Raw genomic sequence first — 288,358 nt, 5'->3', positions numbered from 1 at the left:
TTTGAGCACAATACAACACCCTATAATTGTGGGGGATAGGGAGATCCTTTTAATAAAAGAAGCACGTGGATGTATACTTTGTATACCATAATCCCCAATGGCAGTGGTTCCTTTATAACACTGTTCTGTTTAGGTAAGAACATAGATTTCAGTAAGGGTCCCTATCAGCAGTTAAGAATGTGCCAACTGATTTAAGTATCACTTTGTATTAATAATTGTGTATTTTATTTTTTAGCTCCTGCTATTTAAAGTCATCCCCCCCATTGAACCTCTATGTTACGGAATCAAGAATTGTGCGTTTTACTGCTTGCAAGAGACTGGACAATGGACATCATGTTTTGGATCTAGTCATTTTTATCGGAGCTTATGGACACCATCTGCTTGACATTATGCACAGCATTTTATGTCCATTTATGGGACTTTATAAGAAAAATATGTTAGAGAGATATGTTAGAGATGCACATGGTCTAATTTATTTTTATTTTTGATATTATTATTCTTTTACTTCAGCACTTATGTATGTGATTGTTTCTTAATAGGGAGAACAGTACACTGTATATGTCCCTGATCTCTTTACTATCCATATAATATCACTTGTGCTCTTGGAGTAAATATTTGCTTTGTTTTTTATTTTCTCTATTATAAGACAAGGTTATAATCGGGGTCGTCTTATAATCAGATCTCAAATAGGTCTGACTATGAGACTAAGATCCAGATCCCCCGCAGCGTTGCAGAGGACCTGGATCCTCCTGACTTCCCCCCCACCACTTACCGGTGCTTCTGACTCCCTGGCGTTTTGCCGGGGCAGCGTGTAGACATCTTCCGCTACAGCCGGCAGGAGGTGCGGTTAGCAGCGGGGGTTGTCTGCAGGTGTTAAATGGGGCATGTAGAGGGTTAAAAGGCATATCGTGGGGCACAGTGTCTACCAGACAAGCCAGAAGGCTTGTTTCTCCCCAGAAATCCTATGGTGCTGCCACAAGGAATTCTGGGTAGGCGCATGCAAATAAGTTCAACAATAATCACATTTTGCCTCTATATCCACTTTATACACGGATCCCTTGAAAGTAATTGCCCGCTGTACAAGACAGCCTTATATATATATATATATATCGGGGTTCCAGTTTACCCTATTTTAGGAGTCATTAGCTTTATGAAACATTAACTGGATGATCTATGTCATCTGCCCTGGCACATCTTGCTTCTTATAGTTACCAAAAAGTTTTGTTTTTTTTTAAATTAAAATGTTCTTAATTATTGAAAACCCTCTTCTTTCAACTGTTATAATGTACATTTTTAATTTAAAAAAATAAAGTGCATCATTCATTTTATGAGAGTTGTAATATTGAGTTACAACCTAGCTACCGCAAAACTTTTCACATTCTTGCTGGTTTCGGCACGTCTAACCATCCTCAGATTTCATGATTAATACTAAAATATTTTACAGATCTCCAAAAAGCTATAAACTAGTAACATGAGAAGATGGTGGTAAATATTATTTAGTAAGTGGTTAGAAATAAAATTTCTTTTTTTTATAACAGAAATTTGTCTTAATACAATATATAGATTTTCTGCTCTGTTTTTAAATGAATATATTTAAATCTATATTGGGGCATTTTAATTACAATCATTTAATTAGATGTTATTTGGTGAATAGATACAATTCCATGCAAACTGTTGCCCTACCTGTATTACCTATATATAATTTCACTTTAAAAAAAAAAAAATTTGAAATATAGCAATATCTTTTTTTTCTATTTTTATCACGAATATAGTGCTTAACACACAAGGAATGTTCTGCAAGCAAAGCATAATTTGGACTATCTGGATCGCTGAGGAATTCCAATTCCTTTCCCTTTTTCTTCAGATGATGGTTTAAGTTGGAAAAGTAAAAAAAAAAAAAAAAACGCAGTTACATTGTTTAGGATGCTCAGCAGAGGAACAGCAACTCAAATAATATTGTAAGGAAATATCTTATCAAAAACAACACACAAAAACGATATTTTTTTCCACATGCTTTCTGAGATATTTCCATAGGGAAACATGAACCAGCAGGAGATAAAGGTTGAAATATAGAGAAGTTTACGAAAGTGAAAAATGAAATTTGGCATCAAATTATATTAGGCTTTTCAGATATGTTTTCATTGGCCCTTTTTTTATCCAATTGTATTTTAGAAACTGATTAACTCCATTCTATCATTGCACTGGTAAGTCTTTTTTTTTTTTTTTTTTTTTTTTTTTTACCATGTCTAGCTAGCCAGTTTGAGACAGCAGGACATGTCTAGCCATTTTCAGATGATATAATTCATGATCTGCATACATTAGAATGACTTATGTTCCCACCATAACAGGGGATAAAGCCATAACATCCCATAGTGATAAGATTACATTGTTGGATGTGACTCGAATCACAATCATTAATTTGAGTGTATAAGATATTTTATCATGCTCAGCAGATGGAATTCTAAATCATTCTTTGATGTGTAGCACATTTATGTAAGGTTTGTCATTACATATTGTTCTCTATTATTCATTTTTTATGTACTTTAGTTTTTTCTGTGGCCCTTATTCTTTTATGTATAAAATTAGTGTAACATGCTATTTCTTTTTGCCATCGATTTGTGTTTACTATATGTTCTATAACCTTATTTGTTCATTATTATTTTTATTATTATTTTTTTTTTAAAAAAAAGGTCAGTTATAATAGTTCATAGAACTCAAGTTGGTGAACACTTATGGTTTTAAATTATTGGTCCCATATGAAACTAGAGCAATATACAAAATGCAAAACTCTAATTAGCTGATACCACTACAGTTTCTTTTTATTATTTGTTTATGCAAAAATAAGCATGCATAACATTATTATTATTATTTGTTTTACATAGCGCCATCAAATTCCGTAGATATTGACAGCTGTAACACAACCACGCTTTCAAAGGGAAACACTTCATTTTCAACTGAACTACTTCCCTATACACAGCAGTTCTGCGCATGTCTGCAGGAAAGCAGTCAATAAAAGAAAGAAGTAGTCCTTTCTAGGTTAAGGGTAATTTTGTTGGATAATGATATGGGATGTAGGTTGGATGGGCGAAGCAAATTATATGGGTTTTGTGCAAAAGGGAAGATATTACTTAAAGGGAAGTCAAGGATAATAATACAGGAGGCAATAGCAGAGATTACACAGTGGGTGAATATACATGGGGACAGTCTTTTCATGCTGGGTAGGTACAGCACAGAGGTTATAGGGAATAATTAGGATTATAACATGAGGATAAAAGCGTTATGATGGAGGCAAAATCCTTTGATGGAATGGAAAGAATTATAAGAGAAGGAATAACAGCTGTGAGGTCATGGTTGAAAGGTAAGCGAAGAGCTCCTAGTGATATAATTCCTACGATTTGTGATTTATTGCAGGAATGTGTATATATATATATATATATATATATATATATATATATAATGTATTTCTCACTGTGTAATAAACATGCGTTTCACTATGCCATTAGAGGCAATGCGTGCTTTAGAGGACCAGTTACCATTATCTTTAATTATTAAATTGAATAGTATGCCAATAATCTTATATTATTACACTAATATATTATGGATTGTGATATCCAATAAAAGTTTGGTGGTGATTTTAATACATGTATAACCCACATTAACATACGCAATATCCAGAGCATGTATATAAACTGAAAATGTACTTAAAGTGAAGCTCTACCTTTTTTATTACATTACTGCACTGCAATTGTGCTGGCGTCATGCCGTTATGTGTTCATTCTATAGAAGCCAGCGTGCAGAACCATGGGAGTGTCGTTACTCACGAGTGAACTTAAAGTGGGGAATGTCTGTAATGACTTAAATGATGGAACCATTTAAATGGATTTATTTTAGTTTGAGAGGATTTCAGGGGACAAATTACATTGCATTTATTTATATAGTGCCCGCAGATTCCATAGTGCTTTACTGCTTTATCCGAATACGTAGGCTACATGTTAAATCACAAACAAAACACACACTGGTCCAACCGTGAAGACGGCCCTGCTCTTGCGAGCTTACAAATAACAAAGGCCTAAATCAGGGAACTTAAAATGGGGACGTTACTATTATTTGTGGATTTATATAGTGCCATCATTTTCTGTAGCTCTTTACAATGGGAATTCTGGTCTCACTAGGTGATTACACCTAAGCGCTAGTATTTTTCGTTAGCTGCTACTGAACAGAAAAAACTTTATCCAAAAATATAGATACCAGGTAACGTCAGTCTAACAGTATTACTTGGGGGCTTTGTTCTCTGCTTACTGTAAGTTCCAATTCTTAACTTGCATCTGCCAAGCAATGATTTACGGTCTTTGTAGATGGACAGAAATGACTTTTTATTGCTATGGTTGCTATGACTAATGGGTGCAACTGCTGAAAATCACCACAACTGTAAACATGTAAATAATATATAAATAATATATATATATATATAGATCAAGTGTCCAGAGTCAGCGAAATTGAAGAAAAGGAGGTCTTAATTAGAATCTGCAGCAACTGCCTAAAATCACATAGGGGAAGAAATAGTTCTATACAAAGGTAACAAATAATTGCACTCTAAGGCACCTGGTTTATACGTGGCAGCTAATAAACATTCAAATATCTATAATCTAACATGTTTTTCTCGTCTTTTTTTACATTCCTTAGTCCTTATGTTAAACTGATTTCATAATATACATATTAGACTGTGATATATATATATATATATATATATATATATGACTAAAGACAATAAATCTAGTTATTTGCAAGTGCTCTGGTCAATAGAAGCAGGTACTGTTAATAATCTATTAGCTATAGTTGCCTTTGTACCAAACTTAAACAGTATGTAATCCTGTGGGTAGCAGTAACATACCGGTTTTAGGTTCTTTCTTGACACACTTGCCTTCATATTTTATAGTCGCTCTATTTTATTTTATATACTAAAATTCCAACTGTATAAAGTAAGTGGAAAATTCAAAATGATGCATATATTATATGCGGAGTGAGGTGAGCTGAGTTCTGACATAAAAAAAAAACATCTCTTCAAAACAGCAGAATTCTGATTTTCTCCATGAAACAGTATTATTTAAACTTACATACCTACTCCAATGTACAAGTCCAGGACATTAGCTTGGTTGTCAAATATTGCCTCCATAACTAAAAATATATATTCAGTAGGGAAGCAAAACAGATTCTTCAGATTGCTATTACTGTGTTAATCAGTGATCAGCTAATATTTACAGGAGGATCTTCTAAAAAAAGCTGTTTTGATTGGTAGTCTAGAATTCATCTGGAAACCTTAGAATTGTTTTTCACACGTATGTATGTTTTCTACCAGACCAGCGAACAATAGCGAACATATTAATATGAAGCATAATTTGACTTATGCTTTTTAAATTTTAGTATTTCATCTGAAGGACTAATTACTTTAAAAAAGCATTAAAAAATATAAAGACATTTTCTATGGCAACAGTCTATCATTTTAGTTTTATGTCACATGATGTGTTGCCGGCAAAAAATTATGAATGTAACGGCACTGTAACAGGTAACGTGAACCAGTGGGTCTTAGTAGGACATCCCATGCCGTTGTTGCTGCCTTCCTCGTAGTGAAACTCAGCTACAAAACGGGTAGCCGCTCAGGTTCTCAGAGTAGAGATGCTCCACTGGGGAAAAAGCATCTCCCAAAGAACCGTACCACCAGTCAGGGTGCAAGAGAAGACTTTATTGGGACTGGGCATACTTTATATAGCCACTTTATAGGGAAGGGAAATTGACAAGCACAGGAAACAGGTAAGCACTAACATAATTGCCACATAAGACAATGTCATGGCATTATGCAAACAACACTCGACAGCACCAGGCTAATCTCCTCACAAATTCAACAATAGCGAATACATAACAGGTGAAGAGACTAGTAACACTAGATGGTGAGTCTTTCTTAAAACACATAGAAATAAAAACAAGAGGGTAAGTATTAGACTTGTGGATTAAGATTTGTACAAATGTCAAGAAATTTGCATATTTTGGCAATTCATACGAACCCCCGAAAACGGGGAGGGACCCCCAACGAAACAAATGAAGCAAAAGAGCTCTGGATTTTCCTTTTCAATTTTGTTGGTTCTTCCACTCCCTCATTCATGCCCTCTCACACTCTCATTTAAGTTCTCTCACACCAACTCACACCATGTCCCTGTCTCTGTGCCATGTAGGTTCGCTTCGGATCAGGCTTCTTCTCTCTTCTGTCTTCTTCCACTGTTCCAGCTTCTCTGTGGACAACTTGACAGGGACATGACCTCCTGCTGCACTTCCGCAAAATGGCAGAGCTTATGGACATATCCTCCAATCGGGGGAAATGATCTGCCTAGACATTTTGCGGAAGTGCAAAGGGGGGTTACTTCGGGCAAAATGGCAGAGCTTCCAGGCTCACCATCTCCCCCAATCCTCCAAAGAGGTAAGAGGCTGCCCAAAAGCACCGTTTTGTGGAAGCTCACCGGAGGTCATGTCCCTGTTCCCTTGTCCATGAAGAAGCAGACAAAGAACAAAGACTTTTTAAAGCAGTGCAAGAAGACAAAAGAAAGAAGAACAAGAAGATGGGAAATAAGAAGCAGAGCTGTGTGGCACAGAGACAGGGACTCAGAAGCAGAGAAGGTAGACAGACATTCCAAGAATGCATAAAAGAGATTGAATGAGAATGTAAGAGAGCATGAGAGGAGTAAATGATGGTGAATGACAATTCATTTTGTTTTTTTACATGTAAACAGGCTCAGGACCAAAAACAAAACCAAAAATTTGTCTGAATTGTTTTCGGTCCTTATGCACAAGTCTACATAATATTACAATGTAACCCCTGTACTAGAGGACTGCATTGGGAGGCGGGTCCGGCACTGTAAATGCGGGTCCCGATAATTCTGCGCAGTCCCGCAAGGCTGCCTTCTCACTGCTGCCTTACAGTGTCTCCTCTCTTGTTCCGCCCAGGAACAAAACGGAGTCACATGATGTGGCGTCACTTCCCGTGACTCCGCCTTGTTCCTGGGCGGAGCAAGAGAAGAGACGCTGTGAGGGAGCAGCGAGAAGGCAGCCTTGCGGGACTGCGCGGGAACTCTGGTGGGTGTGATTGGCCACAAATGTGGCGGGAGTGGGCAGGAATGGCCACAAATGTGGCGGGAGTGGAACATCCACATTGCGGGAGCGGGCGGGATTGGGTAAAAAATCAGCGGGAGAGGGCGGGAGCTGGATTAAAAAAGTCGTCCCGTGCAGGGCTCTACCCTGTACGTCAATTTAAAACTGCAGTCCCAATAATATTCATAAAATGGGGGTTCAGCACATTTAGTTATAAATTCAGGTGGAACAGCACCTCAATAATGTTATGCAATAGAGCTTCTGTTGTTTAACACAATGAGGACTTTATAAATACCCTTAAGGGCCACAGCCAGCTTGGTGCCAATTGGTCAACATTGCTTTAGATCCTAATTTTTGTCCTCAAACACACACATTAGTATCTCATTTATATTGGAAGCTTTCATTCAAAAGGCTTACTACTCCATCATTGCATTAAAAAATTATATTTATATTAAGTCCTATGGTTACTATTCACCCGATTAGCACTATATGTCAATTTTATTTAATGTACCATCGATTGTACAGAAATAAAGGTTGGAACTTCAGTATAAAGGAGGTTGAACTTCTCATGCCAGCAAAAGGTCTTTAAGGGGACACCTCGAGCAGCTGTTAGTGATATGGGGAGGAGGCAATCTAAGAACTAACCATAGCATTTATCACAACGTTCACCATTTCTGTAACAGAGTAGAATTTTTTTCTTTGTACTTTGGAATTTTGCTTTGAGACTGTACTTGTATATACCTACATGAAGTGTGATACTCCTTGCTGCTGTATTCTATTAGCAAAAGACCATATCATTAAGTAGACATGTCTGGTACCGTAATGTGCTATATTTGTAAAATGCCACTGTTTGCTACCTGAATTGATGTGGTAGAAAGAGATCAGATTTCTCTGGTGGCTTTAAAACATGCACAATATTCTACCTGAGGGTAAAACAGCAAAATCACAGTTCCAAAACTGAGATATTATATGAGAACTAAAGCATCATGGGTAAGAGGGTGAATTCACTGAAATCAAATGCTTAGCCTAGATTTTTATGTAATGCAAAAAGAACAAGAAAAAACTTGTTTCTTAAAAAGAAACACGTCTGCCCCCGGTCACACATTATTGATTATTTACCATTGTTAGTTTGAAATCTAGATCTGTCTCAAAAATCATTGTGAGCTTGATTTCTTACTTTTGGAATACATGCACGGCGAGATACCTGGATGGGAGGGTCTGTAACCTTTGTCCTGGAAGATAAATTAAAGTTAAAAAGGGGGGCACAAAAAGGATATAGTCATAGTATAAATGCTGAAGTGCCCAGTGCATATGCAGGAAAAAACAAACCCTGGAAGATGACCAAACTTTTAAGATCCCAATGGACGTTTATCCCAGTGCCAACATTCCCCTGTATATATATGACATCATCAGGAAGACATGCTTCTGTGTAAAAACTTTCTCCCTGGTGAAATCACAAATGTTGAAATTAGTTTAACCCCTTAAGGACAATGGGCGGTCCCTAAACCCATTGAAAGCAATCGATTTTGAGCCCGTACATGTACAGGCTTTGTCATTAAGGGGTTAAAAAAAATGTTAAATCAGAATCTTTTTAATAAGGTACAGATACATTCTTAGCTATTATGTGAAATATTGTTTCATTCAATTTTCCATTCCCTTAATGTATATGTTATATCCATACCTACCAAGCTCCTATTGTAAATGATAAATAATTTGCCTTTATACAAAGATATACATACTGTTTGGAACAGTCAAAGACGCTGCATGCAATTAAGAAACAGAGCGCCTAGTGGACCTAAGAAGGGATACGTCACTGGTTCTACTGTTGCTTTGTTTAAAGTATAGATGTTATGGACACGGATAAATGTGGAACATTTTACTTCTATTTTTGTCTTCCTATGACCTAAAACACTAAGTTACAAAAATAACCATTTAGTAGATCTTTCCCAGCCCACTTATGGGTTGTCCTAGGCTCTGCTTGAAGCCTGAAAGACCCTGTTGTCTCCTGTTCTCCCCTTCTATGTTTGGGAGACCCAATCCCTCATGCTCCTAGCGTGGAAAATCTGTATTTTGATAGGAAAGAACTGTTATACTGTATTTTTGTAACGTAGTGTTTTTCCTCCTAGGAACGCAAATTACCGTATTGGCCCGAATATAGGCCGCACTTTTTTCCCCCCACTTTAAGTCTTTAAAGTGGGGGTGCGGCCTATATTCGGGGTCTAGCGCCCGACGCCCGGGACATGCAGTCCTGGGCGCCGGGAAGGCAGCGGGGTTAGGATACAGATCCCCCGCAGCGGTGCAGGGGACCTGTATCCTACTCTCTGATACGCTCAGACAGCCTCCCGTGCCAGCACTTCCCACGGGGGGGAGTACCGGCACGGGAGGTTGTCTAAGCGCATCGCACGGACGTTCACCGGCAGCGGCGATGCGCCGTTGCCGGTGAACGTGCGCACGATGCATTCTAACCCCCCCGACTTACCAGGGCAGACTCCCGGGTGTCTTGCAATACGCGTATACAACTTCCGGTGCCGGCACTTCCGCTGAGTGCCGGCACCGGGAATTGTATACACGATGTGCATAGATGTCCCCCTCCGGCCCCGTAAGACACCCAGGAGTCTGCTCTGGTAAGTCGGGGGGGGGGGGGAGGACAGAGTGGCAGCGTATCTCGAGGGGGGGGAGGACAGAGTGGCAGCGTATCTCGAGGGGGGGGGGCAGAGTGGCAGCATATCTCGGGGAGGGCGAGAGGACAGCATGTTTTTTGGTGCTTTTTTAAAGAAAAAAACTTTTTCTTTAAAAAAGCACCAAACTTTTAGGGGGCGGCCTATATCCGTAAAAAGTTCCACATTTATCCATGTTCAAAACAAACTGTTATTTTTTCGCATTTGAATTGTTTTATTCATTTCTTTTAGCTCCACAATGAGCCAATACTGTACTTCATCTAAAAATATGCGAAAATGTGTTTTTGGCTACTTTTCACCATTGTATCCCTGCAAAAAAAAAAAAAAGAAGCTGTTACAATGATAGCTGTATGTCATTGTACAAACAGCAAATCCCATAGCTGGGAAAGTTGGCTAAGAGCGACTGCCAAACTTTCAAGCAGTGGAATCTATTTAAATAAATTTACATTGCATTTGCCACTTCCCCTCGTATGGGAATCACAGTCTAGAACCAAACAATGTGTGTGTTCATGGGGCTTAGTCTTTTATTCTACAAATGCAAAGCCCACTCACCGGGTCAGCCTATGCCAGAGCTGACAGCACACTTTTCTCATAGCCTCACCCTCTCATAGCCTTTAGTCGCTTTCAAGTTCAATTTAGTACAATAAAGTTGTTATTCATGACAGTTTGGAGATCAGAATAGGTGGTGTCTGAGCCTGCTGTGTAGCTACAAAGTGGGTTCATTCTCTACAGGCCAGCTCAGTTACTGAAGCCTTGCTGGTGGGACACTGCAGTGGGCTTCTAGACATTCCCATCCTGACGAAAACAATTAGCTTCAAACTGCAAGGAGCCACGGGGTCACCCCTTCTTTCAATGAGACTTTGCTGTTTATTATGCGGCCGTGGATTTCCAGCGTATCCGTTGTTCCTCATCTTTTTATGTCCTTTATTTACAAATGTTTAAAAAGAAAAAAGGGGGGGGTTAGCTCATATGGTTTGCAAGTTTTATTAGAAACCCAAACGACTGTTTTATATTTGTTCTCTAAAAGGATGTAATTGAAACATGCCAAGCTTAATTGTATTAAACCCAACTTTCCATTAATCTGGCCCTGGTAATTTTAGAACTAAATCTTATAATTTTTGTCAGTGCTACAAACAAGCACAAACTATTTTATACACAATAAATCCAAGTTATCAAATAAAAATAAATACAGAACATCTATATACATATATATATATTTATATATATATATATATATAACGTATTACATGCATTTTTTTTCATTTATGTTTTGATACATAGAAGTTTCACTATTTCTTTAGATTCCTATATTTTTTTAATTAAACACATTTTTTTGAGGCTTTTTTTTAATAACGAAATAGAAACATATTTATTTTTAAATGACATAAAAGCTAAACCCAACTGTTTATGATTACTTTTGTGAGGCATATGCATTCATAGAAACTGATCACAATGAAATGTCTATTATGTATTCAGGTAATTTAGGGTATCACTCTCAATATAGGGTTACTCTCATCTAACCCTGTTAAAATATACTTGAATTATACAAAATTAAGTACATATAGAATGATAGGAAAATGAATACATAAAACAATAAAAACTATCCTAAAAATGTTAAGAAGTTTAAAGGGGATGTTCAAGGAAAAATATTTGCAGCACAGTGTGTTGCGACTTACACAACAGTTATTTTTCTTTCTTATTGATCCAAAAAATGTCATTTGGCTAAAAACCTATAGGTTGCCATTATAGTTATACGGTTAATATTTTGGTTCGGTTTGTGTTGTTTACCTCATGGCATTAAGCGTACTGAGTGTGCTTGGCTTTCAAAGACCACGGTTTAAAGCATACAAGTGCCCCTCCATGGGGTCCGTACATGGAGTTAAATCAGGTTAATGGCAAATCGTCTTGCTGAGGCCATTTCAGTTCATTTGCCTAAAGGAAGCAGCTTGACTAAAATCCCAACTTGTGCTGAGTTTACAACAAGTTAGTTGAGTCAACTTGGCACCAGAGCTTAAGTTGAGGCTGTATAGCCATTGTGCATCTGAAGTATATATTCAAAAGTAACCAAGGATAAGTAGCAATGACCAATAATTAACATTCATGTATTGTGTGACATGAGCTTTTAATCAGCTTTTCCAAAAAAATTAATCAAGACCATTTATTTATTTAAAAAACATTGTAGTGCATATAGAGTATCTACTAGCCCTCTGTCTCCTATCAAAGGAGACTTTTAAATCCCACAGTAAATGTTTTTTTTTTTAAAAAAATAATGGGGCTACATTAAGGTAGTGCTTTGGGCCCCATATCTCTCCAGCCCTGTGTGTTTTTAGTTGTCACATCAACGTCACTCTCACTCAATCTCTCACTCTCTCTCTAACTGTTTCCCTACATTCTCTGCTGACCACTTCCGCATCTTCTTCTTTTTCTTCTCTGTTCTATTTTCAATCTGTTATCGTCAACCTTCGTCCGCATCTCCGGGGACATAAAGCTGTTGGAAACTTCCTTCAAAATGGTGGATCCTCCAAATGGATCCAAACTCTCGCTGTCACCGAGAGTGAGCCTGTGAATGAATGTGGGCCCACATATTTCGGATGAAAATTCAGAGTTTTTTCCTGAGGGGTTTGGCCTCGTTTTTTGGTGAATTTGAAATTGGTACAAATCCAAATACACGAGTCTACAGATATACATGCGGGCACACTCTGACAAATAAAATACATTGGTCTTGTTGTAGATAACTCTATTCTATAAGAACGACCAATAGGTAATGAACATCTTACAAATTATACCAACTAAGAAAAAGCCATAGGGTTTATTCTAGAAGGCATTTGATATGTGCAATTTCAACTCATCACTGGCCCTTCACAGTCTATAGTTCAATTAATGAGGTGACATTAATATATTTATTTTACTAATCAGTATTGGTGGTAGGGTATTTTTAGAGATTTTTTCCCTTGACAATACTTAACCATTTGAGTGTTCTGATAAACTGATTTATTGATTAATAAGCACTAATGGCTTTATGATGATGACAGTTTACTTTTACTTTGTTACATAGTAAAGATTTCTACTTGTTTATTTTTTCACCATGTACAACCACTTTTTTTAGTCTTGTGTTATGATTGTAAATGCCTTCTGTTTTCTTATGATTTAAATTTCACAGTACTTTTACACATACAGTACATACAAATAACAATGCATAATTAATCCTCAAGGGCTAATTTTAAAGTATCAAATGAAGCACCAAGAATGTAGCTTGTATATTACAATTACAGTAAATAATGAAATGCAACATGAGTTCTGTTGAGACAGGGACAGTGTTCTCTATATTGAATTATTTTATGCACATCATTTTGAATAAAGTCCCATATTCTCTGTTTGTTAATGCAGAACAATTGTGGACATGAATATCAGTCTGAAAGGAGGGATTCTGTGTTGTCTCATACCTGTTATAATAAAATTAATCTTACAGATGTGTCATTAGGATACTGTACCAGCAGCCGATAAGTCACATGTATGGAGTCGCATACTACATTATAGAATACATGCTATAAAGTTAAAGTGGGAGGCATTGTCAGACACTGGCCCACTAGGCATTTGCCAGTTCAAATGCCGATGTAACATTTACATGTAATTCCAAAAAAGTTATTTGGAAAAAATTATGGATCGGATCATTCTTTACCCATATTCAATCGCCGGTGTTGTTCTAGTTTCTAAGTAGTATGTAGACTGATATCACCATACCAGTGAAAACATTGATTAATGTGGGTTGAATCCTCATAAAGGGGAACTACACATGCTAACTCCATTCCTTCAACTGCAACAGTTTCATGTGCCCAGAAGCTGAGCCCCTGGATACTCTGTGCTCCCAAGACTTTCAATATAAAGTGAATATAAAACTAACTTTTCACTATGACAACCCTCTTTCCCCAAAAGGTGAATCTCTGGTATTAAACATCCATCTGTACTTGAAGGCTAAGATATGGCACAAGAGCAGAATACAACTCAGAATCAAATTAACTAGCCAGCGGGTCAAAGGAGGCTGAGTTCACTCATGAGTCAGACAAAGCCAGAGACTGGTACACAGACAAGAGACACAAATACGCATACTTTAAGCTCAGTCAACGGGCTCATTGAACAGGCAGGGTGACAGTGACCGTTCAGACCTATTTTCATGACAGGCTGCATCTCACGGGCTGCCCCTATCCTGGAATGCTCTCCCCCGGCCTATCTGTTTTCTCCCTGCCTTCGGTCCTTCAAAAAATCCCTCAAGACCCACTTCTTTAAGGACGCTTACAACATTGCACATTAATGCTCACCTTTCCCCTTTCCTAGTCCCTCTCCTGCAATACTTACACTAGTGTGGCTGATCCATCCCTAACATTGGCACTTTTACCTATTGTTTAATACACCCTAACTCCTTCTAGACTGTCAGCTTGTCTGAGCAGGGCCCTCCTCACCAGCTGTTTCTGTAAGCCATTTGTTATGTTACATACTACTTGTTAAATCCTGTCTGCTCATTGTACAGCGCTATGGAATTTGATGGCGCTATATAAAACAATAAATAAAATTCTAATAATTATTTTAACGGTTTGATGTAAAAAAATTACTAACATAGGATGGTGTTTATGCCAAGAAATGCATTAGCAATGTGACTATGAAAAACTGCAGTGTCACTAAGATGTTTGTCTGCAGTCACATGGGGCCTGTTACCCCAACAAATGATGGTGCAAGTGGGGGATGACAACCAGATTTCTAGTTTTATTGTTAGCAAAATAAAGGTTTAATGGTTTCAATATGAAGCTTCAATAGAAATAAAGGTATCTAAATATGTTTTGAGATTGAAAGCTTGTATCAGTACATCACTGTATTAATACAGTCGTTCCACATTCTAGTAATAGTACTAGAGAATAATTGAGGGAAAAATGTACTTAATAAATAAATGATTTCAGAATACTTTTAAGGGTGGCATTAGTTAAGCATGGAGATTTCAGGTACAATTAATATACTGTCTATTAGACCTTGGTGACCAATGTTGGGAAAATAGTGTACACGCACAAAAAAACCAAGCTAATTCCTTTCAGTAACCAGTAAAACAATGGATGCTGACAGTTGGTTTTTTTCAACCTGACCGAAGCATTTTTATTGACATTTGTGGTTTTAGAAGATTAGAAATTATATTTGTAATTTCCAGGATGGCAGACAGCTCATATGGCATATGTCCAGGTGTGCAGATATGTCTTGCAGTTGACCAACATATTTTAGAAATGCTCATCTGATCCCAAATTATGTAGATTTATTTCTTGTGATACATTGTAGATTGCATATAGTTTTTATATAATATAATAATGTATCAAGTCCTTGGTTATAGCAACAAAATATCGGATTTTTTATTATTTCAAAGTGCCAAAAAGAAGCATGGTAGCTATTTTTTTTTACTACATTTTAATCCAAATCAAATCAAAGTAAATTTTTACATTATTCCCTACCTGAAAGCCAGAGCAGTGTGCAATGCTCAACACCTGTTGTTTTCATCAATGCTGGTGTGTACTGGCATGTATATCATTTAGTAGGCAATGGTGCTCACTATAAAACTGAAAAGTTATAGACAGTTTGCTGAAAGGGACCACGTGATTATATTCTGTTTCATAGCATTTCTAGAAATTTCAAAGCAGAATTAAATGAAGATAATATGGTACTTTTTTGGAAAGTGTTGGAGGATCATGCTGCATTATAATCTAGAAAGTCCTTAGAAATGGACTACAAATCCCATGACGTCCGACCAGTGTAGGCCACAAATTTTAAGTCCAGTGCATTGTACAGAATAGGCTGCTGACCATTTAATATACAGCGTTCTCCTTTTTTATTAATTAGAAGCAAGCATTTGCCCATGTTTTGGTTAGATGTTCCATACATGCCTCCATAGTCTTATTCATTGTTCTCTTAGATTTTCAACAGTATTGCATTTAAATTGAGCCTCACAGGTCCAGTGATTGTTGACATCCTTTTCCTATGCAGGCCAAGTTGTTGCTCAGAGGACCCATGCACGCCCTAAAGGGTGCACCAATCTAGATGTTTGCAATGTTTTTCTTAAATTTGTATTCCTCGTTGTCTGAATCAGCTTTAGTCTCTTATGTACATTCCACTGTACATGCTCAGTCAAGAGGAAGTGAATACACAAAGGGTTACCTGTCTGTGACATGCATTGTGGATGTGCTTTGTGGCACTCTGCATCTTGTTGCTTAGCAACCTCCACATCTCTGGTGCGTTTTTATTTTAAGCCACAGAGGCTTAACTTAAACATCCAGAGTCACACATACAAGATTGGCCATAAAGCTGGGTTTAGTCCTTTCTTGGCCAGGCAAAGTGCAAGCATGAATACTTACCCTTGGCAATATGCAGAACCCTGTTTTGACTTAGTTAAAATAAATACAAAGTATTGCATTGTAATAGTACAATGCCAATAAAACTAGACTTTAGAATCTGTTAACCCACATCCACCGTTTAGATTTATCATGCAGAAACTAACAACTTACGTAGAAATGTATATCAAATGCATATGCAGTTTAAGAAGAAAAGCAACTCAATGTGTGTTACCCATAAAAATAAAATGTGATCATCTTGAGTTTGCTTTGTATGTTATTTCACCATTGGGGATCTATAGGGGCCCACTGGGAGTGAAAAGGTAAGTCCAGACATGGATCTCCTTGCACTCTTGTGCCTTGAGGGATACTAACAATACCCCATTGACGAGGGCCATGAAGGCCAAAACATAAGTCTAGGGTTGTTGGTTTCATTGTGCAGGGGAAATTAACCTCACATTTTAGTTCTGGACTGCCTTTGGAGCAGGATCAAACTGATATGAAAGCCGGAGATGTTTCCAAAATAGAGCTAAAACATAAGATGCTCCCAAGCAGGGACACATTGTAGGACATGCTATGAAGTAGCTGTTCATTTTTGGTGAGCATCTCAAATTTGCTTTGTATGGCATAAAAAAAAAAGTAATTTGGTATACTCATAGGTCTCCATTTGGGTATCTGCTAAAATGGAATTGGTAGTTGCCATATTGATCTTGAGTTCAATTAGGCAAGGAAGTATCACTGGAAGAGAGAGATTACCTGCAGACTGTGTGAAACATCTGCACAAATGCTTGTCCACTCGTGTATAATCCATTACATTGCAATGACCTTTTTACCTACATCCATGAAAACTGTAGACTTCCCTTTAACCAATAAGTTATTGATTGTCAGCACCTAAATGAGGGCTAGCTAAGGCCTATATTTACTTCCTGGCTTTGATCTTGCATGGTTTAAATTTGGTTGCTGATTCTTGGCTACTGGTTTTTGCCAACCTGTGTTTGACTATTCTTTTTTTAGTGTTTGATATTCTGTTGTACTGAGGTACCTTAGCATTTTGACCCTTACCCAACAGTGTTTTCTGGCCTAGCAGGTTGAGGGGGTGGCAGTCCCTATGCCTCATTAAAGAGGGCAGATCTACTGAATAGTTGGCACTTACAGTGATACTGATCTAGGGGTTAATTTGGGGAGATAAGAGATCACCACAATAACTGACCAATTTACACTACAGAAGTCAGTACCTAGCTGGCACTATATCCATGGTACTTCTTCACCTGTGCTTCAAGTTCTTCTTAGGCAGAAGACTGGGATATGATGGAAGTTGTGCTCCTTTTCTGACCTAGAACCCAACATAGTTTCTGTATTACCATACTGTAATATATATATATATACTTTAAACTTTCATATTCAATATGTTCCAATAATATTTAAAAGCATATAGCATTTTACAGTTTGCTGATGCTACCTACCTATACATTTTGTGAATGCATGTAGCCAATTCCGCTAGCATGTTGTAATGGTTGTGGATCCAGAAACGTGAACATCTGTTGGCTGAGCCTGTTGATAACAATGTTTTTTGCTGGTAGCTAAATGCTTCCTCTCCAGGCACACCAGAAATATGAAATGAAAAGTATTTGATTAAACATAACATATTTTTGTCTTTTGGAACATCTGCATTTCCCAGATACTTTTGAATGTAGATTCGGAACTCTGGTCTAGCCAAAGGAGATGTGGAGCTGTGATATCACAGGGTATGGGAAGTGTTGCTTAATTTGTTAATTTTCATTAATGCATTAAATGAAACTTACAATTGCTTAAAAGAGATTAGTTATGTTATTGATTCCTATTGGTATATACTTAATAAACCTTTGAAACTGTGTTTGTAGATTAACCTAAGCAACACATGCATTAGGGAGCTGTATTAAAAATGTGAGTAGCAATCTTAACTTAACCTTGTCTGTTCTGTAATGAATTCCTCCTTTTTTGTTAAATCATCAATTTGATTCTGAAGGCCTTTCTAGGAGGTGGGATAAGGAGTGAAGGGGGAACAGATAAGGAAATGAAACAGCCAGGTTTTGCCCCAATTGGCCACCAAACACAGCATCAAGGAGGTAAAATGGTCCCTTAACAATGAGACAACTATATCCATATCAATTACACTAGTTGAGAAGCACAAACTTCAGGCGCTTTTAGTAAATTCATTTTAATGATGTTAAAGGGTATGTGTGTGACACTGCAACTACAATTGCATCAACAATTTTGTTATTTATCAGGATCATCAGTTAAGTCTACTAAAAATATCTACCTAGATATGTTAGTGCTATATATATATATATATATATATATATATATATATATATATATATATATATATATACACATTTATGTGCACCTCAGGTTCACCAAACACCTAGTACAACACACAAGGGAATAGGTTCAGTGATGGTATACACTTTGCTAAGATGCTATTCTACTAAAGTACAAGAAAATACTTAAAGCCTTAGGTAGTAGCCTAAAATGTATATACTTTTATATACATATATCTGTAATTATAACTCAATATGGTTTATTATATTTTAACATGCTAATTAAACTGGGTATTAACATGCATTATCCATAACCTCTTGATATATTGTGAACTTTTAAAAGCAGGACCCATTCCTTCTCCTTCTAAACCAGTATCCCATATGTGTGAACACATTATTGTCAATATAGTATATTGTAAATTTGAATGTTAATGGTAATTTTGTGTTTTCCCATTGCTGTAATAGCACTATTGAATCTTGTGACGCTAAATATTAATAATAATAACAATAATAATGCATGTAAAGTCATGGAGTGACAAGCTAATAATGTATGAACACAATATTGTTAATGTATAGTGCTGATAAGAAGATAAATAATTAAGAGCAGTAAAATGAGTCTTAAACCAGAGTATAAGGATCCTGCATGTTCCTTGGAGTTGTCTACAATTAAAGCTGACTTCTTGTAAAGCTGTAGTAGAAAAGGAACACAATGAGCCTTATGCGTAACTTATTTAACCCCTTAATGACAATGCTCAAAATGCATTGTTTTTAATGGGTTTAGGGACCGCCCATTGTCCTTGAGGGGTTAAATCTTGAGATGTTATGTTCCATTGATTAGTTATATTAACTTGACATAAACTAACCAGTTTGTAAGAAAGCTGGAGAATAAGAATACTACCAATTACTATTTTTAGAACAATACGATAATAAAGTTCCATTGTTGTACTTTTATGTTGCAGACACTTTTCTGTAGGTACCATAACATAGAATGTACAACTCTCATCAATAGTTTTGTTCCGTTTGACCAATCAAGCACAACTTTTAGTTTTTTAAGAAATGTAGCAATGACATGGTCTAAACCAGATACCTGGAGATAAAAACTACCAACTCCAAGTGCGAAAGCAACCATAACCATAAGCAACTTAGGCTGATTAAAAATCAAACATGCCATTTTTTTTTAATTTGTTAAAAAAATAAGTATCAAACAGGATGAGAGACCAGCATTACTGTATTTTATTGGGGGTAGATTTGTAAGTTATAGGTAGCTCCCTCAACTTATAGCAAAGGGATGAATAACAGTAATGTAATATTGGCTTCTGGCTTACCAGGGAAAACCCAAAAATTGTCATATCAAATATCAACAAAATTCATTCCACTTGAACATATTTTGTAGCAATTTTGAAAGCCATAATCTATGGAAAATTTTACAACTGAAATATTGAAGACTTGCAGCCCTAATTGAGCTTCATAAATTAGCCCTGCTTTTTTAAATCTTGTGTTCTTGATGCAAAAATCACCCACTCGAAAGTCTCTCTTTTGTGCTGTTTCTTTTTTTCTTGTCTTTACCCACCTGCCGCCTCAGTAGAGGCTGAGATTTTCCGGAAATTATCACCCATTTCCCCACAAATGATTAGTGGTTAAAATGCAGGTGCTGTTATCTCAATTAAAGTATTCTGCGGAAATCTATTAAAGTGCATAGCTAAATGTTTGGACTAAGTAAGTTAGTCCATGTTATTTAAAGGCGAGTTGGGTGTCTGGCATTTTCAATAGACCTTTCAATGAATAATGTTAGAATGTTTCAACAGTTGTGAACAAGATTGTGGTTACTGTGTTCATGAAGTGTAATGGTATCAATTGACTATTTCTTTGTACTTACCATAAAGTACCCTTGAATGTTTCAGTGGAATGAAGTTCTATAGACAAAGAACCCATGACAGCTGAATGTCAGTTGTAGCCATGAACCTCAACCTATTTCACATTTCCCATGATTGGGTGAATAGTGGAAATATCCACTGAATTCAGACCTTTCCATTAGTGTATGTATTTTAAAAAGAAGGTTATGGCTGGGCAAAGTATGGCGTATTCCTTTCTTTATTTTTGCTTTTATGGTATAGATTTTAAAAAGTTCAATTGAAATGTTATAAAAAAAAACATGTTTTTCCTTTTTACTGTCCTTGAACGTTTACATATAGTATGTGTGTGTATATACTGTATATATATATATATATAATCACTTTTTTATGCATGTAAAAGAGCTATAGACAACCTGTTTAAAAAAATCCAAAATGACATAACAGATATATTCAACATAGAGGGCATGAAATCAACAATGAGCCAATGAAGTATAAAAAAGACAGGTCTTCTGTAAGCCTATCATGTATTTTTCTTACTGCATTATGATAGGAATTTAATATTTTTTTTGTTGTAGATCAGTGTGTATAAAGTTAATTCAAAAAGTAAAGTATGCTTAATCGAGAACATGGTAATGGGATTTCCTAAAATCCTTCTAAAACCATGCCATCTGACAACATTCTAGAGAGTCCAGCCCGATGTTCTACTCGGGAGACAATATACTTGATATGTACCGTCCAGTTATACCCATATTCGTCAAACTGACTACACAGAACATTCATGACAATACAAAGAATCCAGACAAATGGCAAGTGATTCCTAATTAACTTGTTCCTTAGATATCTTGATGGCTAAAAAAAAACCCCCATCTTTGGTTCAACGCACGCTGGTGAAACATTCTCACTCTTGCCCCGTTATAGGCCTTTCCCTGACTAAAAAACCTAAAGCACCTCTTCTTACTTTAGTGGTCCCCAACCTCCATTTACCAAGGCGAATTAGGGGAGAATTGGTTTCAGGATGGTAAAGAAAAAGATGTTCAAAATGAATTATGCAGCCCGTCATTGAATTGGAGTCCTTAAGTTTTGTCCAGGTTACACAACATGTCTTTGTGCTTAAAATGGTTGGACGGTGTAAATGTTTCATTTTCTAAAACTAACTGATTTCTGTTGATAATCCAGGCCAATATGTTTATGTCTATATCTGTGTTTTATTTTTAATATGAATTGTAACATATTACAAAAATAAGCGTTTGTGCATTTTGGTTAGCCAAAAAACCTTTGTAAAACATACCATACGGTTGCAAGCCGGACAATATGAAAATGTCTAATTATGAAATGTAAGTAATTGTTTAACTAGAAATAAAAAAAAAAATATATATTAATTTACAGTGTGATGACATATTTGACCACCAGCGTTGTAATTTAAGAGTATTTTAATTAAATAATCCCTATAATCTGAAAATAGAAGAAAGGAAAGTAAGTGTGATGGTCAGCATGTATTAGTTTAAGGAATGAGTTGTGTGCCACACAGGCTAAACAAACTAATCAAATGCATGTAGACTTGACACATTAGTCTGAAAAGAGGCTTTCAGACAATGTATGAAAACGTATATAAAAACATCCAATTTGTAACATTCCCACACTGTTACTATAGTAACCACTAACCACAGCCAGCTTTTGTACAGAACAAATGAATCAGGGTGCAATCAAGTACTTTGAATATTCTCACTCTCACTAGTCATAAAACCCCAAATCCCTGCTCCCAAAACAATCTCCAACTCTATTTATTCATTAAAGGGACCTTAATGCTCATCTTTATAAATGTAAAAGTGAAGGAAGTGGTTTGCATCGCTGTCCAAATAATAACATATTTCTACGTTCCTGTAGATTGGCAGTGCCTGTTATTGGCATTTGCTTCACCTCTTCTTCTTAACTGGCTTCTAACGTTAATTATTTTTCAATCTTTGTAACACCAGTGACAGATTTAGGGATGACTGTTAAGTGAATACATAGCAAAAGAAATGGGAAAAAAATAGGTACGGAATATCAATGACAAAAATGTCCTGTGACATCATATTCATATTTGATTAATTTTCATACCAGGTCAAACAAATAGTTTTAGTGACCCACCATTCATAAATGCACAGCAATAAGATAGTCATTGCCACATGTAGAAGTAAGCAGGAAAGAAGGAAACAACCAAGCAAAAATTATACTATTTAAAAAAAAATTCAACAATCTACATTGGCTTTCATGTTGGGTTTTGTGACATATTCACTTTAAATACTATTTTGTCAGATTCTACACTTTTCTAAAAAGAGTTTATGGATTTTATGAAATTAAACACTGGGCCTTTACTCAACATTTACTGTGTTCTTCACTTGGCACAATGTAACTGCATACGCTTGGAAACAGGAACTAGAACTTCAGTGATTCTCAGCCAGGTCTATTGGTGAATACTGAGTTACCATAATTGGCTTGGTAACCATTAAATGGTCACACTTTAATGCATATGGTAGCTGAGAGGTCCCTTTAAATTTGTATTATGTCCCTCTTGCAAATGCATGGTGAGATTCTGCCTCAAGCAGCCAGTCAGTGGGAAGAATTGTTGGACAATGAGGAAGGATCAAGGCTGTAGCTCTGCACCTTATTATCATTATTTATTTAAATTTTTAAAGAATGTGTACCAAAGTACCAATACTGTACACTAATATGCATTGAGGGGTTTTTTGGTGAGGCTGTCAGGGACAGTATACTCTAAGAATTATCAATAATTTGAGTTTAAAAATGAATACGTCAATGAGTCATATTTCTGTTTCTATCGCACTTTAACCCTTTGTTCTAATTTTCTGCATACAACATGCTTTGTCCCTAAAACGACAAAATAAATTTAAAAGGTATACAATTATAATTTACCCTGTTTCCCTGTATCCTGCTAAGCACCAATAAGGACACAAGTTCATTCCATGCTTGCCAAATACAGTCATTAAATATATATATATATATAGAGAGAGAGAGAGAGATAGATATAGATATATTAACACTTTAGTTCTAAACAGACCTATTATTACAGTCATTTAATATATATATATATATATATATATATATATATATATATATATGTTCTAGATAAAGTACTTGTTTCAGTAATTATGGTTTAATGCTTTTAGATGTGTATTCCTAGTGGTTGCCCAATTTAGTACAGGTAAAGCCAAACCACTAGGATTAGTTCTATTAATCAATGCTTACATTTCTAACCATTCATAAATAAATAATTAAGAAGGACCACACACTTAATAGTGTAAGAATGTACATGCACATCTGTGCTGCCGCCGTTGGTTTATATATATTATTCCCCTATGTATATTACAATGGAATACATTGACCTTTAATGAAAAATATATGGCACGCACATACAGAAAATATTTAGAATTCTAAAAGTAACAGTGAAAACCCAATGTGGCTTAAAATTGTTGGCCTTACTTCATCATTACATTTTTTGCCATTTACATAGTTATGCTATTTTTGTTGTGAATACCAACTCCATGCTCAGGATAATACAAAATCAAAACTATGATTATGCTATTTTGAGGTTATTCCTGGGAGAAATATATATATATATATGGCTTGAAAGTAGGTACTCCCAGCTAAGTTAGCTATTCTGTAAAATTTCCAGCGCCATTGATGAATCAAGTCTCTGACGCATTCCTTTCGGGAGAGCGCAATGGCCCCTAACAGCTCAGTGCTTTAGATGCTGCATGGGACCCAGTATGGCAGGGCCAGCCCTGCCCGCATGTTGATGGATTGACAGACAATAATGTACTTCTGTAGCTTTACTAGGAGATCTAACATCTTGAAAACATCTTACCAGCCATGTTTTACTCAACTTTGGGCATTATTTCATTATCAAAATTTTTTTTATTTTTCTATAACAGTCTTGGTTTGTTTAGTTTTTTTCTAGAATAACCAACAAATATAGAAATAAAATTTAAATTAACGCATCCTCACACATCCGCTGTACTTATTTGTTTGGCCTACATCCAGTTACCAGACTTCATAAAGGACAGATTACAACAGATTATATATCAAAATGTCTCATACGTTAGAACATTTTTCCTAATTAAAAAAAAACAACAATAAATATATAAAATTTATTTTATCCAGAAAACATATGATAGTGTTTTATTAGTTTTGACAATAGGTATTGTAAATGACAAAAATAACCAATGAGAGGGTATGGAGAGGTTATTAGCATTAACTTTAAAAAACGTTAAAATTCTGTTCTCTTTTAATTCTATTGCCTACAATATCTGCGAACTCTAAAAGGTAGTAAGCAAAATACAAAAATCTGGAAGTGGAAATACTATATGTTCAAGCTTTGCTTCTCTAAAGTATTCCCGCCTGATTAGCTTGCATATTCAAGGAATCACCACAGGCCTTAATCATGATTTCCCTGAAATAATTATTGCCAGGCAACCATCATCACAGTAGATTTATACAGGCAATAGAGGCATCTTAAGAAAGGCCTATATTCGTAGACCAAAACCAGCATCGTTTTTATTCTAAATTGAAGTTTAAAAAAATCTTCGGTAATAAATTCAACTTATGTTAAAAATAAACGATGCTGTATGATTATTCTATATTTTTCTTTACTGGAACAAAATACATCCTCATATGTTTATTTTATTCAAAAATAAATTATTATGTTACTTTTTGATATATAGAATTCACCTAACACACCCCTTTAGGCTTAATGGCCCCTAATTTGCTGATTTAAATAGTCAAAATCAATTATTTTTTTGTCGTAATTCCTAAAATGTATTCCTGTATGTCATTTAGTTCAATGGCACTTAAAAAATTGTTTTATCTTATCTTTAGCACGCATGTTACATTAATAAATGTGAACTATTCCCTTTATCTTATCGAGCACCACATTATCATTAAAATATACCAGTTTCCTTCTATATTGTTGTATGTATACCATATATATACATATGGGTTTCAGGCATTCATGTTTCAGACCAGCACTACTTTTAAATGCAAAACTCTGCGTACATTTCCTTCGTATTAGCGATATCAGAACCCAATTTTAATGCATCAAGAATAATAACAAGACTGACAATTTTTCACATCAACAATATAGCATAAAGTTGAAAACCACATGTTCTCAATATACATATTGCTTATGTATTGTATCAAAAAAACAACTATGATAGCATATCATTGTATTTTTATTCTAACTACACCAAATGTATGGCCAATTCATTTTTTGTAGATAATAATACAATTTTTTAAAAAAAACGAACCTCTCATAAAAATGCTTTAATTTCAATTATTTATAATGCTGATATTTGTACCCAGTAAAAAATCTTGGATAGCTCCCTCTAATTAAAGATCGCATTTTAAATATACCTATAGTAAGTCTGCCATTTATCACTCTCTCATATGCATAGCATTCAGCGTGCACCCTTTAAGTGCTGAAGGATTTGCAATGATTTGCAGCGTCATGGCAGTCAAAGGGTTAAGGGCAAGTTACATATACAAGCTGTTTGTGTGGCACATGATCAAGTTTTAAAGTGCTAGCTGTGAGCTGAATATAGGCTGCCTTCGTAACAGCTGCATACCGTTTTCTATTGCTTGTACTGTTAAGCAGTTGCTTAAAGGCTGAATGATTGTAGGGACCACTAATGGGCCCCATTTTCCTATAAGCTCAGCTGTCAATTCTATTTTAGAAGGGGTCGTATGTCTAAGGCAATGGTGTCTGCCATGGCATGGGAAACTCACTACCAGCCCTTTGCAACCATGGAAATTGAATTTTTACTCCCCCCTAAGCCCCAGGCCATAATAATTAGATTGTAAGTTCTTCTGAAAATAATTTCCCATTCTTTTGTTCTCATTTTTCAGGCATTGGTCTACATACCGTAAACAGTAAATAAAGAAGATGTAGTCTAATGTATTTTTTTGTGTGTATAATTATTTTCATTTTTAAAAGTCCTCTGTACCAATGGCATGCAAGTATATTTATTAAATGATCATGTTTAAACGCGTTCATAGCTAAACATAAACTAATATGGTATTAATCAACGCTGCAAAAAAATAGCCTGGCCAAATATTTAAATCATTCTTCAAAGGGTTAAATGACATAAAATAAAACAATAAAGACCCCAAATATATTGAAACGCAATAAACACAAATGTTAATAAGCGATGACTTCAACTGAGAATTAATGTAAATGCTGTATGAAAGCCCTGCTGATACAGCCCATAGAAATTAGCACACGAGCTACACAAAAGAAAATACGAGATATAAAATTCTTCTGTAATCAACATTAAACCGTGCGGTCTCACCGTTCAATAAAGAAAAAAACAGACACAATGAAGGCAATTAAAGTACTTATTGTTTTATTTTGTTTCACGTACAATGTAGACATCTGCCCCTTTTTTTTGGGTGCCATAATCCATTACACTGGGAAGGGGGAAAAAAAAATACAGCATTCTTTGAAAATATTGGAATCGGATGAAATGGTGTGAGGCCCAGCTGCATCAAAATGAACTCGTGATTTGCATACGCTGCATATGCTATTTGCATAAAACATGTCTTATGTGTGTCATTAGGAGTCAGCAATGTGGCAGTGCCATATAATGAATGCGCAGAAATGTTATTTCACGAAGCCAGCAAAAGGTATGTATTTTAAAGGTATGCATTCATTTTTCAGGTTAGACCCGTCTTCTATGGTAAGAGAATTTTTACTTAACTGGATGAATCTGAAGTGTCTCTTCGTAGAAACAATACAAGCATACATTAGGCATCGCTATCCATACACAACAAAACATATAAAGGTAAAACAAAAGGCGTGCGTTGTAAGGAACAGTTTTATTTTACGGAACTGGATTGTAAAACGTACTTCTCTTCATTATTCTCGGTAAAATTTAAAGTCACAATCATATAGATGAAGCATTGAGATTTGCACATTGAAAATACATTATTTATATGCAAAGCGGAATATTTTAGCTCTGGTATACAGCTAGAATGATAGTGCTTAGAAATAATAATCATTATTTGCATATTGCCATATGACGCATAACATACATGGGCTGCGGGTCCTACTTCTCCAATATGTACCTTCTGTACAGTGATTGATTGATTGCGCGCAAGCAAAATTAATGCCTGCCTCATTCGCATGTAAAACTTCAAAGCAGTGATTTGTACAAGAAGCCCCAAAATTGCATATGCATAACATTTCAAGCCTCCCCTCCCCTCTCAATGAAAAATAGCAATTAACCCTTCCTTGCCAGACAGGTAAGCGCACACAGGGTTTGCGCTTTACGTGCAGGGTTAACAATTTAGATGCAAGATAAATTAATTGTGTAATAATAAAAAAATAGAGCTTTAAAAGCACAAATCCATTAAACCCACATATGTAAGTACACATTATATATATATACACACATATATATATATATATATATATATATATATATATATATATATATGTGTGTTTTCTATGAAGTCTATGTTCAATGTGTATTTCCAAAATGAAATATTTATATGTATTTAGATCGTACCCTACATTGGCGAGGATGGAGCTTCTATTCCATACCGATACACACAAAGCCTCTCTGTTTGTACTGTATTTGCGTGCATCCTTATTTGCTGCAAAACAGCCATTTTGAAAGCAAATTTCTTATTGCAACATTCCTCCTTTGTTGTTAAAAAAAAAAAAAATGAGGTCTAAATACAAACTAACCAGTAAAGTCTATTTATTGCGAAATGAATGCAGTGTTAACAAGGCCTAATCATCCCCTTTTGTATTTGTTTCTTCATTAAGCCCTAACAAATGCTCTTGTCTGTGTACACAGAATAATTTGACAAGAAGATGGTATGACAGGTTTTGGCTTCTCCCAATGCAGCTGGCATCGCTGATACCCAAAGCTAGAGCTCTATGCAGTGGGATCATAAGAGATCCGTTCAGAGCACAGTTTGCCTGTCAGTTTCCCATGCGCCTCGCAGCGCTCGGCTCCATCCTTGAATCCCCTTAATGAGAAGTGGAGGACAATGCCAGTATTGTTGTTTCTTTTCGGAATCTTGTGGCAAGAACAATCGCTGTTTACCCAAGCATTTGTACTACCCAAACTCTGTTGATAATTACTTTTAGAGCCCTGATTAACCAGGCACTCTGCTTCAGCACAAAAGACCATAGAGGTAGACATAGGGAAGAGCTTTACGTAGCTCACAGGCTTTTAACAGTTTACAGGGGTTGTGCACTCATATTTATCACGCACACACACACAAAAAAATAAGATACAACCCTGATTTGCACACGGCGCATGAGATTACACGCAAATAGTAAATCTGCTCATTTTTGTTCTAGTTGAGCAATTCTCAAGGTATTCAATGGCTGTTTTATTATTTTAACATACCCCTTGCTGGCTGACAGATCATGCATTTGAAAATAATTGTACAAAAATTTTTTTCTTTTTTTTACATTTTCTTTGTGTTGCTTGGTAGGCCATAAAAAAACCCTATTTTCTGTATAGAATATTATTTTTGTCTTGTTCTATGATTTGCGCAATAATTTCAGTCTTTCACATCTTTGGCAAGAGTCCCCTCCCCCCATGGAGTTTGCTTGCAGCTCTATGCAAAACGGCATCATGAATATGCATAATTATGGAGATCCATGGTAATTTTTCAGGGTTATCCAATGTGACGTTTATAGGACAGCAGCATATATCAATTTAAATGGGAGTGACAAATATCGTACCATTTTTTTGTTTCTATAGTATTTTCAATATATCTTACGTTTCTCACGGGAATACAGAGAACAACCAGGATTTTAAATGATACCAGCAAAAATACTATGCTTCATTTCTGCCCATTTTTAGCCATACTGTTTTAAGATTTGAGGAAATATATTAACTAGATATTTTATTCTGGGTATGGTTCAATAAATATATATATTTTTTTTTGCATAGCAGATACTGTGTGCTGCTTTTTAGTCATATGAAATAAAATAAAAGCTGTGTTGGTGTTTTATGTAAGCATCTGAGAGTTAGCAAGATGCATGTATTAAGCGAGCCGTATTATTATATATTGAAACCATTATTATTATTATATTATTATATATATTATTATATTATTATATATTGAACACATTATGTGTGTGTGTATATGTATGTGTGTGTGTATGTGTGTATATATTGTGTGTATGTATTTGTGTGTGTCTGTGTGTGTATGTATACATAAATATACAGACACACAATATATATGTGTGTATGTATTATATACAACACTTATTTATCCTCTTAAAGATATTGCAGTTAATATGAATAAAAAACCTCATCCATATTATTTTCATTTGGTAACAGAGAACAAGTTTTTGTTATCCTGTTTATTAATTTATATAGATAAAATAAAGTGCAAAAATTGGATATAATTCACAACAATGTATCCTATTTTAATTGACCGAAATATTTTTACAGTCTGACCTGAAGTAATACTGTATACTAACATGTGTAAACAAGGAAATGTTCATGTGTATTGGAATTCTGTGCTTTGAACAATGTTATATAGTTATTTATATATATATATTGTTTTTGGTCAGGATGACAACGTTACAATTTTCTACGGTATTTAAAAACTTCCACACGTGACACAAGAAACCCCCCTTCTCAAATAATTAGGGGAGCCTGCAGCCGCCGTGGAAGATAGTGGTAATGGAAATAATGAATAATGACACTGCACATCACCATGAGATATTTTCAGGGCCTGGCTGCGTATAAACATGCAAAATATGGCAGAGTATGCGGGAAAACAATACGGAATGCCTTATTCAGAAATAATCACAGAGTAAACATTGCACATCATTTACACCACCGCACTGGAGACGATTCAAACGCCTCCCAGACGATCTAAAATTAGCATGAAAATTACTAGCGCTTCCAAATGGACTATGGCATTTTATGCATGGCACAAGATAATACAAATCTATGTAAAAGTCGTCTTGAATGATTTTAACTCAAGCCTTGCTGGTAACGCATGTTTATTGTTATATATATATATATATATATATATATATATTACTTAAAAAGCACGGCATATATATATATATACATATAATATATATTATATTATATTATATTATACATATCATATATATATATATATATATATATATATATATATATATATATATATATATGCCGTGCTTTTTAAGTAATGAATTTTCTTCATGAGAACAATGCCCTATTTATGGCAATAATATTAAAGGCACGCTATGAAAAATAAATGAAACCAGCGCTTTATGCCATGCATTTAGACACACCCCTACATAAAGCAACATTTTATATATTGAATATAATGTTATTGTTGCAAATTTCATCACATTGTGATTCCGCTGGGATGTCTATGGATGCTCCAGTCTATATTATTAGTGGGAATCTCAGAAAGGGTGTGGTAAGCCAGTTCCTAAGCTTTGCATAAATTTCAAGGCGCGCAAGCCTCAGTCGGTGAATACCCATTTGTCCTTGAACACAATAAGATAATTGTCTGTTCACAAAACTGTAGCTATCATTTTATTTTTTTATTTAACGCTTTTTGGTTTCCGTTAATAATCAAAACATTTTACAAGTGGATCAGTACTTTTGTCTTTTTGCAGCAAACATGTTTAGCTTAGTGAGTTTATATTACATTCCATTTTGCTTTTAAAGCGCCACCAGATTCTGTAGCTCTATTACAGGAGGAGAGTGAAAATTAGCAATAACATTAAATATGAAATAAGACATACTGGCACAGAAATGGGCGGCAGCTCTGAGCATGCGATCTTACAATCTATTATGATAAGCATTGGAATAAATATGAAATAATACTTAATAGGCAGTACATTTGGAATATATAATGATTATTATCATTTGATTTCTGTAGCGCTGTCATACTGCTGTACAACGCTAAAAAGGGCATAGCAATTACTGCATCGCCCAACAATTTGGACTTACACAATTTTATCATAAATGTTACTATAAAAGACACTTTTATAAATAAAAAGTAAATACAATGCAACATTCCAACTAATTAAAACTGTGACTGGCAAAAAGTGAACATGCAGGAATATCTAAATATAGCTTTTTTTGGACATTAATGCGCCGAGAGGCTTTTAATGAATTAAGGATTCAGCTAGCATCATGGCGCCTTATCTACTAAAAGTAGGCTCTCTGTGTGTGGGAAAATACTAATCATTAAAATTAGCCACCACGCTATAACTAGTGTCATTTTTAACTAATTAAAGCCTCCTTTTATACAGGTAAACAGCGGTTTTATGTTGCTTTTCTTTGCCATTGCCATGTATAATTAAATGTAAACATCCCTCTAGAGAAATATAAAATACATTCCAAGAGACAAAGCAGCATATTTATCGTTGTTGCGTGATATTTGTATCTCATATCATTTATATCTGGGTGGAAAAGCAAACTTCCATCCAATATATTTGTCAGATGCGCAGCACATGGACGCACTAAAGCCTGTAAGAAAATCAGTTTAATTTAATCCTGGGTGTTATTCTGCATGTAAATGAATACTTGAGGTTTCCCTTGGCCTGCTATCATATAGGCAGCCCATTTGTAGACACCGGCGTAGCGGATGTGTTAGGGATTCTCCGAGCTCCCCTCCCCCCCCCCTCCATTGCAAGTCTTGGTCTCAGCTGCCTGCCCTTCACAGAAAACCACAAACCAAGGAAACATATCAGTGGTAGCGCCCTGTAAATTAACTTGACATTTGATGCAGAAAAAAAAAAAAAACTAAAAGCTTACAAAAGACATTGAAAACAAAAGCCACTAAGGACATACGCTACATATATTGTGGATATGAAGGATCTAAAATGTGGCAATTCTCTCGTTATCGCAGCCAGAACGTATAAGCATCCATTTCTTTGTTAAGATTGTTTTTTTTTAGTTTTGTTTTTTTTGGTGCTTTGTGCAATGCTTTAGATGAATCAAATAAACTCTGTCTTTCCCAATGTAAAAATATACAGTTATCCTTCTGAACAATGGAGGGCGATCACCCATTTTTTAATAGAATATATCTTTATGCATTTAAAGAACACACACATTGGATGCATGGCTTCGTAAATATTTCTACAACACAGTATAAAATCGGAAGGTCGTCGTCGTGTTCCCATATGCTTCCCGAATAGGAACTGTGAATGCATTAGGCTATTATTCCGGCTTCGAAGATGAGCTATGGACCAAGTAATTATTCCATATCACAAGTTATATTCCCCAAAAGGTGAGGCACAGTGTATTTAGGCTGTTAGACATGCAGGAATGTTAACATTGCATTATTATGCGTTATTGTGACAGTCTGTGCCCTGCTGCCTCCTCCCTCTCTAGCTGTCTCGGTAGCTTTAAGAATACTGCGCCTCACCAATGTCTGGCCTTATGGCTTGCAAACACATTGCAGAATCGGTAACACGCAATATTTGGGGGGGTTTTGTATGTCATTTTTTTTACACTTCCATAGACCGGTTGACATATCTGAATACTGTAATTCCATTAGACAGCCTTATATCATAAATCATAATGTTCCCTTATTTACAATGAAAGGAAAAGAGACAACTGTGCGTGTGTTCGGATGTACATTCCACGTGTGCGCACCACAGGAAAAGGTGTTCTGCGGGTAGTCATATTATAAAGAATTTTTTATATTCCCCATACATGCAACATGTATTCTTAAAGCATGCCATATTAGCCTCCAAAAATATGTCGATTAGAAGCAGACTCACTACAACCTAGCTTATATATCTTCCCTTATATATATATATATTTATTGTTTACTGCAGCATATGTATATTTACGTGTCTTAACATAGAAAATCATTTTATTGTATAAAACAGATTATTTTCTGTTCATTTTTTTATAATGACTGTCTCTGCTTTTTATATTATAAGTGAAGCTCTGTGTAAATTCTCGGAACTACATAAATAAAAAAAATAATAAAACATTCTTGCAACACACTAGCCCCATTGCCTGTTTATTTTGTTGATAAGAGTCTGTTAATTATCCCAGGGGAAATGCAATTTATTTTGTTAAAAAAAACTATGCACTCAGGTCCGATTTAGACCTGTTTTTTCAAATATCTTGTGTTTATAATCTCTGAAACAATACATAAATAAGAAGCGTTGAAGAATAAAGGAAAATGTTATCATCAATAGTAAAGCAATTTACAGCAGTGGATATTTTTAGTAGTAGTTTATGTTATTGAGAGTCAATAAAAAGATTTTGCTGTAAGATGTATTTGCAATTCATAATGCAATCCATAGTGCTTGGCTTCTATTGTATTCTGAGCCTGTTTTGTGGTTGTGAGATACGAAGATGGCACAGAATGAAATCGGGCAAAAGGAAAACCCTGGACTATCAGCAGGGTCTTGAAAGAGAGAGAGAGAGAGAGAGAGAAGGCAAGGAGAGAGAAGGAAAGAGAGAGATAATATATTGTAATAACAAATTACTCAATGCAGTAATAACTGTGTTAAGCCTGTGTATAGAGCTATTCTAAGCCTTGAAAATATGGCAATGCAAGAAAATTAAATATTTAAGTATTCAGAATTCCCTCATCTTTCTTTTTTTTTCTTCCCAACGTCCTCATGCACCACACTGTGGTTGATTTCAGTTCATTTGCATAGATTCTGTATGCATACCTTTTGTTCTCCCGCAACAGAACGCTGTATGGTGACAAAGCAAAACATGGAAAACGTTTTACTTGGCTTTTTACACAAAGCAATCCAATTATTGCCACCAAAATGCTTTCCTCTTGGCAATGTCTGCTAGAAAAGGCTTCTATTAGGAATCACTTAATAATTGCCTATCATTATTATCGCGTGGTAAAATGAATTTTTTTACCAATTGAGATGTAAGTTCATTAATGGGAATGAGGATTGGGGAGGATTGGAAATCCTCTGTTTCTGAGAATATTAGAAAATACTAAAAAAAAAAACATTCAACAAACATTCAACATTTACAATATGTATTTTGTGCTTTTCTGCTAACTGTGAAGAAAGACACAGTTCTTTTGTTTACATATAAGCAAGCACTAAAAATATAAAGTATTTATTTAACGTGCGCCTTAAGAAGCAATAAAACAAGATAACTAGAGGTTTGAAATATTGATATGTCAACTGATTGCTCACTTTTGCATTTCCCATATATCTATCTTATTTCATATACAATGGATACATATACATATTATATATTAAATATATAGGTAAGTCTAGGATACTAATGGACCTTATAATCTTACAAAATATTAAGGTTTTACTAGAAATATTATTCTCTAGCCCTTTTTTACTTTTCTTTTCTAGAGGCAAAAAGAAACCTCATCACATCAACCAGAATGATAAAACCTACACAATATAGGTGTTTTTTTTCTAAGAGTCCTTTATAAACACATTTTACTAAATGCAGAAGATTTCCATATGGTGGTAGATCTTTGCCAAAGGACGTGATTTTTTGTTAAAAACATAATTTGTTTACAGGATTATTGTTACAAAATTTGAAATTAATATAATTGATCCTGTAAATTGTCTTTATTTTAATTTGTGAGTTATAAAAGCATAGGCTATAAATAATACTGATGCCTTTCAGAATGTTTTGTTTTCGGTAAGAAATTTTTATTCAAAATATAATGGCATGATATTTTCTGTTGATAACATAGTTTTCTTACAGTATATTAATACCTTTGAAATTTGTAGGTATGGCCCAGAGGCTCCAGGAATCAGAGCTCATTACCGGGCCTCAAGGGCAGCATTTGATGTACTCACAATTCAGTTTACACCACTTATATGGTAGCCGTATTAAGCAAAAGTTAAGTATATCAGGTTAGAGCTATCAAATGTGTCTAGCTAAACCAATCCAAGTTTGTGGCTACCTCCACCCATGCGCACAGCTATCCTCATCTCTTACTCAGCCTACTCCCACCTCCGATGAGAAGCAGAAGAAGGCGATCTCTGGGGAACTGCAATGACAACATCCCAGATATGATTAGGTGGGAACCTGTCAATTAAGTAGTTATTAATTTATTAAAAAGTTAGTTTTTCGCATACTGTCCCACATTTGCACTGGAAAACACATGATTCCATATAAACAACATATACTGTTTGCCTCTGGGCCAACATGACGTAAGTAATTTGATGGGCCAAGGGCCATGACAACCATCATAACTGTAATATGTATCACCAGTTACTAACAATTTCCAGGCTACACCATCTGGAATCTGATTGGTGGCTGATCAAAACTTCCTAATCCTGTTTAAGGAAGACTAGTGTGACACTGTATAAAAGAAAACAAAGTAGTAAAAGTAAGTACTCTGTAGGTCACAGTACACAATATAATGCAGGTAAGGAGGTGTTAACCTGCTTTTAGAAGTTTCAACTTCCATGACCCTCACCATCATTCTGTCTGATGATAATGGAAGTTGTACTTTAAATGCCCATCACCCCATTTCAATAATAATAAAAAAAATATATTTACAGTATATACATTTGTGTTTGTGAGTGTCTTTTATGAGAGGAGGGGGTTTTGACTATGGGGGGCACCTATGGTGTCCACTAGACACACAGTAGCATGCCATGTTAGCAAGCAGCCTTGTTGACTGTCTGCTCCATGGACTCACCCTTACCTAAGCTAATAGATTTCTATTGTAATTTTTAAGGAAAATAAAGAAGCTGACAATCGGTCTGTGACCCATCAGCACCAGTCTCTATTGTGCAGAGGTAGTCTACATGTTAACTTGTAAATGTGAGGTTTTCCAGATAAAGTATTGGCCAGCTTTCCCCTTTGGGTCTGTATTGAGCTCCTTTCCTTGTCAAAGTGGGTATTTCATAATAAGCCAATAAGACCCAGTAATCAGCTCTGATACCCAGGTGCAAAGTCAGACATTATCTTCATTGCCACAGGAATTGAAAAACAAATGATCCATTACTTTTCACCCAAGAGACTCAGCTGTTTAACCCTGTATGTGTACAACACTCAAAAAGCTAATGGCAAACATTTTGCATTCTAAATACATTATAGGGCTCACATGTTTATTTAGTACTGTACAAGCATATCTGAAAACTATGTCCCTCCAGTTTTATTTTTGAACTTTAAGTATTTTTAATAACTGAAGTTGGGTAAGTGACAAGAGTGGAATGCTGAAGAAAAATAAGGTTATTTTAAGAACATGAGAGATATAGAATATAAGAGTAAACAACAAGAGTGTCATGGGGTATAGTCCTAAAAAACACTAAAGAAGAGTGATCAGGTATGGAAAGAAGTAGGCAAAGCTGTGTGCAAATAATTGACTATAAGGACAGGATTAGTTATAGCTTGTTGGTCCGGTGGGATATCAAATCTCCATTTGGAGTCGGGAACTTTTTGGTGCACAATTAGAAATCGCTTCAACGTGGGTTTTTTGCCTTCTTCTTGATCAACAGCAAGGTTCAACTTGATGGACATGTGTCTTTTTTCAACCTAAATTACTGTGTTACTATGCTAAAGCATGGTGAACACAGTGAAATATAGGTGTGGAGCCCTACAGAAACAGAATATGTAACAGATGCCCTCTTAGTTGATCATCTTAAAATATGGACTAATCATATGGGATGTCAAGCAGCAGGGGTCACCAAAGCTCACGAGAAGAAAATGCTTTTGTAAAACTGCTTCCTATAGTTTCATCTTGTACATTTTCTTTTATTTAAGTTTGGTAATATCATAATACTTTTTGGTAATGATCCTTCCACAGCACCATGCAAAGAAAATATCCATTAGGTCGATGTCAGGTGACATAGGCCACTTACCTTTGCTGCAGCTTGTGTAGTAAAGTGTAAGAACATAAAGCGCTGCCATGCATATGGCCTTAAAGGGAATTTTTTTTATCCCCAGTCCAACCCTACCCAGAACTATAATCCAAGGTCAGCCCACATATGCTTCGCCATTATGCAAGCTATACATTAACAAAAGGGTTAGATCTCCTCCATTCCAATTTCCAGAAAGGGAAAAAATCACTTAAAATACCAAAATGTTCTGCAATCTGTTAGCATTCAGAAATGCATTAGCAATATTTTGAATCTTCATGCTGGAATAAAAGGCCAGCTGTGACAATAATGTCTATCCTTGTTAAGAGATAAAGATTACCTAAAGACAAGACTTACAAAGGCATTTTTTTCTAGTTGTCTATTTAGCCTGCAGAAGTCTTTTTGAAACATACATTACACTACATTTATATATAGAGAGACAGGATATTCTGTAGCACTGTTACAATCAGAGGAATACATTTCTATCACACAATAACAAACTGTATAAAAGGAGATGACGCCTCTGCTCTTGTGAGCTTACAATCTAGTAGGTGTTATATATTGATATATATTGGGGTGCATATATTCATACCTGAGACCATATACTACCTTTCTATTATGTCTATGAAAAGTAGCCAGATTCATAGATGTTTGCTGTGGAAATGTCTGAATTTCAACTGTAATATAATTGCAAACCAGGCATTATTATGTTGAATATTTTAAGGCAATTCATTAGCTGAATTTCATATAATAGTGATGAAAAGGAAATGGGAGATAAAACAAGGACAAAACTAGAGTTATAAAGTCGTAAATCACAAGGTACCTATTATAAACTCATGACAATCCTAGTACATTGTTATGTGGACAATTGCATGAGTTTGCAGCCTCCACCATGGTTCTTCTAAATACGTTGCTCCCTGTTTTTTGATGCAAAAAAAAACTAAGTGTACAGCAGTTACCTTCTATCTTTGTTTGAGAACCCATTTCAATGGTTCTGAAGTCTGCCTACTCGAGAACAGAGACTGGTACACAGCTTGCATCTTTAATTCAGTTGTCAGGTTTTGGACTAACCTGTCTCTTCTCCACGTACTTCCACAATAAATTAGAGTCCAGTATTAATTAAACTAGCTCTTGCATTGAAATCCCTCTATAATGATTATGCAGTATGACATTTCCATTTCTCAATCGACCTTTATCATGTCTCACCTTGGATGACCTCTTCTCAGTCATTTATATAATATGTTTGCCAACGCACAATCCATATGGGGAATGGAAATCCACAATCCCATTTCCATTCTTTACCCACTTTTTGAGGTCTTGAAACAAAATTAAGTAATTACATTCTCATCTGAATGCATTCAATCTCCTATTGTTAGTCAATATAATCTGTAGATGCCCTTTTGGCAATACCAACTCACCACTAAGTCAAACTCTTCACTTTATATTTTTGTTCTTGACTTTATTGGAGTACTTTGCATTTTGGTCCACTTCAAAAGTGACATTGGCAGATCATTGTGCTACCCCAAAGCAATACATTGGCACCTTAAAATAAAGTCATACATTTTTGAAGCCCCAGTTTATAGACACATAGACAATTTCAAACAATATTCACCATTCATTAAATAATTACTTGCTTTGCTTGCATTATAAATATGGGAAGCTTAAAAGATTTACTTGACTTACATCAAACATTTTTTGCTTTTATACTTTTATACTTAAAAAATTATGCATATTTTAAAAAGTCCCTCAGTTAGACTTTTTTTGTTCTTATGTTAGTCAATGCTTTATAAAACTGAGGTAAATACAACCTCAGACGAACAACAACATATGACATATTACACCATATTACATGATTTATTCAACAAAAATAAAGCCAAAATGTAGAAGCCATGTCTGAAAAACAAAGTACACTCTTACTGGTTATATTTAAAGTCTATCATTCTACGGTGAGAAAGATTATTCAAAAGTGCAAAACATTCAAGACAGTTGCCAATCTTCGCAAGAGTTGACGTACCAACAAATTAACCCCAAGGTAGTTTTATGACACAGGGCTTCCCAATTTTGGCTTTATTTTTATTGAATAACTCATGTAACGGAGTAATATGCCATGTGTTATTGTTCGTCTGAGATTGTATTTACCTAATTTTTAGACCTGCTAATGAACAGATGATTATTGTGTCCTGATATGTAAAATCATAGGATGTACTTTCTTTGTCACATGATTTTGCAGAGCCTATGACTATCCCCTTTTCATTAAATGTTGTTCTTGATTTTAAATACAAAGCTCTTTATACAAATTGTGTGCAATTATTAAATGTATTGTGTTATTCTTGGTAATCCAGATCTGAGAATTTCTTCCACTGTAACTTATGCACCTGATCTTCAGTGCTATGTTTATTATCTAAGGAAGATATAAATGTAGAAATGTAAATTTCAGAAAAAAATACATACATTTACACAGATATCTCATCAACTGTTAGATTACACAATTTGAGTCAAATTAATCCTGCTATACTGCCTAATCTCATCTAGTTCAGACTTTAAGACATGATGATTATTAAAAAGGAAAATATCTAAATTCAGTTTTATCAATATAGAGCTTTAGGTGTTAAGTAGTCATTTCTCTGAAACTGCTGCCAAACATTCTCCATATCTTTCAAACATTTAATTGCTAAATCCGGGGAAAGAAGAACAAATATGGATATCATTGACATGCTTCACTTTCTAAAACCAAAAAGAGTAAGTGACCTTGAATTTGTGCAAAGGCACATTATAAGATAGAAACTCCCAAAACAAATCAATAATAGCCATGCAAGGCATAAAACAGAATGTACAGATAGTTCCATTTTCAGAAAAAAAAAATAACAACATATTAAATCATATAAATGTATTATGTTTTCTGGAATATATTTGGCAGAAAAACTACAATTAAAATTCTAAATGTCTGGAGATTTTTTCTTCATACACTATTTTCATTTATAAACAGTTACATATTATATTTCACAAGACGCAAACTATTGTCAACTATTTCAAAATCATCCATAATGTGCACCAAGGTGTATATCATTCCCTTAAATAGTGCTGGTCCTTATGGTGTCCAGAAGTAGCACTGTCTGTAATCAAAGGCTTACAGCAAAGGCCTCTGCTAAATAGGTCTTGGATCTCCCTTGTCAGCCCATTTACAATATGGAGGAGTTTGTGGAGCCACATAGCCACCATAAGTATGCAGCAAAAAGCATTGCACGTCTTTAAGAAGAAGAGCAACAAGATATCACATCATAACCTGGCCCTCAGCAGTGAGGATGGCTCAGTGGAGGGAGCACCTTGGTGCGCTGCTTTGGGTCAGGAATTATGTAGCACCCAAGTTAAATATACAATGTATGTGTCTGTCCTATGGAAGATTAGTAAAAAAAAAATCAAAAAACTAACACCAGTTCATGGCTAGACACTTCAGTCATTAGTTTGACACTGAATTCAGATATTTTTTTGTAAACGTGCTTGTTAATTATCATATAAATAGAATATGCATGATACCAACATTTTCCTTTATATAATACTAACTGAGCTGCTTATCAATGTGTGAACAGGAGGATATAGAACAAGTAGTAGAATTCCTTTTATCCAACCAAAAATCTGGATGCGTTTAGAAGCTTTTACATTTTTCAAGAATTCAAATCAACTTCACCTTTGATGGTGTTACTTATAACAGGTTTTTTTAATATCAAAATATATTTAGGGGGGAAAAACAAAAGTATTAGTAATATTTTTTTTATACATTCTGTACAGAATATATCTAATATTTTAGCTGTGTTAGATTAGATACATATACCCCCATTTCCACCAGACATAGAGTTTGACAGTCTCTCTAATGGGGTGATGGCAGAATAATGTGAGTTCACCAGTGGAAAGCAGTATGGTGCTGCCTGTTGAAAACCAATGCAGAATATAAGATAAACACCAGATAAAATTTAGCACAAACCCGAGAAATGTAAACTCTAATTTGACCGGTGATTCAAATATAATACTTGTTAATACTTGTTAATTCACATTTCAGGTTTAGTTGTACACAAATGTGAGCATCATTGTTGAACTGTCCAGCTTGTACTAGAAACAAAAGTTGACATTCTGTTGTAATATTCTTAGAAATCATATAGAGGTATTCATTTTCCCATAAAATTCATTTTTAAGAGAATTGACCAGAGTTATGTGTGGCTAAATAACTATTTGGTGCTCCTTAGTAATTAGGTGTATAAGTACACCCCATTCTGCATCATCTTAACAGTTACTTGCACTAATATGCTAGTCATAGGCATTTTAAATGCATGGAATATGCCATTATTCTGGAGAAAGACCTTATCCAAAAATGACAAGGATGTTATCATCCTCAGAAGTATTTTCTGTGGTCATGGGTTTTCAAACGCCTGTAAAATTACAAAGTTTGGACTACAAGTTATATAACATTTTCAGTACATTCTTCCGTAAAATTTTGAATATTTAATGTTAACGATTAGCGATGTACTATTAAGGGCAGTCTGTAATTGCAAAAGCTTAGTTATGGTGTTTTTTTTAAAGATACAGAGCCTGTATAACCATTGAATATATGTACCTGCTTCACAAAAGGCCAGTTATTATATATGTGCTGTGCGTGTAATAACACATGCCATGATAATTACAGGGCACGTATTCTACCAGTTGGCTAATGTACACCAATGTGCTGTTATTCTTATAAGAATATAGCGCAGTGATTGTACGTTCCTTCTTTAATGCACTTGAAATATACTATAAAATGCCTTCTCTTTGAATTGAAGGCCAAGGGCAATTCTGAAATAATCTTAAATTTACCTAATGGGGAAAAAAAACTTAAAATCTTAAAGGTGGATCTCATTACTTCTGAATCATTGCCATTTTATTGGCTGAACACAAACCAGAAAAGTACCATAATTATGAAATGAAATGCTCCTTATTTTGCCTAAGCAAATTAAATGCTTTCCTAGTTTGTCAAAATGTTAGGGAAGAAAGACAATTACAAGTTTGTACAAAAACAAGGTAATATACCACATTATTGTTGTAGGAACAAAATAGATATCTTTTCCTATTCTAGTTGTAAATTGTAGAGAGATTTAATTCAGTTGATTTGAAAACGATTTATAACAATTAGTTAAAATTGTGATGTGAGAATGGAAATTCAATTCTAGGTTTACTTTAGGCACTCCCCAGAAACAATGTATTAAAAAAAAAAATACAATACTATTAAGCTTTCATTGTGTCCAAGATAATTCACAGCAAAACAAGAATTTAATACCATTAACCAAATTGAAATAAAGAACATTTAACATATTAATGTTTGTAGTCATTGTGTTTTAGTTATTTTAATATTCTGTAGTAATAGTGTTGTTGGGCCCTATAGAAAAACCCTGAACACTTATAGCTGCAGAAGGCTTTTTCGGGGACATTTAATCCATTACACGGCACATTGACCTTCCAGGGGTTTTAACGGTAGAATTCTACACTGTGTTACAAGCAACACTATCTTGTGTGTATTAATCAAGACTTAGTGTCATTAGCTATTAGCTATTTAAATGCAAGGTTCATTTTTCTAAAAGAAAAACAATTGAGGGAGTTGCTCAGATTCATGTAGGCTTGAAGCTCATGGTTGTTGTTCATGTATGTTGTTGCACGCCGATTAAGGCTGGAGAACACTTGTGAGTTTCTAGCTAGATTGCAAGGAAAGACAGTGATGTCCTTCAACTGCAAATCTTTCAAGGTTGTCCACAAAGTAATCAGCCCTGTCAACATGATATGGCTTTATATTCCCATTCAGTTTTTTTCTCTAGTGGACACTAAATATGGGGTAGATGTACATTCCACCCTTTCCTGCAAAATGTCCTACTTCTGAAATAAAAGAAATTGAAATATTGCATAACCTCATGGAAAGTGTTACTGGGACCATGTGTACCAAAGTGTATAGAATATATTTTGTACACAGAGGTTGCATAAAACTGAAGAGGTTTATCTGTCTAGTGTGGATGATCTCTTTATCCCAAAACACGTTACCTGCTTAACCCATTTAGTAGCAGTAGTTTGCAAAGCATTCCAATAAAATGTGATACAAATTCCTCAGACTCTGAAAGGGTTACACCAGTGCATTATTTGACCTAGAAAGGAATGTGAAGGTGATGAGATTTACTAAGGTTTTGATACATTGTGAAGATTTTTTTTTTATTCTACTGTACCAATTTACTTTAAGCTGTATCTACCAGCATGTTTAGACAGTATATTTCCCCCCCAGAGAACAAATATCCCTACATAGCACAAGTGGATACTTACCATAGCTAATTATGCCAACTGCATCCCCTATAGCATTCAACAGGCTCCTGTGAACTATAACTTTAGGAGCTCACATTATATTTTTTTTTTTAGCCTAAAACCTCCGAAAATGGTTACCGGCTTAATTATGCCCGCAGAACGATCCCTATGTCTTAGAAACCTCCACAGCAGTCAAATAGTTAAGACTTACAATACCTTGGAGTGATTACATGTTCAGGTTTATACACATAGCAGGTATATTTGGCTTCAGGCATATGGAACATTTTCTGGCCCTAGGACTGTCAACATAAAATCATCTAGACATACATCACACCGGGAATTTTGCTTTTCAGCAGTATTACCTTAGATTGGAGGAAAGAGGCCTTGACTACTTCCATTCAAGTGATTGTTCCAAAGTCTTTACTGTCATTCTCCCACACTATACAACTCATGACTCAGCTTCTGAAGAACAATCAGTGCTGTTAATGGCTGTTTATTGTATGCCAATTGACTCTAAACATATCAAATGAAGAAACAACGTGACTATTTTTCTTGGTAATGCAAGCTATGGCCTATAGAGCTCTTGATAAACATAACAGCAGCATCATTTCAAAAACGTATTTTAAATATGTAGCATAAAATGTATTTTAGAATGCTATGTTGTTTGGCCACAATTGTTCACCAAATCAATTTCAGACATAATAATTGCAATGTATATGAAAAAGGTATAAGCACTCAAAATGCTACCTTTGTTAAACAATAGCACTTCCCATTTATTGATGCATATTGGTAGTTGTTGATGTCTGTACTTTGTCTGTATTCAAAATTGCCCAAGGTCAGTTAACTTTCTTAAACAAAGTAGAATATTTTATGAATTTGCTGAATAAAAGCTCGGGATAAACTCACTGGCTGACCCTTAAAGTGTTATTACTTCTAACCTTCTAATCCCAGCACAGACCCAGCAAATACTATTTAAAAGCATCTATCTAAGGCATAAATATTGGGTATTTCGTCACACTATATGACCATATATTGTATCTAATTTTACATTGCGTACCAAGGATCTGAATCAGTGGAACTGACCTGCCTTTTAACTCACTGAGACTCTCATGCGATTTAAAGCCTTCTTGAGCACCATTAATTAGTGCTCAATCCTAAAGTTTGGTCAGATCCTTTAAATATACACAAACAGTATACAGAAAGGGAGCACACCCTAAAAAGCATATGCATACTCCTCTTTCTGTATATTTTTGTGCATATTTGCCTTAAAGGTATCCAGAGAGGTCCTTAAATTCCATGAGAGTCTTGAGAGGACCCAGTCCCAGGCCATGATTTTGCCTTAGTACCTACTAAAATATATTCAGGCAGCTGGCTATGACACCTTTGTGGATTTGAACCAGCACCTGTACAAATCCTGCACCTTGCCGACTCACCACAGGAGGACTTCAGTGGCAGGAGGACTACTGTGGTAGTGTAGTGTATCCTGGGGGACCAGGTGGATCATCAGCAAGTTCCACGACAGCTGGAACCCAAGGGCTGAACCTAAGGGGGGAACTATTCGGAGGGTGAAAAAATGCTGTTTTGGTCTCAAGGGGTTGATTCCTTTGCCTGACAGCCCAGGCATTTCACATGAAGGGGTCTGCCTCCATGGAAAACGTGACAGTACTTCAGATATATATATATATATGTAATTATACTCATAAGTGTTTTGCAAAAATAAGGTAAAATTATCCCTTCACGTGCTTTTATGTACAAATCTAACATTATAGGACTGATAATTACATATTCCATTATTTGAGACATTGTTTAAGGAGATTCTATCATTTTGGATGAAGTATACCAGACATTTTAAATAGAAACATCAATCTGTACCTGCTACACACTTGCTCAGTAGCAATAACTAAATGGAATTTAATGGACCAACCTTTTGTTCCTGTTTTACTAAAGGCTGAGGGCAACAGAGAAGTTCGAACAGTCTGGTCTATAACACATAAAGTTGATCAAAAAATATTGTAATGATACAGATGTTAAGCAGGTCCACCAGCTTAGTCAGCAATGTCTTCTGCAGAAGTAGCCACTTGTTACCCAGGTGACAAATTTACAATATTATCTTCCACGCAATGTCATCAATCATTATAACAATAATTATGAAGTCCTTTAAATTATTAGACATCCCTTTGCATATATTCACATATATTCAGTAATCATACATTGAATAATATATTTTATTTCATTAGCTACCAACCAATGAGCAGACATTTTTGGCAGCAATATTTTCAGAATATTTCTGCAAATTAATTCTCTGTGTGACTATATGAAATTGTAAATTGATTAGAGCAATACTTAGTCAAAATAAGATCACTTGTCTTTTTAGAGAAGCATATTATTCTTCTTTGTTCATCAAACCCCTTTCATTTATATTGTTCATTGTGAATGGAAAGATTTTATTATATTATAAAGCTGGACAATAACCCAATAACCGCTTAACAAGTAAAGCACTTGTAATTTTGGCTCCAAATCAATGGTCGGTAAAACTTATTTTTTTAAATATGGTATGCAGTTTTGGTCATTGATTCATAAAAAGCAAACAGTAGCAATAGTTTCATTAAGAGAAAAAAATTTTGGTTTGCATAAAAAGAGATGTCTGTCACAGAATATTACTTTTAGTATTATTATTTCTCTTTATTAAACAGCAGTAGAATTTCCAACACTGTACAATCTTAGTGTAAGTATGCAAGACAGTAAAATGAGAAAACAATGTTTTGGACGTTCATATATTATGCCCTTGAATGCCACATTTAGGGAGTTATTTATCCAAGGCTAAAAAACATTGTTTGCATATGCAATGTATTATGGAAACTAAGAAATATCTAGGTACCAAAAAGATCTCTTGATGTTTTTCTCTCGTAGGTTGCATTTTTCTACAAATGAGAATCTTAATATGTATCATGTTGCTCATGTGAAGAAAAAAAAAAAGGAAATGCATAATTTATTTAAGGTCAAAGTGTCATATCATGTAATATAATCATTATAAAATAGTGAAGATGTTTGAACTCTTTTCAGATGATATGTAGAAGGTATGATATTTAGGGCATTCGCATAAAGGTGTCAAGCCTATTGTTGTGTTATCAATGTTTATTACAACTCTTAGATCATAAATTTTCAAATTCCTCAAGAGCTACATCTGTTTGGGAAAATCTAATCATATAGATGCCGTGAGAACTGTTTGTAATCTGCCAGTACCAGACTGCCTTCTGAGCGTATTGGACAATAGACAATCCCAGGACTGCTGACACAATGTCAGAATGATCCAGTCGCCACAACTATCAAATTATTGGAAAGGCCACTGCCGTTTTAGAGCTATGTAGCATAAACTGTTTATATAATACTACTAAGAAGCTATGTGTGCCATATAATTTGCTAAAGCCTACGCTTGATAAGAGGAGTTTTTCGAATCAAAGCACCTCAAAAATAGAGAGTGAAATTTATACAACCGCTTTGCATTTAAAACAGGATTGAATAACATTTGCCCTTGTATATACTGAATGCTAAAGGTGTTATTTCACCTAAACTTCTAGCTTGTTTAGACATACATGTATATTATTTTATTCTTTCTATATGAGGTTTAGAAGCATATAAACATTAAGAATTAAGAATCTCTCTTTCTGCAGCTATACTCACTGTGCCAGCTTCAACAGCATCTATATTGTTAAAAATAACTGAGCTGCTGTCAAGTTGGACATTGTGAGTCTACCATTGAGTGCTATAAAGTTTGTCAATTTTGTTGGTCTGCTAGTTGATGTTAGTCTGTAAGTTGAGTTGTCATGGGTCTGTGATTCAAGGAGAGAGTTGGAGGTCTGGATGGTCTTCTAGTCCCCCAGTCCTAGTGGGTTTCATGAAGTTCTTGGCCAACACACCTTCTCTTGGGTTGAGTTTATTTTGTAGAATTGGAATTAATGGAATGGTCAAATTAAGAGGACTATTCCATTATGTAAGATTATGATACTACTTTTTAAATGTTGCACTAGAATCACTTTTTCTGAATAACCTTTTATTTTTTTATTAGTTTTACCATATATTCTTAATTTTTATACTTCACTCCTTGCACTCATAGTATTGGAGCTATTCTTTAATATTTTAGTTTGTTTTTTTATGGTTACTTTACTGTTAATAAGATTGATAAATGTGGAGGTTAAAATAAAATTCATCTCAGAACCAAAAAAAATGCTTTTACCTATTTGATTTTCTTTTCATAAAGACACCTGCTACAACTCACTTTTTTGTTCTCTTTCATATAAAGACCTTATTAATTACCCATTGAGAAGATACGTGTTGAGGATTTATTTTAATTCTTGACAGAAATCCAAAATTGATTTATTAGGCTAGGTTTCCACTTGGGTTTTTGTCCTGCGTTTTTTTCTTGATGAAAAACGCCAAGAAAACTGCCACTGCATTCTCCTGCATTTTGGCATTTTTTCTGGAGTTTTTTCTGGAGTTTTAACCTTTCTGTGGAAATTGCTTTTTTGACCATAGGCAGTTTTTCCAGGCTTTACAAGTTTCACCCAGCTAAAAGGGATTAGGATAAATGGCAAGTATCTGCCCTCTCCTGATGTCATTTACTTGGTAGAGTTCTACTTAAACTCGCCCCAGCGGACCCTTTTGTCTGTTTTCTGTGGTTTGTAAGGCATGCTTTATTCCGAATGTCTGCTCCTCTAGGAAGATTGGCCCCAAATGATGGTGCAAATTGTTTGCTGTTGCTTTTGGCATGCAGGATCCAGTTGGGTATGTTTGTTTGTAATGGCATGTTTGTTTGCAATGGTGTAAAATTCAATATGAACTTTGTTTTGTGTGAAACTGTTTGTTTCCAGCCTATTTCTCGTAGGACACACAGATACTGGGTCCATCCTCTGCATTGTAACTGTGAAAAAAAACGCCAAGGCAAAAAACCCACACGGCTTTTTCATGGCGTTTTTTCTCTCCCATAGACTTCTATTGGAGAAAAACGCCAAGATTTCCTTGCAAAAAACGCCAGTGTCAACATGCTGCGATTTTGAAAGACTGCCACAGAGCCCAAAAAAGCAGAAAAACGCCAAAGAGGACTGAAAAAACGCCAAACAGAAAAACGCCAAGTGGATATGGCATTGTGCGATTTCCTATTGAAGAACAGCTAACATCTGGCCGCAGCGTTTTTTCACAAAAAAGCGCCGTGTGGCTGAATTGGCGTTTTTATTGGCGTTTTTAACCAAAAAAAAACCAAGTGGAAACCTAGCCTCAGTGTAGTGGGAAATATTTTGTCAATTAATATAATATAAAGTCCATATGCAAGTGAGCTGCTGGGTGTGGTATTTTCTAGAAATTATATTTAAAAAATATTATAAATGAGAGGTGAATGGTTGGACCTCCGATGTAAATTGACATGTAAGATCCGTGATCCGGAGCTACAGGTCTTCTCAGTATAATAAATGCCATTCCAATAAAGCTACTCGATTCTTTTTGCCGAAACAGTAAAAAAAGGAGAATTTCCAAAATGGCGCCTTGAGTTCTAAACACCCAGGCAATTTGAAGATGAATTGGAAGATGATGTGTCAAATACTGTGGAACTGTTAGCATTTGAAAAACAAGTGAAACGTATGCTTCAAGAATTAAAATAGTCCATCCACAAGGGTTGAGAATCAGAGGGGTAGATAGGGAGATCTCTAAGACCAACCTCTGCACCTATCTCACGTTTATGTTTTGTGTGAGATCCAGAATAATGGTACTGCCATGGTGGCAAGATCACAGGAGGAAGTGGCAGGAGGAAGTGGCATTGAGGGAATGGGGTCTTAGACTTTATACTTTTCTAGTAAATGGGAACAAAGAGATCATGAAATACACACATGCATGTCTAGCTTTCATTACAGGGGCAGAGACAACTATTAACATGCAAACTTTAGTTGCAAGGGGTATATTAACTCTTTTTTGGGGGGGGGATCCAGATTTTTTTGTTACTGTTATGGGCATTCACCTAATAGATCTATATAAACACATATCAACAAGCCTGGAAAGATTTTAGAATCAGTTATCAGACAGCAGACTTGGCAAAAATAGCAAGTTAAGGAACACTGAGGCCCTGTTAGACCCTGTAATACGATTAGAACTGTTACGCAGGGGCTACTTCTTGCATACAGCAAATGTACCGAGGTACACACCTGATGTATCCAATCGGCTGAGCTCCACGCGCTGATCTTCCGTCTCCAGGCTGGCTGTGTAGTTTTCAAATACAGTAGTAGTAAGTCTGGAAACAAGAGACACGCATATAGCTGAGATAGCTCAGAGATGTGTTGTCCCTATTGTTAAATTCTAACTGTAAATTGGAGTATATATATTCCCTTAGCCAGAAAATGTTGTGATTACGCATGACAATGTGTGGTCCCCTTGGACAAAATTAAATACTCTCCTTTCCATAAACGGTATTTTATATTTGCTCCAAAATGGAGAGTGACATAGGTATACTTTGTTTTGTCATTTCCCTATTTTATTCCTTTTAGGGCGGGAATGATTGCAGAGAACAGATCAGGAAAGAAAAAAAATATATCGTTTTATATACAGAAAGTATACCCCAGCGACGTTTCTAATGTTTAATGAATTTACCTGATGCAGAGAAACAGTTATTTTGTGGGTTTCAGTTTGGTTTCTTTTTTCAAAGATGTTTACTCTTTAACGTTAATATATAGTTTGTCGTGTATTTGTACTTGCTTTTCAAATTATGTATGCCCTTCCCCTTCTTTATTCTGTACCCCAATACTAAAAGGTTTTTTTCCAATATTTGGGGAAAAAATCTAAATAATTGCATTTCTATAAAATGTAATTATTGAAAATGCAGTTATTAATCTAAATAATAACTGCATTTTCAATAACTAAATATTGTGTAAATCCAATTACATGAAATAAAAAAAATGTATTTTTGTCACTTTTTGTGAGGTACTGTTATAGCGAATTAGTCATTACATTCTTATCATGTTAACAACTGGTTAAATTATGCTAAAAAACGGGTATGTCTTGCAGAGAAGGTTTTGCTTTCCATCATTTTAAAAGGTAGTTCTGCCCATGAAAATGAATGTACAAGCTGTAAAGAGTCTGCATATGCTACCTAAAGATGGATTGTCAAAATTAGAAGGAAAAATTATCCCATCCTAAATATATTATCTTAGAATAAAGAAAATTAATGGCCATAAATGATTACAGTATTTCAGTTATTAAAGTTAAAAGACAAATTAGTCCTATTACATTGGTTTGACTAGATTATCACTAGAAGGACCAGGGGACATCTTTTGACAGGTAGAATGGTCTGATGTAACATTTTTCTAGAAATATTAATTTTCATATTTCATATTTAATTTATATTGAACAGTCTTTCTAGATTACTATTGAAGACAGAACCATTTGCTTAATTTTTTAGAATGGAGTCAGACATATTTTCTTAAAAGACCAGTGTGTGCATCTTATACCTCCCAACATTTTAAATAACCCAAAAGGGATGTTTTGTTATAAACGGGCAGAATGCTTAGTCGTGACTAGGGACAGAATTTTACCAAGACTATATACTTTAGCAAGAAATTTGAAATAAAAAAATATATATTATTTCCGAGGAGAGGAAAATCGGGGAGGTTTCAAAGAGAAACTGCCTCTTCCAAAAAGGACACTTGTTTTTTTACAAGTGTCCTTTTTGGAAGAGACAGTTTCTCTTTGAGAAAACATACCTTGAAACTCTGAAGGTTTGACCCTGAGTCATAGGCCTCAGCATGAATCATAGGCCTCAGCATGAATAAACAGATTCTATTCTCATTAGTAATTACTAGACTTGAAAACGAACGAAGGGTGCATTTTTAATGTTCAGCCTGAATACCAAAGAAATTAACATGGCGACGGCAAAACGCATACGAAGATGAAGACACACGACAAGAAGAATCTTCGTCGCCTTTGTTAATATCTCCAACTAATCTCCCTGGTCCCTTCCCCATCTAGCCTACCCTATCGACACAGCATCGCAGGGGTTAACGGGAGTTAAAAGTCCGTGAGAGTGACTCTATTGGTCACTGGCAGGGGCCTCCTCTGGCATGAAGGACCTCCCTGCAGGCGACCAATAGAGTCTCTCGTACGGACCGTCAACTCCTGGAGCGGGGAGACCAGAGGATTTTAAAAGTCCGTACGAGTGACTCTATTGATCGCCAGCAGGGGGCTCATCTGACATCAACCAATGAAGAGCAGCTGCACTTCATTGGTTGATGGCAGAGGAGGCCCCTGCCGGCGATCAATAGAGTTGCTCTTATGGACCTTTAAAATCTTGGCGCCAAAGCTGCTGCATTACTGCATTAACCCCGTATTAACTAGACTTGGGCGCCAGTGGTGTCTTCATGTTTATTTTTCGTGTTCGTCATCACAGAAAAAAAATCTTTGGATTCCGCAAATATTCGGCCGTTCCTGTCTTCTGTTCGGGTGAATATTCACGTGAGTTCTTCGTGTTCGGTTTTTTCTTTGTTTTTTCCATTTTTTTGAAGGGGTTAATACGGGGTTAACGAGGTACGGACTACGCAGCAGCTTTGGCGCCAGGAGTTTAAATCCGTACGAGCAACTCTATTGGTCGCCTGCAGGGGCCTCCTCTGCCAAAAAAAATGAACACGAAGAAAGTTTGTCATGGACTGTTAATGGGTTAATGTTTTGAAAGATCTTGGGTTTAGCTTAGTTTCAGGGGCGTACCTAGAAACCTCAGGGCCCCAGTGTGAGAATCTGTTAAGTGCATTTGTTTCCTCACAAATTCCCCACACCGCCATCTTCATGTCTTATGTGTTCATAGCTGTGTGAGCTATGATGTGAAGTCATCACAGCGCCCTTGGCTACCAAGATTATCCATTAAAAAGGCTACATTTGAAAATATATGGCTTGAGGTTTTAACCATACATCTATTCACCTTTTTCAAAGTCATAATTAAATAAATTTATTAAATAAAGAATATGTGAGTCAAAGAATATTTGAGTTGTACAAAGTTCTATTATTAAAATAAACAACTTTGATGCCATGCCAGGGCATCTTGACATTTTATGATGTAAGCACCCTTGGCTATAAAACATGTACTGTTACCTCACCGCTCGACCACATGCAAGCATGACTCTCCCCTTCCGCACACAAAGCTCTTTTTTATTATCATTATTATCATTAATATTATTTTTATTAAAAAATATTTTATTATAATAATGTATTCTTAAATGGTATTATCATATGTTTTTCACAGCTTGAAAGAAAAATATTTCAGCCACTACATTTCTGTTCCAAATTTCTCCCCTACTTTGCCTCAAGACACCTGATTGATATAATTCAAGGATGCATTTTGACAGAATTATAACAATGATAGATGATTTAGTAATTAAAGAGTTGGCTAAAACCAGGTCAATAATCTATTACAAAATGTTTATTGACTAACCAACATAGTGTGGTAATTACATCACATACCTTGTGGCTTGTTTTGTATAGCTTTTCTCAATACTTTCTATAGGTTCTTAGAAAATATTAAGAATAAGGAAAAATGTATATAATTAAACAATTATTTCTGAGAATGGTTTGAATATTCATCAATACTATAAATTAAGTTTCTGATGTATTCTGTAACAAAGTGTTCAAATTCAGTGTAGGTATAACAATACTCCATGACTATTTCCATGACTCCAATGACTCTGTTTTCATGTTTTAAAGAACATTTACTGTTAAATGCAAATATAATACTTAATGCTTTGGTGCAGGTTACTGTTTAAACACAGCCCTTACAAAAAAAAAGACTGCTGTTTTTTCTGAAGTAATACTGCAGTTTTTTGGACATGAAAAAACTGCAATACTGCACTTTTACCGCGGTATTACTGCACATTAATTATGAAACTCTAGGTGTGTTTTGATTGAACATCTACACTCATGTTTCACTATGAATAGATCGTGATTCCTAATGTTTTTTGCATGTGGGTACAGGATACATGATACTTAAGAGCTTGAAAGCACCAAAAATGGGGGATCGGTAGTATATCTGATTAATTTGTGTTACCATGTTATTTTGATCCACACTATTCTGAGACAGGTTGTGACAACTCCATGCCTCAAGAGCAGCCAAAGGTAGTTTCTAAATTTCTTGCTTACGATTGTACCTATAAGATAAGGAAATAGGCTTAACCGTGCATTGGCGCAGACTATCTCCCAAGAGGCTTAACATGGGAAGGTGAGAAGATGCTAATACACCTAATATAAGTCGGAAAACAAAAGTCTTTGTCAGTAAATGTAGACACGCAATATTGTATGTGTGTGACTACCTCACTGACTGTGCATACCTTCCTAGTGTCCTGCTTTTTTAGGTCACTGTCCCCTCCTGCCAAGCAGCCCCATTGTCCTGCTTTTGTGAGCAGGGCGTATTATGGGCCAGCTGAGGACATCTAATGACATGATTCACCTTCACTTCATCGTGAGAGGTAAGGCAGGTGGATTACCCTGGCCCCTCCGCCATCTCCATTCCACTCTCCCTATAGATCCTCCTGTGCCCCCACCTCTAACCATGCCAACGAAGGTGCCCCGCTTTGGACATCTGAAATGTTGGGTGGGTGGTTTGTCTATACATAAAACCAGACAGCATAATGGGAAAAGGGACTCTTTAGAGCAGTTACTACTTTCCTTTTTTCTTCATTCTTTTGTAACAAAAAAGCATGCTTTCCAAAGATATACCTTTAAATATAAAGGATAGATGTGGCAATGTCAGTGTTACTTGTTATGTTAATATTTTAGGTTTAAGTGAAAAATAATTTTAGGCTGCTCATCTCCAAGATTAGGCTTTCCAAGATCACTCTATAACAATGGTGGCATTATAGGGGAGATCCATTCTAAAATATATATTTTCCTTTACAAAGACACAGTTTACCAAGATATAATTTAAACGTGTGGATATGTAGACAAACAGGCATTGGTATAAATGAGAAAAAAATTATTTTGTTTTTTTCCAATTGATGCAAGATAATGGAAAATGTAACAATTTGTACCAAAGATACACATTAATACATTTGTCCTCAGAATACGTGGAACTGTTTTGCTAAACATAAGCATTTTCTATTTTTTTCTGTTAAAATGAACGGTGTCCGACAGGGGTTAAGGCGCGCTGTAGGACGAACAATAGCTTAAAAATTGTAGCAAGGTCAACATGTTTTCTACAATATTTTTTTTTAATATCCTATTTACTACACAGGCAATTTAGTAATGAAGATATGTAAATCTCGGAGACATATGCTATGATTATTGTCTTTTTGACTGAACAACACAATGCTCATTACATTAAAAATGAATCGATAGCTTTCATATGTATAATCGCTAGACATGATGCATGTAAATGAGCTATTCTCCATGCATGACTGGGAAAGGTGCTAATTAAATAGTTGGTATTCATCGTTATGCTCTTTCATTGTTTAATGACACACAAACTCAGCGATGTGTTCAAGCCGACATTTTAAGTTGAATGTTTTTCCTTTGGTCTTTGTCATGAAATGGTGGCACCATGAGGTGAAAACAACAACGAGAATAACACTGAAATATCTTTAAATAATGTTTTAACCATCTAGTGACAATAGTCTGTTCCTTGTAATGAAATATTAATTTCCTTCTTCCTATAAGGATGCTCCGTGTTATCTGCCATGCATATTAAATCAAACACATGAGCCTTTCACTGACTGAATTTACATAAAATGGCCAAATGCCATTTTAAATAGAAAATATCATACAACGTTCAGATAGCACTGTAAAGAAACCTCATTGGCTTTCACAAATATTAATTTCATTACAAAACAGATAGGGTGTAGTCTAGAAAAAAATAACATTTTCAAGAAGGGGAGTCTTTCATATATTGAAAATAATTCCCATTTAATGTGAGGGATATTCTAGGTTTTTTTCTATGTTTTAAATCGAATTTATAGGTAAAAGCAGTAAAAAATAAAAAAAATAAATAATGGAAATTTTACATTCATCTGCCAGCTGCTTCAAAATGAATGTGTGTTTTTGTGGGTGATTTCCTTTTCAAATGGGTTGCTATTTTGTGACTTCTGTATATTTATCAAATCAATTAAATTACTGGGATTTTTTATATTCAATTGTTATGTCCATTTTCCCATTAATTAAGAAATCCTCATTTACTGTATACTTTGTATGGGATTCTTACTGGCAGTTTAGAACCACACGCTATCCGGACTATATTTTAATAAAGACATAAACAGCTTTGATAATTCAATCCATTTTCTATTTACATATAGAAACACAAATTACATTCCTTATTGCTGGCAAACGTTAATGAGGAGCAAAGGTCTGGATATGGAGAAAAAGATTCTCAACTTCGAATATTTTTTAGATATTAAAATCTAGAATAATGTATTTTTTGTATATATTTAAAAAAATAAATATGTCCTTTGGCTTGCAGTTATTTTCTATAAACCTCAATAATAAATACATTATTTAATAATGAATTATATATTATTTAGATTCAGTGAACATTTCAGCTACAATTATAGTAATTTATTTATCAGTCTCAGATTTACATAATCACAATTCAAAATACAATAAGCAAAAGTGGATCTATGGAAAGAGTTAATGACATTTAAAAGATAACATTATACCCTGTTTAATATTATCCTAATATCCTTTCAGTATAAATGCATGAGGGAAATTATACGGATTGCACACTGCCAGAGCTGATCTGAAATCTAAAATTATCATAGATTTTTTTTTTATAGAGGTTTATTTACAATAACATGATAGGTAGGACATTTCAAGATGATAGAAATAACATTATATATATATATATATATATATATATATATATATATATATATATATATATATATATTAGTTAGGTATAAAAAGATGAGATTACTCGGTATACTTTAAATTAATTAGTCCCAGTTTAATGAAAAAGTATTCTATTTTTTTTTCTTGCGGTTTGCTGCCTACAGCTAAGGGGAAGGAAGTGGGCAAAGAGAAGGTGGGAGTGGGCATGGAGTAGGTGGGAAGTGGATGCAACCACATGTCATTCTTCTGTCTAGAGATTAGGCATGCTAACTCAAAGCACCGAGGAAACAGTTCTTCAACCAGAGACTCCAGGTGAAACCCTGCGAGTACATATGTATGGTTATATTATTAGAAATATTAAAATACATTTTATTTTTTTTATTACTGGTATCTCAGTATAGTTTAATATGTACACACACTTTATGCAGAAGCTCCTCTCTAAAAGGGACATATGAGCAAGATTATTATTATTATTATTATTGTTTTATACAGTATAGCCCTATTACATTTCACAGCACTGTACAATGGGAAAACAGGACATGACAAGCAGTATATGACATAATAATTTGACTTACAGAAACAACAGATGAGGAAGGCCCAGCTCAAACAAGCTTACAATCTAGAGGGAGTTAATGTGCATTACACAAGAGGTTAGAGTGCTGCTGTAAAGTATAGACCAGTCACACTATTGTAAGTATCGCAGGAGACAGACTAGGAAAGGTGAGTTAAGGAACATGGGAGGAAGGGCTTTAACAAGTAAGTTTGTAGGCATCCTTAAAAAAGTGGATTTTGAGGGATTTTTTGAAAGACAGTTCATTGAGTGCTGTCAGTTCATTGAGTGCTGGGTTATATTGTTTTATGACGGTTATGGGTTATATTGTTTTTAGGGGGAATGACGGATAGGCCAGAGGTGGCATTCCAGAGGATAGGGGAGCCCTTGAGTCTTGCAAGCTGTCACAGCCACCCGCACAACAGCGGTTGTGAAGTTCTTCTGCCCAGTCTACTGATACCAAGAGGTGCCCTTAGTAGCACACAACCAGGACTTAGAGGATCCCAACAACAAGGAAGCCAAGTGCGGGCAGGTAGATATAGGTACTGAGTGAATGAAGGTGAAGGAATCTCCAGACGAACCCCACAGGCAGGTCAGGACAAAAGGGGTTAACATGGAAGGATGGATGGTCAGGAAAGCCGAATCGGTACACGAATCAGGTAGTCGTACAAGCCAGAGGGTCGAGACTCGAAGCGGGAAGTTAGACAAGCCGAACTGGTACACAGGAATCCAGGCAGAGGTACAGAATCACAATCCAGAGAGTAGTCAGGCAGGCAAAGGGTCAATGGCAACGAAGAACTGGTACACAGCAGCAAAACGATAAGGACCACAACAGGGTGCAGGAGAAACAGATTTACGGCTTTTTAAAAACAGCGCCAGTCTAAAACTTCCACAATGATGTCACTGCCGAGCCTCCAGCCGTCCATCACCGCCCCGATTCCAGCCGCACGGCTTGGCTGCGCCCCCAGTGTTCCTGCAGCTGAAGCCGCAAGAAGAGGTAAGTCCTCTGTCTGGGGAATCCCCAGACTTAGCCCCTCGAGTTCAGTGACGGAACTAGGTGTCCGCAGACGGCAATCCGCCCACCGGTGCCGGGAGCCGAGACATCGGATACCCGACATCTGCGGGCGGCATTCCCCCCCGCCGATGCCGGGAGCCGAGACCATGACACAAGCATGCTTGAGACATAGATACAGTGAAGGAAAAAATGATTTGATCCCCTGCTGATTTTTAATGTTTTCCCACTGACCAAGACGTCATCAGTCTATGATTTTATTTATTTCAACATTGAGAGACAGAATAACAAAAAAAATCCAGAATAACGCATTTCAAATAAGTTATAAATTGATTTTCATTTTACTCAGTGAAATAAGTATTTGACACCTTTGCAAAACATGACTTGGTGGCAAAACCTGTGTTGGCAATCACAGAGGTCAGACGTTTCTTGGAGTTGGCCACCAGGTTTGCACTGTTCAAATAAACTTACCATTAAAATTACAGACTGAAGATGTCAGTGGGCAAACGTACAAAGTCAGCAGGGGATCAAATAATGTTTTCCTCCACTGTATCAGAAGTGTTACTGGAGAGGAAAAGGGAGAGGCCGAATGTATGATCAGAAAGGTAGGAACCAAAATCACAAAGAGTTTGAAGGAGAAGAGAGTGGTCCAACGGTGTCATCTTTGCTTATGATGTGTCACATATGTGGTTGGTACTGAAATAGTTTAAAGCCACTGTTCTCCTTACCCCTTGGTATGTTAATCAAATAATCCTTAACACATTTTTTATTAAGTTTATTCTTTCCTCTGAAGGTTTAATCACATAAAACCAAAAACGACACTTGTAAAAAGCATTTTCATTTTATATGTAACAAACAGCCACAAGTGGTCACATCAAATACTATGAATGAGACAGAATTTTTACATGATCAGAGAATTATTTCTCGGATAGGTTTAGGCATTTATTAGTACTAGGAATTATGTTTCTACAGTTCTCCTTTAGTTACGAACATGCTAAATTCAGTAGGAGATACAATAATGTTAAAAGTAAACTAATGGTAAAATAGCGTGTTTACTTTCCATGTCTACTTTCATTATTTCAGCTGTATTTATAAAACAATATCGTTTTTTCAGCCTCTGGGTAAAACCATTGATTTAAAGAGTCTGTTGTGAATTCACATAAGTAAATTAATGACTTGGGGTTGTAATGCAAATTATAAGATCATGCCCCCTATCTGCGTGAGAAATGTAAAATGGCACACCTTGCATATTCTTCCCTTATTATTAAAACATGAAATACTCTTATGCGAGTGAAAAGGAACTTTTATCCGGTAAGTGTGGTTAACTCTTTGCTACCCAGATGTATTTCATTCTCAAAGGGACTCTGAACTGGCACATTATAAACACTACTAGGGGTTTGAATCCTTTTCAATAAATGCTTTTCAAGAAACGTATTAAAATTGTAAAATGAGTAATTCACCCTTGTTTTACTGCTGCTATTATTCAGGTAGTAACGCTGATTTCAGTCATATGTTGATGCGTTAAGCCACACATTGAAACAAATTGGTTTACTAATAATCCACGTGAAAATGTCAATAAAAATAGATCTTGTCTAATGAGTGATCTGAATATCACATGTATGTCAGAAAATGAGTTGTTTGTAAGTATGTACACTGTATGTATGTGTGTGGTTATTGTGGTCACAATATATTACTAGCTGCTTCCCCAGATCTTCAGGTCACTGTTCTTTCTGCAGGGCAGGGGAGCACCATTTACTCCTACCCACTCCCTGCCCAGTCCCAATCCCTACCCACTCCCACTCCCAAACCATTTAGTGTTATCTGGGGCTAGCTAGAATGTCTTATACAAGGTCAGGAACATCGAAGGCCAATACAGGTGAAGCACATGGTCTTTGCAAAATCAGTATTGATCTTAAATTTCATAGTTTGATGGTATTACAGATCCTTTTAACCCAAGATCCTGCTGCACCTTTTGAGGAGGGTTCAGTCTTCAAATGCAATGGAAATAACTAATGCCATCTTCAACTTCAAGAATCAGTTTCTTTAACTGAAGATTCTGCAGCACCTCTTGAGAAGGGTTCAGTCTTTAAATGGAAGCTCAGAATGCAATAGAATGCAGAGTTCAGTTGAATAGGCTTCGTATTCCACAGGTAACACAAAGAGGTTGGTGGAGTCTTTGCAATAAAGGTAAGGAGTCCTGATTTGTCCCTTATGTTAGGTTCACAATTTCCAAGCATCTGCATGAGGTTGAGGAGGAAATTAAATAGGGAGTCATAGATTAAATGAGATAAGGAGGAGTAAGGTGTACTTCTGTTAGCCCTTTCATGACCCAACATCTCAGTTTGCAAGTGGATTGTGCTCATTTTCAAAATTCTACAAACATTATTTTTCATATTTTAGCTAAAATGTATCAGACTTACACTATGCATATGAAGATGCATGTAAGATCTATATAGAGAGCCTCTAAAGAGCCTTTTATTCCCTCAGCCAACATAGTATACTTTTTTGTGTTTACATTCTAAAGTTTTAATTCTATTTTACCTGTTGGGATCAACCAATAGAAACCACAATTCCATTCTAAAAAAAATCTCTGTAGAGTCATGCATACAGGATTTGGCTATCATGACTATCATGGCAGACAGGATGATTAGTTCTTACCTGGCATCAAATTCTATGTTACCATGGTTCTATTTATAAATAAACGCCAAAAAAGCTTTGTCATAAATACTATTACGGAAACAAATATGCCACATAACTGGCTAGCATTAAAAATAAAAAATAAATTCCATCTTTACTAAGAGTTTTGTATTCAGAGATAATTTGTTTACAGTAGCTTTCAGTTTATGTTTTATATTTCTTCTTGACCTAGTAAACCAGTTCATGGTACAAACATTGTGTTGGTTTTCAGAATGTTAAAAAGCGCCATATTACGTTTGTTCTTCATTGTCATCTGACAAAAAGATAACATTTGCTCCTAGTTCTATAACATTAGATGTTATTATCAGTATTATTTATTTATAAAATATTTTTTTCTACATAATATACAATTGGATATTTCCTTTAAATGTGTTTTAACCTTTTTCTTTTATATTCTTTTTTTGTTGTCAAATAACATTTTTAACAATTTGAGGAAAACATTTAATGTTTTTCTCTAGAGTGGTTCGACATTTTTCTTTCTTTTTTTTTGCATGTAGGACTTGTTTGGCCTGCTAAGTATAATGCCTTCTATCCAGCCTCAGTAGAATCTGTACTTCCCTGTAGGGGAGAAGTATTTGTCCACCTCCTCACTCACTTCTCTTCCACTTCAGTTCCACTAAAGGCTGTGTGGGGCTGGCTCTCCCTAAGCTCTAGCTTCTCATGCCCCTACGTGCAGCTATCCTGCCATTTACAAAGCAATTTCCCTAGACAAGTGCTGCTCCGAGGTTGATGTTCCTAGGTATACGTAGTAGGTTAGGAAGGAGGTGGATCTGTCTGGGTAACTGCAGAGCCCAATGGATAACATATGTTATGCACATCTCAGAAGGCTGCTCTTCTAATGCTGACAAACATTACTGCTAAATGATGCTAAGTCGAGCTGGGTTAAAAAGCTTAGACCTGGTCAATGGTTTTACCTGGTAATGCATTTCACCAGATTTCAGATTTTTTTTTCCCTTTAGATCTTAATTAAATCTGAGCAAATTATATCACATGTGAGTAGATAGTAGTTTTGCAACACTGCTGTCTTTACTCCGCAATTAATTTCATGCCACTACTCTATTTTTATTCTGATGCCCCTTCGAAAAACCAGTAACACAAAAAAGCCCAACATTGTAGCAAACAGACTTCAATCACAGCTCCCATGTGGCCACCTCACAACATATTTATGTTAAAGTAGCAAGGAGGCGGTACAGGTAAGGTAGTGGATGGTCCCAGCCTCACAACCATGCAACCTAATAACAGTGTCCCAATTTGGACACCCGAAATATTGGGGGCTATGAGATCATTTTAGAAACTGCAAGCATGAAATGGTACACACAAAGAAAAATTTTGGTCACAGACATTGAATGTGCTGGGAGGCACGAGTATATTTATATTTCGTTTCATCCAAACCATAGTAGTTACTTGGCGATGCCATCAGATAGTGACTCGTTTCCTACAAACATTTCTACCTTCACTCTGCCTCGCTGTACTCCAGTCTCTGAGAGAGAAGAAGCTATGGGTTTATCTATAAGGATGACATAAGTATAAAAACTGGTAATAATGTACAAAACTCCAATTTTAGGCATCCTACTTGCAGTATTTTTTATGTGTTGATTTAGAAAAGCATCCTAAGCTAAGCAAATTTAAAGTTTCCAAAAACCAAAATGCTCACCTTGCATTATGTCGTAACTTGTGAGGTTCAGGAGATACTGTCAACAAATCATAAAACAATATTTAAAAGTATGGAAATCCTACTGAACAACTTTTATGTAAGTAAAGTAGGAATGAGAAGGGCCAGACATACATTCTCGCTAATTTTATTTTTTGAAAAGTATCCTCTTGTCAATTTGGCCATGCATCATCAAACTTGTTGGATGAAAAATCAGCTGGTGGATGGATGGATTTATTTTCCGTTGAATGCACAGCCAGATTCCCGCATCTCCTTGAGATACTATTACATTTCCCTTTCAAGAACTACCTCTTGTTAGAATTGCAGAATATCTATTTGAAACTAAATATGTCACAGTTGTTTAACAACCTCATGCTCTTTTTGTTGTAAGAAAAAAAAAAAGGCATGACAGGAGAAATGCTTCTTAACTAATAAAAATGTAGCAAGGGCTTCCATGTAAAGTTGGCTTACATTATGCACTAAATATTAATAGTTGATATGTGGTCACAGTATAAAATATATGTCTGCATTGACGTTAAATTCTAATTTTATTTGCATAAATTAGGTTTTTAAATAAATGAAATATATTTGTGATTTATGTTGCATGTGCATTCCTATATTCCTAAACTGATGGTTCAGAGGCATAGGGGTTAAAAATAAAACTACTGTACTCATTAGCACATAAACACATTCACTTGAATGTGATTATTTTTCCATGCATGGAAATAAAACTACATTATATATTAGAATTGAATGCAAGTTTAAATAAAATAGAATTGATCACATGTCCTTTTGTTCTTTCTCTCTCTGCTTTAGTTGTGTGGTTCAGCACCAGGCTACAGTTCACATGAGCCTGCATACAGTGTTGATTTTACAATGTGCCGTATGCGTTATAATCTTATCATGCCTGCAACATACTTGGTCTGATCATGCAGATGAGAAACGTCATCTTCATGTATAAAGCCCGAAGTACAGCTATTAGGATGTCGGTGCAGAAGGAGACCATGGTGGCACTGCCCTAGCATTTGGCTAGGGCAGTGATGAAGATACACACACCACTGGTCCTACCACTGTAACAATAAATTCATTGGACCCCTTTGTTGATTGCTATGGTGGTAAGCAGGGCCGGCCCTACAATTGAGCCGACTGGGGCAATTGCCCCAGACGGCACTTTAGAAGGGGCGGCACTTTGCCGCCCCAAGCGTTTTTTTTGGTTGTTTGTTTTGAAGAGGAGGAGAGAGAGAGAGGCGCCGAGTGGTTTTCGCTTACCCGCTCGGCGCCCCTCTCCCTCTCCTCTGCGGCGCGTCTCCCTGTTCAGTCCCGGTGCCGGCTTGTAATGATGAGCGCCGGAAGTGACGTCAATTTCCGGCGCTCAACATTACAAACCGGCACCGTGGCAGAGCAGGGAGACTCGCTGGCAGGACTCTTTAAAGGTAAGTACGGGGGGGGGGCGGGGGGGGATAATGGCGTCAGCGAAGTTTAAAATGCCGTCGCCCCCCCCCCGCGTCGGCGGGGGGGGCGGGATTTTAAACTTCGCCCCAGGCGGCGTTAAGTCTTCGTCCGGCCCTGGTGGTAAGACCACATTTCAAACTTTGAAAGAGCCTGCATGATCTTTCAATATATTGCATGGTGGGCATAGAAGGTATCATTTTATTTCTCTTGCTCTCCGGATAGATAGTCAGACAGAAAAACCGAGTACAGTAGAGACACTGCAATTCTTTGACAATTCTTTTCTTAATTTTCTATTACTTGGTAAATGGAATCATGTAAACAATGTTATGTAAAATTAAATTGAAAACAAGTTCCATTTACGTGGAACATTAAAAAGCCATCAAATGCCAACTCATTTAAGTGGTATAAAGTGGAAAAGTGAGAAAGGTGTTCATTGTTGATCTAATGGATTTTCCAAGTAAACAGCTAATAATGTTACGCAAAAGAAAGTTGGTGATTTCCGAATCGGAAGGCCTTCTCGGCTGGAAGCCATTCAAACTATCAACTCCGAGCCAAATGGAATAAGAACGTGAACACTTTAAAAATTGTTTTTTTCATGAATTTCTTTAGAACGTATACATTTATTCATAGAGGACATATTCTGATTCAGTCTGCAAAGTAAAGAATAGAATGTTTTTACTTTTTTGTACCTAATCCATGTCAAATTTAATAGAGTAAAATATATGGTAGATGTTTCTAAATGTATTAAAATACCCATGCTAGCCATGCAGGCAAAGTCATTTTACTTAATAAATGAACAAGAGTCACATCAAGTGATGGTGGAATTTTGCTTCTCGGCCTTTTGGCTAAGATCAGCAGGTCCAGTCTGGGCACAGTCAACACTTTTGCCAATGTTGGTTGGGTATACTTGTCATTGCATCATTGGAGACACTGGTGAGAACATATGAAACTACAAACCTTTTTTTCACTTGTGTCTTTTTTGGTGTCTGGAAAGATTTTCATCTTGACAACTATGGTTGGTGCGGTGGAGGCATATCCTCAAGAGGGAGTCAGCTACGGGAGAGGAAGATCGGGGACCCAGTGATCCACTGTGTCCATATTATGGCACTTTTTTGTTCACCGACAATTACATGCACAGCACCTAGGTCTTCTGGGGGGGAAAGTGGTGGCATTTTCAAACAGCTTTAATATATGTTGTGAGTACACCATACATTTGTGGCCTGGCTTGTTATTTGAGGTGATGCACTATATCTTTAAAATATATATACATACAAACTTCTAGTATGTAAAGCATTACCACTTTGGTAAGTTAGCGTTATGCTATGGTTCTCTGTTTCCCACTACCTAATATATGTTTTAAAGATGAATATTTCCTGTTTTCCTGATTTTGAATTTCTTGCATGTATCAAATCAATCTTACAGAACATTATAAGGGTATTCTTCCGATCTTGGTTCTAGGTTTCTTAATTTTAAGAAACCAACAGCACAATTGTATTCATTGACGTGTACATCTGCTAATTTCTAAGATTGAGCCAAAAGCAACAATCCTTGCCAGGCATTTACAATGTGCAAATGGAACTTATGTTACAGCATAGGAAGACAAGAATCACTTTATAGAGTTATAAGCTTCCAAATCCAATTGTCCTACTCAATCTATTTCTGCTCAATCTATATCTTTGTGGATATATTATACTAAGAAATTACTAGCAAGTATTGTTACAAATAGTATTTATAGTAATAAATGATCCTGTTGTAGCTATTATCATGTTTTAAAAAAAATGGGTTTGCGCCACTATAAGATGTATTAAAGAGAGTCTTAATAACTTGAAGGTTTAGATAAGACATAATAAATTCTGCAGCCTTATACAAACTGTGCACAAAATAAATTAGAAAAAAAAATGGTGGAAATAAATGAATCTGCTAATAATAATAAACTTGATATGCATTATGAAGTATAGTTTGTCTTTTTGCTAGAAGGAAGAAGACCCGTAACTATTGGGGCATTGTTGCTCGGTGACCAAACTTTGCCCCCTCACCACGTGTTGCATGGAGCAGCTGCCCCCTTGAAAGTTATGGGCCTGCAGGTGTTTGATGGGGTTGAGGTCAGGTCAGTCAAGTTCTTCCGCACCAAATTCATCCAGCAAAGTGTTTATGGCCCCTGTTTTGTGTACTGGGGCACAGTCATGCTGGAATAGAGAAGGGTCTTCCCCAAACTGTTCCCACAAAGTTGGAAGCAGAGCAGTGTCCAAAATGGCTTGGCATGACCCCTTCACTCCAGTATCTTGTGATAATGCCTTCTCAGAAGAGTGAAAGCTGTTATAGCTGGAAAGGGGGACCAACTACATATTTATGTCTATGTATTTAGAATGCAATGTTTAAAAAGTCCCTGTGGGTGTAATGGTTGCGTGTCCCAATATTTTTGTCCATAAGTTTATATCTTGCACTTTCTATGGGGTAATTAATCCTGCTTTGGAGCAGGGCACAATGATTCATGTCATAGTTTTTTTCTGCTTGCATCTGCACCAGATATAAGAAACCAGTTAATCAAGGCACACTCGGATTTTCTCTCCAGACAGATTTATGTCAGCTCAGACTTTACTGATGTTATCATGGAAATAAAAGGGAAACATTTCAGGGCCCAAATATGTGGCATGATGTTTATGAAATGAAGCGTATTCATCACAGTCTTATGACTGGCTGCTTAACAATTGCACCACATATCAGGAGAAAACACTGCTATATAGTTAATTAGACATCTTAAGGGATGGCAACGGTTTTCTATTACTCTCTATACTATAAACTGTTATTATATCAAACCTACCCCAGGAGGTGAGTAACAAAAACACAAATAAGTCTGTCTCGCCCTGTAGTATTTTTTTTTATGCAAAATGCATGGGCTACATAGTCCTGAAACCATGTGGCAAGGACAAGACAACAGCAAGTGGCAGGCTTCCAACTTGGTTTCCAGAACTTTGGATGAATGCCTATATCCAAAGCAAGTGAAGAAAAAAGAAAAGCTTAAGTTACAGAATTGTTTTGCCCAAGCAATGAGGATACGGAATGACAGCACAACACACAGCAATTTGATCAAGCAAAACTTTAATATAGAACTCTTAATACAGCAGATAGAAAATAGTTATGTGTGTAAAATGATATGTATGTATATGTGTGTGTAAAACGAGTTAATCAATATCACAGCAATCAATGCTATAGTGCCAAATGTCAATACAGTAATACATCACCGACCCAAGTAGTTATCACTCCTCTAGTTGATTAACTTGCAGCTCAGCAGGGACTGGGAAACCCCTCAGAACAGTCTGTTGGAAGAGCCACTTGTCTCAGCTGCAAGGATCCCTGGATCCGTCCTGGGCTGCCCCTGCACAAAGCTTGTAGTCGCGGCCCTGGGTATTTAATAGCCGTCAGGGGGAGCTTTCCAGAATATTCCAGGGGCGTCATGGTGTTATCTCTAGGTGGCTTCTGTTCTGTGACCCCGGATGGCCCTCTATTCTATGATGCTGGCTGGGCACCCTAAACAGAGGTCCTTCGCCATGTTCTTCTTAAGTGCTTGTGAGTTTCCTTATCTATTCAGCACAGTGATCTGTACGCCTAAGTTACAAGTTATATAACTATACTTAGCTAATTAACCCTGGAGTCACCGGGCCCAGGAGTCATATAATTAAAATGCATTACAAGAATAATCTCCGAGTTTCACCAGCATGGAAGTGAATTAAAGTTTGATATTTAATTGATAAACAATGAAAAAGCTACAGAAATTTTAGCTGTAATTTTATTAGTAAATAATTATACATAAAAATGAAAACTATATTACTGTAATCTATTTGACTCTTATACAGTGATGTCATTTTATGCCATCACCATAAGTTCTCTACCTTCCATGCTGTATGAAACCCTTTAACTAATGAGTACCCTAAACAATTGCTTAATCAGATCATATAGTAGCCGCACTCCAGACCTTTCCCATCCAAGTAGTCCACTGGCACGGTATATTTTTTTACAATTCCCATGGGGAAAAAAGTACATGAAAATACATGAATGAATAACCATAAAGAAGATTTATATTTAAAAATGCTTCCTCAATAAAATCCAATGTGTGACAGCAGGAGTTCTAGGAGGCTAGGCAAAATCTCATATGCATCTGCCTCATCCTGAGGACTCTGAGTACAAGCTGTATGGAGTGAAACACTTAACATGTTTCCTTGGCCTCTACGTGCATTGGACTTAGGTAGTTTATTATTTTTAAAACAGCTTTATGACTGTAGCATAACTCATTTTATTTGCTCTCTAAAGGTGAAGCAGAAAAAGCTAGGAACCCTGAAACCTAATCATGTTCTCCATTTGAGTAGATTTATTTTTATTTAAAAGAAGTGAATTTATCCAATCCCTTAATGCATTTGAAGGCGTCTGTCATATCGGCATTTTCATCTCTCTCCAGAGGATAAGGTATTGAAGTCCAACCTGGATGGTCGTAAGACTATAGCATGTGTTTTAAGTAAGAAAGTGCCATTTCCAACAATGCCAGGTCCTCTCGACAGTCCACCTGATTCTACCTCACGCGATGTCCCTTCTGAGACATGGACAATCAAGATGCTGTCTGACAGCCAAGTATGTATAGCTTGTAGAAGAGAAAGATGAGATGTGATAGATTGTAAGCTCGTGTGAGCAGGATCCTCCTCACCTGTTCTCTCTGTCACGAAAAAGTCAAATTGTTATGTTACAAACTACTTGTTGTGTCCTGTCCACCCATTGTACAGCGCTACGGAATTTGATGGCGCTATTTAAAAACAAAGTACAGTAGGGAAGTTTACTCCTAAGGAGGAGAAAAGTTAAGACAAGAGGTCATCGTCTAAAACTAGATTGTCAGAGGATTGGATGTAATGTAAGGAACTTTTACTTTATTGATAGGGTAGTAGATAAATGCAGCAGCTTCTAAGAAGTGGTAGAAGCTAATACAGTGTGTGTGTGTATTTAAAGATGCTGACTGATTAAAGACCCAGACCTGATTAAGATTTGGGTCTTTACATCAGGAAAACTGGGCAGACTAGACTTTTTTTCTCCTCTATTAACACACACACACATAAATTAAATCATGTTACTTTTAATAAATATAAAAAGTCATTAATTGTGGTTAAAGGTAATACAGTTGCAATGGTCTGTCTCTGAGTTTCCTTGATTTCCACCAAAACTTAAAAAGAAAGGGCTGGGTAGTCCTCTGGTCATAGATCTTTCCCCCCTACCTCTTCTTCCCATTCTCCATCCCCAAACTCATGGGTTTTCATTCCATTTTCCTTATAATATGCAACCCCCACACTACATTGTCAAATTGATGATTTTCTATGTAATCTGATGGAAATATGATAGTTTCTTTATAACTAAATGTATCTTTGACAGCTTCACATAAAAGAAGCATATAAGAATATACAGGGATAATTGGTAATATGATTAGCTATAGCTTGTTGATCCGGTGAGAAATTTAGATGCAATTTTGGAGTTACATGGATTTTCCCTCATTTTTGGGGGGCACAATCACAGATGTGGTTAAATGTAATAGTACATTTAAGATGTCCACCTTAAGAACGCTGCAGATCTGTAACTCCTGTATATTACTGGTATATATCAAACTGATATACCACTCACAAATTATGTTTAAAAAAAGGTTTAAATGGGTGCAAAGTGATGTAAATTCTGGCTTGTTAAAATTAGAGATTTGATTCTGATAAATCAGGAAGTACAGTGTTCTATAGGTGTTAATGATGGGATGACAGTCTCACAGTCACATTGACTTTGATTATAGCACTGAACAAAGAGAAACTATTTTTTTACCTCAAAAAGTAACAAGTTCAGCTTAATTCAGCAAGTAAGTATAATATTTCTGTTCTTACTTTATAACACACTGATTTTGAGTGTTTTTTATTTTTAAATCTTATTTTAAGTGGAAATGTGTTTTTATAAAAATACATAAAATTCACAATAAATAGGCAAAAGAAAATCAGATTATCAATAAAAACAGGTTTTGAGACAAATGGCCAACTATTTTACATTTTTATAGAGCTCAGATTGTGTGCCAAATTATTCTATTTTGTGTGCCAGATTCCCTATGAATTAGAGGGGGCAGCATTATTCAAAACCCCTACATACCTACAGAAAAAAACACAAAAATTGCCATGGCCCCATATATCCCAATTGTGTCTTTTTTTATATTTATTTTTTATTAATTTGCAGGTGCTTTCTCGATTCCAGGACAATCAGAGTCCTAAAACCCTAAACTTTAGAAGAAAGAGGAAGCCAAGCTTAGCCTCCACTTGAGAAGCTCAGATGCTATCATTATCTGTGCACAGCTTGACTTCACTCTAATCCTCTCTGGAACTTACAACAAGTTTAAATGTCCATGCATGATGTTATTAACCGGCTTTAACTAAGTATTAAAGACCTAGCACACAAGACAAGTTATATGTTCTACCTATAAAAAGAGTATCTCAAATATTATCAGGGGTCCAAAAAAACCTTGAAATTGCAAATATTGTTGAACCCTCACCCGAAATGAATAAGGATCCTAACATGCACTCTCATCACTCTCATTACTCATTCAATGATCAGGACTTTGTCCCTTTTTCACAAAATCACTTCAGCTAAAATTGAGTTTAAAAAACTATTTTACTGAGCATTAAATGCAACTGATTTCCAGTACACTAGGTGCCTGTCCATACGTGTAAATATGTTTGTATGTAATTATGTGTGATTGTAAATATATATGCCTACACATATACACAAGGCATAGCATATTTCTATAGAGATATAAACTGATACAGATAGATAGATAGATAGATAGATAGATAGATAGATAGATAGATAGATAGATAGATAGATAGATAGATAGATAGATAGATAGTGATAGAGAGAGATGTTGATAGAGATAGATAGACAGGCAGAGAGCATAGACATACAGACAGACAAAGAGACAGATAGATAGATAGATAGATAGATAGATAGATAGATAGATAGATAGATAGATAGATAGATAGATAGATAGATAGATAGATAGATAGATAGATAGATAGTAATAGATGTTGATAGAGACAGACAAACAGACAGCACAGACATAGATGTTTTTTGCTTGCTGTAGCTTCAATTTAAATACAAAGCGTTTCGGAGCTGGGGGAGGGGATCGTATAATTCGCACTGAGTTTGCTAGAAGCGGGGTCCTTTATTCCACATACAGTATGATCACCTACTGCAAGGAGTTTGGCACAGCGCATGGGTACTCAGTGAGCTTTGGAAGAACGGCTGCCGTCTCCTAGGAAACACCAATCAGCGACGCGCAACGAGAAATCAGACTTGAGATGTGTGCGGGACCGTTCGGTGGCTGCACAACAAACCTCCCACGGATAGCACACACACGCGTGTCTACAAGAGGGGAGAAATCTCGGCTTCTCAGTCATTACATGTTCCTATGTACTTGGAGGGGAGCGTCATAATTCTATTCAACTATATGTGGAGATATGTAATGATGTGGTGGTGCTGAGCATCGGTTTGGGGTAGATGTGAGAGAAGTGGTTTGAGACTATTAATTGCTATACCACTAAATTAAATTACAATACTTATTCTAAACGCCCGGATATCGACTGAATTATACACCTTTACAAACGGGCTCTTAAACACTGATTTAAGGGGCTAATACTATGCAGGGGAATAATATAATTCATTAAATTAGGGGTTTAAAGCTCGACATGCAAAGCTATCATTTTGTGATGGTGGGATGGAAATGAAATACATATATATATATATATATATACATATATATATATATATATATATATATATATATATCTACATATATATATATATATATATATAGATAGATATATATATATATATATATATATATGTGTGTGTGTGTGTGTGTGTGTGTATATATATATATATATATATATGTATGTGTTTGTGTGTGTGTTAATATATGATTTTTTGCTGTATTAAAGCAGTTCTAAGGGATGATGTGACTTATACTCGAACAGAAGCTTGAATGCCAAACAATACCAGCATCAGACACACTTAAAATAATCTCTCTTTTACCGTAGATTCGATAATTAACCCGTTCATAGTCAAGACAAGTGTAACTATTAAAATATTTCTGCATTTCCAATTCACGAAAATAAAAGGTTTCCTCCAAGGAATTGTGTAGGGAATAGTTCTTTCAAAAATGGCTATACTGAAATGGCAGCGAATGGCCATTTAAAAGATGAGCAGGTATAAAGGGGTCTACTCTTGAATTGGAGAAGAAAGTAAGGCCTTATAAGGTTTAAACATAACAACAAATTGCTTTCATTGGAAAGACATGATATTCGTGAGTCTTTCTGGCACAGCGGGGGTTAATAAATTAAAATCTATCTAATAAAAAGTATTTCAATTTCTTCGTTTATTCGCATAATGAGAATATGTAACTCTGGCCGAATATGTTTTCCTAACGCAATGTATTTTTGTACATAGATTTATTTTTTGTGATCTCAAATATGATGTCATCACTCGTTAAATAATAATACATAAATCCATGTATGACCCATTGGAGTGTGTTGTGTGAATACTGCATGATATGTTTCTTTACGTAGCTGATTTTAGAAAGGATTTGGATATGATGGGTATACAATACTTCACCATTACTGGAGGTAGAGGATGAAAGGGAAAGAAATGGGGAGAGGAGTTATGAGAGAATAGAGAATAGTAGGAGATGGGGGATGGTTATATAATGAATAGGAACCAGAGGTGCAAAACTAATCAGATTCAACAGGCAAATCACAGGAGTTGCACTCATTTACCCTGTGAGAATTCTAATAATTATATAACAGATGTTAACGAGCAGAAATTTAACTTCCTCTAAAAGACCTGTGAATGCAGATCCCTGAATTCTATTTACAATAGGCATTTGCTGAATTATAGTGCATTTATAGTGCACTGTAATTAAAAAATACTGTAAATGCACATTATAATGCTACATGATAATTGCATTATAGGAAGAAATAATCTCAGGGTCTAACAATTGATAGAGATGATGGAAAGATAGATAGATAGACACAGCTCTTTAAATTACTCTGATAATTTTAATGTATGTATTCGAAGCCTACGTTGCCACACATTCACTGGAGAAGCTAAACAGGCTTTTATTATGGGACTGACCAATTTCAAATTAGTAAATGTCGGGGCAAATAGGAAAGGAAATTACACGTAGATATATAAACGTGAACGTTGCTCATTACATAGTTGAGCATTATTTGCACGTGCAAGTATAAATTATAAAAAAGAAATGATATCAAAATGTAAAAATAAATATCCCGTAGTAGTATTTAATGACGTCACTACATACACTTTCATAAAGATACCATTAAATCGTGAGCGGTTTTACCAATTCCTGTAAATCTCTCCTTCAACCTACTCCATGCAAAATATACAATAACAAAAATTGTTAAAATTAGTTTATTAAACTCACAGGGCGCCCTTTCCTTTAAACATTTACATGTGTGTGAGTCATGTGATATAAAGAATTAATATTTAAACTATTTGATATTTCGAATGTCACTGTTTCTATTTACCTTAATTTTCTGAAAAAAATGTGCTCATGAATTTTAAAAAATAATTATATATATATTATAGTTGTTATATGGAGAATTTCTAAATAAGGAAAAATAAATTATACATCTGTACATTTACTAAATTTGAGTAAAAATAAAGAGAGAATATTTAGATTTTGGTAAAAGTAACTGGCAGAGGCATGCATTGCTTGGATTTGTTCAGTTCTTTGTTTGGCTCTTTGTGTGAGTGTGTGCTATTTTCAGTATTTTTTGGTCCTTGCAATGATATTAGTTCTAGTGTGGGAAAATATTATAATTGAGATCTGGTACGTTATTTGCAGGCTTGAAGTTTTTCTTTACACTGGACTGACATTTAGTATAGCCCCGGTGTGAGAGACAATGCCACCATTCATAGCTCTAGACGTAGATTTCAATCGACTTAAGCAGGCACAATGGAACTTGGTCATTCACTGGTTACCCGTATTGTGTTCTCATATTTTCTCTCAGCAAAAGTATAATGACTTGGTATTGTATGGCTGCATAGACAAGGGCCCACAACAAGAGACACTAGTTTTGTCTGATGGTGTGAGAAAGTCGTGAAGGGACCTTTTCTTCCAGATGGTGTTAAATTCAGCTGCCTTTTTAACATTGGCTTTGCACAGCAATCTGCTACTCCCCTTTCACAAAGAATAAGTCCTAGTTTCCCACTCGTTAACATGCACACTCAGGCAAGCTGCAGCCTCACTCCAACTGTTTTACAAAGTGGAGTTGTGCTATATAAACTTCATTTGCTCTTTGTCTATTCCCAAGCAAAATATTCATGAACAACTCCCCTTGCCCCCTTCCTCAGAGGCTAACATTTTGCACTCAGCAGTAGTAAAAAAAAAATAATAATAATAATAACAAGAAAAAAAATTGCATTCAGTATTAGTATTATTATTTAAATAAATAAATAAAAAGGTAATATTAAGAAAAATATGGCTTTTTTTTCTATCCACAAGCAAAATATTAATAAACGAATACAATTTGTGTACTCTTCCTCAGAGGCAAATATTTAGCATTGTGGGAAAAAAAAAATAAGAAAAAAGTAATATTAAGACAATATTAACATATATATATAACTTAACTTACTCTTTGTCTATACCCAAAAAGAATATTTATGAACAACTGAATTTTATATGCCCTTTTGCAGTGGCTAACATTTTCCATTCGACATTAAAAAAATAAAAAAAATATATAATAATAATTATAATCGTAGCAATATGAAAATATATTAACATATATATATAAACAGATAAAACATTGCAACATTGGATTACTATAAAGAAATATATAAATGATGTAAGATATGCTTTTTATTGATTTTATCTTTAAATCACATTGTTGTACAGGGCAATTTTGTTCTTACAATAATAAAAGCTTGCTTTACATAATATATTTTGTTTAAACATTAAGTAATAATACCACAAGGCATACACTCCATTGAGTGCTATTTGTAAACAACAGGCCTCCCAGCAAACATATTATTGTCTCCAGTAAAGCAGTTTGTGAAAGAATATTGCATACTTTGTAATGTAAATGTTAATTGGGGTAGACAAAGGCTTTAGATAAATAGAACCCCTGAACTTGACAATAAATGGTAGACAAACAGACACTTAGCAATCAATGGTTGTTTGTACAACCTGTGATTGAAATGTAAATAAACTGGGTCTTCTCTCTGGCAGGATCTACGCCAACATGCTTGACATGTGTGAGACAACACAGTGAGTATTAAGGCTTAACAGTGTCCTAAAGATAAGGCAGTAAAACTGCCATGTGATCAAAAGGATACATTGTAAACACATTTACAGGGCTATTGCAAAGAGTGGCTTACCCTGAAATAAATACATAGGTTACTGGACCCCCCCCCAACATCACTTCAGTAATAATGGAAGCTTCTAAGGTATTCATCAAAAATGTTGAGTTAGTTCACACAGACAGCATAAAACACAAGTATAGCTTGATATGGGTAGGTGTTACAATGTTAACAGATTTACACTTTATTTCACTTTATTTAGGGACTTCATATGATAGGAGGAAGAGCACCATGTATTTACCATGTGTAATATATGATGGTAACCCATAAAATAGGTGTTCAAACTTTCTTGTAATAGCAGGTGTGACTGAGGCCTACTCATAATGCCTTTATGGAAACAAGGACTGAAGCATACTATGCTTGGGTTCACCTCATTTCATAGGAAAATAATTATGAGAGGCTCCATTTACCTTTTTTTAACATTTATTGAGTCAGAGGTTTGTCATCACAATACTGTTGACCTCACAGGTGTGAGAGACGTTAAGAACACATTTGTAACAAGACAAAGAATTGCTACACCTATTTCATTTGCTACAATTTTAGCTCACCCCATCATTGTGAAAATGCAACAAGAGTGTCATAATGCTGACTTGTTTTATTCATTTTACCAATTCAGGGTTTGAAGCCTTACCAAGATGTTTTAAAAGCAAACCCATAGATATTGCAGATATCACAATAACCAAAGTATTTTACAATTTTTTGGTCACTAAAAAGTAACCTAGTAGGAACCTCAAAAGTATTTATTTTACAAGCACGTAGATAAACCCACAGGGCCACATTTATACCCATTTTTCAAGACAACATTAAAAACACCCTATATTGGCAGTTAGATTGTAAATGGTAACTGTCTCTACATAGGTTCAGAAGAACTTTAGACATGAGTGTAGGGTATTTCATCCTAAAACCATTCACCAATTTTATGGTTATTCATAAAAATAAATGATATGTGAAGTCATGTCACTAACAAATAAGTGCTACCTGTTCTGGGGTCAAAACTTTTTTCATAAAAAAAAAAATTAAAACTTTGAGTGATACTGTACTCCAAATTTGCAATGGAAAATATAAAACACACTTTATTTTTAGGGGAAAAAAACATTGTAAAGATCATCAACATGAGTATTTCAGGCCAAATTTTACATCAATTATTTCAATTTTATATGATTAAATATGGAAAATATATTTTTTGGCGTCTATTTCCCTTAAATATGCAATATGCAGCAGAGTCTCTGTATAAATGCCACCTATGATTATAGAGACTATGTAAGACTGCAGAGAATGAATGCCCACCATACATCCCCAGTTATATACTGGCTTAACACAATTTTTTTTCATAGGCCCAAAAGCACACAGGGCACTTCAGCTGCGTGGGGTAATTGTGAGCAAAACAGTAATAGCGATATAGTCAGAGGTCACTGTTTCTGGAAAAGCTATATAGACCGGCGTCCTCACCATTATTATTATAATTATTTTAATAGTATGATAAGGAATAATAATTTATAAACCACCAACCTAATAATCTGATTCTATAACATTGCTCTGTGATGTTTTTTCCCAATATTTAACCTGAAGAGAAAGAAAGTGGGTCATGACTTTATGAGGAGGAGGGTGGATCTTTCTTTAAAAACGATATATTTTCTATTTAAGCTGTTAGATGACGAGGGAATCGGTAAAAAATAGGTAAGGCGCTATACCTATATCTATAATAGTTCACAAAAAGAAATACATATGCTTGTCATTGTCATTGTTGCCTCTTGCCTTCTTTAGAACTAGCAAGGGTCCTAATACTATGTGTAGATGATGGAATATTATTTAGTTCATCTCATTCACTTGTGCATGGCTTGGTAGAATATCAGCAAAATAGCTGCTAGGCCCCCACGGATTTGGAATTGTGAGCTTCCTAGATCTCTGTTTGAAATTTTATTTTTTTCCAGTGATGTTTACATGCACATGCATCTGCATTTTTCAGTTAGCAGTGGTCTGGACAGCCAGTATTTATTCTTAGCCTCCCTATTTAAGCTGCCAGCAGTGACCACATTTAAATGAACACAAATACCACAGGTAAAAAAAAGACATGGATAAAATATAAAAAAAATAAAAATACAATCAATATTTTGTTATGCTTTTTGGGGGGGGCTGCGTGTAATATTGTAAACAGTAATTTATTCTAAAATATAAACTTTCTCTTTCAAGTTGAATATCCTAAAAATAAGGTATGCTTCTTATGCATTTTTGCAAGTCAACAATATAGAGCAGACATCCTGGCAGTATATAAGGTAGCACATGCTAAAACATAGTTGTGTCTTGTGTGATTGTGGAATTCCCTAGTGTGATTATTCATTATTCTTTGACATTTCAAGTTTTACCCAAAGTTCATTTTTAACTTTGAAAACATGAAAATTGAGATTTAGGTAATTTAACAGAATACAACAAAACATATTTGGGTGGCACTGTGGCACAATGTAACACACCCATTGTTTGGCAGCTGTATGAGCAGTACCAGCAAACCAAATAATTTCTTAGTTTACAATTTGCCAAAAATTGATACAAAAAGAAGATTTAAGCTGCTTAAATATTTCTAAGTGCTTTCAAGTTTCCATTTTCTCTGGTCAATCCAGTACAGCCCTTGTCCCCAAGTTTGGAAAATAGGACTTTGATAAATTAACTCCAAAAGTGTCATTATTATGCACCCCATTATTCCATTTTCAGTACATTGCCACTGAGGGTAACATCATTAATTATGGAAGGCTTTGTATGTGGAACCATGTATCCTGGGGCATAACACAATTATTATGTTATAGCTATGGAAGTATATCGGTTATATTCCAGTTCCTGGCAGACTATGAGTTAAATCCCTATATATGGCCAAAATCTAGGTCTCCCTTTGTCTGAAATGTCAATGTTATTTTGGAAGCTCTTGGACTTAGGCTTTGAGGCCTACCATTGCTATGATAGGTAATAGTTGAACAACACCTTGGCATTCAAAGAGTTAAGCATACATTTAAAAACAAATATTTGTTAAAATGACAAAGCATTTTTTATACATCAATTAAAAGATACATGATACAAATTGTATTGTCCTGGCAAATAGGTCTCTACTTATTTTTTTGATAACTACAGAAATAACACAAATTCTTATGTATAATTTAGGTTGAAGAACTTGAATTTGATGATATGGTTTGCCAAGGCGCATTAAACATTAAAGAAAAAAATAATGATGTTGGCTAAATAATTTTTGTGGAATTCCCTACAATTTTGTTTAAGAGTAAGGGTATGTTTTCTATGAATTAAGAACAAATTCAGTTATATTAAAAATATATATATATGACCTCATCACAGGCTCTGGAGGTGTTGTCAATACACTTCTAAGAGTCTGAGAACAATTCTATAATCAGTAGATATATTGTTTTAACTGGTATATTATTTATGATGTCCCTTTTTATTATATACATTATATATATATATATATATATATATATATATATATATATATATTGCTACTAGTGCATAAACTCACATTTATATTCCATTACCTAATTAAAGATACCCTTGATGCACATCTTAGCAGTTCTTAAAGGAACACAAAGCAGACAGTGTGTTGCTGCTGAACATTTGGTGCTCTCATTGGGGAGCCTGCAGATGGCTGTGGGTGGGAAATGCCTCCACTTTCTTCAGCATGGAGATGAGTGTGGTTTGGTGCACTTGATGTGTCTCACCCCCCACCCCCTCCCGCAAGGCTGTCTGTCACAGGCTGCCGGGGCATAGCTTTGCCACTTGCCCCCGAGCGTGGGAATAGGAGCGTCCAGCCGTTCACATCTCCTGCATTCCGTTTAAACCGAATCAATTAGGCAGGACAGACCCCCCCACCCCTCTCAATCTCCTCTCCCCCCTTTCCATTTTTGTCACTTCTGTCTACGTCCTAATTATTTCAGTTTGGGATGCCAGAGCTGTCTCCTGGATAGATCTGATCAACCTTAAACAACAACAGAGAGAAGTAGAGGAGGAGCACACGTGGGGTTTTGGCGTAGATGCCACTTTCATTTCCAAAGCTAGAAGCGAAGTAAGACAGATCACTTTTAACCCTTTGCCATGGGGGGGGGTCACTCAGAATGAAAAGAAAACAAACAAACAAACAAAATAAAATAATATATATATATATATATATATATATATATATATATATATATATATATATATATATATATATATATATATATATACACATATACACACACCAAGTTTCACAAACTATCTGATGCTAAGGTCAATATTTATTTTATTATGTATTTAAGTTGGTATGTATATGTGTGTGTGTGTGTGTGTATATATATATATATATATATATATATATATATATATACATATATATATATATATATATTACCAGCAAGGCCTAAAGAGTGTGGTAACTCATTGAATTCACTGGCGAAAAGGTAAATGAAATACTTTGTATACATGAACATGAAAAGTTGCATATACATTACCATCTGCACCATCTCCACGTGGGGGATTAGATAGTAAAGCCATCAGCACCTTTCATATCCGTGCTGTGATTTGTGTTTAAATGAAAGGACATACAATCCACTCTCAGAATGTGATACATTAACCTAGCTGAGTTTAATGTTTGCGGCTTCGGTCATAGAAGCCAAGTCCCTTCCGTGTCTTCATTGATTCTCCTCCGAGGTCTGATGATCTGGAAGGAGTTTTTACTTTCGGTTATCTAGCTTTATGATGACCAATACACTCATACAGCTAGATAACCAAAGATAACAACCACTTCCACACAACTCATATTGAAGGAGTATCCATATCCAGTACTCTACACATCACTCTCGGTGTCTTGTAACAATGATCTCCTTTGCAAACACATTGCTTCTTGCTTGGGCTGGATATATCTCAATAAGCATCCAAAAGAAATATGTTGCCTTCAAAGTTGATTCCCAACTTTGCTCCTGGCAAGTTATTCCCATAGTGATCATCACCATATTAATATATAAGTGCCAGAAATTAGAAAAATTCAAATCAGCTTCCAAGGTGCATGGAGCAAAATCCATCCCTTCCAGGCCTCTATTTGCATTGTAAATCGCTTCTTCTTCACCAACGACCCCTTAAACAATTATAAAGATGTGAAGGCTTCTGCTCTGTGGAGCTCAGTCCTCCTGAAGAAGAAATCCTATTCCAGTCCAGAGTGACAAGATGATTCAATGGTCTGATCCTGATCCTCTCACATTATACAAGGAAGGGCTTCCCCCCACCTCTTCCTCAAATGGTGGCTGCTTCATCACAACGTTTCGTGTGTGCTGTGGTTGTGTGTTTTAGGGGGGAGCTCCTCGCAGGACTTGTATGTTCTTAAAGGAGGAGAAGAAGAAGACGAAGGAGATTCCGTCTAGCTTGGTTTGCTGTTGCCACCGGTCTGGAAAAAAAAAGGAGAAAAGGGCCATCATTGGAGGAGGGGGTGAGGATGTAAAGGGAAAGAGGGAGGGGAAGGAGGGGGGACTTTTCATTGCCAAAAATGTGGACCAGCCCGGCAAGGTTAAAGGTCCCGGACAGCAGGAGACCAAGGTAATCATGATGTCATGACAAAAAAAAAGATCTCAAGTACACGGCTAAGGATATGAATGAGTGATCAGCAGCGAGCTACACATCGCGATCAGCACCACCAGCCAGGGACAGCTCCCAGCTCCTCTCCAGTGCTGCACCCCAGCCCTCGGCCCTCCACCTCGGGGAGGCTCATAGACATCAGCCCTGGTGCCCGTGGCTACATTGGGGTCTTTCTACAGACCTGGAGTGGGGGACGCCTCTCTCTTCCTGCATTTCTCTTCTGCTTTATGCGTTAATGGGAGGCACTTTCCCATTGCTTTAAAGCAGGGCCTTGCCTGCTTGAGACTGAAAACCAAATCTGTGACCCACAGACAATCGGGTGTGTAATTTCATTAAATCTTTCATCAGAATACAATGCTTTTAATTTTACTTTGTCTCTGCTGTGCTCATGAGCTATGGTTCTACACAGGTAGAGATGCTCAAATACCCCCCCCCAATGTGGGTAAATAACTGAAAGTTCATGTACCAATGTATATATATATATGTAATATGTACATGTATACACCGAGCTGGAATGGTGGTAAATCTACTTGTATGAATCACTATATTTAATATGGCATCGCTGGTGCCAAACACACGTTTCTAAAATAAATAAATAAAAAATCCAATAAAACAAGAATGTTTTGTAAACCTGATTAGCATTCGAGCTGAATCGTCATTTCATATTATACCTGTGTGTTGTTTCTTCATGCAGCTCAGATTAATAAAAATAATATGCTACAAACTCCATACATCATATCTGCTTAATTTAACCTGCCCCATATGCTTCAGTTGATATAAAGTATTTTAATGCGTTACAATGATCACAATAAAATACTGATACAAATAGTAGTCACATCCAATGTAACTTCTGATTACTAATACAATACAAATTTGGAGGTTTCCAGGAGTAGTTTACATTATTATTATTATTATTATTATTATTATTATTATTATTATTTTATTATTATTATATAAAGTATTTCTAATACATAGATTATATACGTTTATGTATAGGGGCATACTTGTAAATCTCTGTTCCTAATACATATTACATATACTCATGTGTACATACATGTGTGTGATAGAAAGCTATGTAGACATATAGATCACACATGTCCATGTGATAAGAAGCTTCAGTCTTCCTCCATTGACCACATGGCTAGACATGCCCGTTTCCTCCATATAAAAGTCTTGGAGGGCACGTCAGGTTTACTGAATGAGAAACCCAGCACGTGATCATTTCATGGCGTAAAACGCATATGCCTTCCAACGTGGGGAAAGGTGAGTCTTTATGTCATGTAACCTCTAATTCAATCCAACACAATACCCAGTTCTGCCCCTTTTAATCAGGACCACCCTTACCATGGTCAGGTGCGCTGTGTGCATATGGATGGGTTCATGAGTGAATGTGTGCTTGAGTGGATGAATGATATAGAGATTGGGAAATAGATGTGTTTATTTACAGATAACTACTAAAGTACCCATCTGAAGCACAAGATAGATATACATTCCCAAAACAACAGCCTACCTACAACCGTTCATTTTATAATCCAGAAAAATGTCATACAAGAAGAGCTATGATTATATATGTGAGGACATTATATCGTCTCCTACCACGCTAACACCTACTCCTCCTAGCACTCATATAATAGTATGCTCACATCTAGCATCCCTTGTTGCGTTCTATGCTGTACTCTGCTCATCTGAACCTATACACTCCATATCACACATACCGATTCACACTGCTTTGTACCGTCCACCCAGCAAACAGTAGTCCTTTCCACATGCCAAACACCCTATAGAGTGACGGCACCTATAATTCTATGCTGCCTGTGACACTTAAGAATATGGAGCAATACACACCTATTAAATGGGCCTATACATAAAATAAAAGTATACAACACTGTAACACAATGTTAGAATGTAGAATTCGTAGTCCACCGAACTACCGCCTAATATCTGAATATACAGTTTACAATAATATGTTTATTTAGTTAACGATTTAGATTTACACATTATATGGTCATACAAGTGACGATGGGTCTGCTAATATTGCTAATATTTAGAGAATCACTAAAGATAACAGTGAAATATCCCTGACAACTGGTCAAGACTTTGTACATTGCTTGGATTTTCTCCTATTTTCTCTTGATCAACACGATCATGTATTACATTATAATTAACATCCATGTGTACAATTAACTCTTCCTATTTCATCTGCAAAACTGGGTGGATAATATGCTTACTGGTAATCAGAGTGACGTCACATGAAGCGCTCTTATTGGTCGTAATGTGGCTATTAATTGCTAAGATTTAAAGTGACCACAGCTCAGTCTCAGTGCAGCTCTACTGCTAGAATAGGAATAACGCCATAAAATATATCATAAATTCCTCATAAAGCATCCAATATTGTAAGCGAATAATTGCAATCATTTATATATCACCATGTATTAAGTACAGTTTCTATATGCATCGTGCCTTTTTTGGCAGATATTTAAAATTATTGCAATTAAAAGGGGGAAATAACAGACGAACACACTGAGAATATAATAAATACACACACACATATATATATATATATATATATATATATATATATATATATATATATATATATATATATATATATCACTTGACACTGGACAAATATACTGTGCTATATATAAATTATATTGATACAAATAATCACAGCAATATATTTACCTTTTAATAGGTTTCAGAGCATCTTTGGAATGTGTAAGGCAACCTGTAAATAAATCAAAAAGAAAAAAATAAAGTGACAACACGCATATAGGGTGTTATTACACACATACACAAGCTTTTAGGTAATGCTATTTATAAATGAGATATTTTAATTAACCGAATTCTGTATTTCATGAATTCCAAACTGTAATCAGCAAAACCAAATAGCAATACATGAATGAAAGCCATCATTATTAATCCATCATCACAGGCACAATTTAATTTCAGATATCATTTAAACTGTCATTAAACGAGGGTGAGTGTTAAATTGCACAGCAGTAGCTGTATTATGCAAAAATACCCAGATAGACAGCAATTCAACCTAAATATTAATATTAACAAAAGATCCTGCATCACCTTGTAGAACGATGACAAAAGAATCCGAGGGTTTTAAAAATCAAAACATGGATTTGGTCAGAATACATGTACAGGAACAAAATAATATTTGATCTTTGATGTACCACACGAATATTAAATAAAAGTACACGTGAGATTAAGGCATTATCATATATTTTTTTTTACTTGTGTTGCATGTTAAGTCTTTCTAGATGTAAGTCTGAGGCTCTGATCACAGAGAAACTGGAGACTGGTGAAAAGGGCATGGGCCTAATTTATAGAGTCACTTGAAGCAGCCCAAGGCTTGAATTAATATGTCTCTGGTTTCTAGCGTTGACATTGACCATGGCATTGTGTATATACTGTATATATATATATATATATATATATATATATATATATATATATATATATATATATATATATATATATATATATATATATATATATATAGAAATATGACCAATCACAGAGCCAAAAAATAAAACATAATTTAATTGAAAAAAATCATATAAGATGTCTCCGCAGTTCTACCTCTAATTTTTTTTAAATGTTTACTTTTTAAATGTTTACTATGTGTGCTTAATGCTGCATCAGAAAAGAAAATCATATATGATGTCTCAGAAAATCTACCTTCAAAAATGAAATCAAATAGCATTAGAATAGATAGGTCTTATAATGTAGCTGAACAACAGACTGTACATGAGGTTGGAGAAATCATTTCTGATGAACTCTTGTAAATTGGTTCCTTGCAATTTAAGTTTTGGCTCCAGTACAGTGATTGGTGGATTTAATCACTCGTATCAGGTCAGATGATCTCCAGGGTAGAAACAAAATGTGTTCAGAACCACATATCCAGTAATGAGAAAAGGCCTTTTGAATTTTCTCCCCTCGAGAAAAGGATATTTTATCATTTTTGTATGAACATTGTATCAAGATTTTGTTCTCCAGCTGGAGGCCTTTAGCTTAACGTTTGATGGAGTCTACTGGATATCATATAGCAACAGGTCTATTCTAAAATGTTCTAACTCAATTAGAAGGTACAGGCAGAGTTCCCCTAGTAATACAGATACTTAGCTAAACCTGCAAGGCAAGCAGAGGTATGTGCCCGGAGGTATCAGACACAGCCAAGAAGTCTTAGACAAAATCTGTAAACTAGGAAATCTACCACCAGCTATAGAACAAAATACAAACATCTGATGAAAATGAAAGGTACTTACAGGGTAGGTAAAAATAATTATCCACCAATACTTGGATCTTCTGAAGAAAAGCATGAACATTCTCACAATAAAAATCCCATCCAACCAGTAACAGACAAATTATCTTCTGTCTCGAGAAATAACTCAAAGCGAGGAAAGACAATCCTTATTAATCCCATTGAATAGTTTCTTGTTTAGTTTATTTTGAAATATCAGAGTCATTTCCCCTCCAAAAATGGGGGGAGGAGGAGGAAAAAGCCCCCTCGAGATATATGCTTAATAAACCTTGCGCAGAGAGTGAAGTGTTCTAGAGAAGGGGTCTACAAGTTTTTGGTGGGGCTGGACAAGGTCTAATCCAACCCTCTCTGCTGAGGAGGACGTGCTCTGAAATCTAACCAGTTCCCCTAATTCTTTTGTTACTGGTGAACTGAAGCCTCATTGTCCATCCATTGGCACGGTCCTTTTCAGTTCCCACTATACGTTAAGCATTGCCACAGATAATGAATTTGCATCCAAACCTCTCAAACAGTCCTCATGCGACAGACGGAACAAATTAGAAATGTCTGGGCTGCTCCTGTCTCTAGAGCAGGAGTCTAGAAAGGACCTGGAAACTGGTGTCTTTTTCTAAATTATGTGGATTCCTAGAATCCACCTTACAACTGAATAATGCTAATAATAATAATATTTTTGTTTTAAAAAATGATTTTAAGAAAAAACATTACAATAGCTTTTTGGGTGCCTTCATGTGAACACATTCACCTTTTGTGAAGCAGAAGGCTGGTACCGATCTAGGACCCAACGAGTTAAAAAGTAGCTCCCTGTTCAAAATAGTGTAAACGATATTGTCAAACAATAGGCAGTCGAATAGTGACAAAAGGGTTAAGTATATCCTGAAGGCGAGTCATGCGTTAAAGTATGGCGAAGTCACATATAAGAAAGGGAAGGCTCTGTTAGAGAAACCAGGTGCGAAGTCCTGTCCGTGGGAGAAAATGATAACAGGGGTGGGGGGGATACTGGAGCAAATTTAAATTGGCTTCAATGTTGTGAATGTTAATGAGAAGTGAAGGGAGGCGATAATGAGAGAGACAGGGCAAGGAGAGACAGAGCAAGGAAAAGGAGACATGATGAAATGAATGGGCTGTAATGAAAGCATACAGAGTGGAAAGATAGAGGAGAAAAGGAAAGAAAGGGATAGAAAAAAAAAGAGAGAAAGAAAGAAAAAAGAAAGAGGAAAGAAGGAAACTATGCCCTGTCTTGTTAAAGAATAAATACTAATAATAAAAACAACAATAAGTATTATTAGGAAATTGAATATATCTGATCCAGGGCCCGGCTGTTCTATAGGGAGCTCTGCACAGGTGTTTTTAGCTCAGCAGACTACCTCAGTCCTCCACTGCATTGTGTTTTACAAACAACAACCACCAATATCATTCATTGGGGCTCGAAATATGGGTCGTATGACTGGGCAAAGAGTGGGATGTGTTATACCAGGTAGATGAGAAGACAGATTTTCGTTCTGTTCCTATACAGTATGTACACAGCTGTATTATTAGATACCGAAAAGCAGTTTCCTCCACGATCTTTACTCAGATCACCCGAAGCCTAACCACTCAGTATTAGCTCAAAACAATGCATATGGGCTCAGGGACTGCCTATAGGTTCAGGTGATGTGTATGGATTTAGGGAATGTGTATGGGTTCGGGGACTGCCTATAGGTTCAGGGGATGTGTAGGGGTTCGGGGACTGCCTATAGGTTCAGGGAATGTGTAGGGGTTCGGGGACTGCCTATAGATTCAGGGAATGTGTATGGATTTGGGGATGTGAATGGGTTTAGGGCCTGCCTATAGGTTTAGGGCGTAAGGATCCCAATACATTTCCTGTATTGTGTTGTAGGATATGGGCTCGAGCGGTTTAAGCACCTGATTCCTTTGGCTGGCATTCCGCGCTTCCTTCACCCACACCCTTTCTGTCTTTCCTTCTTTCTTTCTTTCTAGCTATCCTCCCATCTATCAGAGTAACACAGGAATGTACATTGAATAGTAACCGCGAGTCATGAATGTAACAGTTAAATGGAAACACAATACATTCTTCCACCCTTACGGTGCCGAAACTCTATTATACGCTACAACAAAGCGTGTGTGCCCGTGAGACCGCGGCATCGGAGGCATCCTTCTCTACTTTCCGGCTACCCTCCCTATATCTCTACAACCAGCTAGGATCTACCTAAGTTTTTATTTACATGGCTGCCTCCGCACCTACACTTATATTTGTATACATATATCCACACACATATATGTATCAGTACACATATACATGTACATATATACACACACATATATGTATCTGTACACATATACATGTACATATATACACACACATATATGTATCTGTACACATATACATGTATATATATATATATATATATATATATATATATATAATCCCTACAGATGCAGAATGGGTGTGTAGCAGAGTGTTTCGTGCTACGTGAGGCTCCGGAGTCCCCTTGTGTGGCCGCACATTCTCCATCCCTCCTTCCCTCCCTATAAGTCGGGCTCCGTGTGTCAGAGCTCTGCCTCCTCTCCGCCAGCTCCACTCTCAGCCTCGCCAGTGAGGTCACGTCCACTGACGTCACCAGCCTTGCTCCCGCAAGCCTGTGCTACATTTACATACATCAAGAAAATTAGGGCATTAAAAAAATATATGCTAATCCGGCTCACTATTGGATCCGGGTCCCCCATCCTTTTCATTTACAGAAAATGTTGATTTTTTTTAATGGGGAAAAAAAAAGGTTCCTAAAAAAAGAAGAAGAGGGAGGAAAATCCAAAGATGAAACAAAACGCTGAGATGCTAGGAGAGGATTTTAAGTGGCTTTCGGTGCTGCTGAGGAGTACGGCTTGCAAGAGGACCAGGTTATAGGGCTGGATACATCAATGAATAATAACATCGCCCTTGCGCCATTTGCCTCTCCTGTTCCTGTTGGTTCCAGTCTGTATTATTTTTAAATACTGATGCATATGTAAAGGTATATTTGCATTTTTTTTTTCTCTCTCCCAATGTATGATTAACCCCTTCTGCGCTAGGGGCGTGTACAATCCATTGCCAGCAGTGTTATGATCCTCAAAGGGTTAAAAGACATTGACATGTTTAATACATTAAAATGACTGATTTCCCTAGCATGTTGTGTGCTGTGAACAAGTTTGCTTCTTTATTTTGTCTGAAATTAATGTGGACGTACAGTTCTTTTTCTTACTAAGATGATCTATTTTGAAAAGGTAAATGTAAGAAAAAAGGTAAATGTAATATTTATATAACATATGTATTTTTTAAGATCTAACAATTGAGGACTCCAATGACTTTGATATATAAATATATATTTATATATATTCAGTTATTGCATTGTTTCGATTTAAAATTATTAATAGGTAATGTGCTATAGTAAGTTAATTTCTATTATTTATAGTGTCAAAATGAAATATTTAAACCATAAATAAATCACACAATTGCATCCTCAACTGACCTGGGTATAATATAGATAGACATCGCAAAGAAATATTATATTCCGTTGATTTATGATGCAATCCTTATTTAATTTAAACGATCGGGCTAATATTCCGGATATAGTGTTTATAATGGAAGACCTGTCACAAATCATACTTTTTGGAGGCCTCCTAGGGTCTTATCATAAAAATGCACTAATAAATACAAACGACAAAAATACACAGATTACAACAGAAGCAAAAGCCTAGGGCAATCTCATCACTCTTTACTTACCTGTAGGTGGACAATTGGCAAAACGTGTCCCTTCCTAAAGAGTATTATGCAAATGCATGTAGGTATATGTATGAAGATCAGAAATACTAATAAAATAATAATATTGATAATGGCAATAATAATAATAATAATAATAAACAATAGAAAGGTGCCTTTGATCTATTAGTGCCATTAACCGTGACAAAGACAGGTGAATTTTAAAAACTGGTGGTCTTTCTGGTATCCTAAATATTTCTGATATACAGTCTCCTGTCTTCCCCTGCGACTTACATAACTCTAACCGTGGTATTCAGAAGGTAGACATCCGACACTATATAGGTACATTATACCCATCTCCAAAGCTATACATGTGTGGATAGATTAGGTAGAGGTAGACAGGCAAACCCATATATATTTTAAACACACGCACATATATATGTGTGTTCTAGGTGCGTATGTATGCACTTACACAAAATATTATCTAGATGTTCTTTTATGTGTGTGTTCCTTGCGAGTTCAGCCTGGCACAGGGCCGATGACTGTGTGTGTCCCTATGGTCCGCTCTACCGTGTAAGCCAGGTGTTCGTGGTCGTCTCCCTGGCCATAGAGTGTTGCACGGTTCCCACACTACCCAGGGCTGATCCTGCTTACCGCGGGGGTCGGTCCTGGCTTGGATGCTGAGTCTGTACGGGGTGCAGGTATCCTTGGCATGGATGCATATACTTCTCTTTGGGCCTGTGCCCTATTTGCCTGGGCCACAGCTATGTCACATTCTGCCTCTAGTGTTAGCTGTGCTTGAACCCGCTCCCCCTTGTCTCCCCCTCTCTCATTTCTCCCCCTGCCCCCCCTCCCTTCCACTCCTCCTATCCATTGCCAGACAGCCAGGAAACTAAGTCCCTACGAATCACAGCAACAGTGACTGGCATTTGAATAAGAGTTTCATCCCTCCGAACACCTGACTTTTAAACCAGTTTCAACACCCTAAACATTGAAGACATTTCTGTGTGTTTCACAGTAACCAGAAGCGCTGGTAAATTGAAAGACCCAAAATAAAAATAAAAACCAACCCAATACTGTACTGGTACCACCAGCCATTATTAATTACCACCTGCTCATTGAATTTCCCACATTTAAAAGGCCGATCACTATATTGTTCCTTATCAGTAATCATGATGTCTACAAGCCATTTGTTGTCTCTGATCCTTTATATTTATTTAACCATGTTTCTACTATATTTTCTTTATTTCCAAATAATATTTTTAGATATAATTTTAACGCAATTTCATTGTATCCTTTACTGATATTATAGCTATATAATAAATGCTGTCCTAATCATAGATATTTGTTAGTTTAATAATTTAATGTACTCTTGTACATAATTATCCGGTAGATTTGAAATAATAAAAAAAAATAATATGTTTTATAAAATTTACAATATGCTCTTTAGATCAAATTATTACTAATGGATTTGTTTGTAACAGAAAATGTGGATTTTATCATAGAATCAAAAGCTAAGGTGTTTTTCATTGTTAAATTAATGTAGACCTTTTTAGTGTTTTTCTCTCAAAGATCAGACTGTAAAAATTTGGCCACAAGTTAATACGTATATGATATATTTATATATAGGTCTGCAAAAGGTTTTATGTGAAATATGTTTGGTATTTTTCACACTCCGACATTGTTTTTTTTTTTTTACAAAGATTCTTTTCTTATTGCATTGTATTAAATAGAACGAAAAGTGCGTGCGTAAATATACAGGAAACATATGTATTTTACTTAATATAACAGGTATAGGCGTAAGGTAAATTTGGGAATTATGTGTGAAACATAGCGTTATGAGGAAGGAACATTTTTGTTGTAACAGATTAAGCAGCAAAATATTTTAAATAATTTAAACATCACATTTGTCAAGTAGGTTGCGGTTTCAAGAAATGCGTAAATCTAAATGAACCATTTTTATTGTGTCTGGTTCATTGAGTGATTTTGATCTTTAAATTTAATACTTGGCGATTGTTCGTGAACGGCTAGGGTTTCATCGTGATATATATAAATTCTGTTTTACATATAATTTTGACCTTCATGTGCACAACTAATTATCAGACTTTATGTCTGTATTTGAAACACATCATGTACACTGAAGATCACGGCTTGGCTGTAATGATGAACTTCAGTTGTGTATTCTCCACATAAAGAAATGTGTTGCGAAAAGAAATTGCAAAAAAAAAAAAACGAAAAAAAAAACAACTGCAATTATCTTCTGCATAATGCTGGTTCCTCAGCTTGTAGCATTTGTGGACTTACAGCAAATAATTGCCTGAATCGTGGCTCAGCGGGTGTTTGGTTGACGGTTAGATCTTTGAAGCTCTAGCTCTATTGCTGGGGATATGTGGTATATTATGGGAGGATGGGGGTGGTGTCTCTACTATCTCTGTAGATTTCTACAGGCACAACTGGCTGTGGTGAAACAGCGACACTTGCTGGCCAAAACAGATAGAACAAGTAGGTCAGGAGTTGAACGCAAGTACTGCAGGTAAAAAAATATTCAGTACATATGAAAAAGACGAGATTTATTTTCGCAACGAGTTTAAACTAAAAATGTAATGCTGACTGGCAAAAACAGCTAGTCGAACATGTTTGTAAAACAGTATTAATAGCTAAACAAAATGCACATTTCTGTAACCTAGCAATTGATACCGGCTTATTAATTAACTATTATTTCAGAATAATATTCTGGAATGATAGATATTAGCGACAGCTCTGTTACTGCGCATACATGATGAAAATCATCGACTAAGAAACAATGATTCTTTGTCAAGTATTAAATAAATCCAAGCTCCTACTGGGCTTTTATGTTGTTTTATAAGACGCAACTACCTTTTACCATTTTTACAACAACAATAATATTTGCAGTTAATCATTACAAGGCTCCACTAACGATTATCCAAATTGTATCTCGTATAATGTTATTCTACAAAAATCATATTGCGTATTTTGTGCGTACTCGGGTAATTTTTATTCCCATGTATGTGTGTGTGTTACAAATACACACACATATATATATATACGTGTGTGCAATATCTATCCAATATACAACAGATACATCTAATTGTGTACATTATATTGTTGCTACACTGTACACCTTGGCGTAGTTTTGTATTTTTGCCAGCCGGTGTAGACCATAAAGAAATCCAAGGTGAGAGAAAATGAGATGTGCATGTCCCTAGATATGTCTGTTCACACAGTATGGAATATAACCGTCTCAGGAGGGGACTTGCTGAAAACCTGTAGACTTCTTTTGGTCCCTCCTTTATTCATCAGTGCTAATAAAGCCCTCTAGGTCTCATTATTTAACGCTTGACACGCCATGCATATTAAGCAGAACCTAATATTTCCAGTCTACACATTGTAGTATTGCAAATGAGGACATTGGCCATCCTTGGGTTGAACTGCTCTGTCCCCTGTGTTCTTTTCTCCAGCACTCCAATAGTTACAAACCACCTTCACTTTGGATCAATCTACCACTCCACACTTTTTACACCCTTTGATTACCAAGAGCTGGATATATATATCTATCTAGATATATCTTATACGTGAATTGATCATAGTTAAAATGTAGCATCTGTAGCATCTGTGCAACGGGCACATCAGATCCAGGTGTAAACCAACTCCCCAGGTAAAAGCGCACGAAGTATTCTTAACCTTTTGAAAGCCAAAGTGATTAGCAACACGGTTGAGGCACCTATTGATACTCAGGAAGGTTGATGATTGATGATACATTTGTATTTAGGCATACATTAATGTATTAGGCATTTGTTTTCAAGAAATGCTATTCATTTTTCTGAAAATTTCAGGAAAGAATCAAGGCTCCTGAATGTATATTATTTGCATTGGCATTATTTGTATTATTGTGATATATAGATGTGTGTGTGTTTTTCTCTATAGCTGTCCATAAGAAAAAAAAACGCGTTTGCTCCGTGTCATAAGAGAAAAAATATTTGACATGCACATAAAGAGCCATATCTTCGTGTAAATCGTAATTTTCGTTCCACGTATAACGCAAAAACCCAGTGATGGCTGTTTAATTCTAAGTTCTAGCGCTAAGTGCAGGTTTGGTGCTGTCTGCATCTCAGACTTCGCATAGTCGCCCAGGAAGCATCCCCACGCTGGTTATACAAAGGTTTCATCATAAAGAGAACACAGGCACAGGGAGTGCTGAATATTCATGCCAGATAATGAGCACAGCTCTGCCCTTGTCATTCTACTTACCCCAAATAATGCCAATGGAGATGAAGGCCCACAGCTACATGTCTGATGCCCTGTTTCCCCAGCACTGGGGCGATTGGAGCTTTGTGCTGTTCTCAGGAACCAGTCTGTGACTCTCCAGATATTAGAGAAGAGGACATGTCTGTGAGATGCCAGCAAAAGGAAAAAAAAGAAACCCTCTGTAACCCAGATGCATTAACCTGGGCTTAGTTCTCTGCACCAATGAGTAGAGGCAGCTGCCTTTCAGCACTAACTCCCAACTGCCCAGAGGATGCAACAGTACAGGAGATGTCTCTGGTTACTCTTAGGCTTATTACAAATGCAAGCCTCTCTAAAAGGGGACAATAAGCAGTTCACTGCCTTGGCTTATGCAGCTAGAATTTACTTTCTGGTCCTCAGTTTGAGTTTAATGATTAAGATGCAGCAGTTCCACCTCCAATCACACAACACTTCAATCCTCTGTCCAATGGTAGATATTCAAGTACCTTTAGTAATGTCAACAACGAAATATCACTTCTGGGTGCGAAATCACACACTGCAGACCCAAAAAATAATTTTGAAGAAAAAAAGACTTGTATACCTAGTGCAAAATCTAGACTGAAGTGCAAATTGTTTTACGTTCAGATTGACCCATCACTAATCCACCCATCACTTGTCAGGTGCAATGATTCCTTTGTCCTTATAGTGAATATTGATGGAAGAACTTGCCACCTGTGCACACCCTGAGTCACTTAATTCCAAACCCAAGGAAAATGCCCCCCCCCGTGAAAAGATAAACAATACACTAATCACATGGAAAGGTGGGGCTTCATGGCCTCCATTTACCGAAGAGGTGGAAGTTGGGGATGTTTCCCTCCCCAGCTTTAACTCCTGCCCTGTTACCCTCCCCAAAAAAACACACCTGCACAGTGTATTCTGCTTCTTTCTTTCTTTTTTTTTTCATTTAATTTTAATAAAATATGTCGGCACTCATTTATCAATTTATCGAATCACATCAAACACATTATATATATATATATATATATATATATATATATATATACATATATATTCTTGCATCGATCTTGTTATATACTGTCAGAGATTGTCAGATTTACATGTGTTTTAGTCATGTGTACTTTAGTAGACATATTATGAATTTAGAACGTGTTATTGTGTTGATCGCACTTGGAAATAAAAGCGCTAATCAGAACCGCTTTTAGAAACCCCGACTTTTCAAATGGTACAAAATATGAATTGGCTTATTTCTATACTTTACTAGTTCAAATGGAGCAAAATTGAAGAAAGATTGGAATTTGTTTGTACCAGACTACCCGGGTATGAACTACACTAAGAAATTGTTACATTATAAAGTACAAATTAATAAAAAAATGCTATTTTTTAATTCAATTAAACGAAACATCTTTGTAAATGTATAAACTCATCCAAAAAACATCGGCTGTAAGAAAACATCTGACGCTAGAATCCGTCAAGAATGCGGCTTTTAGTTTTTGCAGCTGAGGTCCAATTTATCCAAATAAATAACTCACTTAAAGTAAACGATATTTGTAATCTTTGTGCAAATATTATGAATGAGAACACAAACTTTAAAAATTGTCTATAATTTTATAACATGCACTTAATTATGTTACTTACAAGATAGTGTTACTTGGACTGGTAATTTGTATGTTTCACTTTAAATGTGATTAATTCACCCTATTATTCCCTAATGTCGATTAGGATTAGAAACTAATTTGTCGGAAAATAAAAGGTAGTAGCGCACAATATACATCACGTGGTGAACTATTCTAGAGATTTTAATATAATAACTACTTTTCTAACATCGAGATGTCAACGAGATCTGTATTAATAATTGTCTCAAAATGTAATACAATGTCAAAAAAGTCTAAAAGTTTGGCTCCATATAGTAACTATAGTTAAGACTTAATGTAATTTTACATTAATATAATGGAAATTACTGTAATCAATACATTCTGCAACCGCATGTAAGTAAAATTATAAGGCAAACAACTAAATTAATAAAATAAATGCTACTGAAAAATATTTTCGTTTTTCATCTGATTTCTACAATATGCCAAATAAACCATAGCTGATGTGTTTAATTTTAGAAGAGATTTGACGAGCATATAATTTTTTTTTTTCAGTGAATTGGCTATAGTTGATGCAAAATTGTATTAAAAACAAGCAATGATTTCGCAGAATTAGACCAGCAATGGCTTCTTGTACAATGCGCCACTTGGGATAAAATGGCTAACTACCTGGCGAATAATTCACAGCTTTCACTGTGTGTATAAAATTGACTGTAAACAAATAATAAAAAAACAAAACAAAAAATAATATAATATATATATAATAATATGATTTATGTACCTTATGTTTTCGGCTTTAATCAAATAGGCACACTTTTAATAATTAAAAAAATTCTGAATGTAAGCATCTTATTCCCTAAAAATTCGTACTTATTTAGTATAGTTGGTGATATGATCGTCCGATGTGTGTTTTGATTTGGAAAGAGCATTTAGTAAATAGACAGGCATATTCTTCAACATAAGACATAAATGGTTTCATTATGGCCTAGTTGTAGCACTGAGCGGGTTTGGAATAAGGATACCTGTACCTTTAATTATAGCACTAGGACTACCTGCAGAGTAACCCTTTCTCTGCCAGACTCATAATAGGTCACATTATCTACTACATATTATAAACCACTATTTCAATGTAATACCTCCATCTGTTTATCCTTTAACTTGTATGTTACATGAACGTAGGTTCTGCTAATTCAGGCACTTTTAATTATATTCACAAAATCAGAAATACTTATTACTTCTAGTTAAGCAAGAATAAAACATTGTTTTGTGTATCTTAGTAGGGCTTGCAGCATATCCCCACTGTAAGAAAAAAAAATAAGACACAATTGCAATACAGCATTTATTTATTTTAATCACTTAAAGGTAAGGTACAGCCATTGGGTCAATTAGTCATAATGTGCAGCCAGATCATAGGTTCAGTATTTAGAGGCTGGAGTTAAATGGCCGATCTCTCCATAAGCAGACAAAAAATAATAACGCTGCAAACACTCTGTCAAATGTCATCCCAAGGGTTACTTATTAGAGTGGTGTGGAAACCCACGCATTCACGAGGCCTGGTATTATATAAGATACAATATATATATAAATACATATAATATGCATACATTCAACATTGTTCATCTTTTATGTTAATGCAATCAGGATAACTAGAAATGTAACATAGGCTGGATGAGCCCAGATTCCCCTTTTAATGTTACACATTGCATACATTTAACAGAAACATAGACGATTTCTTAAACACAATGCCTTGCAGTCCTCGCTTATCATGCAGTCAATCATTGCTATTTCACTAGCTCCTTTTCAAATTAATTTAGAACACTCAACGTTCTATTAAATACAACTAATAGTTTTTTGCACTCTACCTTGCTCCGAGTTTTAAGGCATGTAGTGAATATCCACGTTTTGCTGAATTTTATTGAGTGGGTTTGTTTTTTTCTATACAAGGCTTTCCGTTGTACCGGGCTCGGAATGATCATTCGATGACGTTAATTAACGAAATGCTAATTATCTAAAGCGAAAGAGGTAGGAGGAACGTGAGGTATTCTCGCTCGCTGTTAACCAGTGACCTCTAGTGGCCATAATAGAAAATGCACTTCTACCGTTCACTATGCGCATCTTTCCATACAATGCATTGTATTTGACTGACAGATCACAGGTAGATAGATGCTTTGTATCACTAATCCGAGAATACTATATCTAGATATTTTTCTTTCACGAATTCAGCACCTAAATAATTAAATTCAGCATTAGAAGCACTAGTCCCAGTAATGATCAACAATCAAACCTTTCCCTAAAACAAATATGTTATCATGCCCAGTTTTATGATTTTTCAGGGATGGCTCAGTCGACACGTGACAATAACAGAAAATGATAGGTTGTTGCCATAAAAACTGGAAACGTTTCCCAAATGTTTCTGTGTTGTTTTTCTGATATGAAACTTCCAAAGCAATGATTTAATTGACAGATCTATGGTGTATTTCGTCAGCATTCTAGAGAGTTAAATGAATATTTTGTATGTGGATAGCATCCTTAAAGGGTATTCCTTCTCTTTTTTTTTTATGCCCAGACTTGCCAAGGATAGCCTGTATCATTTGTGACTCCTGCTTATATGATCAATTCCTGCAGGGTCAATACAGTTTTTTAGGGCACATTTTCCTGCTGGGATTACAATGCATCGCGATGTAATACTGTAGGTGGCTGATGTGAAAGTAAGTATCCAGCAGGCAGCTGCATGATTGCTGCGGGTTTTAATGGGTCAGGAATCATTTTCACCCCCAGTCCACCGGTGTTTGTTATAATATCACTTAATAAAAATAGTCTCCAATAATATTTACATCCTTTCCATTTTACACCATCATTATTTATTACATTTTATGTGATATATTTTGATTCGTGCTTAACTATGTTACTTTATCCTCATTTTTTAGACGAACGTGTACCAATGCCTTACTTTGGGAACGTGTACCAATGTCTTTGGGATTATGTATTGCAGTTGAACAGTTAGTTGAACACTTTTTAATCTTCAACAGATTTCTAAATCCACTCATCCTACACATGCATCTTTTACACAAAACAGTCAAGAACTGTATTTTCCTGCACATATACATTATTCACAAACTATAAAAACTATATACCATACATGCTACAAACACCTTATTGCATAAGCAGATTTTTTTATTTTTTGCAAAGAGGGACCTGCCCTTTTGCTGCTATTTACAACCTGACTAATAAGGCCTCTTATATATATATATATCTAATAGCATGTTCCAAAAGTTTCTGCAGTTTTTTTATTGTCTATTTATTTAAAAACTGATTAAATTGAATGACATCACTTTTCTACTTAGTCACCATTGCAAAAAATGTTTTTGGTTGAAGGTGTAGCCACTGATGTGCCGCTGCTTTCACATTATCATCATAATCATGGATGCTTCCAATGCATACTCTGCAGCTTGCTTTCGGGCTCGTAATGGTGAACCAATGATCTTCAGCAGAAAATCATCACCTTCTTTATGATAATGGGCCATGCTCCTCTGTCAGCTGCTGAGGCACCCACTTTACTGAACTTAAGGCTGTCATGAATCAAGGCATAGACAGATCCAACACTCACATTCAGCTTTCCTGCAACCTCTTCAACTGAGTACACATGCGAAGATAAATACCGTATTGGCCCGAATATAGGTCGCACATTATTTCCCACCTTAGGTCTTTAAAGTGGGGGTGCGGCCTTTATTCAGGGTTTAGCGCAGGGAGGCACAGTTCGTATCGCCCGACGCCAGGGACATGCAGCTCTGCCAGGCGGGTGTTTTCTTTTTCTTTTTCATTTAGCCCTGCTGCAGGGGACTTGGATCCGCCAGGGTATCTATGGTGGAGCACCGCCGTGACATAACCTTCCGGAGATCGTCTGCGCACATCGCACACGCTTGCCGGCCGGCCCCGCTAAACACCAGGGAGTCTGGGGGTGCATTGGTAAGTTGGGGGGTGGCACTTCTAGGGGCATAAAGCATATGTGGGGGTTCAGGTGGGCATTTCTTGGGGGCATATCTGGGGGGTGAGAGTGGCATATCTGGGGGGTCAGAGGGGCATATCTGGGGGGCATAAAGCATATCAGGGGGCATAAAGCATATTAGGGGCAGAGTGGCACATCAGGGGTTATAAAGCATATCTGGGGGGCAGAGTGGCATGTCAGGGGTTATAAAGCATATCTGGTGAACAGAGTGGCATATCTATAAGTAAGGTGCATTATGAATTAAGGGGGGGCTTAAAATGGCTATTGGTTTTCTGCGTATAATAGATACCAAAAATGTTAAAATACCTGTATTCCTGTTTATTAGATAAAATACTGTTTTACCATTCAACTAATGTGTATTTTTTTCTAAAAATATTTTTTTCTTTTAAATAGCACCAAACTTTAAGGGTGTGGCCTAACATCGGGTGCGACCTATATTCGAGCCAATGCGGTATGTGTTCTCGGCACACCTTCTGCCTACAAAAAGCGTATGACAGAATGCTGTTCCTCTTTAATGCAATTTATACTTTTTGCAGCCATCTTTACCCCAGGGTGAAAACTGCAAGGGCAGCCGGCTTGCCAGACAGAACTAGTCACATGACATATATATACACATGCATATATATCCATCTGGTATCAATAACAAAAAATGTTTATCTATATTATTCACATAAAAAATTGACATTTTGGTCCTTCCACAGACACCTTTATCAAGGATAAATTTAAAATTCATCTAAATTGGTTTTTTTTTATCCCCAACCAAACAACCACAAGACATATACCCACACAAACACATGTACACATACATATACACACAACAAAGCAATCCGAACACACCCAACAAATACTATTTAACCCCTTAAGTATGAAGCATGTATTATTACACCAACAGCAAAACTGGCAGTTGAGCCAAAGGTAATATTATGTAATATTATGCCCTCCGCTACTACCGCTGATCATGGCTAATTGCATGAGGAGGCAATAACATACACCATTGCCATTGGGAATGTCTGTAAGCTTTGCCCTTGACAGTGATTGCTGCGTCCCTTCACCTCAGTCAGCAGAGAGAGGCATAGAACACTGCTGTGGTGAGCAAAAAACTTTGTCTTTTAAGTTGCATGATCCTTCTTATTTCTCTCTAACCATCTTACCCAGTGGCGGAACTACCGGGGTCGCGACTGCGACCGGGCCCTGGAGTTCTGCCAGTCAGGGGGGCCCAAGGGGTGCCGAGCGGTTGCTGAAAATGACTGTTCGGCAACTCTTGAGCCCCCTTGACTGACAGAAATCCAGGATGCCTCTGCTCCCTGCCGCTGCCGCCGTCACCGCCGCCGCCACCGCCGCCACCGCCTGCCTCAGCGCTGCCCAGAGTGCAGTGTTGGGAGCGTGAGGCGTTTGTCTCGGGTGCCGGCACTCAGCAGTGAAGCGCCGGCACCCGAGACAAACGCCTCACGCTCTCAACACAGAAGTTGACGGTAAGCGACCTACAAAGGGGGGGGTAGTGAGGGAGAAGGTAGATCGTGAGAAGGGGGGAGTAGGGAGGGAGAGGGTAGATCGTGAGAAGTGGGAGGTAGGGAGGGAGAGGGTAGATCGTGAGAAGGGGGGTAGGGAGGGAGAGGGTAGATCGTGAGAAGTGGGGTAGGGAGGGAGAGGGTAGATTGTGAGAAGTGGGGTAGGGAGGGAGAGGGTAGATTGTGAGAAGGGGGGTAGGGAAGGAGAGGGTAGATTGTGAGAAGGGGGTAGGGAGGGAGAGGGTAGATTGTGAGAAGGGGGGGTAGGAAGGGAGAGGGTAGATTGTGAGAAGGGGGTTAGGGAGGGAGAGGGTAGATCATGAGAAAGGGGGGGTAGTGAGGGAGAGGGTAGATCGTGAGAAGGGGGAGTAGGGAGGGAGAGGGTAGATCGTGAGAAGGGGTAGGGAGGGAGAGGGTAGATTGTGAGAAGGGGGGGTAGGAAGGGAGAGGGTAGATTGTAAGAAGGGGGTTAGGGAGGAAGAGGGTAGATCGTGAGAAAGGGGGGTAGGGAGGGAGAGGGTAGATTGTGAGAAGGGGGTTAGGGAGGGAGAGGGTAGATCATGAGAAAGGGGGGGTAGTGAGGGAGAGGGTAGATCGTGAGAAGGGGGGTAGGGAGGGAGAGGGTAGATTGTGAGAAGGGGTAGGGAGGGAGAGGGTAGATTGTGAGAAGGGGGTAGGGAGGGAGAGGGTAGATCGTGAGAAAGGGGGGTAGGAAGGGAGAGGGTAGATTGTGAGAAGGGGGTAGGGAGGGAGAGGGTAGATTGTGAGAAGGGGGTTAGGGAGGGAGAGGGTAGATCATGAGAAAGGGGGGATAGTGAGGGAGAGGGTAGATCATGAGAAAGGGGGGGTAGTGAGGGAGAGGGTAGATCATGAGAAGGGGGTAGGGAGGGAGAGGGTAGACTGTGAGAAGGGGGTAGGGAGGGGGAGGGTAGATTGTTAGAAGGGGGATAGGAAGGGAGAAGGTAGATTGTGAGAAGGGGTAGGGAGGGAGAGGGTAGATTGTGAGAAGGGGGTAGGGAGGGAGAGGGTAGATCGTGAGAAAGGGGGGTAGGAAGGGAGAGGGTAGATTGTGAGAAGGGGGTAGGGAGGGAGAGGGTAGATTGTGAGAAGGGGGTTAGGGAGGGAGAGGGTAGATCATGAGAAAGGGGGGGTAGTGAGGGAGAGGGTAGATCATGAGAAAGGGGGGGTAGTGAGGGAGAGGGTAGATCGTGAGAAGGGGGTAGGGAGGGAGAGGGTAGACTGTGAGAAGGGGGTAGGGAGGGAGAGGGTAGATTGTTAGAAGGGGGGTAGGAAGGGAGAGGGTAGATTGTGAGAAGGGGGTTAGGGAGGAAGAGGGTAGATCGTGAGAAAGGGGGGTAGGGAGGGAGAGGGTAGATTGTGAGAAGGGGGTTAGGGAGGGAGAGGGTAGATCATGAGAAACGGGGGGTAGTGAGGGAGAGGGTAGATCGTGAGAAGGAGGGAGTAGGGAGGGAGAGGGTAGATCGTGAGAAGGGGGAGGTAGGGAGGGAGAGGGTAGATCGTGAGAAGGGGGGTAGGGAGGGAGAGGGTAGATCGTGAGAAGGGGGTAGGGAGGGAGAGGGTAGATTGTGAGAAGGGGGGTAGGGAGGGAGAGGGTAGATTGTGAGAAGGGGGGTAGGAAGGGAGAGGGTAGATTGTGAGAAGAGGGGTAGGGAGGGAGAGGGTAGATTGTGAGAAGGGATAGGGAGGGAGAGGGTAGATTGTGAGAAGGGGGTAGGGAGGGAGAGGGTAGATCGTGAGAAAGGGGGGTAGGAAGGGAGAGGGTAGATTGTGAGAAGGGGGTAGGGAGGGAGAGGGTAGATTGTGAGAAGGGGGTTAGGGAGGGAAAGGGTAGATCATGAGAAAGGGGGGGTAGTGAGGGAGAGGGTAGATCATGAGAAAGGGGGGGTAGTGAGGGAGAGGGTAGATCGTGAGAAGGGGGTAGGGAGGGAGAGGGTAGATTGTGAGAAGGGGGTAGGGAGGGAGAGGGTAGATTGTTAGAAGGGGGGGTAGGAAGGGAGAGGGTAGATTGTGAGAAGGGGGTTAGGGAGGAAGAGGGTAGATCGTGAGAAAGGGGGGTAGGGAGGGAGAGGGTAGATTGTGAGAAGGGGGTTAGGGAGGGAGAGGGTAGATCATGAGAAAGGGGGGGTAGTGAGGGAGAGGGTAGATCGTGAGAAGGAGGGAGTAGGGAGGGAGAGGGTAGATCGTGAGAAGGGGGAGGTAGGGAGGGAGAGGGTAGATCGTGAGAAGGGGGGTATGGAGGGAGAGGGTAGATCGTGAGAAGGGGGGTAGGGAGGGAGAGGGTAGATTATGAGAAGGGGGGTAGGGAGGGAGAGGGTAGATTGTGAGAAGGGGGGTAGGAAGGGAGAGGGTAGATTGTGAGAAGAGGGTTAGGGAGAAAGAGGGTAGATCGTGAGAAAGGGGTATAGGGAGGGAGAGGGTAGATTGTGAGAAAGGGGGAGTAGGGAGGGAGAGGGTAGATTGTGAGAAGGGGGTAGGGAGGGAGAGGGTAGATTATGAGAAGGGGGGTAGGAAGGAAGAGGGTAGATTGTGAGAAGGGGGGGTAGGAAGGGAGAGGGTAGATTGTGAGAAGGGGGGTTAGGGAGGGAGAGGGTAGATCGTGAGAAAGGGGGTAGGGAGGGAGAGGGTAGATTGTGAGAAAGGGGGGGTAGGGAGGGAGAGGGTAGATTGTGAGAAGGGGGGTAGGGAGGGAGAGGGTAGATTGTGAGAAGGGGTGGTAGGGAGGGAGAGGGGAGATAGTGAGAAAAGGATAGGTGGGGGTGGGGGGGCCCTTAACAGATTCTCGCACCGGGGCTCTGAGGTTTCTAGTTACGCCCCTGATCTTACCCCTAAACTTACAAAAACGTACGCCTTTAGGGTTAAGGAACAGGTATGTGTACAAAGACTCAATCTGTAATGAACTATAAAATGAACTGAGGTCATCCATTTAGACGTGAATAATGAAAGTTTCACCTAAAGCGGCGCTCAGGTATCCTGATGCTACCTCTTTGCATCTGTGTCTCCCCATATCTTTGCTGTACTTATTCCTGTCTCCTGCTACTTAAACCTATTGATTACCAACGCAGCTTACCCGCATTGTACCCTGACTACTCTTCTGCCTGCTGATTTAACGTATTGATTACCAATACTGCTGACCCGGATTGTGCCCTGACTACACTTCTGCCTGCTGAATACCTTAAACCTGTTGAATACCTTAAAGAACCGCTTTGCCACAGCCCCCATTCTAGTGTTGCCTGATTCACAGAAACCTTACGTTTTGGAGGTGGATGCTTCTGAGGCTGCTGTTGGAGATGTTTTATCCCTGCACTCAGATAACCAGAAAATCAACCCGGTGGCCTTCTATTCCAAGCGTCTCACACTTCCAAAAGAAACTATGATGTTGGCCATAAAACAGGCCCTGGAGGAATGGAGACACCTACTCGAAGAGTATACACAGATCACCGCAACCTTGCGTATCTATGATCCAAAAAATGACTGTGGCCACGTCAAGCACGTTGGGCGTTATTCTTCAGCCGCTTTGGCCCCCACATCGCGTACAGACTTGGCTTGAAGAACAGCAAGGCAGATGCCCTGTCCTGCCTTGCGGAACCCACGGTCCCAAGCAAGGAGGAGAGGACCACAGTTCTCAACGACATTTCCTAGCAACCCAGCAAACCATATGGCATAACCTCCGGATCCACAGCACCTCCTATACTTCTACCTGTGGTACTCAGTTGACACCACTCAATGGTCTTCTCTTCCACCGCTCCAAGATATATGCACCACCCCAAGTCCGTCCTGAGATCCTACAGCTCCATCATGATACCTATTCTAACAGAAGAACAGAAGAACTACTCAAAAGGACCTTCTGGTGGCCAGCTTTGAGAGCCAACATCGCCTCATACATTTTCTCATGTCCTGTCTATGCTGCCACCAAAAAACCATGACAAAAACCTGTGGGAGTCCTACATCCCTTGGCATCTTGGATTCTCCTCCTTTAAAAGGTCTTACCGCTATTCTACTGGTCATGGATAGATTCTCGAAGATGGCTCACTTTATTCCTTTGAAAGGGGTACTCTCAGCCACCAAAACTGCTGCACTGTCCGTGAAACAAGTCTTTCGTCTCCATGGCCTCCCAAGCACCATTACTTCTGACCACTGCAGTCAGTTCACCTCCCGGTTTTGGCGTGCCTTCTGTAAAGACCTCAAGGTTCCACTGAATCTATCCACGGCGTTTCATCCACAAACCAACTGTCAGACCGAACGAGTAAACCAGATCCTGGAACATTACCTGCACTGCTTCATGACTCATCTACCGGACGACTGGAGCCAACTGCTACCCACATCGGAGTTCACCTACAATAACCAAGTACAACGGTCTCTGCGTGTTTCCCCCTTCTATGCCAATTACGGTTTTCACCCAACCGTTTTTCCCAAGCCACCCGTATCCGGCCTTGTAGACCTCACACAATCCTTCCAACAAGTCCAACGCAACCTCCTTCAAGCCCAGCACTTCTATAAAAATCAAGCAGACAAGCGCAGGACAACAGCACTCGACTACCAACAGGATGATATGGTCTGGCTGTCCACCTCACATCTTCGTCTTACGTGTCCCACAAAAAGTCCTTTTGCAATACTCAAGATGGTGGGAAATTCGGCAAAATGACTCCAGTTACCAGACACGTATAATATACATCCTGTCTTCCACCTCTCCCTTTTCAAACCATGGAGGGAGAACCAACACATGAGGACCTCCCTTCTCCAGTGGAGATTAATTGGGGAGACTGAATACAAAATACAAAACATTCAGGACTCCGGCTGGCGAAGAGACAAACTAGAGTATCTGAACCACCGAAAAGGATATGAGACAGCTGATCGTTCATGGGGGCCTGTCCAACACCTCCATGCTTTGTCCAAGATCCGAAATTTCCACCGGCGACATCCTGAGCACCCAGGTCTTGTGCGCCCCTGGGTGGGGTTCTGTCAGGCACCTACCCTGAAGCAGCAAAAGTGCCACCCAGGGTGCCCACCAGTGAGGGGTCAGGGGACGGAGCCTCCCCTGCAGTTTTTCATCATGATAGCAACATCAGTATCATGTTTTTCTGTTTTTTTTGTTTTAATTCTTGGAGGAAATGCCTGGCAAGCACCACAGACACATTGTAATATAATGCGGTTAATATTAAAGATGGACATATATTTGCCACTTTAATTTATTGTTTTCAGTTAATATCTCCATACCTCCATACATGATGGGGGTATAAAAATATCAAGCTCATTGTAAAGGCCTGTTAAATTGTGAACATTTTCTCATGTGTTTTGTCACAGATGAACGTGTAAATCCATGACCATATTTGTAATGAATACAAAATGTAAATTACATGATCTTATATCAAGCGGTATGTAATTATTTGGGGAAATATTGTGTTGGGTTATAGAGCTCACATTATTCCAAGCATTATAGCAGTCTTGGACATGTCTGGGGTTGAGGTAAATAAAGAAATAATTAAAAAAATGATGAGAAAAATGGTAATAATAATACACATTTCTTTAAGAATTGCTGGGCTTGCAATTTTTTTATTGTAAGAGAAACTGTGAAATACCAGATGTTAATTCTTTCTCCGGGGTGCAGCATATTAACCATATTTCTTTTTCACAAGTATATAAGCCGCTGAGCTGTTATCTCGTTGCTGAGTCACAAGTTTGGAACTGGTGTAACCCTAAAATAAATGATATGATAGGTTGTAAACAATGTCTAGTGTTTGAGACTCATGCATATAGAACAATGCAAGCAGCGGTCAGGAAACGTGTTTATTTATGACCTGATGCTACGATTCAATTGCAGTCTCCACTGAGTGACCATACGAAATCATGGGAAAAGTGCCCCTACCTCAATAACTGGAACACAAATTTACAAACACACGCTCTCACATGGACACTCACACACTTTGCTCAAACACACACGCTTACACTAACATACATAAATTACATAAATTACATACAATTATAAAGCATTTCCAGACTTAAAACACTTTTATTAATATAGTTTGGGGTCAACCAACTACTTTATTGATAATTATCATAGCGAAATCAGACAAAAATCTTGCTTTTCATATTTAGCATATTATTCATCCTAAATGTTGGACTATACATCTAAATGTTGGATCAGAAGAAAGCCCTATCTGTCCATTGAAAAAATGATGAATAATTTGTGTGGGCAAGAACTTCTCTATCATCATTTTTTTAATGTCAATATAGCAATTGCAGGTTATTTAAAAAAAGCAGTAATGCCTTAGTCATGTCTACGGAGACGATGAGAAAGAAAATATCATTGCTTTTTTTCCCCTGCTTTTTCACTATACTGATGGTATTTTATGCTTCTGACATATATTTATTATGATCCTAAAGTTTGAGTAAGGATGTCCTAAGTGCTAATATTGATTCAAAACCAGAAGTCCCTTCCAGTATCTATAATATCGAATTTCCTGCCATAAAGCAGGTATGTCTGGACCACTGACATAAACAGCAACCACACATACACATAAAGCCTTTTTTAAAGTAGTGGAAAACATCTAACTCCCTACACTGTCGTCAATCAAAATAACACGCATGGTATATTTCAGGAACTACTGTATAACATATTTTTTGTGATAGTTGTTATCATGGGCAGATGGTGGCGGGGGTGGTTGGAAAATTCCCACCCCCAAGAAAGCCCACAGCATGCTCCAGAAGTAGGGATAAGGAGGTAAGTCCTGAGTCCCAGGTGTATCTCTTTATGACTCTATTTTCAAGATGGAGTTGAGCTGGGTCACATAACATGTCTGACCCCACAGGAGTAGCGGAGCACTGAGCTGCATGGAATGCAAGCTGAAGACAGGTGAGTTGTCTGTTTCTGCCTGGATTAGTGTGTCTGTATAGATTTGCTTGTGTGTCTGGGTATGTTAGCATGTGTGTCCAGGTGTGTGTGTGTGTCTGGGTATGTTAGCATTTGTGTCTGGGTATGTTATCATCTGTGTCTGGGTATGTGTGTCTATGTGCGTGTCGGTGTGTCTAGTTCTGTTAGTGTGAGTGTCTGGATGTGTTGATTAGTGTCAAAGTATGTTAGCGTGAGTGCCTGGGTGTATGTGCTACTATGTGTTAGTGTTGAATGTCTAGCTGTATTAATAATGAGTGCCTGTGTGCATGTGTGTTAAAGTGAGGGTCTGTACAAGTGTATGTGTAAGTGTGAGTGTCTGGGTGTGTGCATTAGTGCCCCACCCAAGGTCACCTATCAAGAGGGGTGGCAGTCCCACTGGTACAAAACTGGTGGGGAAGATCAAGTCCCCTGGTGTCCCGCTGCACAATGGGCCGATTACAATGGAGATTTGATCTCCTCAACCGGCGCATTAGGCTACATATAAAGGCACTTTGCACTTTAAAAACACAGCTCGTCAAGATCTGACGTCTCATCCAGGCACTCTGTCTTAAAGGCACTGCAATTCTTTTAATACATTTATTGTCTGGGTTTGGTAGTGCAAGTACCCCATGTTCACTCAGGGTTTAAGCCTTGGTCTATTAGGGCTCTGATGCTGACTGCTGCTGTTGCATGGTTGCATGTGTATTTACTAATATGTAGGATTTTTGCATGCAAGTTTGCTTTTGCAAGTTTTTATGCACGGGAATGCAAATTGAATTAAAAGTTGAATACCTTTACCTGAAACTTACAAAATCTAACTAAAATGGCATTACCAGACACAATTTAAGTAATTAGATGAAATACACAGATTTAGAAATTAGGATCCAAAATGGAGCCCCTACTCCATACATGATGGGGGTAAAAAAATAAACCTGTCCCCATTAGTATATAGTCAAATTAAATGTGAGCAGCACAACCCTCATACCGCGTCCCCTTTCACGTCAATCCCATTCCTAGTGCAGGGAGCAGGGGAGGGCTGGCGCTTTGTAGCCCGGGGGCAGGTAAAGTTATATGGCCTGAATGGCCACTCCTCAGATAACTTATATATGCACTGGCACACACACATTTACATATGCTAATACACACTTACACATACTTACACTAACATATACTTACACATACTAACACACACTTACACACTTATGCTAACACACTTACACATTCATGCTAACACACACAGATACACATTCATGCTCAGATACATTTACACATACACATTCATGCTCACACATACACATTCATGCTGACACACAAGTACATATACACATTCACGCTGACACACACTTATGAATGCACATTTATGTAACACACACATTCATGCTCGCAAACACACCTATACATACACCTTGATTCTAATATACATGCATACATACTCATTCCCTCCCTCTCGTCAACCCTTATAAGCAGCTCCGCTTTTACTATGGGGCTATTATTGTTATTGTCATTATTATCTTTTATTTCTTAAGCGCCAACAAACTATGCAGCGCTGTACAATTTAAATGAGGCAGTTAACACATAGCTAATATGCATTAATACATACAGATACAGTATTGAGAACCCTGCCCGTAAGCTTGCCATTTAGCCTTATGGCACTTTTTTCCTGGCAGGAATGATGGGCTTTTGAGGGCCCCGCCTGTGAGTTTACAATCTAAGGGAGTAGTAGAGGAAATTGAAACAAAAGGCTACATAACATACCGCCTTGTGGAAGACTTTTGAACTGGCCCGGGGGGGGGGTATAGCTCTGCTGTCCCTGTGTCAGCCTACCCCTGGATGTGAGGTTTAAAAATAAATAATTTATAGTGATTTGTTGCACTTTTTTCTTATTTGAGGGAGTTTGCTGCAGCAGGTTTGCATTTGTAACTTTCATTTTGATGAACAGACCATAGAGCATTTACATTTTAGTGAATATGCTTCTTCGACATACAATCTTCTTCTGCTCTGCGTATAACCATTGTTTTTTGATGGCAAATGTTCTGAGCGGAACGGTAATGCAAGATGTTATAATACTTAAATATTTCTCAGATAATACAGAAAATATTATGGCAATGTAAATATTTGTTTATGTTCTAGTGATCAGTTTAGTTTTTGTTTACTTTTGACAGATTCACTTTAAATTTGATCATGTTACTGAAATATTTACAGCAGAAATCATTGTAAAACTTTGTAAGTCAACCATTGTAACTCATTACATTCCTGCAGTAACTGAATCATTGAGATACACGTCCTTTTTTTGAAGAAAATAACCATAATAATTAAAATTCTCTTACCAATTCTATATCTGCTCTGGAGTAATGTATACAATGCTGTCCGGACACCAACATATCTTGATGAAATATTAAGAATTGCATTATAAAATCAGATGTGAAACTAATCTAAAACACGCACTTAAGACCCAAGTTTTCAATTTGTAGGATTAATATGTAATATAATGCATTGGCAATAGTGAATTACAGAAAGAAATATTATTAATGATGTCTCAGTGACAGTATAAATCACCAGTAGGGAGTCAAGCTAGTTTGTATACTGTCAGTGAATGAGCACAAAGAGAAAATTATTTTCCTGGAATCCGCTTGTAACTCATTTATTACTTTGTACCGTACTGATTTCTTTTATCATGTCTCTTCTCTGCCTCTTTTCTTCCTGGACTCTAATCCACTGGTATAATAAAGCTTCTTAGCTAGACTCAAAATACCTGTTCTTTGAAGTAGGTGTATAAAGTAGACTGAATATTCAGAGTTTTCACAGTTGTATTTTTCCATGGTGTTTAACACCAATCAAAGAAAGCTTAGTAACTGATTGTAAATATCAGTGTTTGTCATAATGAATGTATGGCTTTAAAATAAATTAAAATAAATGTAAAATAGAATTAAAATCAACTTATCCAATCTATCAAATGCTGTGCAGACATCAAAATACTATTCATTCGTACAGTTCTTTTTATGTATGCATGTGTATCAATGTATATATGTATATATCCATTCTTCATTTCTTTTGTCAAGCTTTACTTAAACCCAATCCATTTAGCATTTCCCATTTTTTTCTATATGTATCATTTTCAATTTGCAGTCGAATTAATACAAGCTGAAATACAAATGAAACACCAATTCATTGATCCCCAAGACACAGGTTGAAAATGCGAGTTGCAACAGTGTTCCAACTTTCACTTTGCTTCCTCAGAAGGGCGTGAGGTGACCCTAGATCACATTACAAATATTACACCAAAAACAAAAAAAAATTCTAATGAAGGGTGTCCGAATAGGGGCTGACAGATGCCACACTGTTTCAATGCTTTGTGTAGGGGATAAGGGCTCATTAACAACACTTTATGGACCATGGAGTCCACCTCTCACCCCCTTCTTTTTACAGTGGGATTTGAGACTTAAAAAATATTATTAAGCTTTTGGATGGACATAAATGCCCCTCATTCTCTTATGCTATAGTAAAGAAGGGTTTAAATTTTCACTATAAAGAAGTAAAACAAGCTTCTGGCCAACACCCCATGTAGGGGAAGGGGTGCAAGGTTCATGAATCACATCCTTTGGGTGTCAGAAAGGCAGACAGCAAAAATCACTTTGCTACCTTAAAAAAAAACATTCTTTGCAATTGTAAAACCATTTATAGAAGGGATTAAAAAAAAAAGAAAAAAGCATTCAGGATGAACTAAAAAAAAGTTAACAAAATATTGTAATCCATGCCCATTGGCTGTGGATTAATAAAAATGGTTGCTGATGTAACCAGCAGCATCTAGTGGCTGTAGGATGAATTGCACTATACTGTACAATTTTATTTCTCTCTGTGTTTTTGCTTCAACATGCTTTAGTCAGGAATGTGAATGAAGAACATTTTTCAAGGAACATTGGTTTCCAAAAACTTAAGTTTTACAATCTTATTTCAACCCAGTTTGCTCCCTAAAATAACAATTCAGTTTCACTATCCTCAAGTAAGAAATTATCTTTTTTTTAGAAGACTTATGAAGAAGACTTCATAAGTAGAAGGTGCATATGGCATCTACAAAAATACTGTAAATACACTTAAATTTAGAGTTCTTCAATCTGAAAGAACTCCCCTCCAAAAGATATCACTCCAAATTAGTAGTTTTTTCTTGTTAATTCTATGAACATCATTTCCTGTTAATTTGTAGAAATATTCCAGCTAATGCCAAGTATACATTTATACCACTCACTTTAATGGACCTGACCAAATCTAGTGGTTGTCAAAAGAAAAGGAATGGTTGTTCTGTCCACAGTATGAAAATAACAATTCAATGCCCCAGAGTAAAAGCAAATGAACAATCATTCTCAGCCAAAATGCACATCATCTGTAAGCGACCTAACCACACCACAATGTACATCGTGAGAATGGCCAACCCATTTAACCACCAATTAAAGTAAATGAAAAATTATAAAATGACATTGGTGTGTGCTCTGGACACAGCAAATGCTGATTACAGTCAAATGGAAAACGTGCAACAGCATTTCCAAATAATGTATTTAAACTCCTGCAAAACCGTTGCCAATAGTCTGTGTATGGAGGTTTGTTGGGCTACACCTTCTTTCTTAGCCAATGTATTATTCAGACCAGCCACCCCCAAAGGTACTCTGATACCACTGAGCTTCTGTGGAGGAACTCACATTTACCTAAGAACTTTGCATACTATAAGCCCAGTCTATGCTCTGCACCCTGGCAAGCAAACTTACTTTGTTTCATTAATCCATTCCCTTTCTCACAACCATATATATCTGTTTTCCACCTCTGTGTCCAAGATCTTGCTAGACATTTTAAAAATAAAACAGAAAGCATCAATATAATATGTTCCCTCATGATGCTGCTCACATGGTACCTCAACCCCTTTGCTTGTTAGCAGTCACTCTCAACTGCTCCAGTCTATCATATCTAACGAGGATTTTAATTTCCTCTTGTCCCCCAAACCCATCGCCTGCCCAATACGCCTTAATGTCTTGTATCAATGTCTTTTCACTGCCAGCCTATATCTTTAACATCTTTTTCCATTATCTTTTCATTAAAGGGAAGCATAATGGCAGCCAACTACCTGAAGCTTAATATCTCAATAACTGAGCTGATGGGCTATTCTCCTATATACTTTATTCCCTTTGGGAATAACAGTGACTACCCTCACAGTGAAGGGATGGTGAGATTTGAGGGGTATTAAAATAAAAAATACACCATTCCATAAGCTATATTTTATTTCTTGATCTACAACTATGTGGCCTTCTTTGTTGTCAAAAAGCACTAGGTGCTTCTAAACTATTGTATAAAAACAATGTGTTTTTTTCTTTATTACATCATCACACACTTTGTGTAAGAAGGGATTCCTCATTGAACACATATAACACAAACTATCATTTTTTTGAATGAAATGTGTCTAAACCCCTTGAATATAAATAGGTAAAAAAATAATGTGATCTTAGCCGCGGATTAAAGAGGAAGTGTAACTCTTTAACAACATGACAACTTTAGCAATTTATGTCTGTGATTGATATTATTTTACATGGTAGTTTATGCAGTACAGGCACAGACATAAAGTTTAAATAATCTCTGCAAATACAGCTTGAAATTATATTAGCTTGACAGTCCATGCTAGAGCTATTTTGGATTGTGGCTTTACCTAAGCAGACTGCCAAGTTTTCAGTGGTTTCTCTTGGAGACATAATTTCATGAAGGGAAAAGGCTTGGACAACTAAGGTTATATTTTTCCAGACATCTAGCAAGCTCCTTCCCCTCTTCTTCATACAAAAATGTCTGATGATTTAACCCGCAAAACCTTCTAATCTTCTCAGATTGACTATTCTTAGAATTTTAGGGACTGTAAATGGCCATTTACAGAAAGCTGGCAAGTCACAGGAGACACTTGTTCTGCTACAGCTGACCGCAAAGGAGGTGATGTGGACAGAGAATAAAGAAGTGTTGTATTGCTATGGCAAAGTAAGGCTGTTGTATTCTACCGTATGTTAATCTACTAAACTTAATAAATATGTTTACTGATGTGCATGGGCGTACGAACCCCTAAAAATCTGGGGGGGACAGCATTTTCCCCCATCAGATCCCCACTTTCTCCCCATCTCTTACACTATCTACCCCCTCTCCCCCCTCTCACACTTTCTTACTATCTACCCCCTCCCTCCCTTCTCACACTATCTACCCTCTCCCTTCTCACACTATCTACCCTCTCCGTTCTCACATGATCTACCCTCTCCCTACCCCCTTCTCACTAGATACCCTCTCCCTACCCTCCCTTCTCACTAGCTACCCTCTCCCTACCGCCCCTTCACACTAGCTTCACTCTCCCTACCCCCTTCTCACCAGCTACCCTCTCCCTACCCCCCTTCTCACTAGCTACCCTCTCCCTACCCACCTTCTCACTAGCTACCCTCTCCCTACCCACCTTCTCACTAGCTACCCTCTCCCTACCCCCTTCTCACTGTCTACCCCAGGGGTGTCCAAGTTTTTTCTGCAGTGGGCCACTTCATCAGAATTGTATACGTGCACGGGCCGCACTCATTTTTCACTGTGAGAAAATATGGCCTTTAATAAAATATGCAGATTAAAATAAAGTAAATGACACAAAACCTTTACTTTTCCTCTCACTGATTTCTGGGCCTAGAAAGTTTTGTGACTACAAATTCAGGACTCAGGATAATTAAAAATGAAATAGTTCTATTTATTCTAGGGATGCACCAAAATGAAAATTCTGGACCAAAACATTCACGGTTCACTTAGCCAAAACCGAAAATGACTCCCCACCTTTAAAAATAATAATAAAAACTCACATTTTTAATAAAAGTAGGTAACACACCACAATTGGACAAAACAAAATAGCAATATGACTTGGCATACACAGGCAGCCAGTACATGCTGGTACAGGGTGGCTGTAAGTGATGTGCAGACCCCATATTGCTGGCAGCATCAATACACAAGGGGAGCAGCTAGCTAGGTTTCAGCATGTACTGGCTGACTTGGCATGATAGGAGTGTGATTGCTAACAGCAATCACAGTACCATCATGTCTAGGTTCCAGCACTTACACATCCAACCAGTAAATGCTAGAACCTAGGCATGATGGGACTGTGATTGCTGTTAGCAATCACACTCCTATCATGCCAAGTCAGCCAGTACATGCTGGTACACGGTGTCTGTAAGTGATGTGCAGAACCCATACTGCTGGCAGCATCAATACACAAGGGGGGCAGCTAGCTAGGTTTCAGCATGTACTGGCTGACTTGGCATGATAGGAGTGTGATTGCTAACAGCAGTCACATTCCCATCATGCCTAGGTTCCAGCACTTACACATCCATGCTATCACACACACTCATTCATTCATATACTCATTAATTCACAGACTAATTCCCTCAATCACGCATACTGATTCAAACACCCTCCCCACCCCCTTACCTGCACTGCAGCTCCTCGATGCCGCTCACAGACTTCAGCAGGGGGCGTGGCCTCCCTCTGCGTTCTCTGGTACTGCACAGAGAAAGCAGGATGTTATGTGATCTCACGTGACCCTCCCACAGGTAAGTAGCAGGGCTCTTGTTGTAGCAGGGCTCGAGGTGCGGACCGTGTAAGATCGGTTGCCCTGGCTGCCGATCTTACGCGGGCCGCACCTCGAGGTCTCGCGAGCCGCATTTGCGGTGCTTCTATTGGGGGGGTTTCTACGGCCCTGGGGGGGATTTCTGCATTATCGGTCCCCCCCCGCATGAGTTACTGGGGGGGATCTGTCACCCCCGCCCCCCCCCGGTTCCTACGCCCATGCTGATGTGACCAGACATGAGTATTTATAGTGTTTTAAACTGATGTATGTTAAGTATGAAATGACCTTTTATTACTTTCTAATTAACAATGTTAGGACCGCATGATACTCAAAAACAAAAAACATTGCCCATTCTGTAAAATAAAACAAACAAAAAAACACTATTGAGGCTTATAGAAAAAAAGCAAAAAACGTTCCCCTCTAGAGATCAGGCCGCCCACCCCCCACTGAGAAAAAAAAATGATGTCAGCATACTTCTACGTAACCATATAAACTTTCAGCTATAAACACTGAAGGAAAAGAGGGTAGATATCTCCTCCTTATAGGCTCCCTTACAAATGTAACTGCTATTCTTAATATATTTGCCCTATCCCACTAAAATGAATCATCTTACACTAGACCTGGGATTCTTAACCTGTAGGTTGGAGCCGGATTTTGTGCGCACTTTGGATAATGAGAGAAGAGACGTGTGTGGACTGGAGGGGGCGAGCAGGGATGTAGGGTGTTAATAGCTCTTTCAGGTAACAGGGTCCCTGGTCCTTTAGGGCTTTAAATGACAACATACCTATCTTAAAGTGAATTCTCCATTTGATAGGAAGCCAATGGAGAGACCATAAAAAAGGCGTAATATGGCAAGAGCGGGGGGGTGATTTGTTAATACCGTATTTGCTCGATTATAAGACGACCCTGATTATAAGACGACCCCCCAAAATCTGAATATTAACTTAGGAAAAAAAGAAAAAGCCTGAATATAAGACGACCCTAAAGGAAAAAAAGTTTTACCAGTAAATGTTAATTCATGTAAACTATTTTTTTTAATAAAAGCTATGATTGAGAAAAAATATTTTGTTTTTATTTCTTGTATTTTCCAACCTGTCCCCCAGTTACGCACATCTGCCCCCAGGCTTGCCACTCCAATATGGCACTGTGGCCCATGATATGCCTTTTAACCCTCTATATGCCACTGTGCCCCATGGTATGCCTTTTGACCCCCTATGTGCCACTCTGCCTCCAGAAATGCCTCATACCCCTATATCCCATTCTGGCATTTAGGGGGTTAAAATGCATATTATGGGGCAGAGTGGCATATAGGGAGGTATAAGGCATTTCAGGAGGCAGAGTGGCATTAAGGGAGTTAAAAGGCATTGTATAGAGCACTCTGCCTCCAGAAATGCCTTATACCCCTATATGCCACTCTGGCATTTAGGGGGTTAAAAGGCATATTATGGGGCAGAGTGGCATATAGGGAGGTATAAGGCATTTCAGGAGGCAGAGTGCTCTATTAAATGCCCCCTTAACGCCACTCCAGAAATGCCCTATGCCCCCATTTAACACACACACACCCTATACCCCCATTTAACACACACACACACACACACACACACACACTTTCTCTCTCTCTCTCTCTCTCTCTCCCCCCCCTTCCACCTCTCTCACCCCTCTCTCCCCTCTCTTACCGGTGCTTCCAGCCGGGGCAGCGGGTTGACGTCGCCTTCCGCTGCAGCCGAAAGGAGGTGGAGTTGGCAGCGGGGGTTTGTATGCGTCCGTCGCGTATACTTTCCCCGGCTGTCCGAGATCAGAGTTCCCCGCACCGGTGCCGCACCGGTGCGGGGAACTCTGATCTCGGACAGTCGGGGAAGGTTTACGCGACGGACGCAGACAACCCCCGCTGCTAGCCACGCCTCCTTCCGGCTGCAGCGGACGTTGTCTACGCGGATCGCGTAGACGTCAACCCGCTGCCCCGGCAACATAGCAGGAAGCACCGGTAAGTGTGTGTATGATGGGGGGGGTCGGGGAGTGAGACAGGAGGATCCAGGTCCCCTGCAGCGGTGCGGGGGATCTGGATCTTAGTCTCCTAATCAGACCTCTATTTGAGGTCTGATTAGAAGAAGACCCCGATTAGAAGACGAGGGGTATTTTTCAGAGCATTTGCTCTGAAAAAAACCTCGTCTTATAATCGAGCAAATACGGTAGTCTGGCTGCTGCGTTCTGAACCAACTGTAGTTTGTGAAGATCTTTTTCTGGGAGGCCTACATACAGAGCATTGCAATAATCCAGGCTAGATGTCACAAATGCATGGTTTAGGGTGGCAGTATCCTCTGGTGGGATTAGGTGCTTTATCCTGGCTATATTCCTCACGTGGAAGAAGGCAGATTTTGTTGAAGCAGAGATTGGATGTTTAAGTGACAAACCACTGTCAAGGAGTACTCCGAGATTTCGCACTTCACTTGTAGTAGCTCCTGAGTAGCTCTGAACCCCCGAATTCTATTCCAGTTGTGTTAGTATTTCCTAGGGTCGGCCCGAGTTATCCTTTGTCCTCTGATCAACAGGACTTCTGTTTTATCAGGATTAACCTTTAACCAGCTAGCTTGCATCCATTCTAAGAGATCTGCTAAGCATCTGTTGAAAATAGATGTTGGATCCTTAGTTCCTGGTGTAAAGGAAAGGTAGAGCTGTGTGTCAGCTGCATAGCATTGGTATCTTAATCCATGTTGTCTGATGATGTCCCCCAGTGGCAGCATGTATATGGCAAATAGAGTGGACGATAGAATGGATCCTTGTGGTACTCCACATGTTAGTGGTGTGGGAGCTGAGGAACACATTCCTGATGACACACTCAGTGACCTGTTTGTGAGGAAATACTTAAACCATGTAAGAACTGCATGCAAGTTATGAGTGATTATTTGTAAGTACTAATGTGAGTTGGCTATAATGAATTTGCGAGTCTGTATCAATGCTGCCCGTATTGCTTAATTAATTTTCAATTAAGTTATTCCACTTTTTTTTTTGCATTTACCCCAGTCTATCAGCATCATTGCTGTCTGTACTGCTTAATTAATTATTTATTTATGATATTCTCTGTCGTTCCTATTATTTCCTCCTATTAATCATGCTGATTGTCTGTGTTGAATTATTAGTAGCCTGTTAGCCAAACACCTCTTATCTACCATGTGTCTGTGTTTTTTTTGCAGGGCAACTAACTGGAACATATCTAACATGTAGCATGCCTGTATGTGTAAAGTGTTAGTGGGTATGTGTATACGTACGTATGTTTATGGTGATAGAGTGGCTGTGTGTATGTATGTGTTAGTGAAGAGCTGCTTTGGACCATCATCATACCGCCAACATCCTAATTCATTCCAATACCCAACCACAATCGTTATCCTCCAACCACCTTTACAAGAATTTGCAAAGTACTCCTGGCGTCTCCTACTTTCAAACAGCACCCTGGGTAGCTGCCCTCTGCTCAACTTCAGTTATTCTACTGAGCATGATTCCATATTCTGCTTCAAAGCATTTTAGACAAGTACGTTCTGTAAGCAACACAATAAATTCATGTTTAAACAACACATTGTACTTATCTTTATAAACCCAATTTGACGTTTAATAACCCACAGGCATATATGACCCTAAATTTAACCAATTGTCTTTAGTACTTACAGTTCTTATTATGTTGCTAAGCAACCTTTTTCCTATAACCCCTATATAATAATTGTCACTATGGGACACGTTGTGGTTTAGATGCTGCACATTATTTAGCACTGGCATTATTATTTTTACATTTTATATTACATATCAGATTTACAGCAGATTACGTAGCACTATTATAATGTGGGAAAAAGTGTCAAAATAATACAAACATATTGATACAGAAGAAGAGCGCCCTGCTGTTTAAACTATTGGAATTTATTAGGTAGAGGTGATTAAGCTCAGGGGCGTCCCTAGGGCTAGGGTAAGGGGGCTGAAGCCCTAATTGTTTTTGGTGGGCAGCACTGAATGAAGACTGATGTATACTCAGGCTTTGAGTCATTGGAGCTGCCTACTAATTCGTCCTTCAGTCCTCTTGCCCCAAGCATCCTGAGCAGGGGTATCCGGAGGCTGATGCATGGCACCTAGTTACCCTTTTAACAGAAGAGCACGTCGGCCTACACAAGGCTCCGTGAGACATTAAAGGGAGGGGGAGAGAATGGGAAGAAGGGAGAGCTGTGAGAAGGAGAGAGGATGAGAGAGTGAAAAAGTGGGAGTGTGTGTGTAAGTGTATTGTGTATGAGTGTTTTAGTCAGTGGCTGTTAGGAGGGGGATATTTTACTCATGATACAAGTGGTGCCGTTTTGATATGAAGAGGGAAGTTACAAGATGAAAACCCCCTTGGGTAAAGTCACATTTTAGTGCACTTTTCCAAGCATGGCACACATCACAGTTACTACGGGAAGTTTTTGAAAGCTCGTGTTATCCAGGAGTCTGTAAATATTTAATTTACCAGAGAGTTGGAGAGGATATTCTAAATTCACTATGTTCACTACGCAATTCTATTTAGTTTTCTGTTAGCTTCAGTTTCATGAGCAGGTTTTCTCAAGTATTTTTATCCAGAAGTATGGTTCATTTGCTGATTATGTGTAACATTGATGCTTCCTGTATTTGCTTAAACCAAATGATTTTCTCATTTTGGAATTGGACCATGTTACCTTTTTTGACCTTAAATAATGGTAAGTTATTCATAAAATGGTGACCTGATATTTTCAAATTACATGCTCGACTCCCCATCCACCTCCCATAGCATCATACTTATATAATGAGAGGCTGTTACCTAGCAACGATTATATCCATTTCTCTGGTACTATTTGATTTTGAATTTCTCTCCTGGCTACCTAATTATTTCCATATTCAGACTTAATTTCTCTTTGTGTCATTGTCTTTGTGTCTAGTTGGAAACATTTAGATTTTTTGTTATAGTCCACACAGTTAAAATACTAGTGTTATGCTAAAACGACAAGTTGTTCTAATTATGTTTACACGCCAGTTATTTTATTTACTACAAAGAATATATAAAAATATATAAATATATATAAAAATGTTCATGGCCCTGGATAAAATAATAAGCCATTGAGGCCAAACATATACAGTTTAGTAACTTAAAGGAGAACTCCTGCCATTTTTTTAATACTACTATCAGATGAAAAATATGTTTTCAAATATATTGTGCTATTTGGAGTTCGAAAACAGTTCTACTCTGTGCATAATATGTTTTCGGCGAAACGGAATATTTGCTATTTGTATGTGTTCTGGCTCAGGCGAGAAATGTTAGAAGAAGAGGCCATAGTCTAAAATTGGAGGGTCAGAAATTCAGCTGTAGTATAAAGTTGTTTTACTTTACTGAGAGGGCGGTAAACAAGTCTAACAGCCTCCTCTCAGAAGGTCTATTACGGAGTGAGGAAATGTGAACATTCATACAGCTATCCAGAAGACAAGACCAAGGACTGATTATGGTCTTAGTCTCTACATCCAAAATAAATGGGTAAACTAGATGGGCCGAATCAGATGTCAAATTCTATTTTTCTATGTTACCTTAGACCAATCTACTAGACAAACACACCGACTTCTTATTATACTGCCGACACCCAGTAGGACACTCTAAAAAGTCACCTGGTCAATGCTAACATACATTACCTACCTACAGAACTGGATTTTTAGCTCAAGGAGAATTTTTTTTTATGTATCTACATATACATTTCTTAATCACAGTTGTTAAAGTCCTCCAACTTTCCCTATAATAAAAATGTAATCAGGAAACCCTGTCATAGTGCCACGGCTCTGATCCACATGTGCCTAAGAAGTCTTTTTTTTCATGTATGGGGTAGAGACTCTAGTCTCGGTCTGGAGAGAAGAATTATGACATCTTGACAAAAATCTGGACATATCTACAAGAAACCATATTGCATATGAGAATATATCTTATTTCTGAGTGTAGTTCCTGGTTATAGCTCTTCCTTGTTCTTGCCATATGGCCAGGGACAAGTGTACAGTCTTATTAACGTACAAGTCATTTTTTTTATCGCCTATGTTTTTTAATATAGTTTCAAATATCATCAATATATAAGATGCCTCTTTTCCGATATAAACAAATTCAGCTTTTCCAACCATTCTTCATAATTAAGCCGTTCACTGCTCTTATTCTACTCCAGAGTGTGATGGTCTTTACACTCCTTAAGCATATTTCCCGGTAGTAATAGGGAAAGACTTTTTCCTACGGTGGCTCTGATCGATCTATTTCATTTGTCAGCCTGCCATAGCAGAATTGAAGTTTGCCGCATGATTGTTGGTTGCTTCCTAAGTGTCATGTAACTAAGATGGTTAGTTTGCAAAAAAGACTTTAAAGCCCAGCCTTTAACAGGGAAGTAGTAGTACAGAACCGCACTTTAAGTTTACAATACAATAATATATTCACTCCAAACCTGTCTTAGTTTCCGACCCGCAGAGTCCCTGCATCCCTCTGTAATGTTGTACACTGTTGGACAGCTGTTGGAGGGGTACGCTACTTATATGGATTTACAAATATTGTTCTTGTTTTTTCCTATTTCACCAGCAAAATAACTAGGTGGAATAACTTCATCTTCACGTTCCTTCAATTCTGCAAAGCCTTATGTGGGTATTCAAGTTTGCCCACAATTATTTGTGGACTTCGGGTGGCTTTCCCTGTAACACAATTGACTTTTTGTCTCACCGTATCTCTATATACATTGTTATGCTGGGAACAAACAGGTCTCAAGACTGGGCCTGCTGAGTTTGTCATTTAACAGTTTGTTGTTTACCACCGACACTGATTAGTAAGGTATCAATACAGCTTTTTCTTGATGTCTTGGCTGGACTTTGGAGTAAATGGCAACATATTGGCACAGAGCAACATGAAGATGTGTTGTTGTTGAGATACGCATTTACATTACCCAAGTCCCTTTAGAGCGGGGCACAGGACAATGGTTACAAAGAAGGGACTTGCGTGAAATACAAAATGTAACATTAGAGAAACAGTTGATGATAAGTGCACTTTAGAGAGAAATTGTAACCATTTTCAGCTTTCTGATGGTTTATACCCTTTAGTTTTATGTTTATTCTTCAGCGACATAGCATTGTTTGAATTCAGCAACTGAATATTTCGCACACAGGCATTCCATACTTTTTTTTAAAATAAAAAGTGTATAAAAGGCTACACTTCAACACCCCCTTTTCATCGAGTGAGGCTGTGACATCACGGAGGAAGGGGTTGTTGTAACATGTAGTGTATGCTGCAGCTTGGGGGTGTAGTGTGTGTGTATGGGTGAGAGTTCTTGATGTACAAGCAGGACACGTGTCTCTTCTTATGGAGGGCACCCTGTGTCCCATCTGGCACAAGATGTGTTAGAATTCCTGCAAAATGAGAACCCAAGACTGGTGTGTTGTGCCGTGCTTGGCTGAATCGAGAGTTTTCCTCCGAGGACTGAGGTTTTTTGAGTCGACAAGGAAGATACTGGGGGTTGGTGCTGCGCAGCCAAGCTTGCGGTCTTCCGCAGACGGCGAACAGAGCAGCAAGGATTCCATGGACATACTTCCTGCGGAGTCCTCTGTGAGGATCAGGAAGCTGCAGTCGAGAAGCGTTTGTATGCCGCAACCTCTCTAATAAATGTGTTTATTACCTTTTTGTCTGTCTGGATGATCCTAGCCCTTGTGTTAACTCTCGGGTCTACCCCTGAGAAATGCTACCATGTCACCTTGAAACCTGGTCCCCGTTACACCCTATAACGGAGTAAATACATGTTTTCCATTAACTCAAATCAAATGATATTTAATTACAATTTAAGCAGCCCTTCATACTATATATATATATTGAAGGAATGTGTTGCAGGCTTTGAGAGGGCTGTAAGAGAGAGCGGTAAATATACTGTTAGAGTGGACAGAGGCAAAAAGAGGGCAAATATATAGGACATAAGGGCTTAGTGGAGCAGAAAAAGAAAAAATAAAACAAAACAGACCTAAGAGAAGACAGGCATGACATAAATTTATGAGTAAATAATGAGCAGTAAATATTGCGCAACCCGGATAAACAGCATCTATTACTAGCGTCTTGTTTCCAATGAGTGCGGCACGGGGAGATGTCTCCTTCCGCTATAGGGCTCTCCTCATACTTTTATGATGTATATATCTTTCCATGTAATTGGGCAATGATGACAGAAAAAGCAATACTTAGGGCTATAAGGTCATTATGCTATCTGAAAAAGGTAAAGCCACCCAAGGGACCTTGTGTAGAACACCATGGAGGAGCCATGTGCATTGGAGCTTGGAAACATCAAGATACAAGGTGTTTGTATATAAACAGATGATAGATAAATAGATATACATACTCCTTTAATCTCTGAACATACTGTAATGTTATAAAACGGGAAAAATCTTCTTTTCCCCGTGATCTATATTGGGCTCAAAATGTATTTATGGTAAAAAAAGATTCATTTTTCAAATTCAGGATTTTTCTTCTAGTAGAGAGATATTTCTAATAAAGTTCTGTTGCCTTATATAGCTCCTTGCGCTCTCATAACGCCAAGATAGAAACAGAATTTGACGACAGATTCAGTCTGCCTGTTTTTGGTGGTGTAAAGTCTCAAACATTAATCGGCCCTTGGTCTTCTAAAAGTTAATAACCAGTCCGATACTATTTACATGGAAAAGTATCACCACTTTGTGGAAATTAACTAAACCTTGCCAAATATTATCACTACCTGGCAAATAAGCAAAATAACAACATTGTCCAAAAAAGAAAAACATGGATGCAGCTGCCCATCTTATGAAGGGAAGTAGGAGGATATAACAGTATCATTTTTCAAAACGGGTCATGAAAAAGTTCTCATATGTTCCCATCAATATTCAACCATGGATGAATAGTATTAATGATTAGATGATAGATGATAGAGACCTGCACATTAAGATAAACATATAGACTAGTAGGCAGAGATAGCTAGAAGGTACTTGGGAGTACTTGGGCAAGTTGATCCTTTAAGTGAGCATTCAACGCAGCAATAAGTAGAGGAGCGTCTGAAGAACGAGGTAAGGAATTCCATGGAATAAGGAAAACAATTCATTTTATAAATTGGCTATAAATTAGGAGTAGAAAATAAACAGAGACTGAATGTGTCAAACAGACGGAAACGGTTAAGTGTATGATCAAACTGCTATGCCACAATGTTTCACACAAAAGACACACAAAGGGAGTATAAGAAAACATGTACTGAGAGTGGATATGTGCTTCACGGTGTACGAGGGCTTCTTTTAACAATATAGACATAAAAAACGCACTAGAGACAATAGTTCACTATGAAAGACAGTCATTTTACTTATTTTTCCGCAAAATACAAATGATACCTTGATTCCAGCAGCAGAACGTCTTCATATTTTTTCCTTATTTGTGCACTACAGACAGCTGAATTAAGTCCCTTGAGATACACAGATGTTTTTAACTTAGTTATAATACATCTTGTCATCTAGGGGCGACAAAGTCCAGCTTATGCCGCTGTAAGCCTCTGTTTGCCTGGATGTATATATATATATATATATATATATATATATATATATATATATATATATATATATATATATGCGTAATCTGCCTTCTTAACCAAATTTGGATTTTAAATACTACTTTTAAATTGAAATAAACTTTCCAAAAATATATATACACATAAAACCAACTGGCAGCAATCCAAAGTTTTAAAAATATCAGATTTCCCTGCACTAATCGTTTTTACATATAAGAGATATGGATAGCCAACAAAATCGCACACTCGATCTATAAAGCAGAGGATTGTTTGCCGGCATAGAACATTTAATACAAACGCAACATTCTTTTGAAAACTTGGAGCGTTCCATGTCTTTGGGTATAATAATTTAACAAAAGCTTTACTGCACAACCAGTGTGAAAATACTATAACAGATAACAAGTATTCCAACAGTCTTTCATGAAATCCGGAGTGGGTGAAAAAAATAAAAAAAAATAATAAACAGAAAAACACTGTGAAGGTGATTGCATCACAGCAGATGGCACAAACGAGAACAAATTAAGTACTCTGTGGTTAGGCAACCGCCTTTATTCAGTTTCAAGTGGCTTGTTAAAAAAGGAAAGAATACATATAATTTAGGATCCTTGGGGGAAAAACACAATGGTAAGAACAAAACACTATATTGTTATATCTACGATAGAGGAGGGGAATAAAATTCAAGATAAGACGCACATGCAATTATTAGAACTGACATTTTTTTTTTTTTTAAGATTATGGGTTTATTTTCCTTATTGCAGCTTATTGTAAAATCATACGGAAATTATAGTAATCCTTTTGTTATCGCCGAACTGCACATTTTCATATAAATCTATGCGATCTGCAATGTTTCCTTTAAAAAAAAAAATTTCTTCAGGTTTCTACGTGTATAATCATAAGATTTAAAAAGGAAAGTAAAAAAAAAAAAGCCACCCGGGTTAATAATGCTTTGAAATGAACATGGCGTTATTTTTAATTTAATAAAAGGTCAATTTAAGGTAAGAATGAATTCCTTTGGGGCTCTGCCCCGGTATCACTCAATACAAAGGGACTGCAATAAACACCAAAATTAACATTGCCAAAAAAATAATTGGCAAAGTACTTCTCAGAAATGTAAAAAGTTATACTTTACAGAAAGTGACCCATCACAAAGTTGTGCTATTTTTTTTAACTAATTCAAGGGGATCATTCTCCCTTTACACCACCTTCGCTGGAAACCCAAGGACACGATTTCATCTGTTTCTATCCGATTTTGTCCCATTTTGGTAAAATCCTACATTCTGCCCTAAAGTTCTTCTAAAACTGCACTTACATACTTATTTCTGCTGGTTATATGACTTTGCAATGCCATTAAAATGACAAACTGCCTTTACTACAGAATGCTTTTCTTGTGTTTCTGAAACACAATGCTAGGTATACGTTAAGTATGGCTATTTTTTTTTTATAATTCCCTAGAAAAAACCCGTTACCGCTAACATTACTCGTAAACTCACTTGGTTATATTTGCATATTCAGGACACATCAAAATGTAAAGATTCTTTTTAACAAGAGGACAGGGGCGCAGGTTCATTGCTACATTGAGAAAAGTGATTCGGAAACTGAATATCCGAGCCGAGGCATAATAAATTCTTACTCGTATTTTGTATAAAATAGAGGAGAATAAATATAATTATTATGCACGGTAGAGATTAGTTCCCCCAACTGAATGCAAACATAGGTTTACTTAAAATATTTCCAGCAACGTTCAACCTTGCATTTTATTCTTGTGATGCAGCTGAGTTTGGATCTGCAAAAAGCATGCCAAGTTAACAAATACATATACATTACGTGTGCATGCGCACAAATAATCATTGTTCCCTCCCGGCTCTTAAGATAAGAAAAAAAAAAATGCTAGTTCCATGTTTATTATATATATTAGAATGCTATACACAAGCATGTTAATTTCACAGATTTTTTTTTTTTTAAAGATTCTTAATATTATTTAATATCATTAGAAATACACATTTCAAAAAAAAAAAAAGAAACTTCTACAAAGAGAAAAAAAAAAAACAGTTATCTTGATTAGCAAAAGCGTAGAGATCTTCATGGCATGGGGTGGTAATTTTTTTATTTTTATTTTTTACAAAAAAAACCCTTAATCTTTGTTTTTTTTTTCTTGAGGACTTGTAAAATATTAGCGAAGCTATCAAGGAACAAAAAAAAAAAAAAACAAATACATTTTGGCTTAAGTTACCTACAAAAAGCCACAAATGCTTTGCAAACTTTAACTTTTTTTTTTATATGAAAATAAGCAAAATGTAATGTACATAATTTATATTACTATATATTAATCGGTGTATACCCGGAACCTAACAATAACATATGTAAGCTCTCAAAACACAGCATTCCGTATGGTCCGTTATGAAATATTCATGGTTTTTAAATAAGGTCCATACTTTCTTAGTATGCTTGTGTTTTTGGTTAGTCTACCTACAATGGGTGGCCCAGCCATATTACCGGTATCAATAGCCGCCCAATGCCGGGACTGTCAAAACTTCTATACACATCACCATATGTTGCATAACAGCTGCTTCCTCTCTCGGTAAAGATCTGCCACCTCTGGCAAACGTCTCCTTTTTTTGTCTATTTACATGTAAATAACGTTGAACCTGCAACATAACACTATCTATTGTAACATACATTTTGCAAAGGGAGCACAACAGTGAAAAAGAAGTTAGCTTCAAAAACCTATTTTTGTACAAGTTTTCTGTTGTACAGCTTAAGTGCTAAGCTTGTTATCGTTTTTTTTTCCTTACCCCTATCCTGGATCACGGAGGCGATTTAAAAGTACTTTTACAAAACAGAGTACCTGACTTTTTCCCCCACACACACACGGCACATATAATGTATATCGACCCTCCCTCCCTACAATTCCCGTTAAGGTATAGCACACACACACACTGCAAAAAAAAAATCTAATATATAATAATTCTATCATGTCGCCCATCCTTCAGAGAGCCGCATGCGCTTGACTGAGGGACTTTCTCTTTCGTCCGGCGAAGGTCTGGTGAGTCCAATGGGGGAGTGGAAATCGTTCCGGTGATCTTCTCGGTCGCTTCCGTCATACGAACTGCTGCAGCTGCTCAGACTGTCAACAGGAGACCTCCCCGCTTCGTGGCGCGTGTGGTGTGGGTATCCCGAGGGAGTGTTGGTACGGTCTCTAGGAGGAGAAACAGGTTCTGACTTGATGTGGAGGCTTTGAGTAGAAGGCAGGGAGAGATTTGTACTCTGAGATAAGTGAGTGCTAGTGCAAGCTCTGTAGGAGGAAAGGAAACGCAGTTACAGAATGAGGAGGCTTAAAATGCCTCTAAATGCCTCTAAACGCTAACACTCACAAAAACAAGTTACTTTAAGCAGCAGTACCACCTACGTTTCAGTTCCACATACAAAGTCATTCTAGATGTCCACCATAAATGTGGTCTAGCGTTATCCCACAGACAAGGGTTTATACGGGTAGACAGAGATTGGGACCTCTCAATAATGTTAAAAAAGGCCTCCAACTGGAACGTAAAAACAAGTAGATGTGTTTATATATTAGGAGGCATTCTGAAGGACATTAGGGAATTGGTCAAACTTCCTTACTTCACGGTTCAAGGGCCATCAAGCTGGGGACTACTGGAATATAATGCATACTGCTTAATGAATAGACTAAAACTAACACATGTTTCAAGAGCAAGTTCCATATAGGTGACATCATATCGTAGTCTGCTGCTTAAAATAGTTTGGACTTTAAAGGACCAGGGAAAATGAAAAGAATAAAGGGGGTTATTGCAGAATTATAAGCAACGGCATGTGAACAGTCACACATACTACTACTCTGAATGCTGCAGGCCTGGACCAGAACTCCTGTATAGGGATCCATTTCTACAACTTTGGCCACTAGAAGCCTGGACAGAAGTGCAAATTTGTACATTACTGTCGTTTTAATAAAACAACACTGGGGAGAGACGGATAATTGTGTTTCCAGGTTCTAAATACAACAGCTTGTCATCATTTACAACTATGGGACAGCAAAAAAAAGCCAAAGAAAATGAAGCATCACCATTGACCTCGAAAGGGACCACACTTCTCCTGCCCCGTATAGTTATCACAAGCAGGACATGTAATGTAATGTTTCTACTCTCCATTGTTTTTATTTTACTTTGCCTTTACTGTGCATTTCTTTTAGAATATCGTCATATAAAGGTTGGTTAATACTTCTTCTTATGATTTGAGCTGATAGAGCACATCACTTCTGCCAATAAATGCCACAATTGCAGTCTAATATTCCCCAACCCTTGAGAATGCTACTTAAGTGCTTCAAGTACATCACTTAAAACAATGCTTGATAGAGCAAAAACTATATATATAGGGTTCAGTTGTTTTTGTAATGGCCAATCTATCGCCTTATAGAATATATTTATGTGGTATAATGCGACATGGAGTGTGTTGAGCAGATCTAAAATAAGGAAACAGAGGCTCAGCACTCAAATGATAAGGTGAGTTTATTTCACGTAGGTCTCACAATCTGCGTGATTATCCCTCCCCATTAAGGAACTGCTCCCATATTGCCAAGTTGCTGGTTGGGTTGGGCAGCCTTTAAGGATAAGGAATGAGGAGGGAGGTAACCCCAAGAAACTAAACTGATTAGTTTTGTCACTTTTCATATATATTTTATGTCCACTGAGATAAAATAGTCTTTTACTTTTAAACCAAATATAAATGAATTTAGTAATGTTTTAGAAACAGCAAATGGTTGGGGTTTACTGGTGCATGGGGTGGTTAAATCTGGTAGGCATCCAAATATTCCAAAACAGAACCTCAATATATATAATTTTTAACACAAAAAAATGAAAACATATGTGCTGCAAGTGAAGATAAATAAAAGTAAAACAAGTGGAAATTGTTAGAATTATAAACATTTTGAACACAAAATACAAAGCATTTTCTTTGATTAGTCTGTGCTGTTTAGAAACACAGCAAGCAAATATCACAGAAATCAGAAATAGCAGAACAGCAGAACAGGGGAGGGCTGGCAAGTTGACAGGGGGCAATTGACCCTTGGGCTGATATTTAAAAAAAAAAATAGGTCACTTACACAAGCTTGTTTGCGTGTATTTTGACTCACAATTCCAAATATATATATATATATATATATATATATATATATATATACCAGGGTTTCTACCGTAACAATGACTTTAGGCCGCATTTGCACCCTGACTGGATCCTTTCTGTGTTCATTCATGTGTCATATGTATGTTGTCATAGGATCGTGCACATTAAGTGTGTTAGGTGCCAAATGTGAGCTACTGAGCCACATGACTGGACCCAGATGAATGGTGCCAGCTCTCCCCTGTAGATACAAGCGCAACAGCCCACAGGAACAACCAATCGCTACGGTGAAAGTGGACAGACAAGGACAGGGTCTGAACTGCAGGCTCCAGCTAGCGTAATAACACCTGTAAATGCTAAATGGATCCCTTGTGAAGAAGAGCTTGCAATCTCTATTCTGATACTTTGTAACTACAACTCATGTGTACCAGATGCAACGCATTGTAATCTCATCTACTGGTGCCTGCAACTTTACTGCAAATCTAACAAACACACAAGTAATTGTTTAAAGTCATCTCTCAAATTCTTTTTCTGTTATTAAAAAGCATAATTGCATAATACCCTCTTCCTTTCTCCCACAATGAAGTAACACATTAACTACGTTAATTCCCACTAATCCTATTAGAATATAGTGACTAAGGGATCTAGATGCGAATGATGTTCATAATAGCTAATGACTGGCACACAATAGTCTACTTATTAAATTAATCTAAAACGTTATCTAAAAGTGCCACCTGGTGGCAGAAGATGGCAAAGCTAACAGCCTCCTAGTAAGAGAAGCTCACAGGGGTCGACCCTTTATAATGCATATTGGTGGGAAGTATTTCATCTCACATAAAGTAACTTGCAACTTTTACAAGGAGAGATCAGGTGCTGGCAGCTATAATAAGATAACATTGTCTATATAGAATGTACATAATGGGAAAAGCCTAATCAATGAATAGTTATATATATAATAATTATTTATTGTTTTATAAAGCGCCATCAAATTCGGTAGTGCTGTACAATGGATATATATATATATATATGTCATTTTTTTATTAATAGAATGTTATGTATGCTGGCAGGCACTGCATTCTGGGACCCTACAGAGAGGATTATGGACCCTCCAACATAACTGGAGTTTGTCTTTCTATCCCATCATTACTGAGAACAGAGATTTAGGATACAATGTTTCATGTAAAAAGATATTCCACCTATAGATTTTACTGGCAAAGTAGCACAATGTATAGGTGACTATATAGTGACACCTTGCCATTTTGCAATGGCAGGCATGCTTAACAAAGACATTATTTATTACCTATATTTTCATCCTATTTATTATATGTTACCACAAATGGCTGAAAAGGCATTTAAGTTATTTATTATTCACACCACTTGCACTTTCCATTTGTAAATGTTTTCATTTCCTCTATGCTGATCTACGTGTTTAAGAGGGTTTATAGAGTCAGTGTCCGCAGGAGACACACAGAAAAATAACACACAGAAGGGCAAAGTGACGAGAAGACAGGCAGTCAAGCCGGTAGCAGGATGCACAGGGTTTACATTAGAACATATATGAAACTACACAAAGTTACCCAGCTTACCCCAAATGGCTGAGGGCTGATGGCGGCATGTTATGCAGATGATGTTGTTGCCAGCCGGTAACTGAGCCAAGGTGAAGGGCACTGCTGTTAAATCCAGAGAGCGATGAAAGATCTGCACTACTTAAAGAGTATTCTGCAAAAAGACGATATACAATATGAGAACCCAAGGAGTCAAAACAAAATTCAGGGTTAGTGTAAATAAGACATGGGTAAGCAGCTAGTACTGTATATACTTTTGGAGCTGATTCGTGTTAAATATGCACAGATTTTTGTGTTACCTCAGTTATAATGTTATTTATAATACATTGAAATAAAAATCATAGATATGAATTTTAATATAAAGAATTCCCATATTGTGGGATGGATTATTAATATTATTATTATTATTATTATTAATATTTTGGTGCAGGAGACCTTAAATCTCTTCATCCTGACAAACAGGAGATAAAGGATAAATCTATGATCTCATGCAAGCTTCTCCTTTAGGTTTTATTATTTTGTAATACATCTGACAAATGTATAAACACTAAACGCCTACATGCTTTACCTGAAACGAGATCAGGATTACATGAATTTGAGATCATGAATACATGATAATTAAATATACACACATTTTTTCCTATGTTGATTATTTATGCTGCTTTAATATTTTCCTGCTCTAGAATGACATTTGATGTCAGGTCAGAGTTTCGTATGCCGCTATGTTTGCTTTGACCCCCTCAGATGACAGCGTGTGTCTTCACATTCTTCCCGCACATGTATTTATTCTCAGCACAGTTGAATGTGGGAGTTTGGGAGTGAAAATTAGTAGCAGCTGACATAGCTTGACATACCAGCGCTCACAGATACATCAAGAGTAATACGAGAAATAGAGATGTGCTGTCAAAAAGTAAACCAGGCATATCTTGGTATTTGTTATTTTTTCTTTACTGTTGGATCCCTAACTCTTTGAGTGCCAAGCATGGGTGTTTTCACCACTCAGCCCTTCGGTATTCATATCCTTGGTTACAAAGCATCCAACCACTTCACCCCAAGACTTATTTAACGACATGCTGTCTGCCGACACACTTAAGAATGAAATCTTACAAACATACACACACACCCACACATACTAACACATATATCTAAATCATCTAAAAATGATATGTATGTACACAGGAATGATAATAATATTAAAACTAGAATCCCAGTAAATACAGTGACACGTACCAGTGCCATATGTTGATGAAATGGCCGATGGATATCCCCCCATTCCTTGCCCTGGCAAAGTAGGGGTTGCTAAGGGAACCACTGGTGTAGCAAGTGATTGCGCAGACTGAGAGTTATTTATCCTCTGATTCTGAAAAATACAGCAAAATAGTACATTACTCACACATTTTCAAGGTGCATTATTTTTCAAACCCCCTCAAAAACAAAATAAAACATAACAAAAACACACAACTCATGATACAAATTAATCATTTAGCGTGTGGCTCTTGTGAACTCTGCCAGCCCTATCATTTACAATCTTTCAAGAGACCAAGTGTTGCCATGGTAACTAGTTACATCAGCTTCTCCTAGGCAATTGAACTTTCCACAAGTAAAAGATTGCTTTATTGTGGGCTAGAAACAGACCTTGTGGAAAACTGATAAAATCTGCATACTCAACTACCATTGTTTCTTTATCATTCAAATTTAAAAAAAACTACTTTTAAATTGGTAGTAACGGGTAATAATCTAATTTCACATATTAAATACCATGTCTCTGTGTTGTAGTTATGATTATTAACAGCAGATGGCGCTCTAGTACTTTTATCAGTACCTCTAGCTCTCTCACATGCACACACACATTTATATAAACACACCAATTAATTTATATATACAGTAACAACTGCATATTTAAATCACTTTTGCCAGAAGAATGGTACAACGGCATTTCCCCATTTATTTATGATGAATTGGCAACTATTGGCTCTTATATCTACATAAGAGAAAAGTCTTAAAAAAAAAAAAAAACCCAAGACGCTAAAAACACTTACCAGTAGCAGATCCACATCCTCAGACTGAGAGCAAGGGAGAGGAGTATTAATTAACAATTAGTTTCTGAAAATTATTATTTAAGGGCTCTTTCATGTTGCAACACAACATATACAGTGCTCAAAACTATGATGTTAACCCAGAAATTAAGCGGTTAATGAAAATGCAGAAAGAAGAATTCTGTCTAATTTATTGTTTCTCATGCTATCACAGCGATGTCTCGATATGACAAAGTGTTGTATCACATAGAGTTACGTTCCAGTGGTGACAATGGTTATGTGGCACCTGGACATCTAACGCCAAGAGACAGAAAGACCACTGGGTCCCATAGGATGTTGGAAATGAAACTTCAAAGGAATATGAAATAAATCATTTCTACGACATCTTGTCAGCCGTAAAATAATGGCATGTAGACTTGCATAATGACCTGCTGTCTTTTTGGAAGGATATAGTGGACTGTAACAAGCAGGCTTATTTAGTATCTTATAAAACATTTCATAGGGACACATGAAAGGTCTTAAAATATTATTATAACTTGCATGTCAATCGTATATCCAAAGATCCATACTGAAACATTTATGTTATTCCTCTGTTACAGTCAGAGATTCATTGAATGCATCGTTGATATGAAACAGGATAAATTATAATATAAATTCTTATTATTTTTAAAATAAAATTAATTTTGCAGAGCAGTACTGCATCCTTTAAAAATATAATGAAACGGTGATAATATCCAGTTTAGGTAAGAAGCTATTTATTTATTATATTTCACTATATTTAATGACAGCCATCAGGTTGTCAGAGTTCTCACACTGTAAGAAGAACACATATTCTATCTATGAAATATTTTAAAGTCATCCACTGACATTACCTGTTGTTTTAACATGAATTAATAATTACATACTGTATATCTACGCATTTAGTCTTTGTATTCATAAATATTAAAACTAGCTCTTATTTTTAAACCATATTCTTATATATATTAATAGACTGATATACAGACAAGCACTCAAAATGTAGACAGAAAATGTGTATTTAAGCATGTCCGTTTTTATGGTAGAAAAATACATTTCCCTTGCTTATCCATAACAGTGTTGCGTATAACACAAGGGAGTGTGCTAATTCTTACACCTATATAATGACAATTTATTTATGTTTTATTTTTTCATTTAGCACTGATATATAAATTACCTAATTACCTGTTATTTTTCGATTTGGTGCATGCAGTAGCGGCATCACATTTGAAACCTGTGCCTAATGTGCACACGGAGGGGTTGTTTGTGTCTTCAAAAGACGCCCAGCTTCCCCAGGTCTCTGGGTTAGTTTCTTCTTCATGGGGCAGGAGAGAGGCATTTGCCACGCCCACTCTCTCCACCCACCAAAGTCTGAATAGCTCTAGCCCTGCCCCTCCACAAAGCCACTCCCCCGGAAGAGGGAGAGCTCTTTTGGAAATTTACATGTATGCTAATGTGATAATAGTTTCACATTTACAAGTAGCTAGCTCTACTGAAGGATGGCCCCATGGTTTTCAAGTGGCCCCTTCTGTATCTGCTGACAACATTGAAAGAAATGTGGCAGCTCAGCGTCCTAAGCAGTAGCCACGTAAGATGCAGAGGCAGCGGATCCACTAAACTAGCTTTGATATTAACACAGCAATATGGGTAAAACAATCTTGTGAATGATGGGTATTCTAAAGAACAGGCAATTTCCCTGATTGCTGAGGAGTAGAAATCCTAACATGCTCAGAAACGTAATTATTTCCACACATTGCTAAAATATAAGTAAATTAAGAAGAAATAAACATGAGTTACCACGGAGGGCATAGTATTCTTGCTGCCGGGTGGAATCAGAACTCGGAGATCAGGTTTGCGGTTATTCATCCCCAGGTTCATTGGTGGCGGTGACTTTGCTTGCATATTTTTATTTAGGTTACCAGGTGAGACCAGCAGACCTGGTGAATTACGGTGGTTGCCATATCCATTACCTGTTTCAGAATAAAACAAATAATGAGAAATATAGGGACATATACCTGGAATTTCATACAAATTATATATACATCATATCATAATACACAGATACATTAAAAAGGTACTCAAAATTAAATTATCACCCGCCAAACACTGTTAGGGACATGTATCTAGAGTACACATATTAAAATGAAAGAGTGAATATTTTGTACAAAACCAATATTCAGTAGTCCTCTATTACATCACCTATTTCCATATAAGGAAACCTATTTGCATATGAGGTCCGTAAATGTTGCCCTGGATACGTGACTAATCTGCAACACCTTAGAAAATCCCAAACTCATTAAAAACGTATTTAAATGATTTGATCCATTTATACCACGTTTTTACAATACGCACTATTTTCACTTGTTACGAGAATAAAAATAAAATCTATATTTTTTTTCTCCTTTCACATACAGAAAGGGAGCCCAGACGAGAGGTGAGAAGATACGTTCTTGTGTCTAATTATTCGTGAAGACATCTTATTCCGAGCTTCTTAATTCTAGCACAAATCTTTTCTCATCTCGTGTTTTTTTTGTATCCCTACAGTGCTAAATCAACACTTGATGAGAGATTGCTTCCTATTAGGTTCCAACAACACCGCTCTTTGATATGTCAACTTATTGAAACATATGTCTTGCTAATTACATTTGCATGCCTGTGTTTTCCTCCTTGCTTGTGATTGAGGGAATACGATACGACTTATTTTTATGCTGGTGATTTTTATGATTTCTGACAATCAAGCCGAGTTATGGAAAACAACAAAAAATGACTTTGTAAGGGGCGGAAAAAAAAAATTGCTTGCAAATGTAGCAAAGTCTTTTAGACGCTAAGGTCTAGCTACAAACATGACGTGTCCACTTAACAGGACATTATGGCAGGGAATGCTCAGACAAAAACATAATGGCTGGAATGAACGCTGGAGATGAAACCATCACAAGTAATTGAATAGTAATCCTCCAGTAGATGGAAAAAATGAGTTAAAACAATGATACATTTTATCTGTTTATTAACTCTGGGTAAATATATCTGTTTTTATAACTAATTTGATCTGTTCCTACCTACGGAAGGATTACAACTTCATTACTTTATAAGAAAATGGATATAGCTGTATTATCCCAAGAGAAAATGGAGTCTTTCGTTGGTGTTGAAACTATTTATTGTGCCAATGTTGAAAAATCTAGAAAGCTAGGTAAGCGATTTGGGACCTCAGTGGCCACGTCTTCAGATGTCACTTTTTTAACCAATAAAAGGTATGACATTTAACTATTCAATTACTTGGGATATCCACCTGCTAGTTGTGGCACCAAACAATCAAGGCGTTCAAACATTAAATGATGCCAAAAAAAACCAAAAGAATCGATCCAGCACTTGAAAAAAAAAAAAAAAAACTTCCAGCTTTATTTAATTTACTAAATGATTAAAAAGCATAATTCACACCTAAGTGCATAGGAAACCCCAAATCTGACGCGTTTTCAAGCGGCACCCCGCTCTTTATCACAGATGATTAAATGATGCCGCCATAGAAACTATTTGATGAATGCATTTTTGTTCTCATTGTGTTTGGCTAACAATGGATAATGTTTGCTTGTTCTTGGCACAAATGAATATAATGTTGAACATAAAGTATAAGCATGTGGTTGTCCGTAAAGAACATCTGGTCTTTAAGGCCACCCCTTAAACGTCATTCTCAGACTGACTTGCAATATTGTGGTCTGGGCTTAAGCTTATATAGCGGATACTGAAAAGGTCCTTTGGACCTTGAAGTCAGTGGCGATTTTTGATGACTTTGATATGGGCAGAAAGCCACGTAGGTAAGGAAGCTGATCTGCCATAGGTTAAAACACACAAAGAACAGAGGATTCATGATTTCCTTTTAATAGATGTAACTAGAAAAATTCTCGGAAAGTTAAAAGGAAATCTCACCAAATTTGTTACCACTAGTATCCGATTAATGGCAGCCTGCGGGTCATCAGATAAAAGAAGTTTATTAGAACAAAAGGAAATAAAATTAGGGTTTGTTTTTTTAATACTAGGAGAAAAATATGTTGGTTTTTTTTATGGGACTTCCCCATTAAACTGGTAATTTACATATTTCTATCTGGTCTACTAAAATGGGGCCAAACAACTCGTGGAAAGGGTGCAGACTTTGTAATAGCTGACACTAATGGACTAAGACGGTTCTAGAATGTACTGGATGGGAAAAAAATCCACTTCAACCAAAAGTATAAACACTTTGGAGAGTCGTCAATCTCAAAGCGCCAAGTTTTCTATTTTTCCCCCCAATACAACATCTTACTATAATTTCCTAACTTGACAAAAAATATTGTTTTTAAAAAAAAAAAAAATTGCGGTGGAGAAAAAAAAAAAAGACAGTGTCCGAGTATTTTCGTCAAAATTACCAGTCACTTACAGAAGTAGGGTTGTGAAATATGGTATTATTTTGCAGTTTAGAAGAAATATTATATTTTCTATGGCAAAGAAAATGATCACTTAGTTAAGTTCTCTTTTCAAATCTAGAATATTCCGTGACATTTTCATATTTATGCAATAGCTTGGGTGCTGTACACTGTTCAATCGGTACACAAAGGTTAAAAAAGAATAACCCCATTTACATTTGAAAGAGATTTAAAGAAAAGGGGAACACTTAAATGCACATTTTTAAACCTGCACCAAACCTATACTTTACAATTACATTCCTTCTGGAAAACGATCAAATTAAACGGGTCTGTATGTGCTGTGTCACATTCCACTGCCCACTTGAAAGCGCAAAAATTATATGTCATAAATGAATAGATTTCCTGATTATACAGTGTAAGAAAATGGAAAACAGATGGATTTACAGAAAGCGCGCACTATACTTTTAAAGCTAAATTCTGAATGAAATTCATAGCTGCGTGTGGAAGCAGACAACATCTAGAACATCAAAAACAAAATCGCAGCAATAATATAAATTTAGTATAATTTAAGGCTTATAATTTAGGAGCAGGTCCCTTAGAAAATATTACTATGTGTTTATGGGGCATCTCTAATTATCATAATAAAATAAATGAATATTCCTGTATTAATTGACACCCTCGATATGGCTTTACGTTAGTACTGGAATTTGCACATTTTGTACAATTATTCATCTTAGTAAATCTGATTTGAAAGTTTACCAAAATACATTACACACATTTGGGACATGTTAGCAGGTAATAGATGTAAAAATCAGTTCATCTATTTTATTACAAAAAAAAATCTATTAATTAAAATGTATCACTTAATAAATTAATATTTATCACACTGGCACATCTATTTCGCTTTATGATAGATTTTAATGTCAAGACAGGTCCCCCTTTGTAAACAGCATTACTTTAAATCTCTTACTTAAGCAATACAAACTCATAAACCCTTCAGAATTAGAAAAATGTTCCCTATGGTACCTTAGGTTTCAGCGGTGTTAAATAAATATTAGAATAATTCAACAGAAAATATAAAGGCTCAGGAATGTCTCACTGTGTGTTTGTCTTCCATGAAATCCACAGTCAAATTCTCGTTATTAATCTATTTTTCATTAAGTTTCCAGTTATTCTTGTGTTTTCTGTAGCAAAAGAGAAGGCTTTTGTGGAAAGAAGCCTCTCCTACAAACAGTCATATTTGACTATATTCATATCTTACTAGGGGGGGTCTGGGCCGGACTTGACTCCCATAGCATGGAGTTTGGGACGAGCATTTAGGGACTCAGCACTCACTCAGTTAAGTGTGATCTTACCCTCTATCCCATGGCCTTTATGATAACCTGGAGACCTCTGTCTGCTGAGAAGGACTTGGCTTAGCTTTCACGCTAGCTCCACAAGCAGGGCTAGGCTCTGGCTTATGAGGTCCCTCTAGTTTTGTCCAACCCACCCTTTTGTCAAATGTCATTTTTCAGCATAATTAAAGAGCCATTGTCTTCTCTATAATAATTGAAAGAACCTTCTATGTCTACTCCCAGGAAGACATCCAAGTAAGTAAATTAACATACTGCTTGTGTCTCCATGTCCACTTATAGTAATAATTTGGAGAAGACCGCTTACATAACAGAAAAGATCTAATTGTGCCATATATACTAGGACAATTAAAATAGGTTGTCCTTCACGATATTTTTTTTAACTGAAAAAAATCCCTTGACAGAATACATGCTGTCCTTGAGTGCTAAAGAACTCAAGTAAACAGACTCAAAATAAAGTGGAAGGAAATACACAAAATAAGCTATTCAACCGAATAAACAAACTTCTAACAAAGGTACAAATGGGAATGCGCAGGTTACAAGAAATGAGTATACCCAATGAGCTAAAAGGAAAGAGGCTCATCAAGGAGTGATGGCGGGCTCTGGGCCAAACATCAGATAAACGTGCTATTAATAAACCACAAGGCATTAATTAATTAATTAAGAAATTATATTATCAATACACATATATATATATATATATTATATTTGATTCATTATTCTGTATTTGATAGGTGTGCACTGATTCCTTGCTCTATTGTATGGCATGTTGGTTATTTCAGCAGCAGCCTTGTATCTCTATTCATTGTAGAATAATTGCCACCTAGTAAGTCTACCTCTAATATATTAATAAAAAAAAATAATAATTTAACTAAAAAAAGATTATCTCTTAGTTTTGATATCTCTTCATCTTTTTAAATGGAATATTAAATGGCATATAGAAGAGGGAAAAAAACGATATACCGTATGTTCTCTATTTACAGCTCTATGTTTACAGGCTCCTTACTGTATACTAATTTTTAAATATGAACTTATATCAAACAAGTCGTGTAATACTTGGGTTGCAAGAACTCTGTTTCTTACTTTAGGAGAAGAATATGGAAATCAGCTGCACTCTGTGAGATTATTAGCATCACATGGTGGATTGTAACATTTTCAAACGCAATTTCACAGCATTTATAGTAAAGAATTGTAAACCAGGTTAAATTTCAGGAAACAATAATCTATGTTGTCCTTTTTTGTTGACTGTTTTCCTGACTGTAAACAAAAGCTAATCATGAACTGCAAACAAATTCCACCAAAAATATACATATTTTCGAAATATGATATTCAAGTTATTTTGGTTCATTTGAAAAAAGCTGAAATATCAATACAGTAAGAAAATGACTAATTTTCTATTATATGTATGTACTGGTTTCTTAAACTGATTGCCCCCTATATAATTCCAGTAATTAAATATACGCTGGCATCTCACAATACCATTTGGGTTTTGCAAACCAGTTCAATATGTGAACGCTGGTTGCTTTTGATGGTTAAGAGTTTTCTATAAAGCTCTGTTTCCAAGCTTTTCACTTAGTTTGGAATGGAAAATGTAAAGCACAGAGATGCAATAAGGACTCGAACCCAGACATATTTCTCTTATTTAAAACTACCTAAGATATACTGTGGATCGATGGTACAATTAAAAGCCAGCTGCAAAACATTAACACCAAGCATAAAAAGAAATAAAATTACATGCCAGCTGAAATCTGTACAGTTGTTTCATAAAGGGAACTCTAAGATACAGTTTCAGTTATATTTTTACCGATATTCTTATAATGCACATACCTCTTTATAAATATTCCTTAATCTAAGCGATTATATATATATATACATATATATATATATATATTCCCTGAATCAATTTAATATTAATTATCACATATACAGTACAGGCAAGGGCACTAGAAGGATCTGGGTACAGCAGGTGGGATTTTTACTGGGATTTTTTATGTTCCTATTTTCCGGATTTTTTTTGCACAATCTATTAATCATTTCTATATTCATAATCTACATGGTTGCAGAGAATACGAAATCTATATATTTGGTAGAAATTCAAGGCTTCATTATTCTTACCTTCAGTCTTGTGCCATTCTAGTACTAAAACTTCATTTTTCTGATAATATATTGTCTTAGGATACTAAGATGTGAATAATTATTGACTATTTTGTGTATCTAACATATGCGCTGGAAAAGCATGTTTTGGAAATGAATGTCGCTAAAGCATTTCCAATGTCTTATCATGTGCCCATATCTGTTTTTGTCTCTGCCTGTAAACCAATCAACATCCAGCATTAGATATAAGTTAGGAAATATGGCACTAACAATCTTCACTGACTCATTGTGTGTTTGTGTAGTTGCATGTATAGAAATTCTAGCTATGAACCTGCAATGTATACAGATTACCTTACTTATTCTACCATTGTTTGCTATGGGGGAAAAAATGAGTTTCTCGATTTAGCAAGGATCATGAACTCTGTTAGATAAAACCACATGATTATACCACCACCACCACTTTTAACCTATTAAGTACTGAAAATACAAAGCTCTCTGTTACACAGAGGAAGACTAAACAATGGGAACATTTGCTTTCAATGAATCTGAACTAAGAAATATCAATCTCTCCTAAATAGATGTATTGTTAAACATGTCATTGGGCAGACAGTTCAACTTTAACATGAACTCTTCTTCTTAACTGTCTTTTTATAAAAAGTCTCTCTTCTTAATCCACCACACGAGCCTGTGCAGTGACAGCATTAGATACTACACAAAGCCTATTCATGATAATTCTTCACGGCCTCTCTGATATTATTCCATATTTATCATCACTGTCATGTCAACCACTGGCCAATACACATGTGAAGGGTGCAGTGTAGCATACCCACTTTTTGTATTTGAGCTGTCCCTAAAAATCCTTACGACCAACATTCATGGAACATGGGGCATCAATACATGAAGGTTGGGTGTAGTGCAAAAAAAATCTCTATTCTTCATCCAGTTACCCTTACTGGGCTAGTTATCTAATGTCAGTATGTGTTAAAGGGTGTAATAATAAAATGAACTCAAGAACGGAGGAGTCATGCACCATTTAATGGATGATGGATTACAATCTATTTGTAATGGTGAATTTCCATTAACGTTCTACATCTTGTAGAAACGGTGCTGGTCCTAGAACTGGGTTGGTGGACACCTGCATAAATTACAATGCAGCAACCCTAATATCCCTCAAAGTATTCAATTTCATTGAACTTTCCCTATACCCATAGGGAAAGTTCTAAATAGGTGATCTTATGGTCCTTCTATAGCATTTTTGTCTTGACCCCCAATGTTGGTAGATTAACCGTGTTGTAATAACATAGACATGGACATGGTGCATGTTGAGGAATATTCAAAACAAGTTACATTTGTGGGAGAGAAGGGACAATGGACATAGGGCAGTTAGCGGTGGTCAGAGATTGACTGGAGAAAGAACAAGGATGCTTAAGAAAACAAGTTATGCAGGGGGAGCAGAATAATGTCCTACAGGACTATGGGGGTTCTGGGTAAAAAGCAGGAAACTGTGGTAAAGGGATGGTAGGATGCGATATAAAACACACTAAATACCAGATAGGATCAGAGGCCAAAGTTGGGTGCTGGAAAGTCTGTATACAATGTGGTTGGAAAGGAGAGACTATTTGTGGAGATTATGGCTCAGAATACACAGAAGTACTGTGAGGCTTCATTGCCAAGCAAACAGTCCTTAGCCATAGAATTGCGGGTGTTTTTGGGGTAGGGGTGGGTGGGCAGTTGTGAATGACTTAACAAAGGGGCCACACAGCCAATTCATCTACACACAGGCAATCTAGGACAATCTGTGAAAAACCTGCTGTACCTATTTATCATGACTTACACGCTGCCATCAATACAGTTCAATAATCATGTCAGTAAACAGGGAACATTCTTGAATTCAGTGGACAATACTACATCTATACCTAATTATGCTTTTTTCATTATTTTACAAATGCTTTTTTAATAGAAACAGAATACATTCACAATTTGTTAGTCTTTAAGATCCTTTTTTGATAGAAAGAAGTCAGGTTTCTGTGAAGCAGTATGTTTGACAGAAGGGTGATAATTTTTTTTAAAAAAAAAGTTAGTGACAAATAGGAAATGCAGTTAGTTGCATTTTAGTAGATCTCTGTCTCTACGATAGCTGCAGAGGTTGGCATAGCTGCCAGCAAACCCCATGTCCCACGGGGTCTGGAACCACTGCACCCTCTGCTACATTATCTCCTGCTGGACTAGTAAGAGGGAATTGGTCAGTATCGAGAAGGATCTTCCCTGCTTACTCTCCAGTTGCAAGTCTGTGGGCATCAGGTCATGGAAGTTTTTTTATTTTTTTTTATTTAAAGAATAACAACATTTTCTGTTCGTATGGATATCTATGCAAGAATAACAGCATATTACACATTATCTAAATACTCTTGGTTAGAGAACATTTAGTAATTTTGTGCTTTACCTGCACTGGTGCCTGCACCGGTAGTGAGTTCTCCACCCATCAGACCACCTAAGTATTAAAAAAACAAAGCATAGCACCAGTCAGCACTTCTAAACTTGACCTCAGACACCACATCTTAAGTCTCTTCCATAAAACTACAAGGTACGTTAAAGGAAGCATTTCAGTGACCTTAGTTTTGTCTAGTTAGCAATATAATTCATATATACATACAGTATATACAATATATATATATATATATATATATATATATATATATATATATATATATAATACATTTTTTTAAATTATTTCTAATCTTATTTTTACTCTATTTGATCCTGCAGTATAAAAGTTGTCAGATTTAAATGTATATTATTTAATTACTACTCTATGTGTGTTCTTCTTCTTTCGATACACCTGCAACCAATTTAAATGGAGAAATCTTACAATAATCATAATGTCCCTCCAGTGGGCCACCCATCCCAGCAGCCCATTCTGACAATAACCCCAGCTGATGTACACAGCGTTATGTGCCTGTGCTATAGAGGAATACTAAAAAAATTGCAGGGCGGTTATTGAGGCGTCCCAAGGGTCTGCTGCTATGAGCCTGTAAGGTCGGAGTGGACCCAGGGCAGCTGATCTTTTTGCCTGCTTTTAATAGACTTTTAAGGGCAGAGGGCATTGAATATGTTCAGAAACCATCACTAACTTATGATGTTTGGAATTAAAATGAAATATATTTGTGCATTTGTGTGTGTTATGGATATTTGCTGAACACAAAGACCTAATCACAGCGCCATTCTTGCCATTACATATGAAAATATGTCTGATGTTTTGCTGGGTAGTAGCTTCTTGGTAGTAATATTCCCACACGCAATCAGATCTTCTGTATTATTATTTATTGTTTTATTATAAACGGCATCATATTCCACGCCATGGTACGATGCGTAAACAGGGCATAGCAAGTAGCGTATAACTCAACAATTACAGAAACAAGAGGTAAGGAGGGCCCTGCTCAAATTCGTTTATAATCTAGATGTAATAAAACTGTAAAATATAACAATGTGGCTAATTAGCGTGGAAAATATTAAGTGAAATAAGAAATCTGTGCATTGTTGTTCTTGTACATTCAGAACTGTTTGGTACAATGGATAATATGGCTAATGAGTTGCACTTCATTAGCGCACACAGCCATTGGATGCAATACAGCAGATATATTGTTACAAGATGCCTCACTGTTTTCTAAATGTAGCAAATAAGATGTCTATATTAAACTGAGATGTTTTGGCTACAGCTTAGGACATGTTTACTGATCACTGTCTGACCACTTAAAGCATTGTGTTCAGTTAAAAACAACACTCATTTATCATACTTGCCATGAGACAGACACAGATGCTCTCTAGTGTGAATGAATGAGTGACACTGATTGCGCAAGCACCGCAGGTCCCAGTGCTTTCTCCCCTAGTGGTGGGTTTCGGAATTGATCCCTTCCCACACCAATCTATTATAATTTAAATGCTGTCAGACCATAAGACCTATGGGGCCTGGATCAAGCTTCCTGAAGATTGTTCCATTTAGAAATTATGGTCTCCCACCCACTGTATTTGGAGGCTTGGGCTGTACAGAGTATACAGACAGCATGGGATCGCTGACCAAGCCCAAGCAGAGGAAGATCAAGGTCTATAAAATGTCCCATCTCTGCTCTGTGTCTGCGATGCTGTGACCCAGAGCAGTGACACGGCTTTCATATATTTAGATATTCTGCAGGAATTTGAGGCTGGGAGTTTATATCTTCCCTGAAATGGCAAGGCAATGCAAGCCATACCTGTGTTACCTGCACTTGGTGGTCGATGTGTCACACCAGGAGACATGCTGTTTCTTTGCAATGATGGGTGGGTCAGGGGCAAAAGGTTGTGATTCCCCAGAGAACCAACTGGATTGCTGTACGCCAGACTGTTGGGATTGCTCACTGGGATAGAAACTGGCATCTCGAAATTGGGAGGTGGAACGGCCTGGTGGGGGGAAAAAAAGCAATAAGATACTAAGTATTATTGGTTTCACTTTTTCAAGAATGCTTTTGATACTTCAAGAACTAAAACTCATCAATCCAAAAGATAAAATATAATTTACATTTATACCAGTTTTAGTTAAAGAATAGGTAGCTAGTTATATGAATAGAGAGTTTTCACTATTCATTATGCCCAACAACAGCAGGTTTCTTAAGCAAGAGCTGATCTTGTATAATGCATGGGTGACAGGTGATGGAATGGGTGATGAAATCTCTCTGATTTATGTACCTTATACAGGGATGCAAAAGCCCTTCTTGCAGCAGAAGCTCACTGAGGTTGGACCTTCATAATATGAAGTTATAACCACAACTCTCCCAAATAATAAATATTAAATGCTGATTTCATTGAAACATTCTGTCTTGATTGTTATACTTTACAAAGGATGCTGAAACACCACAACAAGGTATTTAATGCATATTATGCCTTATATCATTCACAAGTAAGATCAGTTTATATTGCCTCTACGATATGAAATAATAAAAAAAAACATACAATTTCCCAAACAACACTGAAAATAATCCCATATATAGGCTAATATATATTAATTAGACAAAGCTTGCTGGATGTTAATAAATGTTATACTGTCTCCAGTAATGACTTGCAGCTGTTCCTTGATCATGCATGTGTCTCTTAAACATCCACAACACGCACAGAATGAAAGTCATTTAAGTGTGATGGAAACAGAAACTACCTGTTGAAAAAAGGGTTTGCTTTATTCATAGAACACTAATATACGTATTAATCCTAGGCGTACCACATATACATTGTAATATGTAGTCAGTCGGGATTTGCCCACAAACTTGCCCTTGCCAAGGGCAGTAAGGGCAACATTTATTTAAAGGAAAAGATTAGTGGCACATGGTCAGGAAAAAAAAAATTAAATGGTTTCTATTTAAATTTAGTGGAAAACACTATGTAATGTTTGTGGCTCCTTTTGTAAATTAAAGTGATAACATAATAATAAGATAATATGATAATAGGAAGAAGATCAGAGTTATACTGTTCTTGTGATATATATGTACTATTAGGGAGCAGGTTTGTAATACCATGTAGGTCTCTTCATCAAATAACTTTGAAGAAGACTCGTAAGTGGTCTTGACAGCCGGCAGTTTAAGATACAACTATTTTATCCTGTAATCTTTCTTCATATGAAAAGTCATATGTAATTTTAATATCTGTTTTCTTTAGCCGCTACCTCAGAGACCAATTTTTGGAGGCTGTGAAGCAACAGCAGCTCTAGAAACTGCCAATCTAGACCTAGTTCATTTTACTTGTAAGAAAAAGTTATCCTGCCAAAAAATGTGGTTTCACATAATAATATTTTTCTTTTGAATTCAAGCCAACTGGGTGGTAAAATATTACATTGCGTATTGTTCTGGGGTATGCAGTTTAACGTAGGAATAACATTCGGGAGAAACCAAAAAGTAGCAGGCAGAGAATGATGGGACTTGTAGTTTAGTAACCGGTAAGGACCAAGTTGGTCAGCGCTGGAGTGGACAATGGTTTTTGAACCAGTGTCTTCCCCTTTTTCTGTTTTTCTAGAAGAGTTAGGACATCACCCCCTCACTTAGATGTCTGGGTGGGCTAAGTTCTCTAGATAAGGAAGGGCAACGCTAGGCACAAGACTGCACCCACAACGACCAATGTGCTCCTCGCTAGTAATTAGCGAGCTTCTTTAATCATATTTTCAGCAGAGCACTCCAATGATGTTATATGCAAAGTACAAATGCATGTGTAATTATTATCAGATGTTTTTGAACCACAAAATACATGTCCTTAGGCTCTTCTGCGGAAACCTGAGGGACCCTTTTCATGGAGTGCCATAACCAGCCTTTTCTGTTGGCAGGGGTAGTGTTTTCTTATGGACGAAGAAGTCAGGTTCCTTTTCGTACGGGTGGTTACAGATATAACCAATGTTTCATATCCACAACCCGGCTTTTCAATGGTTCTTTCTTTCTGCAGGAGCAAAGGCTCGCCGTTGTGCATTTTAACTGCTAGGCTGTGTGTTCTTACCACCCCTAGTTTGTGGTCAGGTGGGCAAGACAAACCGAAAATGGATATAGTGTGCCATGTGTTTAGAGCGTCTGTAAGGCTGTCATTTTGATGGTGCCATCCTTCCTGTGTAAAATGGCAGTGTCCAGCTTGCAGACCAGGACACCCTATACTTTGAAACCACAATAACCACATTCTGAATTGGCCTTTGTGGCGCACAAGGTCAGTAATTGATTCTGGACACCATTTTGTTTTGTTTTAAGGTTTTCATTGCCGAGGTTTTTGAGTACATTTTTTTTATGCAGCAATGACACATTAAGTCATATATTTACTTGTTCCAATTTTTTTTTAGCATGGTACATAAATGACAGATAAGACAGCTGTATAATCCTTCCTGTGACTAATATTCTACATTCATGTGCAGAAGTGTATTTCCCTTCTGTGAATGTCTGTTTAATTAGCCAATATATAATATTTGCAAATTTGGTTTTATTTTTTATATATATTTATATTTGATATGTTGTGACACATTTTAATTCCAAGACTAAAAGGAGGAGTCAACACAATTGAGGCACAGCCAAAACTGGATCCATGACTGAAAACCATGTGTTATTACTCATTTCATGTTCTTTTTTTTTAAGTTATTAAAATTAATATTTTCTAGTTCTGCTTCCAATAAAAGCACGGCCAGAGCACTGAATGCAAATTTTCCTTCATTCCCCATGATCCCCCAGTGCAGATTACGTTGGAACCCTGAAGTCAGTAAATGTTCTTTAAGTGCAACGAGAATTAAGAACATTCGTCATGTCAATAAGATGGCAGCCTGTGCATATAGCACAACAGGAAAGAACCTGTTAATTTTATTACTTGAGCAAAAGGGTAAACTGATTTATACGTTGCACATCGGTATTAAGAAATGGGTCCAGGGATGCTGTGGAATGTCATAGTTCCTCTTTAAGGAGTTCATATAACTTTGTGTGTTCTCCACCCGTTGGTAACTCGTACCTCCTGTCCATCTCAGAGGCAACAGCTGTTACTGCTGCGATCAACATGGATTTTAAGAGGCATTCGTGTTCCTGTTCTCAGATTGCAGCACAGCTACATAAGCATCTAAAACGGCTTCTATGAAAACATACTGCAACCATCCAGTCACCCAGGAATTTAGCATCTTAACTCTAAAGCTCTGGTGGAAGAGCACAGAGCTTCAGACGCGATATCCAAATCCTTTGAGTGCAAGAAAGCTAAATTTATCACATATCATTTTATATATATATTTATTTATATATATTATAACATCTTTTGAGAAGTTCCTCAACTCGGAAGTGAAAAAAAAACATCATGTAGTCCCTAAACTTTTCTTTTACCATGGTACACTCAAAGGGTTAAACTAGAAATTATAGGTTATATCTAACTATAAATATAAACTACGGTCTCAATGTTTTTTTTTTCCTGTTTTTAACTTTAACATGATCATGTGGTCATCAAAAAAAAAAAAGTACTATGGATATTATAATGCTGGTTCAGAATAAGATTCCATAGCCAACAAAAAAAAATCTGCAACAAATAAAACCCCGGCTTACATTTCTATACATCTGCCAACCCACCCAAAGAAAACAATCAATCATGTAGTGATTTATATGCATGTAAACATGCAGAGCATTATTCATTGCATCGAAAAACAAAACCATAAAAAGCTCATGCGGTGTTATTTCTCTTAAACTACTGGCACGGCATGTGTTTTTTTTTAATGGTACTATTATTAAATTTAACTGTAAATACACAAAAATGAATGCAGATTATTAAGAAACCAAAGCTTTTGATCGCTTTACCATCACTCCAACACGCAAACAACACTGATGTCCTGTGGAAGGGTCTCATGCATTTCATTTGCTTGAGGTTTTGTTATCAGCATTCACATAATGCTATTATTATATGGTTTTAGTGAAGCCACTGCACTGTTTTTTTGCCAGAAAATCAGATATTATATTTAAATTTGTATTTGCATCATTTATGTAACCTGCTCATACTTTACTATTTGGTAAGGCTCTTTTTAAAAATAAATATATTACTAATTGTCAATTAGTAATTAATATTACTATATTACTATACTATACTATATATTAATATTAATATACAACAAAGGGAGGCTCCAGGGTTTACTCTGTTAAAAGTGTGATCTACATGCATTTTTAATAACCATTTAAAATATGGTACAGTCCAAGGATCCTGTGGACTTGGTATGGCCCACAGTGAGTTTTATGGTATATATGGCCACCGGCCAAGATTTTGATCATTATATTATAATTTTAAAAGGGCATGGGTCACCAGTTTACAGAACCATAGCTCTGCAGATTTGGTGTTTTAGTACCATCCAGTTGTTGGCTAATTTTGAAGGAAGTAATAGCCAAATTGTTCAGTATTTCAGCCACACACTGGCTTGTTGTAGCCCTCCAAAGTTTGTTTTATGGCACCTATCCTCACTGTTTAAAACAAAACCTATTAAACTATTAAAAGGGTCAGCTAACCTGATCAAAACAATGCTGGGTTATACACGATAGTCTAAACTCCTCATATTGGTTTAACTGACACTCTTTACGATATATAGTTATATAATTCTTGGTCCAGGTAGAGTTATAGGATTTGTTTTAATTGGCGAGGGTTTGCCAAACCCCACTGTGCAACATTCTACAATCTCTCATTTGAGATTACGTTCTGTATTTAGCTAAAGATTATGGCAATTGTTCTTTAATGAAACAAAATCTATCTTGAGTCCTTTAATTTGGAAGCCAGCACTACACGGGTTAAGGGATGTTACTTTAGCACTTATCAGCAGACCAGCCATCTAACCTTTGGTACTTACAGGTATTTTATGGCTCTTGATCATATTATCAAACTCTTCATTAATTTTTTTATATTTTTCTTCAGTGCGTGGGGTGAGAGCATAAGAGGAATCTGGATCGGGGCTTTCACAAGCTTTGTTTTCTTTCTTGTTCAATGCCTGCCAGGTTTAGAGAAATATCACAAAGTAAAAAAAAACTGAACGCACGCTCAGAGTACTTACACACAATCTTTGCCTGCTGATCATAAGATCAATATCTTCATTAATCTTTCTGTACTTGTCCTCAGACTCAGGGCTGTGACCTACTGAATCGTCTGCATCGGGATCTGGACTGTCACAACCATTAAGTCCTTTCTTTCTTAACGTCTGAAATACATAATTTGAACATTTCAGGCCATGCCGTGGTGCAGAAGACAGATTCTGGGAGCTTTGTTTGACAGTGTTTAATGCTTATGATTGATGTGTGGAACTCCAGCTCCTTGGAACTACAACTCCCCCAGGAGTAGCCAGTCTAATAAGAATTGTAGCCTTCTGTAGCCAGATGATGACGCTTCATGAGCATAAAGAGTCCTTAATATCACAAAATATACATACGGTAATATTTTTTAATGGTGGAAGCAACAGAAGGTATTACACATAAATAGCACCGTACCGAGCCCCTGTTGGCAGCGCTAGGACGTCTACTATAAATGGAAAGATCACATGACCAGCTTGGTGTCCCTGTCTAACATACCACTAGACAAGGTAATGTATTCCAGCTCCAGCCCGATTCCATGCATGATTTGCTTTCATACATAGATGCATCCTCTTTTGAACTTGAACCCTGCTGATATCCAGTCCCATCCCCCACTCATATGCTTAGTACATTTAAAAGCGAAGGGAATACATTCGTTATGTTTTGTAATGGAGTATGGTATACAAAATGCAAAAGTGTTCTTATCACCCTATAGAATTCTCTGGCTGATCGAATCACTGGATTTATGAATTAGACCAATTTTGTAACTTAGCACCAGAATCAAACTCCCGTAGTGATCTTGCAACCAGATCTTGTAACCTCTACCAATCACAGTTTGACATGAAGTATATGTTGCATGTAGCCTTCGGGATGACTGCCATACGTTTTACTATTTGAAACCTAACCTTCTTAATGTCGTTTCACGGGACTGTTCGACTTAAATACCTACAATTTATCACCAATCACCTAAGCTGAGCCACTCAGTTTGTCATCCATAAAAGGACCAAGTAAGTAGTTGGAAAATTAGCAGAAAGTTCCCAGTATAACATTTTTTTTCTGAACATTGGAAAAAAAACCCCTTTAAGATTATATGGCTTGGATCAATCCTAAACTTGATGGTGGGGTAAAGACCCCTCCTACCACAACAGTCACAATAATGCGTATATAAACTGCAGAAAATGTGTGTAAATAATATACATTATTCTCCTTGTAAATGCCTCTACATTTATATATAATATACATTATTAGCAAGCCTTTGTTACCATTTTGGATGCCATCTTAATTAACGGCGACAAAAACATTTACCACTTTTTTATATATTATTCCTCTTTGATTTAATGAGTATATTTTTGTACACCTCCAAAAAAAAAAAAAGTTCTGAATGTTTGGGTGTAACATTCATGTTCCACCTACTAAATATAGACGTTTATATGAAACCTTTCAGATCAGACCCACCGAACACTAATATTGTGTTCTTTAAAGTGCTCCAGGGAGTGTGTGTTAAACCATTTACCGACATGAACTAAATCCGTCCCCTGCAAATGGAACAGAATCCTGACTGCCAGAGAGACAAATCACGTCAACATTCTGACACCATTTCCCAATTGACAAGATCGTGTTTCCAGGCCTTTGATTAACCTCCTAGATAATAAGATCTGTGGGTGCTGTTCGGACCTGACCATGTACACTGTGGATTTGACTCAGGGCCAAGGGTGCTTCAAAGTGATTGAGAGAATCAAATGCTCTCGAAGCATGCAGGCTGGCTATCTGTTCTGTCAGAGCTCAGCAGTTTACAATCTGACACAAGGCTACATCACTAGCCATCAGCAATTTTACTTATCTTAGAAATCCCCACCTGTCAGCAAGTCTGCACCTGTTGTCTAACTCCGCAAAGGCCAAGTGACAACAGCCAATCGGAAGCGCCTGCTCTGCAACATGGCCATAGATGGCTCTTAATTCCTCGCTTCTCCACATCGTGCCCTTAACCTCCATGGGTTTAAACCGACTGTTTTTCATACTTGACATACTGTCAAAAATATGAGCTCCCTCCACTTAATGTAAAGGACAAATCAAAGTCTTGTGACCTAAGATAATGGATATTTTTTTAAGGGCTTTAAATTTCACAGCCCTATAAAGATATCCACGCTATGAAATGGTAGGATCCCTGTTTTAGGCACTTTCATGGGAGCATTTATGAGTTATAGACCCCGAAGGAGATGACTATGACTATATAGGAAATGGATATGGGAAGCATGTACGTCAATGGATTATTTACTAGTTACTTATTCACCAACAAGGATGTTGTCAGACACTTTACTGTAAACAGATGTATAACATTATAGATACATATATAGTATCTGAGTCAGTAGGACGCACTTTGAAAAGTGTCAGCCTACCTTTATTAATTATAAGAAATACACTTTGTTAGAGGTAGGTTGAGATATACACTTAAACTCATTCTAAAGTTTAATGCTAGTCCAATAATAAGGTATTAAACAAACTGGGATACTTTGAAATATTATTGAATATATGCCAAACGACCAACACAGCTATCCTCAATAAAGTGTTTAGTAACTGAAATATTCAATAAATGATGGGGATTTCTCTTCAGTGGTCTTTATGACATTTAAAAAAAACATTCGTATCTGATTTCCTTTTGACCTAATGCTTAAAACTAGATAGCAATCACACACAAAGTGACTTGTTTAGCTGGGACTTTCCTGAATACAAATAATATAAGGGGGGTACAGGTCTGAAACGTAGAACTATCCCATGGCAGAAGGGGACAGCTGGTGACCCACCTGCTCCATGACTAGCTTGCAGAAAAATGTGAAAAGTAACGGACAGCATTTATTCACTAAAGAAAGCAGAAATGCTTTGGTAGAGGGAAGAAGAGCTTGAGACCCCTCCTGTCTCAGTGTTTTTCCGATGAGGCGAAGTACTACATTTCAGACGCCGACAAAAGCATACATGGCATTTAACAGAATGCAATTGACTGCTAAGATGCCCTCAAAAAAGTGCTTTTAGTATCATTTTCTACAATCATACAGATATGTTTAATTATTTTATTGAATTTGTGCTAGTTTATAAATGTAGTAGCCGATAGGTATATGAAGAGTACACATACATCCCCAAAAAACACTGATTCGTCTCCCTTGAAGGAATGAACGTCTCCCTCTAAATGCTGTAAGGAAGAGCATTTATCCCTCTCCAAATTTGTTCTAGAGGCCACCAGAAACCAGAGCTGATTACCAAGTCTCTGGGTTGGTGTTTCATAACCCTTCCTCCTCAATGAGGCCCAGCACTGCTTCTTATAAGGAGCAGAAGAGGGAGACCTCTATGGCATCATATGTGGGAAGCAGCCATACATCATTATTATTTCACATCTCCTATTATAGTATTGTGTGCCGCGCATTGTATAGAAACAACATACCAGATTAAACCTTAGATTCTGCATAGTTAGGTTTGTATCTTGTATGTTTGCCCTGTTTCTAAAATAGCATAAAATGCCTAAGGTTATATCTCCAGTTATCTTAGCTGCTCACGAGGACTAACAGAGACCACGGGACTGTCATTACTCTTATGAAAACAGATTTATGAGATAAACAGGCGACAAAAGGAATCGCGGAGATGGTAAAAGTCACCTCAAAAAGGAGGTGGAGTCCTCAACACCCAGGAAGTGAGGAAGAAAAGATGGCTTAAAAGGCTTGTCAAGGAGAGTCATCAAGACCAAGTATGACTTGTGACTGAGTACAAAAAAACAACGTAACAAACTGAGAAAGATTGAGTAAGAAAATAAATGGTCTTGAGTTTTGAATATCTGTTCTTCTTTCTTCAGGGGCGTCCCTAGCGTATTTGGAACCCAGGGCTGATCCTATATTTGGCACCCCCACTTCCATAAAATGGCAGACCCTCCATGCACACCATCCCCTCTGACTGGGAGAACAGGGGATAGGCTATTTCTGGGCTCTGCTCTTTTGCAGAAGTACTCTAAGGGGCCAGAATAATGAAGCCAAATCATTTTGGCACCTCTCTTTTCTGCAAAGCCACAGGACCACCCCCAAGTACCCCACTGTCTTACTATAATAAATGAGTTAGTCATTTTTTGTTAGGAACACTTAACCTTTATTTTGGCTCATAAGTAATGTGTTCAGTAATCTGCTTACTAATGTGGAAATTGACAGATGTAGGCAAACTTCCTCTTAACAAGACTGACCACTTGTCTTTAATAGCGTGAATAGGTGGACCAAATGTAACCCAGGCGTTTATTGTGTTTTAGCACCTCGATAAAAGGGCCTGCGTGCCACGTAACGTCTGTGTTACATTTGGTCCTTCGATTCACGCTACTGGAGTAGTGACTTGAGTCACACTTTCACATATTCCCGCGCACTTGTTTTTTTCAGCACACAATTTATGGAGCTGATTGCATAATTCACCTTTCCAATTGAATCAAAAGCCAGCTAATTATAACATAAACCCTTATTTTATTATGTTTTTTTATTATCATTCAATCTCAGTATGTCTCAGTTAATATCACATGATTTGCAGCTACTGTACGCACCCACACATTGTGCAATACATGTCACATACATAAGTACATAAAGAATACACATCATCGCCATCTGAGATAGCTTGTTGGTGATGAGGTCCTGCCGAAAATCATTCAGATTAAGTTCAGTTTTTGTTGGGTCAAACTGAAATGCAACACTGCATTTCTAATGACTTATACTTTCTTTCTGTGTCTTAACCCCTTAATGTCAAAGCCCGTACATGTACGGGCTCAAAATGCATTGTTTTCAATGGGTTTAGGGGCCGCCCCTTGGTCCTTAAGGGGTTAAATACAGAGCAGAATATACTAAGGTCTGAGGAACACATAACTTTCACTGATACAGAGCTCAGACTTATCACAAGGTTAACTTGAATAAATACACGGACTCAGGACTGTGAGTTGTTTTTTGGTCTCTTTGTAGCATCTGTGTTCTTTAAAGTTACTTTTAAGTAACATAATACATATTTAGCTAATATTGGCATGGCAAAAAGTGACTTAGCATACCCATGGACATTAACCACTAAATGGATAGTTTGCAGGGGAAATTTGGTGAATATTTTAGTTCCCCAGGTTTGCACTGCTATATGAAGGAGTAGTTCCAACAAACTTACACCAGATGGACAGCGGGCTTCAACTGTGCATTTATAACCCCAACACTTAGTATGGAAGAGTAAAGGATAACGAGTTAAAACAATGGAGCTTTGCAATATCCTACACTGAAATTTATTGGCGCTGGCACTGCCCTAGGGCTAATGTTTGGCGATGTCAGCATGATTCATAATAAACACATATACAACTGTCCGAGTAACAAATATTGTATAAAAGTGAGGTTAAAAACAATATGTCAATACACTTTCATACATTTTTTTCTCAGAAGCACAGAAAATGATGGTAGATAAGAACCATTTGGCCCATCTCGTCTAAAACCTTAATCAGTCCTCGGTCTCGTCTTGGATTCAGCCTATCCCACGCACTTTTGAATTCCCTTACTGTATTAATTCCCGTGCTGTATTATGCAATCGAATTGCAGAAGTAGTATGACTAGAGAGAATGTTTGTCATATGGATGGCAGCTATTAAACCGTTTGTAGTAGAACCTTCTTCTTATAAATAACTTCATTCAATGACAAACGTTTTCTGTATTTTTCATTATTTATGAAGACTCTACTTGCCCTACTGACCATGTATGTACAGAGCTACAAAATACATGTTAACTTAGGGGAAAAAATCAATTGAGAAGTATTACAATACAATTTAGATCATCTTAAGTTTAATATAAGAGGAGCAAATAAGAAAATAAAAATATGTAACAAATCTAAAAACAGGGAGAGAATAATACATTGTGTTTTTACAAGTTAAAAGGAACATAGAATTCTAATGAATAACATATTACTGTTTAAAGAGACTTTTTTATCATCTGTTTATATTCGGCAACTAAAAAAGCAGGTGCTCTAATAATTTTGCATACATTACATTTAATTATTTCATCTATCAAAAAAAATTCAAATTGATTAACATTATCAAAAATAAAAATCTAATAATTTAAATAGGTAACACAACAATATACCGCTAAATTATTACATTTACATAGAGAAGAGAAGCAGAGCAAGTGAACTGAATGTTTTGAGTTGGCCACAATGTGCCGTATATGACAAAGCCCTTACGAAAAAATTACTGCAGTTTTTCTGAAGTAATACTGCAGTTTTTTGGACATGAAAAAACTGCAATACTGCACTTTTACTGCAGTATTACTGCACATTTACTGCAGTTTTACTGCATTTGTACTTCACTGTACTGCAGTTTTACTGCAGTTATTTTTGTACGGAAGTACAATTGCAATAAAGCTGCAGTACATTGAAGTACAATGCAGTATAATTGCAGTAAAAAAAAAAAGCGCAGTAAATACGCAGTAATAATGCAGTACAGTAAAGTACAAATGCAGTAAAACTGCAGTAAACGTGCAGTAATACTGCAGTAAAAGTACAGTATTGCAGTTTTTTCATGTCCAAAAAACTGCAGAAAAACTGCAGTAATTTTTTTGTAAGGGAGTATCAGGAGCTTTCAAAGTTTCTACTGTTTATGTCAAATTGCTTAGCTTTTTAATAATAATAACAGATATTTCATATTTCTGTGACACTGGCTTTGGTTACTGCTAAGAATTAAAACGGCTGTCATACAATCAAAATCATTCATCACAAGGCTTTTCAGTCAATTATTAAGTATGTTTCAAATTTTCATAAAGAGCGTTGGCCTTGGACTGATATACTAAGGGAGGGAATAAAAAAACACTAAGCCAAATGCTCTTTCCTCACACTTAGAGATGTGGAATAGGTCTCATTTAAGTAGCTAATCCACATGTTATTGAGTCTAGGAAAGAGAAAAGAAGGCACAAGAAAGAAAAGGGGAAAAATAAGTTGGGGGATAATAGAAATTGAACCAACGCAAGAACAAAAAAAGATCTCTAAAATGCACAAATGCCCTTGGCAGAAAACATTGGGGAGTCAGGGCCCACAGGAATAAATATTAATATTGGATTTCCAAATGTTATTCCGTATGGAGCGTCAGCATATGTATGGTGTGAGAAGGTGGGAGAGATCGGTAATGAACAATGGACACACACAGTGTGCAGCCAGTGTACATGTGGAAAAAGCTTCAATACTAAGAGTAGCCACTGGGTTTAGTGATATGCTACAGAATATGGGCAAGATGAGTTCCAAAACATGGATCTACATGGACATCGTGGACAACCTTTCCTCATAACACCCTCAGCCAGCACCCGGTCTAATCCATCGGAAGGACCAACAACCTTTACAACTCATCCTGACTCAGCCAACTCATCCCCATCCAAGCAGTCATCTCCTACTGTTTCACCTCCCCCTCAACCGACTAGATTGTAAACTCGCAAGAGCAGGGCCCTCTTCTCCTTTTGTTTGGTATTGTTTGCATCTTTAAATTTATTCTTTCGACTCATTGTAAAGCGCTACGGAGTCTGCTGGCGCTATATATATATATATAAATATAATGAAATGCGGAGCAATAACGATAGCGTGAGATACCATTCAAAGCAACTGCAGAATGGCCCCCTATTGGCGGAACTGAGTGCATCATTTATTTATATAAACCAGGGGCGCTATTTCCTAGGAGATATGTTAATCCAAAGAGTAATCAGTCTCCAAGCTTCCACATTTACCATAAGGTTTACATTTTTAAATTAAAAATTTTAATAAATGAAAAATGGGAGACACAAGATTTGGCTATGATGAAAACAATGGAGAACTTTATAAAATATAAATTCTTATTTTTGAATTTTTGAATATTAATATTCTTTAAATGTCGCCTATCCACAGAATTCCACCAAAATTAAGCGTTTATATACTTAATTTCCTGTGTCTATCATTTAAAACATGCGGACCTATGATTGACAGGTACATATTAACACTGTTCCTACTGTTGATGTTCTCAATCAAAATCTACCTGATTGTACTTGAAATAATTTATTTCTATTGTGTAAAAATTATACCCATAAAGCCATCTACTAGAGCAATCTTTCTGCATTCACAATCCTATTAACTGAATTTAAACACATGTGAAACTGGCATTGGATTATACTGGGCATAAAAAACAGCCCTAGAACTGTTGATTACCTAGAACGACAATTCCTATCATGCTAGCCAAAACCAAACACGGGCGTGCTTGGGCTAAGTTTGGACTATGTATGGACTAGGTTTCAGCTGTTTGGCCTATTTCTTCTTTGGCTTAATGACAGTTGGCTTTGTGTTATGGGAGTTGTTGTCCAAGGACTCATGTATGCTTTAGGTTTTCCTATTATTGATGTATAAACATTATTAGAACAGACCTGCTTGGTTTACTCATCAGTTTATTGAAATACCGCTACACAAATCTGCTTTTTAAACACCCCATGGCACAACAGGAGCGGCTGTTTGGCAAGAACTTTATTCAGCCCGGGTCAGCTGTTTGTTATTTAAGTGTAATTGCTCTATTATAATTTAACCGCTTTGAATATTTGATGCGCACTAAGCCCGATCAAAGCAGTAAATGTGCTCTTAAACCTGATGTACATGCATATTTTTTTCACGTTAAAATTAAATTACTGTTAACAGTTATTGATTTCGCATCATGATATATAAAATGCGATTTTATTTATTTTAACAGCTTTTATAGTTTCATTCAGCACCATCCAATCACATCCTTCGTCATAATAATTGGTTTCCTGCCCAAAATTAACTACTTAGGTGCTCTTGAATATAATAAACATTTTTTTAACAAAGATGTGAAAGATATACCATGCAAAAAATGTGGACTTTAATTTTACCACATCGACATGACATTGCTTGCCATTAAAAGCAACTAAAGTTATATATTTAGTACTAACCACAGAGTCCCACAAAACAAAACCACTGTTAAATTTGATGAGCACAGACCATGCTTCCCAACTGTCCCACTTTGAGTGGGACAGACTCGATTTTGCCACTCTATCCCACTATCCTGACGACTACCTCTGTCCTGCTATTCTGGGCTATTAAATTGTTAATATTTTGGAGTGTCCAGTGGTCAACACATTTGGAATATTCCTGATTTGAATATGAGCCATTTAAAAGAAGTCTTACCCTACACTATAGAATCCATACACTCAATTAAATTATTTATACCATTGTATGGATTCCATAATGACATAGTATGATGTATTAATAGTGAACAAACCAACAGAAATATAGTAATCCTTATATCCCTAAAATACATGTTATTTAATGTATTACTACAAACTCGCAAGAGAAGGCCTCTCTTCTACTTCTGTACTGATATCCTTTAAAGTGTGCTAATCTTATTTGTATATTGTCAATGTATTTATTATTTATTTACAATTTTAATATTATTGTAATAGAGCTATGGAATCTGTTGTATCTCTGTCAATGTAATGTAACATGGATTGTTCTCAGTTAAATAAAACCTTGTATTATTACTGACATAAGATGCTTATTGCATTTTTCTGAATTTTTCAGTTAAGGAAATAAGAATGCACAATTTTATGGGTGCAGTATGCGTCATGGCCATTCGTTTTTTGGGGGGCGCTGTTGCAGTTGTAGTCTATGGGAGATGTTTTTTTAAAATTAACTCTATTGAAACAAACCCGTGGAAAGTTCTAAAAAAAATATCAGTTATATGCCACACCATGCACAGAAACCGTAATACAATGTTAGTGATTATATATATATATATATATATATATATATATATATATATATACACCGATATATATATATATATATATATATATATATATATACGCACATTTATATTTTATGGGTACCCGTGGCTATGTTTGTATTATAACTGGTTGCAGATGTGTGCCAAGAAGATTTACAACTTTACAAATAGTATTTAATTCTTAGAGTTATACATAATATGTGCTGTGCTATGTTAAGTATAAACTAGAACAAATAGCTCATTACTATACTGCTTCTGTTACAAATGAATCCAATGCTAAAGGCTCCATATGTTACAAAGTGCAGCTATATTTCAGTAGCAGGCAATAAATTATATGGTATGTAAGCATGTTTTAATTACAAGTATATGCGTTTTCGAAAAAACACTAGTTTATCACATGCATTAAATCTGACCACCGCTCCCTATTAAGCTTCCATGCTTCAATTCGGTATCATACATTAAAATTAGTGGCGGCATATTAAAATGTAGCCTATTTTTAGATTATTGATTAATAGAGGAGCTGAATATGTAAATATTAAATTTCTTAAGACACAGTATGGAGTTATTCATGCTAAAATTAAAAATGCATTCGGTCATGAAAGCCTCCTGTCTTAAGGATCATAACTATAAGTAGCTCACTATCTAGGCTGAATGTGGCTGAGCGAGGCTGCGTGTCCTATTTTCCATATCCGTAATAAAGATACAATATGGGAATTCAGCCTGGTAATTACTAATACACCACATAGACAATTACAGTCAGTGTACTACATAAAAGAGTTACTTGTGGTCTGCATGCATTACAAAGAACAGCATGGGGGCAGAAAGGGGGTCAACATTCACCGAGACAAAATGGCTCGTAAGAAGGAAGGAGACCATGCAACTTAAATGTGATCAGACACAAGGACTTCAGTTCTTCCTAAAAAGGTCTTGGTCCCCTTCATCATCTTTTGTTTTCTAACTCTTATCACAAGCAGTCTTACAGGAACCAGACAAAACAATACTAAGGTTCCAGTGCCTAGGAAAGCTGAGCTAAGCTATTCCACACCCTGTCACTGTGCTAGAAAACAGGCTAATCAGAGCTTTAACTCTTTCGGTGGCAAACAGGGCAGAATTCGAGGCTGGACTGCCCCAGATCTACTGCACCTGCGCGGGCTTCACGTCTTGGCACTATACCATACCAAGCCGGTGCCAGATTCCAATTCTCACACATATTCCAACATAAAGATTTGAGATAAAACCAGTGCTTCCATTTAATCAAAATCTGATGCCCCAGCTGAAACTGGGAAGGTGCCAGTATGATTCTAAAAATACAATTCTGGTAATGATTGATTGGATAAACAACCTTAAAACACGGAAAAAAGGAGGAAAACATTATACCATCATTATAGATGGCGGATTAGATTCTTAAGGGAAAAAAAAAATATATATATATATATATATATATATATATATATATATATATAAAAATTATTTATGTATTTTTGATAGCTCCTAGGTAGTATTAATTGTTTGTCTGGGAGTGCAGAGGATATATATAATATATATATATATATATATATATATATAAATATATATAACATTTCTGTATCTCCTGTTGTTTTACATACTCCATAGAAGAAATGTTGAAATTTATATTCTGCTGTCCTTTGTCCATTATTACTGTTAGATAAATAACATAAAATAAAAAAAACTAATTATTTTCTCTTCAATCTTCCTGTTCTCACCTAGAAGCTGCTTTGGATAGAATTCTTTTTTTTTTTTTTTAACATGCAAAATAATATAACCATAAAAATGTCTACAAAGCATAATGTGCTTTCTGTCTGCCAAATCACTAACTTTTATTGCAATATATTACAATCAGACAAAATAAAAATCCCCAAAAATCCAGTTTGTGGTCTGCAACAATTATTTAACAGGAGGATGGAGAGAGTGCTTGGCTACACGGCGCTGCTTATGTATGTACGGGGCATACGTGTAAGATTCCAAAAAAATACACAACAAACCGGTAACGTTCCAGATAGCAACGCCTGTGAAACAAAGCCTTGTCTTTGAGAAAGTGTTTACGATCAATGTGAAAAAAATATATCCTTGGGCTTAAATGTTTGGTGGCACCCAGAAGTCTGAAGAAAGCAGTTCAGACCTGTGGTTTTTCAAGGGCACTTCAGCATCGCTCGCATTCTCAAAGGGATCTCTGAATGAATAGTGCTGGGTTACTCAGCCATTACTCCACGCCTATTCCTCTTCATTTTCCTTGGCAAGACTGCAAGCTGGTCTATTTTTAGCCGAATTGCTTTCTATTTTTAGAAGACTACCAGTTAAGAGACATTTATTAGGGGGGGGGTGGAATACAAAAGAAGGAGGAGATAGAACTTCCCTTCGCGTATTGTAAACCAAGTCCTTAAACCTGTAACTCCGGGCATTTCAGCTGCTTCCAATCTTGGAAAAATAAAGGGAAAAAAAGTTCAGTGATTTAAAAATAAACCTACCCTCTGGCTAAGGGACTAAAATACAACAAGCTGTTACTATGTGAAACAATGTCAATGAAAACAAAGAGCATTCTTCTACGACCTGATTGAAATAAAGACTTCAGGACGCCTGCCATATGAGAATATTGTGTGTAAGATTTTTCCGAAGCGTCAGCCAAATATGTTTTGGAGGGAAAAAAAGACAGTTGTGCAACTTTGAGTTAATACTTCAAACGTAGGATACGAAGAGTATGATCTATGTTAAAAAAAGATTTCGTCCTTAACCAAAGTCTTCGAAATCTCTTTCCACGTACTTAGGTTGACAACGTGCCAACCGGCTTCCTAGGCCTAGATTTTAACTTCATTTCTTTTCTAAACAGGAAGCAAGTTTCCTAATTTGAGTTTCATTGATTATTAATGTTCAAAAAAGCTATTATGAAAAAAAATCGAGAAAACACGTTAGGTAATAACTTAAATTTACATAGAACACATTTTTTGGAGTGTGAGGTTTTTACCCACTAGAGGAATCAAACAGAAGGCATTTAGTAAAAAAAAAAAAAAAAAGAACTTGGAGCTAACAGGATTAAAAAACAAACTCCAGCAGTTAACTCTCGAGATTTAATTCCCGCAGGAAACTGTATAAATTCCTGTAGCATGGGAGTCCAGCCTTTCCAAATCCTTATGTAAATACGGACATAAGAAACATTTTGGGCATATCTGGGAGCTGGAAATGGCAATCTTGGGGGGAAAAAGTTTACATATTTGAAATACAAAATCATTTGCACACATTTTTAATTGCAAATGTGATTTTACCCATTCGTTACTAACAATTTACATAATAAATTCTAATTTATAATAATTCTAATAAATAGAAACTCAATCAACAGGTTGCTTTCAGGGATATCGATACCCAAAGTGAGAAACAGAGAGAGAGAGAGAGAGAGAGAGAGAGAGAGAGAGAGAGAGAGAGAGATAGATAGATAGATAGATAGATAGATAGATAGATAGATAGATAGAGACAGACTGCACAGACATATACATAAATCAAGTAAATATCTAAGATCACTAGGTGGAAGCAAATGCATTTCCTATAAAGAAAGACATTCATTATGTTCAAATATCAAATTTCAAATGTTTCAGTTTATGAACTCATGTCACACAAGACGAGTGTCGACTGTGACATCAAAAGGAAAGTGCAAAACAGATGTTACAGAATGAAACATAAAATATTTAGCTCTCGCTATAGTAAGGTTGGCGAGCAGAGCACTCTCTAATGTATCTGTTTGTCTTAGTCTGTCAATTCCTGTTTTGTGATTTTCCGTGAATATATGTATTGTACGAAGCAATATGTAAATTGGTGGCGCTATATAAATAAAATATAATAATCATCATCATCAAATAGATATCACTATAAAAACTTAGCATTAAACCAACAATGAGATCTAGGAGTGTCAATGAAATGAGAATCTCCAGAAGCTGAATACCAGTTCTCCAATACTACACAAACAATCTGACATAAAACCCAATGATTTAAGTACGAAAACATAGAAACAGCAGAAAAGAACCAACTGGCCCATCAGGTTACTTTTTTTATTCCATGGGATAATTTCCCAAGCTTTCTTAAATTCCTGATGCTAGAAGGTTACATCCCATATCTACTACTTTTTCTGTAAAGTAATGAATTTTCTTACTTTTTCCCTCATCCTTCTATCTTCTAACTTCAAATAACACCCTCTAGGTTTTCTACTTCTGTTTTCACTCAGAATGCTACATTTTACATTCAGGTAGCCTATTATATAGACACTTTTTAAAAGAACATAAAGGTTAAGCCAAACCCTTCTTTGTTAAAAATGTTGCATTTTGCTGTAAATATGTTCTATATTATATTTTTTTATTTTATATTTTTTTATTTTATATGTATTTTTTATGCTGTACAGTTCTCTCTCTCTCTCTCTCTCTCCCTCTCTCTCTCTCTCCCTCTCTCTGTCTCTCTCTGTGTTTAAATGGTACAAACAATACCACAAAGATAAAGTGCTTATTTACTGCACATTTGAAGATACATGACTTAATTGATATGAAGACACTTTGAAAATCTAATTAACCGCACAGCTAGTTATTAACTCTGCAACCTTTAAAAGTAATTGACACAGAGGAATTTTTTCTCTACAATCCCATTCAAAACATCCCAACAGGTGACTTGACACAAGCCAGGTCACCGAACCCACCGCTAGCTCTTTTTTTGACAGGCTAATGCAAAATAAGACAATCAACCAAATGGGATTGTAGGATTTCTGCCGAAGGCGCACGTGGTTGAGCAGTATGAAAGGAATGTCACATGAAGCTGGATCAGTCTGTCTATTCAACAATTAATTACGCTCACATTTTCTTAGTGTTAACCTGCGGTGTGCCAGAATGGTATGCATCGGGTACTACAAACACGTGTATCGTCACATGTCAACGGTACATTTTGCCAAGGGTGACTGTATTGAACTTCCCTGTTTGAGGCTGTCCTAGAAGGCTGTATTTCTACCCATATGATATAATTTCCTCTTGAAGGGTAATTTGGCAACTAGTTTTGCTCAAGATACAAAGGATTGCTCAGAAAAAAACTGTTTACATACACATATAAGGCGTGCCACTGCGGGACTTGTCAGTCGCGCTGGGAGGTACTTATGATGAGTATCGAATCATGGAATTAGTTGTCTCGTGATTTGTAGTGACTGGAAAATTAGGTTCTGGTGGAACAATGTGGGAGAGGTTGGGTTTAGGCGCTGAAATTTAGGCAGCTTTGGCATGCACGTGGAGTAGTTGATTGCGATGTGTAGGGTGAGCTGGGTATGGGTAAGTGTGATACATTGTGGCATTTAAGGAAGAGGAGGGATGGGGTGCAGAGGTACATTGTGCCATGCATTGGTTGGAAGGTACTGGGTGAGACAGTAGATTGGTAGGGTGAGGCAATTATGGTATGGGGTGGTACTTCATGGTGAGAGAACACATATATGTGTGTGTGGTTGAAGACTAGAAGACTTTGATGATTCTTTGTTCAATCTTCTGGTGTTCAAAAGGGTTAATTATTTTATGGCATTTATTTTGTTCCCTCCAATTTTAAGGACCAGGCACAGTCTTATCTGTCTTCAGGTCTACAACTTCTAATCTTGTGACTGTGAATCCCATCTGTCTCTAGTTCTAATGTGATAAGCGTTCAATACACGGCCCTCACCAACATATTAAAGCACATCCTGCTATGTTATCACTATGTCAGACCCACATATGTTTTGCAGCTATTCTTTGGGCACTTGCCTTAAAGTGTACCCACTTCAATTATATCTACACTACTGTTCAAATGTTTTGGGGGTCACTAAGCCTTTTTCATGGAAAACAGGGACATTTCTAGCTGTAATATAATTGCATAAGGGTTTTCTAACAGCCAATTAGCCTTTTTAAACTTGCCAACATGCCACTGGAACACAGGAGTGATGGGAGTGATAAAGGACCTCTGTAGGCCTATGAAGATATTCCATTAAAAATCAGCTATTTCAGCTACAATAGTCATTTACAACAACAATGTCCACGTTGTATTTCTGATCCATCTGATGTTTTTTTATCGGACAACATTTGCTTTTCTTAAAGTCACCCTAAACTTTTGAACGGTAATATCTATCTATCTATCTATCTATCTATCTATCTATCTATCTATCTATCTATCTATCTATCTATCTATCTATATATATATATATATATATATATATATATCCCTTTTAGTGTTCAGAAACAACTAGGACATAGGTCATTTCAAAATACGCAATTCTTGAATTTGTTCTTCATACTATAATAAACCAAGCCTCTGATATTCAAACAGAATATGCTGTAATATGGAATGTATCAGTTTATTCTGTAACTTAGAAACTCAACTGCAATGCCAGTGGTGACATCAAGCTGTTCGTTTTCACACTCCTAGTGTTTCCTATGTGCTAAATGTATCCATGACAGAAAGTGAAATTTCAAAAAAAAGAAGCTTTCTACAGAACTGTAAATACTGCTTGGTACAAATGTTGAATATTCACCTACATCTCCATGGTAGATGTAAAAACAAATGAAACGCTGTCATTTACACATTGGATTGAAACATTGTCCTGGCAGAGTGATAAAGGAATGTTAAAAAAAAGGGGACAAGACATTTTTCCAGTGATATCACGCACATTCCATATTCCCTGAACAGAATTATAGGGTGCCCCTAGTTATAATATACGGAAGATCCGATGAGTAATTCGACCCATCGATTCTTATTTTATCCCCTTAAGGACAATGGGCGGTCCCTAAACCCATTGAAAACAATGCATTTTGAGCCCATACATGTACAGACTTTGTCATTAAGGGGTTAATGTCCTCCAGAGGGCCAAAGGATAAATTTAATGACCTGCCAAGAATTGGCCTGCGGCCTTACCTTGACAATCATGAGTCCAAGCTAAGCCTGACTCTCCTGCAACATAAGGAAAGCCTTCACAAGCACCTTTACAGACCATAATATAACAAAAAGAGGATTCCAAGCTAGCTTGGCTCAAGCTCAACAGTGGCTCTCGCGCTCCATTAAGGCTTACGTGTGTGCAACTAAACATCATTGTCTGTAAGTCCTTACAATGCACCCCGGCATTTAGAGACAACGCGTTAGAAAATAATGACATTCTCTGGTACGGATGGCACACCGTTGGATTTTGGGGTATTATCGGCAGTCCAGGGCACTGCCATTCTCTTCTTATGTTACTTGAAAGATTTTCAACTATGTTTGATCCTTTTGCTAAAGACAGGTACAAGGCTGAGAATCGAACTTGAAGCTATTATATTTATTGTACTCGCCATAACAGAGGATAAAAACAATAAACTGACTATTAATCCTACATTTAGGAAGGGATAGTGCAACAAATGAATGTGAGAATTTTTTTTTAACATAAGTTTGAGTTTGTGGTTTAATGAGAAAAAAACCCATCTGTCTGAATAGACTGCCTGTCTGTGACATATTTGTAATAAATAGATAGATAGACAGATAGATACATTGATAGATAGAATCTGGTATGCGATAAAGTGCAAAAAAGTGGTTTCCGTTGAAGGAAGAAGGGTTTAAAGTGTAAATGTAGACCTACATTAGAAAAAGGGTGTTTGATCACAAGAGATAAATTGATCTCAGGAAATGAATCCAGCCCTAGGAGGGTAACTGTGAAGCATGCGGCACAGTAACAAAGAAGAAAGAGAAACAAAGAGAAAATTCAGCAGATGGAATCAAATACAGAAAAGGAATAGAAAGGGAAGATAAGGCAGAATAAGGCAAATAACCCTGTTTGGGAGGGAATTGATTTTACGGTGAAATATGGTATATTTTTTTCCCCCTTTCTATTGTGGTCTGTGGGAGGATTGGTAACAGATGATTATGATAAACAGTAACCAAACTGCAAATTATGTGTGCCCATCCACGTAAAATGCATCAGTATATCTCTTTACGGAAAATCTTAAACAGATTCAAAAAGCTTTAACCCTTCAACTAAAAGAGAAAGTAAAGGCAACAAACAAGCTTCATCATGGAAAAAGTAATAGTTGTAGGGTTATAGCTGATTATCACTGTGACAAAAGCCCATAGGGCATAAAAAGAAGAGGAGGAAAAAAATGCAAATAATATATCCCATAAGGGGAAGTATATCATATAGAATAGCAACAACTACCTAGGGATGAGAAATTTTAGAAATGTGATTGTGGCATTGGGGGTAAAATGGGGGTAAAATGATATCACAATTCATCTAGCTATCTGCAAAATGAAATAAATGACACCGTATAATATGCCAAGAAGTAAAAAGTTATAAAAAGAAAAACAAGAATAAGAGTTACATAATTCCACTCAAAGACCAGAAAGAGTTAAATTAGACTCAAACATGAAACTTCAGTTTGTTAAGAGATATTACACCAAAAAACCTTTTTATAGCAAATTATATTATTTTGCTATAAATCTGAAGACATAAATGTATACATGAAATTTTCAGAATTCACAAAATGCTTTTCTTTACATTTTCTTGTATAGATCTAGAATTTAATTTATATTGCCTTTGGGTCACTGTGATCTTACTATATAATTAAGAGTCAGAGCAAACATCTGGAAGTCAGGAGATCACTAATCAACTCAGCAGGACATCACAGCCAACTCATCAGAAAAGTAGACAAAATGGTACATTTTTACTTTGAAACATTTGAATACACCAGAAATGTAGACGAAATGGAGCACACATTGCTTTGTTGGGATTATGTGAATCTTTATCAAAAATAGATTTAAGATACACACAATGAGAATATACTTAACATGTTATAAAAAATATTAAATAAATTGACATTTAATAATGAATACAAATAATCAGAATGTACCTTACACTCGTTAAAAAGTACTTTTTGCTCATTTAACCCTTTGTAGTGGAGGACGGGTTTACTATTACTCAAAATCTATATTAAGAAAAAAGATTTTGCCACTTTTAGTTTGCATCGTATATATATATATATATATATATATCAGAAAGAGTTAATAGTGTCTATGCAGAATAATAATGATTGAAATGATCTACTCGGTCTTACCTCTACAATGTCTGAATTAGTTCGACTTTCATGCGGCTCATTGTATTCTGTGTATTTGAGCAAAACCTTATCCATATCGGTGCTAGCGTACTGGAACAGTTTGTTAGTGCTGTTGAAGATGATTAGAGCAATTTCACAGTCGCATAAAACACTCAATTCGTAAGCCTTCTTCATTAACCCAAACTTTCTCTTCGTAAATGTCACCTAGAGGAAAAAAATAAAAACAGTGTTTTTTATTTTATTTAAACATTCTATTGAAGGGATGGATTTTTTTAGTTTCTAATTTTTTTTTAATTGTATAAAAAAACGCAAGCAATAATTTAGATTCAAATACCACACTGAAAAGAGGGGTTTGCAGGCCAGAGGGAGCCATCAATGTTTTTTTTTGAGGCCTCACTTGTGCCCCACAATATATTATATTATATACATCATTAATTTGAATATCCATCATTCACAGGCATATCTTATCTCAGTTTTCATTTCAACATTCTAGGTGGTAAGATGTCTGTACTGTATAACCACAGGAATTTTTGATGGTTCAAAAAATATGGAATACAATAGATTATCACATGAGTGCCACTGATTTTGTTGTCTCATTACATAATTCATTTTGGAAAAACAGAATTTGATGGCAGATAAGAACCATTCAGCCCATCTAGTCTGCCATTTTTCCTAAAGACTCAGACCATTACTAGTCCTTGGCCATGTGATAGCTTTCTTTCTATCCCATGCATATATATTGCTCACTGTATTAGCCTCTACCACTTCTATTGTCCTCCGTAAAGTAAAACATTACATCTAAGCCACTGACCTTCTACTTTTACATTATGACTTCTTGTTCTAGCATTTCTGCTCCTTTGAAAGAAATATCCCTTTAAGTATTTCAATGTTTCTATCACATCTCCCCTGCATCTTCTTCCCTCCAAACTATTGCTTATTGGTCCTCCCGTTTGGTGGAACATGATCGTACCGATTTCCACATGTTCCGACACATGCAAAGGTTCTAGACTTGTTCTAAGCACTTGCTTTGAACCATAGATATTTGCTTTTAAAAAAAAAAACGTACGGCAAGAATTCACGCCGCATAACAGAAAAAAAAAGATGATACATCAGTTACTGTATTACAAAAATATAAAAATATTGTATGAGTGACATCCAATCCAGTTTTAAATGACTAACTTGTATCCAAGCCAGAAAACCCAATATGTTGCTCTGGTTCATAACAGTTAAGATACTTAAATATGTATATCTTTATTGGAATGAGTCCTATAACTAAGAATACTGCAGCATTTGAATGTTGTGTTGAGACATGAGATCAGGTTGTTATGGTGATGGGTTAGCGGCATGGATTTATGACAATACTTCCACTTACAAAAACGATCTAAACAAGGTGTTCCTTCTCACGACTAGATTAGAATCTAATTGACAATTGTAATTTTGCATTTGGAAGAAAACATGCACACCATTGTTGGAAGAAATATATTAATATGCAATGCACTACAGGCGCTGTCTGACAACCACGTTATTAAAAGCAGTAGAGATTTTTGTTGTTGTATAAATCACATATCTTTTAAAATCAATTAATAATTTAAGAACTTGCCTCTACTTTGTGCAGGAGATTGGCAGTTATGTCTACACAATATTATTTTTTTTATTAAATATACATTTCTCTTTGTAAAGGGATACTGTCATCCGATGATTTAACTGAGTATTCAGTTACACATAGAATTCTCTTTTTTTGCTTTTATAAAAAGCATATTATATATATATATATATATATATATAATGTATTGAGATATATATATATATATATATATATATATATATATAATGATTTATTGATATATAATCTATAGAGCCATCGTATTCCGCAACTCTGTAAAATACAAGAACAAAGAGAGGTAAAAGTTGCCAAAAAGATTTTTCGATATAGATAACTCCTGGCACTTTTATACCTTTCTTTAATATATACCTGGTACAAAGTAAAAATACTAGAACAAGACTTTGCTATCATAATGAAGCAGGTGGAAAAATACCAGGTGCCAGAAATAATTCTGTGTTTTATAAGAGTGGCTCTTTTATACATTGCGTTTTATACTGCTCAATTCAGCGAACTTTTGAACAGAAGAAACACAAAATTCCAGTGGATGCAATTTAAAACCTTTTTTTTATATGGTTACATTCCAAATGCAATTTGAAACCGACTGCCAACCCCCCAATGCCAGCTGGTAATGCCATAGGATTTTGCAAGCACTTTAAAGCCAGTCAGTAGGTCTATAACCGCTCAAAGGAGCGGCTCTCACATGCTTTCAGTCTGAGCGTTTATCCCTTCCAGCTTAAAGAGCTTTCACACTCATTACTGATACGGCTAACAAAATACATTGTTCAGAAGTACGGTATATTAAACATTCTAATGTGAATTTTGGTGTCCAAAGAACAATGAATTTATGAAAGAACCAAGGATCAAGAAATGACTTTAGGATCTCCCATGATCCCAATAGCAGCAATTATGGATCTCCAGCTTCCAAAAAATGGGGCAAAATCATTTTTTACAGGTGGAATTTTAAGAAAGGGTAAACAGCCTAGGTTACTCCAGGTGAAGTGGACTCCATCGCCCACAACACTGTATTTTACTTAAAATCTATTGATCCCCCACTTTAGCACCAAGAGCATTTCTACCTCTGGCATAAATTAGTTGTATGGATTGTTTTATGTACAAATTAACCATACCAGCAATGCACTAAAGCACCAAAGGATCCAGGTAGCCATGGCTCACAGGATTTTAGATCTGGCTGTTTGTGATTATCTTAACTCTGGATGTTTGGCTGCTTGCAGGTAGTCTGAGGTAAGAAAGACAGCTCAACAGGGATTTGGTTAATCCATAAACAGGACAAAATTAAGGAGGCAGTGGCGGGAAAATAAACCAGCCGCTAAACACCTCTTTACCAAGTTTATTGAGTTAAAAACATGAAAAAAAGCATTAGGGTGCAAAAATTAGAAAATGAATTAAAATCATACCATCGATGGTAAATATGGAATATTACTCACTGAGCTGAATATATTTCTAAGATTGTTTTTAAGAATTGAATGAATGAAAATATGAAACCATATGTATTTGATGAATAATCACGAAGCAGAGACTAGCACGGTGGACAGCCAGTGATATGCAAACAGCTGTCTGCTTGTAGGTTTGTGGGTTCTTTGATGGAAAGGTTCGACTGCTCTGTCACCAATACCACAACTGATGTTCCACCTTCAATCATCACAGCTACTGATCTAGTCCCACGATGAGAAAAACCCAGTCATGTTGGTGCAGCTGTCCGTCGGTAAACTTGCTGGTTGTTCACTTACAACACGCTACTATTTTAAAAGTATGCTGTATACTTATTAGGATACATGTAAACGGATGGGGGATGAGATGGGACAGTAAGAGTTTTGCCCTTTACTCAATACCTATTATGTATTTTGTTGAAGTATAACTAAATGGCGAATTGGAAAAGACATTCCTGGTACTGTAAAATACCCAAATCCTTCCAGAAGAACTTAATCAAGTAGACTTTTTATAAGAATTAATAATGTTATCTAGTGGTAGGTTGCTGTTATAGGAACTGAAAATACTTTTTAGAAGTGTCTTTCGTGGTTTAATTTAAATAAACCATCAGCAGTTTATTTTATTCAAGTTTATTTACTTAATGTATAATAGAGTGCAGTTAATAGATTGCCTGTACAGGAAAAGTCTACCCGTTTTTGTTAGATATATGTATTTTATTTTGTAAACTTCCCATATGACAGCATAGTATGATAAACACAGCGCAGGGCTGCTGCCCCCCCCGGACTGCTGCCCCCCCCCCGTCCTTCTCAACAAACGTCTATACCACTGGCACTTAGAGGGCACTGCTGGGTTAATTAATTATCTGCAAGGTAGGGACATACACCAGGAGCATGTGCATGCAGCCCCATGGCAAGCAATCATGCAATACACTTGGATCATGACCATGTAGCCCAATGGCATGCAACCAAGCAATACACTGACATCATGCGCATGCAGCCTAATGAAATGTAATCAAGCAAAGCACTGGGAGCGTGTGAATGCAGCCCCATGCAAGCAACCAAGAATTACACTGGGAGCAGCCCCTATGGATCCACGATGGGCCTACGGAGGCTCATCTTCAGCTTGCTCACCTCCCAGGACACACCAGTCCCTTTAAATAGTTCAGCCTTCAACCTATCATTATGTTATGGTACAATACACATAAAAAGATATAGGTACTTAATAACAAAAATATAAGTTCAACTTTTAATTATTGTATTTATTTTCCTTTTGCTGAAGTTCACAATAGCAGAAGAATGGAAAGTTTCTCTGCGGGAACATTGAAGGAAGGTGGAAAGAAATGGATTATGCCAATAATTGGTGGAATCTGCTCGTTTCTGAAGCCTGCGCTGCGGCTCAGTGGAATTTTCCATAGCACCTTAACCAGAGTAAATAAATAATGCTGCACATATGGAATCCAAACTGTTACATGATTATTCAGATTATTTTCATCCATCGGAATAGAAAAATATGTATACATGGAAACCAACGTGACAAATATGCTGAGAAAATTTGCACATTCTAAGTGTTCCAGGTATAAATATTTTTATTTTCTCGTAACCTTATTTTCAAATCAGACTAGATGTTGACCACAGTACCGTAGATAGACCTTCTATATACACTATGCTGTCTGTAGTACCGAAACCTCAACTTTCAGCATTTCTCTATCTCACCATCAAAGCCTTCAAATCCACAGTTTGTAAATACCCTAAAAACCTATTTTTATTTATTTTGGAGGCTGCTAAATCTTTAAGGTGGAAAGCAGGATGGGCAAAAAACCAAAATATGGTAAACTATTTTATTTAACAAATCGTGTCTCTCATGTAGACAAACAGAAGTTTGGCTTAGTGTCATGGGAGTCAGTTTCTATGAAATAATGACCAACTACTGAATACATTTATTACTTAGACCATCTGTAAATTTTCCGAGACCAAAACTATTATCACAATAAATTGTTCTCATCGGAGATAATATAAACAGAATCTCATCCACCATGAAGGATTCTCCCCGACATCAAGTATTAGTATTAGGTAAATATTAAGATATTACGGAAAAAAAGTGACTTTCGAGCCACAATAAAAAAAACATTTAGTCTTATATATAGTTTAAGTTATTTAAATATTCTTAATGACTGAATAGGCCGCAAATATTTATGTTAAGCACAGGTCTTCAAGATTTGATTAGGCAGAAATGTGCGTAACCTAAAGGTCAATAAAAACTTAATTCTCTAATGCGAGAATGGTCAGGAAGCACATTTGTCTCCATTTCCTGTCAAAACAGGAAAAGAGTAACTTCTTCCTTTTCACAATGACTTCAGTTGTGTTTCCCACCTCTAGCTCTCTTTCCCCCCAGGGCCATGATAATCGCTCCTTAAGAGAGAGAGCGAGAGATAGAGAGAGAGAGAGAGGAGAAAAGGCTAGCAGCTGGCTAATTTTCAATATACACAACGAACTGTGAGGTTATCGAGCTCCAACCTCGCTCTAAATCAGAAATCAGAGCTCTCGCGGCTCTCCAACTCTACCTGCATCAGCATGTACGGACAATGGATACTTTATTTCTTTGTTCCATAAAACTATGCCTGAAAGGTTACAAACCCAAGATATTTTATCTAAGTTTTACCTGAATTTTAACTTATCGCAGCAATAAAAATCCCAACGAGGTTAAGATGAAATGCAAGTGACAGATGTTTCATGTTACAACGTTTATAGAAAATGAAACTTGGACAACTGAAAAGTTAAAAAAGACGATAGAGAAATCCACTTTTCCTAACAGTGATTTTTGTTCTGGGTTTGCAAGATAAAAAAAAATACTTTGAAGAGAAAGGGACACAAGGTCTTTTTTTTTTGTAATATAAGCTTTTGTCTTGGGATTTAAGACAGAGGATGGAGGCTCTTATATCTAAAAATGTAGCTAATGCTAAATAAAGAACAAGTAAAAAGCAGGGAATATGGAGCCATGTTCTGAAGTAACGAGCATGTAATAGTGCACTGGGCTGATCTAAGAAAGGTTCCGGTTAGGGTAACATTCACTTCTTTCAATGACTCATCTGAGCGCCGTTAAGAGGGATTTATTGCACTATACGTCTCTTTGATATTCCCCGTTGACATGTTTATTTGGCGGCAATGTTCTCTATTCGCCGTTTTCCTTGTTTAGTATAAATTGTTGTGCTAGCCATAATTCTATATCTGTCAACAATATTTGTTGTAAGCGCTAAAAACATGCGGCTGTACAATATATGTGTACGTGTTACATTCAAAGGGAATGTAATGATTTATTGTAAGTGTACTTATTGTTCCTGATAGTCGTTATTGATACATATAGCCGTTTGTATCATGAACTATGTTCTTTTTAATGCATGGGTCTTGGAGTGCACTGTAAATATCCATTTGTATATCATTATTGATGTTATAATAAAAAAGGAGCAAAAGCATCAATCCAATTAATTTAAATGACCAATTTCCCCTTTCCTTTATTGAGACTTTGTTCTCCACTAATTGAATAGCATTGTCTTCTTCCCAACCCTCTGTTTCTCAAGCGATTGTCCTTTTTAAATAATGCTATTATTTCTTCCTTTAACCTATCTTGGAAATATCATTCAAAGCAAAATGTATCTGTAGTTTAATGTTTGGGATTGTAGCACTGCCTATTCAAACTGTTCGAAGACACCAAGAAATATCAGTAAATCTACAATGCATATCAAAAGATCATGGACTAATACCATGCCCTCATTAACCCCTTAATGACAAAGACCGTACATGTACGGGCTCACAATGCATTGTTTTCAATGGGTTTAGGGACCGCCCATTGTCCTTAAGGGGTTAAGACTGCTATAAGGCTTCTAATCTATATGTTAGAAAATAATTTACATTATTATGGGGTATTTATGTATGCAGCAGAGATCAATCCTCTGTACCTTCCCATTGTTGATGCCTGAGTGATGTCTCCTATTTTATGGAAAGTGGCCTCCATAAAATGGTTGATCATGCACATTACTGGATTTTTTCTAAATAACTTCCAATTAATCAGTAAGGAAAACATTTTACAGACAATTTAGTGTCTATGTCCAGTGAGGACAGTCAATCAAATATTAAAGAGGTTAAATATCTGATCCCTGATTATGTGTCCCAGTCCTTAGAAGACACTGGTCTCCTCCTTGGTAGACATTCATTTAAACATTCACTGCATTCATAAATATTTGGAAACGTGATGGTATGTCTTGTTCGTATACCCAAGCTTGCCAGCACCCCTTTAGGACTTAGGTTCCCAATATTGAGAGTTTAAGTAAATTCATATTTTCTGAGCAAATTATCCAAGCGCCAGATACCTCTCCCTTGGAAGAGGTTAAAATAAAAAGACCCAAAGCAATTGCTAAGTTACTGAAAAATTGACTACATGAAAAGGGGATTTCATGTTCATTTATAAAAGCAAACTGTAAACCAATTAAAACAAATATAGTGGTTTTATATTGACAGAATTATTGCTCTACGGTTTGGCCCACAGCAAAAAGTATTCTGCAGGGACAGCGCAGAATGTATCTGTAGTAAATCATGGTTTTTGTTTGTTTTTTGAAACTCAGTATTTCACGACTAATAGCTGAAATCATATAAATAGTACATCAATATCCCTGAGAGGAGCACGGAAAAAGACTCAAACTGCACCCATTTGTGGACCTTCAACCCATCCCACCCAACAAACACCTTTAGCCCTTACTTTTCATTATCTCAACATTCTTGTCTAGGCCAACCAAGTGCCCTGGTTCTTCGGAGAACATAGAGCTTTGGAGCTGCTCAAAACCAACATGTGCTAATGATTCAGATGTTGCTGCCCTCAGGGCCATGCTGGCCATCAAGTCCCTGCCGTCTGTCACAATAGATATGTTGCTATGGTTCTAATGCCGCTTTCAGTGTCAGGCACGTTAAGGACTATTTATATTATTATTTCACAAATGGGGGTTCAACTCCAACCATGTATGATGAAATATTGCTCAGATCTGCACAGCTAATATGTTATTACTTGTACAATCAGCCTTAATTGTACATCGGTTTGCTTACAGATGTTTATAATCTTTATATTAAGACCTGACATCAAGTTAACTCCCAGGAGGCTGCAATTTACATCCCATGCCCTCTCATTAACATGTATTTGACCCCTAAAATTAAAGCTGCCCCATAACCCCATTTCATTTGAACAGTGTCACTGCACTGTAGTTTGATGGACATGATCTGAAATGTATAATATTATACTTTTTAACAATGGGAGTGTTTGGTTTAGTTGGAAAAGACTGTTTAAAGCTACATTACATAAAAAAGTAATATCTACATTTATTTTGCAAAAAGAAAATACAAAAGCTTTGTCTTTAATGCAACAAGAAGCTTCAATGAGAGATATGGACAACATCCTAAATAGGAGAAATGGAAATGTATACCCTAACGGAAGAGCCATTACTGTGTTTTAACTAAACCGAAGCCAGAAGCCCTCTTGCAAATGTGGTTCTAAGGTAGGAAACAAAGGATGGTGTGATAATCATGGGGAGGAAAAATGTGTGACCTTTTAGTCCTAAAGGAAGGGAACATGATAATATAGAATTCGTTTCGTATTGTTCGCTCTTGTGACTTCACAACCACAGTGATATTTATACAGTTCAGGAATGAGTGGAGTAGCAATCACGCCTTTATTGGTTTAATGCGAAGGGTTAAAGTTCATAACATGCATGGTGCTGAAAATAACCCAGCTGTCAAAATTCTCATACAAAAAGTATATATATGGGACTGGGAGGTGCAAAAAGGGGATTATTCATCATATATCTGAAATAAACCAAAGGGCTTGAAAATGTCTAAGGTTATAAATAGTTAACTAACATCCGACTGATTATGTGACCTGATGCACTAATTTATCCAATCGGTGAGTCCTAATTTCCACTGATCAGAGGAACCGATCTATTGACAAACACTCAACGGCCAAGAGTAGACCTTTTTCAGAGCTTAAAGGACAGAATTCATGGTTCAAGATCATTGCCTCAATACTGATACTAATGGTTTATACTGTATATACATGCTACATTTCTCACATAGTACACGGTATGCATACATTTTACCCACAATCCTACTGATACAAAATTACTATGTCATTAAGTCCGTTACCTATTATCACGGAAAAGAATCTTAATATATAGTAAACACCTATACATATATTGATCCATATATATTGATCCATGTTAAATACATAAACTAAAAACATGCAAATAAGGCTTTTTCTAATGCAGCCTAGTATATAGTATATATATATATATATACAATACCGTTCAAAAGTTTGGGGTCACTTAGCTGTTTTCATTGAAAACAAGGAAATTTCTAACTGCGCTAACATAATTGTAAAAGAGTTTTCTGATGAACAATTAGCCTTTTCAACTTAAATTTGGATGCTATGAGCATATTATACCCTCTATAGTCAATATTTAACCATTTGCATCAATCTGTCTTTAAAGCTCATGATTCCCTTTGACAATTTGGAATGGAGGGTATCATTTCTTTTGTGTATAATCGTATTACTGCCTGTAAATTTACCTCTCATAATGCTTAGAAAAGCTAAGTAAGCCAACTGTATGAGCAATTAGTCGAGTAACCATAGACGACCCATTTACTACTAATATTTGAAAAGTAGGACTTTGTCTGATGAAGCATGTAATGTGCCAATGCTATGATTTGTCAGGTCTTAATTAGCCAGACAAATGTGAGCTGCATTATGTAGCTCCCACTTCGATTCCTTGCCAAGCAGAAAAGTGGAGACAAACAATTAGGAAAAACAGAAAGCCAACCGTGGAATACAGTCTGTCATGGCGTGTTCAGTGTAGCTTGGCACATTCATGCCGACGTCGCCACCCGTCATAAATTATGAAATCTTACTTTAAAAAATGATGATGTTTTTGTCTAAAAAGATTTTTGGCCTTACCATGGTTTTAGGTAATAAGTAAAGTGATAAGTGATGGATAGATCAATAGGTAGATAGATAGATTGATAGATAGATAGATAGATAGATAGATAGATAGATAGATAGATAGATAGATGTAATAATTGTAGAAATTCAACAGGACATTCTTTCCTTCTTTGCAATCTCTATTAGAAATACCCCAAAAGGTTATTTTTTAACAAATGCTTTTTTTAAAAAAAAAAATCTTTCTGTAAGTTAAAGTTTCAATATCTAGCACTTGCGCACAGAACAATGAAGCCCCACTTAGAAGAAGCTTTTTAAAGGTGTGAAGTGAGATAATTAAGAATGTGGAACAATTAAAGCACAATTACTGGAAGAGGGAATGCAGATATTTTCTTCTTGAGAAAAAAAAAATCCTTTTTCGGTTCAAATTTAATTCAGATAAATAAAATTATTAGAAGAGAATTTTGTTTGCTATAGATCCCCTTTTCAGTATTTTTTTTTAATGACAGTTTATTAGAAAACATGTTTGTAATTTGTGTATTGTATTAAGTATTTACATGTAGTTCCATGGGCCTGCACGATATATAGCAAGAATGTAAGCACCAATGTAAAATATGCCTATTTATAATTTAAAGGGTACCCTGAACACATGTGGCCTACTAAGTTACAATTGTAAAAGGTGCCCAATGGGCAGTTAAATAGTTTTCTAGGTTAAATTCCATCAAAGTGCATTCAGTGTGAAGGCCCCCAAATGCACTAGTCCTGTGGCTGCCAAGTTGTGTTACTATTCTATCCACAAGCAGCGCTCAGAAGGACCTTCTCACACCAGTTCAGGTGATCGGTGATGAAATTTCTTGCCAAATTCAGCAGAAAACCCTAAGAATCTCATTACGACCGCTGCTATTTATTGGTGTGATTCCAAATAATTACCAGAATCCCATTTATTTTAAAGTAGGAATTTTGCATTAACTCTTTAGTCTCTTAGCCCAGTGGTCCTCAATCTTTTTGTGCATTTGTGCATCTCTTCATAAAGATATTTGCCCCTCCCCCCCGAAACAAAGACTTTCTCACAAATTCTCTTCCGCCTTTTCCCCGCGTATAAATAGGTGTCTAAAGATATAATTCCTCTTTGTCCAGCTCATCTTGAGGATAAATATGTAGGGTCCGTATACATATAGAAACAAAGAATTTGCAGATAAGAACCATTTGGCCCATCTTGTCCTTGGTCTTATCTTAAAGATAGCTTCATGCCTATCCCATGCATGTTTATATTCCTCTCTGTATTAGCCTCTACCACGTCTGATGAGAGGCTGTTCCATTTATCTACCACCCTTTCTGTGAATTAAACATCCTTACATTACATCTACGCTTTGGAACCTTTAGTTTTAGATTATGACATCTTGTTCTAACATTTCTCCTCTCTTGAAAATAAACCTGCAACCTGGACTTTGTTAAAGCCCATTTAAGTATTTAAGTATTTCTATTACATGCCCTCTGTGTTCTTTCCTCCAAGCTATTCATTTTGAGATCCCTTAGTCCTTTATCCTGCAAACCATTCACCGTTTGAGTACCCCTCTGAACTCTCCTCGGCTTCTGTTGGTTGGCTGATGAAAATAAGAGCAGAATGAACAAGCCTAGAACTAAAAGCTTGCAGATTCGATTATTTTTTTTCCTTGTAAGACAAAACCTTATTTCCCATTACTATACAGTGTTGTGATTAGACGGTGGCACATTTTTCCCACGAACATGACAAGCCGCCTCCATGCAAGTTGCTGCGCTAGTGCCACCATTGCTCTTCTTGTCAATTAATTATTTTACAATGTAACGAAACCCAAAATGTTTCTACATACGGCATCCATTAATGTATTCACTGTGATTAATTACACGAGTGTGATTCTTAAGGAAGGACTCATTACTTTGTATCCTGATGGGAACAGCCAACGACAGTTTTCCCAAGAAATAGCTGTATTTTCTTACCTGTCTGTTGCGTTCATCCATTATCCTCGTGATCTGAATCTTTTTTCTCCCCATAGTCCCCGTTTTCCTTTCTTCCCTCGTCCTTGAAGCTATGTATTTCCCTTCCTCTTCCCTTCTCTCTTCCTTCTTTCAACAATTCTTTCACTTTCTTTTTTTTGCACTTTTCAATTCACAGATCCCGTCATTCGTGCCTAAAACAAAAATATGCCCAAGGTCAACATTACTTTAATAGCAAAGCTTAAAAGATAACATTGTTAAAGCTCTGTATGCCGTCAACGTAGGCCTATCGATATGATATGCCGGCCTTTTGACATTCGCACACAATAAGCATAAAACCAGTGACCTCTTACTACTATAATCACAAGAATATGTCGTTTCCAAATTGAATTTCTGTTAAGCGGACTAGTTCACTAATTTTATTATACACTTGCTTTGTTATTTAAACGATAGTTTCTAATTGTGACCATTCCAAAAAAGTTTACACCTTGTTAAAGCACTATATAAAGTTTACAAGTGTGTTTTGTTTACTGGAAAGCACAGAAGAAGAGGTCAAGGTTATTTACAATGTACTTAAAATCACATTAGGCTTCGTTAAACTAGTTAGTAACTCCATCCATTTTGCTTTGATCGTCACTGAGCTGTTAAATACATAAATTATCGTTATTAATGTTTAGAACCAGTCGACGGAAATACAAGTACAATTTGTATATTTTACTGAATCAACATTCAATTGCTTTCGTATAGAAGTGATCATGCTTGTGCAGCCTTTTAATTACTAAATTCTAAAGTCAGGGGTTGAATGCTGTGTATACAGAAATCCTTTTACGCCCGAGGCAGCTTTCTATGAAACATCTGGCTGCCAAAGACGTTCAATGCGCTGTGGTGGAATGGGTTAATGTCCCCTGTACGCGTGGGCATGAAAATGTGCTACATCCGTTTCATTTGCTGGAATGTCCTTTCTAGCAGCCAAACCGATAGATCCTCACAACACACCGTGTAACATTAAGCCAATGTCCTGGCAATTTAATCCATTGTTTGGCTCCACTTCAAAGCCGATGAGGTAGAAAAGCTGTAACACGCCGAGGACGTCTCACCAGACACCGCTGCTTTCTCCGAACGAACGCAGCTCCTTCATCAATTCACTTATACTCCTCACTCAAATCAATTCTTGTTCACTTCCTAATTTATAAATATCTGTATATTTGTTGTAAGCCGAACTGGATGATGTAACTTTGTTCTTGTTCGCTCGTTTGTTATATATACGTTTTATTTTTTTTAAATAATAATAACATAAAATATAGCTATTTTCAAATTGACAACAAAAATTTCACTGCTTAGTAAAGTTTAATTAGGGTGTAATATATTTAATATAAAATTTGTATTATAAATGTCATCATAGTGAGTCAGATCCCATCCAATATGAAAAAATGAAAAAAAAAACAATTTAAAATAAGCCAATAATCGTGATTAGTTAACAGCCGGTAATGGATACATAACTATTAACATATGGTTTTAAAGATGCCGGCATGGCAGACAGAAATTGCCAAAACCCAAATTTCCCTGCAAACTATAATTACTCGTCAGACTATTTTTTGTAATCAACTTTGTTTCTTGAGTGAGACACAACAGCCTTTTTTAAGTATCCCACTTCCTAAAAGGATCCAAAGGTTAAGGGGGCAACCTTCCTACATAAGCGTTTCGCATTTAAAGGGATACTAACACCATTTCCTTATCAGCATGTTTTAATTCAAACAAAATAAATACAAAAAAAAAAAACTTATCGGCATACATACTAATTTTATGAACACAATGAATGTAAATCATATTTCTATTGATTAAGGATATATGTGCAACGTGCACTTCAAGCCTATCACAATCAGTACAAAACGCTACCAAATTGGATTACGCTTGCTCATTTGTTTTGACAGTCTTCTTACCTCCGACATTAAGTTAAAAAGTAGCTCACATGCAGGACCCAAAGGAGCTTAACAGGCTTTCTCAGTAGCCGTAAGCCAATATGTTAATCCTCAGCAAAAGCATATGGAACAATTTCTTTGCTGTGTTTCAGCTGGAGCCAGTGTCCCTATCGGCTTACAGCACTGTGCCTGCATAAGCTTCTGTTCACACCGGGGTGGAAGGTCAGGGTGGACAACTTACATGATTGGTTAGGAGAATGAAAGCTGCTTTATGGATCACGACCGTGGAAGAAAAGAAAAAAAAAAAGAATCAGAGAGCTACAAGGAAGAGTTGAGTCCTCTCCCAGTACAGTGACAGAATGATGGGTCCCTCCCACAGGCTTATCAGTTCTACATTTTCAGACTTTCAAACAAAACGTATTAAACAGCTTGTTGTAAAGTAAATAGTAGCACACAACTTTTCATTAAAAAATATTTATATTCATCCTCTTCCTAGGTCCCACTTATCGCAATACTTTGATATTAATGCAATAATCACTTTTAGAATGTACTTAAGTACAATACATGGATTCAAATTAATTATTATCCTAGAAAATCTAGATTTTTTTATAATCAAAGTGTATTTTATGGAAACTTAATATTATTTCTGCCCCTTTGTTTAATCTGATGTACTGTGCAAATTGTATTTAGAATTAAATGACTCACTTATGGGAAAAGTGCCACAGAAACTTATACTTTAAATTGGGAATTTCACTAAATACCGAATTTAAACAGAACAACCGTTTCTTAAACTATATCTTAAACTATATCTGTATCTTATATTGTGAACAATACTCTACATACTGGGACACTCTACTCTTTTGATTGTCTAACAGAGTACATCCCATGTGTGACACAATATAAATGGGCTTAGCTTTACTGGCATTGTGCATAGATTGTGTGTTTGCTGAACACATCTGTCAGACACTGGCACACAAAACCACACACATTTAACAAACTTACACACATACAGATGCTTACACATACTTACACTAGCATACACTTACTCATATTCACTAACACACACTTACACGCTTATGCTATCATACACTCCCTCTCACACCACTTACACATACACATGCATGCTCACACACTTACTAACATATACACATCTATGGTACCGCACATTTATACGCACAATTACACATTCATGCTAACACATACAATTATGAATACATTCTAGCATACATAGAAACATACTTCCTAACCCTCTCACTCACTCCCTCTCTCACTTCATCGATCACCCGCATCTTTTTTATGGCACTCACACACTATGCATGCAGCCTCACTTTGACCATGGGGTCACGTAACCTTGCGTCATGTGACCCCACTGTGTTCCTGCCTCCCCATGATGGTCCAAAATAGTTCATAAATTTGGACCAGCCCTAGATGCATTTGCCCCCCTGCTCAACCTGCCCCTGGCTTGCTGCAGTTGGTTCAGTGGAGTGATTTTGTCCCTCATTTGCTCAGTTTTCGGGGTTTCTACCTTTCCAGTCCTAATGAAGATGCCCTATTCATCCTACCCACACATATGTGAAGGTTCTGAGCAGGGGACATAATAACATCAATGAAATTGTCTAATTGAAATTATGGTTTCTCTTACATAATAACAAATTTAAGCAGTTCCAAGTAATGGTTCAAAGAGATTTATTTACTATTTAAGTTTGCAGAGGAGTTTTAACTTCCTGATATTGTTATGTACAAATTGAACTTCTTTCTATATATAGAATTATATATAGACTCAACTCAGCCTTTCTTGCAGGAGAAGCTCAAAAGAGATGGACCTTCATAAATCATATGTCATATTCAGCTCTCCTACAAACCCCCTCTTTATTCAATCTGTGAATCTTAAAATCAGCCCAGCCCAGGGGACTGCTGTTCCTTTGTTCCCTTTTGCAGCCCACCCCTGGCTTCTCCTGATAAGGAGACATCACTAGGCACTGTGTGCCACCCAACGCCTAACCATCACACGTTAGTTGACAAACTTGGTTGGCCTGCAACAGTACTAGTCTACAAATGGCACATACATGCCACTGTACACCCAAGGATATATGGTGTTCATCATTAGACATAAAAGGGTTGTTTTAATCTTCTTTTGCATATACAAACCCCTAAATGACACGTCACATGAAATTATGTTTTATTTATATGAATTTCCTTTTGTGTGCATGTGTTCAATCCATTTGGCAGCGCCTGGAATTAATTACCATGAATCCCCCTCCCCCTTAACAGCCTTTACATTCCAATTATGTGCCCTCCGCAACACAATTCCCCATATCATAATTCTACCTATTACCCACGGTCTTACCCACAAAATCCACGCAGCCCGCTATAATGAGCCTTCTCACTCTGGAAGGATATTATCATCCTTCTCAATCTCCTCACTTTATGCCGCCATTTTTAATAGTATGTCCTCATTATCCTTTTCATATCCATTTAATGACTTCTTCCAATCCCTTGCTGTGTTACCCCTCCTCCATTCCTGTTTCCCCCTATATGTTAGAAAGCAGCTTGTCTGTTGCTTTTACAGCCTGTTTTTTAATGTATATTAAATATAATAATATCCCCATTGTATTTGCTTGCATTCAAGTTCTGTTCCTTGAAACTAACGGAAAGCAGTGTTATATTGTGTGACCACAAACCAATTTAAATAAGCTTGGACTAAATAAGTTATTTTCACACAGCCATCCAGTATGCATTTTATATCCTGTAATGTTTTTTTCAGGTCAGTGAAACCCATGTTGAGCGATGTTTCTTTTTCCTTCTTTGCCGTTTACTATCTCCGAGACTTGTGATTTTTGTAGCATATCGTTTCTGATAATTGCATGCAGCCTGAACCTAGTACTGACTCTCTAACCACAGGGAGGGCAGACGGGTACCTTTAATTCCCAGAAAATATAATATATAATAAATAAAAATATTGTTATCATTTATATCTGCTAACATGTTTTATTCCTTTTTTTTTCATCATTAAATCACTAAATTGTGATGGAATCTTTCTGGTTAACTTTCAGATTTATTATATCCAGTAGCATTTTTTTTTTTTTGGTGCAGTACTTTTATTTTGTTTGTTTATTTTAGGTTGAGGATTTTTTCCCCTTCTCGTCAAATTGCAATGAATATGTACATTTTTCCAACTTACTCGGGTTCTTTATTATTAAAAGTTATGTTAAACACTGGCTTTTATCAGTGTGTTATAAGTAATTAAAGAGAAAATCTAGTCACCTATCTATAAATTGTTATAAAAAAGACATCATTTATTTTAATGCTTAAAATATTTTTTTATATAAAATATAACTCTGAGAACATCCAGTGTCCCTTCGGATTCACTACATTCTTATCATCCTCAGCAAATCAGTATGTGGTTGAGGGTGATGGGAATAATAGTTTAACAACAACTGGACTACTATAAGTAACCCAACATTGTTTTAAGGAGAAATAAGGCTGAAGCAGTTGAAAGTTTCTCTTCTTTCAAGGCCTCTCACCTAGTCTGCTCCAAACTTAAAAGGGTCGCCCACTTTTATGGTTCTGTTGCCAATCAACCTCCCGTGTTTCAAACTTATTTGCTACCTTCCATCCCACCTAATTTGTGAAGCCATTAGCAATTATTCCATTGGCAGCTCAGTCAGGGAGTAAATCAATTGTGATTTAAACTCCCTTGAACAAGCTTTAAGTGAGCTATCATTTGCAATCTTCATTCAGGCAGCAAGAAAGTGATTGAACCGTTTTTAAGGTTTTACCATAATTTATCACCCTTAACTCTTTGAGTGCTAGCACATGTTCAATGCGATACAGAAGGACGGATTTCAACCTGATATTGTAAGGATAAGGTATATTCTAACATAAGGCAGTGGTATAGATGTGAGGAGTAATTCTAGCGCAATATGGTAAAAGTATGAAAAAATATGGCAATGCACAAAAATAATAATGGCTTGGTAATTGATTTTATTTTAAAGAATTCATTGGATTGGTAGTTGGAGCTTCAAGCAGCCAATCAATGGTGAGAATAGTTAGACAACAAAGGAGGCAGGGAGCTGCAGCTCTGGTGGTGCAGCTTCTACTGAAAGGTGGTTATTTTTTCAAGTTTAAAGAACACATTTTAAAATAAAGTACTTTTGCTTATAGAGCTGCCTGGGACACCCGAGTGGGTCTTTAATGCAGCTCAATGTGTAGTTACACAGATTAGTTACATTTTACCTATGCCTGGTATACTAATTCTCCTAATGAATTTTTAAATATTTTATAACAAGAGTTAACCTCAGCTTGTAAACAATATATCCATATCGGCATCTGTCTCGCTATCTGCACGTGTGTGCATAAACTGGGTTACGCTTACACGGTACCGACATATAGAATTTTTCTATAAAGCTCCAGGGCTCTATTATGATTTTTTTTTTTTAGACAACACGCGTGTATTAAAATCTGTATTCATCCCGGTAATCAACAACAATATGTACATTTCTTACATTCGCGTTATTTAACTTCGCTATGCCTTTGGCAATGAAATATATATATGTATACTGGGATAATCTGATGGAAATGCTGAACTGGAGAGATATTGCCTATTTTTTTAATGAAAAAATAAACATAATGTTAGAAGAACAGAGGATAGCTATATTGAACAATCTGCAAGATTTCACATTTTGCAAGGCAAACATAAAAAATCAGACCGTTCACTAAAAAAAAGGAACTTCAATTTCGCAGGCTTCTGTTTGCCGTATGTTGCGGCGAGAGCACAGAGCAGAAGGAAGAGTGATTTAAGTCTCGGCTAAGAAAAAAAAAAAAATCAGACGGACAGAGGCTGATCATCTGCCCAGAAATGAATGTTTTGTGAATGTCTGTATTGCATCTTTCTGTGTCTTTTCTGGTTTAGAAAAAGTTTTAACAAAATGGCAGGAAACACAACACCGAGTGGTCACGGAAGGATGTGATGTCAGCAACCACGAACAATAAAAGGTGTAAAGGTGCTTCCTTCCCTAAACTGTTCCAGAACTAAAAAATGGGAACTAAAACTCGGCACTTCCTTCTCCGTGCAGAGATGTCTGAATGTGCCCTGTAGCAGGACCCAAGACCCAAGACACCGAGCATAGCATCGAGACTGACTAGACCAGGCGATGAAGAACAAAAAAAAAAAACTCTGACATGTAAAAATAAGAACAGAAGTATATAAATGCACCAAAAAATAGAAATACATCTTTAAAGAAAATGAATACATTTGTTGCAATATGCATTGCTACAAGGAACGGTTAAGAGGAACTTCAAGCTAAATGACTCTGTATTCGGGTTCTCTGGGATTAAAAGTCTTAAAAGAATTTTAAACTAGATTTTTTTTAAAGAGAAAAGTGTATAAAGAAATGCAACCTTCTTCCAAAACAGCTGGAAGGTTTTATAGTATAGCTAGTAATAGACTGTAAGCTATTAGACTGCTGGTGCTATATATATATATTTATTTATTGTTTATTTATTATTTATTTATTTATTATATATATATTTGGAATATATATATATATATATATATGTTAAGAAATACGGTGCTTGGTATATTTATATGAAAGATGAAAGTCCAGCTTCCAAAATTTGGAACCTTCACATGAGGTATCCTACAATGATCCTTCCAGTTAGTAATTTGTATTAAATGTGGAATTTTGATTGTAGATCCAAGGCAAAAGCATTAAACATGACAGTCCAGCCATTTATAATCACCATTTATACTCCTGGTAAACTTCTTTGCCTCACTTGTTCAGTAAAACGTGCTATTAGCACAACTGATAACAAAGTTTTGCACAGCAAACGCGTCAAGGCTTTTTACCATAGTTAGGGTAAAATAGGTAGTGTGATAACAGAGTAACAGCTGAGTGATAATACATTCGGCGGAACTAAGCATGGGGTGTACAGATAATGCTTACTCAATATTTTCTGTTGTCCCAGTCTTTGGTTTGACATATGTTAACCATATCTGCTTGTGAACGCACCTAAAGCTTCAAATACGGGTGGAAAGGATATGGCATTATCATGCAACTGATCCTTCATTAACACCATGGGTTAACTGAAATGTGTGGAATGATGGGAAATTTACAAAGGTGTCAATGGAGCTAAAGGGATTATCAGTGATTCTATGATCTGGAGAGGATCTGAATCAGAAATAACAGTCTGAGATCCAGAATTCTTTGACATAAGGTCTGGACGTAACATATTTTCTATCAAGGACGCAAGGGGAACCTCAATTTCTCCATCAATTCTGCAGCTTCTGCTCGATATGGCTTTTCATTAGTGTATTATTGCCAAAGATTGTCAGATACGGAAAAATTGTTCTGTAAAAATAAAAAAATTTGCTACCACAAAGTTGTCTTTTACACAGACCGCCACACATCTAACTAAGCCCAGGGGCTTGTCACTCACCCTCACTCACTCCCTCTTACACCTCACATTCCTCAAAATGGGTGGGGCCACAGGACAGCCCCTCCCCCATTCCTCAAATCGAGGGAGAGGGTGAACGAGGAGGCTCAGCCCTTTTATTGAGGTACCTGGATCATGGAACTAATACCAGGGAGAAGCGGGCGAAGAAATAATACAAAAGAAAAAAGACAGAAGAACAAAAGAGGCAACAGAAGAAAAAGAGACGTGAACATGGAAGCGGACTGGCGGAGAAGGTAGGGAGACATTGACAGAGAGTGATTGAGAAAGCAACGAAAGCAAAACAGTGGTTTTGATTTTTATTTCAATAATTTCTACTTATATTCAGGCCTTTCCTTGTTTTTCTTTCACTAAAATGCCACGTTTGGGGCGGGGGTCGTCTTATAATTAAGGTCATCTTATAACTGAGCAAATATGGTATATTGATGCCCAAACACGACATTACTTACAATAACTGGGCACATTGTTACTTTAAATGCAGCCCTACAATTTCCAACACTATGGCAGAAAATCTGAATTTCTAAGACCAGGACGAATAGTAGTTCACTGGTAAGGACATGCCATTAACTAGAAAACTAGAAGGATATTCAAATAAAATGAAGCCACTTAAAACATATAATCGATACTTTGAGTACACTCCAAAGTATGTCGGACCCATGCATAAGTACTCTAACCTGCAACCATTAGGCTTGTATTTCCATAAACGGCTTCAAGAAACCAAAACATTCGAGATTTCATTCGCTCTACAAATTATATTCCCTTTACCAAAGGAGGTATATATTGGAAACAATAGCCTCGCTCATGTGCACAGCTAGCTGTGGAAAACAAATTAGGCTGTTTGCACAATGAATTTTTGCATCTCATTACATCGGAATATTGCTATAAAAGGCAAAAATGTTTCAAAGTCTTGAACACATATTTTCTCTTTCTAGAGATTTGGAAATACCCAGCATTACTTCCTCCAGAGATCATTAGTCATATTATATGTCACTTCTATTTAATGCCATCTATGCCACCTATTGTTTGCAGCACACTAAAGCATGCATCACACTAAAGCATGCATCACCACTGTCCCGTTGACAATGGGAAAGTCCTTATTTTCAAAAGAATGTCCCACTGAGCTGCCACACTGTGCAACATCTGCAGGCAGTGGGGACCATGAGCCAGGTAGAGAGATCAAAGGATTTCCCTTTACTGTCCCATTGAGCTGGGAAATTGGAGTCTTTGGTTGACCTCAGAATCTTTCATCTTCCATTGCAAGAAGAAGAAGAAGCTCAAAACATTTGAGGTACTAGAAGCTTATAGCTAACTATTTGGTCCAATAAAAAGTATAACTTTCACCTAAAGACATCTTCTCTTGGGCCACCACGGCTATGTCCATTTTCACTATTAAATATCCAGTATGTACCTTTTGCTTTAACGAAAACTGACATTGATGAATTACTTTGCAGATGATCTAGACATAAGTGCTCCAAAAATCTAAAAGAAAAAATATATATTATTTTTGCCTTAAAATTATTGCTACAAGTTTGGCGCATCCTAAATTATCCATAAATAAAAACATAAATACCATGCAAATTATGCATGTTTCTTTACTCATTCAATAAACGATTGACTTTTCCTCATGACTTCTGCATTAAAAAAAATGCACAAATAATGAAATATTACAAAACTAATCTATGAATACATATATATATCTAGTGATCCACACCAAGAAACATGTGAATTGTACTACTCGGTGACAGCCAGCAACAAAACACATGGATTAGTAGTATTTGCAGCTGGGTACTCTAGCCTCGGTTGGCTAGGACTTGGTTGGCAGAAGTACTTCCGTCACAGAACAAGATCGCGGCAACCCTCCATTCTCGTGAATGCAGGTAAGCAGTCCTGTTGACATTAGTGGGTAGGCAATGATGCTCTCGCGACCCAAGCTTTCTCACTGAAGACAAGGAGGAATGGCACTTCACCTGGAGTCTCCGGGGGAACACCTGGAGAGTTCCCAAGTATTGCGATCAGGCTCCCCGGTTTGTCACTGTTCAATGAGCCAGTTCAATGAGAACATTTACAACATGGAGGCTGCGATTCGCTGGCACAGGCTGCATAAAATGGCATGGCACACCTTTAAGTGACAAATGAGTGGTAGGAAATGTCATATCCCAGTGTTCCACAGTGAGGACTGCGGCCATGGAAGGGGCGGCTGGGGGTGCTCACTACGGGTCACCATGGTAAATACGTTTCTGAGTATTTGGGGGACATATCATAGCAGAAACTTTAGATTCATAGGCAATGTGGACACTACATTAAATACTGCAAAGTTAAAACTAGAGAGCAATTAAAGCTGACATAAGTCAGGCAGAAAATGATCATACATTACCATATTTTCCTCTTAACGCCTAATATTTCTGCTCAAAATCACGAGAATACACATTTTTCCATTTTATTTATATATATATATATAAAAAAGAACACCTTACAAAGCGCATGGTAGAACTGACAATGTCTCCAAAAATCATTTTTTCTGCTAGAGGGCCTGCAATATATTACAGAGTACTGGCAGCAAAGGGGTTACCTCTCGCCGCCTGGAGATAGACTCAGGCATAATATGCAAAGATGGCTGGGAGAACATATCAATCTTCCCTAGAGCCCGCGACAGCTGAAAAGTTTGCTCTAATATTTCCACTGCTACTTTTTTTCCAAGGACAAAGGAGATAAAATGTATGTCAAGTATGCAGAAAGACGGAGCGGGAAAAAACATAGAGAACACCTGCATTGGATTACATAGGTAGGGAATGACCTGCTTTCTCCTATATACCAGGGACATTTACAGGTTAAATTTACACTTAAATGTCCAGAGTCAGAGTAATACTTTTGGGCATTTAAAGAAAAACGAAACCTTCATCTCCCGGGATGAAAGGAGCATCTGGTCTTTTTTTTTTTTTTAGCAGATGAAAACATCCAGATTAATGGATTCATTGCTCAATATGAATTCTGCAAAAAAAAAAAAAAAAAAGCTTTGGATTAACCCTCTAAATATAGGAGTATTAGCTTGCTTCTGTAAGGGGTTAAATCAGCTAAAGGAGCCAGTGGTTGTCTTCAGAATGAAAAAAAAAAGCGCTCAAAACTAAAATAGAAAAATTCTAGTTTTTGTCCATCCAAAAAATGAGTGCTGTGTTAAAAAACAAAACAAACAATCATCTCCTATGTATTACGTACTTTTTAATGCTTTGCAGAACTGGCGTGTGTGTGTGTATGTATATATATATTTATGTATATATATATATATATATATATACGCACAGATATATGTATCTCAAGTTTCTGCTAGCACAGATGACGTTTAAAAAAAATGCAGAAGTGGAGAAACAAGAAAAGTCGGTGACAGGTAATTTTTTTCATTAACCAATTGGATATATTTACTAACCTGGAGATTTTCAGGAACGTTGAAGATATGAACTCGCTGACCTCCCTATGCTTTATTATTAGACAATCATAGTGAGCTGCTCCTGCAAGAAAGGCTGAGCCGGCCCTGCATAATGCACAGTTAAAGTGTAAGATTGTATGATTCATTCTGCTGATTTATCAATGCATTATGCAGGGCCAGCTCAGACATTCTTGCCGGAGAAGTTTATGGGAGTTTTCTAATAAACAGAAATATCAGAGAGTTGAAATGTTCGACGCTCCTGCAATCTCCTGGGTTAGTAAATACGCCCTTAATATTGCAGCCTGCTAGTGAACTTTGCTACCGAAGTGTACACAGTGCTGTATTTTTACATAGGTTCTGTTTTACGCAATGAACTAAACCTCCGATCCTGACACTCATCTAACGGGACTGTGGTTTCGAGTAGACTGTTGAACTTGTCTTAGGAGGTTCTTACTAAAAATACTTGTCACCCGTGATTGTCCTTTATAACAGAACATCTTTTTTTAACATAACCTAATGCCTTGATTAAGAGAACGTTTACTAAGAGGGTGTAAGGCAAGTGGAACAGCCTTCCAGCAGAAATGGTAGATGTCAATACAGTGAGGGAATTCAAACATGTATGGGATAGGCATATGACTTTCCTGAATCTAAGAAGAAACCAAGGACTGACTCCATAGTATGTAACCTCCATTCGTTCTGAACTGAAACTCTCACATTTTCTGCTCAATGTGGGGCACAAAAGGGATCTCACAATTCTTCTTAATTACATGCTGCACAAATTTCAGAGCTGTTTGTTCCCTGGGATCACAATAGGGTGTAATTCAGCTGCTCGCTGATGCCGACACCTAGAGTTGCGTTTGGAATTAAGACGGTGAAGCCCAGAACTGTGGTGAGATGTTCATGGATTCAAAGTCAAAATAACTGAGCTGCCTGAGGCAAGCCATTTTCTGGTAGCTAACGCCTGACACCGCCATGCTGAGCATCAATTATCCCCAGTGTGATTGTCTATCCGCCTGTAATCATATCCATAGCATCAAGTTAAATGGCAGAGGAGTGTACTGTATGGATCACAAGAGCTGACTCTGGTGTTCCTGCCTCAGTAAGCAACCAGCATGGGGTTGATGATGATTACTGACTTACACTGAAAAGTGACAATGAAGTGTGAGAGCCCCCCGACCTTCGAGTGCGCCGGGATAACTAGCTTTAAAGCAGACATTTCTTGTGTCATACAGGGAGTAGATACCATAGACCAGTAGCCTCTACAGAGTAAAGATGAATGCAGTCTTGTGGATATCCAGTGTAAATCGGTATGATCTGTGGACTGTTACCAAGAACAGAAACTACTGCAAAAACACTACATTGTCATGTAAATCAATAGCCCACGGGGCTCTTGTGGGTATGCAAATGTTTAGAAATGTAGCCAGGAGATATTAACACAATCTGATTCAAAGCCTAGCAAACGCTGATGTAGAAATTGCAATATCCTGTATTTTCAATGACATAATGAGACATTATGCTGATTTCCCTGCTCGGGTTCTGCTTTCCTGTGATGTACCACTCCATGATGCGATCAACGTGAATAAGAGCATTAAATATCATCAGATACGTCTGACATTGCTAATCAAGTACTGAGAACCATCTGTGGGATTTTCCGAGGCACTGAATAAATGCAGTCTAGAACAGGGCTGGCCAACTGGAGGTCGGCAAACCATATGCAACCCAAAAAGTGACCCCATTTTCCACAGCTGAGTGGATTGGAATTCCTGCTTCAGGAAGAGAATGAAATACATTGTGAAAAGTTGCATTGTGGTTGTGCACATCCAGGCCTATTTCTTGCATATATACAGTAACATATCCTAAAGCGGTACGTCCAGGGGACGACAGTCCTCCTGGTACAAAACATGGTGGGTGGCAGATTGCCCTCTCGGGAAATCAAGGCCCTGGTGTTCTTCTGCACAACTGGTTGGTTTCAAGGGAGATCTTGGATCACCCCAACCTGCCTATTCACACTTTGGAGGCTGTGCCAAGCAAGCCTTTCAGACACCATATGACATCATATCCCAGCACTCCATTACTTAAAAGACACAGCATGCTGATGGCACATGTCTATATATAAAAATATCTATATACTTCCTATAAAATGCTGTCTCTTTAGTTTACACCAGTGGCGTGTACTTTATAATGCTGCCAAACTAAAGAGCCTAGGTATGTGTAGGTATATATACTGTATATGTCCATGGGGATTCTTTGCAATTAGGATTCACTGAGTATTATAATTGGCTGGTTTGACCAGTTGCATTTAGGCAGCTCTCTAAACAGAATGAAAATAAAGATATCCGATAGTGCTGTCAAACCGGACTCAGTAAGCCAATTTGTCACTCGCGTTCTCTTTTTCTTCATCAGCTTTTGCATCCTAATCAACCTAATTAAACCACTGTTCAATCAAAACCTCCGATGACAATTTGCACAGCTCTATCCCACGGTAGTGTCTTTAAAACAAGAATTAAATGTGATCTCGTGACAGCAATTATTAAATGATCCCAACTGGCCCCAATTACAGAACATAGAACATGGTCCTCAGTACACCGCTAAAAACCCACATTCCTCATCAGTTACAAATCCTCCTTCACACTGACTTACTTTTAGTAAAATCCAATTAAGCATTTGTTTTAAAAACTGAAGTGAAACTAGAGCCCCAAACCATTACTGAAAAACTGTACACATCATTGATTTAAAGAGCAGCCTAACGTTCCTGACATCCCACAATAGAATAGTGCATATTAATAATAACAAATAAATAATAAAATAATAAGTTAATAATAAATAATAAGAAGTACTCGCTTAAATTGGCTGGTGGTAGAGGTAGGGGGGGTGGATTGTTTCTTTTGATCACCATCTCCCCTTGAAAACTTCAGTGGACCTCCTCTTTGAGGAGGTCCTAGAAGATCTGGCCCGCCCTTGACCTGGAAGGGAAGGAAGGGGCTTCATAACTCCGTATGGAGTAGATCGGGGACCCAGCATCCACTCTGGCCTTACACTCTGGAGGAGAGGCACCCTTTTCACTTCAGATAAAGAACTACATCCCTTGGACTTCTAGGAGAAAAAAAAGAAGTTACAGTCCTCCTACAAAAGCTGCCCGTTTCTTGCCACTGATTCGCTGCCTTAAGCTGTCAATCAGTAGCAGAAAAGTGCTCCCTAGGAAGTCAATGGGAGAACTTTCCACACAGGTACACTGGGGTCTGAGTAGACCCTTGCATACAGCATTCACCAGAGCCAGCGCTGGCTTTGACAGTAGGTGAGTGCATCACGTGCAGGACATTTAGCTGGGGAAAGGGGGAAATGCATTTGCCCAATGGACCACATAAAAATGTAAATTGACCACACGGCTATCATATGCATTAACTGCATATGATGGCTGGGTTGCCCCTTAAAGAAAAAGTCATGCAATAAAAATATACAAAATATCTATGTAAACTAGTGAAATATATTTATTTATGCTCTCGTGTAACGTCAAATAATGTCTATATCAGTCCCTTTTTTGTGTTAATCGCGTCCTTGGCACCATCTTTTTGCCCTTCTGGTTCTTTATAAAAATCTTTATTCAATAGTATTTTCTCTGTTGTAAAGCAATGTTCTCTTCTGAAATAGTAATTACCCTTATAAATGTAAAATCCGATACTTGTTACAGGGACAGATGGATCTCAATGTGTTCTCAAACAACCCACAAAACTGTACAGTCGGAAAAATTACCATAAAGTGCCAAGCTGTATATGTGATGGTCATATAGCATGAAGACCACTTGGTGAGATCTGTATACAGCTAACAAACCTTATGGCCGCTTCTTCTCAAGCAGTAACATAAATCATAGCAAATTTTTTATTTCAGCCAAATTTCAAGAAATGAAAAAAATATATATATTTTTTGTCTATACTTTTCATAAATACATATAAATCAATGTATGTTTACTTGTTTATTTCCACGTGTTACTTGCTATTAATTTTTCTTCCTTTGTCCTTAAAAATAGAACATACTTTTCCCAATGTAACAAAAAAAAACCCTGGATTTCTATGAAACATATGGAAATGTAATAGAATCGTGTATCTCGGCGTAGCATTAAAGGTGATCTTTTTAACCTTCATTTATGCTCTAATTTATTAACATATGTTGAGCGCTGAGCTGCGGTACACTGCTCACGTGCCGCGAGATCATTAATGCAGGTAGCCTAAGGATTTAAAGCTTACAGCATTCGGCATTAGAGAAATTGTTGAATTAGGAGCAGTCTCTTGAGGATGAGGTGGAACAGCTTCTTCAGCTCGTAGCATACATATGGCTGTATTGTTCTACCCTATACGAAGTGCTGCAAAAAATCATGACCAATTGTGGCATTAAAGTATGATGATTATTTTTAAAAAAAATGATTTTTTTTAAAGCTGATCAGAATCTCTACAAATATTTTATCGCTTTATTCTACCAATCTCCTAACTTTTAGCATCCCCTTAGGTTAGCAAGAAGACCACGAATTCAACATTGTTGGGTATATTGTGTGACTAAAAAAAAAGTACATTTTTAACACTACTGTGAACCTATACGGAATAACGGCCTCAATTGCAGTTTATGTTTAAAAGGCTTATTGATCGTCAGAAAACCCTTTTCTAATAGCTAGAAATTTGCTTGTTTTTCATGTCATGAAAACAGCTAAGTGATCCCAAACTTTTGAACAGTAAGATATAAGAAATTTCAATTTTTAATATATATATATCTATATATATAAAAAAATATTTACATATACACATATATATACATATAAATTATTTCTCCGAGTGGCAGATGGTAATGGATTGCACACCAGACACTGATAGCAGAGTCAAATTAATGCTACGCACACAATTATACAGAATGCGAACAAGATGAAATTTGCAAAAGCTGTAGAATGGATAACCCTTACGCAATTGTATTATATATATATATTATATATATATATATATATATATATATATATATATATATATAATCTGCCATTAAAGTCAGTTCTGGGTTATGATTTAATGAAGGGGAGAGAATTGGACACCTGATAGGTGTTTAATTTCTTGGTGATCTGAAGGCATTATGCAGTTTGAAGTATAATACAGCAGGCAGGAATGGTATTATTAACTCAACAAAAGCAAATTTGTGAAATCCGTCGCCTCGCCCAGCAGAAGTCTGGAAAAGTAAAATGTTTAAATATATCACAAACGCTGCAGAATTAAGTAACCTCAGGGGTTTGCGACTCTTACACAAACTTACAAGTAACAGAAGACCATTACCCCCAACTAAAAGCACGCCGGTTCCTAAATGGCCCATTCTGTGTCTGGATTCTAGAAAAGGATACCCTTTTGTTTCGGGTACGTAGATCTAATGTATATAATCACATTGCGCACATAATAAACACTTTCAATGAGATAACCGGGCCAATCGCGGTTATGCGCAGCTGTTTGTAAAAGGGGAAACTCAAAACGAGGAGTATTTGGAAAATAAAAATAGGCAGGCGTTTACAGTAATGTGTCCAGCATGCAGAACCGCGTCCAAGACACAACGCAGCGTGCCTTTATCTTTAACCCTTTAACGACCAAGAGGAAGCACTGCCCATCGCTCGGACTCTTAACGAGCTACATTGTGATGGACTGCAGTGCAATACCATAATGACACATGTAATTGCTGGACCTAACATTTTATACAGAATATATATATATATATATATTGACCCTCTTTTTATATGTGGGAACCCCATCCTTTTTCTCATCATTGAATGTTTTTGTAATCGGTGAAATGATCAAACCCTTTTAGCGTATAATTCCTGTAAATGATGGCTGTTTTATTGACTCGCTTTCAACAAGAGGGAGGTGAACTCTAATTGAAATCAAGTGAATGTGAATTTAACTTGTGTACGTTCGAGCGTCTGCCACCCAGCTCCCAACTATAGGAGCTGCCCTCCCGCTGATTTAAGTACAAGCAGTAGGAGGAGATGGAGGCAAATGAGGCAGAAGGCACATTTTTCTAACTTCTCTAAAAAAAACAACAAATGCGTGGGCTGATTTGCATGCGGTCAAATGCATTGAAGTTCAAAGCGACTGGGGCGCCCCTTCAACTACATTGATACATAAAGAACAAAAAAAGCAGCCATTAAAATAAAGGAACATAGATTATGTTGAACGGTAAGTATCTGGCATATAACCTACAATTATTATTCAATTAATATTTAAATATATTTTCATTATATATATATATATATATATATATATATATATATATATATATGTGTGTGTGTGCTTATAGAGGAGTTAAAAAAAACATATCTAAAGACGGCCAAAAATCTCTTGTAATTCTTAACAAGGCCACTTAGAAGTTTATGTAAGTAAGTTTTCCTCTGGGACCTTTAAAGCTTGATATTCTATATTTTGTAAATTCTTTGGCCTGTCTTGAAACATGTTCAATTACACACTTGTTAGCGGCACTGCATATTCCGAACATTAAAGCGCTGAAGGCCGAGCCAAAATAGCGCTCTGAAACAGATGCGAACTTTGATGCATTCTTTGCCGTGCGCTGGTAATTTCACACAAGACTTGTTAATTTTAGAGCAGTCTTTTGCTAAAAAGGGCAGGCTGTGTAGCGGATTTAGTACAGAGAGCTCAAAATATCCTGTGGAAAGAAAAAAAAAAAAACCCTAGAAAAGTCAGCCCAGCCCAAATCCTGCCATTACTCAGCAATGCAGTGACGCGCAGATGTTTGCAGTGGTTTCAAGAGCCAGCAGGCACTGAAAACTCTACATACTTGAATCCAACAAGATTACAGTTGAACCTCATCAAAGTAAAAGCTCATAATTTGTCACAGAAAACAGCCAATTAACAAATGTTAGAAAAGGGCTTTGCGCAGATAATATGTGATTAAATACCCAACGCAGCTGCTGAAAATGAAAACTGCACAAATGAAATTGAAAAATGTGGATCTGCTGCTGAACGGCTGCGGTCAGAAAACCTCTTTTAAATTTAACTCCTTTGGTGCGATCAGTCAAACCACTTGAGATTTAGGAGCGGTTGTTAATGTTATGTATATCGGGCGCAATCCAAGCACCCATCACTCCGGTTGGATAGGCTAACAGAAATTTGAATTTAAGAAAAGCATGTGCTTAAGCTACTGGTGGACTCTTAACATTGTGGCTGGGGGTAATGAGAGTTACCGACAGCAGACGGAATTTCAGCTACCAGCGGACCTCGACTCCCATCACTAAGGGAGAGTAAGTTGAGTTGTCCTCCAACAACTGCTTGCGAGTCAAAGTTTGTTCATTCTTTGTATACTGCTTCAGGCGCTCAAAGGGTTACTCCAACCTTGCACTTAGAAACAAATGAACAATTCCTCTGCTACATTTATGTTGCCTGGATTTAAAGAAAGGCTCAGAGAGCTGCTGCAAAGGGTTAAAGGTGAACTCTGCCAAGGAATGGCTGATACTTTGTTCTAAAACTACTATCAAATACAGACCTTCATTGTGCAAGAAGTGGCCTTCGGGGATGCTCTGTGTTGTCAAGCCATCCTTCTAAACAACACAGTAAGTCCTTATCTTCTCGGAATTAACACACTGTGGTACTATTTGTCCCTGTGGCAAGCGCTGAAGTCTGAGCACATGGACAACATAATGTGAGCTGAACAAAATATCCACTGTTGTGAATATCGAAGGGAGCTAGCTGAGGAATCTTGGCTTATTCGACACTGTTACTGTCCCTGTGGCATCTGTGTTTTTGATACCGAGACTCATGAATAGCACAGAAAATGCAATTTGCCAAGGACCTTTATCATGGCTGAATGTTCGGCTGTGTCTAAGTTTGGCAACTGACAACCTTATCGGTAATGTTTCATTGATTTGATGAAAAAATGTCAAAAGGATAAAAGCATTTTTAAAACATCACTCGTTTTAGCTTCTATTTTTAATACATTTCTACTATTTGCTCGGCGCAATACCATTAGATCAAAGCAAATGAGCTCCCTATATTTATGTATTAACTAAAGTTAGGACAGGGACATCTTGGAACACGGGAGAAAGACAGCATGACCATTTTTTTTGGAGGAGTCTAGTTTTGATAGTTATCGACAAACGTTTAAATACAAATATATGAAATTTTGAAAATGAATTACCATAAAATTACATTTGGCAGTAAAGACATAAATCTAGATTGAAAAAAACCACAGTAATAATAATAATAATAATAGTCATAAAATAAGAAATAAAAAATTATTTAAACTAATTCCAAAAAATCAATTTATAAAATTATAATCAGGCTACTAATGATGAAATGTGCTAAATGTTACAAAATGAGGGGATTTACTAAAAACTCTATAGACCCTTAACTTACCATATTAGGGGGCAGATCATATTCTTTAACACATAGAACGTTTTGTTTTCTTATAGATCAGTTCAGTTTTAGATTCAATATTAGTTGACATCTATATAATGTCAAGTGAATTTAGATGCCAACTATTTTTTTTTCTATTAAATGGCTCCCAGAATATATTTGCATGCTATAATTAACAAATCTTCCATCATGAGCGTGAGCACACTGGTGTCATCAAAGTGTTGTTTGCAATCTTGATTCTGACACAGCGGATTATCACAGAAACCTTAACACATTCAATTAACGTCTACTAAGATGAGTTCAATCCTTCACCAAATCCAGACTTTTAATATCAGTTGATCTTACAAAGAGACTTCACTTGCTTTCATTGTCCAAACTGCCCTAGGAATAAGCTATTCAATTCATTGCCTTCATCAGCATTCTGTGGGCACTCATTAACTCTTTCTATATTTGCTTGAAAAATATATCACATCATTTGAAATGTTATAGATTACTGCTAGATCGCTGCCATGTGTAACTCGCCCAGCTAAATGAGCATGAGTAACCTTAAAAATAAAGCAAATTGGGGCTCTTTAGTTTGTTGGTAAGGCACCATTTGTCTGGCAAACTTGCCGCAATTTATTTGATATGTTATGAGATGTAAATATAGTTAAATAGGCTATATGATATTGCTAAATTATATATATTGAAGAGCAAGTTCTGTGGACCTCAATCTACCATTTATGAAAGAAAATGGAAAATACCTTGTGAACCGCTTTGATGATTGACTTTTAAAAGCCATCTTGATGGCCAAACTTCTGCCAACTCAATCAATGTGTGTATATTGGAGGAAGACACTATGATCCAAAGATGCTTCTTTATACCAACAGAAGTCACTTTAGGTTTTACGCAATGACTCTTTTTGTGAGTATTTCTTATGTTCTCAATCACTTATAAATGTTATCTGACCCGGCAGTAAGATATGTAGATACTAGACAATATAAATTGTTTTCCAGATAGCTATGAAAACAAAAGAGGAGTGGTGCTGCTCAGGAAGTAGTTTATAATATACCCCCATGAAAGATAACACGTATGCAACAGTACATACTTTCCCAATTGTTTATGTGATTAAGAATAGAACAATTTCAAAAAACTTCCCACACCCTGTTTATACAAAACAAACTAGAGAGTTCAAATTAGAGAGTTCAACTCCTACAAGTGATTGAGCCTTACATAGTCCATGATGACAAAACCAATCTTGTACAACACATATCAACACATACATTGAAAAGCATTGGCTCGGGATATGTCAACACAATCCTTTGTTTTTGAGGGGTGAAGGCGAACTAAAGTAAGTTGCCCAGGAGCCTTGCCCATCACTGATCAAAGTCTACTTTATTGTGAAGATAATGTTATTTTGGTCTCCTCCAAAATTCTAGGGAAAAGAAACTCTTGAAATAGGGACAATGATTTCATAATTCCTCAGATTGTCAAGGTTTTACCAAATGCTAAATTTAACCCCTTAATGACAAAGCCCGTACATGTACGGGCTCAAAATGCGTTCTTTTCAATGGGTTTAGGGACCGCCCATTGTCCTTAAGGGGTTAACATCCAAAGCCTAGCAATAATAATGTGTTTTTGCAGTGTAGGGTAAGAATATTCTTTATCTACCATAAAATTGAATGTTCCATTCTTCCTAAATCTATTAGCACTTCTAGTTGAACTGTGCTTTTAAGTTCAAGTGTTAATTACATTCCTTATGGCTGCAATAAGTGCATGGTTCCTGGGTCTGTATTGTATCAGCTTTTATAGATCCATTCAATACACAACATACAACACTTTCCTATTTATTGATGCAAACTCAGCATCGATATTAAATAGAGAGCAGCACAATGGATCCAGCGCCATACAAAGCTCATTGAGGGTCCCATAAAACCTTGCACTTTGCATCAAAAATTGTTAAACCTGATGATGACACAATAAGTCAAAAGATGATGTTTGATTGCATACAAACTATGATATACTCAAGTTCCATCGCTCAACATTAGTTCCCAGGGGTATCATGTGACAAAAGGCTTTTAAGTTCCAGAATGAGATTTATAGGGCCTTATATGGAATATGATTCCAGCTGCACATGTAAATAATATAAATCAGCTCTGGGTTTAGGAAACAGCATGAAATATTTCACGTGACCTCAGACTTAGTCTTTCATTTTGGCATTAGTGGAATATAAATTACAAGTACATCCCCGATTCCTTTCTACAATTTTAAATAAAACACGTGGGATGAGATGAGCTTTTTGGAGGCCATTTTTTAAAAAAATACAAGTTCCAAAGATCCAAGGTACACAAATGTATTAATGAATCATAGAGTCTTGTAGAGACAGGCTGTGGGAATAGGTAGTCATAGGAAAAGTTTGTGATCTGCGACACTCCAAAAATCTGCAATGAGGATGTGCTAAATCTTAAAGGGTTAAGGGTAATCAGCCCATATTATAGTGTCTTAACAAGCTAAAAATGTAAATTCCCATAAATATTTCAATACATAACCATGGTTTATATTCAGTTTGGTGGGTAAATGCAGTCATACCTCTTGTAGGGTAGTTAGTATCCTGCATTAGCTGGAGATTTTGATATCCAAGACTACTTCTATATTGATTGTGAAGAGATGTGAGAATCCGCATTGTTGTGTCAATAGTGTTTGCAGATAAGATATACCAAGACTCTATTCTGCCCCCTATGAGTATTCTGAGTATTGGGCCTATGATCGCAGGTCTCAAATTTACATTACTAGTGGAAGTTACACGCTTTGTAGGAAGCATTAGTTATTAATCAATGTGAGATAGGAAAGCTGGGTAAAGCCACATTAGCCCAAGAGAAAATGGTGGCTTTAGCATAAGTTGAAACCTTTTATTTGGGCCAACATAGAAAAAAGAAGATGTAACGTTAGACTTTGGAACCTCAGAGGATTTCACGTGAAGAAAACCTCTGAGGCCCAGAAAGCTTATATAATTTTGCAGCCCAACAAAAGGTATCAACTTCAACTAATGACTTCATAATCATTTTTTTTTGGGGGGGGTAAAAATCAGTGTATCCAGAGAGGGAGTCAATTTGACATGTGAGGCAGAATGTCAAACAAGTTCAGGGTCTGGTGAAGCCGATGGGAAGCTATGGCCAGTTAACTTCCACTAGCTGGGCCAGGTTGCATCTGCATGTACCACATTAACAACTCACAGCTGAACATGAGTAAAATGCACTCATTAAAAGAATGTACGAAAAGAGAAAAAAAAAAAGTTCTTAAAATTCTAAATGGCGAATTGACGTGATGAACAATAGCCATTATGTTATATGTATAGATTGTTTAATTGACAGAATTTCTTTAACTTGGAAAAGACATTTAAGCATTGTTCTATAATGACAGATAGAGAAGTGCCAATTTACTGGATGAGCGTTTCTGAGAGAGTGATACTGTTAGTTTTTCGCACGTCATATTTGACAGTCAAGCAGAGAACTTAAAGATGTTGAGAAGTATCACAAGATGTGTCAGAGGTTTGTCTTTAGTGACTGAAATGGCTTCTAAAGGGCTCTTTTCAAGCAGAGATTAACCTTCGATTATATTGAAAAGTGTTGTTGTAGATATGATCGTCAACTGCCTTCAAAGGACTACATTAGAAAGCTATTAACTCCCACTTTATTCCAATACATGTCAAGTAATACTGCCCAGGGCTGTAGATAATTAGACCACAAAGTGTGCAATAACTAGGCACTGATGGGGGATACCGTAGGTTAGATGCAGCTTTCCTGAAAGTCAGAAGTACATTTAATTGATCTATCGGCCCATTATAAAAAAAAGTCAATATATTAATCTATTTAGCCGAATGCTAAGATACTGTATACGGACATATAATATTAATTAATAGGAAATGTAAACAAATAAAAATGTCGATGTCTGTATTGTTTCCAGCTTCTCGTGTAATTTCTTGATGAGAAACATTAAATTAGCCCTGTATTGCAATTTTCACCTAGACGCACGCTAGTTGCCTTCATGATCGAACTGAGGTCTAATAGGATGTACAATGATGTTAACAAAACAAAAGTTTCGGCTTTGTTTCACCATATTAAGTCATACGGCAGTTCTTATGAAATCTTATTAAAAACACATTTTCCAATAACTCTTCCTATCACCACAATGTTATAGAAGCCGGTTTTGATGGGTATTCAAGTTTTTTGAATACATGGAAAGCGATCTAATTAAATTTGGTTGAGAATTTAGAAATCTAGTTATAAAACTTGCTATTCTCGGTGATGAATAGGCTTCCATTCATGACCTACTGGCCCCTGGCTTTTGATAAATATATATATACAATATCTGATTTGAACTGTCAAAAGGGTGATAAAAGACATGTTGTGAGAACGCTTTAGATTTTTAAGAAGCTCATTATGCCATCCAAGCCGGTATTGGTTACCTGCATAGTCTGGAAAGATACTACAGAAGCAAATCGGAAATTTTAATGAAGTCCTATTAATTTTATGTTACTGTCCCTTTAATCCCAACTCTGCCGGAACTCGGTTTCATGATGTAACAGAGTATTACGATCATGAAGATAAAACACATATCATGGTTAAAATTTTGTTTAAAAAAAAAAGGAGCACAGAAGTATGCACTTATTATAATACCTTAACTATTGTACGGCACTCTGCTAGTAATTTAGTAGTCATTACAGTGACAGTTCAATGTCATGTGATTTATGGTATTCGATAAAGAAAGGAGTCATTTCTGGCTCCTGTCCTCCCGAGAGAGAATACCCGTTTCGGAAAGTATCCTGTGTGCTTGCATCAGAGATATGTGTTTGCGACCAGATTGCTGGAGTCCTCAGCTAAAGTGTTTTCAAGACTGTTGTCGAGATGAACGATTCTATTTTCTACTGTAGGCTGATTTTCAGACATATCTTTATTACTATTCTATAAAAGCACTTCATATAACAGTTTCAAATAATTTAAAATGATTAGGATTATTGTCATTAATTCGCCATTCTAGAGCAGATGTAACAACAACTAATAAAAAAAAGAGCATGGGAAGCATGTCGGGGAATATATAACATTATTTACAGATAAAAAAGATATCATTTTTTTAAGGTGCGATAAATGCAAAATTTATTGTATATACCAAGGTTCTATTATTTAAGAATTATCGAGCCGTTAAAATTACAGATTCGTTAATCATAAATTAATACATTTATTACCGGTGGATTTTTATAACTGCCGCTGCCCATTATTTGTCTGAGGCTGATCGGAATTGCAATCCTAATAGTATCAAAGGCAAGCAAACGGTATATTGAAGGATATGGATTAGACTAATTACCGAACGCCAGTCTCTATCTGTTTTTCAGAAAAATCCCCACATCTAAATGCTTTATTTGGGTCATAAGGCTACGTATCATCATTCCTATGTGTGCGGAAACTGTAAACTCAGCAAGAAATTGTCATCCTAAAAATTAACAATTGTGTAAATCAGTTTAGAATTATTCTAAATGGAAAAAAAAGTGACCTATTCATATCTCTGTCATTTATAAGATATTATAATAATGCAGACGTATGGTTTATCACTGTGTGCAGGAAAACATATTTCATATATCCTGTATAATTATGGCAAGGTCATGATCCGTCCGATCACTATGAATTTTTATCGATATATATATGTGTATATATATATACACAATCGTTCAAAAGTATGGGGTCACTTTGAAATGTCCTTATTTTTGAAAGACCGGAAGCGGTCGGCTGAGAAGGTAGGGAGACGCTGAGAGAGAGCCTGAGAAAGTGTTAGAGAGAGCTTGAGAGAGTAAGAGTGAGAGAGCATGAGAAGGTGAGTAAGAGTATGCGGGAGCATGAGTAAGAGTAAGAAAATACTTTTTCAGTCTTGTAGTAATGTGTGTTTTTCTATAAATTATATTTCTTTAGATTAGCACCAGACTATAGGAGTGTGACCTATAATCGGGTGCGGGCGGCCTATAATCTGGTGCAACCTAAAATTGGGAGAATACGGTATATATATATATATATATATATATATATATATATATATATATATATAAATATATATATACCGTATATACTGTATAAGAACAAGCTGTACTTTCAGCAAGCAAAATGTGTTTGCTTGCCTTATGAATATAAAAAAGAAATCTTCTAGCTTTTGGACTAGAAGCTCAACACAAGGAATAAAGGGCCATAGGAACAAACAGGCAGAAGACAGGTAGAATACATGTTAGTAACTTGGCAGATCACTGTGGAAGAAGCTGGTAAGGAATACAGTATGTGTTTGGACGTCGGCCAAGAATATAATTCTAGTGCCCTACAACTGATAACTCAGGAGACGTAACAAGTTGCCCTAATGGTCCTTCTATATTAAACAGCAGTTTCCAAGTTATAACACAGCGCATAATCTAGTTTCAGTCTGAATCATTTCTCATGAAACTCTGAGGGCTGTGAACTGGTGCAGTTTTCTTGCAAAATATATAAAACACTAGTACCCTTTAACATCATTAATTAATCATATTTTAATTTAAAAACTGAAATTAATTTGGCTGATGGGCTTAAAAGCAGGTAATAAAGAGGGAGGCAGGGAAAAAGGTCCAAAACCAGCATATTGCCAACGAAACAACAACTGGGGACATAAAGAAATATGTTTATTAAAAATAAAATAATATATACAATATATATTTCTACCTGTAAGAATATAGTTTTCAGTATATTCAATAAAGTATGTACTATGTGTATACATCTAGTTTGTGGCTGTAATATCTGTACCTATGTTATCTCAGTTTACTTGTTCTTCCATTGCTTGCAGTAGAATATCATCTGTTTATTCAATGTCCATGAACACTTAGAACCCATTTTAGATTTCAGAAAAAAATAAATCCAAAAGCGTCTGTTTAGTGCACTCCTCGTAACTTGGGTGGAAATGTATCCAACTTGACGTCCAGAAACATTTAACTGTAAAATAGGGATTTTAATACAGCTTGGCTCCTTCACAGATTGGATTTTGATGATCTGGTTGGGTCTGTTTTTCTCAAAATATATTTCTTTTGTAGCAGAAGAAAGCATTTATTTATTTAATAACTACGTTTTTACTGTTTATGGGCAATTTTGAGCAATGCACTGCCAAGTAACATTTCCTTTCCTATTCAGCCATAGCATGTTCTGCTTGTAAGCTGTTCCTGGCACAGTTATACATAATTAGCTATGTATGCATATTGATTAGCTCACTTTACTTAAAGCGGGGTTGAAAATAAAACATCTGTGAACCAGGCTTTGCCATGTAAGCATAAAAATGTAAGCTTTTTTTTTCTCTCTTCTCTGTTAGAGAAGAATTTCTTCCAAAAGTAAAATAATAAAAAATATTCACTTTTTACATGTTTCTTTCATTATATTTTAAGACAAGGCTCCGTGTTAATCTTTTTTTTTTTTTTTTTTGGAATTCGTGAGACAGATTTCCACACACTGGACTAATATAGGCCTCATAGGCATTTCACGTTCTAAACAAATGACCACATGGGCAGCAGGGCTTAAAGCACAATAGTCCATGGGCTAAGTGGCTAAATGGCTTCTGCAAATAAAAATTAGGCCCAGGTATTTTTGCCCGAAGACAAGTCTAGGTTTGCTGAACAATATAAAGATAAGTAATGGACCTTTTATGGGCTACAGGGTAAACTGGTGCAGTCCTTGGTGATCTACCAGGAGGAATGCATAGTTGCCAAATGATTGCTCCTTGCACCCTATGTCAAGAAAAGCATTCACCCACATTGGCCTCTGTATTCATCCTAGCTGTATGGCCAGTGGGTGACCAGATCTGGAGCTATTTCTTAGCCGCAGAGTATATAAAATGTTTTAATTTGTGGGCTTTTGTACATTCAGGGTCCCAATCCCATCATTTTAGAGTGCTTGGAATCTGGAACCCTGTGGCATTTGCAGCCTCTCAATGGTTAAATAAGAGCCATAACTATAATCTTGTAAAATACAAAATAAGCTGTTCCTTCATGTTGACAATAACCACACAGACCTCTCTTTGTTACACCCACTGTATCATCCTAAGGACCACCCTTGGAGGTCCTTGGGACCTTTGGTGGTCCATGGCCACAGGGCAATGGCAGAGGATTCCATAGTTGGGTCTGAATCCCATTACATTATTACTTGTCAAAAATCTAGAATGCTCAGTATGTATTTCTCTCATTCTATCCATTTGAAAATAATTTCTAGACAATATTTAAGAATCTATATTTAAGTGTGCTGTATTTCAGAAATCGGACTATATTTTTAATAACAGGAAAATACATATGCAAACCAAAATGTTAAAGCAGGGCTGACATGCGTTTTAAATCACATGCCTATATAATGACATATAGTACTCAGTACTGTACTTAAGACTTCAATTAAACTGCTTACAAGATCACATGGCATGAATGTAAACAGGCCATATACAAAATGATTAACATATGGTAGGGCATATAATATAGATACAACGTGTAGCTCTTTCTTGGAAATCATCCTAACGGGAATGGAAGAATAAAAAATAAAATAAAGAAATAAATAAAGGAAAGTAGGGCAAAAATGCTCACTCTCTGGCAGAAAATCTGTAAAAAGTGACTGAAGCAGCGTGTTCTGACACATTCCTTTCACAAACTCAACCCTGTTAGTGACAGCAGAACAGATTGTGTGCATCTGCTGGGAATGGGCCAGATGACACAGAAAAAAATGCACATGTATACCTTGGCAGAACACATAACTAATGAAGAATAATTAATACCCAGAGAGCGAGAATCCTTCAAAACTTTACCAGTTTGCAAACAGACCATTGGTGTGTCCTACTGACACCCAAAATATACACCATCTAAAAACTGCTAAAAACACATGCTGCATTTTCCAACCTCTACGGCAGCAGAAGTCATTGCTGCATATAACTCATGCTTATTAGTGGAACTCCTCTCGAATTCTCAAGTACATATTTTTATGTGCAGTAGGTCATTTTCCAAAATATCCACAACTTTGTCGGGAATTTCATTGAGAAAAAAAACTTAATTGTCATTCACAGGGAGCCTCGCTCGTGTTCCTTATGTATGTAAACAAGCTCTGAGGGAGCCTTAGAGGGAACAGGAAGTCATTTTATGAAGTGGGCCAAGGGCACTATCACGGACAGAGTAAGGTTAATAACGCTATAAAGAGCTTTATACCACTGAAGGAAAAAATTTATTTTTCCATAAAAATGTAGGTTTAACTATTCCACCGAAGTCTACCTTATTTTCATCTTCATACTTGATTTGGTTGACCTCTGCTGGTCATGCTGACTCCCCATCTCCTTCATGACTACTCCCTGAAAATAATTTTTAGGCCATAGCCACAAACAACAGTGAGTGTAGGCACTCGAAGTTCATGCCTATGGTGACTGTTCTACATTAGAACTTTGCCTCATAATTCTTCTTCCTAAATATGGCCCTTTATTTGTTGCTGGTGTGGTATATAGATATGACTCCTTCCTAAATATGTCACTTACCTATGGGAATTAAAATTATCATACCATGAGAAACTTTCCATTTTAAAAGAATCACTCCTCAGAGTAAGGACCATAAAGCTGGGGCGATGGCGACTTTCTGACTTCTTTTGAAGACATGAAGGACTTATTCACCTTCTGGGAAAATTTGATTGATTTTTGCATTCATCCTCATCAATGCAATTAACGATACCTCCAGCATTAAAAATACTGCGTTTCAATTTGTTTTCCACTAGCGAATAACTAATTCCTTCCCATTCCATTACAAATAAGTTTATTTAGTACTTAATTTACAATTATATTTTCAGCTGCCAAGCTTGCTATGAAAAATGCAGCTTATTTTTGTGTATTTAAAAAAATATTTACGCGCATGTAGAACTTAACTTAAATTTGTACCGTAATCTTTAAGCAAATGTTTGCACACATAGCATTAAGTATATTTCCATAGCACCTGAATGATGAGTGGACACTTGTAATGCAAGCATTAACTCTTCAAGAGCCAAGGAAGTCGTAACAATCACTTAGAAGGTCTGCCAAAGCTGTTTCAGCTCCACCGCATAATTTGTTGAGTGCAAACATATTTAATAATTTGCCTTTCCCTTTCCTGAATGTTTAGTGAAAGGGTGTGTTCAGGATCGGGATAAGAAGTCTTCAGAAAAATCATGACCTTTTCACATTTTTCCTATACTTCAATAATATTAGCTTTCACCTGAGATTAGGGTTTATTATTTTTTTTACCCGGCCAAAGAAAATGTTTATGTCTGGCACGGCTAAAGTCAGTGGTTTATTACAAGTGGTATGTGATTACCAATAAAAATAATTGTATGAAGTTCGTAAAACTTTACCTATTCATAAGTTATTAATAAGTATGAGATGCATTAAGCTACTTCTAGATCCCACACAAGGAACTCTTTCAAATGCAGACATATGAAGGAACTCTTTAATTACTTTTGCTCCCAGTTACGTTTGTTAACTTAAAACGAGAGTAATGGGCAGAAAAGAGGAGCAGACATTGTATGGCAAAGGCTAAATTTAGTAAAAACATAACAAAACTGCAATTAATATTAATATTTAACTGTGATTAGGTCAATACAAAATAATAACTGAAAGTAAAATATTAATCAAGCAAAAGAAAACTTGGCTATTTTCTTAACAGTCTTATAACCGACCAATTCATCAATGAAGCTCGTTACAGGACTTAAGAAGTAAAATAAATAAATGTTTTAATCCATTACTAAGTGAGTGGTGGTCCTGTGCTTAGTGTCATCTAATAAAATAGCTACTACTAGGGACTACTGATCTAAAATGTTCCTGTAGAGGTCTACCTTATGAATTTGATATTAAAGCTGCAATAATGATGTCGTGAAACACTCAGCATTTTCCAGTGTACGGGATGTTTGGAAAGGTCAGCCAAATTCAAAAGTGGGCACTTGCCTCTCACTTCTCCACCTAATGGAATTTCTGACTCAAAAGGGAAGATCCTGCAGTTGCACCCAATTTACACTTAATTATGACTGAGAGGTATAAATATGCGGTTAAGAGGGGACAGCAGAGGAAAAAAGGATGTCTATTGGACCCAAAAAGCATACCCCTCACACAAAACTGAAGATAAAATGCATGGGGGAAAGACCTTGTCATTCGGCCAAATCTATCAAGGCTGAAATGTTCCAATTAGTACACAAAATGTTCAAGGTGAGCAAGAACTAAAAACTTCTGTTTGGCATTCTTTTCAAATATAGATACCCACTCGTGGGTACCATGTAATAATTCAACAGTGTGTGAGTTTGATATTGGCAGACATGTTTAGACTCAATGGTAACACTAAAGATCTTACTCAGTTTAAGTCTTAGTGTCAAACTGCATCTCTGAGGGTAGTAGTAGTCACACTCAGAATAGATTGTAAGCTTGCAGGATCAGGGCTAGCCTCTCCGTCTGTACCAGTATGCCTTAACTTGCATTAACCTTATTGTCAATTTTGTATGTTGCCAATTTCAATGTTATTGTAACTTTTACTCTCCCTTATTGTAATAGTGCCTTGGAACCTGCTGCTGCTCTGTATATAGCATGCAATAAATATGATTTATCAGCTTCACTTACAATAAAGAAATGAAGCATTTGCATTACTTATTATTATGCAATTAGCAGGCTAGGGATGGCACTGTGCGAGCAGCTGAGCTTTCACCACATACCATCACAGTACATGAACCCACCACATTTCCGCTCGGTTTGAAGGGTTTTGGACCATAATTTATTCTCCTGAAAGCCTTTTGGCCATCTGGTTGTATATAACTTACCAAAGATATATATATATACCAGATCAAGATCATGTCTTGGGTGACAAGTTGCTGGCTAGAGAACCCTATGTGAGTTTAATTGGTCTTCCCCATGTATCTTTCTAGGGCAAGTGAGAGGGTTTGCTAACTGCAATATTCTCAGAGGAACTGCACTTTTCTTGAGAGCTGTCCTGAGTTGAGTCCACATTGACTCAGCTTGAGATTCATTTTGTGAGCTCAACTGATGAACGACTCTTCAAACCCAAGTTTAGCAACTCAAGGAAACTTTCAAACAACTATGGCTTCTAATGCTAAATCAGCTGACTCTGAACACATCTGAACCACATGGTGGTTCTTGAAAAGTACCACCCTATGTGGTATACCCAAGCCAACTCAGGCCTTTGGAAATAAATCACTGTATCTACTGTTGCCCCTTGCTTTGGAAAAGATCCTCTTCCATTACTGAACTGTCATGTAGGAAAACTTTGTTGACCACTCCACTTTATCTGTGGAACTCTTTCCGCACCAACAATGTCCATTCCACTTCCTGAAGACCCGCCTATGATTTGTTATGCACTACGGAAAATGTTTCTGAAATACCTGCAGTCTGAGACACACAAACATGACTGATAAAATTAGACAAAACTAAAATTCCATTCTAGGGGGTGTTACTGCCCACTACCAACGAACAATGAAGATACAGAAATGAAGCAAGAACAAGATTCTGGCAGAGGAAATAAAGCAGACAAAGAACTGTATCTTTGAAGACAGTAAAATAGATGCAGTAATGCTTCTGTAATAAAAACGATGCATAAGTGATACGTTACATGAAAAAGAACAAAGAGACTGTAGATTTTAGAACATAAGGGTTCTTTCTTCTGGTGAAGGAAATCAAAAGGAAATAATAAACATAGAGTGATCCCGAAATACAGTATGGGACACAATTGTGTCCGGGTGAACTTTACTCCGAGAAGTGAAGTAAGCAGTCGGTGGACATGATATAAACTCTACCTCATATGAATCTTCTACCTGATTATGGATCTGTAGCATAAATTACTGTATCTTGTCGCAAAGATAACAGCAAAAGGATTATTCAAACTACGCTAGAGATTAACATCCGTCAGGAATCTTCCAATACATAATAATCTTACACTGATGAGCCGGATTATCAAAATAAATGTTCTCCTACAAGCTGTTCACGACTTGAAGGTTAGCAGGTTTATAATAGTAGGTGTTTAGAATGTAGGTGGATGTCAATGGAGTCAATATGCAATACGCTGGAACTACCTGTCAATTATAAGGAATTATTACGGCTAAAACATGTAGTATCTTCATTACCTTAATCTATAAAACTATGCAGATTATGAGATACCTGGGCATCCATTATAACAGGTTCTCCGTAAATCCACTGAATGGATTTTATAAACATGCCCCACGCGGCGTCACTTCTAAGTCAAACACTTGTAACTTCACAGGGGTTTGATGAGCCTATAGCTCAACACAGCCAGATTCTTTGCGAAAAGCAATTATTAGCTCCTTCTTGAGGGAAAAAAATCCACAAAGGTGCCTTTAAAACACATTTTACAAGCCTTTTCTTGTAATAGAGGCCACCTAAGTATCCCCTTTCTGTGACCAGGATCCATGCCTTTTCTGTTCCCTTGGAGTTTTTTAGTGGATATGAGCACTCTCGACGTGATCCATGCCAATAAGTGCCAATAATAATATGTGCAATTAAGTGTATATTACTTAAAAGTAATGTAAAAAAAAGTATTAATATAAATTAATATGACATGAATTTAAGGGACTTAAACATCTCATGATGTCACCAATGAGGGCTGACCCTGAGTGAAGTAGGTGATCTTTTGATTCTCCAAGTGCAAAGGGGGAGATTGTGCCAAATCCTGAACATAACTGTGTTTAGTACGGTTCTCCAGATAATGCAATGTATGCAGATACAAACCCATATGAATGCATACAAACTGTCTTATCTCGATGGGGTCATTCGCAAATGTTTACTACTTAATCTCGGACTGAATAAACTCTCGAAAATAGAGACTTATTTACATCGTGAGTCATACAGGCTGTTGAAGGAGAACTTGTTTATGAACAAAAAGCTGAAGAAATGTAGGCTAGCAATAATATATTTATACTGTTGACGCTTTAGAATGCTGTGATATATGGGCATCTTTGGAAACATCTGCCCCAGAGGTTTAAGGTATGGCAGCTGACTACCAGGCTCTTGATTTCTGGATGGTTTTTAGCTCATCCCACTTCATGCGCAGCGCAAGGTCCTTCAGAAGTCTAGTCCTGGGGCCTCTAGCCATAGAGAGAAGGTCAGGAAATTTCTGGGCAAAGATACCCTGGGAAGTTCCCAGGTATATACAGGGGCCACCACACTAGAGGTGCAGTAAAACAGAAACTACCTTCATGCCAGAGAACAGTTCTTACGTTCGGGTCAACGATGCAGCCATATATTCATCCATTCCAGCATTATATTAATATTCCGAAAAGTTATCCAACAGCAGACTGAAATCTGGATGCCAAGTGGCAGAATTTATTCTGATTGTATACAGTAAATATACACAACCAGTATTAATATACACATCATCATAAATAATATTTATATTGTCTTCAGAACTGAAAAAAGGCTGGTGTTATGTTGACTGACACATCATATCCACTTGTCTGCGTATAACTGGACACTAACAACGGAATGGATAGTTAGCTTGTTCACCTCTGACTTGTACAATAGCAAATATAACGGCCACCCTTGAGATTATCCGATGGTGACCTTGATCTTCCAGAAGCAAATTAGATTCCTCGTGACATATTTAACAAGCCCTGGACGCTGGAATCATGTGTCTATATGTCTATCTAGTTCATAATGACCACCATCTTCAAAAAAAACTCTAATTTTACACTTGCCAACATAAAATACTGATTATTGATATTATTTTAGGTGCCCCAAGAATACATGCAAATTATTGACACTTGTACAGACATGACCCATATAACAATCATTACGTATATTTCACATACTATAATAAACCAGTATTTTATCTTAGAGTAATTTTTAAACTTATTTTTAAACTTTTGACCATCATTAGCCAAACCATATCATAAATATTGTTTTTTAAAATTATTAATGTATAACGGTGTAACAAAAGCTGTCACTGTCAGACCTGTGTGCAATTAAAATGTTTAGGTTACATGCAGTCCCATTGTAGAGGCAATGAGGCCATGCGGATCCCCACATAGTACAAAACTCATCAATCTATGTGAATGAACTCAAACACTAACGTTATACTAACATACACGTACATGTGTGTGGCTGCTGCCATTCCAATATTCCTGTGATTACCTATGCCCTTACTATTTTTTTAGACACGTTATTTGGATCCAGCCAGACTGTTGGGGGGGGGAGATAATGATATATAGCTGTTTTCAAAATAAATATACCCACATCTTGGCCATTTGCCTCGTGCTATGTGTTTTGAGAAACTGGAAAAACACTGCATATATGCATGTCAAGTATAATCGTCATAAACTATTTTTCGATGGTAATGAGTAGTTTGAAAAGCTATTATGTGCTTTTATGTTATGATACTTGATATAAAGTATAGATCTTTGGTCATGGGTGGCTTAGATACATTTTGGTAAACTGTAGGAAACCGGGTTCGACTGATCTTCGTTTCACAGAAATTCCGGTTCTGGTCAACTGGGAAATCATTTTCAAAACTTTGCACAAGGAGATCAAAACACATGTTTCCCTGATATGAAAGATGTGAGTTCTGGATCCTGGCCTCACTCGTAGGTGATGACATACTATTGCTAATTTAACAACTATTATTAACGCAGTATACACAAGTTTTTCCTTCTTTTTATCTAATGGTCAAGATAAAAATCCACATCCAAATCCAAAGGTCAATGACTTGAACACAGGGACCTTCAAATGAATTTCAACTAATCCTGTGCCTAAATAATTGTTATGTTTATGAATTCATAACAAAGAATGTGCCAACTATAACTCATCAAATCGAGCATCCTCAAAAATACTTCATTTACAACTTAAAATAGAATAGGCAGAACAGCACCAACTGATAACTCTAGAATAAAGTGGGCTGTCATGATGAGAAGAGTGGTAGATTTAAGTTCGGATTTGTAATAATTTGATGAGTATACTATAAAGAAGAAGCTTCTAGACTGGGTGAACAATGTGACATGGACATTCTAATGTTGTGGGCATTCTACACAAGTATTTTCATTGTTCGCAAGTAGTTTATATGTTTCGTGTGGAAAAGAGGCAGCCTTAGGAACAGTGGAAGAACCAGGCAGAGTGGTCATTCTATCTGAGGAGACTTCACAACCATTGTTGGACAATATCTGCCAGAGACTGTGACAAGGCAAAAGTAAATCACTAACTACGAAAACAGACCCAAAAAAATATTTTGTGAAGTAGATATGGGAGGAATCTTAATGATGCTCTAACTTAGTTCGACATCTTTGACGCATCTCAAACAATAAGAGAGAAGGTCTAAAGAAACAAGACCTGATCTAACTTAACATAAAAACAATAGAATACACTCAAAAACTTACGTGCACTAGAAGTACTTAAAAAGAGTTTGAAATACTTGCCTTTTCTATACACCACTCTATAGATCAAACACGTAAGCTTTCTAGCTTTGTTCAGTAATGCTTTAGAGTCGAATTGACATGCAGACAAATTTCCCGGGATGTCAGCTTAATCAGGGGCATCTAAGCTGTTAAATAGGGTACTACTCTTAGTCCACTTTAACATCTTAAAGTGACTTTACTTCTCGCGTCACCCACAGGGTTAAATATACCCACTGGCAGCCTTGTAGAATAAGAATATATCAGACGATTCTGGGCGACAGCTCGGTTTTAAAATTTTGACAACTTAGAAACTAACATTTTTTTTGCGTACGGAAAACAATAAATACGTAAATGACAAGGATCTATATGATGAAAAAGCAGCAATTAAACAAAAATAGGCAATTTGAATGATAAAAAAAAATGTGTGCATAAAATGTGTCCTAAGGTGTCAAAACCTAAAATTTGGGTTATATGAGAAGTCGAATAAAATAATCAGTATTGTTTTCAACAGCGTGAAGATTCTGACATTAAATTTTCCTATTGATCATAGTATCATTTAAGCCAAAAAAGACCAATGCTTTCATATATCGCTCGCACATTAAGAGCTTGGTCACTAACTCTACCCTTATCATGATTTATGTTACTTTACAAGTAAAAGGAAATATATATCAAATAAATCTAATATATTTTTTTTTTTTTAAATAAATTTCAAGCATTATGTTCAAGGACTGGACCTCATATCTCAAGTTTAACAAAAGGCAAGGATTTTATTTTCATATTCAATTAAAATTGAAATCAATTCCTTTTTTTTTTTTTTGGCAAGGGACACATTAAAACATGACTAAGCAACAGGGATATATCATCTTTAGGCTATAATCATATAAGCCAGAAGCGTGAATTTGCTGTGCCGCAAAATATCAGCTTTTTCACTCTGGCTGATCCAAATGGCAAGTGAACTGCTTAATCCCCCTATTATCTGGCACACAACACTATATTACCCCTGTTCACTCTGCTCGAGGACCAACAAAGCTGATCTGATTTCACAGAGATGATGGATCCAACTTAAAAAGCCACGTTCTAGAGCAGAAAGCCAATATAAACGTTAGAGGAACATGCCCTTCTGAAGCCACTAAATATTAATCATCTGTCCTCGTGGACCGTTGTAACCCTCACTTCTCCAAAGATTACCCTGAGCTTCATTAAAGCACAAGTAGCTTTAGCAGCCCATAACTAAAAGAACAAAGTTCCCTTAGAATAATTCTAACAGATTAACAGATTTCTCACCTAAATACCATATTTATTATTATTTTTCACTAAATATTTCCAAGTCAACACGGCCCCATAAAATAAAGAGCGGATACGCAATATGATGGTTACAATTGGGTATTTCTGGAAAATAATATTTCTTAATGTATTCCAGGGACATCTCAAGTCTCAAAATAAGAATGAATTTTATACATAAAATATTGACCTATTTACAAAAAAAAAACTAATTCCAAACTTTTTTACATTTACTTTTATATGGTAAATAATGTGTAAATTAATTCAAAATTCAATCTCACTTCATGAATGATGCTCTACATCCGCACGCATAAGTGTTACCTTTTTGTTTTTTTTACTTTAATTAATGCGACAAAATGCAATATCACATTATTTTTTAGATTTTTTTTTCTACAACCTCTGCATGTGACTGTTTTTAAAGAAAGAAGAAAAATGATTGCCAGTTATATTTTATGTTAGTTTTTTTATTACTTGTATACAACTTTTATTTATATACAACAAATAAATAAACACTCCGCTGTCTCTTACTATTACCAAAGTATATAGAGCTTCTACATTTAATCAATTTCTTAACTACGTAAGTATCTATTTTTTTTTTTTTTTAAATCTCACTATTGATGTAGAAAGAATCTATAAATGCAACCGCAAGTAGCCGGGAAATGAGCGATGCTTTTGGCCTTATTAATAATATTATTATATAGCTCGGGTGATATTCTGTTACAGTAACATTTCACTTGTCAAAAGTTCAGCTCCTTAATACAGTTAAAAGATTAACATTAATCCTTTAATATCTGGAAGCTTAACTTTGGCCTGTGATGACAAACACTGCGTATGCCAAAACACAAGCCAATTTGGCATCTGATACTATGCTGTCCATATGTATCCTTATAGCATTATATATCACATATGTAATATGAAAAATATATATATTACATGTAAGGGTTAATGAGAAGGCCAATGAGATACCAGAATCCATAGTGGGTATCATGGAAGAGAATGCGTGACCCACTTACTTTCAATAATCTTTAAGGAAATTTAACATTATACAATATTCTAAAATTTAACTCCTTAAGTACTGAGAATGTATTTACTAAGAACAGGTTTCGTGGTGATGTGGTAGATCGCAGGTGGTTACAGCCAATACTTCACGGATTATACTTATTATGTACGATACAAATATTATAAATCGGCGGCTACAATAAGCATCCTAAGGTATTTCTTTTTAACGCCAGATAGTCCTATTTCTGGCTTCTCGTATAACGAGCTAATTGCATCTTTCAGAAAAGTTAACGGGAATTAGACTTTGATGTCATGCGACCACTCTTGTTAACTTTTTTTGGTAACCAGCTTGAAATTCTGATTGGAACCTTCTCTTCCTTATTTTTTTATATTAAGCGGTTAAGCACCTTAAAAGAATCCCCGCGCGCTGGCACTTTAAATGTCTAAGTATACATTTTCAGCCTGTGGTGCATCTCTGTGAAGCCAAGAAATAAAACATGACATGGCCCTTTAAGGACATTAATCATTCAGACTAAGGTTTCACTGTCATCACTACCTGTATATATTATTTAACATCTCTGGTCTTTTAAGGTTAAGAATGAGGTTCATTCTTGTAGGCATCCAGTTGACATGATGAGGTTATGTTATGTATTTCACATTACTGCCCAACAGCAGTAGAGCAAGTTACAGAGATCAAACTATGATGAGACTCATGATGAGGTATGATGAGTACCTACAGAAGATCCCTCTCTAAGTATCAATCGCATGCCTTTGGATCTATGGGAATCCATACATGATTGTATCTTAAGGATCCAGGCACAGGTCCTCAGTGCACATATCCTGTAGGAAGTATGTGTTATTGGCACCAAATCCCCATGCAATCTGATCTGCTTTGTAAAATGATAAGCTGGATACAAGTGCACAAGGTCATGTCTTGCTGTGAAATGTGGAAGTCCCACTGCTGAGCTCAGAAGAAACACACAACTGAGAAGATCATCTCTGATCACTTCAATAGAAGGCACAAGGAGGCTTTCAAGAAGCCACTTGTCCCTTTTAAACTTTGATCAGCAAAGGATCCCATGAAAGTGTACGGGAGCAAAGTCTACCCCAACAAATAAATACAGATCAAAGCTGGGAACTGCTCAAAGTCTACTTACATGAGGCATCTGCAGCTGTCACCAGTCCTTGAGATGTCCTCTTCTTATAAGGATCAATAAGAAGGGGGGGGGGTAAAAAAGCAGAGGGATCTTGTTGTCACCCTTGAGTACTGTAGGTCCCCACTAGATTCAGTGAGCAGGAGCAGCAGTAGCAGCAGCGGGGCTGGAGCACAAACTCAATCCACTAGTAGCAGAGGATCTGTGTGTCCAGGCACAGGCTGGAAAGTGGCTTCTCTGCTGGCAGGATGGAAAGTAACCGGACTCGTCCTGAAAGCCTCCAGGAAGGAAGTGACAGGAGACGAATGGGAAAAAGGAGAAGCTCTCAGGCTTTGTAACATTGAGGGGAGGAAAAAAAAAGGCAGCGGATTTAAAACTGAGTGCCTGGCGAGGTGTCGTTTTCTTGCCTTTCCCCCTCCCTGTCTTCTTTCTTCCTCTCCCTCCCTCTCTCTTCTTTTTTTTTTCCTCCCCTGATCACTCCCCCTCTCTCTCCCCTGCACACCCTTCTGCTCCTTCAGATACTCGGCTTCCTATATTTATCTCCCTGTATCTTCCTCTTCCTCGCCCCCCGTGTGTGTGTTGCTTGTCCCTGGTGTGTATGTGTGTTTTTAACACTCTCACTTTCTAGCCCACAAGTCCCAGACCAGCGATCAGTGGCCCTCCTCTTGTGCTGCTGGAATAAGCAGAGAACAAGGAAAACAAGAAGAAACAAACCTAGAATTTAGGGGCAGACCCCCCCCCATCTAGTCTATTTCTGGCTACTCAATCAGTCCTTGGTCTTGGATTCAGGATAGGTTTACTACCATCCCCTGTTTGTATACATTCCCTCTACCACTTCTGCTGGGAGGCTGCGCCACTTATCTACCACTCTCATAAGATAGAAACATAGAACAGAGTAGTCTGCACTGTTGCACTTTAGCTTCCATAAATCCATATGTCTATTCCATTAATTTCTAGTGATTCTGCTGGGAAGCTGTTCCACGTATCCACTACCATCTCTGCAATGTAAAACTGAAACATCCAAAGAAACGAGGGCGGCCCCTGCAGCCCGAGGCATTTTTTAATAAAACAAACATACAGCTCCCTCACCTCCAGCCTCCACCGGTAGATTGATAAATTACTCCGCTCCACTACTTTAATTATGTATATGGTATGCAGAATAAATCACCCGACTGCAGCACCTCAATCAAGCACTTTTAAATGATAATTGCGTCTGGGTGAATCAATCTTTTCATTTCTGACATTTTGCTAATTTTAGTTTTGCGCCGGTAATGCGATGCCAGCCGAAGTCCTAATGACAATTATTTAAGAGGCTGGGGAGCTGTACTTACCTTCTGTTACCCCCCCAACCCCCCACCTCCCCATTTTATCCTCTCACTGATGGCAAGTGGTGAGGATACAGGACATGGGACCCCCAGCGTAATCTACGATCCATATCATATGGCTGATCACACTGACCGTCCGCAGACGGATTAACCTATTGTGTGCAAAATCATTATGAGATACTAATTCCGCTAGATCATATTTAATGCTGGAGAAATAACGCCGTCACAATAAATAAGAGCCACGTGGCTGGCCTCATGGAACGGTTTAACCCTTACAGTGTGACATGTGTTGTTTAACCCCTCTGGTACCAGCACAGGCATGATACATTGCCTAATGACGCATCAGCCCCTTGGAGTGGCACATGGGTGAGCCATGCATTACCCGGTTTAACCCTTTGTAGCCAAAGCAGAAATATTTATCTGGTTCTTAGACCAAGCATAACCTGGTTTGATGGATTTAGTACCGAAGAGATTAATCATTCATTATCCAGTTTAACACTTAGTCTAGCGGTGACCCAGGCTTTGACTGAGGATGGGGGTGGGTGGCGAGGGTCAAGCCATTAACACTTTGAGTGCCGGGGGGGGTGCATTCGCAAGGTCATTAAAGCTGACATATCTGATCAGGGCCTTGCCAGGATGTAATTGTGATATGAATGTAGTTGGCAGACTGGCCAGCAACGTCAAGGGACATCCTTGCAAGAAAAATTGTATGCATTAGCTACAAAATATCATGTGTTTGTTACTAGCTTTAAACGGTGGGTGCAAACATACACATAATGTATACGTATATGTATTTTGTAGACACTAACATGTTCTTATATGCAATACATATGTGTGTGTATATATAAATATATATATATATATATATATACCTCTCTGCGTATATATATATATATATATATATATATACGCAGAGAGGTATATATATATATACACGCAGAGAGGTTGGTATGATGTGGATTGGTGTATTGATATATACTGATAAGTGACCTATAGTACAAAATATTTTTTTCTTTGTAGCTAGAAGGAGGATTGGGTACTTTTCGTGAAGTAAAGGCTTATATTTAAACAAGCTGTGCCGAGGGCGACTTAACCGAACCTACTACCTCCTTCTTTTATATGTCATGGATGTATGGATATCAGATTGATTATTCCTAGGTTGGGGGGGGGACATTTAATTATTAAATTGCTATAAAAAAAATGTTTTGGTTAAATTATAGACTAGTCGCGGAGACTCCACTATTTAGCCAGCCCGCCACTTTCGGCATCTTGTGTGAAGCGTTGTCATGTCTGTCTTTGAGCTGTTTGAAGACAGGAAGCAGAAATTGTGGAAGATAAGTCAACTCCGATGTTCTCGTTTTGTTCTGCGCAAATAAACAGCTTCCTCGGAAAGGCAGTCCTGCTGTTTAGATGAAGAAAGGCTAGACCAAATGTAACAGGCCTACTCCTACCATGTTATTATCGTAACTAGATCTGATTACAAGGCATTTGTTTGTCCCACTTTTCCAAAGCATCATTTCCACCACCAACTTTGTTTAAAGATTGTCATTATTTCCAACTGATAACTAGCGTATCCCCCAGAGTTCATGTTGGAGGCAAGCTGGGATCAACCCATATGCTTAGCTGTTGTTTAATCAGATCTCTTCTGTTTTAAAATTGTATATTAGTTGAACGTATTATTTAATGATGCCGTACTTGCCGATTTCAAGACCACGCATTTATTAAAATCTAAGTTGCCAAAAACAAAACTCAATTTGTGATCTGTGCTGACGCATAACCCGCACCTCATTTCTGCTTCAAAAAAAAGTTTGGGATGTGACAAAGAGAATGTAGCTAATATGATTTCTGAATATATAATACTGTCCTGAGCTGCCTCGCCGGCAGTGGATTGATTCAAATATTCCAATAAAGAATAGTTTTGTCTTAAAGGGAACTCAGTAATTGCTTACGCTGTTATTATTTCTATTTAAAGGGACACTCCAGCCATCATATACACTTTAATGCAGGTGCGTGGTCTCTCCATGGGGGGATTCTACAGAATTCCCCAAATGCATTTGCCCCCCCCAGCGAAAATGCCCTGCAGGAGATGCACTCCCCAGGTTATGTACTCACCTCCAGAGCTGGCTCTTCTGAATACTGTGTGCAGGGGTCTATTGAGACCCCAGTGCGCATGTGTAAAGTCTTCCCGCAGATTTCAATGGGAGCATTTTCTTGCCATTGATAGGCTGCTTTCACTGCCAATCAGTGACAAGAACGTACTCCCATTGATTTCCATGGAAGCACTTTACTGCAACTGATTGACAGCTTAAGCAGCCAATCAGTGGCAATAAATTTTAGAGCATGGCTGCAAATTCTATCAGTTAAAAGATTTTTTTTTTTTTTTTTACTATTTGTTTTTATTTTTTTTCCGATGATCCGTCAGTGATCCTGGTGCAAACATCTTTACCACTAGAGGCTTTTTACCCCTGTCTCATTTTTTTTTTTGTAAATCTTTTGTTTTCCACAAATATCTTATGATATAAAAACAATATAAAAATGTGATGCTGCAACAACATGGCAGGTGACACACAACAAGACATAACAAGAAAATGACAGAGGTGGTTTTCATATTAATACTCAGGTCCTCTATAGACCAAATAATTAGGATTGGGATCATTTATAATGTGACAGTAGCCCTTTAACATAAAAGAGTTGGAACCCCCACCCCAAACCTCTCAAAGTACCACTTATTATTCCACTTGGGGGAATCACATTATAGTCAGGCTTTCTTAATAAAAATGAAAATAAGGTATTATCATGGGAATATTAATACATTTTCACACTGCTTTAAAGTCTATATAATCATTACCTTTGCACGGTACCAAATTAGCTAGAAAAATGTTTCTCTCCTCTGAGTTTGACTTTAAGCTTTGATGATTGGAACTTAAATGCGAAACCTCATTGTACGTACTTAATAAGAATAAATTAATGTGGAGGAATACGGCATAAAAATAATGCATGTTGTGTTATGTTTTAAAAAAAATGCATCTATAAAAGTGGAATAAAGTGGAACGCAATGGATTTTTAGCTTAGTAGCCGCTATTACTCAGATATAATGTAATCGGGATTTCAGAGCAACGCAAAAAAATTGGCCCATCATACCTTATAATGCTGCATTGAATCCAAATCACTCTGTGTATAAGATCATCTACTAAACGATGACCTGCTATTAACTATATTTCTTGAGATGACAAGTAATCCCCCCCCACCCCCTCTTTATTCTCACACTAACATGCAGAATTGATAGGGCAGGTATTGAAACTTTGCAAACCAGAAATGTTGCAAGATTGCCCGTAAATGAGAAGAAAAAAAAAAAGAAATTGCTATGTCTAATCAAAACACTTTTCCCTGCATAATATGCAAATCTATTGCTTTACCGAAAAAAGTGTGTATGACATCACTGCGCAGGTGCACGCATGTGAAACTGACCGTGCAAAATGTGCACGTTGTTAATGGAAACGTCTACTGGTTTAAGCCACACAAGCGTCTCCGTGTAGGGACTTCATGATCATCTCTCTGGCAGTCAGTTCTTCTGTATTTATTGCCATGTAGGAAGGAAGAGGGGCTGGGTGCCAGGCTGAAATGGCGCTTTGTGTGCGTATAATCTATACATTTGGAAGGAGCTCTATTAGCACAGTTTTGTTTTCCGCTTTGTTCCATGTATACGCAGCTGCACACGGACGTAGCTGCCAGATTCACATTTACAAGGATGGAAGTTTGATGAAATGCATTATATGCACCATGTCGAAACTTCGAGGTCGGTTTATAGCCAGTTGTAACTATAATGCATAGAATATCCTTTGATGAAAACCAATCCAGTCCTTCTTGCAGGACAAATTCATCTGTAGCCTCCTTAATGAACATATACCCTAGTACAGCACCGTGGAATATGATGGCGCTACCCAGTAATAATGTGATGGCATGCAGTGCTTTAGCTCAACTCCAACTCATCATTTAGTGAATAAACGCCTGTGACCGTGATCCAGCTCTTTAAGGGAAACTGAAAGCGTGACATTGTATTTAAATAGAATACAAAAAAAACATTGTCACAAATGTCCATGCCATGTTATTTGTATGTGGGCACCTTTTAGCTTTCACAATGTAACACTATATGTAACAATATATATACACAATTAATCCTATTTAGCAAAGCAACCGCAAGATATGTATCTAGATCCATGTACTATTTACAGACAATTTGAAAAAAAATCCCTCTTCGTTTTTTTTGCATTGTTTTCAGCCCATAAATTTCAAAAAATCAATACTTTGAAAGAAAGTAACAGTTTTTGATCATATCGGCCAATAAATGCACATACGAAATATAATTAATTTAAATATCCAATACTATTAACGTATGGGTTTATACCGTCCCATAATTCTAGGTGTTAAACAATGCGGGGCTGTTCCAGTTTTCGTTATACGCATCATATCATACTGGACATCGGAATAGATGAACGGCTGCATGCCTCACCATGACAGTAACGCTATACAAAATGCTGACACCGTCATATATTCAAAGCTGCCGTTGGTTATGTCGTCCCTGCAGTGAATTTGGCGACTGCACCTGATCATTAAAATGAAAACCATAATACGAGTAGTCATAATTAAATATATTCTTAGAATTGTAAGATTATAGGCAGTGGGACCCTCTATGGCCACAGAGGTCCGGAGTCCCAGTAGCAAGCCGGGCCCTGTGTTATGCCGCGGTATCACTTTAATAAGTCGGAAATTCAAGACGCTGAACGGACCTGCCTAATGATGAGCTAACGCACACTGCTGCCCATGCTGATTCCTCCTCATTATCTCTCCCTTTATTAATATTGAACATGCTCCAGGCACCTGTCCTGGCTGACTAAATTATCTCTACAGACCAAAGACAATAAAGGACAATGCTTTACCCGCATCGAGGCGGCTAACAGTGATGTGGCAGATCTTGTTTTAGCGCTTTACTGTGCAGCCTTCCTCTGGCCTTTCTTCTGAGCCTCTAGTTTGTGAGTTTTGAAAGACATAATCAGGAACGAGACGAGGGAAGCTGCTGCCGGTAATTGTTTGGAAGAAGTGTAAGACAGGCCCTTAAAACATAATAGAGAATTTAGTATTAAATATACTTGACATGTCTGACCCTTTAACAATAAACTAGTGTATACATATTTTACTGTATAGTGAGTTAATATATTTGGTTTTGGGCCGCAGATACACATTCATTTTAACAAGGAGCTGGATGGAGTTTAAGTCAACCAACAACCACGTAGCTCCCCTAAAAATATCATTGCAAGTCCCGAGTCTTACTGATGGGAGCAGGGAAGGCCTAGCGTAAGGTCTTGCTGTACGCCTAACCAACTCCAGAGCACCTCATTGGAAATCTGGTCTGGCCTTTCTAATATAGTGGGTCAGAAGCGTCTAGCCTGTGTTTCTACCCAGTGCCTGTCTATGTACCTCTTGTTTTGATTTCATGGTCTATGGACTTGATTACATTTTGATATATTTTACAATGGATGCTTCCTCTCTATTCCTTGGTGTCAGCTGGCAACCTCTGATCCTTTGTACCTAGTGGAATTCTGAACCAGATCCCATTGGGAGAGAGAGAGATCACTACACTTCAGGTCTGGAGCTACTCCCAAGTTTGTTTTTTTTGCTAGTGGGTCAGAACCCCAAGAATTCTTGTACGGTTCCAACCTACAAAAAAAAAACCTCCAAAAATTGTCCCGTATCCTATCTGGTTTGGAAGTGCCCAGCCACCGGTCCTCGCTTTAGTACGATGCATGGTCTTGCCTGTTAAACATGTGAAAAAATGACCACCAGCACATTTCTTACAAACATATCCCAAGCAACGACATCACAAAAAGTACAACGCTGCCACAATTACATTTAATTAATCCATCCATATCAAGAAATTCTACGTTTACACATTAAATACGCCGGTGGTCTGAGACGCTACAAGACGTTTCTCTTCCTTGTTTTTATTTTCTCTTATTAAATCAGCATAATCTGTATCAAGAGCCATTAAGTACCAGCAGCTACACATTTCTTAAAGTTAATTATGTCCAGCTAGTTATATTTTTTTAACTATGTTAAGCATTTATATACTGATTCAATAGCAACAATTTTATTTCCGTGAACGCACATGCACGTTGCATAGGGGAGAATATGTTTTTTTTTTTTTTTTATTTCTTTTTGTTCAATGCCAAATTGTTTATTTTGTTCTTATGCAAATGAGATCTGCTTGCTTCTCTTCATTCTAAATGAGGTTAGCAGGAACACCGAGGGCTGCTGTTAACAACCTTATATTATGTGCACTGTGGTCAACCTATACAAGTGAGTAGGTGGAGGTAATGCAGCTGACCAGAAAATGAGCCTAGAATAACTCAATCATAGCACAACAGGTAATCAAAGGGACATTTGCCGGAAGCAACTTTTTAAATTAATTCCTAGATTACAAAAGTAAAATTAAATTGTCACAAGTGAAATTTAAAAAAAATTAAAATAAAAAAATAAAATAAAAAATATATATATATATTGCTAATATATGCAGTCCAAGTCAAACCTTGATTGATTACGTTCCCTCGTCCCTTGATGATTATCGTTTCCTCTGAAAATGTACATGGTTCATGACAACACAGAGGGACCAGAATCTATCATCAGCCTTACTTTAATGAGTTACAAAAAAGTAGGATGCGCTGATAATTGCGAATCAATTAACCATATTGATCTGTTAATAAAACGAAGCCAGTGATATTATTGGGACTGTGCTGCTTTCAAAAGAACAACAAGGTTGAGACACAACACAAGGCTAAATGTTCCAGGATTCCAGATCAATCATGCGTCTGAAGAGAAACCAGGCTCTTCTTAGTCAAAATCTATATATATGTAGTCTGTTAGTCAAAGGGGTTTATATGTTGCTCGTGTCGACTTTAGGGATGCCATTTGTTTGTGGGTTTGCATTGATGTGTGCTGTGCATGGGCACCATTAAATTCTTTAATTTCCCCATCTTAATATGAATTCTCAGCTATCACTTATATTTGTATAAAAGCATAAAGAAAATAAAAAGTTTCTTCAAAAAACATAATTTAATAATTTAACGATAATTTTTTTAAGGTGAAACATTTGCTTGGCAGTCACAAGAAAAGCGATAAAAAAAAAAATATTTTTTTAAAGTTTTTGTTTTTTATTTTTTTTATTCTAAACCTAAATTCCATTGCAGATGTCTGTGGCGTAAAAACGGTTAAGCAGCAGCAGCAGCAGCAGCAGCTCTTTTCTAGATATTTTGCATGAAAATAAAACACTCAACCTGCCCTAAAGTAAGAGGAAATTTTCATTTCCGCTCTTGCACACAGGTAACAATTTTCTATGTTGCTTTGAAAACTCTGCCTCCACCCTCATCCATCATCCCACTGTAATAATAGCAAAGCAGTGAGCCGAGGTCTTTCTTCCTGCTCCTGCTTGCTCTTAACCTGGGCTCATGCTGGGCGCAACTCTTGAAATGCGCTTTAAAAAATTATTTTAAAGGGAGCTGGGGTGGTTGCCAAAGCAACCCACCCAGAGATGAATCAAAGCAATAGATTAATGTATCTTTTTTTTTTTTTTTTTTTTTTTTGATTGTTCACCAACAGCATTCGTTCTTCTGGCAGAGTCCAAAAGATCTCTCTTGTCATTTTTATCCAAAGAAACATTCTGAAGAAACTAGTATTAAGAAATTAAAATGTCATAAAAAATACATGCCGCTTATTTACTTTCATGCTGTATTATGTTGTGCTCTTTCCATAATGCTATAGAGCGATCTACATAGAATAATATACATTAGGGATGCTGTGGCCTGGGTTTCGGATTTTTTTTAATATAAAATCATTAAAATAATAATAAAATCTTTTTTTTGTAAATAATAAAATGCTAGCAAAATTTTAAGGGTGTTTTTTTTAAAAAAAATATTTTTGGCTCGAATGCTAAATTAATGCAGATAATTACATTAAGACTTGAAACATCTTAAATTATGCTTGTTTAATGCCAAATAAAGTGTTAATTAAAAACCTGCTACCTCAATATAATTGTTTGCCTGGATTTGTGTATGTCGGAACGTGTATGACACTAATGATTGTTTCAAAGCGTTATAAAAACCATGGAAATATATATGTCCAGATGGACTTGTTGGAGAAATAAGAACGAGGATAGTTTTGCGGCCAAAATATATCTCCAGAATAATACTGAAATTATAGGAATGATGGCTAGTAATGACCACAGATGACTTTTGTATGGACGTATAATTGAAGACACCTTGGTTTTATCTGTCCCTGGTGATACTTTGGTGAGAATTTGCCTGAAGGCATGCTTCACTTGTTTAGTGTGATTGTATCAGTCTATCACTCATATCCATATTTACTAAGATCTCTCACCCCTTCTCAGTGATACAAATAATTCGTTATTTTTTTGGCCATTAAAGCCATTTGGAATAAAATTGACAAGTTCAGAGAGAGAGAAATATAAAATATCCTGTTTTCATTTCTAATATATAAAATCTAAACTGATTGAATGTTATTTCTGAGCCTTAAAACCAATTTTCACTCCGATTAAAGATCCCAAAACCACATCCCAAAGGTTTCAATTGTAATATTTACCCATTTACATATACCATCACACACAGCATTGTAAACAAAGTCATTAATTATAATAATAGAAAATAGCTTATTAATACATTAATAATCCCAAGTAATAAACTTGGTAATAAAATAAATCATAACCATGAAGTATTACAAAGTAATGTAAGCAACGCAACACAATGGAATAACATAAGGCCATGTAATACAGCCACACAGTCAATTAATACAGCAGTATGAATAATTACAATAGCATACATCTTAATAATAAAAATGCACTGCAGGTTATTATCGCAGAATGCTTTCTGTCTTGATGGTTTTTTTCTAAATTGTATCTCGCCAGACCATACTTAGTGATTCACTTATTCAGATTAATAAAAGAATATTACATCCCACATAATTAACTGGAATGTCTCTATTGCTATGGTATTTAGTTGCATTTTTATTTGGATTCTGTTGAGAGATACGGGCTCACTATCCAGAGCTACTAATATAGGAAGACAGACAGATTCTATCAGGTACCTGAGTTTAGATTAGTGGTGCAAAACCCCAGTTCTCAAGGACCACAAACAGGTTCCGGATATCCCATCTAGTGCATAGGCATCTCAATTAAGAAATAATGTAACCACCCATTAGTCAAGGATACAGAGAATTTTGTACCCCTTTACTCTCCGCATTTAAGTGGCCATCTCTCTAACGATAATTAAATGTTACGTATATAAAACAATCCATATGTTTATAGTATACCATCTTGTAACTAGATAGAAACGTTGAATTTGAAGGCAAATAAATTCATATGTATTAGAAAACTTCTTGTATTCTTGGTCTTTAGTTCATATTATCAAACCTTTCTTGTTTCTTACTTATCCTGCTTGGAGGCTATTCTAATTCTCCATCAACCCATCAGCGAAGAACATATATATGGGTTTCAAGAAATTATCTTCAGTAAGATTATGGGAAACGGTTGGACCCCAAGCTGGAGCATATTTGGGGTGTAATGGCCATGGTTGATAAAGCTTCCCAATCTTCTAGAGTATCAGTAAGAAGTTATTTAGATATACATTGTTTTAGGGATATATTTCCAATCTTTATCATTCATTTCTAATTCATGTGTGTACTTATTAAACACTGAATTTGTTGGCATCTGAACCACTGCTAAATTCAGTGCAAAATTCACTGAAAACCCAAACTGAGCTAACACCATAATCCAAGACTCTTATCTTTTGGTGATTCATTCTCAGATCCCAAGTCTAGCCAACAGCCTAGCTCACATTGTAATCATTATTATTTTGTTTCAACATATTCCTTAGTGACTGACAAAACATATTATTATTCTAATAAATATTTGTGCCAAAAGATACGACCATACCGGACTGAACTAATGGTGTTTTGCTGGTATAAGATAACTGTTGATCTCCAGGGGTAGCCACCAACATTGCTCCTGGTGGGCTTTTACTTGTGTCTGTGGGGAACCGTATAATGATGTTCTATGGGCATACACAAACCTGGCCACGGACACTGGAAATCTTCTGCTTAATGTTGCTGGTTTGGCTTGTGTTATTTTAGAAGTGACTTTGTTATTGTTGCTTACAGATAAAGTATAATCCCAACACGCGCTGTCACATGAAAAGAACAGGAAGAACATGGTAACTGAAGAATCACAAAAATAAACTTTTGGGCACTTCAGATGTGTCAGACCTGTGCTGTCACTAATAAAGCTCGTAATCACTTTTCAATAAGACGTGTTCTAGCTGTAAAAGTTCTGTTTCTTCTACTCGGCAGGGAAAATGCTAGAGTTTCATAATTAATAATACTTCCTCTTTAAAACATCTGCTTAGATGTAGATGCTTATGTCTGATGTTTGCACCTTAGCTCTCAATTAATCTACATTGATGTCAACAACATTCCCGGTATCTCTGCAATCATAAAAAGTCATTTTTGTTATTTGATGCATTCAAGAATTGTGGGGCCATCACACTAACTGATTTTGAAATTGTTACATTCTGGTTCTTAAAGTTATTCCAAACCATTCTGTATTTCTTTGTACGGATTATATGGGAAATAGCAATAGGGAAATGAGTAGTAAACATTCAAAAAAATTCATAAATTTGAGTAGAGCATGAAGTAAGAACTAATGTCTTTGTGACCATGCGCCTTTGGTGGTAGAGGTGGTTCCCTCACTAATTACTATTTATGAAGGTGTTCCTTTATGCACATTTGCAAGTATTAGTATGTGAGAGCATGCAATTTTATTCAAAGTCTGGTCAAATAAGTTAACTCTCAACTGAACTTTTTAGTAAATCAACCACTCCATCTTTTTTGGAACAAATACATCTTTACCCATTTTCATGGTTTAGGTAATAACCAACAAACTTTTGTAGAACAAATGCACTAATTCTAACTACCTCACGGAGGCTGTACAATGTTTGTAGGGCCTCAAGTGAAAAAAAACAATACAGGACTCATCTATAATGCAAACACAGACAAATAATATATACTATTGTTGAAAATATTGGGGATCTTTTTTTTTTTTTTTAAAGAGAAGCACATTTTGTCCATTAAAATGACATAAAATGGATCAGAAATACAGCATAGACATTGACCCCAAAGTTTTGAATGGCAGTGTATATATTCACCTTCTAAATAACATTGTTATAACATCATAATTATCTACTTACATCCTAGCTCCACCAATTAAAGTTTCTAATTCTTATTTTATAAAGTAATTATATGTAATTTATTGAAAATGTATGTTTAAGAGGTCATTAGGAGTATGGTGACAAATAGTTAAAAACTGTCATGCTTTCAGCTCTGCTCGTTTCTCGTGGTCTATAACTTAACTTGTGATGTATGGACAATTGTTATGCTCTGCATTTACTCAGTCACCTTTAGATGACAGTGTCCCAGCAGGCCTGTCATGTACTTAATGGGTCCACATTATGTAGACGGAGAGAAAAGGTATAATTCTGTTGCACTTCAAGCGGTCATGGTAAATACCCGTAATGCTGGGAAGTCGAGGAATGTCAAGTTTATAAAGAAGACACCATGAGGAATATATTTGCTTCTGTGAAAAGGATGCACTCATAAATCAAGAGTACTTTACTTGAGTTTGTGTAGGTTGACCATCCCCTTCTGTCAGCTACAGCGAAACCTATTAGGAATTACGCTTAAGCGGAAAATATAATTTGATAGCAGATGTCAACCATGTGGCTTGTCCCTATTCAAGTTCCATCTGCACGAAGATTCAAGCTTATTAGTGTTTTGACCTTGTCTAGAATTATATATATATTTATATATATATGTGTGTATCATGCACGGGTAACTCACAATTCAGTGGCTATGCGAGTTATGCATAAAATGAATGCGAAACCATAGCAACTCACAGAAGACTAAATGGTGGCCACCAGCTCTGCCATTTAAATTTACATGACCTCTACAAAACTTTTTAATGGGCCAGAAGAGACGGTTTTAAGGCCTTGACTATGCCAACGTCTATAGTGGCAGGTCCAAGGGGCAATATCCCCTCTGCTGCAAAAATAATTTACGTTCTACTTCATGTACTATACAATGCATTTATTTTTCATTAGTTGCGTGTATAGAGGACTACGTTTTGTTATAATTGAGGTAACGTAAAAAAAGAGGAAAATAGATCCCCCTCGTTTCCTTATTTTAATTATCCTAAACAGTCTTATAACACAGTTATAAGTTATAAGTTATAAGTCCAGTAAAGAAAGTGTTAATTTATTACACATACAAATTTAATGTTATCAAAATAAAACTTTACAGGCAACACATGAAAAGAGATTTTTTTGTTAAGAAAAGTACTGTCTTTTTTACAGTAAGGGCAGTTAAGATGTGAAATATACTGGCAAGGGAAGTGTTTTGGTGGTTATTTACAAAAAGATGAATCCCTTTCAAGCATTCAGGCTCATAACTTTAGAGCAGGTAGCCTTAATCTAGGGAAACATCCCTAGATGCTCTGCACCACTAACAACTGTCTATCTATATGTTAGTGGATGCATTTTAGATCTTGACATAATTAACAATGTACATTCATAAGATGATCTGCAAAACAAATGCTAATGGTGCTTGGTACATATATATATATATATATATATATATATATATATATATATATTAGAATTGTAGAAGATATGAGTATATGATAATTGCAATAAATTAATGTGCAAACCATGAAATAAAAGCAATATGCAATGCAATAAATATTTGAAGTTCTTTGTAAAATTAATAGTTGGATGACTATATGTAATCGCCAGTGAGTGGGGAGAGGACAAAATTGGCTATGCATAATATCTATAGAGAATACATGATGATGGGTGAACACAGGGAACATATAACGACTGGCAATGGGAAGTGAGAGATTATCACATGAGGCTGATTTAATAATGGAGCAGCAAACTACTATCAAAAACATGCACACACAAGGCCATCTGAAGAACAAAAGTAGGCATATGTATATCATCAAGTCCTATTTCTTTATATTTTTATCTTTATGAGGTGCACTCTCCTAAATTGTGTTTTTGTCACTATGATTTGATGACATCCAATCTGATCAATGTGTGATTTCCTTACCGGTAGATTACTGCTAGTTTAACAAGGAAAGCTATGTTTGGACGAAGGTGACTAATTAGGTTTTATGTTTGAAAACCAGAATGTCAGAAGCTCTGTTGGATATTTTAATAATGGCTAGTACCATCAGAGATCTCCATGTCACCTGCCCTTAAATGAGCAGGTCCCTATAGCTTACAATAGGCTTATAATGGTCTTATATATATCAGACGTTCATGTTGCATTTTTTATGCATTAAAATGATTTACTTTGAAACATATTTTGTATGTAACAAGGATGTAAGATGTATGCACAATACATAAAGTGTGCTTCCATTTCAGAAGGTTGTCTTTCCGCTGAACCAAAATGCCTAATGTTGAGACATCTTGCAGAAATGGATATTTATTTAGAAAAGGTTAAAACAAGGCAGCTCACCTTCATTATAACTTGGTTTGCAGTGGAATTATGGTAATTTATTGTTGCTGTGATCTTTTCTTATTTGACAAAATGGTGTTGATTTTATTGATAATGTTAAAAAAAACCTTGTTTTGCTTACTGAAAAGCACCACGACAATGCTATGAATAATAATACTAATAATAACAATAATAATAACACCATATAAAAAAACTCACCCCTCACACCTCGGATTCCAAATTCATCAATCCAAATCTTCTTGTCGTTGGCATTGGAGTTACTTCACAGTTACTTGTTTCTGGCACCTGTCGAAATGAAGAAATAACAATATAGTAAAAGATCACAAAAATGATGAGTAACAATTAAGTGGATTTGCCAAATTTGCTTTGATGAATGGAACATATATACATTTTAATACAAATAACTTTTTAATATTGGATGCTCATATAGACCATGTGGTCCAAAACAAGATTCTTCTAGAGACTGCCTTTTGGCATCCCCTCCAGAGAGAGTTCCCCTCTTGGTGGTGCTGTCAAATTGAGGTGAAAGTCTACACAGCCACTGGTACAGACCTCTCCTCTTGCACTTTTCCCTTTGTGGTATGTAATTTGCCTGATGTTAGGCTCTAGGATATGAGATCACATCTCAGAGCTGTGAAATAGCGGGTGGTATGTAGAAGAAGAGGTAAGAGAGTTACTGGAGAAGAAGCTCCACAGACCTTCACCTCCAGACCTTGGATGCTGTTGAGGGCCACAAGGGACAGCTGCTGTGGCTCCTTAATATGCATCATGAGTCATACAGTCTCATGACATCCACGTTACTTCGCTTCTTTCTTTTTACCTTTTTAAAAATGTTTTAGAGCTGTTGTAGAAATAATAAAATACAAGAAACTTTAAATATGTGCACAACGACTTCAGCATAATGAATTCGATGGCAGGTTATTTAAAATGTTTCGCTAAAAATGCATTCAGGTGACAGGTCTAGATTAATGCTATATGTGGATATGTCCCCTTCTTTGGAGAGGCTCCTGAGTCTTTAGATGTGTTCGAAACACTGTGGATCTGCGGCTGTGCTACTATATAGTTATAGGGGAACTGTCATCTGTCATCTGAAGCACACTGTGACCCCACCGTGAAGACTACATTGAAACCCTACTATGAGTCCACGTAGAAAGTTGTAACATCCTTCATGGCATCTGCCTGTGTTGTTTTAGCAGACTGTGCATGAACCTCTTCCAACGGTGCAGTCCTTCAATCATCAGAGAACCGGTGGGAGAGACACCGGTTTAAAACATGATGCAGCAGCAGGGTGGCACATTGGAAATTCACAGCTATTTTTTTTTATCTTTACTTTAGTGAAAATGGAAAACAAAAATGTAAATTTATGAATTACAACCAGGAATAATCTGGAAATGTGGCAGGTGTCCTTTTAAGGCGTTTCAATCATAAATAGCACTTGTGCCGGGAACAATAGGAAAAATGCTAAGGGTATTGCAAAATATTGCATGATAAACGGTGCTTGAGTATAAAAAAATCACCTTCTAAACAGACAATACATTCATTATTAGGAATATAAAGGTCAATGATCTCTTGTTTAAATGTTTCTTCTCAATCAAACACATTTCTGTTTCCATAGAGCGAAGGAAAAGCAGATCCACGTTATTATATATCTTAGCATTTAAAATATAATGTTTAAAGCTGTGTTATGTCCACTAGAAAATAAAGTGAAAATAACAATATATTCCGGATAATACTTTCTTTCCCTGTGTTAATTTGTGTTGTAAATCCAAACGCGCATTGGTATATTGATAGTGATTGAGAGCTTGATTACCCTATAGGGTAAATTGTCCTGCGTTTTATGTACGGTCTATTACCCGGTATATTAATTATGCTAGTTACCAGATCTAGGAATGGCAAATGAAAGAAGAGTACTCCTGAGAAATGTCTGAAGATAGCAGCGATTAAATACAAATCTTTTACAGAAAACAGTGTCAGAAGAATAGTCTGGGAAAGAATCAGGAAGTCAAGACAAATGCCTGGGAAAGGGTCACCAAGAGGCATTGCAGTGTCCTTATGTATAGATCTTGCCTGGGAGACAGGCATGGGAAATTTTATAAGTGGGTGGGAAGAATGAAACTTAGCCATCTTTATAAATGACAAAGTACAAGAGAAATGTGATAACATATCTTTCACGAGCTCTCTGCCCACTGGTAAAATGTTAATACTAATCCATAATAAATATTTTTAGAGTGGTCTTGTGATTCTAGTTTTGAGTTTTTACGAAGGCAATTCCAAGCAAACAAAAGCTCCCAGTAGGCTCACGAGATAATAGCACTTGTTCTATACCAAAGTTACAAGCTTATATAGTTACATTTTATTAAGTGTTTTTTTTTTCTATTTTATAATAGCGACAGCAGATTCCATAGTGCTGTTACAAAGCGAAATTACAGTTTACAACATTAACATTTTGGCACATACTTTGCCCTTGCCAGCTTACAATCAATTATTGTATTATTATATTATGTATTATACACAGGCAGAGAAGAGGGCCTTAGTAATATTTTTTGGAGAAATGAGGTAAAGATATAAATTTGTTTCACATTTTAGAAAAAAGGGATAATCTTCAATGTCTTAATTGGGAATGCCAACTATCGAGGGGCTTAGGTCTCAAGAACATGTGCTATTAAATTTATAACATATTGAAGCTATTGGCCTTGCAAGCATGATGGAGACTTATAACATCAGAATGTGGCCAATGCTTTGATATTCACAGGAAGAAATGAGACCTATATGATTAAAAAAGCCAAGATATACGGGCTAAACAAAGTACTTGTTCAAAATTAGGTATTCTAGTTAAAAAGGTTTTAGTTTATGGCAAGCATTAGTAAAAAGGTTAAAGGATGAAGGCCAAGTGGAATACCCTACAATGTACATGGTAAATACATTTAAGGGTTAAGGATACATGGGATAGACACTAGACCATTTTAAAAATAAAAAAGGCCAATGACAAAGCAAAGTTTAAGATGTTACAACAGACTAGCTGGGCTGAAATATATATGTAGCTGAGGGTCATAAATATCATTTTATCAGGATCTTAAGCACAGCCCAATAAAGCCCAAGAATACTGAATTTCATATACAACCCCCCCCAAAGATAAATATAAAGCCTAGATCCCTCTGGAGCCCTCTCTAGCTTTACTTTCCCGGCCTAGACTGACCAGCCTGAAGACCCACTAACTTCACCCGTCCTGCCAGAAACAAGTAATCCAGGCTCAAGTAACCCTCCCCTGGACAAAACACCCAGATCTAGGAAGGTAATGCCACAGAGATTGTCATTCAGGGTTCTTCTTGACTTGGGAGCACAGGGGAACTACTCAACCTCGAGCCTACGCAGTCTCTCTGAATTTGTCCCTTAAAGAAGTTTAAATGTCCATCACCTGTACCTGATGCAGGATTCATACAAACCCCAGGCTGGATCCTGCTGACATCCAGTCTCTTACAAAAACTGGACTTGGTGTATTGGCTCCCCCTGCTTTCCAAATGCTCCACCCCAGAGACCCATACATATAATTTCCCCATGATCTATGCATAAAAGCAAAACACTTCCCCGGGGCTGTACAATGTCACAACACACACACATATATATATAACGGCACATACTATCCCACAAAACTGCTAGGAGTGAACAGCTAAGGAGCAAATGAATGTGTGAACTAGTTATGTCGTGTTATACGCAGTGTGGATAAATGTATTCAAGCTGCCTATAAAGCTATGCAAGTGCCACGTATATTTTGGCATTAAGTCAAGTCAAAGTACCTACCAACCATTATGTTTCATACCAGCAAAAATAAATATGTTTTTAGTAAATTGTAGTGTTAATTGTGGTGCTTTCCAATTATTTATGATATCAACTGAAATGAAAAAGAAAGTGATATAATTGATCTTTAAATGTTGTATCTGTTCCCAACTTGCACTTGTTTAAAAGGAATGCTTCCCAACTACACTTTTCCCATGTTTTTTAAAAAAAGCAGCTATTTTAGTACAAAGTCTTTTACAAGGGTGGTTGCCTCACGTTTCTATATCTATAAACAGTACAGCCTACAACAAATTAAGACACACATATAATCGCAAAGGTTCAAATAAAAAAAAACTATCCTCTTTTTCTTGAATTAGTATAATAAAAATATATGAAAATATATGCTGGTTTCCTAAACACTGACTACATTGGAAAACTCCTTTTAAACAAACTTGACAAGCAAAGCATCTCACTGCAACAGTAACAGGAGACCTCATGGTCTCCACATGAAGCTATTGTTGACTACCTTGGGCCATTCTGCACATCCCCATAAGGCAAAAAAAAGAAGTTTGAGTGTCTGGTGGTTTGCTATAAAAGCCCAATTCACTTATGTAATACAGTTAAAGAAAAAAGGGTTATATGTGACTATAGTATACACATAATATCAAGTCAACCAATGTCAGAAAAGCAAGATGCTTCCATCAGCCTTAATCTTAGGGCACTACTATGAGTGAAAAGATTGCAGCTGGACAGGTAGGACAGTACTGCTGGCAAAAACACTACATGTTTAACAAGGGTAATTAGTTACCTCCAATTTATTTCCCTTCAGTTCTTGGAGTTCCAAGACTAGCGTGACTATGAAAAGGTTAATATGCACTGTAAAAATGGGTAACAATAGGTCAAATCGAATAAGGCAGGTTCTTACCTGCTGCCAAACAACAAGAAGAAGAAAAAACATAATAACAAAGCATTATGAGTTCCACTGCCTTCTTTTTGACAATACACACTTTCCTCCCACTACAACTAAGCAACACAAAGGCAGACATGTGCTACAATTGCTATATGCTGTTATAATCATTGTGTCTAGTAACCTCAGCTCTAATTCTATTGCTCTGCATAATCATACAAGTTCTTTTCTTTGTGAACCAAGAACAGTGCAGCACTTTTGTACGCTCTAACAAATTACACCGAGCAGAAAGTGTTTTAACAGCACAGAACTCAGCACGCTCTGCTTGCAAGATAGCAGTTCCCTTGTACCATATGGAATATCACCCACTGATCCACAAATACATATTAGGAGTTCCTGATGAATTCTGACCTACAGCCGGGATCATTTTAATTAAAAAGAAAAATCTTTCGTTTCTAGACACACAAGAAAATCCGGGTCGTTTTCCCATTTGCTTAATGTAAACACGAGTCCTTGGCTGGAATAATCAATATGAGATTTGTTCTTCCTCCGTAATTGTAGGAAACTTAAAAAGATTCTTCTGGTTGCAGTGACCGGTTTCTCCTTTGTTATGAACCTTAAACAAAATGTTTAAGGGGTAAAACTATTTGCATAAAGCTACATTTATAAACGATTGAAACAGAATGGAAATGATATCATGAATAAATAGTACAAAAATGTTAAAAGAAAGTTTTATTTACACTTTACATTTGTATTGATTATCAAACCCTGACGACCAGCGTAATTATGATGAGATTTATAGCTAGTTTTAGTTCTCACAAGCCCTTGGTGGGCTATACAGTGATTGAAGAATTGGAGACTAAGGAATTATTGGTCACATCTATGCACGTACAGACAGCAAGGAGGTTTATCTCAAAGCGTTTGGAAAATTTCTGTTAATATCCCAAGTATTTAGCGAGACATTGTTCTAAATGCTAGTATAAATAACCACATTTCAACCATTGCTCTTGTCTGGTTTGAGCAAATTGGCCATGAATTGGCCATAAAAATACTCTACTGTTATGAAAGTTTTCAAATAAGTTTGGCTTCTCTGAAAACAAAGTTATTTTAGATCTATGTAAGAAATACGCTTTATGTAAGGTTGTTTCAGCAGGGCACTTCTCACCTGTTCTTTCTGTAAGTCAAATTGTTATGTTATATCCTAATTGTTATGTCCTGTTTGACCACTGTACAGCGCTATGGAACTTGATGCCTCTATATATAACAATAAATAATAAAACTAATAATAATAATAATAATAATAATAATAATAATATGTATATTGCAGACGCAGCATGGGCCAGGTCAATAACAGCCAAGTTAAGAATGGAAACAATGTGAACAATTTCCTCATAGTGGTCAAGCAGTGCGAGATCCTTATTTTCACCCAAAATCACCAGAGAAGCTCCATTTTACCCTATATAATCCTTCATTGATATGGGATAAAATAAAAACACCGCTGCTGATTGGATCTCTGTGTAAAGGATCCCTTTGTCTCCCAAATAAAGCAGCTTGTAACTTCTAAAGTATAAGCTGCTTCCACAAGATTCTTGGCCCGATTGAAAAGTACGTCTCAGATCTCTTGGAACTTTTAACGCAGGCTAAAGTTACTTTTATAGTTTAGTGGCACTTTAAAGGACTTATATCATGGGTGCCAAAATGACGAGGGTGTAATGAAAGCGCCACCATACTTGTATTTAATGTATTCCATCCGGTTCTTACGTTTTCATATTTTCCCATCTACAAATACTTTTATATGTAAACATTGGCATTTTTGGTCTATTTTTGATCAATCCCTTTGTTGGAATTAATTATATAAGGGATTTCTAGGTAGAATAAAGTGATAAATTTATTTATATAACGATTAACATTTTTTAGAAGGTATCTCCATCTACACATAAAATAACCTAATGTGTCAATGTATTTGAACTAGCATGATACAGCTGGTACCTCTAGGTTATTAGCTTTGTCTAAAGATAAGGACAGATGGCTGAGTTGTCGATTGTTTTTGCAACTGAGATATTTGGCTTTGGATACCCAGATGAAGATGCTGAGTCACTAGTATGTGTGGATCTTTTTAACGTCTGTTTTAAACCATATTTTTTCACAAAGCAAAGATTTTCTACAGCATACAAATAATTTGGAGTTGATGCCTCAAATAAAAACGAAAGGTTCGTAGAAGTAAGTTAACCACGTCTGTCACAAGGTTTTATAACAATCATATTAACATATGGTAACTCTCTGGATTTGTTCTGGAAGCAAGACAGCTAATTTCCCAACCCTAGCAGCAGCCTTCTGCGTTCAACTCATCCCAGCACCCTTTTTTGCATCTTTCCTCCCCACGTATGGCTATCCATGCCTTTACATGCCAACAGCTAGTCAGACTATCCTAACAACATAAAATATCTCCAGGTTTCTCCCTCCTGGATGTGCCACTGCCACTCGTGACACTTTTTGTTCTAGAACAAGAGCTACGCTGGTCCTGGAAAATGCATAGTACTCAATGAGGTTTCTTTGAAGTCACTTTACCGATTGAACTATGTACAACACTCCTGCAAACCCTTCTGCCAAGTATAACTTGATTGTGTGAGTGTTCCCACTTGTCCAATAATGTCTGAAAGGAGGGACAACATAGGAATTCAATCACTTTTTTTAATCAAGTTGGATTTTAATAGAAGAAACACTGAATATGCTTTCTCTAAACGTCAAGGTGGGCATGCTGGCTGGTGCACGGTATGAGCTACTCTGCCTCTGTGTACAAGCCAAGTCAGACACACCTGCAATGAAAATGTCAGCAACAAAAACCTTACGAGAGTAGGAACTTGAGCCTCCTCAGCTTCAGCTCTTACCTGCCAACACATGAGCTAGGGCCAAGCCAAACCCGACCATACCACCATGTCCAGCTATATCGGATTGTTGGGATAAAGGTCAAAAGTAGCAACTTATAAGTTAACAGTTTCTGACTTTTCTTGCACTTCAAGCACTCAAGTAGTCATGAGCAAAATTTTGCCTGTTTGGTTCCCTTTTGAAAAAAAATGGCTTGTCCATTCATATGGCTAGAGAAATTTAAATCACCTGCGCATATCAGCACTCCTAGACATTGCTTGTAAAAATGCAGTTATGGTACAGAAATTTGATAGAAATAGTAAGTTTCCATGAGGCATTGATACCAAGTTACTGCCAAACTCCAGAGTGCAACATAATGCTGTCTCTTTGAAGATTCATAGGATTTCCCTGGGTCTTTCCTTTAAGATTGGGGCAAGCGTGGTTGCTAAAATTCCCTGTATGTTTAATATGTAACAGTTGTGTTATTAAAATGATGTTAAGTGATACAGAAGTTGTATTATTAAAATACTCTTTAGGAACAAAATATCACTTACATATTTTTAAAAATATGACATTAATTAAATTAAATTAAAAGTGTTATTGTTTCATTTCAAGAAATAAATAATATCCTGGTAAGATTTTAACTTAATATTATAATACAGAAATTATATTTCTTGTAATACTTCAGTACTCCAATAGTGACACAGGGAAATTCATATTAAGTTGACCATTATACTTCTATATTAAAATGTAGAAACATAGAATTTGACCATCTGGCCCGTCTAATCTGCCGTTTTTCACCCCATACATGTTTAAATCCCCGCATTGTATTAGTGAGGGAATTCGTCTTTATTCGTCATCCCTTTGTCTGTGTTATGTTTGTCTCTCTGGCATACCCATATCACACTACCAAACTCAAATGCTATCTTTTTCCACAACAGGTGCCAGATACTCCACCCTGTAAAGCTTAGCTCCAGCAGCTGCCATGGATATGTTGGACCTATCCTCCCACTCAAATGCCGAAAGAGTTCTAGAATGTTCAAGGGGCATCGTGATTCTCAGAAAAACAGATAACGGAGCTATAGCTCACCAATTTCTAACTATAAAACAATTTGCGCAATCCCTATAATTTAAAATTGATTTACTAACTACATTAAAAGAAAGCTTAAATAGTCAATGTTTTTGGCTCTGGTAATGGTCAAATGTGTCGATTATGTATACACTTGATGAATAATTATTTAATATGTGATTCTATATAATTAATTCACCTTTTACTATAATAAATCTATTTAATTTAGTGTGTGGATTTGTATGCATATTCCTCCCAAAGCCCTTTCCAAAAACAATAAGATTTAAAAAAAAAAAAAATCATACAGTTTTTTTTACAGGATACTAATTAATGACTGTGCTAGACAGTAATTACACACCAGTGTAGAATTTTGCCGGTATTACTTACTTATGAATGCCCTTCTATAATTGTCAATGCTACTCATTAGGAAAGCTACAACATTCAGTCATTTCAATCAAATAACATTAAGTTTTGTATGTTACACACAATTGCAAGTGAGCAGAATAGTCATATAGTTCCTAAAATACATTTTGAGGGTGAGATAATAAATTTAGTAACAGCAAGTGATGGATCTACTTTTGGGGCTGCCCTAGGCCCGACATATGGCCTATGATTAAGAGATGTCCCCCTGACAAGGTGCACCAGAATATGACATCATAGATCTCCCTTCTCAGCGGCCCATTGTGCAGAGGGACACTTAGTGTGTACTTTAGTTAGTCCTCACACTCACATCAGGTTAGTTTCCAGAAAAAGATGAAAATTTGAGTGTAGAAATAAATTAAATAAATGGTTTGAATCTCTCATAGTCAGGTTTTTAATAGAAGTGACCATTTATACCATATCAAGAGCATAATGTATGTAGAGTGTGTTGAAAAGTACAGTATATGGTGCATAGCCTTTAATATACTGCATAAGAATTGTATACTTCTTACAGAGTACATGATAGAATATGGAGGTTTGGATGGAAGGGGACATCCATTCAAGAGGGTGATTTATTCCCCATGGTCCTGCCACCCTCCACCCAGTCAACGTAGGCAAGAATACATTAGGACTCCCTGAAGTAGGTGGATGTTTGGTGAATAGTGATTTTGCTGAACCTTCTTGCTTGTGGCACCCAGAAGCTGTCGTGAAGAAACGAGAGGGTTTGTAAATTTAGCCTAACGACAGGTACACTAGGATTTTCATACATTAACCACTAAAAGCACATGCACATTAAATGTGTAAAATGTCATGACACATACAAAGTTATTCCAAGCGTATAGAGCTGTTAAAAGGAAAAGATTTCACGAAACTACTAAGTAATTCCTCCATAATTTCAATAAAAGCTAAATAAAATTGATTCTAATATAGGCAGAATGTCACACATGTACTTATAACTTCAATAAGATTCAAGGCCAAAATTGGTTTTGGTCAAAAAGTCACCAGTTTTTGCAAAAGTAGAGCTTGAAAAAGAAATGACGTTGACAGCTGGTGAGTCTGTGTAAAGTCTGGGACAGCAAGACTGGCATCAGGGGCTCAGAATCTTTTGGTTACCATCAACGCGGTCCGTTTGTAAATTCACCCCAGACAGAAAAACTTCAATGAAACCTTTGGGTTTTTAGAATTTACAGGGGCAGCTTTTATGACATGAATAGATACAAATCTAAAGAATGGGCGCAAACCACTGACATTTTAACTTTTCACTTTGGCAGCTGAAATCCATGTGACCCATATGTATAACATTCTCTAAAACACGTGTCTGCCTTGGAAATATGATCATGGCCATTCTATGTCTTAATTGGCGTCAGGAATATGTGACTGACATAGTTGTCTGTAGCTTGCTTATTGTTCAATGATTTAGAACCAAAATAATTTGTGAATCAGGAGTATTATATACTTTTTGTAAAAAGCAAGTTTTAAACTAGACTTTGATATTATATTATTATAATCAAATGAAAGTTATTATGAATTAGGACTAGCTGCAATCCATGGACTTTCTACATACGGTAGACGACGCATACAAATTTATTATTAAGAAAAAATAATAGATCTATTGAAACATAATAAAATTAATCCTGAATCAATATATATCACGTCAAAATACTAGAGATGTATTGATCTTCCAGAAAACTGAAGAATATTTTGTCATTATTTAGGAATATTAGTTCTTGTGCTTAATCCAGTCGGATTTGACTATAGAAGAATAATGTGGTGTATCCATGGGAATGGGTTAATCAAATCTACGTATAGTATAAAATAATATACATAGAAAATGTGCAACATTATCAACATCCGGTGAAAAAGAGATTTCAGACTTAATGGATATAGACTTCTTCAAATTAATTATGTTAGAGCCAGTGGTTGAAAAACAAGTCTCATGTATGCCTTTCTATGACCAATTTATTACCGTTCCCCATCAAAATTCCATCCCCCTCTCCTTTACCCTCCTTACCTAGCCTTTCCCTTTTAATCTCTTTTAACCTTAAATAATTATTTCAAATAAATACTGAAACATGGCATAACACTGTTACACAGATGACAAGTATGAAAGGCTAAGGAACTGGTATATTTTTTCTTTATTATGATAAAAAAAATATATATATATCTATATAGATCAAATTATCAAAAACATTTATAAATACTCTGCCCTAAGGCCAGGATTATTAACCCCTTAACGGGTTGTTCTTAAACCCATTAAGGACAATGCATTGTGAGCCTGTACATGGGCTTTGTCGTGAAGGGGTTAATAATTAATGTATCAATTATATTAATCTAATAGGCAAGTTTACATTATTGAAACCTTTTTAAATTGGAATGTGTAGTAAAAGTACTTCTGACTATGCTTTACATTTAATCTACTTTAACTGGGCCTACTTTAAGTAGGTCTGGTGTGGAGTACTATAAACCAAGGACAGCATTTTTTTTTAATGATCATAGTCTTCAACTTAACCCTTAAAGTGAAGTATTTGGAACCACCGCATTTTGCCCCAAACTGATAAGCACAAACATCAAACATTTTGGTGAAACTTGTTCCATGTCTTTCTTTAAAAAAAATAAAATAAATGCATGCAGTGCTATCTATAAAATAAAGCAAACAACAAAAATTCAATCTTTTGTTAATTACAAGCAAATATTTTAAAAAGGTTTTTTTCTGTATAGCAACAAAAAAAGTAAAGAAATTGCACTCTGCACTCTGAAAATGCGCTGTTGACTACTCCCAAAATGTACCATACATATCATATTTGTTTTTGGCAAATCCAATATGTAATTCTTTTTTTTTTTTTAAATCGTTAAGTTTGTATAGAATAATAATTGTTAATAAAATATTTGTTTAAGAATCTATGCTGTTTCTTAAGAAAAGGTATGTAACAGATATGTTAAGTATAAATATTGTTTTTAATGTTTTTAACTGGAAATTGCATAGGAAAATTATTGTATTTTACTTGCAGAAAACGATTACATTTAATTCTGTATTTAAAACTGTATGGTGATATAATCAAATGTAAACTGTAGTATAGCTTATGGAAAGTGTTAAATACAGGACAAATAGAATCATTTAAATGATAATATTTTTTCATATTCATCCTTTTCTTGGTCGTTCTTGGTCTTTTCTATGAAATAACATTTAAATACTATAAAACTTCAAAATAAGCTATCCTTGGAAATGCATTTCGGATTCATTTGTTGTTAGTAATTTGGAATCATTTAATAATCCACATAGAAATGGGTTAACTTTTTCTATCAAAATGGGTCTATTATATAAAAATGGTTATCAAAGATAACATTGTTTGGAAATCAGTGCAATCTTGTCAGATGATAAACGCAGAGTAATCAATTTCATGGTTTTGCCCTTGTAAATAAGCTCTGTTGTATACCAGGTAGCTATCTACTTAGAATTAGGATCTACATTATTACATTAGCTAAAAGTACTCTATTCTATTATATATATATTTTTTTTTACTGTACAGTAAACCTATGTATGTGACAGTATGGATAATTAGGTGTTAATGTCCCAAATTATTATGTTGTTTGGAAAAAAGCCCATAAGAGGCTCATTAATGTTAGTAAGCCTCAAATATGGTAGAAATTAGTTAAAAAAAAAACAAAAGATACTTCCGTCTAGATTGTAAGTGCTTTACCTCTTGTTTCTCTAAGTCAAATTGTTATGTTGTATATAGTACTTTGTTATGTCCTGTTTACTCATTGTACAGTGCTGCGGAATATGATGGGGCTATATAAAACAATAAATAATAATAAAAATGTCCTTTTTTTTTTACATAAAACTGGAAAGGGTATCCCCAACAGTTAAAGGCAGTAAACACCAAAACGCATAAGATGAATATTATTCCTTTAATAGAGGAACATGACTTGCCAATTTTTAACAGGGGTGCCATTTTACTAATTTAATTAGGGAAATAATGGAAAATATGCCTTACCGTGTCTAAAATACATGACATGAAATCCATTTATATGGATGATATTTATTTATATAATCCTATGGAATATGTAAGTCTATAAGAAATGTTTAAAGCCTTAATATTCTTTTTATTTTATAATTCTTGATTTTAACACTTTGGTTTGAGTATGTCCCAACGCTGCTATTCCTTGTGTGGTTGGGTTTGGTTTTCTCGTGAAGGTATGTTTTTTATGTATAGATTACATTAGAAACATAATTTCTTCTGGTTGTGGAATAGGTGACTATTTAACTATAATTGTCAGTTTTATACATATTAAAAAACTATTTCAACTACTGTGCGGTGGGGGAGATTTTCACCTACTTTTGTACTTTGTTGCAAAGTTTCATGCTCAGTTCCCCAAACTTCCCATTATGTATTCCCCAAATATATAGGTGCCAATGGCACTGCTATCCTGACCAAATACAGGGATAGTCAGCTAGTATTCTGCATTAAAACCCTCATAATGTGTGCATCGTTCAAGGATCAGTAAATAGAGTTACTTAATTGTACACCTTTTCATTTGAGACATTTTGTAGTTTTGTTTTGTTGTATACTCACTTCTCAAGTTGAACTCTTAAAGTGCCATAATGGTAGCATGCATATCTACTCTAGCACTGTAAGGGTTAACAGAAAGCACCTAATGGGCTTTCCTGGGAAACAATGTTTCAGTAAACGTAATTTATATAAGACAAAATGCTAAAAAAAATTAATAAATGTACTATATAGTGATTTATACTAAATTATTGAACAAGGCTTTCATATAAGTTTTTGTTGTAGAATTTTTTTTCAGCAGTTAGAACTCAAGCAAACATATTTCTTTAAAAGTTTTAAATGAAATCCAGATTGTGTTCAAGACATGCTGGAAGTTTGAAACTATTGAATGTTGGAACACAAAAAATATTATTTGTTTTACATGTGGTATGTTGTGTTGCCGTGTTTATATAACAATTACAATTGTATTGTTGCCCAAAAACCACTTTAAAAATAAAAAAAAAAGATTGTTAAGAAATCACGCAGTATCGTCAAGAATTCATAGTCTTTCACCCCGTATTGGTAACAAAAAATATTTTGCACTTTCAAAAAAACTAACATTGGACATCGTAGTTAAATTCTTTAAGATTGAAAAGTATCTTAATATCTTAATCTATGTATCGTGTAAAAAATTCAATATATTTCGTAAATAACCACACACATCTGGGGGGGGGTAGAAAAGTTGAAATAGAGGCATATTCTAGAAGCGTCAACCGATTTAGAACATTTCCTTAGAAGCATGAACATTTATATACTTTATCCTTAACTGTTATTCTGTCATGCAAGCTTAGGAACGACAGATCTCATAAATGATTTTTGTGAAAGAAATTTAGCGTTTAAAAAAAAATAAAAAAAAATACTCACCAGTGCCCTTCTTCACCAGGAAGATGTGCCCTACAGCACCTGCTGAGGGTTTTCTTTGATCAAACAAAGACAGGTAAAAAAAAATTCCTGTGCAATAAAGCCAGACCAGCTGGCTTTGAAGCGAAACCCCCCAGACTGGGTTCTGTTTGCTTCGGTCTCCTTCTAGTATGAGGACGGGAGATTTTCCCCTTTTGCTGTTGACCTGTAAGAAGCGAGATTCCCCTGCACAAGTGTCTGGCAGGCCCACTGGCACCTGCTCCTGTCAATCTGGTATAAATATAGCTGTAAAAGGTATCACTGACAACCAGACCTTTGTCAGCGTTGGCATACAAACACAAGATCAGAACCCTTAAACATGAGCCAAAAGTTAGTATGGAAAATCTGAAATCCTTAGCTTTCCCTAAGATCTTTTTTTTTTTTTTTTTTTTTGTTTGTTTTATTTTATGCTTCCATACACTAAAATTGCTTCCTCTTTTCACACTGGTTATTTGATTACTTTTCCAAGCAGAATAATTGAGCAAAACAGGTTCTTGTATTAATAATTACGGCTGGGAGATTTCTGCTAATGTAGAAACCTAGGTTATTAAAACCCAAGGTTTAAGAGTTTTGATTGTATATACCCTTTTGTTCTTTATTATTCAACGTGAACTTAGATGATTGTAAAACGTTTGAGAAAGGGAGTTATTAATCATGGTGCCGGAATTAGAAACTATGTCCTGTTGAGAGATTGTTGTGCATGTTGCAATAACCAGCAGTCCTTCAGGAGCTGAAAAAAAAGGAGTCCTTTTCAAAACTATGCTCAAGTGATTGGGGTATCAATGAAAAAAAACTGTACCTCTGGTTCTCCTCGTCTTCATCGGATTGAAAGCATTAATAATTAATAGGGAAGAGATTCCCTGATAAAGTGGAGGATCTTTAACTTCAGAAAGAGACAGAAGAGAGCGCTTAGTGGGAATATGATTATGACAGATAAAATAAATTGGTAATGCTCACGTAACCAAATTAACGTTAAATAACCAAACAAAACTGATTTAGTCTCTATTTAGTTAATTGTGTCACAGATTTAAACAAATTGCACAGAGCGCCTTCTTGTACTCATTACCGCTACTCTGATGGGAGAGGAGGGGGGGGGCAGAAAATATAAACTAGGTCAGAAACCCTTTGTAAAATAAACAAAGATCCTATTTACTCGCTATGTATAAACAACTACTCACCCAACCTTGTTTCCCTGCAGGGGTACCACTTTCGGATAAAAACACAGTCTGATTGGCATCGCCCAGTATCCAAGGTAACAGCATAAGTGCCTCTCTCACCGAGAGCTTTTCTTACTCAAGATTTTAAAGCAGAGCACTGAATAAGTAAGTGTTATTATTTAATAATTATACAGGAATTTCTTTTCAGAGGCCTGCAACGTGGGAACGGGGTTTTTTCTTTTTTTTTTTTTGTTAAAACCATCATAACAAAACCCTTATGTTTTCATCATACTTTTATAAAATTATGTGTTTGTTCGCAACCAATCCATCAGTTCACTTTCTGAAATATAAAACAACCTCCCAAATTCTCACTGACAGGGCAGCTTGCAGCTCGGTGTAAAAAGAGTCTGCGAAGGAACCGTGAATCCCGCGAAACCCATATGTTCGAAAATTCATGCATATGGCCTTGTGGAGGTCTAGAGACGGTTAAAGGATGTTGTAGCTTACTAGTCTGGAGTGTGTAGGACCCAATTTTCAGGCTTGAAGGGACAAAAAGACGCGTGGGGTTATATTATATTAAATATCCCTTAGTGCCCAAAGCAGGAGACCTTCATTGGGTGATACTAGGAGTGGGATATTGGGCATAGTTAGAGAAGGGGCAGGATGGCCACATGTGAGCTGAAATGAAGGTCTGGTCCTTGCCAATTACTGCCAAGCTGCTACGTTAGTAGATGCTTATAATTTATAAACACACAAGACGCTGTGCTATAATTTTATTATGTGAATATCATCTATGAGATAAAGAAAGGGGTCACATGGAGTCAAAGAGTTGCATTCCGTGCATCATCCAAAGCTCCCCTTGTATGAAAGTCCAAATGTGTATGCAAATGTTATACAGCCCGCATTTCTCCATATTTTAACACCAAAGTGCGGTGGTCGTTATTATTCCCATTTGCAAATGTTCTTTGCAAACGTGTAATCAGAAGCATTGTCTTTCTTAGTTTATGTATTCTTTCCCTTAGGAGTCCTAAAATCCTTAAATCCAAACTAAAAAAATCTGATCACGCAAGCACAGACTCAACTTAATTATGCTGTTCCAAATATAGAGAACGTAGAGTCTTCCTTCGTTCTCTCATTCTTCTTGTAGCTCTTAGCATTGTTCCTTCTCAATTATAGCAACTCAAGCAACTCTATTATGGCTGCGGCAGGTTGTCCTGTACTAGTAAGGTTTATACTTAGCAGCAATACATGACTCTTAATGAGATGTTAGTAAGTAGTTGTTCACATCGGTGTACAATTAATATATAGTATATATATATATATATATATATATATACCGTATGTGTCCACCAATGCATTATAGTGATTTGCAAGTTATTCAAATGACAGCTGCCAGCAATACAATACTGCAATCTCAAATAAATTGTATTGATGTTGAAATTCCATTGTCTGAATTAAACAGGCAGTTCCTTATTAAACCATATTTGCCCGAATATAGGCCGCACTCCCCCCCCCCTTTAAGTCTTTAAAGTGAGGTTGTGGCCTAAAATAGCGGTTTAGCGCAGGGATGCGCGGAAGTGCCGGCAGCGGAGTGGCATATCAGTGGGGCAGAGGGGAATATCTATAAGTAAGGTGCATTACGAATTAAGGGGAATTTCAACTTCCCCCCTTTTCCAAATTTCTGTTTGTATATAACATATGCTGACTAACTGCATAATCAGGTGCACCCTATATTCGAGCCAATACGGTATATATATATATATATTATAAATGAAAATGTATATGATTATTACATGCTTAATTCTTTAGCTGAAACCTCCATAATTATTACATTTTCACTTACCTTAATGTTTTGTGTAAGTACTTACCTACCTACGATCCTCCAGTACTTGTGAAGCTTCTCCTTGTGACCTAAAAGCATCCAGGAGACTGGAACACTACGGCGATTTCTTCACATGCAATGTAAATGCTAACATGCGATGTAAGCAAAATGTGGCTTGAGCAAATAGCAATTAGTTAGTAGTCCTGGTGATAACTGGCTTATCCACATGGTTCAGCTAAAAGGTTTGAAACCATTGAAAAATACACTATACGTGAAGGGACCTGACAACTTGCGTTTCCAGTTCCCTTTAACAACCGGTTTCTGCATCCCTTGTCCATCATCTCCAGGTGGTACAGTTAGGGGGAGCAGAAATGTCTGTTCCTCTAAAGATAAAAAAATCTATTTTTTTGACCACACGCAGTTCTGTGACAGTGACCTGAGATACCTGAATGTGTTATTGTGTCTTAGTGTTCTCAGTTACTCATTAAGATGTGCCAATTCATAACAGGATACTACCCCATCAGGTGTGACTTCTCTACCACCTCAGCCAGTAAAGGTGCTGGAACTTACCATAGGTCATCTATTGAGGCTGGAGTCCCCAAAATGTTTATATTATACTTCTTTCATCACCACTTGCCAATATGCAAGTGTTGGTACATGGTATGGTGATAGCATTGCAAATATCCCTGCCTTAATATTAGCTGTCATCATACATGACATTAAAGACATGTAAAATTAAACAAACAAGAATTTACTACTTCAGTAATTGTCAATTGTTTATCACCTCTCACACAGATATCTGTGTTATCCAGCTGGTGGCTTCTGGCCTTAAAGGGCCAGTACTGCCTCTTCATCTCCAGTCCAGCACTGTCAAGGATTTAATAATAATAATAATAATAATAATAACTTGTAATATACTATAGTTGTATTGAAGTATAGTTAGACATGTCCTCTCTCAACTCTTTAGTAAATTGAGTATTTGCTTGTTATCTCCTCCCCAAGCTTGCTTGTTCAGTGTACTAGAACACAGAACGTGACTATGTTGGATTGCCAGAAAGATACCGGAAATTGTATTACGGTTGGTGCGATATACTATAGTTAGCTAAAAAGTTCCAAATGTGTAATCATTTAGTCAAATTAATATTTGCAAGAAATGTAAAGAGAAGTTTGCATTACAACATGAAATAGCGTCTGCTCTTGTAAATTGCGACGTAATGGGACAACAATGACAGTTATAGCGTTTTGATTTATTGACCAGCAATTATAATGTCTGTCTGTGGAATACTGACAGCGAATCACCTCGTTTACCCCTCCAGTTAAACAGTAATAATCTTAATTTAAAACATTTAAATCGGGACATTGAACACACGATGCTGCACATTTCCTAACTAAAGTGAAGGTAGCCCTTATGAGGTATGACAAATATCCATCTAGAAACTGGGTTAGGAGTTCAAAGTCGTATTTGTTTTGTATATTTGAAAACAGGAAGAAACAGTTATGACCTTGTATTCTTTTGTTACAGCATTATGGTATCATTGTACCAGTCATGTTTGCGGTGATTTATAATGATGGCCGCTAGACCTCTAAAGCAGCATACTCAATAAATAACAAACGTGCAAAGCACTGAGGTAAGGGGAGGAATTATACTTTGTTCCCAGCCTTGCATTTTCTGCAGGGTATACAATATAGAACAATACATAACTCATGCCACTGTGGGAACCTTTTCATATTGCTCAGGTTGAGCCGGAAAGAGTGTAAAAATGTATGTTCTACTTCTGCTTTACTGATTTTAATTGTATATGCAAATCTTTAAGATGAGGGAAATTTAATAAAACAAATATCCTTTCTTTGCAATAGTAAACTAAGGTTATTAACCTCTTAAGGACAATGGGCGGTCCCTAAAAACAATGCATTTTGTACATGTGTCATTAAGGGGTTAAAAGAAAAATTGATGATGCAGCGCACAGCTTATAGTAAAAAGGGCATATTGTTTGAGAAATGCCAATGAACGAGACCAGGTGACCAAGTTTCCACCTATGTTTACTTGAAAAGCAGCCATCATAATCACATTCTAGTTAGCATTTTATTTATTTCCAGGGAAAAAGTGGAGTATCAAAAATCCATATTTCTGACAAGAAAAGCATATAATACTCAGCACCAAGAGTCAACTTGTTGGAATTCAGTGGATGGGTGATCCTAAAAGCCAAGCCAAGTGCTCAAAGAAGAAATTTAGAAGTCATTAATTGGACCCCTATTACTATCTATCTATTTATAGTACAAGTTAGATATGTCTCTTGCAGTACCACTGGCAGACATAGGCCATGCAATATTATTGTGTGTTTAATAACGTATTATGCGCACAAGTGTGTATGTACATCTATATCTACTTTTTCAACATATCTAATTTTAGTCTAAGAGCACAAAGATTTTATGGTACGGTAATTATTAACAATGCCAATTTCTAGGAGAATCAATGCATAAATGAACTGATGTTCAGGCATTCGACTTTCATTTCAGTGACTGTTCTCCCAGAGGAATGGATGATGACTTTGTACAAGCATATAGATGTCTGTGTAAGCAAAAAAAATGAAATGCAACCCATAATATTAAACTCTAACATCATTGTTATCATCATTTATTCAGCAAAAACGCAAACATCTATCTATCTATCTATCCCAGAAGCACACATCAGCCACAATATAGCTTTCCCAACTCTTTGCCACATTAGAGTCAATTACCCAGCTCTCGGCATTCCATAGAGTGCGTTATTATGTGAAGTCCAGAGAATGCTACCATAGCTTCCATTATATTTCACCCATTTGAGCAAATGGGAGCTTGTACTTCCCAGAACAGGCAGCATTCTCAATATCATATCTTACAAAATACAACATCAATAAAGGCTAAACAGATCCCACACTCACCTTGGTAAACCTCATCTTTCTCAGACAGTGCTACCTCCTGCTAAATATATTTCCCATTTCCATAAAACACATGACTGTGGGTCTGTCTATAGTCCTTCCCTCGAAAAAAATACAAAACACAGAAATTGATGAAATAAATGTATTTTATTACTCTGGAAGTATATAATGGACACGGTGGCCAACTAAGTCAACCACCGAGAAACGCCTCTTGCTAATTACATCACTAAATTACACACCATGTGCAGTACCTAGACTACACAATACATGTTTATTTATACACACACATATATATATATATATATATATATATATATATATATATATATATATATATATATATATAAAATAACAAGCATCCCATTTACTAGTAATACATAGTATGTCGCACGTCATTAGATCCACAGAGTTCTCAACTCATTGCAGCATCTTGTATCCACATATTATACATAGCATTTTCAAATTATTTTGTTGATTATAATCTGTCATATAAAATACCTATGCATAACCAATCTCCAATAAAATACAGTGTAATTTGTGTCAAATATAAATTTCACTTGTGGCTTTTTTTTTTTTTAAAGAAATTTGGGTTTGTTATTTTTATATATGGGGATTACATACTGAAATACACTACATACATCTATGTAGTTCTTGGTTCTTGGTCTTGGTCATTAGTTATGGTACTAAATGCAAAATTAAGCTTTCACTCCTTCATGACCAAAGGTTTTTCCTACCCTCCTTGTTTTCTTCTTTTGACATTTTTACCCTTTTTATTAAACCATGATGCCGCTTTTCTATGTTTTGTTTACCCACACAAATAAGACATTCTTTAAAACAAAATAAGTCCATCAACCTTAATAATTCTGAGTGTTAAAAATGCAATTTCGCTTAGGATTTCTTCCACACAGTAGGTGCCACTGCTGAACAATAGCACAATTTACGTTCAGCAGCAGTTACTGATTGCAGTAATACCCCACATACATAGGTTTTTTATGTTCTGAATGGTCATATTGATCCCTTACATAGAATCATTTTATGTTTTTAATACTTTGTTTCCCAGGTAGCAAATGTTTTTTTTCTCCACGTCTACCTATAGAGGAGTATTGGGGTTGATTTTATATGTTCTATTTTATTTTTCCATCTTTTTCCCCTGGGGATGTTTTTTAACATTATCTTTATTAATTATATATTTATTAGAATATCACACTATGTGTTAATCTTTCTTCTTTTTTTATGGTGAATCATTGTGGATCTGTTGATTCTGGAAGTTAAACAGTTTTTGGATACTTTTGGGATCTCTTGAGGATTTTTTTTAATAATTGGATGAATTTCTCTTTGAATGAATTATTTGGTTGACTGCTGAATTTTTCCCTGGTTGGATATTATTGGACTCACCCATTAATTTATATATTTGTTTATGTATTCATTTATTTATTCATACATTTTGGGATCACTTAGATTTTTATATCTGGCATTTATACATGTATAATATATGTGTATAGTCACTGTGATACGTAGTTTCAAGACATATTAGTATATCCATAGGGATGTTAACAGTTTAAACAAAGAAATGTTATCTAAAACAATGAAATGTAAAAACACATGCTTCAATTATTCTTTCAAAGGTGGCACTAGGTTCTTTATAATTTGAATTAAAATAATCCAATTCATTATTTTAGTCTATAAGAAATAAGAAATTGTAAAATAATTCATTGTCCCATCTGGACAATCTGTAGTGGATTGCCTTTTAAACACTTTTTTGTCTTTCCATAAAAATAAACATATTATTAATGTAAAGACTACTTTGACAGCTTCTAGGCATTACTGGTTACTGACATGGAAAAGAGTGTCTGCCTAAATTCTACTGATAACATTCTTCAAAGAATTTTTGCTTGGTCAAAACAGTTTTAGAAATGTCTAGAAGAGGATTCTGGGAGCAGCTGTCATGGCACAAGATCCTTACTCCAGAAACCAAGCGTTATTCTTCTAGTTGGGAAACTACCAATGAAAGCTGTGATCACAGTCACTACAATTTGCTATCAGCTTTCAGAGAAAATATGGAATATTACATTCCTACAGCTGTTTGCTCTACTCGGAGCACAATTGCTTGCAACTGTTGGTTCTGTATTAGGACAGGAGATATTTTAAGCATTGTAAGCCTGTTCACAGTATCTGCCAGACTGCTCCTATGGTGTCTGTTTTATGATGGGTGGATTATTCAGCTAACAACAGTAGGGGTTATATAAAAGTATTTGAGTGTAAAGTTTGAAAAGTGAAAAGTCAAAAAAATGGATAGTCAACAGAAACATTTCATTGGCTGTTAAGATTACTTATTATCACGTTTTATACAGAACCCACAGTAAGTGTAGATTCAGAGTCAGGATTATGTTATCAGTAATGAGTAACCTAAAAAACGTGAAGTTTTGTAATTTTCTTTATATTTATATAGTGTAATCATATAAACACACACACCCACACACACAAACACACACACACACATTTGCCTATTTTATGTACACAGTAACAACACAAACTTGTATTAGTAATATGGCAGCTACCGTGGAGCCTCGCGCAATAGGCCCACGCCTATCTCCCAACACTCTGTTTTAGGGACTAAGGTGACCACATGGGACATATTTCATATGATTATACATCCTGCATACTACAGGACAGCACTTTACATGTGCTTCTGAGCAACATATAAAAATGATTGATATTATTTATTGATTTATTTAGCACCATCATATTCTGAAGTTCTGTACAATGGATTAAATATGACAAAATTTGGACATTGGACAGAAAGTACAGAGGGCCCTGCTCAAACAAACGTGCAATCTATTTGTGTCAAGGAAAAATATCTGGGTCACTGTACCTCAATTCAAACAAATGTAAAATGATTGTGCATTTGATGCATGCATCTGAACATCTCTCCTAGGGCTCGTAACTTAGAATTCCCATCCCTTTTAAGTCTGTCAAGGGTTTATCCTGGCATAAAGATTGCAGTGAAGGAAAAAATATTTGATCCCCTGCTGTTTTTGTATGTTTGCCTACCTGTATAAAAGACACCTGGGAGCCAAAAATCTTGCTGATTGATAAGGGATCAAATACTTATTTCACTGAGTAAAATGCAAATCAATTTATAACTTTATAAATTTATGAAATTAGTTATTCTGTCTCTCACTGTTCAAATAAACCTACCATTAAAATGATAGACTGATCATCTCTTTGCCAGTGGGCAAACATACAAAATCAGCAGGGGATCAAATCATTTTTTACTTCAATATATAAGGAATTGCTAATTCAAAAAACTTACCATCTAAAACACAAATACATAGCAGGACCATTGCTAACCTTTACCGTGATTAGCATGGGATATAGTTGGCATATTCTGCATATAGACTCTGTAAGTAGTTTCATTTGTTTTCCATAGATAGGTGTTAAAGACATATAGAGGCCAATGGATTGCTGCTGTTGATTAGAGCTATTCACCAAGGTCTTCGAGATCTCTTGATGAGAAAGCAGCAATGTTCCCTCTAATTTTTCTTACGTGGTGTGCGCAGAAAATTTCTCTTGTGCAAAAATTTTCCCAGAGCCAAAATTTTGTGCGCACAATATGCTTCTGCAAATGTTAAATTTAAATTGTTATTCTTTATTTTTGGTATAGCTCGCTCATGGTTAGTAACACTACATTATAGTGTGATAATGTAGTATTAGTTACACAACAGTATTACTTACTGTAATATTTTTTTAAAGGTGAAATTCTCACTGCATAAGTAAATTATGAGCAAATCACGAGCGGAGGCTCCAGGCCGCATAAAAAAAAAAAAAATGGGAAAAACTGTTGTCCGCAGGGGCGTACCTAGAGTATTTGGCACCTGGGCCGGATTCTGTACGTGGGACCCCCCACACACACACTTTAAAACTGCATAGCTTCTATCATTAGGCAAACATTGACAGGGGTACAGCATAACTGTTATTTACTAAGGCAGACATTGACGGTGGTACAACATAACACCTATCACTATATACTGAGGCAGACATTGATGGTGTTACAGCATAACTGCTATCATTATATACTGAGGCAAACATTGACGATGGTACAGCATAACTGCTATCATTATATACTGAGGCAAACACACACAGTGGTACAGCACAACATCTATCACTATATACTGAGGCACGCACTGACAGTGGTACAGCATAACACCTATCACTATATACAGAGGCACACATTGACTGTGGTACAACATAACACCTATCACTATATATTGAGCCAGACATTGACAATAATGCAGCATAACCCCAATCACTATATACTAAGCCAAACATTGATGTGGTGTAGGCCTACCACTTTAGTGTCTGGCCTAGTATCATATATATATATATATATATATATATAGATATATATATATATATATATATATATCTATATATATATATATATATATATATATATATAGATAGATATATATATATATATATATATATATATATATATAAATATATACATATATATATATATATTTATATATATATATACACACACTATATATATCTATATAGGAGTGCACCGAAATGAAAATTCTGGACCTGAAAATTTAGCATTCACTTGACATCAATCACACTCCTATCATGCCCAGGTTCTAGCATGTACTGGTTGCTTGGGCATGATAGGAGTGGGATTGCTGTTAGCAATATTAATATTGTTATTAATATTGTTATTGAATTTTTCTGTCCAATTTTGGTGTGTTACTTACTTTTAATAAAGGTGTGGTTAACACACCAAAATTGAACAAAAATATATATAATTGCTAACAGGAATCCTATCATGCTCAGGCAGCCAGTACATGCTGGAACCTGAGCATGATAGGAATAGGATTACAGCCTCCCTTTGCCATGCTATCACACACACACTCATTCACAAACATTCAGTTTAAACTACAGCATAACACCCATCACTCTCACACACTTACTAATTCACTCTCACATTATGTTTTCCTACCTGTCACTTTTCCTCCGCTTCGTTCTTCCTCTTCTGTGTCCTCTCCTTCCTTTACAGTGGAGGCGGTGGGCGTGGCTTCAGTGCTGTGCGCCGGGATATGACATCAAATTCCGACGCACAGCATCAGTTGCCGCGCGCATCGAAAGGGAGCAGGATCGGAGGTCTGCATTAACAGACCTCCAGCTCCCTTGATTTTTTTAAAGATGGTTAGAGTGAGATCCTTGATCTCCCCAACCGAGCTTGCTCCTCTAGCGGCGGACATTACTGTCCGTCTCTGGAGGGGCGCATGGCACCCCTCCAGAGACGGACAGTAATGTCCGCCGCTAGACATGTGCGCTCCCTCTGAAAGCTATGTGCGCGTGCACAAGCGCACAGCTTAGAGGGAACACTGGAAAGCAGTGGTGGCTGTTCTGTTAAAATACATTGCAAAGTGGCCATGTTGGAGCAGCATTTGAGGCCTGTGCTGTTAAAGTTCAATGTCTCCCTAAATAATCCTTGATCCCCACTACCCACAAATGCAGAACAGTGGGGCTTGGCAGGACACTTCTTGAAAAGTGGAGCCTATTAAAATGGCACACTTGAGATGTTCTGATAGGGCAATCCTGCTCCCACGGTATACACATAAGATATGTAGTTTTCTAATATTCATAGAAATTATTTATTTTAATTTCAAAACACCATTGAATATCTTAGTTTAGTGTTTTGAACTTCAAAATGTAATACTTCCGTAAAATAACAGATCCACTTAATAAAAGTGTGAATTAGTTACAACTGAGCCAAAGATGAAAAATGCAAGATATTTACATTACTTTGCCATACATCAAGGGAAATAAACTAAAAACACTACTCGTACATTTGTATCTCGACATTGTGTTAGCATATTTTATACCACAGTGGTGATTTACTTACTGTTATTGTCTGTATTTTAAAAAAAAATGTAAACGTAATTGTTATGCAGATAGTGTGATACAATACTTATTTACTCTTATGTGAATGTTTCTGAATAAAGTCCGACTTCATTTTGGCTTCTGTAACTTAGAAATATTTTTATGGACTTGAAAACTTTTGTTAAAAAAAAAGCAATCATGCATCTTAGTGGCCATTCTTTATGTGTTATTTGTTTTGTTGGTAAAATAAACTAAAAAAAATATCTGATTGCTAACCATAGAGAATGTGAAATGACATTAACATAGCTGGATATTTCCAGGACCTCTCCCTCTTCTGGAGGAATGGTTTATGAAGTGGTGAGGCCAGCAATGCATGTGTGCAGGGCTAGTCCCAGACATTCCCAACGGGGTGGGGAGTAGAAGAGAGAATGGGTGGAGAGTGGTCATGGCCAAACACTGCTCCCATGCTTGGAGAAAGAGTAGAGCTTCACCCAGAGACTCTGGGTCAAACCAGGAGAGTTCACAGGTACGGAGGTAAACATGCCTTTTCTATAACCATGATGCTTCTAATGTGCATCATAAAAATGTAAATTATTTTTAGGTTTTACACCAACCTGGTTTATACTACCAAACATTTTAAACGTAAAAGAGGGACACTTCTGGTTTTGAGAGTATGATTAGAAGATGAGGAACTGTGTGGAGAGGATGGTTTGAGTAGCCAACAAATCTGTAAGGATCACAGCTGGAGAATTGAAAAAGTTTGTTGCGTCTTGGGGTCAGAAAGTCTCCAAAAACTACAATCCGATGCCACCTACATCAACACAAGTTGTTTGGAAGGGTTTCAAGAAAAAAAAGCCTCTACACTCTTCCAAAAACAAATTCAAATATTTTCCGTTTGCCAGACTACTACTGGTACTTTAAAATGGTATCGGGTTCTATGGTCAGATAATACCAAAACAGAACTGTTTGGTAATAAACACCATAGAAACATAGAAAGTGATGGCAGATAAGAACCAGTAGGCCCATCCAGTCTGCCCAACCTCTGAGTACTTTCCTTTAGTACTTGCCCTTATCCTATATCTAGCTTGGCCTTATGCCTATCCCATGCTTGCTTAAATGACTTTACTGTATTAACATCTACCACTTCTGCTGGAAGGCTATTCCATGCGTCCACTACCCTTTCCGTAAAGTAATATTTTCTGATGTTACCATTAAAGCTCTGCCCCTCTAGTTTATGGTTATGTCCTCTTGTTGTGGTAGTATTTCTCCTTTTAAATAAACTATCTTCCTTTACCTTGTTGATTCCCTTTAAGTATTTAAATGTTTCTATCATATCCCCCCTGTCCCGTCTTTTTTCCAGGCTATATAGGTTAAGATCCTTTAACCTGTCCTGGTAAGGTTTATCTTGTAATCCATAAACCATTTTAGCCCTTCTCCAACATTTCTATATCCTTCTGGAGATACGGTCTCCGGTGCTGTACACAATACGCCAAGTGAGGTCTCACCAGTGCTCTGTACAACGGCATGAGCTCTTCCCTCTTTCTACTGCTAATACCTCTCGCTATACAACCAAGCATTCTGCTAGCATTACCTGCTGTTCTACTAAAATTACCCCTAAATCCCTTTCCTCACACGTTGAGGTTAGGACAGTATCAAATATTCTATACTCTGCCCTTGGGTTTTTATGCCCCAGGTGCATTACTTTGCATTTATCTACATTAAATGCCAATTGCCACAGCTCTGACCATTTTTCTAGTTTTCCTAGATCGTTTGCAATTTGGCTTCTTCCTCCAGGAACATCAACCCTGTTGCAAATGTTTGTGTCGTCAGCAAATAAACATACCTTTCCATCAAGACCATCTGCAATATCACTAATAAAGATATTAAAGAGAATGGGTCCAAGTACAGATCCCTGAGGTATCCCATTGGTAACAAGACCTTGTTCTCAATATGCGCCATTGACTACAACCCTCTGTTGTCTGCCACTCAGCCACTCCTTAATCCATTCAACAACATTGGGATCTAAACCCAGAGATTGCAGTTTATTTATAAATCTTCTATGTGGGAGAGAGTCAAAGGCCTTACTGAAATCCAGATACGCAATGTCTACTGCACCACCTTGATCAATTACTTTAGTCACCCAATCAAAGAAATCAATAAGATTTGTTTGGCAAGATCTTCCTGAGGAAAACCCATGTTGTTTCTGATCTTGAAACCCATGTGACTTCAGATGTCCAACAATCCTTTCCTTTAACATTGTTTCCATTACTTTTCCCACTACAGATGTAAGACTAACTGGCCTGTAGTTGCCCGACTCCTCCCTACTGCCTTTTTTGTGAATGGGCACAACATTCGCTACTTTCCAATCCCCAGGGACAACTCCCGTTACCAATGATTCGTTAAATATATCAGTTAACGGTTTTGCTAGTACACCCCCAAGCTCTTTTAATAACTTGGGGTGTATCCCATCAGGCCCCATCGACTTATTTGTCTTTACCTTAGACAACTGAAGTAGAACCTCCGCCTCGATAAACTCACATATTTCAAATGATTCCTTTTTCCCAATTGAGGTCCCATTCCTTCGTTTTCATCTGTAAAAACTGAACAGAAATATTCATTGAGGCAGTCAGCTAAACCTTTATCCTCTTCTACATATATTCCTTTTGTTTTTAGTCTAACTAATCATTGTTTAACTTTCCTTTTCTCATTTATATATCTAAAAAATGTTTTATCTCCATTTTTTACTGAGAGGGCAATTCGCTCTTCTGCATGTGAAGAAGGTTGGTTTGGCGCCCACAGAGAGGTAACCATAAGGAAAAGTACCTCATGCCCATGGTTAAATATGGTGGTGGCTCTTTAATGTTTTGGGGCTGTTTTTCTGCCAGAGGACATTTTGTTATGATACATGACATCATAGACTCAACAGATATTAAATAAACTGCCTCTGCCAGAAAACTTAAAAAAGGCTGTGTTTGGATCTTCCAGAATGGCAATGATCCAAAACATACATCAAAATCAACACAAAAAATGGTTTAATGACCATAAAATCATCCTTCTACCATGGTTATTCCATCACCTGACTTAAACCCCATAGAGAACCTGTGGGGTGAACTGGAGATATTCTGTATGGAGGAATGGTCTCAGATCCCTTGTCATGTATTCTCCAACCTCACCAAGCATTATAGGAGTAGACTCAGAGCTGTTATCTTGGCCAAGGGAGGTAGCACAAAGTATTGACTAAAAAGGTGCCATTAATTGTGCTGCACATATATTTAACTATTTTTATTGTTCTGGATAAACCCGTGTTGTGTTTGTAATTGTTTGATATCCAAAAGACAAAAGTAGTGCAATAACAGAACCAATGTAAGTGCAATTTCCTTTGAATATAAGCGACAACTCAATTCCCTCTCAACCCAGCCAAGAGATTGCTACTTCTATTAAATGGTTCCTGCATTTATTATTCAATAAATTTATGAATGTTCAGTGCTGCATCTTTTAAAATGATAAAGATGACAATTTTCTATCTCCTCTAATTTGATATCAGAGGCAGATGGCATAGATGATCTCAGTGTGCAGTTCTTCTTCAGTACTTTTAAGTAAGCATTGTTTCACCAATTACTGACTCTTACTTAACTGTACATTATATATGTGCATATGGTGTATGAATACAACATATGTCTTTGTGTTTTGATCCAAATGTTTATATATCATTTCATCTTTTGTAGGATATATTTGGTAGTGTTCACTTAAAGAAGGATTCCTCAAAGCACGTACTGCAATAGCAGTTTTTTTTAATTGATGTCAACAAAATCCAAGTGCAATAGAAAAAGGTGTCCCACAAAAGTTTTGGCTTACAATTATAATAAATAAATTAAATAATTATAATATGATGGTAACACAATTTCTTATTAATTCACACATCTCTAATGTAATCCATGAATGTATTTTTTTTTTAATACAAATAAGGAAATAGAATAACATTGTAACCTCTTTTGGATCTAGTCTGGATGTAGGGTCAGCCTTGGGCTTGGATACCTCCATAATGGCACTAACATATAGTCTTAAACCTCTGAAATTACTAGGGAGATTGGTGGAGCTTCCACATGGATATCTGGGTCTGCCAGAGATATGTCCTGAAAATACTATGCTATAAGCAGTAACATATGCAATAAGAAAAAAAGTGGACTACTATGTATTGGAGCAGGATGTCTTTCATGTAATATTCACATTACAATAACTTTAAACCTTTTGGTTTAACATATACAATCACAATTCTGAATGTAAATTTGTTCTTAAACTGTAAATGCATCATTTAGGTGTTGGTGTTGACTCCCATAGTACACAACCTCACCAATGGCATTTGTCCCCACCTGCTGAGATCCCAGTCTTGGTTTGCCACTAAGCTTTCCAGGCTTCCGAAAAATCTGATGGGAGCCAGAGCATGCACATGATAGGCACAGGCAGTGTCACGTGACATGGATGCGTGATCACGTACACGCCTGCAGCCTGTTGTGGGACAAATCTTGTTGCTAGGTGGCAATCCTGTTCTTTAGAACAAATATTGTTCGCAGATCATAGATTGCTGCAAACCATATTATGGTATTATTACATAAAAACTTATGATGCTAATGGCTCTAGATTACTGCAGTATATTTATACCCAGCAAATATTATGAGCTCCTAGAAAAGAGGGACATTGGGAACGCAAAGAAGTGCCAAAGATGAGAACTTGTGACTTTGGTATTATAATTTTGGAATGATAAAATAAGCATTCTTTTATTCATCAGTGCAATAAACATTTAAATTACTTCATTTGTGTGGTATTTGTGTAAGTGAAGTGTAGATGCACATTTGAGCCTAGTTATGTTATTGATATTTGTAGAACAGCACGGATACTTGAAACTGATCAAATTTTTTAATCACAGCTTTAACTTTGTATGACTAAGATATAATTTGAGTGTGGCGCTCCCTTTAGGTGCCATGTTATGGTGAGATCTCAGTCTGTGTGTAATTACTATGTTGAGGGCCTTAGGAGGCTTCTCATATGTTATCAACTGTGTTTATGGGAATATAGTTTTTACTTCCCCATAGACCCTAAGTTCTACGCCAATGATAACACCTTTGAAATGTAAAAGAATGGGTTTGCTGGACTATAAGCATCTGTTCAATGTTCTATGATTTTTTTTATAATAACTATTATCTTAGAAATAGTTTTGTTCCAAGTGTCCCACTTTAGGTCACGGTAATCAGATCCGCATTTTCAGTGGACAGTCCTCCTGATTCAGATTTTTCTCTCCCATCAATTAGTATCACCTACAATACATTTATAATTTTAATAGATGTTCCCCAAATTATTCTAAATGCATAGTTGTTGCTTCCACATTTTTCCATTCTGTCTTGGTGTTACTTATAACCTTATAAGTTTAAATTTGGTTCTGATGTATATGGGGAACCAGTAACCAGTAACCGGTTAATTTCACCAATACCGACCCATAGGATACACCAGACATGTCCAAAACCATAACAGACCCTGAAGACGCTCCAAATCATCCCAGAAACCACACATGGAATGTTCTTGGCCAAGCTGTTCATCCTAACCCTTACCGTAGAGCTGCCATGTGGTATGGGACATCGACGCCTGAATCCAACATGAGAACTCAAAGCTGGTCTCAATGCCTAGCAAGTCAGGCAGCTACCTGGGGTACCTAGACTAAGGAGGAGTCAGTAGTTACCCCAATGTGTGAAAGTCAGTCAGGTGCAACAGAATCCTTGACAATTTGCCAGGGTCATGTACAAGCGCGCTATGTCTGCATTGGCATTCTAAAAGTATATGAAAAACAAATTAAGATTATTGATATGGAGTGACAAAGGGGCTTCTAGCCCGTCTATAGATATCTAGCACCGGTGCATTTACAGAACTTTCTGATGAGGTGTTTTCCCTAAGTTGTAAAGACTTGTTTGTTCATTTTTTTTCAATTCCCTATGCTGTGAAGAGCAAGTGAGCAACAGTAACAATTATGAAATAATCTCAGAAGAACAGTATACTAGAGGACAGGAATGCCCAGTTCTGAGGGGAATAGTTTCATTGTCGGCTCATCAGCAGCAACAGTTTATTTAATGAAACAGAATATTAAAAACAACTTAAAAATGTGTTAGTAAAATGTAGACATGTTCACAGTTTTCACTTTATTTTTATTAATTCACATTTTAAAATTGATGAAAAGCTTTTGGGTTGTTATTTTTCATTTGATGTTTATTGTGGTATAACACACTACTTAAAACCAGTTTAAGAGACATTGCTTGCTTGGTGGAATGGGGAGTTAAAAGAATTAACATGTTTAAAGGGTACAAATGCAATCGGGAGGCATATAGCCCAACTATGCCCCCATGCTTTAATCATTTGGATGGGGGAGGGGTGTTTAAAATGCAATTAAATATTTGAAAAGGCACAGAGAAGACCCAAACGTATCAATACAACTGAGCCCCATCCCGACAGCAAAGGCAACCGCTGCTCAACCTTCTCTGCACTACTTGAGTATGACTTGGCTAATTCAAAAAAAGGAAAAAAAGTGCTCAAGAGTTAAGCCGTCTGAGAGATGGCCGTTAAAAAAGATGCTGGAGCACATCAAATACTAAAAGTTACTATATACCTTAACGTGACGTTATTAGCTGTGACATACATACTTAGTGTGCCTATGGGGATCCATCTCATTATGGTCATTTGATTCTAGAATTTTTCTGAGATTTTGTCCCAAAAACCTTTCCCAGTCAGTAAATATTAGTAAATAATCTAAGGTTAAAGCATCAGGGACAATATTGGCTTTAAAAATGCATAATTGATCACTTAATGATACTACAAAAACTTTTTTTGGCACAACAAATCTATTATTTGATATTGCAGTCAAGATCCAGATCTTCTTCATTTATTGGGGGGGGGGATTGATGGTTAGGAGACTGCCTCTGATCTTTCATATACCTTTTACAGAGGTCATGTATAGTTACAGTAGTAAGATAAATGTGCAAGCAAATAAAGAAGCGTCGGATCTTTGAAGAAACACCACATTTAATGTTTAGTAATTTATTTTGGGATACCGGTTATAATGCATAATTCACATCCAGTTACTGCATCACCTATACCAGAACATGTATAAATGAATAAGGCAGTCTGCCTTTTAGGTACCGTAATCATGGGAACAATCAGCTTTTAACTTTTAGTATGACTTGTTCATTTACTGATTGTCACTATTGTTGTATGCATTCACACAACGATTTAAGGATTGTGTACGCAACTTACAAAATGTAAAATATTGGACACGGCACAGACCTGGTTCACATCTGGTTAAGGATAGTGTTAACTTCCCTATGGAATTACTTATTTTTGTTCTTAAAAACAAATCTTTTTTGTTTTGTGCCTGCTTTGTATCTCCAGGGAAAGATAATGCGACAAAAACATAACAGCACTTTCTTATGTGATCATTGTTACTTTGACATAGAAAGCTTAAATGTTTATAAAAATTATATCTATAACCCACCATCTGCCTCTGACACATTTATGATTACAGCCTTACATACTCGAAGTTTTCTTGCCAAAAAAAACAAAACAAAACAAAAAACTTTTTTTATCTAGGTCTTAAAAACATGACGAAAACCTGAGTATACGATTTGTGTGTGGGGGTTGGAGGGGATGTACAAAATGTTTTGTGTGCTGTTTTCACTTTTGTTTACTGTATGTTCTGTATGGTCTTGTAGCTTGTGCTGATTCACCATGCATAGTCACACAATAGCGCTATCAATACTCCAATAATCAGTGAGGACCTTCAAGAATTATATTAAATGGACAGGGATCTATGGGATTATATTGGGATGTGGGATGGGAAGTGTTTTCTTTTCCTATCATCCATCCCCTATACTAAGCAGCGTATTTACCTTTGGCGCTCCCCTAGGCCTAATCCAGTGCAGTACCCCAGCCACCCTCCCAGCGGCTGCCATCTTTGCTACAGGGTATGACATCATACACTGCTGTCCCATGTCTTAAATATGTGCAGCGCCTTTTTAATGCACCCTGTGGAGGCTGTGCAGGCTCAGAGCAGCCTCTATTGTATAAACAGGCCATACGGGGTGATCAGAGACTACTGCCTCTACTACTACTGGATCATCACTATTAATTATTTTCTTAAGAACTAAAGTATATTTTTTTCCATTTAAGGACTAAATGGTTTTTAGAACTTTTGCTATCTGGTTTTCAAGCATCATGCCTTCCTCTCTCATTTAGTTTAACACTACCAATTATATATTATTATATTTTTTTCAGGGCAAATAGGGTTGTTTTTTTTTTTTTTTAAACTTCATATAGATAATCATTTAGTACAAAAATATTAAATAGACATTTTTAGAAAAAAAATATTGTTTATGGTTTTATCTATAATAATTATACATAATCAGTGCATGTGAAAAAAAATATAACACAACCCATTTGCCTTGGTATTTCATGTATTTTAGACATGGCAAGTTTAAAATTGGATTATTTTTGAGAATTATGGATTTATACCCCAAATCTATCAAACTACACTAAGATAAATCCCTCTAACCCCCAACTCTATTTTTTTTAAATAATGTAGGGTAAAAAACCTGGTATCTATAAAAAGACTGCTGTCCACGATATAATAGCGTGATCAATCAGTTAAAAAGCAAAATGTATATGTGATAAAGGTTTCTATAATTCCTAGTCGTCTTCTTTGCCCTCCTTTCACACATTCAATGTGAAGTTGTGACAGGTGGCAATTACTGCAGCAACAATGTTGATAGGTATTGCTGTTGACAACATGCATCTGGTTGGCCCTTTGAGCCATCACATGCAGGGAACTGCCTCCTATTGGTTGCCGCTGGGTTGCCTGGGTCTCTGGGTAACAATAGCAGAGGTTATAATGAATACTAAGCCTAAAAGACATGTTTTTCAGGCATATAATATTACGTATATATTATGTCAACACAATTGTGAAAAGCTACATCCTATTTCGGACTCTTTTCACGCTTAAATATCTTGATTGGGGGATTATAGCTTCATCCCAGTTGTGCTTTTGTTTTCTGGAGTTTTTTTAACTATTTGATTACTGAGGGTCAGGATACTATATTATTGAATATATTTATGACACAGATATGGCACATAGTGGTGCAGTAAAGATTTCTTGGCAGGAATAGTGTTGGCTCTGACTCCTGTCTCCGTTTGAAGACTTGAGTGTCCCCCCTCCTTCCAGTATGACCTAGAAGCGCTAGCTCTCCGTCTGGCCTTTTTACTGTGAGGTGGAGGAAAGGGGTGCATATTTCTTCATAATGTGTGACCCTAGAAGATGAATACTGGGGACCCGATGGCAATGATACCAATTACACGTTTTTGCCATTTTAGTGATTGAAAAATACACTTCAGGCAAAAAAGCAAGGAAAAAATTGAGGAAGAATGAAATGCCTTTTAAAATATATCTATTTTATTATAATGATTTACACCAGTTCTCACTAATTAACTCATTATACAGGAACTATATATATATGTTAATGTCCCTGACATCCCCACTATATAAGAATAAATATTAGCGTATTCCATGAGTGTCTTAATGTGCATTCTTCCAAAACCAAACTACCGAAAAAAAATTTGACGCACAGAAGATACAGCCGTAGTGTATCAGATATCCTCCTTTAGGGTCTGTCTATTCTTCCCACTGATTGGCTGCTTGAGGCTGCCAATCAGTTGCAAGAAAGTGCTACAACAGAAATCAATGAGAGCAGACATGTGCACAGGTGTCTGAACAGGCCACATCTTTCAGCCAGCGCTAAAGCGGTCTATCACAAACACATCTCTTGCACAGCATTTGGTTATGGGGTGGACAAAAGGGCAAATGCATATGAAGGGGTTCTACAAACCAACACGAAACCTTAAAAGGATCAGCCAGCTTTTATATGTATTGGTTGGAGTGTCCCTTTAAAGTAAAAAAAAATGTAATTCCAGGGGTCATCATATGCAGTATATTAGCTAATTAACTTCTTTGAAAGCAAAAATAGGAATTTGTTCTGTAAAAACTGTGCATTGTTATTTTCATTATTCCCTAAAGAGACTTAAACGATTGACAGTTTTTCTTGCACGGCTCTAACCGGCAGTTATTTAATGCAACTTCTTGTGAGGCTACGATTCCACACCCAAGTGCATTTAGCATTAGCAGGTCATAGTCAGTACAGTAATTTAAAATGTCTTTCATTCAGCCCTTTGCCATCTTCAATTATACCTTTCCACCCTACTATTTGTGTAATTTTCTTCCGTCTGAAGTCTCTTTGCCGTTGTTCTCTATTGCACAGCATGACAAATTACCCATCAAGCCATATCTTTTCAGCCCAGAACTGTGTAATAACACAAAGTCATGGCATTATCACACATTGTGCACTTTATTTCCTTACAGTTCATTCAACTGTGTCATTTTATTTTCCTTCCTGCGTTTATCACTATGAAGATGAAACGCTCTCTCCCAAAGTATAGCAGATTATAGATCATTAACCCCTTAATTTTATTTTATTGAAATGTTTGAATGCAACGAAGCCATATGTACTTGCTCATAATAATATAGAACTAGATAATTAGATAAAATTAGTTGCTCAAAATCCTAAATCGTAATTCCGATTGTTGATTGAAATGATCTGTTTATCTGGATGTTGTTCTACCAATTACCCATGTTAGTTTTATGCACTTATTCTTGTATGTACTTATACCCCTAAACATAAGTGTATAATACGATTTTCTTCTGATTTTTCTTGGTGCTGTATCCTGATTTTTTGAGCTTTTAGAACTCCTGATTTAATGTCTAGCTTGACTAAATGATTGACAATGATATTATAAATTGGCCAAAGAGAATGTAACCATTCTCTAACCATAGCATTGAAAATACTTGACCAAAAATGGATGCTGTCATCTACACAGGGCATTGGTAGATATAAGGTAGGGCATGAAGTAAAAAGGGACATATTCTGGCCAAGGCTGAGAGGTCCAAGGGGTTCTGCATTATTGGGACCAGATTGCCCTGTTGAGTGATCAGACTTCCCAGGTAACTGCCCTTCTTGCAGATAACTCTGTAGATCCTTATTATCTATTCTGCTCAAACGCCTGAGACAATGTGCCGAGGTACAGCGTCATATTCCAAAGGTATATTCCAAAGAAGAAACTGGAGGCACTACCCTGAGTCAGACCTGTAGCAATCTCCCAAATAAATACATCTCTGAACATATATGTGTATGATGTGTATAAATGTGAGAACAGCTATGTCCTCCATGGCTAGCCTAGAAAGTCCAGGCCTGTACTTTATAGAGATCTTTTTTGCTCTTTTACAAGCCAATTTCACAACATATAAGCATACCTGGGAACTTTCAGGCTCCAGCTAACCAAAGCTCTCCCCTTGCTAGATGCAGGGAGGTGGTCTTGGTGATGTCTCTGCTGATCCCAGTGACATTAGTGGGTGGAGCAGCTGTTGTTGATGGGTGTTGTCGCTGAAGTTGTGGGCAGCCCAGCCTACGTCAGTGGGATGGATCCCCCTGAAGTTGCATTCAGGGCCACCCGACATGCCAGAATTTTGGCAATGAGTTTCCCTATGGCGACCCAGAGTTCTGAGTCACCAAGAGAGTTCCCAGGTGTTGTGCTGTTTAAATAGGGAGTGCCATTTATGAGATGGAATCATAATCACACCCATCACTGAAAACAATCCATTTCTTACATTAAGTGAGGTATTCAGCATATTTTTCAGTTGGGTATTTACCAAATGCAAATTGAAATTAATTTCCAATAACGCCACAGAGAAGAGTGTGTTGGATTCCGATTGTAAGCCCAGTCAGACAGTTGTAAATGCTTTCTCGACTTTGCTTGCATTGTTTTAGCAGGGTATGCGTGGATCTCTAGGACTGGACACTATTTCCAAAATGGCAAGTCCTCTGTAAAAATATGTTAGTCTAAATCAGGAATTAAAAACATGATGTCAAAAGAACATAAGAGTTCACATGTATAATACTACAGAAAATAACAGAAGTCATTTTTATATTAACATTTAAGCAAACATGAACAAGTACATATAAAATCCATGATCGTCTGGAAAGTGTTAGTTTTTTAATGTCAACTTTAGTTTTGATGACAGGGCCACTATAAGCATAGTTACCAATAAAGTACATTTTAAGTCGATAAATTCCATTTATTGAAAAAGAAAATATATTTATATATATAGTATATAACTTAAATGTTTTCCTTGTTTAGAAAAAAGTGTCCATTATATCCTTAATCTGCAATCAGCAGGCCTGGTTTTGCCAGCATCTATGTGGTCCTTCTGTACATTAGTGTATATCATATACCATCAATTAAAGAATGACAGCACCACCACTGCAAAACTTCTTATGTACCTCAAAGAGAGGGGAAGTCTTTTTCATCTCTGATTATAGGGCGGGTTCTACAGTAGTTAGTGGTGTAGCTTGTCTGCCAGAAGATGAAGAGGGATAACGCCACTATCCAGGCTTTTAAAAGGCTATGGTTATTCTTAAGTGGTTACGACTGGGTTTTTGTACAAAGCCATGTAATCTGGTGTTCCACGCATGCATTAGATCATATGATGGAAAAGAAAAAATGTGTATTATGGGGAATTCGTAACATAGATACGGGATTTGTAAAATTATAACATTATGAATACACGTCTAGCCTTTTTGCTGGACAGTCGTATGAAGTTCAGTGCTCAAGTAATAAAGACTTCTTCTCATTGACAGCTTGAACAATGATGACCACTAGACTACCTAAATAAGGAATCTATGCATGGGTTGAGGAGACATTGTTTGATACTTCTTACTTCTTATAATTCCTGGTACCCGATGTATTGACTTCAAGATGTGTCTGCGGAGTTCCAATTCCCCCTGTATTACTTTTGAGTAATATCTCCGAGATCCACAAGGAGAAAAACAACAAAGAACATGCAAAAAACAAAAAAAAACATTTGTCAAATGGCCTTTACCTCTTTCCTGAGGACGTTTTTAGGAAATGTATAATTAAACAGAAAAAAATAAGATTAAAAAACAAAAACAAAACAGGAGCTTATATTTTCAGTGTCCCTTTTATAAAGGTGATGAAAATCAGTTCCGGTAAGTTTCCATACACGTTAAAACACAGGAACAGTAGTAGTAAACTACTTTACAAAGCCATTAGCTGGTGTGTACTTAAGGAAAGCCTCATGAGTTTGGAGATTCTGTGAACAAAGACAATGTGCTATCCAGCCACAGGCTTTTCCCCACCGCTTCCTGATGTCATTTATTTCACTGCTGGAAATAAACATAGCACGAGGAAGTCAAACATTTGGGAGCAGAAGATAAAGATAAACAGGAAATACAGAAAGACTGGATGGTGTGTGTAACGAGCATACGAAAGAGATAAAATAAAACCACAAGTCAAATAAGGACCCGTTTTAATGAAAGATTTTCTTCGAATCTTATTAAAATCTTGCTGTTCCAAATTAGCTATTAAGAGAAAATACTTGGGTTTTAGGTTCAGCTTCTCTGGTGTTAGTGATATGAACTATTTACATTTTATGTCAACTAGTATTGTTACATTTGTGTACTTTTACTGGTTTACTGAATGAGAATAAAAGCAATTTAGAAATGCAGTACGTAAGGTAGTTTATAGTAGGATCTGGCTGACTGTGCCATTTTAAATGATATTTTTAATCCAAGGAATGTGGTCATTTGTCAGTCTTTTATAGAACAAGATCAGTGTCTGGCTACTACTGTTTCAGAAGCTGATGTGATGGGTGGATTTTTGGATAAGGAATGGTTATATGAAAGTTCTGGTTTGAACAGTCTGGTAATATTAAAAACAACACACATAATGGTAAAGATAAGGTTTGACAAATTAAATACATGATAAAAAAATCTAATATTGATATAACATATATATAGTATATAGTATATCATATAGTTGCATGATGCATATTGAACAAATAGGTATACTTAATATATTTAAACATTTTCTACTTTCAATATATATGGTAGAATGTAGACTAGCAAGTTGTGAATTCTCTAAAATCAACTTGACTTAACTAGATTCACAAGAAGTTGAGCTCCTCAAGATGAGGCGGGTAGTTGCAAAACTAATCAGGCTCTCAATAAATCAGACTGACGAACTCTAATGGCAGCTTGATCACATGCTTGGCAAAGAAAAACTTTTCAAAGAAATTGCCTGCTGGGATTTTGACAGTGCTCAATTATCAAATTATCAAAGTCAATAGCACTCTGCTCATCTCAACAGCATCTCAAATTTTAGTCTATAGATGAGCTGCTCTTGGAGGGTTGAGTGCAGTTCTTTCCAGCTGGGTCAGTTAATTCATGAAAATCAACTAACAATAGTAAATCGGTATCATAAACGCTTTCGTTTTTGAAAGGTGGGCAAACATTTTGAGGTCTATTCACTAAAATGTTGTGTGGTCAATCAATAAGGGTAACTCAGCTGAACACACTCAACTGAGGTATAATGTCCTTGCATTTTGGCACTTGTAAAACAGCTTTTATATTTGCCTTTCTCTCTTTCTCCACCTGTGTGTGGTTTGGAGTTATTAAAGCCCTGCCTTGGTTTGGGAGAACTCGTAGATTGATGGTGGCTAAACCTGCTAGTTTAGGATAATTCTAGAGAGGTTATCAGAATGTTAGATCTCCCGGCTTTTTAAACTGTCACAAATGACCATCCTGGTTTTATACTAGATCATGAGTCAGTATTTGTCATGTTTTGTTTTACGCTACTTGCAGCACTTAATCATATGTTACGTCATGGATTCAGGAAGACACAAGGCCTAGTTGGGATGTTATAGGATGTCATAGATGCTGTGGGTGCTAATGGTCACGGGTTTTGCTCACATTGTGTTCTGGGGACCTGTAGAAACATTTTTATTCTCTAAATGTGCAGGTCACCTGTAATGCCCATCAGGGCATCATGAGTGTCCAAACAGGCTTTCTGAACTCAAGCTTTAATGCACTTCCAATATTATAATGTATAATGCAATATCCTGACATTCCTCTGTTGCGGATTGCATTGTGGTGAAATACTTCAGGGATGGCTTCTGGGTAAACCGTACTACATATTTACCTTTATATGTATATTATACGTGTCAACACCCTATTATATAGTACATGTGACAACGCCCTATCGAGCAGCCAATCACTGGTGAGAATCATCAGACGACGGAGGAGGTGGAGTACTGCAACTTCTACTGAAGGAAAGTCTTTATTTATTTGCCCTTTTTAACTGTTTAAAAAAGATACCTTCACCAGACCCCCTGTGCGCAACCTCAGAAAGGACTATCATTAAGTATAATGGGATCGCTTTCCTGCTACTGACTGGCTGCTTCAAGCAGCCAATCACTGGGGAGAATCATCAGACAATGGAGGAGGAGGAGGGGAGCTGTAGGTGTTTCCCTTATAGAGGGGATATGTGTGACAATGTAATGTTGATATGAATGCACTTTATATTTATGTTTACATTAAAAGAAATACTAATCATATAAATGGTGGTGGTAGAGAATTCGGGAAGTCTACATATTTTATTGAATATATTAATTTTATCCCAAATAATTATTTGTCTAATACATAGGTGAAAAAACACTATTTGAGCAACATTATGAAATTTGTTTTATTATGAAACCTGTAACCTATTTCATCTCTTTATTATCTAGTAAAATTATAGAGATGAACATGACAAGACAAAAGTGACATGTCGTATGTAGAACAAGAAGTCATGGTCTAAAACAGAGTCAGAAGTTTAGCTGTAATGTAAGGACATTTAAATTTACTGAGAGGGTGGTAGATAAATGAAACAGCCTGCCAACAAAAGTGGTAAAGGCTAATACAGTAACGAAGTTTAAGCATGGGATGGCCATAAAGCTATCCTGAATGTGCTGAATGGTTCTTATCTGCGGTCAAATTCTATTTTCTATATGTATCTATGTTATGTTTCTACATTGAAATGTCCCACACTGCAGCCTTCTAACTTAAACAATTATCCTGACTGTTTAACAGACAAACAAAAAAAATACACTGACTGATCTATTACCCTAACAACATGACAAATGTTAATTTAATTATGTATATTTATTGATTTTATAAAAATATACCTACAGCTCTGAATACCTCTACACACATCACCTGCATCCTGCGCTGTGCGGACGTCAAAAGCAGTGGTGAGCATGAAACGATCATGGAGAAAACATGGTAGTACGCTTATCTATGTACATGAACGTGGCAGCTGTTATTCATTAGATTACAATTGTGGGTTTATACGTCTGATATACGCATACTACTTAACAAACCTAACAATTCTCATGAATTGAACACAGCTTGCTTGATTGCAAATGTCAGTTACTATTACTGATCATTAGTTACCAGATAACCACAACACAAATTGTTACTGAAGGTTTGATGGATCATGTCAACCTAGCACCCTATGAAGAGCTTCTTGTCCCGCTTCTAAAGGTGGACGGCCCTGCAGCCATTGAGTTTCTCCATGAGATCTAGAGAACAAGCAGATTTAATATCTACATTCATAGTATGTAAACATTTACTATGTTATATAGTTGAGTCTGCAATACATTTTCAAATTTACAAATAATTAATCATCTTAAATAATGGTTATTTAGTATTATTTAGTATTAGTATTATTTAGTATTAGTATTATTTAACTGATTCAAGATAATTATTTAACATGATTAGGATTGAATTAATCCCTCACTAAAGTACAACTAATGCATTATAAAAGTGTGTTTAGTTATTATAGGTATGTATTTACATATCGCTTGGTTGAATATGAAATGTGTCCTCAAGAGCTGGAGGAGTTTTTGCTGGTTTGTTTTCTGGGTGAGATGACTGGCCCCTGACATAGCAATCCTCTGCCCTGCGCACTTTGTGCCATAATGTCCTCTTGGTATCTTGATAAATGTGGAAGAGTAATATTTTTCTTGGTTTTATTTGGACATTATAGTCATCTGTCATACATAAACAGTCACAGTATATGCAAACACACATAATATTTAAACAAAATCTGTGCAACGTGCCCAAGCCCACTTGTGTATAGAAACAAAAAAACAAAATTCCTAGTATGAGGACACTAACTGTATTCAGTCCCTGGTCTTGTCTTACATTCAGGATAGCCTTATCACTATCCCATGCATGTTTATATTCCCTTTATATATTAGTCTCTACCACTTATGCTGCAAGTCTGTTCCACTTATCCACCACCCTCTCAATAAAATAAACAATCATTACATCACATCTCAGCCTCAGACCTTCTTGTGTTTGACTATGGCCTTCTGTTCAGATATTCCTCCTTTGAAATATTCTTCCTTTGTGTATTTAAATGGTTCTATGACATCTACCTCTCTCTTCCCTTCTTCCAAGCTATACATATTGAGATCCATGTAATTCATGGAAAGATACACACACACTTCCAACATGGCAACCAACATACTGTACATACATGTGTAATCCCAACAAACTATGCTGCTATCTCCTCCTTGTTGGTTCTGTCTGGGGTTTCTTGGCCATACTCATCCCTTTGCCAGCTCATCTTTTTTGTGCCTCCCTTACAATCTGCACATTGCTTCTCTTTTACTTACCATTCTCCTCGGGGCAGCTGTTTCACCCCTGTCCATAACTAGTCCATAGCATGGCTGCAATAGCAACCTTTTCTATGACTTCTATTAGTCCCCTTGGCTACCATTCTTCCTTATGTTGTTTAGGTAATAAAAATCTTATTATTAGGCAGTGATTGTTTGAAATGTTGCTAGCTAGAATGATATATATCAAATGTAATTGATAACGCCAACAGAGTTTCTGCTTTTCTAGTGTGATTTACATGAAGTAAATTCAGTGTTTTCTACAGTTATGTGTCACCTTTCCTAGCCAGAATTTGGACACTAAGGGGCAGTACAACCCTAAGTTAATGTCAGCCGTGTCATAAGTGAACCTAGGGTATCTCAAATAAAGATGCATTTTGCAAGTTGTAGCCTGTGTAACAATGTTTAATGGAATTTGTGGCATTCATTTTTCCGTTCTGATCTATCTCCCAGAGGCCTCCAGGTCACAAGAACTTGCTCCACAAATAGCAGTGGATCATGGTTAGGCGAGTACTCATGTGAAACACCGAAAATAATCAAACATACTATTTATTAGGCTGAATATTACATATACTGTATATTCCTTAAAACCAGAGGACAATAACTGAGCAATGTAAAAGTATGATGGGAGTTTCCCATCAGGTTTGACATCAGGTTTCAGCATAGTCAAGACGCAAGTCATATTCCCATGCAAGCCCTCACTTGTCTTGAACGTCTTAATAAGTAGATATCCCAGTGATCAATTCTATTAGGTGTCCAAGGGAAATGACCTCCCAGTGGCACTTTATGGTTTTAAGAAACTGCAGTCCTCAAGGGCCACAAGCCAACCAGGATTTTAAGATATTCACAAGCCAACCAGGGTTTTAGGATATCCCAACTCGTGTGCTGGAAACTCAATGAAAATTGTTATAACCTACTTGAATCACTTGTATTCAAAGCAAGGAATTTACAAAATCCTGGTCTGTGTGTGGCCCTCAAGGCCTGGAGTTAGACACCCCTCTTTTAACAAAGATACAGAATCACAACAAACAAAAAAAACACAATACAAAAGCTAAGGCTCATTTTTCTTAAAAACAAAAGTTTAGGGATCAGAGAAAGTGAACTGGAACCCTCTACGTGAATATACTTGCATAGTAAGAAAGTAAACAAGTCAGGGCATGTTATGCAAAGCTTCAATTAAGCAGCGCACTTATCCAATCAAGAATAGACATCTGATACAGAAATATCTCTGGTGTTGTCTTTTCTGGACCTGTGTGTAATTGATATACCTCACTATCATTCCCTAAAGATGTTTTATACAGATAGTCCACCGCGAAACTGTTTGTGCTTTATGTTTAACCCGATGAAAGTTTTGTTTTTGTGTGTGAGGCTTTAGGAATGCAATGACATTAGTGACAGGAGTTATTCCGAGAAAAAAAACAGCATTAAGCAGCGCTCTATATTTGGCTAAACTATTCAGCTCAATGGTTCTTGGTTAACAGGCATTTAGAAAACAATAGTATTCTAACACGTAAATAATAGCTCAGTTCATTTACAACATATGTAGAATCTGGCACGCTTGTCTTTACTACGTAGATGTATGCTCTAATTAGGTAGTGCAATGACAGCTCCAAGGCATCCTTCTTAGTGTAGCCTTACTTCCCATGGGGCTTGTGGTCAATCTATGGCACAAGTCCATGATGTGGGTGGAGTTTGTTTGCCGTTCAAGATTTTGGCTACCCACACAGGTACGTGCTGTCGTCCCACACAATTTCTCCTCTATAAAACCTTTTCACGGTAACCATTTACAGCTTAAAATGGGATCTAATTTAATTTACTACCCGCTCACAGCACTCCTCCTTTCCACCGCATTGTTGGCCCCAACATATATTTGTAAGAATTTAATTTTAAACTGGTTGCAGCTGGTATTTTCGTGACTGACTGATAGCTTATGTATAAATTGAGCAAACAAACTTTGAGGTCAAATCTGTAAACAGTGAGTTTACCAAATTACCATGTTTTCTATACAGAGAACATATTTTAAGATTACATTTCTATGAAAAAGTTGCTGCTGGTGTCAGACGTTGTTTACAATCTAGCAGACTAGCATCATGCACATACCTACAGTTTAATAGTTTTGCCCAAATTTTAACTGGTATCGCTGGCTGCTTTGAGAACTTTGACCCTGCTTAGACTGGCCATCTGGCACACCAGGGCGACTGCTGGCTGACAACTCCCCCTAATCACCCGACCTGCCACTCCAGCGACAAGTCAGGCATTGCAGTGTGCGGCCACTGTGTCGATAAGCTACGTATCCTGCGGTCGGTCGCTCTTATGACAAAGCAGGTACATCAGCAGTAGTAGTAGTAGGACACTGGGTCTTGGTAGGCAGGCACTGACAGTTCATAGACATATGCAGCCCTTTGGAGGAGGACTGAATTCCCTAAATATAATAGAAATTTAGAAAGAAAAGTTCCCTTGGGGTAAGGACGGTCAAAGAGGTGCAGCAACAGCAGCAGTAGTAGTAGTAGTAGTAGTAGTAGTAGTAGTAGTAGTAGTAGTAGTAGTAGTAGTAGTAGTAGTAGTAGTAGTAGTAGGGAACTTGGTCTGGGCAGGCAGGCACTGGCAGATGATAGGCACATGCAGCACCTTGGAACAGGACTGTATTTCCCCAACATTGCCTGGTTTGTCACCAAAAGTTATTTATTCATGAACAATAATAGATGATATGATAGAAAGATTACCAAAAAAAAATAATGTCCACAAATAAGAGGTTTTGTTGGTAGTAGCGTAAATGGGCAATTTTCATTAACTACTCAGGAACAGGTTTTAATTGTGTGAAAACCAAGTAGAATGCCTAGTTTTGTCAGCAATAGTTATCAATGCAGAATAATATATGAAGATAGAAAGAGAACAGAGAATATTTTCTGCCCACAAATTAGAGGTCTGGCTTGGAAATGGGCAACTGTCTTAATCAAGCAAACTCTTAAAAAAAGTAACTCACACAGGTTGTTGGACCCATCAATCACAGCCATAACTATCAATGAGGCCACCCCCCATTTTTTGACTAGTTCTGCCTATCAGTCATTGTATGTAACGTCCTATACACAATCCCACCCACTTTACCTCATCAAGGAGCGTCAAAACGGCTTTTTATGGTGGCTTCACGTGGCAACTAATGGACGAATCTCGACACTTTTGCAGTTTGTTTTCGGCAGTTTTGTCTGGGATCATCCTCATTATCGAAGATTCGTACGAGTTCAAAAACAAGTTTTAAAAAACAAGTTTCAACAAATTTGAATGTACAAGTCAAGTGTTAACACTTTGACAATATGATTTCAATATGTTAAGACCTCAATCTTTGTGTGTAAAACCTTTTCATTAGCTCATGATTCTCTGGCCAGATATGCTCCATGAGCCTTTATACATAACATTTTGTCTTTTATAAATGTATAGGTTAAGGATTTTTTTAATTGCATTTGCATGTACCCTTGCTTGCATTTTTTTTTACAATATATACTACAGATAGTAGCCCATTTGTGACTTTCAGCCACTTTCTTGTAATTGGGACTAGTCACAGACCTTCACATGAAGGTTTTTACCAGCCGACTGTAACCTTCCAAAGTCTCCATTTAGACTGAAGATGTTAGTAGCTTCCTTGAGTAATGTGTAAACTGGAAATTTCAAAAGAAATAGCCTCTTGTATTCGATAACAGGAGAAAACAAGATTAAAGTAAACGTGTTGTTTTATGGACAAAGGAGAAGAAAGTTGGTTGGCTTGTCTTCTGTTCCAACTCCATGTTCCCGGCCAAGCTCTGTTTGCCTCACTTTCTGACGTCAGTAGGCTTATAAGATTGTTTACAAATAAAAAGTATATGATAATTCTGATTTTAGCTCACAAATCCGCTCCGTTTAAATACTAAGATGTCCTAGTTTAAAAAATACATGTGTTTTGCCTCCATGCAATATATTTTTGTATAAGTATTTTTTATTTTAAATATTTTTGTCTGCACGTAACTCTACAGGCTATCCTTCTAAACTGATAGGATATTGGAATTGAAAGATTTAGTTTCCATTTTTCTAACATATTAGCTATAACACTCAATTCTAAATTTAGATGTGGTTGCTTTCCCGAGGGGCCCAGAAACCACCCATCATAAAACAGCTTTCCAGAATCAAACACGTTTTTACGTTTCCTGTCCCTTGATGCAGACTATTTAACAAACTAGAATTTAATGTACAGAACAAAAATCACTCCATATCCAAATATATTAGAAAGTATGTTTATCTAAATTCAGACTATATCAGGCCAAAGCAAGAAAATCTAACCTTAGAAGAATTTGTGTATATCTCAAAGACAGTAAAAAGATTTTTATAAAATTTAATGTTACAACTTATTGCTGGGTAAAGAAATAAAACATGTAAAAAAATATATATAAACTAAAAAAATAATAATTAAGGAGAAAATAATATAAAAAACATATTTTATCATTAGACACACTGGGTTAAATGTCTGTTTGTTACAATACACAACACACATGAATATTATGTGAAAATGTACAGGCAACCAGTAGTTAAGAATCTAGTATTGAGGCTGACTTCTCAGTCCATACCATGAAAGACATGCAGCTAAACAATCTCCTTTGACTTCAGGATAAATCTCGAAATAATAATTAACCTGGGGAACTAAAATAATGTATCCTATATTTTATCTCATGTTGCGCAGTCTCTTCCTTCATTCAGATTTTGGCCCCAGAATCTTGTGCCAGACCTTTTGACTCCTTACCTTCCATATCCTATCCTTTGGAATCCATCTTGGTCTGTCAGAAATTTAAAACCAGTCCTTTACCATTAAAGATTATTTAGCACTGTTTTAGTATATTTTTTTTTTCTTCTGCAGTCTTAACCAAATGATTGAATGCCCCTTTCCATTTGGTCACCAGAGGAGCTTTGTTTTCAGTCGTCCAGCTGAGACTTGCTGAGGGTCCTGTCCTAGAGGATACACAGTCCTTTCCTTTAAATATGTTAGCTAAAATAGAGTGAAAAAAATTAAAATTTCCAAGCAGACTTGACTGATGCACCTACATGCTAAAAGTAGCTTGCATATTTACTAACTTATAATGTTTACAAGATTGTGTGAGTTCCTGCAGGAACAGGGCCCTTCATTCCTCTTGTATCTGTATGTCAATTGCTGTATTGTACTTGTCGTTATCTGTAACATTTTCATCTTGTACCGCGCTGCAGAATCTGTCGGCGCTTTATAAATAAAGTAGAATAATAATAATGTGACAGGGTTTTGTGTATTATTGAGCTAAAACCTTAATATAGCTTTAAAGCTTACAAAGATATACACAAGAAGTTGTGATTTTTATGAAGTAAAAATTGGGAAAGAGATTTTATGGCTTTGTGGGAGGCGGACTTACCTGGCCTCTCCTCCGCGGAGGACTGGGATAAAGTTGTTCTTCTGATTCATAAAGGGGCAGTGGCAAGTAGGATACAGGAGGCCTCCTATAAGCTTCTAGTTAGGTGGTACCGTGTCCCGCATGACCTGCATCGCTTCTTGCCTCAGGTCCCTGACCTTTGTTGGAGGTGTCTGGCGGGTCCTGGTACGTTCCTCCATATTTGGTGGGAGTATCCTCTTGTGGTGCCCTATTGGACCATCATCGAACGGGTTGTTAGGGAGATTGGAGACCCGAATTACGTTCTGGTCCCGGAAGCTGCTTTATTGCATCACACTGACCTCTCCCTCGTTCAGTATAAACACTCGGTGACGTTCCACATCTTAAGCGCCGCTAAGGCGGTCATTCCTTGCTTCTGGAAACAACAATGCACCCCTCCAATCCAGGCATGGATTACTAGAATGCAGCGTGTTTCCTATATGGAAGAATTAATTTGGTCTTCTAGAGGCAAAGCCCCCCAATATGAGCGTCGGTGGTTTTGGTGGAAGACTTTCACTTCTTCTCCTGAGTTCCCTAGAATTTTGGGCCTCTCTCCATAGGAATTAATCTTACACTTACACAACACACTGGTTTTTCACTTTCCGTAGTTCTGATTATGTCTCATTGCCTGGTGGGTCGGCGGTATACGTCTTTATGTTTATGTTTATGTTTTTTTTTCTTTTTGTTTTATGTTCTGGATTCTATGATCATTTTCTCTCAGGATGGTACCTTTTGCTATTCCCTTTGTCTGCAATACTTCTCAGACGACGTATGGGCTTCGGCGGGGGGTGCCTGTTCCTCCTTTCGAATTAGGTGCCCTTTTTGTTGCACAACTCTTTTAATTTAGGATACATATATATTGTACCTCTTCTCTGCGCAGGTCTTGACATGCCTGCTTGATGTATATTTCATCATATGTCAGCACTGCTTGTACTTCTGTATACCTGTCGGAGTCTGTATCTCTATTGTTTACTTTTAATGTCAACACTTATTGTACCATCAATAAACGGAATTTGAGTTTAAAATTGGGAAAGAGGGATTGCAAATGAATATCGGTAGACATTTACACAGTCAAGTAAATGTATTCTCTGGTTTATGTTGTAAACCACAATTCTAGTCCTATAGTTTGGAAAATTAAGTTTCCAATTTGTACTTTTTATAAAACTAGATCTTGTTGTTTGGATCTCCTAAATGAATGAGAACAGTCCAAGTATAGTTAAGATTTTTAGCGTAACATGTTATATTCATTGAACTAAGCTTAGATTGTCCTAATTATATGTTATCAACAATTATGAAATGTATCACATTGCTCAGTCTGACTAAAACATTCTATGCATTTGGACTAGTGCCAACAGAGGTGTCAAGTTCCATGCTTCCTTGTCATCAGCTGAAGCTTTGGTTTTGCAGAACAGGCTGCAGATGTGCAAGCAGAATAATTCAAATTCTTCATGCACTTTTCTTTTATGCATAGTTCACATTGAATGCTGTATTTTACAAAAAAGAAAATAATTCTGTAACGTATGTAATGCCTATGAATAAACTTTATTTGCATATGCTATACTCTTCATTTAATGATGTGACCAAACCAAGTAACCTCACTTTCAATTCTGAGTGCTGTATCTGTTTCTTTTTTATTTTCTTTCTTTCTTTCTTTTTTATTTTTTCTTTCTTTCTTTTTTATTTTCTTCCTTTCTTTTTTATTTTCTTCCTTTCTTTTTTATTTTCTTTCTTTCTTTTTCTTTCTTTCTTTCTTTCTTTCTTTCTTTCTTTCTTTCTTTCTTTCTTTCTTTCTTTCTTTCTTTCTTTCTTTCTTTCTTTCTCTCTTTCTCAAGGGGGTACTGAAAACAATGGTATAATAGGAAAAAGGTACTAAAAATCCCAGGATTTTTTTAAGAAATCTTATTTTATATTGTATTTTCTATTACAATATATATACATATATATATATATATATATATATATATATATATACATATATATATATATATGTATATATATATATATATATATATATATATATATGTGTGTGTAATATCCTGTCCATTGTTATATAACAATGGTAATAAAAAAATTGATTGTTGGAGACTTTAATAATGACTTACTGCATGTAATGCCTAGTTAGCGGCATTAACGCAAAAAAGTTGATCAACGTGAAAGTAAACTGGTGTGAGGTGTAAATGAGAGGTCAGTAGTCATACCATAGCAGAACGTATGTGGGGTCAGAATGTTTGCTGCACCTTTTACATTTATAGGGTCAAAGGAATGCTTGTAGACAGAGAGACGTTCAGTTCCATAATAAGACAACTGAAACAATACTTTGGTTGTGAAATGGTTTTTACAAACAGATCTCTTTATTTTAAACAAAGTTAATCTTACTCTTGCCCAAGCCCAGAGGTACACATATATAAATGATTAGGGGCAGGCTACTGAGCTAATATGTGTGTCAATGGGAATATTAAAGTAATCAACGATGAAAAATGGTATGTCAGGGGTGAGAAAGTGAGAAAGCTGAAAAATTATCATGAAAGAGATAAGAAGGACCAGGGGAGGGTATATGTAGGACAGCAATACATGGAGAGAAGGGATAGAATAGTCAGCATTAACCTCAAAGGAGTGGAAGGAGAGTGAAAGACCAGACTGAGCTGTGCAAGCTGGGGTATGTAGGAAGCCAACATCAAACCCTGAATATAACCAGATCTGGAAGTGTGAGATGAAATCTACTAGTATATAAAGGGATAGCTGCTTGTGGGGTATGTCACAATTGATTTATTACCTTGTAATAAAATCACAGACACATGTGGGGATGATACTACTAATAAAATATCACTAATAATGCAACATAGCAAGTCACCAGAATTAGGAATCTGCACTCACTCCCCACAGGAACTCAGGTGCTTAGCTGTGCCAGGAAGGGCCAGCTCCCCAGTAAATCAAAAATAGAAGAAGGC

At 36.7% G+C, this 288,358-nt stretch overlaps 1 protein-coding gene and 1 long non-coding RNA gene across 14 annotated transcripts; one reads left to right on the top strand and one right to left on the bottom strand.

Annotated features, from left to right (window-relative positions):
* Nucleotides 1-87,390: 87,390 nt before the first annotated feature.
* LOC128504837 (uncharacterized) lies at nt 87,391-96,774 on the top strand. Its single transcript, XR_008355493.1, has 3 exons — nt 87,391-87,960; nt 94,213-94,268; nt 96,485-96,774. It is a non-coding gene; the product is annotated as an uncharacterized LOC128504837 (long non-coding RNA).
* Nucleotides 96,775-123,882: 27,108 nt separating this feature from the next.
* MEF2C (myocyte enhancer factor 2C) lies at nt 123,883-250,737 on the bottom strand. Of its 13 annotated transcripts, none has more exons than XM_053475074.1 (12): nt 250,516-250,737; nt 236,268-236,354; nt 181,096-181,286; nt 169,098-169,301; nt 150,240-150,383; nt 150,039-150,176; nt 144,943-145,129; nt 143,139-143,186; nt 134,653-134,825; nt 132,035-132,164; nt 130,826-130,958; nt 123,883-127,401 (listed from the first exon to the last, which is right to left on the bottom strand). In XM_053475074.1, exons 3-12 carry the CDS (start codon nt 181,147-181,149, stop codon nt 127,080-127,082), a joined length of 1,533 nt encoding a protein of 510 aa, XP_053331049.1. In that variant the 5' UTR covers nt 181,150-181,286; nt 236,268-236,354; nt 250,516-250,737; the 3' UTR covers nt 123,883-127,079. The 13 variants fall into 13 exon arrangements, with proteins under 13 accessions (XP_053331049.1, XP_053330948.1, XP_053331013.1 ...); XM_053474973.1 differs by having other exon boundaries at nt 150,324-150,383; XM_053475038.1 differs by having other exon boundaries at nt 123,883-127,305; nt 150,324-150,383.
* Between the last annotated feature and the right edge of the window lie 37,621 nt (nt 250,738-288,358).

The sequence above is a fragment of the Spea bombifrons genome, chromosome 1, assembly GCF_027358695.1.
Source record: "Spea bombifrons isolate aSpeBom1 chromosome 1, aSpeBom1.2.pri, whole genome shotgun sequence".
Lineage (NCBI taxonomy): Eukaryota > Metazoa > Chordata > Amphibia > Anura > Pelobatidae > Spea > Spea bombifrons.
Note: the sequence above shows the minus strand (reverse complement) of the source record. Positions and strands in the feature narration are given on the sequence as shown.

What these genes read in the sequence shown, in the direction of transcription:
- MEF2C (XM_053475074.1), bottom strand. Translation starts at nt 181,149, where the DNA reads ATGGGGAGAAAAAAGATTCAGATCACGAGGATAATGGATGAACGCAAC. An exon ending in ACCAAGTGCAGGTAACACAG is followed by an intron (nt 143,187 to 144,942) that starts GTATGGCTTGCA and finishes TTTAATACTTAG; the next exon opens with GTGGTCTGATGGGTGGAGAA. An exon ending in AGAATACTATGCCCTCCGTG is followed by an intron (nt 132,165 to 134,652) that starts GTAACTCATGTT and finishes TGTATTTTTCAG; the next exon opens with AATCAGAGGATAAATAACTC.